The following is a 271708-nucleotide window of genomic DNA, read 5'->3' on the forward strand; positions in this document are numbered from 1 at the left end:
AATAAAACCATTTAGAAATTCGTCTACTGCTCAGCTCCAGGGGGGAAAATAGAAATTCATCTACAAGTATTCATTAGTGTAAGGTGGGGACACACCCCCAAATGTGATATACCCACACCCTACACATGAACACACACCCTCCATGAACAAACACCAAACTCCTACACACGCACACACACACACACACACACTCCATACATGACTCTCATCTCCTCCAGTGGAGGACACTTGCTGTCCAAGACACTGACTGAACAGAGCAAGGATCACAGTGCCTGGCCTTTTCAGCTGCAGCCAGGCAAGCCAGGCTCAGTGGTGGAGAACGTGGACTTTGAGGCCAGCGTCTGGTGACATTTACCTTGGTGGCTTGGCAGGTAGCGTGATAGTCAGCTCACACGTCAGCACAGCCAGACAGTCCCCCATGTGATTCAGCTGAAGGAGGATCTGAGGGTCACTGTCAACGTCTCCTGAGGTGTGAATGACATCATCAGTGAGCATGAGCATCACCGTCCAGGGGGAGGGACCTGACCACAGAGTGACTTTATGAGCAAATCTGAGGTCCTCTCCATAGAAGAGATGGGGGTCAGAGACCCAAGAGAGGCACAGTTTAGGGCCCTGGAATATCGTTCAGGGCAAAAGTCTTGACCTATTTCTCCATGTGTGGGAGCTATGGTGAAAATCCTACTTTGGAGTCCAGGAAGAAGACTTGAGAGCCGCACCTGGCATCTGGGAGAAAGAAACGATAGAAGCTTCACCAACTTCATGTTCACAGGCGAAAGGACCAAGTTCACACAGCCCACTGGGCGGGAGAGAAGACTTAGCTGGTTTTCATGGGGAAACAGGATCACAAGGCCAGACCCGGCTCGCAGGCAGGCACCATGACTTGAGAGTGATCCCCACAGCTCATGTAAATCCCTGGGTACAGAGGCGGGCATCTGTCACCCCAGCTGCCGGATGGGGACAAGCAGAGTCCTGGAGTTCGTTGGCCAGCCAGCCTAGACAAACCATTAAGAGAGGTGACTCAGCAGAAAAAGGCTGTGTGAGCCCAAACCACCTGGCTTCAGTCTCCAGAACCCACAGTGGAAAGAGAACTGAATCCGGAAAGCTGTGCTCTGATCTCCAGACCCATGTAGTGACACGTGTGTCCACACTCACACATACCTATCACACACACACACACACACATACGCCAATAATAAACAACACTTTAAAAAATTTATAAAACTGTTTAGTCTGGGGAAAGAAGGTAAAGAATTTTTAAGAAAAGTACTCAACACTGACCTCTGACCTCCCCATGAACACACATGCACATTATGTGCACACCAGGATATATACATATTCCACATACCACATACACAAAATCTAGAAGGTAAAAAGAGAGCTGGGATGCTGCTCAGCAATACAGCCCCTGTCTAGACTCTCCCAGTGAGGGACTGGAGGTGTGGCTCAATGGCTGAGCACCTGCTGGAACCCTCTGCTGAGGGGCTGAGGTGTGCCTTGATGGAGGAGCATTCAGGTGGCATGCTAGAAGCCCTGGGATTCAATGCCCACTATCTCAACAACAGAAATAAATCGGGATTATTTGAGGACGGACTTCAACAGCCCCACACAACCTAGAACTGTTGGTTATAGGAGAGTGCTGATCGCAAGAATCACAAGCCTTGGTTACCTTTTTAGAGCTTTATTGGGAGGGGAGGGAGAGAGAGACAGAGAGGACAGATGGAAGGAGAGAGAGCCGAAAGAGAAGGGCGACTCAGAGAGGGCCCACCCGCTTTTTGGGCTGGGACGCCGTCGCAGGCTGATGACATTATTAAGGACAGAATCCTTACAAGAACGTCTTGGGCAGAATCTCGGTGAGGGACACTGTGCATTAGGTTGGTCTGTGGGGCACTGTCTTAATCAGTTGCTGTGGGAAGACCCAGCCCACCACGGGCGGCACCATCCTCTGGGCACAGGGTCCTGAACTGCGTGAGCCAAGCTGAGACAAGCGAAGAAGCATGGCTGTACTTACTTCACTCTGCTCTTGGCTGAGTCCCGTGTGTCCAGCGGTCCACGTTCCTGTCTCGGCTTCCCCACAAAGACCACATGGGACCTGGCGTTGTTAGCCGAACAACCTTTCTCTCCTGAGCTACCTTTTGTCAGGGCACCTTAGGACAGCAAGAGAGATGAAACGAGAGTGTTGTTTTAAGATTCTCACAGACATTGTCGTTAATGGTTGCCAAAAAATGGAATACTATGTTAGAAATGACGGTTCACAGTGAAGGGTAAGCTCAGTGGGCAGGCCTCTGTTCAGCAGCTTCGCACGGTGAGAGGTTTCCCAGGATGCTTCAGGGAAGAAGGGCTTGTTTGGGTGAACGGCTCCTCAGTCCACGGCTGCCTCGTACAGTGATGTTTCTGGACCTGGAAGACGCAGAGCCTCCTGGGAGCAGAGAACCTATGTCTTCGTGTGATAGAGGAGGAAAAAAAGGAGGGGAGAACCCGCCCTGCCGGACACTTTCTCTGAGGCCCCTCCTCCTGGCAGCACTTCTGAGACCCACTCGTGGCCGACTACTCCCTTGGATCCAAGCACATCTTTGTAGCACCATTAGCTGAGGACCAAGCCTTCAGCCAGGAGCCTCTGCAGACCATGGCAACGACAGGGCCCCTCCCCCCAGCCACCCACCCCCACCCCCCAGCCACCCACCCCCACCCCCCCACCCCCCCCCCCCCCCCAGCCACCCACCCCCACCCCCCAGCCACCCACCCCCACCCCCCCAGCCACCCACCCCCACCCCCCCAGCCACCCACCCCCGTGAGGAGCTGGGGTGTGGCTTTGATGGAAGAGTGTTCCGGCAATAGCTGAGAGTGATAAACAGCAGAGTGCCTGCATTTCTCTGAGCCTCAGGCCAGTCCAGGTAAACAAGACTATCACACTGTCCTGTGACCTTTGACATCTCTTCCAAGGCAGCCAGGATGCCTACAGGAAGGATCTCTGTGGAAGCAATGGAGGAAGCATTGGCCGACTCTAAGGAAGGCGGACATTGCTGAGTTGGGCTTTGAGGAGCTGAGAGGGGGCCTAGCCTCTGCCGTGGGCAGGTGCTCACCAGTGCATTCAACTGTGACAAACCGTGACCAGGGGGTCCAGTGTAGGGTGCATGCCCGCCATCTCAGTACTAAGGATGGGCTGAGGCAGGAGGACTGTAAATTTGAGGTCAGCCTAGGTTGCACAATGGGTCATTGAAAAATAAATTTTGGCCGGGCAGTGATGGCACATGCCTTTAATCCCAGCACTTGGGAGGCAGAGGCAGGTGAATCTCTGTGAGTTCGAGGCCAGCCTGGACTACAGAGTGAGATCCAGGACAGGCACCAAAAACTGCAGGGAGAAACTGTTAGTTATTTAGCTGCGTTGTGTTCTTACCCTGCAAGGAAATGTCACGAAACACGACAGAATCCGCTTATAGAGTTTATTAGAGATACAGGGACAGAGTGCGCAGGCCTGTGGGAGAGACACGTGCGTGGAGAAGAAGAAGAGGAGAGAAGAGAGAGAGCCGGGAATATGGCGCTCTGCTTTTAAAACCGGCTGGGGGCGTGGCCAGGTCACGTCAGTACTCCACGCGTGTGCGTAGATCACATGGTCACGTTGCGCGCTTACGTGGCCATGTAACGTCACAGATCCTGGTCACGCGAGACGCCTTGGCCCGGAAATGGCTATCTTGACTTGGAATTGGCTAGGCGGAAGTGTCCGCCTGGTATATGCGACCGTGGGGGCGTGTTGTGAACCCTTCATTCCCGACTCTTTCCTTTTTAAAAAAAGAAAAAAATTGTGGTTGACTGGGTATGGGGGCGACATTTCTCTCAAAGACTGCTTCCAGCTGAATAGTGGGCGTTGGTTGGCTCTTGAGGGGGTGAGGGAAATCTTGTGAAGTCCGGGGATGATGGTGGACATCCTGAAATGACGTACTGCCGTCTCCTGGTTCTGCGGCTGTCCATCCATGCTGTGGTTGGGGACCTCCTGTGCTGTGGCTGGGGACCTTCTGTTTAACAAGATACTGTTGACATAGAAAGAGCTTAGAGAGAAAGAATCATTATTATTTTATTTTGGAGTTGGCATTTGTCTGAGGTAGATCTGGCCTGCCCAGATAGAGTCATGTGACATTTACCTGAGGTAGATCTGGTCTTAGTACTCTGCTTAATTTCTATCTGAGACAAGCCTTATTAGAGGTAGTTTATTTAAGGCACCTGTTTCCCTTATTAGGTTGGCACTTAGGAAACACAGGTGATCAGTTGCTGAGTATTGAACAATGATAAATTGTTGTATTATATTATTCCTTACCACCTGGATATTTTTGATGGTCCTTTTTGCCTCCAGCTCTGTGTGGTCCTGGTTGGGAAAGGAAGGGGTGATACCTTATTCCTCTGGAATTGGTGACAAAGCAGTGGATCCTGATGTCCTCTGGAGCTTGAGAGTGAGAGGCCCTGTTTGTTTCACTGTATATGAAGAGAGATTTTTCTGGGATGGAGGTGAGATAAAAGGTTTTAGGTGAGACAGGTGGACCCAGTGAGGAAAGCCCTCGAGTTTAGCAGCTGTGGGGGTTACAAGAATTACTTTGAAGGGTCCCTGCCACTTAGGGGAAAGAGGTAAAGGGCGCTGGCCTGGAGGAAAGAGAAGAACCTGATCCCCAATGTGTATTGGAGATGGGCAAGGATTGTCACACGGCTGAGGCAGTGAACAGTCCGCATAGCTCCATAGAATAGACCTTAGGTGACATAAAAGGGGAGTTAACAGTCTATCTGGAACAGTTGGAGGCTTGGAAAAAAGACCTGGTGTTAGAACTGGTCTGAGGAGATATTTAACTTTTCCTGATGGTGAGCATATGGGTAAAATCTAGCTGTAGCCCTGGGGAGGTGGGAAGCCTCCAGCATGGCCATTATATGGCCTGAGTTAGATACGGATCCCCCTTTTGATGTGAGAAGTCCACGCTCCCTCCAAATAGCAGCGTGGGACAGGAGGATATTTGGAGTCTGTAGAGTTAGTGGCTAGGAGGAGAAGTAGGAGAGCTGCTGACGTGTCTGGGAGAAGGTGAATGTGTGGAGCAAAAGAAATGGACGCTCCTGCCTTAGCTAGGAGATCCCTCCCCATTAAAGGTACAGGGCAGCTTGGCACCACTAAGAATGTGTGTGTGAGAGGGATGCCTCTGAAAATACAATTGAGTGGCGGTGTCTGATGAGGCAGGTAAGGCTGTCCTCTGTACCCGACAATAAAGGAGGTGGCATTCCAAAACACCCAGGACTGAGTCAATGGCTCTGGTGTCCAGAAGGAAAGAAACAGATCGCTTCCCTGCTGCGTTCTGGGTTCCCTGCCATGTCTGTAGCCAAGCCTAGGTCTGCTGGAGGTCTTAGCTTGATGTACCCATGCATCTTGGTGCCTGGGGGCAGTCAGCTGACTCTTTGTCTTTCTAGGCGGCACTTTTAACAAGGCTGTTGATGGCCTGGCAGGGCATTCGCTAGCCCGTGGCCTTTTCCTCATTTAAAACAGGGACCCAACAGCTTTTGGAAGTCAGTGAGTGCCAGCACTTGGCAATTTTGTTTTCGGGCTTTTATCTCTTCCCTGGCACACCTTAAATGCCACAGATGACTCTTTTGCCCGTGGGGTCAGGAGCCTTGCTCTCCAGATGCTTAAGTTTTAGTCAGGTAGGTCTGGGGAACAAGAGACAGATTTTCGTATTTATCCTGAACTATTTACTGGTTTTGGGCAGCCTTATGGAGGCCTGTCAGGAGACAGGTAATAAACCTATCTCTGGCTAGACAGCCACTCTGGGTGTTGTAGTCCCAGTGTGGCTCTCGGTCAGGAACCGCCTCAGCTCCTGGGGGGTGTGAAAGGTTAATTTGATGAATTTCATCTGCATGAGTCCTAGCCTGCTCCCATACACACCTGAGCTCCTCAGGAAGTCATGAAAGGTGAGACTATAAGATTGAGTTATATATTGAAACTGTTTAATAAAGGAAGCAGAATTAGACGTATAAGAACCCAGCTTACTTTCTATCTGAGAGAGTTCTGTTAGAGAGAGAGGATGGAACATGAATTTTAATTATTGGTTCCTTAGCAAGATCTAGAGTCAGAGATTCCAGAGTCAGAGAATTCTTTGGTTTATGTATAGCTAGGAGCATATAAGCAGGAGAGAAGGAAACGAGAAGAGACAGTTTAGCATTGAGAAAGAAGAAAGCAACTCTTTCCATTTGCCTGAACGCCGACAGTGATTAGATAGCTCCCGTAAAATATCGGGATCTAAGGAGCCGCTCGGCGGCCATTTTTTGTTATTTTCTAAAGCATACTTTGGCCATTTTTGAACATAGACGAGTTAGCTTAGAAATCTTTATGTAAGGCATTAAACTGAGAGGTTTTAAAGCTTCAACAAGACAGCCTAATGGAGAGGAAGGACTAACAGGGTTGGAAGCCTTGTTTCCCATGTCTGCAGCGGAGAGGCAGAAACATAATAAAAAAAATAAAAAATAAACATGATCCGGAGCCAAGACCCCAGGCGTCCCCAAGGTCAAGGGCGGATACAGGGCGCAGGCTGCTCCTTGACTCGTCAGCCACAGAAGCAGGGTCCCCCTCCACGGTGAGGAAAGGATTCCCCGGGAATCCAGACAGCATTTGCCCCTTCGTCAAGGAGATGGATGTGCCGGCCTCACGTGGCCCTCAGGACGCACCAACGGCGGTGGCCCTAACGCGAGAAATATCTCAGGCTGCAGACGTGGGAGACGGCTAGAAAAGTTAGGCCTGCGATAGGGGCCGACCATAGCCAATGAATACCGTGGTCGGGGTCCCCCCCCCCCCGGTGTCCCCCCCCCCCCCCCCCCCCCCCCCCCCCCCCCCCCGTCTCAAGAATACGTGTGAGGCGCCGGCGCCGGACGATCAATGGTCGTTCTCACAGATTCAGGAAACCGTTTACGCTGGCTGAAAAATGGGGGAACTCACCAATCGAAGAAAGCGGTGTTGGATGCAATTTGGATGTGGTTCAGGCGAATGGAGAGCGGTCTGTCGCATACGGAGCAGATTCCCCGGTTCGCGGGTTTCTAGGCGCAGGGTGCCCAGAAGCGCCCGTTCGGTTTCGGCACCAAAATGTTAGTTACAGAAACCCTATCTCGAAAAACAAACAAATAATAAATACATTAATTAATTAATAAACAAATAAATAAATAAATTTTGTGGCTGCATACAGGTAGTTCTTAACAATGGCTATGAGGATTCCTCAGATGATTCTTCTTCTTCTTCTTCTTCTTCTTCTTCTTCTTCTTCTTCTTCTTCTTCTTCTTCTTCTTCTTCTTCTTCTTCTTCAGATTTATTTATTATGTATACAGTGTTCTGCCTGCATGTATGACTGCACACCAGAAGAGGGCACCAGATCTCATTACAGATGGTTGTGAGCCACCATGTGGTTGCTGGGAATTGAACTCAGGACCTCTGGAAGAGCAGTCAGTGCTCCTAACCTCTGAGCCATCTTTCCAGCCTCTCCTCAGATTCTTTATGTCATAACAAAATATATGACAAATATGGCCCTGAGCTTCCCCGGGCAATGCCAGCAGGTGAGGAATTCGTGTTCCGACTCTGGGCTCTGATGTCCAAGTGTCCACTGTAGTCCATGCAGCTCTTTGGACTCAGGAAGAGAGCCTTAGCTGTGGTGCACACGGGTACGTCCCCAACCGCACTGCATGTGCTTATCACATGGGTGGGAGGTATGTGGACAGGCTGTGTGTGTCAGGATGCTTGTGTGCTTGCCCCTAATTGGACCCGATGAGAAATATGGTGGCTTTATGGGGTTGTCTTTTTCTGTTTTTGGTTTTTTGAGACAGGGTTTCTCTGTGTGACCCTGGCCGTCCTGGAAATCACTCTGTAGACCAGGCTGGCCTTGAACTCAGAAATCCACTTGTCTCTGCTTCCTGAATGCTGGGATTAAAGGCGTGCACCACCACTGCCAGGATAACAAAATAAAATTTAAAGAAGGAGCTACAAATCACCGTGGTGTTACCCACAAACGGATGCATCTCAGGTTTGCTTTTCAGTGGCTGACATCTGACCTCTGACCTCTTTGTCCTCCTTTAATGAGTGAAAGAAGCTGGCGAGACAGCTGAGCGGCTAAGAGCACATGCTGCATTTATAGAGGGCCTGAGGTCAGTTCTCAGCACCCACATCAGGCAGTTCCACATTAGCACCCTGGTCTTGGTGGCTCCTGTACTCATGTGCAAATTCCCCCACCCCACCCCAGCACACACCTATTGAAAAACAAAAATTTTTAAAGATTTATTTATTTTATGTATGTTGGTGTTTTGCCTGCATGTACGTCCGTGTGAGTGTGCCAGAGCCCCTGGAACTGGAGTTACAGACAGTTGTGAGCTGCTATATGGGTGCTGGGAATCGAACCCAGGTCCTCTAGAAGAGCAGCCAGTGTTCTTAACCACTGAGACATCTGTGCAGCTTCCCCCCCAGCCAAAAAAAAAATTGTTTTAAATTGTGTGAAAGAAACACAGACTCCTCCATGCTCCAAAGATTTCTTCCACTTTCCTTGTCAGGACTCCAGTTGACATCAAGGCAGTGTCTCTGCTACTGCACATAGCCAGGACTGGCGGCAGCGGCCGTCAGTCCAGCTGCGGTGGAGACACCACACCAGGGTCCAAAGTCTGGGAAGTGTTCAGAATGTTTTACCCCTACGAAAAGCCCTCAAGAACGTGTCTTACAATTGGTGACCCTGTGAGCTTCGAGAAGCCAACTGCACAAGGCCTGTGGTATCTTTCGAGAACCTTCTCTGCCTAGCTGGTACTCTACTAAAGGCAGTGTTTTGGGTCTGGAAATGTGGCTCGGTTTATACAGTGCTTGTCTAGCATGTATGGAGTCCTGGGTTCCATCTCCAGCACCACTAAAATTTGATGTGATAGAATATGCCTGTAATCCCAGCAATGGGGTGTGGGGCAAAGGTTAAATGTTCAAGGTCATTCTCGGCTCTATGGTGAGCACCAGGCCAGGCTGTGTATTAGTTATTTTTTCTGTTGCTGTGATAAAAAGCAACTGGAAAAATTGATTTCCATTCAGATTTCAAGGGTACCACCGCAGAGAGGTCACGGAAGCAGCCGGTCACATCACATCCGCAGTCAGAGGCGAAGAGCAGTGAACGATCGTCCTCAGCTAGCTTTCTCCTTTTTACCTGGGTCGGGGGGGGGGGGGCAGGGAATGGTGTGCTCACTTTCGGTGTGAGTCTCCCCACTTCAGCTCACCTAATCAACATATGACCCTCATAGGCAGATGCTAAAGAATCATCACAAGTGTGCAGCAATGTCCTCTGAGTTAAAACACCTGCCTGGTCTACAACTCTAGTTCCAGGACAGCCAAGGCTACACAGAGAAACCCTGTCTCAAAGAGAGAGAGAGAGAGAGAAGAAAAACAAAACAAAAATTCCATCTTGAAAGGAAAAACAATAAGACTCAGGAACTTCAATGGGAGGCTTCTCGAGATTCAGAAAGAAAACAACTCAAAAGCCTCAGGAAGTACTTGAAGCTGACCAGATTCACTACCTATTCTCCAGACTTGCATAAGCAGTAATGATTGCTTCCCCTAGCCCCTCCCACTGGAGGATGCTGAGCTGGAGTGCCCCCCCCAGGGAGCCACACCCCCAGGCCCTTGTATTGTGGATGGAGCAGGTTTTCTTCTGGGCCACCAATCAGCTCCCAAAACATTACACAGAGACTTACTATTTTTATTTATGAATGCTTGCCCTTATCTTATGCTTGTCCCATTAGTTCTTATAACTTAATTTAACCAATTTCTCTTCATCTACGTTTTGCCTTGAGACTTTTAACCTTTCATCAGTATGTTCTACTTTCCTGCTTCCTCCATGTGTCTCTGGCTGGTGGCTGCCTCTCTTCCTTCTCTCTTCTCTTCCAAGCCTAGATCCCTCCTTCTATTTAGGCTCTCTGCCCACTGGCCCTGCCTACCCTTCTCCTGCCTAGCTACTGGCTGTTTAGCTTTTTATTAGACCAAGCAGGTGCCTTAGGTAGGCAAAGCAGCACATCTTTACATTCTTAAACAAATGAAGCATAATCAAATGTAACACATCTTTACATCCTTAAAGTAACATTCTGCAACATAAACAAATGTAACACAGCTTTACATCGTTAAAGTAGTAGTCCACAACAGTAGACATTTGGATATATGTATGCATGTATGGTATATATCTGTTACTGCCCTAGACACTGGTCTCTTTACAATGTACTCATAAACTTTCCTTTGATTTCTAAAACAAGTTGGAATCCAATTGTATGTGCACTCAGCATATAGACTGTTTCCCTAAACAAGAGTTCAGGAACTATTTGCACAGCATGCACGTTGTAGGAGATGCCACCAGCCCTCCAGAGTGGAATAAAAGTGGATGTAAGGGCTGGGCATGAGTCTCAGCTCAAAGAGGGAGAGGCAGTGGATCTCTGTGAATTCCAGGCTATCTGGTCTGCATAGTAAATTCCAGACTACCAAGTGCTACAAAGTGAGACTCTGTCTCAAAAAACAAAAACAAAAAAGGGTATGAATGCATGTGTGCACCCGGGCAGGAATGCGGAGGTCAGAGGCATCTGTGTGGTGTCAGCTCCCGTCGTCCCCCTGAGTTTCATGTTGGTAGATTCCACAAGTGCTTCTACTCACCACCACTTCACTGGTTCTTTGCATTTTGAGACATAGTCTTGCTAGGAACCCCATGCTGGATTCAAATTAGCTGTCCTCCTGTCTCAGTAGTCTGATTGCTAGGATTAAAAATATTATATACCACTATGCCCAGTTCCTTTTTATTTTTAGTGTGTGTGTATGTGTGGTAAGCACACACGTGAGTGTAATGTCTATAGAAGCCAGAAGACGGTGTTAGATGGTCTGTAGATGGAATTCTTAAATATTGAGCAATCTCTCTAGCTTTTTTTTTTTTAAGATTTATTTATTTATTATGTATACATATGCCAGAAGAGGGCACCAGATATCATTACAGATGGTTGTCAACCACCATGTGGTTGCTGGGAATTGAACTCAGGACCTCTGGAAGAGCAGCCTTCTTAACCTCTTAACCTCTGAGCCATCTCTCCAGTCCCTCTAGCTTTGTTGTTGTGTGTGTGTGTGTTGTGTGTGTGTGTGTGTGTGTTGGCCATGGGAAGCCACAGCACACAGCACACATATGGAAGTCAGAGAACAACCTACAGCAGTTAGTTCTTTTCTTTTTCTTTTTTCTTTTCTTTTTTTTTTGGGAGGGGGGGTTTCCAGACAGGGTTTCTCTGTGTGGCTTTGGAGCCTGTCCTGGAACTCACTCTGTAACCCAGGCTGGCCTCGAACTCACAGAGATCAGCCTGCCTCTGCCTCTCTGAGTGCTGGGATTAAAGGCGTGCGCCACCACCGCCCGGCTAGTTCTTTTCTTTCACTATGTGGTTCCCAGGAATCAGACTATGAGACATTTGAAGAAACTTTTTTTGTTTTGTTTTTGGCTTTTCCAGACAGGGTTTCTTCATGTAGTTTTGGTGCCTGTCCTGGAACTCACTCTGTAGACCAGGCTGGCCTGGAACTCACAGAGATCCGCCTGGCTCTCCTCCCGAGTGCTGGGATTAAAGGCCTGTGCCACCGCGGCCCGACTTAAAGCGAACATCTTTACATTGCTGAGCCATCTCGCTACCCCACCCCCACTAGTTTCATAGTTTTGAAAACATTAAAGCATTTCATTAGCACTATCTACTGGCCTGTTTTGTATATAAAACCTGAGGCCAGACATAGCTGGACTCGCCCGGGCTACATAATGAAGTCATGACAAAAGCGGACAAATCTGTCCTTCTGTGGTACCCATTGTCTTTCCTCTCTGGACTTGACCCACGGAGGTCAAAGGCCTGTTACTGTCCCCCAGGGATGTGTGATCTTGATGTTCCCTCATAACCAGATCCTTTGGCAGCAGAATCTCCAACATGACTTTCTATTTACCCTGTGACTCAGCAAACTCCTGTCTTCCCTCCCCTGTCAAATCTGATTTTGTCACAAGGTTTGGTGGCAGCTGCCCATGTTTTCTCCTGCCAAGTTACTCTTTTCCCCTCTGTAAATAATAGAACTTTTAGCCAGGCGATGGTGGCACACGCCTTTAATCCCAGTCCTCGGGAGGCAGAGGCAGGAGGATCTCTGTGAGTTCAAGGCCAGCCTGGTTTACAGAGTGAGTTCTAGGACAGCTAGGGATACACAGAGAGATCCTGTCTCAAATTGAGGACCAGATACTGGAACCTGTACATCACAAAGCATGTGAAGCTTGGGGGGTTGGTTTGGGTTTATGTATACTCACCTGTGCCATTCACACCAGAGTGAGGAAGCTCGGAGTGCTGTGTCTGGACATTACACGAACACGTGAAGGCACCAGGGAAGAGAATTTACACGTTGCTGCAGAATATTACTCTAGCTATGTAAAGACGTGCGGCTGTTTCACCTTGCCTGCCTTGTCACCTGATTGGCCTAATAAAAATCTGAAGGGCCAATAGCGAGGCAGAGGAGGGACGGGCAGGGCTGGCAGGCAGAGACACTCAGTAGAAGGAGGAACCTGGGCTTGAGAGAGTGAGGGAGAAAGCCAGGAAGACACCGGGGCCAGGCAGCAGACAGACAGACACAGAGTAGGACATACAGAATGAAAGAAAGGTAAAAAGCCCTAGGAAAAAGGTTAAAATACGTTATAAGAGCTAGCAGGGCAGGCATAAGATAAGGTTGAACATTCGTAACTAATAATAAGTCTCGGTGTCATGATTTGGGAGCTGGTTGGTGGCCCAAAAGAAAGCCTGCTACAACACATGTGTGATATGTTAATATATATGCATACACATCTGTATTAGTTTTCTATTTCTATGATAAAGTACCTTTACCAAAAACACAAAAACCAAAAAAAACCTAAGGAAGAAAGGATTTCTTTCGGCTTACCCTTCCAGAAGGATGGAGTCCATCCTGGCAGGAGCAGGGAGCTGGCTGGTCACATTTCATCCACACACAGGTAGCAGAGAGAGCGAGCAGGAAGCAGGGTGGATGTATAAACCCTCAAAGCTGGCTTGCAGGGACATGCAGAAATGCTCTGCTTCCTACAGGCTCCCAGGGCCTCCCTAAACAGCGCCAGCAGCGTCAGCTGGGGACCAGGTGTTCAAACACGCGTCCTGTGGGCGGCCTTTCTCATTCACACCATTTGTTCTGTTTGGTTTCACCAGGCAATTTCTCTGTGTAGCTCTGGCTGTCCTGGAATTTGCTCTGTAGACCAGGCTGACCTTGAACTCACAGAGTCCTGACTGCCCCTGCCTCCCAAGTGCTGGGATTAAAGGCATGTGCCACCCCTCACCCCAGCCCCACCCGGAGTCTATCACAACAATTATACAGGTTGTTTTTTTGTTTTGTTTTTGTGTTTGCTGGAATTGGAAATCAAGACCTTAAACATTCTAGGCAAACCCCCTATTACTGAGCAATACCCCAGCCCCTCACTTGGGGTGGGTATTCTAGGCAGGGGCTCTACTTCTGTGCCACACCCCCAACCCCAGGTGTCTTATAAATCTGTGAGTAAATATGCTCTCTAATTTATAAATGCATACTAAGACCACGCTTCCCATTAGCTTCTCAGCTAGACAAAGATCCCAGAGTCTGATTACGTGCCTTGTGTGGACATGAGTGCCTGGGTTGTGGAAATGAATGCCTGGGTTGCAGGTAAGAGTCTAAAGCTGACAAGATTTTATAGAGGCCAATTCGACACCATGCTGAAAATTACTTCAGCCTCTGTCCCAGCCATCCCTCGTGGGGGACTTCCCTCGTGGGGACTTATTTCACGGTAATTTTTTTTTTTTTTTTTAAGACATGGTTTCTCTCTGCAGCCCTGGCTGTCCTGGAACTCAGAGATCTGCCTGCTTCCCAAGCGCTGGGATTAAAGGCACATGCCACCATTACCCAGCCGCAGTAAATATTTTCAAGTTTATTCACTGTAGCATTTTGTGGGAGAAGAGATGGAAAGAGACCAGGTAGGAATCAAAAGGAAGCAGATACATCCAAGAACGATTTGTGTAATCAATACCGAGGACAGCTCCAGGACACAGCAGCAGGAGGAAACAAATACCCACAGTGTGTGCCTTGCCCTGGCTGCCTGGTTCCTTCTCCCTTGCTTGCTTGGTCTCAGTGTGCTGGCCGGGCTGGCCTCCAAATCCTGATCTTTGTGCCTCAGGCTCCAGACTCAGACTCTGATATGTTAACGGATCAGCCAAAGGCAATTCCAGTATGAACCAAAACATTGTATTGAAAGGAAGGCTTCTGTGAATAAACTAAGCACATTTGAAAGGCAAATCTGTGTGGACCTCCTAATTGTGTTTTGAGGGCTCAGGAGTGGAAGATGGATGTGCAGCAGATTCCAAGTCTTGAGCGTGGCTTAGCTCACAGCAGCAGGGGTCAAGGGGGCTCCGCACAGTTCCTTTGGCCTGAAGATGTGGCTCGAGCGTCACCTGTCATGCCTAAGGCCCTCAGTCTTTCTGCAGCGCTGTAGAAACCAGGCATGATGCACACCTGTAACTAATCCCAGCATGTGCAAGCTGGGCACAGGGGGTTCTGGAATGTAAGGCCTCTTAGCAAGTTCAAGGCTAACCTGGGCCGCATGAGTCCCGGTCTCAAACAAACAAAAACAAAATGGTGGGGCTAGAGGGCTGGTTTGCAACAGCATGCTTCTCTTGCCAGGGAATGTGGTTTAGTTCTCAGCACGTGTCCAGTGGCTCACAATCACCCGGAACTCCATCTTCAGGGGATCTGATACCCTTTGATACCCTTTTCCAGCCTCAGAGGCACCTGTACAATGTGCACATAACCATAAATAAAAATAAAACAAACCTTTCAAAGAAGTTAAAGGACACACAGGGCAGGCGATAGGGCTCAGTGGGGAGAGGTGCTTGCTGCCAAACCTGACAACCTGAATTTGATCATCAGGACTCATAGTAGAAGGAGAGAACTGACTCTTGTCCTCTGACCCTTAAATACACACGGTGAAATAACATGCCGCTCCCTTCCCCAGGCTGGCCCTGAACTTACTCAGCTGAGTGTGACCTAGAACTCAGGTCCTCTTACCTTGCCTTCACCTACCAAGAATCTCCACCCCCAGTTTAAGTAGTGCTGAGGATACACAGTGCATGTTACATTAGCACTCTAAGGACTGAGCCACATTTCCAGCCCAGAAGTCCCTTGATTATACTTACAATGTTCAAATATTTGAAGAAAATAAAAATTGCGAAATTCTTGGCTTGCTATTTTTAGTTGTGGAAGCTTGGCGGTGGACTGTTGACAAGAAAGTTAATTCTTTAAATGTTAATTGATCATTAACAAAACCCAAACAGGCATGGCTCTTTCTTGTCTACACACAAAACTCTAGACAGACGTGAAAAAGTTTCCCTACAATCTTTCCAACAAACGGTGCTGGGAAACCGGCCCAGAACTTACAGGAAAGGAGTGAGGAGTCAGTACTCCGCAGACGCTGCGAATGCTTGCCTTCAGTGGTAGCACATGTCTGTAATCTTAGCACTCTAAAGTGCTAGGGGCTGGGGCAGGAGGATTGCTGGGAGTTCAAGGCCAGCTTCTGCTATTTGATAAGACTCTGTCTGTAACAACAAAAGCAAAAAAGAAGAAAAGTTCTGAAGATGGAATGTACACCATGAATGGAGGCTCATAACTATAACCTCAGCCCTCAGGAGGCTGAGGTTCCTGGCAGCCTGAACCACACATTGAGAACCTGCCTCAAAAGCCAACAAAGAGTTAAATTAAACAACACTATGAATTTACTCTCTACTTCTAACTACACTTAGGGTTAACTTGGTAAATTTTATGCTCAAGTGTTTGGGTTTTTTTTTGGGGGGGGTGGTTGTTGTTGCTGTTTTGGCTTTTCTGTCTTTCTTTCCTTCCTTCCTTCCTTCCTTCCTTCTTTCTTTCTTTCTTTCTTTCTTTTTTTTTTTTTTGGTTTTTCAAGACAGGGTTTCTCTGGGTAGCTTTGCGCCTTTCCTGGATCTCACTCTGTAGCCCAGGCTGGCCTCCAACTCACAAAGATCCGCCTGGCTCTGCCTCCCAAGTGCTATGATTAAAGGAGTGTGCCACCACTACCTGGCCTTTTTCTCTTTATCTGTCTCTCTCTCTCTTTCTTTCTCTCTCTCTCCTCCCTCTCTCCCTTCCTTTCTGGTTTTTTTTTTTTTTTTTTTTTTTTTTTTTTTTTTAATGCAGATCTCACTATGTAGCCCTGGCTGACCTGGAATTTCACCATGTAGACCAGATTGGTCTCAAACTCACAGAGATACAACTGTCTCCACCTCCTGAGTGCTGGGATTAAATTTGTGCATCACCATGCCCAGGTAGATGACGTGTATTTTGCCAGGATAGAATTTAATAGTTCTATGACATAAAGAACTGGGTAGAGCGAACGAGCGAGGGAGAGGCTGTCTCTTGCTCCTTAGGCCACCAGTCATTATGTGCCTCATGGCTGGATGATCACTACTGTATTTTATGACATTGTTGTATGGGCTTAGTCAATACTGCTATAGAGCTAAGACTGATGGACCAAGTCTGTTCTCTCACTCAAGAGTCTGAGGCAGGAGGTTCACACGCTCAAGGCTAGCATGGGCAACTTAGTGAGATTCCGTCTCAAAATAAAAACTTAAATGGAAAGTCTAGGTGTGACAGAACAGTAGAGCCCCTGCCTAGAACCCCCAGTGAGGGGCTGGGGTGTGGCTCAGTGGTAGAGCCCCTGCCTAGAATCCCCAGTGAGGGGCTGGGGTGTGGCTCAGTGGTAGAGCCCCTGCCTAGAATCCCCAGTGAGGGGCTGGGGTGTGGCTCAGTGGTAGAGCCCCTGCCTAGAATCCCCCAGTGAGGGGCTGGGGTGTGGCTCAGTGGTAGAGCCCCTGCCTAGAATCCCCCAGTGAGGGGCTGGGGTGTGGCTCAGTGGTGGAGCCCCTGTCTAGAGTCCCCCAGTGAGGGGCTGGGGTGTGGCTCAGTGGTGGAGCCCCTGCCTAGAATCCCCCAGTGAGGGGCTGGGGTGTGCTTCTGTAATTGAGTCCTTGCCTAGCAGGAACAAGGCCTGTGATTCCATCTTCAGTACTGGAAACAAAAAATGGATATGATCCTTTTTTTCTTTTCTTTTTTTTTTCCTTTTTTTTTGGTTTTTCGAGACAGAGTTTCTCTGTGTAGCTTTGCGCCTTTCCTGGAGCTCACTTGGTAGCCCAGGCTGGCCTCGAACTCATAGAGATCCTCCTGGCTCTGCCTCTCGAGTGCTGGGATTAAAGGCGTGCACCACCACCGCCCAGCATGATCCTTAAAAAAGATACATTAATTTCCTAACCTCAGCTACTGCAGATGTGACTCTACCTAGAAATAGGAGTAGGGTCTGATTGTGCACATTATTAATTCCAGCACTAGGGAAGCAGAGGCAGGTAGATCAGTGTGATTTTGAAGTCAGTACTGTCTACATTGTGAGTTACAGAGTAGCCAGGGATACTCAGTAAGACCCTGACTCAAAAAAAAAAAAAAAAAAAAAAAAAAAAAAAGCCATCATAGGCCCTAAGCCACTGAGCTGGCTTGGCTGGTAAAGGCACTTGGTGCCAAGCTTGATGCTGAGTGAGAACCACCAGAACCTCCATGGCGGGAGAAGAGAACTGACTCGATTTTGTTTGGGGACAGGGTTTGTCTGTGTAGCCTGGCCTTCCTGGAACTTGATCTGTAGCCCAGGCTGACCTCGAACACAGATCTGCCTGCCTCTGCCTCCCAAGTGCTGGGATTAAAGTGTACCACCGCCGTCGCCGCCGGCAGCTGGTGAGAACTGACTCTTGAAAGTTGTCCTCTGGCCGGCGGTGGTGGCGCAGCCTTTAATCTCAGCACTCGGGAGGCAGAGGCAGGCGAATCTCTGTGAGTTCAAGGCCAGCCTGACCTACCAAGTGAGTTCCAGGAAAGGCGCAAAGCTACACAGAGAAACCCTGTCTCGAAAAACCAAAGAAAACAAAAAGAAAGTTGTCCTCTGACCTATAACACACATGCTGTGGCACATGCCCCCCCCCCCCAACAAATGACAAGAGTGTAAAAACATAGAGTATTATCAAAGTCTACCTCTCTCATGAGACTGTGGGGTGGCAGTGTCCTACAAGACAACACAAACCTCCGCGTCCCCAATCTGAGGTAGTTTTGATGACCAGTTCTGGACTGCTAACACAGGCCATGGTGCCAGGAATGCTTTACCAGAGTGGAAGATGGTGCCCAATGTGGGGTGGTACCTCAAGGGTCTCTCAGTCAAGGAAACTCGTTTTGGTTCTCCTTAAACACACAGTTTTCTTTCAGACTCTTTGTTTATTATCCCAAGTAAGAAAAAATTTAAAATAAATAAATAAGATAAATACCCATAATAAATAAGAAGAAACCCAAAATGATGCATCCCCAGAATCAGGAAGGCTCAGGCGGCAAAGCTGGGACTTCGGCCCTGCAGAGGCCCCACCATGCTCAGGGGATCAGAGGAGCCCACATCGGGGGGCTCTGGCGCCAGGAACCCTGGAAGTTCCTGGGGCTGGTGAAACAGGCCTGGCACGGGCAGGAAGCGCACGGGGCCCCAGGATGCTGGGTCCTGGTTTGAAGAGTCCCTCTGGGGCAGGCGCAGGGGCAGGCCGTGGGCTTCGGACTGGTACACGTTGTATCCATCCTCAAGCAGCAGCTCCCTGAAGCTGCAGGCCTCCGGATCAAAGAGAGGCTGGAGGACAGAGGCAAGAGTCAGTGACCCACAGTACATTTCCGTCTGCCAAGCCCTGACCCAAGCAAGGGTCCCGCCCCAGACTCCTCTCTCAGACCCAGGGTCCAGACCTGGACCAACTCCCCTCCCACCTGGGGTTCCGGCCCCAGCCCTCTCTACCTGCAGACTAGCAGGCTCAGGCCCAGGCTCCTCCCTCAATTTTTCTGTATCTAGGTTGGCAGCCTGCCCACCACCTTCCATCATATCACTTATTGGTCATGGGTACCAGAGAGCCCCACGGTCAGCAGGAGCAGAACCTGTGAGAGATCACGTGGCCGCGTCCAGGGTTACAGTCCTGACACCGGGCCTCTCCGAGGGCCAGTCCGCCCTTCATAGTACCCCAGGACTCGAACCAGGGGTGACCTGCCTGGGCCTAGTTTTCTCCTTTTGCAAACACAGACAACAGGACCATGGCCAAGGGGGAACACAGCTCTGAGAGAGGGCCTCAGAATGGGACTCACCGATCCGTACAGGGTTCCATCGGGCTGTTGGCAAAGAAACCTAGAAGCCTTGATACCCAGGATTTGAATCACCCCTGGCTTCAAGGCTTTGAGTTCCAGGAGACCTGTGGGCAAAACAAAGACATTCAGGGTCTGTCTACACCCGGGAGGACCCAGGACCCCACCCAGTCCTCTCACCAGACTCACTTTCTGGGCTGCGGTGTGTGGCGCCTACCACTGTGCCGTCCTCCCTGATCGCCAGGTGGGCTTCAGTGTCCTGGTCGTCATCTGTGTAGAGGTGCCTCTGCCGGACTTGACCCCCAAACTGGAGGAGGGGGCTGGAGTCAGGGATGGGGTGTGCCTGGCAGACCCCCAGGAGGATGACAGCCAGCAGAGGGACCCGCAGTCCCAGGACCCCAACTCTAGATTTCATCCAGTCCATCAATAATGCACTTCTCTATGAAGAGCCCCTGGCAAGCGAGCGTCTGAGAGCGGTCGTCTGGAACCGGCTTCTGACTTGGATGCCCCAGCAAAGCAGATGCAGGTTCAGACCGGGGCTCAGGCAAAGTGAAAGTCTGCGTCTCCGGTGGAATCCCCAGCTGACAAGATACTAAGGCTGTGTGCTGAACACAGCAGAAGTCCCAGAATTTATACCCAGACAGGCCCGCCCACGTGCCCTCCCCACTCCTGACGCGTGATATTTGACACACTTGGCAGAAACCCGAATTCCACCGTGGCCAGGGCAGCCTGGACGGATGATGCAATGGAGGGGGGGTGGTCTTTCCAACAGGGGTCTGAAGGAAAAGGACTGGGCATGGACCCCTGAGTCTCAAGGAAGAGTGCTAGGGTCTGACTCCTGGGTCTGAGGGAGGAGGCTGGGGTCTGTGTTCCTGAGTCTCAGGGAGGAGGCTGGGGTCTGAGGGAAGAGGCTGGGGTCTGTGTTCCTGAGTCTGAGGGAGGAGGCTGGGGTCTGTGTTCCTGGGTCTGAGGGAGGAGGCTGGGGTCTGTGTTCCTGGGTCTGAGGGAGGAGGCTGGGGTCTGTGTTCCTGGGTCTGAGGGAGGAGGCTGGGGTCTGTGTTCCTGAGTCTGAGGGAAGAGGCTGGGGTCTGTGTTCCTGGGTCTGTGCTCCTGGGTCTCAGGAAGGAGGCTGGGGTCTGTGCTCCTGGGTCTCAGGGAGGAGGCTGGGGTCTGAGGGAGGAGGCTGGGGTCTGTGCTCCTGGGTCTGAGGGAAGAGGCTGGGGTCTGTGTTCCTGGGTCTGGGGGGGGGGGGTTGGTCCTGGTCTGGGGAGGGGGGGGGGGTGGGAGGAGGCTGGGGTCTGTGTTCCTGGGTCTGAGGGAGGAGGCTGGGGTCTGTGTTCCTGGGTCTGAGGGAGGAGGCTGGGGTCTGAGGGAGGAGGCTGGGGTCTGTGTTCCTGAGTCTGAGGGAGGAGGCTGGGGTCTGTGTTCCTGGGTCTGAGGGAGGAGGCTGGGTCTGGTCCTGGGAGGGAAGGAGGCTGGGGTCTGTGTTCCTGAAGTGTCTGAGGGAGGAGGCTGGGTCTGTGTTCCTGAGGTCTGAGGGAGGAGGCTGGGGTCTGTGTTCCTGGGTCTGAGGGAGGAGGCTGGGGTCTGTGTTCCTGGGTCTGAGGGAGGAGGCTGGGGTCTGTGTTCCTAAGTCTGAGGGAGGAGGCTGGGGTCTGAGGGAGGAGGCTGGGGTCTGTGTTTTCCTGGGTCTGAGGAGGAGGCTGGGGTCTGTGTTCCTGGGTCTGAGGGAGGAGGCTGGGGTCTGTGTTCCTGGGTCTGAGGGAGGAGGCTGGGGTCTGTGTTCCTGGGGTGCTGGTCTGTCTGGGAGGAAGGAGGCTGGGGTCTGTGCTCCTGGGTCTCAGGGAGGAGGCTGGGGTCTGAGGGAGGAGGCTGGGGTCTGTGTTCCTGGGTCTGAGGGAGGAGGCTGGGGTCATCTGGCTCCTGGGTACAAAGGAGGAGCCCTGGTCCTCAGACATTCTGTGTAAGCAACTGAATTGTGTAGTCCACCCTATTTGAATTTCAAGGTTCAAGGGGTGTTGGGGGCTCTGAGTCTTTCTTTAGTCCCCGGGAAATCAGCTGTGTGACAGAGGAGTCCGCAGGTGGAAGTGTCCCAGCTGGCCCCAGGCCACTCACCCTCAGCACCCCCTGCTCAGCACTCAGGTGCTGGGCTCAACTGCTGTCTCCCTGATGCAATCCCAAAGCTTCTTTCACCAGAGACGGTCCAGCCCTGGTACTCCCCAGATGCCCTGGGGGATGGGTGGGGTCAGTCTCTTTCCCACCGAGCCAGGATCTGTGAGGGCGAAGAGCTGGATGGTTTCTTGCAGCCAAAGGCATGCTGGGGCAAATCCCTGGGTTTGAAGGAAGAAGCCTGAGCCTGGGCCCTTGGGACTGAGGGAGCGGCTAAGGGAGGCAGGAGGCTGGGCAATGGACCTTCAGGTCTGAGGCCGGCCTGTGCTTCGGTAGCCTGGAGAAATGATCTAATCTTGGACCAGCCAAGTGGAATTCCTGAGTCTTTGTAAGGTGTCAATGCTCAGGTAAGGGCGAGGCTGTAGGGCCGACTCTGCATAATTAAAGGCTCAGGACACCAGGAGAGCTAAGGCCTTCCTCCCCGGCCACACCACCTGCTTGCCCAGAAAGAAAGTTAGACAAGCCATCCCACCTCTTCCTAGTCAGAAAGAGTTACGTGCTCCATTTGCCAGTCTGGAAAGTAACAGCTTGGACTCCAGACTTTAGGATCGCTCCAAAGAGGGGCTTTGGGGCAAAGACTGGGTGGTGTGTACTCGACGCCAGGCGGAGCGGCTGGTGCTGGGGTTGTGGCAACTGGCAAACAGGTTCTCCATCCTCCTGGGAGGGTGCAGCTGGAGTGGTTGGAGGAGGCGGCGGGAGTCCAGACCTTGCTCCCCTGGGGCGTGGCTACTCCCAGAGTACCCAGATAAGGGGAGCAGACGCTAAGTCTCGGCACCAGCACCGGAGAAGGAGAGGCGCGTGGGACCCGAGCTCCCGGGTTCAGCTTTGCAGCCGGGCGCTACTCCCCGGGTCCACGCCGAGGGTGTGGCAACTTCTGGGGACCAATTGGGCTGCCCTTCGTGACGTCAGTGATCCGAGAGGAAGGGAGAAGGGGCGCGGCGCCCATCCACCTGGGCGGAGGACAGGGCGTTGCGCCTCCCGCACCTGAGATCCGGAGAGGCGCAGTAGGACGGCTCCGCCTCCTGCTACCTGCCGGCCCGAAGGGCGGAGGCTGCGCACCTTGGAACCGTGCAGTTCTCTCTCTCCCTTTCTCTGTCTCCCAACGGGTCTCCAAGCCCTCAGCCTTCTCAGTCAGTTGCAGGAAGGAAGCCTAGAGGGGAGGGCTACGGAGCCGGGGCTCCTGGCCTCCAAGCGCGGCCGATGAAGGCTCGATTTTGGGACTGGAAGCTCAGACTAGAAGAATCTGTTTGTACCACCAGCAAGGAGCTCAGGTTAGTCCGCACTGGGCATGCCAGACCCCTGGGGATGAGGAGGGTATCTCGGCCACTCTAACCCTCGCCCAGTCTTCCTCAAAACCTGGATCCCAATCCCTACCTTCCCCTAAGAATCTCTTCCTCCTGCTACAGCAAGGCTCTTGACTCAGGAAACTAAGCCAGCTCATAGTTCCAAGGTTCAAAGGCTCCTACCCGGATGCTTGCAGTGGGCTTTTCAGCTGCCTTGGATTCACCCGAGCTTTTATGTTTACCAAGCCTGACAGACTTGGGTTGAATCGTTTCTCCAGTATGTAACTGGTCCTTATGTGGGATAAATTTATTTATTCCTATCTCACAGGGAAAGTTATACCACACCCAGGGGCTTGCTTGTGCAATTCTAAAATCCTCCTCCTCACCTGGGCTTCCCCTGGCCTGTGGAGGTAGAATGTGCCCCTTCCATATAGGTACACCCGAGAAAGTGTTGAGATGCCACGTTCCCAGCAGGCCTTTGCAGCCAGCCACTCATCCACGTGTCTCCCAACCCCATCCCTAGAGACGTAAAGCTTTACCACCCTGGATTTAGGCTCCCAACTTCTGACCCGGGAGCTGCTCACTTTAGCTCCCAGACTCGGAGGGGTCCCAGACTCTGGGGCTCACACTGTGTGCCTTCTAATCCACCTTTCCTTCTTACAGCCATGTGGACCCCCAGCCGGAGGCAGCTCTGCCTGGCCTTCTTGCTGGTCTGTATGCTCTCCACCGGCTTCTTCTTGTTCCACCTGCATGGAGGAAACTTCTTTCGAAATGAGCTAACTTTCTCTCTCCTGTGTCCAGACTACCACCTGCTGAAGTCCCCAGTGGCCATGGTATGCTTGCCCCACCCATTGCAGACAGTCAATGCCTCCCCTTCCCGTCCCGGACAGTTCTCCTCTCTCTCTGGGACTTGGACCATCTCCCCAGGAGGCAGGTTCGGTAACCAGATGGGGCAGTATGCCACGCTGCTGGCCCTGGCCCAGCTCAATGGCCGCCAAGCTTTCATCCATCCTGAGATGCATGCCACCCTGGCCCCTGTGTTCCGCATCTCCCTGCCCGTGCTGGACCCTGAGGTGGACAGCCTCACGCCGTGGCAGCATTTAGTCTTACATGACTGGATGTCAGAGGAGTACTCCCACCTGGAGGACCCCTTTCTCAAGCTGTCCGGTTTCCCTTGCTCTTGGACCTTTTTCCACCACCTCCGGGAACAGATCCGCAGGGAGTTCACCCTGCATGACCACCTTCGGGAAGGTGCCCAGCACCTGCTGAGTGGCCTCCGTCTAGGCTCCTCGGGCATCCGCCCTCACACCTTTGTGGGTGTCCATGTGCGTCGTGGGGACTATCTGGAAGTGATGCCCAACGTTGGAAAGGTGTGGTGGGTGACCAAGCTTACCTCCAGCAAGCCATGGACTGGTTCCGGGCCCGACACAAAGACCCCATCTTTGTGGTCACCAGCAATGGCATGAAATGGTGTTTGGAGAATATTGACACGTCCCGCGGTGATGTGGTCTTCGCTGGCAATGGACAAGAGAGTACACCGGGAGAGATTTTGCGCTGCTTACACAATGTAACCACACCATCATGACTATTGGTACCTTTGGCTTCTGGGCCGCCTATTTAGCTGGTGGAGACACTGTCTACCTCGCCAACTTCACCCTGCCAGACTCGGAATTTCTGAAGATCTTCAGGCCTAAGGCTGCCTTCCTTCCCGAGTGGGTGGGCATTAACGCAGACCTGTCCCCACTTCAGGCTCAGGTTGACCCTTGGGAGCTAGACAGTCTTTTAAGATTGGTTTGAGCCATCTAGAGTCATCCATTTGTATCTCTAGAGACTTGTGGCTTTTGGAATGTGTCTGTGGTAGTGCAGGAGCTGGTGGGCGCTCATTTCCACACTTTCTGGAAATGCAGGAATGTTCTAGAGATAGTACAACAGAACATCATTGTCTAAAGGCCAGAGAAGTCCAAGTTAGCCCTGTGAGGCACAGTCCTCTCCTCACCCACCCAGCTTACCTTCGTAGAACTTCTGGATTACGGGAGAGAAGAAACTCCTGACTCCATTCTAGGGGACTTGGTGGCTGTTTCTGAGAGTCTGGTCCCGTGCGTGCATGCGTGCATGCGTGCGTGCGCAGCACACTGCAGGGCGCGTCCTGCCAGCACTGTAGAAAGTGGAACGTGTAATGCAGGTGCATGCAAACACTGTATGCACCACTCCCCTGCTGCAAACCTGGCGCGATGTGAAAGACCTTTTAAAGAGCTAGCGTCGGCCAGGCGGTGGTGGCGCACGCCTTTAATCCCAGCCCTTGGGAGGCAGAGGCAGGCGGATCTCTGTGAGTTCGAGGCCAGCCTGGGCTACCAAGTGAGTTCCAGGAAAGGCGCAAAGCTACATAGAGAAACCCTGTCTCGAAAAAACCAAAAAAAAAAAAAAAAAAAAAAAAGAGCTAGCGTCATGTCAGAAAGAAGGGGACTTGAGCAGACCTGAATTCTGCTCAACTCCTCGGCCCCAGAGAAACCTCACAGACTTATTTAGGGTGGGGAGAGTAAATGGGCTAAACTATGGGAGAGAGGAGAGGAAGGGACTGCTGAGGGGCTGTACTTGCCGGAGCAGGGTCTCCTAAAAATCCAGGGACTTCTTTAAAAAGAGCGGAAAACTTAAAGAAATAGATTAGCCCTGAATTTAGGATCAAGGAGATTTCTTCTCTGATGCTACAGGTCCCCTGGGTTCTGTTTTCTGGAAGTCACCAGGCTTATAGAAAACAAGGGTGTCTGATATCCTCCCTATGCTAATTCCCTGCCGGGTTCCACCCTCCTGAATGCTTAAGGGAAGTTCCTTGTCTGTGTATCCTGAATAATGGTCATTAACAGCTTAGATTGTAAAACATCGGTAGTGAACTTCTGCCTTCCGGGTTCTCCCATTGTGCTGTAAGCCTGTATTTAAGACCTCCTCCCTCCTTCAATAAATGGCATTAAATAAATAAATAAATAAATAAATAAATAAATAAATAAATAAATAAAAAGAAGACAAGGGTGTGCCCCTGGGCTCACAAAGCCACTAAATCTGGCTGTGAGAAGGCCCAGGGTGAAGGGTCTGAGGGTGTTCCAGACCCCTGAAGCCAGCTTAAGGCTCAGCAGAGCACTACTCGGAGCAGGAAGGATGGATGTTTGACTGAGCTGTCTGGTACCCTTGATGCTTTTTCAAGAGTGAAGTTTCCTCAGATAGCATTTAATCTAATCTCAGGGAGTTTCTGGGTATCTTTCCCCAACTCGGGCCTGTACAGGCTGGAGAGAGGGCGCTGTGAATTAAAGAGCCACATCAGCAATCCATGTATCTGAAGTTTTTGGTGTACTGCATGTGTGCGTGCGTGTATAACACAATTTGTGAGTGGGAGTGTGTGTGTGTGTGTGTGTGTGCGCGCGCGCGCACGCGCTGGGGGACATTCATGACTCATGGACATTGTACGTACTCAGATCTGGCAACCTTTGCTGCTAAGTTTGTGGTCCATTTTCCCTTAGTACCTTTCTCTGGAAACTTCGGTATTGGCCACCAGACCTGTCTTGTGTGTTTGTCTTGAGACGGTCTCTGTAGCCCAGGCTGGTCTAGAACGCAGTATGTAGAGCAGGCTGGCCGGGAATTCGTGGCAATCTTCCTGCTTCAGCCTCCCAAGTGCTAGGACTACACGTGTGGGTCACCAAGCTTGGATCCAGATCTCCCCTTATCGGGCTTTGAGGTGAGAAGACAAGAGTATGTCTGTTGAACTACGTTTCCCATGCTGTGGGGCTGCTCATAAAGAAAGAAGCTCCAGTGCCTTCTGGGAGTTGTAGTCCCAGTTTAGAAGACTAGCCACTTCCCACATCTTATCTGGATGCCAAGGTTTCTAGCCGGCCAGAGGGCGTCCTGTCGTAAACTTGGGGGCAATGAAGACCAGAAAGGAGGCCAGAACAGGTCAGCGGCTTCCATTCCGTAGGTGCTGGGAAAGTTCTACGGAAGGGCTGCCACCCTGTGACGTCATGGAGGGACGGGCGGGGCCTGCTTTGTTGCAGTCCAATCAAACTTAGAGTTGGACTTCGGGGTGGGGCCAAAGAGAGTCCTAAGAAATATTTCTAAGGGAATTGGGGTCCCCCACGTGGGATGTGGCCCGAGTGTTTTGTGAAGAGGGGGCGACCGGTAACTCTCGGAGTCAGTAGAAAAACCCTAAATTCTTCTCCCCAGTCTTCCAAGGAAAACCTTAATCTTAGTCGTGATAAAGTATCTGGGCGAAGCATTAGCGCTTAGGGCACAAGGTTGAGGAGCTGCTGTTAAAGAGTGTATTAAGGTACTGGGGGCTTGAAAAGAGCGTGTCCTGAAAGTTAGGGGTCTCAGTCTTGAGAGAGAGTCCGCAGGTACCCCAGAAATTGGGCGATGGCTTTGGAGGCATGCTGAAGTTTTTGTAGGACCTTCAGGTTCGAGGATTTAGGATTTTTTTTTTTATTCTGAAGACCTTTTTAGTTTGTTAGTTTCCAGGTTGGTTATTTGCTAGACAAATTATTTACTTACATATTTAATTAATTAATTTGGAGACAATCTCAAGTAGGCCACGATGGTCTTGACTTCCTCCTGCCTCGGCTTCCTAAGTGTCGACCCTGGTTTTTGATGGTTTATCTGGTTTTGACTGCTGAATGTCTAGTCCACGTGTCACGGGGTTTTCAGGGCTTGAGAGTCTGAATGTTGATCCAGTACAGGCTCAGAGTTATATGAGTGTGGGGGAGTTTGGGAGTGAGCCCATGGCTGTGAAGTCTGAATGGGTAAGGTTGGGGATCTGGTTTAATAGTTTGCAGGAATGCAATGAAGACCCTAAGTTGTGAGGTTTCCTGGGCTGGGGGACGGTCTGAGTTCACACTTTGGGTCTCTGATTAAGTCTCCTTTTTACTTGGGAATTTCCCAATGACCCTCGTATCGAGCTTTGGAATCCTCTAAGACTGTTTCTGGCTTCTGTTTAGCGTCCACCCCGCCCTCGTTTTGGGGTGAGAAGATCCTCTAGCGGTGCTGGCGAGCTGGGCGCTCTGGCCTCCATGGGGCCGCGCTTTACACTCTTGCTGGCAGCTCTGGCCGACTGCCTGTGTCCGGCGAGGCCCTGCATCATATGTGACCCGTTTGTAGTGGCTGCGCTAAAGACTTTGGAGCAGAGTTACCTGCCTGGCCACCTGGCACCTGAGCATCATGAAAACGTAATGAAGAGGGTGGAGCAGGCCGTGAAGGACTTCAAGGATCTGCCTTTGAATCAGGATACCTATGTGGGGGCTGTGGGTAAGGAGCGCAGGCCAAGATGCGGACCTCGGGATCCTGGGAGAGGAAGGGCTGGGGCCAGAAGTCCTCACATAGGCTTTCCTGAGCTTAAGAATGGAAAAGTCGCTGGGCGTAGTGGTCCACGTCTTTATCCCAGCACTTGGGAGGCAGAGGCAGGTGGATCTTTGTAAGTTCAAGGCCAGCCTGGTCTATGTAGTGAGTTCCAGGACAGCCAGAGCTACCTAGTGGGACCTTGTCTCAAAAAAGAAGAAAGAAAGAAGACAAAAAAAAGTGGAAAAGTCTTGGGATACAGAATCATGAGTCCCTCCCCATAGTTTACAATATTGGTTCTACCCATGCCCAATGGCCTCATGGGAATTATAGTTTCTATGTAGTGGCAAGCCAATGAGACAGAAAAGCTGGACTCTGGTGTTCTATATCTGCCCTCCACACACAGATGAGGACACACTGGAACAGGCATCCTGGAGTTTTCTGAAGGATCTGAAACGTATCACAGATAGTGATGTAAAAGGTAAATGTACCAAAGGATGAGGCCAGAACCTCTGAGAAATTGAGGTTGATGGTGCTCAAAGCTTCAAGCCTTTGCTTGAGTGCCCTTCTGACTCTGCCACGTCTTAGTCATGTGGCCTTGAACCTGGTGCTGGGCCGCTTCCTCAGCCCTAAATGTGGAAGATTACAATTCTCTCCCTTTCTCAGTAGCTTTGAGGATTAGGATAATTAACAGAGCAGAGCGGGGGTGGCCTTTGATCCCAGCACTGGGGAGTCAGAGCTAGGTGGATCTCTATGAGTACGAGGCCAGCTTGGTCTACAGGCACCAAAACTACAAAGAGAAACCCTGTCTCGAAAAACCAAGAAAAAAAAAAAAAAAGATAATCAGGGGTTGGGGATTTAGCTCAGTTGGTAGAGCACTTGCCTAGCACGCGCAAGGCCCTGGGTTCGGTCCTCAGCTCCAAAAAAAAAAAAAAAAAAAGAGAACAAAGACAATTAACAGGTGTGCATTTCATAACCCAGTGGCCCAGCCCTGTGTTCAGTGCCTGTCCATATAGCTCTTCCCTGGAGGGCTAGAGTGTGGAATGCCAGCGAAGACAGGTGGGGCATCCTTGTACTCAAAGTTACTCAGGGGGCTGAAGCAGGAGGATTGCTTAAGTCCAGGATTCCAGAGCAGCTTGGGCAACATAGTGACATCCTCTCAAGCCAATAAGAAAGAGAGGTGGAGCTGTTGGTGGTGGTGCACGCCTTTAATAATCCCAGCACTGGGGAGGCAGAGGCAGGCGGATCCTTGAGTTTGAGGCCAGCCTGGTCTACACAGCAAGTTCTAGGACAGCCGAGACTACACGATGAGATTCAGAGAGGAGAGATAAATGAGGGGTGGGGTATGCTGGGGCATGCTTGAAGGTGGTGATGGAAAGATCAGGTGTTCAAGGTCACCTTCAGCTGCACAGTGAGTCAGGCCACTTGTAGTACCTGTAGCGTATGGATTACTTTGCTGCACCTCACCTGAGTGGGGGAGCCCCTTCCTGGCTGTGCTTCCTCCTAGGAGAGCTCTTTGTAAAGGAATTATTCTGGATGCTCCGTCTGCAAAAGGACATTTTCGCCACCCTCGCTATGCGTTTCCAAAAAGAAGGTGAGGAAGATGGGAGTCCAGAACCCCAGTCATTGGCTTCCTCAACCCTCTCCCCATCCACGACCTCAAGAACACCTCCCCCAGGCCCTGCCCTTTTGTGCCTAAAAGCTCCTAAACCTCAGACCTCTCTGCTCAGCACCCACTCCCATTAATTTAGAAAGAAATATGATTCTCCGGAGCTTGGTAGCAAAGCCTGTAATCCCAGCGCTTGGGAGGCTGAGGCAGGTGGATTGCCAAATTTGAGGCAACCTTGGGCTACTGGCTGAGATGCTGAAAGAAAAAAAGAGCCTGTGATCATGGGACTTGGTGGGTGGAGGCAAGAGATAAAATGTCCAAGGTCATCCATCCTCGTGGACAGAAAGTTTGCGACCAGCCTGGGCTATACAAGACTCCTTTCTGAAAACAGAAACCAACCTGCTTTTCTTTCTCTTCCCCCACCTTTCCCCCTTCGGAGGCAGTTTATTGTCCCAACCAATGTGGTGAGTCCAGTGTGCATGATCTGTTCCTCTTGCCCATGAGCCTCCCCCATGGGTGATTTTTTACTCCCCTTCATTTGAGCTCCCCCTGCTCTCCAGCCTGGATTTCTTAGGCAGTGGGTGGTGTTCCAGTGACGCTCCTTCCTTAGCTTCGGTGGGGGCGCTAACACTTGATGTGAACGGCTGCCCCAGCCCTTGACCTTGCCAAATTCTCCTTTTAGCCCCACCTCTCAGTGGGAGAATACAACTTTAACCTTCGCCCTTCAGGCACGATGTTGCAGACTCTGATCTGGTGTAACAGGTGCGAGAAGCAGGTCCACTCCTGTCGCAAATCCATGGATTGTGGGGGTGAGCACACGACCCAGCCAAGGCCTAGTGTCAGAGGGGTGGGGGCTAGGAGAGAGGCAGCCGCCGCAGGGCTCCCCCAGAAGTAGCTGCAGCCCCTCCCTTTGCACAGAGCGCCGGATAGAGGTGCCTCGATTGGAAGACATGGTCCTGGACTGCCAGCTCGGTTGGCATCATGCTTCTGAGGGACTTACGGATTACAGTTTTTACAGGGTGGGGACATCCAACTCCTGTGACCCTTGACCCTAAGTCTGTTAGACTTGTGTGAGCCCCCGGGTCCCCTGCCCTCAACCTGACCCTCATGGCCAGTTAGAGTGTCCTCTACTGATCCCCAGAGAGATCCCACGCCCTGACCAGGGACTTTCCCATCCTAGCCACGACACCACAGAAGGTAGGGGAGTCTATGGTGTGTCCTGTCATGATTAGGGAGATCAGTAGTCCTGATTCCTTCCTTCCCTGCACCGAGACCCTGTGACCTTCTCACCCCCCTCTACTCCCCCAGTCCCCAAGTTCCCCAGGCCTCTATGACCCCTTGAGCTTGGGTCTAGGTTTGGGGGAACAGTTCTGAGACCTTGCTGTCCAAGGGGAAAGAACCCTACCTGACCAAGACGATGGTGGGTCCAGAGGATGCCGGCAACTACCGCTGCGAGCTGGGGACCATCAACTCTGGTCCTGCCACCGTTATTCGTTTCCGTGTCGTAGGTCAGTCTGGGGTGTTGAAAAAACGGCATTCGGGATGGGAGAGTCTCTGGAGGTGTGGCCTCGTTGCTTTGGGTGTGTGGCTTTGGCTATACCCAGGGTCTGTGCTAAGGGGTGTGGACTCCCTCTGGAGGTGTGTTTTCTGGCCATGGAGGTGTGGCTTCCTGCCCGAAAGGCTGCCTTAGGTCTCCATTGGATTTCCTGGGGTGCACCCACCCTCTAGAGGGGGCTAGAGTTGTGGGGTAGGCATGCCTTTACCAGCTGCTGCCAGGCCTGCCCTTTGGCTCTCTGTCAGTACTGCCCCAAAGGACAGCGGAAGAAAAACCGGCCCCAAACATCATAACCCAGGAGGAGGAGGGCCCTGTACAGGTGACTCCAGAGACCCTGGAGCCCGTCATTACAATCGCCAATCATCCGAAACCACCGAGAGCTGCCAAACACCACCGCCTCTTAATACTGTTGATCCTTGGCTTCATAATTCTGACGGCCAGCATCATTGTCACGTGAGCTGACCGCTGGGAACTCCGGAGGAAGGGTGGGGCTTAAATGAAGTGGACTCGTATGAAGGGGAGAGGCTTGGACAATAGTCGAGGAAAGGCTGGGACCAGAGATGGGCTTTGGGAGGGGGCATGGCTTGGACAGAGGAGTTGGGGACTGGGTCAGAGTGGGGCTTGAAGGGAGGGGCAGGACTTGAATGGAGATGTGGTCTTGGGTAAGGAGAGGAGATTGAATAGAAGGGTGTGGACAAGGGCTTGGATGGACGGATGGATGGATGGACGGATGGATGGACGAGGCTTCAATGAGAGGATAGGGCCTTATGGAGAAGATTCGGAGGGGGCTGGGCTTGGGTGGAGGGCGAGGCTTCCTACAATCCAGTGCTGGCGGAGGACCGGAAGCTACTGAGCACCTTCCTTTGGGGCTCCTTTAGGAGGATAAGGCTTGTATAAACTGTTAGGTTAGCTTTGTTGGGGTCTAGGAAGGGTGTACTTCACTCAGCCCATGATCTAACGTGGTTCTACGCCCTCCCGGCCTGCCGCAGGGTACTTCACTTTAAGAAAGCTAGAGGTAAATCCAAGACCTCCAGTTTGGACGTGAAATCCTCAGAATTCAAGTCGTCAGATCAGGAAAAGTCCTCTGTCCAGCCGGAGTCATCCCCCCCGGTCGAGTCGAAGCCCTCTCAGGGTGACAGTGTTGCCGAGGAAACAGAGGACAAGGGCGAGGAATCAGAAAGCTAATAAAGATTTGACCTGTTGTCTCAGTTTCTGACTTACTCTTGGGGACTGGTCCTGACTTCTGGCTCCCAGAGAGGAGCAGCTGGAACATGGGACCTCCCTCTGCAGGGGGCCCATGAATGGTGGGCCCAGAATCGAGGCATAGGCCAGGGTCAGCCCTGCCCCATCTCCTCCCCCAGGCCTGGTCTCCTCACAGGACGCCCCCTCCCCGCTCTTCCTGCCGGGCTTCCTCTTGCCTTTTCCTGTCCCCCACCCAGTGCTGGGAGCCCGGGCAGAGGAAAACACTTTTCAGAGGGATTGGGACTTAACGGAGGCCAACGGCACCGGGGCCTCCGGGTGCTACAGGACCCGAAGCAGGGTAAGAGCCACAGCAATGACCTGTCCAGGGACCTAGGAGTTCACTGTTCGGGTCCCCTCTACCTCCCTGGGATCCAGGAGCTAGAATTCATCCTCTCATCCGTCCCCACCCCCCTCCCGGGGCCTTGGGACTTGGGGCCTTACCCTCTTCCCTTAGGGCCATGCTATCTGGTGAACGCAAGGAGGGCGGAAGCCCCCGCTTTGGGAAGCTCCATCTCCCAGTGGGCCTGTGGATCAACTCCCCAGAAAGCAGCTGGCCAAACTGGGGCGGCGCTGGCCCAGCGCTGCCTCTGTCAAGTAAGTGATCAACCTCTGTGGCATGCCTGCCATCTGTCCCTGCTTATCACTGAGTCATGCCAGGGACCCTAAAAGGTGGGCAGTGGTTCCTGTCCTAAACAGACGATTGAGCTGGAGGGGGCTGGGGGTGGGAGTGGAGGACAGTGACATCTAGACGCCGGGAGGGGAGAGCTGGGCCAAGACATGGGGTCAGGCCGGATGGGCACCGGGACGAAACACACTAGGCAGGCCCAGGGACTGGATTCACTTTCCTCCCCTCTCTGTTCACCTTGGGGTTTCCTACCAAAGGTCATATCTTTATTAATCCTATTACGTATCTCTTTTACCTCCATTCTTCCCACCCCACCATCTTGGTTTTCCGCCCCCACCCACTACTCCCGTCTGTGTCCCTCTCTCTCTGGGTCTTTGTCTCTGAGTTTCTGTCCCTCCCTCTCTCTTGGTTCCTCTGTGTCTTCCGCCCCTCTCTCGGGGTCACTTGCTCCGGGTTTGTCCCCGCGCCTGTCTGTCTGTCCGTCCTCTCTCGTTCTTTTGTCTGTGTCCCCTCCGCCCACTTGTGCCCCCTCAGGTCGTCGTCCTCCGACACGGGGAGCCGCAGCAGCGAGCCGCTGCCGCCGCCGCCGCCGCACGTGGAGCTGCGGCGCGTGGGCGCGGTGAAGGCGGCGGGGGGCGCGTCGGGCAGCCGCGCCAAGCGCATCTCGCAGCTGTTTCGGGGCTCGGGGGCCGGCGGTGCCGGGGGCCCTGGCACGCCCGGGGTGCGCAGCGCTGGGCCAGCGAGAAGAAGCTGCCTGAACTGGCGGCGGGGGTAGCCCCGGAGCCCCCGCTGCCCACGCGCGCCGCCGTGCCCCCGGGCGTGCTCAAGATCTTCGCCGCGGGGCTGGCGTCGGGCGCCAACTACAAGAGCGTGCTGGCCACGGAGCGCTCCACCGCGCGCGAGCTGGTGGCCGAGGCGCTGGAGCGCTACGGGCTGGCGGGCGGCCGCGGGGCGGGCGACGGCGGCTGCGTGGACGCCTACGCGCTGTGCGACGCGCTGGGCCGGCCCGCGGCGGGCGTGGGCGGCGGCGAGTGGCGCGCCGAGCACCTGCGCGTGCTGGCCGACGCCGAGCGCCCCTGCTGGTGCAGGACCTGTGGCGCGCGCGGCCGGGCTGGGCGCGGCGCTTCGAGTTGCGCGGCCGCGAGGAGGCACGCCGGCTGGAGCAAGAGGCCTTCGGGGCTGCGGACCCGGACGGTAAGCGGGGGGAGGCACAGAGGTGGGGCGGGGCCTATACGGGAGGAGGCGTGGCCCTGGAGATGTTGGGGCGGGGCAGTCAAGAGGGGCGGGGCACGAGCTAGAGGCGGGGCTAGTAGAAGGACGGGCTTGACCCTGGGCAGGGGCTGCGGGGGCGTGGCTTACAGGGAAAGGAGGCGGGGCCTGTGGGATAAAAGAGTGCTGGGGGGCGCCCGGCTTGAGGCGGGGCCTAAAGAGAGACAAACTCTGGACTAGAAGTGCTGGATGGAATGGGGTGTACAGGGAGGGAGGCAGGGCCCGTTGACAACTCCTGGTGCTACTCTGGGGCGGGACTTAGAGTCAGGGTCTGTAAGGGCAGTAATGTGGTCAAGGGGCGTTCCCTATATAAGATATCTTTTCTCCTTCTCCCTTTGGGAAATACAGAGGTATAGCTTATTTTATTTTAACCAAACTAGGATTCTGCCATGGAGCCAGGATGTCCTTGAACGCTTGCTTCCCCAGCCCCAAGTGCTGTAATTACAGTACACCACCACGCCTAGCCCGGCCATTCTTACAGAGTGAGCCACACATGTTTTTGGTCTCTGGTGTCCAGGGACAAGCAAAGTTTCCAGTTTCTCAGATCTTACAAGCTTAGTGGAAAATGTTTATTCATTCAGCCCCTTCCATGGGAACCTACAGTGTGCTGGGGCCTAAGAACTGTTAGGATGGTGGGTGTTTCCAGCTTCCCGAGGACAGTTCTCATTGTTGATGCCTAGACCGGTCCCCGACACACAGGAGCTGCTCCCTGAATGCTTGTTAAAAGAATGAATTTCTAAGCTGACAACTCCAAGTTGGAGTCAGGCGAAACTGAGTTCCAGAGCCAGGGAATAGCCTCTGTGTTTTTCAATTTCCCATAGGCGCTAACGCCCCATCTTGGCGGACACAGAAGAATCGGTCTCGGGCAGCATCTGGTGGGGCGGCTCTGGCCAGTCCAGGTCCAGCGTCAGGATCGGGGACCCCCACTGGGTCTGGGGGCAAGGAGCGGTCTGAAAATCTGTCCCTGCGTCGCAGTGTGTCTGAGCTGAGTCTGCAGGGGCGGAGGCGTCGTCAGCAGGAACGTAGACAGCAGGCACTTAGCATGGCCCCAGGGGCAGCTGACACCCAGATGGTACCGACAGACCCTGGAGACTTCGATCAGTTGACTCAGTGCCTCATTCAGGCACCCAGCAACCGTCCCTACTTCCTTCTGCTCCAGGGCTACCAGGATGCTCAGGTTAGCACCATCTCCCTGCTCACAGAGCCACACCAGACATAGTGGCCGACAAAACCACACACCAAGAATGCCCTGGGTTGAATCCTCTCCAGAATAATGACAGTTCCCACAAGGTTCCCAAATAGGAAAAACATGGTAGGAGCTGAAGTGTAGGTCAGATACAAAGACCCCATTTGAGAGGTATAGTGAATGTTTCCTTTCATTCAGAGGTGAAAGAAAATACAGTCTTGGTCAGAGGCCAGTCTGCTGTCAGAAAGAAACCTCTCACAAACATCCGTTCCTTGAAGGAAAATCTGTGTCCCAGGTCAGGGACATCTTTGGTATCTAGACCCTTGTTCTGGAAAAGGCAGCTTTCTTAATAGGAGAAATAGACTATACATTTATACATGGGAACCATCTGACCCCTTGTTGATGGAGGCAGGAGGCACTGAAACCTGTTTGCATTTTTATTTTTGCAGTATTGAGGGTTGAAGCCACGCCCTGCACCTGCTAGCAAGGTGCTCTATCCCTGAGCAAGGCCCCCAAGCCTTCCCTGGTGGGTTCCAGGCAGCCGGTGTACTGCTGGACTATTCTTACAGCCTTTTAACTTAAGAGATAGGAGCTCCATCGGTTGCCCAGGCTGGTCTTGAATTTATGATCCTCCTGCTTCAGCCTCCTGAGTAGTTGGCATGACATACTGCGCCATCCAGGCCATGTTTCTATGTATTACATATTTGAGGCCATAGATCATGAGCAGTAGGTTTGTTTTCGGAAGGGGGTCAACTGGTGCATCCAGTTTTAAAGATGGAGGTGAGAGTCCACTTTTAAACCAGGGTCTTATGCAGTTTATCTCTCGGTTCAGTGGATGAAATAGGGCATGCTGTAAGAAGGGGACTCTTTGAAGCATCTATAAGCATTTCTAAAAAGGGCCACTGTCTCTGTGGAGGTCTTTGGAGATGCCTACTTTGGGAGGGGAATATCAAGAGCTTCCATTAACGGACAGGGAGAATCTTTGAACTCCAACCTGAGAAAGGAGTCATGGATGAGTCCATTGTAGACATATGTTTCCTTGGAGGTGAGTCCCATCACTGGATGGAAATAAACGAAAGCCCGTTGTAGAGAGGGGTCTTTTTGAAAGTGTGCCTTCATTGGATGGAGGTAATGGAATCCTCTTTTTTGATTCATGGGATGTTTCTATGAAGACATCCATTGCTTGCCCAGGACGATTTTGATAGAAACTGTTATCAGAAAGGAAAATACACTGAAGAATTGGCAAGTAGGGCTATGGATGGGAGTTGCCAAGTTCCTTGGAAAGGTCTCTCAGGATGGCTATGAAAGCCCTGTCCGTGGGGGCCGTATGGCACGCAGGTACTGTAAGAGTACGGCACAGTTCGTTCAGGAGAGTTGAGAAGACAATTTATTGGAGACCGATCTGTTTGGAAACCTCTTCCAGCCAGTAGAGTTATTGCATTTGGTGTGAGGGTGTCAGATCCCCTGGAACTGGGATTATAGACAGTTGTGAGCTGCCATGTGGGTGCTGGGAGTTGAACCTGGGTCCTCTGGAAGAGCAGTTAGTGCTCTTAATGGCTGAGCCACTTCTTCAGCCCGTGAGGGTCATTTTTAAAGGGTAGAGCCAGAGCTAGAGATAGCTCTTCCGGTAAAAGCACCCACTCCCGTGACCAAAGATCCGAGTTACATCTCCGGAACCACACAGTGAAGGGAGAACACCGATTCTCAAGTTATCTTTGACCGCTACAGGAACACTGTGGCGCTGCCGCCCACCCCAACTTTTTTTTCCCAAAAAAGGATGAAACCACAAAATGTCTTGGAAGAGGTTATTCATGGGCGAGGATGCTCAGAAGAGCCCTTTGAGAACCCAGGAAACCTCCCTTGCGGTTTCATCACTTAGAGGCGGTGTGGTGGAGTGAGTCTAGTGTGGGTAAGGATGCTGTTTGGACATACCCATCGCCTCCTTCTGCTTTCCTCTAGGACTTCGTGGTGTATGTGATGACCCGAGAGCAGCACGTGTTCGGCCGAGGCGGGCCCTCATCGTCCCGCGGCGGGTCCCCAGCCCCATATGTGGACACCTTCCTCAACGCTCCAGACATCCTGCCGCGACACTGCACGGTGCGTGCCGGCCCCGAACCCCCGGCCATGGTGCGCCCATCCCGGGGCGCCCCGGTGACGCACAATGGTTGTCTTCTGCTACGGGAGGCGGAGCTGCACCCCGGAGACCTGCTGGGCCTGGGAGAGCATTTCCTGTTTATGTACAAGGACCCCCGCGCCGGGGGCTCTGGGCTCGCTCGGCCACCTTGGCTGCCCGCGCGCCCCGGGGCCGCGCCACCCGGCCCGGGCTGGGCCTTTTCCTGTCGCCTGTGTGGCCGTGGCCTGCAGGAACGCGGAGAGGCGCTGGCCGCCTACCTGGATGGCCGCGAGCCGGTGCTGCGGTTCAGACCACGGGAGGAAGAGGCGCTGCTGGGCGAGATCGTGCGCTCTGCAGCCTCAGGCGCAGGGGACCTGCCCCCGCTCGGGCCTGCCACGCTGCTGGCGCTGTGTGTGCAGCATTCGGCGAGGGAGCTGGAGCTGGGCCATCTGCCGCGCCTGCTGGGCCGCCTGGCCCGGCTCATTAAAGAGGCCGTTTGGGTGAGCGGCCCCCTGTCCCACAAGTCTTTCCGTTACCCCGACGCTTTCCCATCAACAGCCACCCACCTGCTCCACAGGTCATTTCTGCCATATTCCTGCTTCGCCCCATAAGTTTTTCATACTTCTCTCTCCTACTTCAACCAGCTAGCTCTCCGTTCAAGCCTTGAGCAAGTAAAGCTACTTTTTCCATGATGCTTTGAGATGGGCCGAGCTAAGGGCACTCATAGGGTACTGGATTCATCCACTGTGCTTCAAGAACTACCTACCTTTGGTTTCAGAGTTGTTTAGTAGTACTGGGTTAGATCCCTGATCCTATAGCCTGCCAGGCGGGTGCTGTATGGCTGGGACATCTGCCCAGTCCCTCAGATGGATTCTGGGCAGGTGCTAGTGTTAGCCTCTTCCTCAACCCCTCACTGAGGGATTCTAGACAGGACTGCACTCTGGGCCACACCCCAGCCCTCCTTTTAGTTTTTTTGTTTTGTTTTTTTTGTTTTTGGTTTTTCGAGACAGGGTTTCTCTGTGTAGATTTGCGCCTTTCCTGGAACTCGCTTTGGAGACCAGGCTGGCCTCGAACTCACAGAGATCCACCTGCCTCTGCCTCCCGAGTGCTGGGATCAAAGGCGTGCCCCACCACCACCCGGTCTCCTTTTAGTTTTTATTTTGAGAAAAGGTTTCACTAAGTTGCCCAGGTGACGAACTTAAGATCATTTTGGGTCAGTCTCCCCTTTGGAGCTGTGGAATCATGGAGAAAAGCATTCTGGGATGTGGGGGAGGTGCCATTGGATGAGAAGCATGGGAACTGCATGGGTCAGCCCTTTGGGCCTGGAACTTAGTAACAGCAACAACAAACTAGGAAGATCCATCGGTGGGACCAACACTGTAGAAGTAACAGGAAGGAATAATCCAGAATGAGGGTCTAGAGGGGTCAGAGATTTTCTTGGGGGTAAGAAGAAACTCCACGGGAAGGGAGGGAAATGAGGTAAACAGGTGACTTGTGACCCTAGAGTTAGAATGGGGGAACCATGCCCGGTGACACAGACCTGCCATTCCATCTACAAAAGAGTCTGAGGCAGGAGGATTGCATGTTCAAGGCCTGCCTGAGTTACAGAGAGAGTTTAAGACCAGTGCCTGGGCAACAGTGAGACAGTATCTCGAAATAAAAAGCTAAAAGGCCTGAAGCTGGATGTGGTGGCATACCCTTGTAATTCCAGCGCTTGGGGGAGGCAAAGGCAGGAGGATTGCACTGTTGGGGGTCAGTCAGTGCTACACACAGAGACCCTGTCTTAAAAAAAAAAAAGGTGTGTATGTCTGTGACACTGGGAAGATGGCTCAGTGGATCAAGTGCTTGCCTCCTAAGCCTGAGGTCCAGAGTTCAGATCCCCAGAACCCATGTAAAAGCTGGGCAGACATGGTGGCCACCTGTAATCCCACAACCAGAAGGCAGAGACAGCATTCCCTGGACAAGATGGCTAGCTAGACTAGCTGGAATTAGCAGGTTCCAGATTCAGGGAGAGCCCCTGCCTCAGCGCAGTGGAGAGTGAGAAAGGAAGACGCCCAACATAACCTCAGGCCTCTCCACATACATGTGCACCCACACATATGAAAACACTGAAATAGCTATGGAGCACACAAGGAAGGTGCTTTTAGGCAAACCAAGTTACAGAGTCCTGATCCCCCCAATCCAGCCTCCTTACATTGATTCTTATCTTACTATTCTACAGGAAAAAATTAAAGAAATTGGAGACCGCCAGCCAGAGAAGTAAGAGAAAGCTGGGGCGCCCAGGTCTGGAGGCTCACGGGGTTGGGACTAGGGCTCGGCGCTCCATGGTGCCTTAGTGCAAGTTCTGTGGCATCAGCGAGTGGGGGAACTCAGGCCTTGGAGTTTGGTCTTTATATTAGGAATTGAGCAAAAGTCATAGGGATCCCTCCTCTTTCCTCAGCCACCCAGAGGGAGTGCCTGAGGTGCCTCTGACTCCCGAGGCTGTGTCTGTGGAGCTGCGACCCCTCATACTGTGGATGGCCAACACCACAGAGCTGCTGAGCTTCGTTCAGGAGAAAGTTCTAGAGATGGAGAAAGAGGCTGACCAGGAGGGTGAGCTCAAGCCCAGGACCGCTTTGCCTTCCCGTCAGACCCTGACCCTGGACACCCAGGCTCTAGCAGCCAGCCTCTGTCCCCCTCTCACCCCCAGGCCTGTCCTCAGACGCACAGCTCTGCAATGACTTGGAATTGTGTGATGAGGCCTTGGCCCTCCTGGATGAGGTCATCATGTGTACTTTCCAGCAGTCTGTCTACTACCTCACCAAGGTGGGCCTTGCTCCCGCTTCCCTTTCGAAACACTCTCACTTTCTCTGTAACGGACATTGTGTTGCTCTGATATCACTTCCTTCGGGACCCAAGAGTTCTCTGTCCTTGGAGTCACTTCCCGACTCTCCCTAGTTCTTTGCTCTTGTCACGCTACTTCCTGTGGCTGACGTCACTTCCTTTTTTGGTTCATTTCCTGCCTCTGCTCTCCTCAAGTCTTGTCCAGGTGAGTAGTTCATTTCCTCTATCAGTCACTATTTTTTTCAAGCTTACACTCTTGAAGTTTACTGTTAAGTTGTGTATTTATATGTATTTGCTGATATCCCTTCCTGCATCTCTGGCTTCATTCCCTTTTCTGAGCCTAGGGTTTTGGTTTTGTTTTTTTCACTGAAGGATTATGGTGGGGCTTGATTTCCCCTCTACCACCTTTGACCTTAATATTGCTGATTGGACTAAGCAGGGCTTTCGGCTGTGGTATGCCTGATTCCCTATCTGTAAAATAAGAGGGAATCTCCCAAAATACGCGCTCTGTAGCCTCCTGGAGTGGCCTTGATGGCGAAGCCCTTACCTCGGAGGCTGTACTTCCTGTATATTTTTGGCAAGTACACTCCTATGTCTCCTTTGTCACTGACCTCATTTCCTGTGCTTGGTGTGATCACACTTTCCATTGGCTGGCTGCCACCCAGCTCCTACTTCGGGACTCTCCATTCTCTTAATCTCTTTTGGAAATTCTGGAATTTCTTTGATTAAAGAAGGCACTTTTTTGTCCAGTGTCCTGTCCTGCCTGAACTGTCTTCTCTGTGAGAACTACAAACCCCATAAATGCATGAGAGATGCTCTTAAAATATCTAAGCTACTTCCTGAAAACATTTCTCAGCACAAGTTGTTCCAGGAGACCTTCTACCTGCTAGAAACCCATCTACAAAGTAGGGATTTGATCATGGAGCCCCATGGGAATGGTGAAGGGAGAATGGACTACAACTCCCAGAAGCCCTTTATTGAATTCCCCATTGTCTTCATTGGCTGTCACCCTGAAGTTTTTTGCCTCTGTGTCTCCCCAGACTCTTTATTCAACACTTCCAGCTCTCCTGGACAGTAACCCTTTCACCGCTGGGGCAGAGCTGCCAGGGCCTGGCGCAGAGCTGGAGGCCATGCCGCCTGGACTCAGGCCTACACTGGGTGTGTTCCAGGCAGCTCTAGAACTGACCAGCCAGTGTGAGCTGCACCCCGACCTCGTGTCCCAGACTTTTGGCTACTTGTTCTTCTTCTCCAATGCATCCCTTCTCAACTCACTGATGGAACGAGGTGAGGGTTGGGCTGGGAGCAGCCAGGAACCACCCAGGCCCAATCCAGGCCAACATTGGATAGCTTTGGGTAGCTTCAGCTTTGGGCAGCTTGGTTTCCAGTCGGACTTTGTCTGCGAAGTAGGTCCATTCATTGCTCTCATTCCTTCCTACACAGGTCAAGGCCGACCTTTCTATCAATGGTCTCGAGCTGTCCAGATTAGAACCAACTTGGATCTCGTTTTGGACTGGCTGCAGGGGGCGGGGCTGGGTGACATTGCCACCGAATTCTTCCGGAAACTCTCCATTGCTGTGAACCTGCTGTGTGTGCCCCGCACCTCCCTGCTCAAGGTGACTCCCGATGGCTCTGCCTAACTAACCTTCGATTCTTCCGCCCAGCTCAGTCATCCTCTGTATTCAGCCTCCTGGGACCCCAAGTCATCTCTAACCCTAGATTAGATGTCGTGATGGACCACTGGCAGCTACAGAAGTCAGTATCAGAATGACTGAACAGAAATGTCTGAATGCTGGTGGGACTTGCTAGAAATAGTTCCCCATGTCCTGTCTTAGACATGCTGAGCCAAAATCTGGTTTGAGTCTGAGGAAAGTGATGGTTATGCATTGCATATGAGCTGCATGCTAGGAACTGTGGTTAACAGTGCCAACAGACATCCCATTCAAAGTAAGAATATCGACTGGCAGTCTTTCAGAGAAAACTGAACCAGGTAGATCACACAAGCTTAGGTTTTGTTTTTAAGATCTTATTTTTTTTTCAAAGATTTATTTACTATGTATACAGTGTTCTGCCTGCACACCTGAAAAGGGTGTCTCATTACAGATGGTTGTGAGCCACCATGTGGTTGCTGGGAATTGAACTCAGGACCTTTGGAAGAACAGCCAGTGCTGTTAACCTCTGAGCCATCGCTCCAGCCCCTAAGATCTTATTATGTAGCTCTGGTTGGCCTGGAATTCACTCTGTAGACCAGGTTGGCCTTGAGCTCACAGAGATCCACCTGCCTCTGCCTCTCCAGTGCTGGGATTAAAGGCGTTCATTACAACACTGGACCTTCACTTTTTTTTTTTTTTTAAAGATTTATCTTTATTTGTATGAGTGTTTGCCTACATGGATATATGTGCCCGTGTTCATGAATGCCAGAAGAGGGAGACAGATCCACTGGAACTGGAGTTACAGACCATGTGCGTGCTGGGCACTGAACCTGGGTCCTCTGTGGGAGCAGCAAGTGTTCTTCACTGCGGAGCCTTCATTCCAGCCCCTTAATTTCACTTATTTATGTCTTACTACAGTACTGGGGACTGAACCCAGGGCCTTGCACATGCTGGGCAGATGCTCCACCACTGACCTACGTCTCCAGGCCTCTTTTTACTTTTTAAATTAGAGATAGAGTTTCACTCACTGTGTTGCCCAAACTGGCCTTGGACTTTGAGTCTTCTTGCCTCAGGCTCCTAAGAAGCTGGGATATCGCTGGGCAGTGGTGGCGCACGCCTTTAATCCCAGCACTCAGGATGCAGAGCAGGCGGATCTCTGTGAGTTTGAGGCCAGCCTGGTCTACAGAGCCAGACCCAGGACAGGCTCCAAAGCAACAGAGAAACCGTGTCTCTAAAAACAAAACAAAACAAAAAAAGAAGAAGAAGAAGCTGGGATGTCAGGCCTTCTGTACCGGGCCCAGCTGTGACCATAGACTTCTAACTTGGTCTTCCCCCAGGCTTCATGGAGCAGCCTACGGACTGACTACCCCACCCTGACTCCTGCTCAGCTCCACCACCTCCTCAGCCACTACCAGCTGGGTCCTGGCCGTGGACCACCTCCATCCTGGGACCCACCACCTGCAGAAAGAGATGCTGTGGACACAGGTATGCAAAAATAGGCTAACAAGCACTGAGGTGTCTTCTTTCCATGTCCTCAGCTTCTTTCTTACCAAGGATTCTGGATGAGAATCTGGGACCATTCTTTTCCCAGAACTTAAAACTGCTGGATCCAGATGCAGCAAGACTTAAAGACTACGGGCTGAGATTGTAACACAGTAGTAGGGCTTAACTTACTCTGGAATCCCTTCCCAGTACGCTAAGAAGAGTTCACGTATTCAATTATTTTTTACTTAGACTTAAGCTCCTAGCCTCTTCCCTCCACAGACCTAACCCTAACCCTCCAAGATTTCCCGGCCCATCCTCAAGGTTCCAGGGACCCAACTACATAGCTTTAGTAATGGTCCTTTTTTCCCTAGTCTTAACTACAACTCGCATCATGCTTTGGGACCCAGAGAATCACATTGGATGCTGGGATTTGCAGTTTTTTCTTCCTTCAGGCACTAGGCCACCTCATACCCACGCTGAGTCTCTAATTCGGTCTTCCTCACCCTCACAGGAGATATCTTTGAAAGTTTTTCCTCGCACCCTCCTCTCATCCTGCCCCTGGGCAGCTCGCGCCTGCGCCTCACTGGCCTGGTGACAGATGACGCATTGCACCGAGAACTACGCAGGCTCCGTCGCCTCCTTTGGGATCTTGAGCAGCAGGAGCTGCCAGCCAATCACCGCCACGGACCCCCGGTGGCTGCGACGCCTTGAAAAACCAATGACAAAAGAACGCGCGAAGCTTGAAATTGCATCTGTTCTTATGCGAGCCCGCCCGGGCGCAGAGCATTCTGGGAGTTGTAGTTTTCCCGCGTAGACCGCTGGGAGGTTGAGTTGTCTGGTAGACGATGGGACTGTGGGAAGATGGGCTTGGGGTGTGAATGCCAAGAAGTAATAAAAGTATCTGTGGTGTTGACCTTGCTTGTCAAGACTTGGGAGCCTTCGAGAAGATGGTTTTTAAGGTAGCAGGGCCTATGCTTGAAACATTGGGTGTCTGCCGAGTTTGGGGAGATATTTCTAGCAATGGCCTCAGCTTGCCCTCTAGCACGAAATGTGACCCTGGAGCACTGAACTCTGGCCACACACCTCGGAACACAGCCCAGACCGTGCTCTGCTGAGTATCAGACCCTGTGTACTGCCAGCCAGAACGGGCCAGCTCCCTCCTACCCACAAAATCCAAACCAGCCTTCTCCCCCGGTTCTTTCGCTGCTGTCTACCTACTGTGACACTGCTGAATTCCCACATCCAGCACCTTTTACCCGCAGAGACCCTTGGGTCCTAGTCCTCTTCCATCAGATGCAAGAATGCAGACCTCAGCTCTCCTCCTTGCCCAGCGGCCCAAGCCCCAGCCCTCCTCTCCCAGACCAAGAGTCCCGACTCCTGCCCCTTCCTCTCTTAGAACCAGGGGTCTGGGCCTCCTGTTTGAACTTTCCCCTCCTCGGAATTTGACACCTTCTGCTGCGTCAGGAGAAAAGAACAGGTGGCACCTGCCGGCAGGGTCTGAACACGACCACCTGCCGCTGCTGCTCACCCTGGTCCCAGCCCCTGCACCTGCTCCCGTCTGTCGCCTGTGGCCGCCCCACCCAACCCAACAGCCCGGGACGCCAGGGCGGAGACAGTAGGGGGACCCTCGAAGTGAGCCCGCCCCGGTCCTCCCCGCGTGTGTGCCCCGCCCCTTCTCTGGGTCCCGACAGGGTTGCTGATCCGTGGCCCGCTACCAGGGCTCCCGCTCGTCCCAGAAAGGGGAGTCGAGGGCGGCCCCAGGCTGGTGGGGCGGAGCCTGAGGTCTCCAGCCCGGTCCTCAAGACTCCACCCGCTTCAAGGCACAGCTGAGTAGCTGAGCGGAGCCCACCTGGTGAGAAGCCCCTGGGGTGGAGACAGGGACCCTCCTTATTACCCTTCACTCGCCGTTTTGGGTTCCCTTCCTGGTCCAAATACCTTTCCCACAGAGCCTGGTGCATGACATTCAACCAATTCTGTTTCAGGTGTCTGTTGCAGGAACCCCTGCGTTTCCCAGACACCCGTCAGCCTCCCTGATTCCCTTGCTGACCCAGAATCTTGGATTCTAGTCCCTAAGAGCATGGAGTTCTAGTCCTTAACCTCCTTTTCCTTCAGGATTCAGAGTCCAGACGACCGCTTCCTGCACTTTCAAAGACCCAGAGGCCCAGATTCCAATGCTCTCCTTAGGATGCAGGAGTCCATGACTCAGGTCCTTCCTATACCACCAAGGTCCAGGAGTTGAAACTCCAGCCCCTCTTGCTTCAGACTCAGAACTCCAGGCCCCAACCCTCCTTCAGACCCAGTAGTCCACGAGCAAGAACGACTTTCCTGAAGCCCAGAACTCAAGGCCTCAGCCCTCTACTTCAGTCCTAAGTGTCCAAGCCCTTTCCCTGGTCTCTCGCACTGTGGGTCCTGGTCCCAGCCCTCCTTTCTCAGACCCAGGGGTTTAGGGCCCAGCTGCCCTCCCTTAGACCTGGATATGTAAGACCTCCCAGCCCCCCAGAAGATCTGGCCCAGTACTTCTGTCTCTAATCAGTTACCGTCTCTCCCGAATTTCCCCCAAATGACAACGGCCTGTCATCCACTTTGACCCTGCTCCCCAGCGGCCCTGCCTTCCTCTCTGTCCAGGTCTCCACCCCAGCCTTGGCAATGACCCTGGCAGCCTCCTCTCAGCGCTCCCAAATCATCCGTTCCAAGTTCCGCTCTGGTGAGAGGTTGCTTGTCTAAGAGCATGTGGGGAGGGGTCCTGGATCCAGGGCCCAGGGTCCCAGTGACACTCCTCCTGGGTGGGTGGAGGGACCCCTGAAGCTCACGCACAAGGTCATTCATGCCGTGGAGTAAAGTGGTGGATGAGTGTGCACATGGCTTGCTAAGCTGTAAGTGGGGACACCCAAGACTGCCGATGTTGCAAAGGACTTAAACTGATCTCTAGGCAAAGCAGACGAGCAGAGTGGGACCTGAGTGGCGTGGGTACATGGCTGGGGGACCGAGAGCTATCAAGCCTTGAAAGTGTTATTAGTCGTGGTCTGTTGCCAATTCAAAGAGTTCTGAACACTCAAGAGAGGAGCAGAAATGTGCACTGGAAAATCTTTGCTCCCGAACAGAGGGTCAGGGCTTGAGAATGTGAGTAGCATTCATGTGGATGCATGCCAGGGAAGAGTAAGCCAGGGTGGAAAATCATGTAAAGGCTAGCTCTGGAAGCATGAAAGCGGCTGATGTGCAAACCAGTCCAGAGGGCTTGGAGCCTCAGGGGTAGGTTTGCAGGGTGCTGGCTGCGGGGAACACCAGGGCTAACACAGAGGGGGGTGCAGGGGTAAAAGGAAGCGAGGTGTTGATGGCAAGATGGCGACTGTACCAGGGTGGGCACAGACTCCTGAAGTGGCAGGTGGGGCCAGGAGCATGGCTGCCTCCTGGTTGCAGGCTGGCTGGCTTTCAGCCTCAGGAGTGGCTCTGGCCCAAGATGCTTTGCTGGCAGGAGCAGGCAAGAGGCCCTGGGAAGGGAGCAGGAATAGGCCTCCCGCCCACCCGCCCCGGGTGTGTGAAGGGGCTGGGCACGTGTGTCCCGCCAACAACCTAGCTCCCACCCATCAACCAGGCTTCGGACACTCCCTCCCCCCTTCCTTGTCCCACCTCCCTTTTCCTTCCACACAGTCCTGCAGCTTCGGATCCACAGACGGAATCAAGACTGCAGTAAGTGTGGGCCCCCAAAGGGAAGGGATGGTGGCCTCAGTCCCCAAGGACCACGCCTGCCTCAAAACAGTGAAATCCCAGCTGTCACTTGCAGAGGACTCAGGAGTCAGTTGGGCCACCCCACCCATCGAGGTCTCCCCAGTTTTCTCACCCCAGACACCCCAGTCTTTCCTTGGTGGCGTCAGGTATCACAGCCTCTCCCACACTCAGCTATCCGAATATAGTTTCTTTGGCCCGTCCATTTCCCCTGGGATCAGGGGTACAGGTGTCACCTGGTTCTGTCCCAGGAATACACTAGATAGCTGTGATCCGAAGCAAACAGACCCCTCGCTGACTGAGGACAAAACTCTCTTCCTTTCTCAAAAGTGTGTCCAGGAACCCAGCTGGACAACTTGGGCTATGTTCCTTGCTCCAGGCTGGCCCTCCTTTCCAGTAGTCCCGCTCCATCCTCTCCAGCCTGCTGTCTGCTGGTCTGTTCAGGGTCCTCCACTATCTTTTCAGTTTCAGATCCGTGGATCTCAGCCTCAGGCCCCGCTCTGGCTCCAGCTCTGCCCCCCGTTCCTGCTTCCTTCCTGGTCAGCCCTGGCATCGTGTCCCCTGAGCCAGCCTATTGTCCCTGGAGGTCTCCAAAGAAGGTGAGCTGTGACAGAGGGCAAGTGCCCAGGACAGTCAATCGGTCTAGTCCTGGTTCTCGCCACTGCTGACACTACACCTTTCATAGGCCAGGAAGGTGGGGACCAAGCTGAAGCATCGTCCCTGTTTTTTTTCTCTTTGTTTTTGAGACAAGCTCACTGCATGCCTAGACTGGTCTGGAACTCTCCATCCTGCCCCGGCCTCCCTGGTGCTGGGATGGCAGTTGTGGTGGGCCACCAAACCACCAACCTTGGCCTCACTTGCTCTTTCAGGAATCTTCCAGGAACTCTCAACACTGGAAGGAGCCCAAGGTCAGGGGGAACTTGACATATCACCTGTACATGCCTCCGGAACGGAGCCAAGGGCCTAGGACAGATCTCCAAGAGGAGGGGTCAACCCTGGGTCCCCCGGGGCCACCTCTGTGGGAAGAGAAAAACTCACAGAGGCCACACCCTCGGTAGGACTCTCATTTTTATTCTCCAGGGACCCAGAAACTCAGCCCCCCCCCCCGCCCCCGTCCCAGAGTGCAAGGGAGAGGAGCCTGCCCTGGAACCCCCTCCCCCGAACCCTGGCTGTGCATGCTCCCAGCCCTCGGCCGGAGACACCACGGTTGCACATCTCCCACACCCACAAACCCAGTCCTGTTGGCCCACAGGAGGTCCAGAAGTCCTCATTCTCCCGCATCCTCCGAGGCTCCTGTTTTTAAGGTCCCTAACGGCCTTTCTCCCCGCATCCTACCCTTTCCTCACCCCATCTCGCCGGCTGCTAGGATGAAGCCCTGCTCATCAGGAGACTCCAGTCCCTCACCCCCTTCACACAAGCTGGAACTCCAGACCCTTAAACTGGAAGAGCTGACGGTGAGTTTGGAGTTGCAGTGTCCCAGGGCTGGCCCCAGACCTGCAAACCCACGGCCACTGCTCTGGGGCAGTCGGTCTGGGTTCCGGCTCCTGCCTGCTGGCTCCCTAGTCGTCGCTCCCAAAAGCTGGCCCAGCACCTCCTCCCCCGCCCCCGCCCCTCAGGTCTCCGAGCTCCGGCAGCAGCTGCGCCTGCGGGGACTCCCAGTCTCCGGGACCAAGGCGATGCTCCTGGAGCGCATGCGCGGCGGCGCCCCGCCCAGAGACCGGCAGAAACCCCGGCGTGAGGACAAAGAGGCCGCTGCTCCCTGGCCGCGCCTCAAGCCCAAGACGCTGGGACCAGCCCGGCGGTCGGGCACGGTGAGGGCGGGGCCGTGCACGCACGGACCAATCAAGGGAAGAGAAAGAGGAATAGGGCGAGACCTTGGGAAAGAATAGCCAATGAAATGTTGGCAAGGAGGTGCGACTTGCGGGTCTTAAGGGAGGCCGCTAAAGCCTGGGGGCGTGGCCAACCATTGATAGCCCGCTGGAGTCAGAACCGGTAGGCGTGGTTTAAGGGAGAGAGGCCAAGGAAAGGATAGGAGCGGGGCCTGTAAGCTTATTTAGGGAGAATGAGCGTTGGCTGCCAAGCTTGACTACTTGAGTTCTATCCCTGAGACCCATAAAGTGGGAGCCGTGAACTAACCCTGAAAGTTGTCCTCTGATGTACACATATATGCACACACACACACAAAGTGAAATAAAATGTTAAAAAATAAAAAGCATTGGGGTGAAGCCAAGGAAGGGCTGTGTCAGGGCCAGGGGGCAGAGCCACGCCTGATGTGCCGGGATAATGGAACTCCCATCTTTCCTGGTTCTAGGTAAAGGCAAATGCGGCGACTCGTAGGCTGAGGTTTTCTGGAGCTGCGGATCCCCTGAGAGCAGCTCTGGCTCCAGCTCCCGCTCCGGCTTCCGCTCCAGCTCTAGCTCCGGCTCCAGTTCCAGCTTCAGCTTCAGCTCCAGCTTTAGCTCTCGCTCCAGCTCCGGCTCTGGTTCCCGCTCCCGCTCCGGCTCCAGTTCCAGCTTCAGCTCTCGCTCCAGCTCCAGCTCCAGCTCCGGCTTCTGCTCCAGCTCCAGCTCCAGCTCCTGCTCCAGCTCCGGCTCCAGTTCCAGCTTCAGCTCTACTTCCAGCTCCAACTCCCTTTCCAACATCTTCTCCAGCCAGCCTGACTCTGGAGGAGGAGCTGCAGGAAGCCATCCATAGGGCGCAGGTGGAAGGGGATGCATGGCTGGGGCGTGCCCGGGGACTGGGCTCTGGACCTAAGCCGGACCCGGGGTCACATGTCGCGTGCTCATCCACAGCTGCTTCCGAACCGGGACATCGATGACATCCTTGAAGACCAAGTGGAGCCAGATGGTAGGAGCAGAGCCCATATTTAGGGGAGGAACTGGACTTGGGAACTCCTGGGTCCGAGGGAGGAATGGAATGGGAAGAGCAGTGAGCAGGACCTGCCCCCGCTAAAGCTCACACTCCTCCTGCAGACCTGCTGCCTCCCATCCCCTTGGACTTCCCTGGCTCCTTTGACGTGCTGTCTCCCTCCCCGGACTCGGAAGGCTTCTCTTCCGTCTTCTCTTCTTCACTCCCATCCCCTTCTAGCTCCCTGTCCCCTTCTCCAAGGGCCCTCACAGATTCCTTGGACTGGCTGGAGGCCTTGAGTGGGGGTCCACCGCTGGGCTCTGGGCCTCCAGGCCCCAGCATCTTCTCAGCGGACTTATCTGACTCCAGTGGCACTCGGCTTTGGGAACTGCTGCCAGATCCATGGTGAAGGACCCTGGGGTTTCCGAGGAGCGGTCATCTGCACCCACAAACGCCCTCTAACTACAGAGGGCTCCAGATGCCCTCATCCCCTCCGGACCCACTGCTGCTGACACACAAATGCTGGACCTGCCTACTTGGCCTCTGTGTGACCCCTCCCTCCGTCCGTGTACTTGCGGGTGGGGGTTCATTTGCTACGGGCCAGTGCAAACAAGCTTGCCGCCTCCTTCAGAGACCTGCAGGGTGTGTGTGTACCACTTCCTCCAGACGCTGGATGGCTGCCTGTCATCTGGGAATCGGAAGTTTGTGCTGTTTGGGTTCAGGAAAGGACAGGGAGAGTAGAAGGAAGGTTGACCCCTGCTCTAGTTAGAGGTGAGGGGGATCAGTGAGTCACCACCACCTAGTGGGTGGTGGCCCTAAACTCCCTATCACTTTGAACCTATGAGTGTTGTGATTATACCTAGCTTTCTTGCTTTTTTTGTTTGTTTGTTTGTTTTTCGAGACAGGGTTTCTCTGTGTAGTTTTGGTGCCTGTCCTGGATCTCACTCTGTAGCCCAGGCGGCTTCGAACTCACAGAGATCCGCCTGCTCTGCCTCCCGAGTGCTGGGATTAAAGGCGCCATCACCGCTTGGCTGCTTTCTTGTTTTGTTTTGAGAGCAAGTCTTGGTATGTAGCCGAGGCTGGCCTCTAACTTGTGACAATCCTCCTGCTTCAGCCTTCTGAGTGCTGAGCTTAGAGATGTGAGTCGCCATACCCAGCTCTCATGGTTTGTTGAAGGGCTTCCAGGAGCTAGGTGGGCAGATGGATGGAGCTAGAATGTGACCTCAGGTGAGCCTCCACCCCATGCTGTGAGGATGGCTGCCTGGTGAATTCAACTGTGGGTGTCCTGTACTTACGGCTCATGAGACTGGGCCTTTGCATCTGTGTTTGGGCTTATTAACAGACCCACAGAACAGAATTGCATTAGATACTTTGGCATAGCCGTAACCAACATACTCAGGGGAATAAGCTAAGGGAGGAGGAACTTAATTTGCCCAGGGTCTCAGAAGGCTCAGTTGTGGTCGCTCAGCCCACAACTGATGGGGAGAAGGCTGAACCCAGCTGGGTCATTGGATGTCTGGACCCTTGTTCTCCAAGAAGCCTCAGCTCTCTTCTCCTCATGTTCTCTCTACTAGACCCCTGGACTTTTTATGTGGTAGCCCAGGGCTTCCAAGAATGAATGTTCAGCTTGGAGTGGTAGCACATGTCTTTAATCCTAGCACTCAGGGCAATAGACGTGAAGAGCTGAGGCAGGAGGATCAGAAGTCCAAGATCAACTTCAACTATAGAGAGTTCAAGACCAGCCTGAGCTACATGTGTCGCAGAGAGAGAGAGAGAGAGAGAGAGAGAGAGAGAGAGAGAGAGAGAAGGAGCTGAACACTTGAGACCACCAGACACTAGACATGGATGATTGCCAATGTCTTTGGGCTTGGCAGTAAATTTTGTCTCCTTTTGATCAGAAGGTTATCGGGAAAGATGGAACCAGTGTTAAAGGGACTGGGGGGTAGGATGTCAATCAGATGTATCAGAGTTGAGAAAACCAAGAGCCCAAGTTTTTACTTCAGTAAAGCGCAGTAATTACACTCCCAGTGCAGACTGACATTTCCGTGGCTGTGGTATGTGGGATCATGGAGTTATAACTGATCAAGGACAGAAACCCTGGCGAGTGGAACAGGGGTCAGAAAAATAGCTGAGCTTCCAAGGGTTAGGGGTCACTGGTAGAGAACTTCCGGGAAGATGGCGTCCTGGAAGAGGGATGTGAAGAAGACATCAAGGTGTGGAGGAAGCTGGCTCCTGGGAAAGCTGGTAAGGTTGAGTGCTCTGAGTAAGACAGCAGAAAGTCTGTGGCCAGCCCAGGCTGGCGACAGACCGAGCCGGTCCTGAAGGGCCCGTGATGAGCTGACAGAGGAGTTCCCAGCCCTGGAGGGTCAAGAGGAGGTGTGGGCTTCTTCTTCAGGCTCCAGACACTTCCCTTCTTGTTTCTTGTATTTTTACATTTTTATTTGTGTGTGTATACGCACACCACCCACATGCTCAGGTCCTCGGAAGCCTGAGGAACCCGTCCCTCCCCTGAAGCTGGAGTGGAGAGCTGCCTGACATGGGTGCCAGGAACTGTAACAGCACCTGCAAGAGCAGCGAGCCGTCTCTCCGGAGCCCTAGGGCTCGATTTTGGAGACAGCATCTGATTGTCCTCATTCCCACGCCCTTCTCTCCCTGAGGCTACTCAGGTCCTTTCCTGGCCCATGTCCTCTGCCTCCATGTAGTCTCCTTGCCAGCTCTGGTTCACCCTCTGGTGAAGGAAACATCCTTCTCCCCATCCTTGCCCAGTCACAGCTGCCATCCCTCATCCCTGGAGCCTTGAGCTCATGGACACCAGTTTCCAACCGAGGCTCCCTCCCACCTCCTGCCCACTGTTACCGTCTCCCCTCAGCCAGTCAGCCTTGGGTGGAGAGCACTGCGGAGCCCTTCACAGTCCCCGGAGAGGTAGGGGTTGGGGTGGCCATGGAATTCTCGAGAAGGTGGAGATTTGGAAGGCTAGGGCAGTTTGGTGTGGTTGCTGGCTTGAGCACAGAGCAGGCAAAGCTGAGATCAGCACTCCTCACCACTGTTACCCTAACTTCACCAACTTCAGCCCCTCCCCTGGCCTCAGTGTCCCTGGGAGCCCCAAACCTGTTCTTTCACCCACCTGCCACCCTGGTCTTCAGAGAGGGGAGGGCATCTGGTTTCCTTCCATTTCCTTCTTCCTCCTTCTCTCCCTCACCTTCCTTCCGCAAGACAAGATCTCCCTATGTAGCCCAGGCTGTGCTCAAACTGGACATCATCAGGCTTCAGCTTCTAGAGTGCTCAAATTAGGTGGACTACACATAACCCTTTATCTTAAGTGTGATTCTGGTTGTACAGCTGTATGACTGTTGAAAATCAGTGGACACAGAGCTGGTCTGTCTTGACGGCATTTGGAGATAGAATTCACATTCCAAATGACCCACCCATTGATAGGTAAAGTTTATTGCTTTCCCTATACTCAGTTCATCTCCCACTATGATCAGTTTTCATTCATTCTCTGTCCTATTGTTTTGTTTTGTCTTTTGATTTTGAGGCGGGGTCTCTACATAGCCTGGCTGGCCTGGTCTCACAGAGATCCACATGCCTGCTTCTCTGCCTCCTGAGTGCTGTAATTAAAGGTGTGCACCACCCTCGTCCCCCCTCTCCAGATGGAGAAATGGCTCAAACCCATTTTATCACTTTCAAGAATGTGAAATTGGGCTGAGAACGCCTTTGATCCTATCACTCTGGAGGCAGAGGCAGGCAGATCTCAAGGCTAGCCTGATCCACATTATGAGTTCCAGGACAGCCAGGGCTATGTAGAGACCCTGTCTCAAAAGACCAAAAGAACAAAACAAAACAAAACAAAAAACCCACAACAACAAAAACCATGTGATTGTGGAGAGGCATACTTTCGTTTCTTTTAGATTTACAATTTTTTTTTCTTTTTTGTTTTTTTGAGACAGGGTTTCTCTATGTAGCCCACTCTGGCCTCAAACTAAGAGATCCACCTGCCTCTGCCTGCTGAGTTTTGGGATTAAAAGTATGTGCCACCCGAGCCCAGCCTGGATTTTGTGATTTTCTTTGTCTCTGAGACTGGCCTGGACTCCCTGTTAGCTCATGACGTGAACTCCTGCTCTTCCTCCCCTCACTCCCTTAATGCTGGGGCCACAGGTGTCCACCGCCACACCCAGTTTGAAGATTTTCTTTTTTTGAGATTGGGTCTCAGAATGTAGCACAGGCTGGCCTCCAAATGCCAGATCCTCCTGCTTTAGGCTTCCCAGTGCTAGGATGAAGGGGAGGTGCCACTGCCGCCCACTCCAGGTCACCCATGCACTATGCCGCACCAACAATGTAGCAGGGGGTCTAGAGAGACACTTTAGGGTTCATGCTGTCCCAGAACTTCAAGAGTTCTTCCCCCTACATCACCCTGGCTGTTATCATAATGGCGACTATATAGGTTGCATTCCTCAATTGTGAGAGGGATATCATGGTATGTGCTCACACCTGAAGTGTAACAAGATGGTATTGCACACTGAAATATCTGGAGGATTCCCCTAGGCCTAGGGATGCCACACTGGTCTCCGGGAAGCCAGGGCTGCAGAGGTGGCCGTATGACTGATGCATCTGCACTGAGTTCCACTCACAGAGTTCTCAGATGGACTGAGTAAGACAAAGAGAAAGCCCTTGGTGGGTGGAGTCCCGAGAACAAGCAATGTGGTGGGAGCATTGTGGGCTCCCGATAGCCTTCACCTTCTTTATGACCAGCGGACTTTGTGCAGCGAACCTGCTGCTTCGGATCTCAGGCTAAACCAATCCCACATTCTCTTTCTCCTTGACTCATAATGAGCCACGTGGGCATGTAGTGACACCGTTCTTGTCAAGGGGACCAGCAGTTAGCTGCTGGGGTGCTTACAGAGGTGTGGTTTTCATTGGACTTGACTATGGTCCTCGTGGTGATGGCCAGACCTTTGAGAGGCGGAGCCAAGGGGACTGGAGAGAGGTTCAAAGAGCAATTGCCAGCATCTGCATCCAGCTGCCTATAACTTCAGCTCCAGGGGATCTGACACCCAGTTCTGGCCTCTGAAAATACCACTGCATTCACGTGCACACACCCACACGTATACCCGTAATTAAGATAAAAATAAAATTTTAACAGACCTCAACAAGTTCTTAGGACATTGAAGGCACCACCTTCAAAGGGGTGAACAGTCTCAGTAGCTTCTAGTCAGTTCTTGAAAGGTGGTTGCAATAAAGTCCAGTCCCTCTCCTTGCTCACGCTTCCCATACACTGTTGACTGGCCCATCCCGGGAATGCCATCCCCATGAGGTACTCACTGCACCTTTATAATGAGCCAGCTGCAGGCATTTCAGTATAGTGACAAAAAGTGGACAGACGAGTGTTTGTCTCACCCTGCAAAGGACCCAAGTGAGGCAGTGAACCTTCTCTTGCTGCTTCCGGAAGTGGCTGTCTTCAGGTGGCAGCCTTTCTGGCACGATGAGAAAGCTGTGCTAAAACATGGTGATGGCACTGTGGTGGTTAGCGGGCACTGGGCACCGAGGATGTGTCTGAGCTAGTCAGTTAATGAATACTGGTGATGTCTAACCTGTAAACGTGTTTGCTGAACACATCAGTTGTTCTCATGTTTGCAGCCCTGGGCACACTTCTTGGCTCTTCCCGTGAGTCTAACACACAGCTCCTCCTGCCTAGAGATGGAAGGGGGACCAAGGACTGGCTGTGTTAGTGCTTAAGGAGTGGGGACAGGTCTGCGGGGATGCCCACCCACTCGGGTAGGAAGGCTGCCTCTGGCTTAAAGATTTTGAGGAAGGGAGAATCTGGAAGGGTGTAGTTGGCTAGGTAGATGGTGTCCCCACCTGCCAGGTAGGCAGCCCAAATCCCGAAGGTTCCAATAGTCATGATGGTGTGGTTGCACTGGGTGAGGAGTGCGAAGTCCTTGGCTGGCGAACCCTCGATACCATTGCCAGCGAACACCACATCCCCTCGGGAGGCATCGATGTTCTCCTTGCACCATGCCATACCATTGCTTGTGACCACGAAGACTGGAGATGGATAACGGGCCCGGAACCTGTCCAGGGCCTGCTCCAAGTAACCCCGGTCAGCCACCACGCCCTTCCATACATTGGGCATGACATGCACATAGTCCCCCCGGCGCACATGGACACCCACAAACGTACTCGGCTGGCTCCCATTCACCCGCAGGCCACGCAGGAAAGCCTGGGCCTCCTCGCGCACATGGTCATGCAGGGTGAACTCCTGCAGGATCTCGGGGCGCAGGTGGTGGTAGAAGGTCCAGGAGCACGGGTAGCCAGTGAGGCGCACATAGCGTCCTGGGATGTGGCGGTACCGCTCCTCCATCCAGTCGTTGAGGTGGTAGTTCTGCCACGGGATCCTCCGGTCCGTGTCGCCGTGCAGCACCGGGAGGCTGATCCTGAAGATGGGCGCCAGGGCGCTGTGCATGGACGCGGGGATGAATGCGGGCCTTCCGTTCATCCTGGCCAGGGCGAACAGCGTGGCGTACTCGCCCATCTGGTTCCCCAGGCGGCCAATGGAATTGATGGTGAACATGCCCTGCAGCTGGCTCCTCCCTGGCATCTCGCCACTCCCTGGCATCTCTGTGACTGCTGCGTCTCCTGTGGACATCTCTGACAGAGGTGGAATCTTCACTATTCTCTGCTGGAGGTGGATGATGGTGGAAGTCACGAAGACGAAGATGAGGAAGTGGGCCAGAGGAAAGGAGAAGGGAACCTGAGCGCTGGCCATGGCTGCCAGGAGAGAAAGCAGGCAGTTAGCTGGGGAGCGGCTCGAGGTTCGCCTGCAGGCATGTGTGCATAAATACTTGGCATCCTTTAGGCTAACCACCTGGATTGTGCCTCAGCATGTGTTTTTTGTTTTCTTTTTGGTTTGAGACACAATTTCACTCTATAGCTCAGGCTAGCCAAGAACTGGGAGCCCAATCTTCTGCTTCAGTGTTGGGATTACAGAGTGAGCCAATATGCCCCATTTGATGTCCTCTTTGGAAGGAAAGTGTGCTTCAAATGTTCAAATGAGGCATGTGAAAAAAACAACAAAACCAGTGACATGATGGGGACATGGGAAGGGGACTCTGTGGTTGGAGGAAGGAACGGAATACAAACAGTTCTCTGACCTCCACAGACCCACACCTCCCTCACAATCACAAATAAAGAAATGTAATAAAAAAAATTAAATCAACAGAAAGCCAGGTGTGGTGGCGCACACCTTTCATCCCAGGCTGGAGAGGAGGCCAGCCTCGTCCACAGAGCGAGTTCCCAGACAACCAGGCGACACAGAGAAACTCTGTCTTGAACAAACAAACAAAAAACCAAAACCAGAACAAAAGAAACAGAGGGGATGGGGAGATGGCTCCGTGCTTAAAAGGTCTTGCTGCACTTGCAGAGGACCGGAGTTCAGTCTCCAGCATCCGTGTTAGGGAGCTCACAGCAGAGGACCGGAGTTCAGTCTCCAGCACCCGTGTTAGGGAGCTCACAGCAGAGGACCGGAGTTCAGTCTCCAGCACCCGTGTTAGGGAGCTCACAGCACTCTGTAACTTCACCTCGAGGATGTCAGAAGTTCTCTGCAAGCACTGCACAAACATGGTGCACACACACACACACACACACACACACACACACACACACACACACAAATCTTTAAAACAGCAAGCTGTAGCCAGGTGGTGGTGGTGCACGCCTTTAATCCCAGCACTCGGGAGGCAGAGGCAGACAGATCTCTGTGAGTTCGAGGCCGGCCTGGGCTACAGAGTGAGATCCAGGACAGGCACCAAAACTACACAGAGAAACCCTTTCTGGGGGGACGACGACGACGACGACAACAACAACAACAACAACAACAACAAAAAAAAAAAACAAAACAAAACAAAACCCAGCAAGCCACACCTTCAGTCTCAGCATTCCAGAGGCAGGCAACCATATAATACAGCTCTTCATGTTGTGGTGAGCCCCAAACATAAAATTATTTTTGTTGCTACTTTGTAACTAATTTTGCTACTGTTATGTATCCTAAATGTGTAAATCTCTGTGGTTTTTTTTTTTTTTTTTTTTTTTTTTTTTTTTTTTTTTTTTTTGAGACAGGGTTTCTCTGTGTAGCTTTGCGCCTTTCCTGGAACTCACTTGGTAGCCCAGGCTGGCCTCGGATTTACAGAGATCCACCTGGCTCTGCCTCCCGAGTACTGGGATTAAAGGCGTGCACCATCACCGCCCGGCCTAATCTCTGTGTTTTTGATGGTCTTAGGTCATTTGACTCCCAAAGCGGTGCCACCTACAGGTTGAGAACTGCTGGTGTAGAGGATGGTGAACTTTGCCATCTGCAGCCAGGGTGTGACCAACATTTACGCTAATGTCAGTCAGACTAAGTCCAAGTGACCAGTCACTGAAAAAGACCCAGACCTGCATGACAAGGCTCCCCAAATTCGTCAGGAGTCTTACCACCTCATTTCAGAGGAAACGTGGTCTGGAACACAGAGCAAGCTCTGCTATCAGCCTCCAAAGGAGGCTTTGTGCAACTCCAAGTAAGAGACAAAGGTTTCTGGCTGTCTTGGCCCACGGCCTGCAATCCTGATCATAGGCTTAGGTCCAGTGACTGAGTCAAGAGGATATTGGCATTATATCAAGCAGCTTGTAAGCCGATCAAAGCCTAGAGGCTGCATTCTGCACAGGTGTGCAGTTACAAAGTCAACCCAGACCTGCCGGCGTAGGACTGCAGGCTGAAATACACTTCTGATTTGTAATTCACCAGAAGAAACTGAGGCAAGGTGTGATGGCGCTTGTCTGTCATCTCAGTATTCAGGAGGCAGGGGCAGCAGAATCGCTGTGAGTTCAAAGCCAGCCCAAGCTGTGCGAAATTCTTCAAATAAACCATTTGGGACTGGGGCGAAGACTCGGTGGGTGAAGTACCCCCTGAGCCAGCATGAACACCGAATTTGAGTCCCCGGCACCTACATACAGCTTGGTGGTACACGTCTCTGTACCCCAACAGCTGGTGCAGAGACAGGAAAATATTAGGGGACTGCTGGCCAGCCTAGGCTGACCACTGAACCTACACAGTGAGAGACCCTGTCTCAAAAACAAGGTGGAGGGCCTGGAGAGCTGGCCCAGGGGTTAAGAGCTCTGGCCTCGCTTGCAGAGGACCCAGAACCCACATCAGGCAGCTCACAAACACCTAACTCCAGTTTCGGGGAATCTGAAACCCTCCGCCCTCCCTGGGCACCTGCACAGGCACATGTACATAAGTAAAAATAAAAATTGAATAAGGTGATCTGAGCGAGTGGCCTGGTGGGTACAGTCCCTCCTCAGCACCGTGGAGAGGGCTGGCGGCCTGACTCTGTAATCCTAACATCGCGGTCTGGGTCAAAATGAGCTCACCAGCCAGCAGTGTGACCGAATTCTCGAGTTCTAGATTCAGTGAAACACTGTCTCAAAACTATGGTGGGGCCGGGCGGTGGTGGCGCCTGCCTGTAATCCCAGCACTCAGGAGGCAGAGGCAGGAGGATCTCTGTGAGTTCCAGGCCAGCCTGGTCTACAGAGCCAGTCCAGGACAGGCTCCAAAGCTACAGAGAGAAACCCTGTCTCAAAAAACCAACCAAACAAACAGACAGACAGACAGACAGACAGACAGACACTATGGTGGAAAAGTAGTAGAGAAAGACGCCTGACATCGAAGACAGTAATGCTGACCTCTGACCTCCACAGGCACAGGTGCACATGTACAGGCATGTATGCATGCATGAACACATACACCACAAACAAATTCATGCCTGTAGACTCAATGCCTGGGTGTGAACTGAACAAATCCAGAGTGTGGGTTCATTGGGAGGAGCCTCTCTGGTCCCCTGTGACTTTACTGAAAGGACGTGCTGGGCTGTGCCAACTTCCCAGCTGAGCTACACTCAGGAGACTTTATTTATTTCCTCATATTTGCTTTTATGAGACTGAGTCTCACTCTGTAACCCAGACTGGCCTTTAACTCACTATGTTGCCAAGACTGGCCTTAAACTTGTAACAATCCCCCTGTTTCAGCCTCCCAAGTGCTAGGATTACAAGTGTGAGCCACAGGAAACAAAGGATACCACCCCAACCTCAGGAGGTGTGCACACTGAAAATGCTAATAGCTACAGAGGCTGAAAGAAAGCAGCCTGGAGCAACGGTGGCAGTTCTGAAGCTGAGGCAGGAGGATCATCCAACTGCACACAAGCCAGGGCCACAGTGTGAGACTTTGTCTCAGTAAAACACACACAGGAAGCCAGGCTTGGTGGCACACACCTTTAACCCCAGCACTCGGGAGACAGAGGCAGGTGATCTCTGTTTGAGTTTGAGGCTAACCTGGTCTACAGAGTGAATTCCAGGACAGCCAGAGCTGTTACACAGAGAAACCCTATCTCAACCCCCCTCCCCAAAACACACACACACACACACACACACAACACACACACACTCACGAAAAAGACTACCAGAGACAGGTCACACCAGAGAGGACAGAGCAGGGGCAGAGGGACAGGTAGAGATGACTTCATCCTATCCACTCTCTCCTTGCCGGTTTGCTCTTTTTCCTTTTTCCTTCTCTGGTACTGGAGTTGGAACTCAGGATGGCCAGCATGCCCAGCAGTCCCTTTCCTACTGAGCCACGCCCCCAGCGCCTCCCTGGGGGACTCTAGGCAGGGACTCTACCCCTGAGTTACATCCCAGCCTTGTTTTGCTGTTGTTTTAACTTGCAGACGGTATTCACTAAGTTGTCCAGGCTGGCCCTGAATTTATTCTATGGCCCTGACTAATTAACCCCTGACCGCTGCGGTTAGAGGTCGTGGACACAGCAGCAGATGGAACCAATATTTCTAGTCCTTTTCCTTTTTGCCAGACCCAGAGGAAACTCCACTCTCCCAAATTCCCTTTCCCCTCTGCCAAAGGAGCCATTCCCCATCACCGTCAGGAGGGACAAGTAGCTATCTGTGGTGTCTTTTAGCATACCCAAGCGCATGCTGGTTCTAGGCTCACTCAGTACCTGGGGCTCTTCTCAGCTCTTCTCAGCCGGCCTCCCACCCTAAACTTCTCCAGCTCATGAGTTCCCCTTCTCCCAGCTCCTCATTCCCATATAACTCTACCATTTCGTCCATAGCTTTCTTGGTCCTTGAGAACAAGAAGGTAGGTAGGTACCCAAAGTAGGTATAACAAACATTATACTTTTTTTTTTTTTTTGAGACAGGGTTTCTCTGTGTAGCTTTGCGCCTTTCCTGGGACTCACTTGGTAGTCCAGGCTGGCCTCGAACTCACAGAGATCCGCCTGGCTCTGCCTCCCGAGTGCTGGGATTAAAGGCGTGCGCCACCACCGCCCGGCCAAACATTATACTTTATTATGCAGAGGTTCATCACACAAATTCACACTCTCAGTCCCTAACTACAGTCCTAAGCCTATGTCTCCAAGGCTGCTCACCTGTGTGACGTGTTCTAGCCAAAAGTTTGGGTCCAGCCTCTCACGGTTCTAGGGTCAGCCACAGGGGAGATCAAGATGGTGTCGCCAGGCCTCTAGCAGTCCTGAAGATGTGAAAAGCAACGTACTCTTGGTTCTCTCCTTACATGCTGTCCAGTGGGCATCATGGGTTGTGTGTCTGGTTATCTGGAGTAAGTGGTGTCGCTGGTGGTAGGTCTGAAACCTGGGACAAATGGCTGACGGAGGCGCCTATTTAACATAGCAAAGCAGATGCTGGCCAGCAGGCTCTCAGCATTGCAAGCAACACCTCTTACAAAGTTCTCCAGCCAGCCGGCCAAGCCCGCCCCCTCCCCTCGACGGCTCCAGCCCCTGCCTGAGCTTCCTTCTCTCCTGAAGCTTCTCTGATGCCTGTCTAACCAGCCATTTGGGCTGTGAGCTCTCTTGGCTCCTCTCCTGGACCTCTCCTCATCCGTTTGCCCTCTCTCCTCTCTCCCCCCAGTCTAGTCTGCTAGCCTGGCTCAGTCAGAACACTTCCAGGTGCCTCTGACTGTTCTCTCTCTCATGCGTACAATAAAAACCTTCCCCTCAACCATACCTTGGAGCAGTCATGTCCTCAATTTATACTCTTAAGACAGAGTCTCTCTAAGCTGCCCAGGATGAATTTATGCTGTTACCTAGCCTGGCCTTGAACTTCTGCCTCTGTAGCATCTGGGATGTCAGGCCTCCCCCACTAAACTCATCTTGGCACCAATTGTACGGGAGAAAAATAATGGGAAAACACACTTCCAAATCAAGCCATTACCTCCAGCTTTTGAGCCGAGGGCTCTGTTTCTCCTGCCGCAAACAGGAACAGAAGAAGTCTTGTCTGACTTGTGAGAGGAAGGAACGTAGGATGATTTGGAATAATGCGTTTTCGGGCTGCATCTGTGCTGGTTCCCATTCCCCAGGAAGGGAAGTGACGGGTGGAGGCTGCAGGGGGACCGAAGGCCCAGAGCCTGCTGTGAAACCTCACATCTAGCTTTGGGGAAGAGAGGTGGGTTGTGGCCAGAGCTGTGTGGCCCTTGACTACCGCTTCAGACAGGAGTTTGTGGACTGGGGAAGTACTGACTGGTAACCCCCCAGAGCTGCTCAGGTGTTACCAACTCATGTTATCACAGGTGACTTCATGCCCATCTATAGCAAAGGGAGCCGAGAGGCGCCAGGAACCATTAAGATCGATAAGAGAGAGAACAAGGTGATTAGTGCACACAGACAGGACAGACCACCCAGGTGCGCGCCCCTCTGGAACTGTCCCTGACCATGGCCGAGGACGCAGTGGAGCCGGTGGTGGAGATGCCGAGCTGGAAGGCTCTGGAGGACACAGACCCCCAGCCTGGAAGCTATGAGATCTGACACTACGGACCAGCCGAGTGGGTGAGCACTTGTGTGGAGTCTATGGACTGGGATTCAGCCATCCGGACTGGCTTCACAAAACTGAATGGCTACATTCAAGGCAAAATGAGAAAGGTCTTTTGACGGATTCTGCGGTGGCCAAAGGAATCAAGAACAACTTTTAACATTAGCAAACATTTTGAGGGAAGAAGGAAAAGTTTTCAGCGAAAGGGTCTTTTATGCTGTCAGCTACAGTAGTCCTTTCCAATTACTTGATAGAAATAACGAAGTGTGGCTGATTCAGACAAATGAGCCCTCCAAAGAAAATGAAGCTCACTGCCAGGGGCAGAACTCCTGTTGAATGCAGACATCAACAGCACCATAAGTGAAGTATCTAGTGTCTTCATAATGCAAATTCCTGATATGCAGGATATCTGATATGGGACCCCCCAAAGGAGCCACAACCCACAAGTTGAGAACTGCTGTTTCAGGGTGTCTTACCCTAGATACCATCCCGAATCATGCTTATTTCTAGTGTGCCTTTTTGAGACGCTTTATTTAGGTCCAGGTACCAAGATAAATCTATATAAATGGGTCCTAAGTGAAATAGCCTCTATTTCTGTGAGGATCCAGGCAATGCCATGCCATTTCCCTCTTATCCTGGCTATCACCCTCAAGTTGCCTTCTTCTGCTTGGACTTAGACATTTGAATGCTCTACCTTCCATATAATAGCAATAAAAATGTTCAAGATTTGTCCTGTATAGAAGTAAATATACACACACACACACACAGCACACACACACACACACACACACACATATATACATACATATATATATATAATATATATATATATATATATAACAATACACATACATATATATATAAAAGAGAGGAGCTTGGGTGAGTGGGAGAAGCCCGAGGGCCATGGAGGGAAGGGGGAGCGTGTTTGTTGAGGCCACAGGAGACCGAAGAGCGCAGTTTGGCTCCAGCCAGAGGCGGCTGCTGGCAGTGGGCAAAGCCTAGGTTTCCCCTTTGTTCTCTGTGGTCAGGAAGTTCACTTGCCCAGCCTCAGTTTCTACAGCTGCTTCAATACCTCTAGGGGTCACAGGGTTTAAAGAAAAGAATTGAGTCCAGGTTTGCCCCTTCCTCCATCTGGGTCTCTAGGAACTTCCGTTGGAGGGGTGCAGTGTGCTTTCAGAAAGAGGTCCCCGCTAGGAAGGAGGGACCCTGCTCCCACTTCCCTAGAAACCTTCCTTCTCTCTCTCCCTCACTCCCTTCCTTGTCAGGGATTTTTGATGTAGTCCAGGCTGACACCTAACTCACAGCAATCCCCCTGACTCAGCTTCTTGAGTACTAGTATGACAAGCACGAGCCGTCTGACCTTTCTCTCAGCCTTTGGCTCAGCCTCCTCTGTTTGCCTTTTCCAACAAGACAGTGCCCTGCCCCCAACCCCCTTCCATATCAACCAACCCACAGGCAGGACCCAGCCCCACGCCTGGCCCCACCCCACCAGTGCCATTCCTGTGACTGGCACTGCCCTCGCCTGTTCCGTCCCTGTGCCGAGGAACGCTGGCATTATGAATCTCAGGGCAGCTTATGAGAGAGCTGTCACTGAAATCTCACACAGAGGGACAGAGAGTGTTGTGATGGACTGAGCCGGGATCTACTCTCCCCCCATGGCAGGGGCAACTGCAGGTTTCTGAGGGCCCCTGGACTGATGCAGAAGCCATAGATATGGGAACAGGAAAATCCGGTTGCATTCAGCCCGGCTCTGCCCTCCATCTACATTTGTTCCTGGAGTCAGCAGGGAGGGACCTGAGGGGACAAAGGAAACGGGGGCTGGGGAACCAACCGGCAGAGAGGGATGGCGGATGGAAGTGCAGGAAGTCAGGCTATGGGGTGCTACAGGAGCTGGGGGACCAGGGGCTGGGGGACCAGGGGCTGGGAGACCAGGAGCTGGAGGACCAGGGGCTGGGGCATTAGGGGCTGGGGGACAGGGGCTGGGGACCAGGGGCTGGGGGACCAGGGCTGGAGGACCAGGGGCTGGGGCATTAGGGGCTGGGGGACAGGGGCTGGGGGACAGGGGCTGGGGGACCAGGGGCTGGAGGACCAGGGGCTGGGGAATTAGGGGCTGGGGGGCCAGGGGCTGGGGGACCAGGGGCTGGGGACAGGGGCTGGGGGACAGGGGCTGGGGGACAGGGGCTGGAGGACCAGGGGCTGGAGGACCAGGGCTGGGGACAGGGCTGGGGGACAGGGGCTGGGGACAGGGGCTGGAGACCAGGGGCTGGGGGACAGGGGCTGGGGGACCAGGGGCTGGGGCATTAGGGGCTGGGGACCAGGGGCTGGGGAATTAGGGGCTGGGGGACAGGGGCTGGGGGACAGGGGCTGGGGGACCAGGGGCTGGGGCATTAGGGGCTGGGGACCTAGGGATCAGAAAAACCAAGGTCTGGGAACTCAGGATCTGGAAGGCTCAGGGACTGAAGGAACGAGCTGAGGACTTGAGGCTGAGGACTCAGGCTGGGAACCCAGAGTCTGGGGGAACCAGGTTCTGGATCCTGTTTGCCAGCAATGGCATCTCCTCTCAGAGCCCTGGGGTGGATCAGAGACCAACCGGTCCACTTTCTGGATCCCTAGGGTTCGTTGAGGGAACAGGGGAGCTGTTCCCAACCCCCTGGCCCGTGCTCACCTCCTCTGGCTGCGGTAACAGAAAAGACCTCCGAATGGGTGACAGGTGGCCGGCCCTGCAGCAGGCAGCTCAGTGTTCCTTCCAGCCCAGCCCCTCATTCAGGACCAAAGGAGGTTCCTGAGCCTTCCTCCAGGCCTGGGTAGAAACCCCGCCCAGGGTGGACCTGCTGACATCCTAGAACCAGTGTGGCTAGGCTTTAGAGGGAGGCAGGTCAAAGGTAGGGCTTCCTCTCAGGTGCCTGCCAGGATGCCAGCAGGAGGGGTGAGCTGAAGGAAGGAGTTGGGAGAGCCCAGCCACGCCTGCCTTCTCTGCAAAGCTGCAGGCTCCCAAGACTGTTTATTTGGGCTGTACTAGACCCTCGGCTGCCAACCTCATTCAACAGTAGACAACTTTTGGTTTTTTTTTTTTTTTGTGTGTGTGTGTGTGTGTGCATGGGAACGCGCGCGTTTATGTGTGCATGTGAGTGTGGAGAAGGCTGTCCACCCTGTTAAGAGGATTTTGAACTTACTTGGCCAGGGTCTTCTGTTTCTGCCATGCTGTGTGTTCCAAGTGAGGCACGTGAGAACTTTCCATGCTTCTCCTCTCTCCGCCTTGCTCTCACTGCGGGAGAGCTGGTATTGCAGATTCGTACCACACATCGGGCTTTTCACGTGAGTTTTGGGGATCAAAGCTCTAAGTGCTTTTACCTGCCGCCGCCTTCCTCCGTTTCTATGCGTATGCTAAGGGTTGAGCTCAGGCCCTCACCTTTCCTCACAGGAACCATTCTCCCACCCCTACGCCTGGCGTTCACGTGGGTCTGGGATCAGCCTCTGGTCCTCAGGCTTGCCCAGGAAGCACTTATCAAATGAACTTTCTTGAGAGCCAACCGTATACAAGGGTTTGGGGTTCCCCCCCTTTTGGTGTGTGGGGGATTGAACCAGGGCCTCACACACCACACTTTTAGCCCCCATGGCTGACACTTTTTGGTTTTGAGACAGCGTCTCAACTATGTAGCCCTGGTTTGCCTGGAACTTGTTATGTAGCCCTGGCTGACCTCAGAAATCTACCTGTTTCTACCTGCACCACCAACCTTGGCCCTAATAGTAGGCACTCTTGGCTTTTGGAGACAGGGTTTCTCTATGTAGTTTTGGAGCCTGTCCTGGAACTCACTTTGGAGCCCAGGCTGGCCTCAAACTCAGAGATCTGCCTGCCTCTGCCTCCCGAGTGCTGGGATTAAAGGTGCGCAGCCCCACCGGCCAGCTCACAGGCACTCTTTCCACCGCACCCCACCCCCTGTGGGCACTCTTAATAGCTCTGTGTGCCAAGGAGAAGCCAAAGTACAGAGGAGGAAGGTAACTTCCCCAGAGTCGCACAGCCACTTGAAGCCAGGCAGGCTGGGGCTTGGAAAATGCTACACAAAATGCAACTCTTCTCGGTTCTACTTTGCTTCTGTTATTATTATAACTGGGTTATACCATCCAAGACCAACCGGCAAGAAGTGCCACCCCCCCCCAGGGGGCTGGGCCATTGTATTAGTCCAGGGTCTCTTAGAGTCACAGAACTCATGAAATCTCTCTCTCTCTCTCTCTCTCTCTCTCTCTCTCTCTCTCTGTGTGTGTGTGTGTGTGTGTGTGTGTACACATATTAATTGGGATGACTTACAGGCTGCAGTCCAACAGTGGCTAGCTTCGAATGCAAAGTCTAAGAATCTAGTGGCTGCTCGGTCCCAGGAGACTGGGCGTCTCAGCTGGAATGGATGTGCTGACAAGCTGAGGGTACCCAGGGGAAGAAGGAACCCCTCCTTCTCCCACTGTCTCTATATAGGCTCCCAGCAGGAGGGGCAGCCCCGATTAAATGTGTGCCTTCCAAGCCTCAAGGTCTGCATTGAAGGCATGTGTCATCTTGCCTCAAGATCCAGATCACAAGTGTGCCCTCCATTTCTGGAATATAGTTCATTCCAGATACAGCTGACAAGCAAGAAGAGCCGTCACAGCCGCCCCACACCAATCTCTAATTAAGAAAATGCACCCCAGGCTTGACCACAGGCTCATCTGGTGCGACATTTTCTCAACCCGAGTTCCCTCTTCCCAAACGACTCTGAATTTACGCCAGGTTGACAAAAACACTAACCTGCACAGATAGCCATAAAGAGGACACTAAGTATCAGCCTCTGGCCTCCATACATGCCTGTGCACACACACACACAGAAACATGTACACACACTAGAGAATAAACACATATACAAGAAGAAGAAGTAAAAGCAAGGACAGCAGGCAAGGCTCCTGTGGCAGAACACCTGCCAAGGAGCTGCCAGTAAGGAGCCTGGGGCAGGGGTCAGTGCCAAAGTGCCTGCCTGGCATGCCAGATTGGGTTCAAGCCACCATATCGAAAACAAACAAATAAAACTCAAGCATAAAAAGTCCCCATCAGCCAGGCAGTGGTGGCGCACGCCTTTAATCCCAGCACTCGGGAGGCAGAGGCAGGTGGATCTCTGTGAGTTCGAGGCCAGCCTGGGCTACAGAGTGAGTTCCAGGAAAGGTGCCAAAGCTACACAAAGAAACCCTGTAGCATGAATCTTAAAAGGTCTTATTAATAAAAACAAACCTGAGCCAGGTATTGGAGTGAACACTGAAAGATCAGAGAAACAGAACAAGCCACAGCTAACCTCACCTCGCCAATTCCTCCACTGATCTTGTTTCCTCAAACTGGAAGCCCCTGAGTCCTCCCTCATCCGGAATGAATCTGAGCTGAACTGCTGCTCAAAAGCCTAAAAGCTTAACCAGGCTCTAGTTCCTGGTTCTCACGCCTTAAATACCTTTCTGCTTCCTGCCATTACTTCCTGAGATTTAAGGCGTGTGTCACCATGCCTGGCTGTTTCTAGTGTGGCTTTGAACTCACAGAGATCCAAATGGATCTCTGCCTCTGGAATGCTAGGATTAAAGGCGTGTGTGCCACCATTTTCTGGCCTCTATATCTAGTGGCTGTTCTGTTCTCTGACCCCAGTAAGTTTATTAGGGTGCACAATTATTGGGGAACACAATATCACCACAAAACCCTGTCTCAAAAAACAAAACAACAACAACAAAAAATACCCATCAAAGGTACCTTTCTTCTCTGACTCCTCCGTTTGGGACAACAGAAGGATGGAGTTGCTGTGAGTGGACATCATGACATCTGCCAAGTCTAGAATGTGGGGCAGTTGAAATACAAAAGGCCATTTTTCCTAATCCATTTGTACCATGGAGAAAAAACAAAAACCAAACCAGGTGCTTAGCAAGTGTGCACAGCTGATTCTGGGCTCAGAGATCGGCAGGGTTCTCTGTATTTCCCTGACACCCACTGTTTGAAAGCCACAGGGAAAGCCAGGTATGGTAGCTTAAGTCTGCAACCCCAGCTAGGAGACTGAGGCAGGATTGCTGTGAGTTTGAGACCTGCCTGGGCTACGGAGGCAGACCCTAACTCAAAGAAAAAAAAGAACAAATAAAACACCCAACTGCAAGTCCCTAGGGGTTTAGAACACTTCTTCACTGTGGGGTATGGACATTGCACTTCCATCTCCCAGAATGCTTTGTTAGTGTTAAGAAACAAAAACGACCCATTGTCCCTCACGGAATAACACGCCTTCCTGACTTAGAGTTGTTGTCCCAACCCCTTAGTTCTGTTTTCAAACCAGGGCTGTGCTGGTAAACACCAGCACCAGCTCTTTATAGACAGAACCTGCCAGCAGCTTTGGATCTTAGGAGCATACTCTCCCTGCGTGGTTCACCTGAAACTACCAACATGGGATTTGGGGATGTGAGAAACGAGCTGCACAGAATATTATCTAAAGAGTCTGAGGACATGCTGGCGTTGATGGCGCACAACCTTAATCCCAGCACTCTGGAGGCAGAGATAGGCAGAGCTGTGAATTCCAGGACAGCCAGGGCTACACAGAGAAACCCTCTCTCAAACAATAACAACAACAACAAAATGAGGCTAAGGACAGGGCAACCAACAGTCTGGAGTTGCCTCGGTGTATGAGAGACAAGAACTAGGGTTCAGAATACTAATCAGGCATGGGAACCACCCAAATGTCCTTGGTTTGAGATATGATGATGTATTCATCTGTAAACAAGCTTTTAGGGAGTCCTCCTGCCTCAGTATCCCAAGGCTGGGACCACAGATTGGACTATATAGCATTTCATTTAGATCTTGCCTGTGCTTGGCCGTTATAATACTGATGCCACGTGCCCCACTGAGCTCTGTGCTCAGGCCCCAGATACAGGCTCGAGTGATGCCGAGGAGTGGGGAACTGCTCTGCCACTCTCCCTGCCCACAGTTCCCACAGTCCCCAGACTTCCTGAGCGGCTTCTCTTCACTAAGCATTCAGTTCACTCAACAGCACTTACTACGTGCTGGGTACCAGGGCAGCAGGGCAGGAGATCTCTGACTTAGGAAACATGAGCAGCTGGCGGCTGGTGGGTGGTGCACGACTTTAATCCCAACACTCAGGAGGCAGAGGCAGGCGGATCTCTGTGAGTTCAAGGCCAGCCTGGGCTACAGAGTGAGTTCCAGGACAGGCACCAAAGCTACACAGAGACACAGAGAAATCCTGACTCGAAAAACAAAAGAAAGAAAGAAAGAAAGAAAGAAAGAAAGAAAGAAAGAAAGAAAGAAAGAAAGAAAGAAAGAAAGAAAGAAAGAAAGAAACATGAGCAGTGTCCAGCCTGTGTACTTCTCCTGCTGCCTGTGTTGAAGAACAGGGGAAGGCAGGAGACAAGGAGTGGCCTTGGCAGTTCTGCTTTACAGGTATAACATCATAGCAACTCCATCAGTGCGTATTCAATTACAAGTGTGTGTAGTACTGTGACTTTGCGCATGACCATCTGATATTCTGTAATACAAAGGCATGGAGCACTGACTTGTACTAGTGTGTGATGAACCTTTTAAACAGGTGTGACAAATGCCGATCTGGTGGTCTCACGAGGAAGGGGGGCACGTGTCTCTCGGAGCTAGCCGCCCCCGCCCCCGCGGTCCCCTGTGAGCAATGGTTCCTGGATACATTGTTCCCTAAAGACCAGCCTTCCGTGGATGGTTGGCAGGACTCCTGCTTCTTTCTTCTTTCCTGACAATAACAACCTCCCTGTGCCTGGACTCCCGCGACGTCCCTGATAACTCCTCAACTGTTACACCGGCACCACCCCCAGTGATTCAAGCCCTTGGGCAGATAGCACAAAAAACCCCTACTTCAGTGGGGGCACTCATGGATGGACTAGAACAGAAAGAGCTAATGATTCAGGTTCCCACAGATTCTAAGGTAGAAAATGTAAAAGTAAAAAGATGGTTAGGTAACCCTCACTCAGCTCGTGCAAACTCACGAGAAAGCCAGATCAAGCTGAGCTGAAAAAGTATAGCAACAGGTTTATTTGAGCAACGCCCCGGGAGAAGCCACGCCCACAAACGAAAGCAGGGGCTTTTATAGGTTGTGGGTGAGGGGCAGTGATGGACCCCTCCAGCTCGCTCCTGCAGCTCCTGCACAGTCTGGGAAGCCCCATTCTTATCTCTCCCAAACCCCACTCTCTCAGAGAACCTCCAACAAAGAAAAGGCACCCAAAAGCCCAGTTCTGCATTCTTGACGGCTAGGGCGCTCCTCCCCTGAAGGTGCCAGCCACCCGAGTCCCCGCCTAACGCGCTCAGCTTTTGACCACACTTGGCACCAGACTGAACGCAGCCTAGCCAGGCCAAGCTCACAGAACATCCGAGTGAAGGGACCAGCACTCTCAGAGATGCCTGTCTGGGTGCGCCACCGAGGAACGCGCTCACTTTGGACCCTTGACAACCAGCTCTTGAACATCAGCCTCTCGCCTACTGGTCTATAAGCTCAGTTAGTTCGGAATGCGGCCCTGTACCTACCATCTCTGAGACTGAAGAACCCGCTTGGGAGTTGCTTTGCTCAAATAGACCTGTTGTTCTACTTTTTCAGTTCAGCTTGACCTGGCTTACGGCGCTAAGGGAGAAAGCTGTTATGAGGGACAAGCTGGGTTTGTGCCCCAAGAATGGCCGAAAGCTGAGTGCCTTAGGGGGGTGGGTGGGTTGGTGGCGGGGAAGACACACTTGGACAGCTGGCAGCGTCGCGAGGGCGGAAGGGAGAGCGAGGAGATGGAAGCTGCAGTAGCCATGAGCAGGGTCGTAGCAACTCGCTGGCTTTGGGGCAGCTTTTCTTGGTTCGCAGACTCTCTGAGCAGGCAGGGTTTGGAGAGAGAGACAGGAATGGGGCTTCCCAGTTCATGCAGGGTCGAGCTGGAGGTTCCAACGGGACAGATGCTGCTGGCCAGTTCTGCTGAAACAGAAGGCCAAGCCAGGCCAAGCCACAGAAACATGCCGAGGAGGAAGAGCACCAGGGAGGGATGACCAGTCGGCACCGGGCTTTCTTTGGGGAGTGTGAAAGGGAAAAGTTCTAGAATCTAAAAATGATGGTTGCCTGACATGAATGTACTAAAATGGTTGCACTTAGCATTTTGGTTTTTTTGTTTTTTGTTTTTTGTTTTTTGTTTGTTTTGTTTTGTTTTTTGAGACAGGGTTTTTGTGTGCTTTGCGCTTTCTGAACTCTTTGGAGACCAGGCTGCACTTAGCATTTTATATCATGAATTTTTGCTCATCGTTGGGCCGGTCAGTGGTGGTGCACACCTTTAATTCCAGTACTCGGAAGGTAGAGGCAGGAGGATCCCTGTGAGTTCGAGGCCAGCCTGGTCTACAAAGGGAGTTCCAGGACAGCCAGGGCTACACAGAGAGACCTGTCTTTAATCTTGAGTGCTGGAGTTAAAGGTGTGCACCACTACCTACTGGCAGTAATTATTTTTATGATATACTATCTCGCCGGGCGGTGGTGGCACACACCTTTAATCCCAGCACTTGGGAGGCAGAGGCAGGCGGATCTCTGTGAGTTTGAGGCCAGCCTGGTCTACAGAATGAGATCCAGGACATGCACCAAAACTACAGAGAAACCCTGTCTCAAAAAAAAAAAAAAAAAAAAAAAAAAAAAAAAAAAATTATCTCAAGGAAAAATGGCAAGATAAAGGTATGACTTGTAGATTTTAATTATGTATGTATGTGTGGCTGTGTGCACATGTATGTGAAGATGTCTGCAGAGGCCAGAAGAGGATGTTGGAGCTCCTGGAGCTGCAGTTATAGATGGTTCTAAGCCACCCTGAGTGATTGCTGCAAACCAAACTGGAGTCTTCAGGAAGAACCGCAAGCACTCTTGAGCACCGAGCCGTTCTCTCTGGCTCCAACAGTGTTATCTTTTATCACTTGACCTGTCCCAGTTCCCATCCACTGCTCCCAGCCTCATCTCCCGCTGGGACCCGACTCCCTCTCTGTCTTCTCCCCATCATGCATCTCCATGGCTCCGGTGGCCCCCAGGAGTCTTCCCTGGGCTCCCAAACCTCAGAACCTACCTAGCTTTGAGTCCATGAGGCTGACCCAGAGCATCTTCCTGCTGAAAACTCTGCTCCCAATCTGTCTCCTCCCTTCCACACTCTGGTTCCTGGAAACTTGTCGAGTGCCCAGCAGCAGCTTAGAAGCACCCAACAGGGCACAGACCAGAAGCCTTGGCTTAATTTCCTTTTGAAAATGTGTGCCCCCCTCCTTCACCCTAGACCCCAGTGATGTGAGCTACACACCGCCTCTGCCCTCCCTAGGCATCAAGGCAGGAAAGACCAATCTGAAGCTGGTAATGCAGAGGCAGGTAAAACCCAACTTGCTCACTCTAGACACAAGTTCACCTGCTTGTGGTCCCTCTGGAGACTTCCGAGACACCAAGGTCCTGAAATTCTCTCCCTGGTCTGTCCCCAGAACTGTTTCATACCTACGCTGTACCATGAAGAATAAAACAACATGAAAAAAATTCATAGTTGCCCGAGACCTGCTTCAGCAGGGGCTCAGGTCCCAAAGAGGATGTGTGGAGCTTGGTGGTGTGTGTGTGGGGGGAGGGATGGACATGATTTGAGGGTGACATAAGTAAGAATGGCTGCCTGTAGCAGGCTTTTTCTTTTGGGCCACCAACCAGCTCCCAGATCATGACAAGGAGACTTATTATCAGTTACGAATACTCGACCCACTAGTTCTTATAACTTATTTTAACCTGTTTCTCTTCATCTACGTTTTGCCCGGGACTTTTTACCTTCCTTTCTTTCTGCATGTCTTACTTTCCTGCCCTCTCCATGGCTGGCTGGTGGCTGCCTGGCTTCTGGCCTGGGCACGTCCCTTCTTTCTCCCTCATTCTCTCCTCTCTCGTTCTTCCTATTTTCCCAGATTCCTCCTTATTCCTACTTATTCTCTCTGCCCACCAGCCCTGCCTGTCCCTCTTCTGCCTATCTATTGCTGTTCAGCTTTTTATTAGACCAACCAGGTGCTTAGGCAGAGAAGGTGAAACAAATGCAGCACATCTTTACACGTTAAACAAAGGCAGCAGAAACAAATGTCACACACCTTTACACACTTAAAGGGAGATTCCTTAACATAAACAAATGTAACCCACCTTTACACAGTTAAAGGGAGATTCCGCAGCATAAATGATTGTAAGACATCTCTACATAGTTAAAATAATATTCCACAACAGCTTCCAGCACGTTTATTGAAAAAAGAATACACCTTTTAAACTCTACAGTTGCACACAGGATTAGATGGGAGAAAGGGGCCAGGTGAGCTGGGCTGTGGCTTCAGACCGGGGCTGTGGAAGCCAGCAGTGACCTTGACAGTAGGCACCAGTCATAGGTTAATGGAAGGGCCACAAGTTCCTCCAACCGGGGATTGAAATGTCTCCCTTTCTAGCAAGCAGAAACTTTCTTCAAGTGCCTGAGGGAATGGGGACTTTTGTCTAAATGCCCGACCTTGGGCAAAGGACTTTCTTGGGGGATCAGACATTTCATTATAGAATATTGCAGTTTTTAAAAAAAATATGGCCTAGTTTATCCAAATAGCTAAAGCTTAAGTGAGCAAAGACAAGGTTAGACAGATATTACTGTGAACCTGAGTAGACCTTAGGAACTTATAAATCTTGATACCTTATTTATTGAGCATACTTGTCTAAATGTTCTAGCATCGTGGTGTTGACTTGTGTGGGAACAGGCAGAGTTATCACTGCACTATATGGTCCCATAGTGGCAGAGATTTTTTTTTTTCCAAAGAATTATTTTGTTTAAAGAGGCTGCCATTTTATACAATTTCATCCTTCAAAGCCTGAACAAAATTTCCCAAAGGGAAGGTCCTAATAGTGAGAGTCATTAAAAATAGAAGTAAAAGGGCTGGAGGATTATGATCTGCAAAGTAGAAATGCAGGAACTTTGTCAAGCAGGCATGGCAGCCATGTGGTCCACGCCAAATAGTGACCAGAGGGCAGCATCAACCACCACAGCCCACTTAACTCACCCCAAATGCCATTGCTGGCACCATCCTGAGTAGACAGAGAAGGAAACTGAGGCTCAGAGAAAGGCAGCATGTGCCTAAAGTCAGCAAGCAGCAGACATAGGATTCAGATTCCGAATCCCATCTGAACTTTCTGACCGTTGCGAATCTTAGCCACCTCGTCTTTCCCTGCAGCAGTCTCCTTTCCTTCTGTGTGTGTTTGCATGTGTGTTGGGGAAGCGCGTGCGTCATGGGGGTGTGCGTGGAGGTCAGAGGGCAGCCTGCAGGGCTGGCTCAGTCCTCTCCTGCTGTCATATGGGAACCAAGCTCAGGTTGGGAAACACTTTTCCCACCGAGTCGCCTCCCCGGCCGGAATCCTCCTGCTTCTGTGTGGGGGCCGATTGCTGAGATGCAGCCATGTTCCAGCAGGTCTGGTTTTCTGGGCCATTTTTTAAGTGTGCAGTTCACCAGGAGTGGTGTTGGCACTGTGGTCCAAGCAGCCCTCTTTAACTGCCTTGTCTTATAAACCTGCGCATGTCTGTGAAACAACTCCTGCCCATCTATCCTCAGCCCCTGGCACCCAGGACCTTTCTATCTCTCTGAGTCTCTCCTGGACATGCCGTTTACTCCCGTGTCTCTTTCCTGCGTCATTTTCATCTGAAAGGCGCAGTTATTTCTCTACAAGCACAAAGCTAATAAGGGTGCAGCCGGGCACAACAGCTGGTCTGCAGAGCCTGGGCACTGTGCAGTGTAGCTCAGGAACATGTGGCTCACAGGGCAGACCCCACCACCTCTCTGCTCTTCCGGCCAGATGAAGGGGCTGGAGAGGGCTGTTCGCCCATGAGCCTGCTCCTGCTCAGCTCCACACTTGGAATGAGCCAGCGGCTGGGGCCCCACCTGGAGGAGCCGCAGTTCAGATGCAGTGACAGGTAGGTGGTGATTTCTTTTTCCCTTTTTTTAGTTTTTCTACACAGGTTTCTCTGTGTAGCCCTGGCTGTCCTGGAACTCTCTCTGTAGCCCAGGCTGGCCTTGAACTCACAGAGATCCACCTGCCTCTGCCTCCCAAATACTGGGATTAAAGGCATGTGCTACCACTGCCCGGCAATAATTTCTTTCAGAAAGTTCACATCCTGACCTCCATGGACATAAAAGTTGAGGTCACTTACACATAAGCACAAGTTCTTAGGTCCTTCTTGGTAGAACCTGCCAAGCTCTGACAGCTTCCTGGCATTTCTAGGATCACACCCTGCCTGACTCACCCCAATATTACCTTCATATCATTTGATTCCATGTACTAACTGGAAGACAGGCCTCAGCCAAGGTCAACAGGAAATTAACTTTTGGGTGTGTGTGTGTGTGTGTGTGTGTGTGTGTGTGGCCGAGGATGGAAGCCAAGGTCTCTGAGAACTAAGCACATGGCAGACACTCGATGCAGCCTGCCAGCCAGGGCACAAGAGGCTCTTGCGGTGTGCGTATCATTCATTTGGTGCGTACTCAACCATGTTTTTCTTTAGGACCCGTGTGATGGGATGGCGTATGGTGAACTGGGCACTCAGGGCAGCAGAATACTGTTTACTTAGAAGTTGGTCTCTACTCTGCCGTTATGTAGCTTTTACTCTCTCTGTCTCTGTAGTCAGCAGTTCTGACGGGTCAAGGATTACCTCATCTTAACCCTGTTTTCAGTAAGGATACCATCACAGGAGTCTGAGGAGTGGGCTGGGCCATCTTTGGCCTAAGCAGTGTCTGCTCCCTTGGTTTCCTTCTTCTCCTCTGCTGAAGGCTCAGGGTGTCTTCAACCCACTTAGGAGCTGGGTAAATATTTGCTGAATGAATGTGGCATTTATTGTCATTGGCAGGTTCCCAGCCCCAGCTTGGGCTTTTGTAAAATGAAAACTGTTTGTATCTTTGTTCAAGCAAGGCCAAGCAAACACGGAGCTGGGCAGGGCGGGCGCCTTTCATCACATGGCTCCCATTGCCGACAACTTGCTTCCTCAAGAGCCGCCACATCTGTGCCCCATCGTGATGTGAAAGCCCAGAGCAGGGAACTGTGACCAGGTCCCCAGCCGGGGCTGTGGTGGCTCAGAGACTTTATTCTCCAGGCAAGTGTGCTGAGGACGTCCTGTGTCCACACCCTCTGTACTTACTGGCAAGGAAGTCAATGTCAGCCGGGGATTTAATGATGGTTATGATAAACGGCACTGGTGGCATCGATGGTTACTGGCAGAAAAGTCACGGCCACAGCCACGATTACCAATGTTACAGAGAGCTTTCTTAGAAAGAAGGAGAGGATAGGAGGGAGGAGACCAGGCCTGGAGAGAAAGGGAGGTGGCGGGAGCAGAGAGAGAACACAGAGAGACAGGGTGGGGGGCCGCGTCTGGCTTTTTTAAGGTGCAGATTGCGTGACCATGTAGTAGCCAGCAAGACACAAGACCCCGAGCTGCGCATGTACAGGATCCTAACGTTTAACTGATCCGTTTCCTACCCTTCTGTTCCCTCTCTTCTCCCCTCCCTCTCTGGCCCTTCATTTCTTTTTCTTTCTTTCTTTCTTTTCTTTTCTTTTTTGAGAGAGTCTCATGAGGAACATGAGGTGATTTTTCCCAGGACAGCTAGCTCATGGGAAAACTAGCATGGCTGTAGCTAAGAACAGTCGCTGTCCCTGGCAAGACACATGCTACAAGTTCCCTGTTTTGAGCTCTGAACTGGACCCAACAGGACGCCACAGGCTGTGGATACAGAGAAAACGAGGGAGGAGGTTTGAGGGTGAAGAGCTTAGGCATGGGGAATCACAGGCCAGCAGGAGACACGGCTGTGCTTCTCCAAGGCTCCCCTGCAGCCTGCTAGGCGCTCTCACAGAAGTCCTGGGAACAAGGAGTTGGAAGGGCAGTTCTGAGAACAGGAGGTGGAACAGCCTGATTAGGGGAAGGCTGGCGACAAGGCCCCGAGGAGCCAGCCTTGTACCCTGATTGTGATCTCCACAAAAGTTCCCACGGAGATAAAATGTGTAGATGCAATTGAAAGTGAGGGGTGTGTGTGTCGGGGTGTGGTATGTCCTTCTGACCCAGCATGACTGGAAACCTGGTGTGTTGGCTTTTCACTGCAATCTTGGCACTCAGAAGGCTGAGGCAGGAGGATTACCTTGAATTCAAGACCAGCCTGTGCCACAGAGTAAGACTCTTACTGCTCAAGCTGAGCAGTGGTGGCGCACGCCTTTAATCCCAGTGCTTGTGAGGCAGAGGCAGGCGGATCTCTGTGAGTTCTAGGCCAGCCTGGGCTACAGAGAGAGAGCCAGGACTGCCTGGGCTACACAGAGAAATCCTGTCTTGAAATGTACTCCTCCCTCCAAAAAAAGAGGAAGGAATCTGGGCAGACAGGTGAAGATGGCCACATATACCGAGACACAGGCCCTCTGTCACCACCCCAGGAAGCAGCCTGGCCTCACCTTCACCTTCCTCCAGGATTGTGAGACCAGTGCATTCTGGTGGGGTCAGGTGTGCTACTGCCACACTGTGAGGCCCCGGGTCCGAGGCTTTCTGACTTCCAGGCTGCCTGCCTGTGGTGGTTCTGATGCACTGTGTGCCACCAGCTCATCCACAAGCCTTCCTTCCATCAGAAGGCTCTGAAGGACAGGATGCGGCTGGAGAACAAGTGTAGAGGCCAGGTGGTCTCTCGGGGACCAAGCATTTCCCCCAGTGGTGGCCATCAGCCTTAGCATTGGCAACAGTGTGAGAACCCTGGAGCAATCCTTGCATGCCGAGCACCCACTCCCTGCCAGGGGAGCCCTCCATGCCCACAGCTGGGTGGCACATGGGTAGGGATGGCACATCTGGTTTCTCCCTGGTACATAGCGGACTGTGATGGGCCGATGGCTGCCCCTTTAAGGTGGCTGCTGTCCGCTGCCTGTGGACAGCCCCCCCCCAAGCCCCATCCTGCATCCCTACAACCACATCCCTGTGACGGGGGAGCCAGGGATTTGGGACTCAAGCGGGTAAGGGCCTTCAGGGTGGCATCAATGTGTTCTATCCAACACACAAAGGCTGAGGTGGGATGGGCAAGTTCAGGGTCAGCCAGGGCTTCAGTGGTGGACAGACCTGTCTCACAAAGATACAGTGTGTACTGAGTAGGCTGAGAGAGGGACGCCTCAGAAGTTATGAGCACTGACTGCTCTTGAGAGGACCTGGGTTTAATTCCAAGCATCTGCATGGCAGCTCACAGTCATCTATCCTTCAGTTCCAAGGGCTTTGATGCCCTCTTCTGGCCTCCATGGGCACCAGGCATGCACAAGATGCACAGACATACATGCAGGTAGGACACTTACACATACAAAATAAGTTACAAAAATGTGAAATAAAGCTTGGTGGTGGTAACACCCGCCTTTAATTCCAGTACTTAGGAGGCAGAGGCAGGTGCATCTTTGTGAGTTTGAGGCCAGCCTGGTCTACAGAGTGAGTTCCAGGACTGCCAAGGCTACAGAGAGAAACCCTGTCTCAAAAAAACAGTGTGTGTGTGTGTGTGTGTGTGTGTGTGTGTGTGTGTGTGTGTGTGTGTGTGTATCAACAAAGGAGAATCACACAGATAAAATTTCTGGTACCTCCATGTTTTCAAGCGTGCTGATCCCAGAAACATCAATGCCAAGCTCATTGGATCCAGCTGTGTCCATGCTATGGCTTGACTGTCCTGAGGAAAGAGGCTGGATGTTCCCTGTAAATAAGTTATGGGTTTGGGCTGAGAGGACATAATTCATTGGGGGGAGGGGCTTTCACCCGAGCCTGGGGCCATGATTCTGTTCTGCCGGATACCTGGTGTCCCAGCCCGAGGCAGGGACTGGTGCCACATTTGGAGACCTGTGACAGCAATAGAGAGCACACTGTAACCAGGCAGCCCCACAGGGCTTCACTGAGCAGCCGCAGCCCCAGGCTCTGGAAGGACATGGTAGACACTGCCACAGGCTGTGTGGCTGGCCAGGATCAGGATTCCCCGAGGACTGTGCTCTGGAGTGTTTACTGGCTGCCTCCGACCAGGCCCTGCTGATCAGGGTGTACCTTCAGGACTGCCTCCCCACCACTATGGGGGGTGTCTGGTGCTTTTCTTGTCGGTTTAGTGGCTGCACATGAATCGACTGATATTTCAATTATTGTCTGTGATCCCAAAACCCTGCAGTCAGTGCGCTGCAGGCCACTCAGATCTTAGCCTGGAGGGATATACAGGTTTAAACTAAGTCTCTAACGTACCAACAAAGACTCAGAAGTCACATGTGGGGGTGAAACCTGCTAGATCAGAGAAGCCGAGAAGCAACCAGTGACCTTCCTTTTTGGACAGAGACACAGCAGGAGACGAATCTCTCCACCTGTCCCAAACCAAAACACAAGCATCAAACTCTAGTCCGGCCCTTCTCCTTCTGGTGTGTCTCTGGATTCTCTACGGCTAATTCCGGTCCACTAGTTGCTGACTCTGCCCCTGAACCAAGGTTGATTTTATTTAATTAACGCAAATGCAAACATAAACTTGGGGTTCACAGTGTGATGGAATACCCCGCCACAGCTGTCCACCACCCTGGCACTTTCATCAGACCTGCCCCCCAACTTCCCTTCCCTTCTCTGAAAAGGCCACTACCCCAAAGGCCAAGTTCCCAGCTGCTAGAAATGTCATGTCCCCGTAACACCAGGGCAGGAGCCACAATCACCAAACCCCCCCAGGACCCTGCAGTGGGTGATCCAGGAAGGGAAGCACAAAGTTGGCTCTGCTGGCTAGTTTCACGTCAATTTGACAAAAGCTGAGTCTTTCTGGAAGACCGACTATCAGCTGAGAAAATGTCCTCACCAGACTGGCCTGTGCATTTTCTCAACTGATGGATGTAGGCAGGCCCAGCTCACCCTGGGCGGTGCCTGAGCACCTGGGTCATATAAGGTGCCACCCTGAGTCCTGGGTCATACAAGGCAGCAGGCTCAGCAAGCCACGAGGAGCAAGCTGGTAAGTGGCATGCCTCCGTGGTCTCTGCATCAGCTCCTGCCTCCAGGGCCTGCCCTTTGCGTTCCTGTTCTGACTCCCTCGGTGATGGCCTGTGATGTGCAACTGTAAGCTGAAATGAGCACTTTCCTCTCCAGGCTGTTTACTGTCAGAGTGTTTTATCACAGCCACAGAAACCCTAGCTAAGCCGCTGCCCTCCTCGGGAAAGCATTCCTGACGCACACATTGGGCCTGTGGTGGCCAGCTCTCTCTGGCTATAGAGGAACTCAAGTCACCTGTGCATGGTGCTGCTGAGGTAAGCAGAGGCCGTGCTCACATTTTCAGGGTGCACAGGAAGACGGTGAGGTCATACCACTGACCCAAGATCACTCAGCTGTGAAAAATGTGAGACTGGATTGGAACTGGATCCCATGTATGTATGCAGCAGCAAGGCTCCAATGCCTCTTGGGGGCCCCAGGTTGAGGTGTGGCTAGAGGTTACTCCGTTGGGCTTGTCCCAAGTCAGCAGCGATGCCTACCCAATTGGGCAGGTAGGCTGCTTGTGGCTTGAAAACCCTGTGGAAAGGGGAGTTGGGCTGGGTAAAGTTAGCCAGGTAAACAGTGTCCCCACCTGTGAGGTAGGCAGCCCAGACCCCAAAGGTACCCACTGTGATGATGGTGTGGTTGCACTGGGTGAGCAGTGCGAGGTCCCTGGCAGGCGATCCTCGAAGGCCATTGCCAGCGAACGCCACATCCCCTCGAGAGATACTGATGCTCTTCCGGCACCAGGCCATGTCATCACTGGTGACCACGAAGACTGGAGATGGATAACGGGCCCGGAACCTGTCCAGGGCCTGCTCCAAGTAACCCCGGTCAGCCACCACGCCCTTCCACACATTGGGCATGACATACACATAGTCCCCCCGGCGCACATGGACACCCACGAACGTACTCGGCTGGCTCCCATTCACCCGCAGGCCACGCAGGAAAGCCTGGGCCTCCTCTCGCACATGGTCATGCAGGGTGAACTCCTGCAGGATCTCGGGGCGCAGGTGGTGGTAGAAGGTCCAGGAGCATGGGTAGCCAGTGAGGCGCACATAGCGTCCTGGGATGTGGCGGTACCGCTCCTCCATCCAGTCGTTGAGGTGGTAGTTCTGCCACGGGATCCTCCGGTCCGTGTCGCCGTGCAGCACCGGGAGGCTGATCCTGAAGATGGGTGCCAGGGCGCTGTGCATGGCCGCAGGGATGAATGCGGGCCTTCCGTTCATCCTGGCCAGGGCGAACAGCGTGGCGTACTCGCCCATCTGATTCCCCAGGCGGCCTTTGACATTGATGGTGAACATGCCCTCCTGGGGCAGGTTTCTTGGGGCTAAGACCACAAGGGCTGAAGAGGCCCAGGGGGCAGGCACCAGAGACAGGCGCCGGAGGCTGTGGAAGACGGTGGATAACACAAAAATCACGAAGAGGAAGTAGAAGGTGGAGAGGGCTGGACCAGTGGTCTGGAGTCCTTGGAGAGCTGTAAGAGAAGACAGGGGTCAGGAGGGATGGTCAGGGGCCAGTCTGAGCACCGCCATTCAGGGAGTGTTTCTGTGTGGCTCTGGGGCCAGCCCCACCCTTTATTAGCAGTGTGATGGGCTCACGGTACCTCTCTGAATCTTTCCCTCACCTGACTTGGTGTGACCACTGAAAACAGCTGGTTAACCACATCTTACTGATTCCAGCCATTTCTATGCTCCTAACCTCAGGGGCTGCATGAAAATTAAATGTGAGTACAGTAGCTTTTCCTGATTCATAGTTTGACCTTCTAGAGTTCCAATTACTTAACAGGGTCAAGTGTGGTTTGGAAGTATTAAATGGAACATTCCAGGAACAAATAATCTATACATTTTAAGTTTTAAGCTGATGATGAGATCTTTTAACACCCCACCCTAGCCCGCCCCACCTCTGGTGAGTCATCCTTGGTCCTGTGTATCAAGCTGTAGGTTTTGCACGCTCTGGTCACTTAGCTGTTATCTGGTCCATCGTCAGAACTACAGTGCTCAGGCCAGCGAGATGACTCAGCTGGTAGATCCTTCCAGGCAGGCCTCCCGAGTTCAATGCTTAGATGCCCTTGAGTGGCATCTCCTTAAAGTTTTCCTCTGAAGAGAACTGGAGTGCGACGTTCAAGTTATCCTTACCCCACGACATGATGGCCCCAAAGGGCAGGGACAGTGACCATGGAGATACGATGTGCCAGAGAGGCACTACAAGAGGCTCCTTTAAGTAGGAAAACTAAAGGTACCACAGGGTCTGCTGAGCTCCGGGAGATCACATCCACCATGCAGCTTTTATCCCAGCACCGTCACGGTTACTTTGCTGAGCTGCTTCTTACTGAGCCTGATTTATAAGCTCCACGGGAATTTACGGAAACAGAAGTGGGGCTGTGCATTGTCTGTGTGCATATGTCCATTCAGATGGCCATTGGGGTCCTGGACTATAACCACACCACTGCAGCTGTATTTCTAATGTCCTCCCATCGTGCCTAGCCCACAAGGAGTGAGTGCGTCTCACGTGCCAGCAACTAGTGGGTTAGGAGAGCATGGAGAAGGAAAGAGAACTCTGCAGAGTGTGGTAGAGAGACCAGGCACAGGGCTGTGGGTGGCTAGGTCAATAGGTCACGTTTGCTGTATGTGGCTTGGCTTCCTGTGGTTCAGTTTAACCTCTTCTGCAAGAAGTGACTGGCCACAGGACCCACGTTTCTCACTGTCTCGCAGATTCAAGCTGCCTAGCGTTTCTGCCTCCATGAACCCACGTGGCTCTGCACCTGCCAGAACCAGTCAAATGTGACAAATGAAGCAAACCTCTGCTTCTGGACCAGGGCTCGGGATGGGCAGTGCCCACTGCCTGCTTCTGAGACACTCTACTAGTTAGGCTGCATCATTGTGGCCTTTACAGGTAGGTCTGTGATGAGCCTATCTCTAGTAACCATTTCACTGAAAAACAATTTGCATACCTCAGAATCCACCTGCGTCAGTGTTCAATGTGGCTCTTAGTGTGCTGAGAGCTGGCTAAACACCTGCTTCCCTCAAAACAGACCAGGAGGCCTTCCACCAGCTCACCTAGCGCTCCCTTCGCTGGCCCCCAGTCTGTGGGACACTCACAGTCTGGACACACTCAGCGCTGGGCCCCGTGGTCAGTCTGTGGACACACTCAGCGCTGGGCCTGCCACTCCCACCATGCCGCAGCTGAGTCTGCTCCCTGCTGTGGGAAGGCCACGTCAGCCTGCCGCCACACTAGCAGGCGTGGGCCGTTTCCTGCTTGTCATGGACAATGCTGGCATGACTCGCAAGTGTCCACACAGATACGTTTTTGCTCCCCTGGGCACCTGTGTGGGGCAGCACTGCTGGGTCAGATGGGGCCCTGTGGTCCCTGATTTCAGGAACCAGCAGCGATGGTTAAGGGTCCCATTTCCCTGTTGTTCTTTGCTGTTGACTGACTGTGGTGCGGGGCAGTGCAGTGGGCCTCTCCAAGGAGACCGTGTGCTTTAACCTGCGGGTTCTGCCTTGGCACCACCGGGCTCGTCTGGACTCGTCTCTGCTGGGTTTTGTTGGTGGTGGTGTTTGTTAGCTGGACAAGTAGAGTTATCTGGGACACCTCCTGGATTGAGAAAACGCTTCCATGGGAAGGTCTGTAGGCAGTTTATGGGGCATTTTATTGATTGATGATTATGGGAGGCCCCTAGCCCACTGTGGGTGGGGCCACCCCCCAGCTGGTGGTCCTGGCTTGTAGAATAAAGCAGGCAGGACAAACTACAGAGAGCAAGCCAGCTCTCCTCCATGGTCTGCTTCAGTTACTGCCTCCAAGTTCCTGTTCGGACTCCCATTCAGGATGGACTATACACTTCAAGCTGAAATAATCCCTCTCCTCCCCAAGTTTGGTCATGGTGTCTATCACAGCAGCAGAAAACAAACTAAGACACCACCCTAAGGACAGACAGACCACCTCTTCCTTTCTCAGGCTCCAGCTTTCGCAGGGCCCCTGAAAGTCTTTAGATGTCCCCTCCAGCACACAGTGACCTGCTTTCTCCTGTGTGTTCTGTGTACAAGCCTCAGGCTGGGCGGCTGCCTCCGCTCCTTTACTCCTGTATCCCAGGGCCTCTTGCCTTGTTATCAACCTGACCATTTCTGGAAGTCTGACCATTCTTGAGTTTAACTTGGGTCCCTGGCAAGGTCAGCCAGCTGGACCACAGACACCACACACCGTAAGCACAGGTGTGCCAGACACACTCCTCTCTGCTTTACTTCACAAAGCGAATTCGCTCCACTTGAGGCCCCTCACACACACACATTTTTAGAATCCCAGTCATTTTCTCTCCTGTCTCCTGGCTGTCTGCCCAACTCAAAGCGGAGCTCCCCGGCCAGCCAGAGCCCCAGGGCAGGGCAGGCCCAGAGGACCTGGGCCAGGGAGAAGGGAAAGGGCTCCAGGAAGGGCGAGGCCCTGGGAGCACTTCCGGGTAAGTGTGGGCTGCTTTGGGAAGTGCTCTGCTGCTGCCACCTTGAGGGGAGGCCTGGCCTTCACCCTGCTATCTCAAGAGTGCCCTCTTGAGGCTGTTCCGCCTCCAGACCTAGAAACCCCACAGAGCAGGATGGAGGCTGTGCACCCCGGCTTCTTTCCTAAGGCTGGGGACAGAGACCCTCCACCAGAGTCACTGTGGTGGGCAAGAAGGCCTGAGCTCTCCTGCAGCCAGGCTCTGGGAGGGTTAAGGTCCCCATACTTGGGGAGCCCCTGGATCACCTCTGGACCCCTGGGTGGGCGGGGCACCTCCTCTTGTGCTTTTAACTGCTGCTTGCCTCACTCATCCCACAGTGGACATCATCTGGATGACAACCACCTAGCAGCCCAGGCTACCCAGAACAAAGCGAGGAAGAAAGGTTCCTCTGGGGACAACTTAAGGACTCACCATGCTAGTGAGGGAGGACCCTACAGCACACCCAAACTTCCCTCCAGTGTCCTGACAGGCAGGGCAAGGCTCTCTTCTCCTGGCCATCCCTCTGAAGCCACAGCTCCTGTCCCTGCTCAGCAAAGCATACCCAACTGTCTACAGGGCAGAGCAGCTTCCCGTCTCTCTGTCTCGACGGTGGCCTGACAGGGCCAAGGCTGGGGCAGACCTGGGGGGACGTGGTGGATCCACCAGTGCCACGTGTCACCCCGCGGCTCCCATAGTTCTTGCTGGGAACGTGGTTCTCTGATACGGGGTCTGCTGGCCCAGCCTTCTCTTAGAGCTCACACCTCCAGCTTTCTGGGACTTGTAGGTAGCTCTCATCTGTCCCTGTCCTTGCTCCTCCAAGACCCCAGCCTCAAGGGTCACCTGGAACCAGAATAGGGGCATCTCTCCCTCCCAGGGCAACAGGTCCCCGAGTCTTGTCCTGGGCCAGTTCTACACAATGGCAAAATTGTAGCTGCGAATGGGATGGGTGCTCTAGGACAAACTACACAGTGTGCCTTGCTCAGAGGGAAGCCCCAGCACTCAGACAAACGCGGCGGCTGTGTGAGCGTGTCAGGCTGGAAGCCCTGGGTCTCACACACCACGTGCTGGACGGCCTTCCCCCTTTGCTGTCCTCTTTTCCTCCCCAAGTTCAACCCAGCTGGATACATTTTCACTGCCTCCTTGCAGACAGCACTGGCCTCGGGCTCCCCTGCAGCGGTCTAACCTTAACCCCGAGTTAACCCACTGTGGGAGGAGGCTGCAGGGCTGGGACTGGCTGGGGTCAGCCAGAAGCAGGGGCTGGCAAGCTAAACTCCCGAGGTAAGCGGGGCTAGCGCAAGGGGCAACAGGTCAGGACCCCAACCTCTGGACCCCCCCCCTCCCCGGCATCTGCACTCTTACCTGCCCGGATCCCTCTAAGCCAGCTTGTGCGGGGCCACCAGGCTGCAAGCCTGCGGGGGGCGACAATGCTCCTGTCCCACGCAGTCTCGGGTGGCGTGGCTGGCAGAGGTCCCTGTGGGGAAAGCGTGGCTGCTGTTGGCCAGGGTTTGGGGCGGGCAGTGGTGTTGGATTCTGTGGGCTTTGCTTTGAGCTCCCGCCCAGAACCCCCACTAGCCCGGCCTGACAACAGCCACTCTCAGATTCCTCCTGAGAGCCCACCACGGCGCGGCTCCCACAGAAGAGTGTGGCCGACTCACTACACGACGCTCTTCTCTTCTCCAGGCAGGTTTGACCAATGGCTGGGTCCTAACAGACGGGCAGGAGATGCATGCCACAGTGGGGAAGGCAGGCGGGGTCTCTTACGGATCCCATCGGCCCAGCAAGGCTGACTTGTGGCCCACGAAGTCCGGCTGGGCCTGCCGCTGAGAGGTAGGAAGGCTGTAGGCCTGGAAGGGCTGGGGCTAGATTTTGCCTCCCCCCCAACCCCCAAGAACATAAGAGAACTCATAGCCTGTACTTCATGATGGTGTTGGGAACCAGAGGTGGGACCCTGAAATTATCCAGCAAGAAACGTGCCTACACGAGGGGATGGGACTTAGGGAAGCTGGCCAATGCAGCGTTACGGGCACATAATGGCTCCAGATTCCTGGGGGCAGGGAGCAGGCCTATGGTCTGGGCAGGGGAGGCAGCCAGCATGGGAACTGGCAGTGGAGCACAGGGATGCGTAGCTCTCAGCCTAGGTGCAGATTCAGAGGTAACGGTTCATGCAGGGGGCTCAGGAAAGCCCCAAGGTGCCAGCCCTAAGTGGGGGAAGTTGGGGGCCTTGGTCATCTGGCTTCTAACATTCTCTGGACTCTGGATTTCCGGTTTCTAAGTACCCTGGCATCTGGCACACACCCTATGCCACCTCCCGCTTTTTGTCTTTCCTCCCATATTTAAACCCAAACATCAGCTCCCCCATCTGCTTCCAGGGCCTGAGCACTGTGGGGAATGCGGGGATTTGGGTCCATGTCTGAGATTTGGGGTAGCAGGTGGGGCCCCTGCCCAGAACGTCCCAGAAATGGAACTGCAGGGTCCTAACACCTTGAGTCCTACAGGAAGGCCAGGCTTCTGCCTCTCCAGTGCCGCAGGGGTTCTGCACTCCAACTCTAAGGTGGTGTTGGTTTCCAGCCCCATTCCCCATCCTTCCCTCCGCTCTGTTCTCTGGCTGTACACCTGGAGGGGAAAGGGTTAAGGGTGGGGGGCTGGGGTAGGTAGCCGAGAGGCCAGGGCTGTTTGGCAATAATCCTGTCTCTGTCTCCGTGCTGTGTGCGCTGGGTGTGGAGAACACAGTTAGAACCCCGTGTGGGAAAGGCTTCCGCTCTGGTCTAGGTGGGCTTCTGACTTCCTACTGGGCACTGCGGCCGGCTCTCCCTTCTCTTAGGCTCCTGACTGTCTTCACTTCCCAAGTGTCTCTGCGCCCCTGCTCTTCCCTCCCAGCACCACGCCATCCAACCATCCCTTCCGGCTCCCATCCTCTGCTGTCTGTCCCTCTGGCTCCCCAAGGTCTGCACCCCCCACCTGTGTCTTTCTTCTCTGGCCATGCCCCCATCTCTTCCCTGACCCATCTTCTAGGTGTTCACATCTGTTGGCTCTGCTTGTTCCTCATCTACCCCTCACCCTCTCCCCAGGGCCTCTACCCCCTCGACACTGATGGATAACTTTGGGGTGTTAAGCTCTGGATTAGTTCAGGCAAAATTCTCGATTTTGCTTGCGTTCTTTTCCCCCTGGGTTACGTAAACAGTAATTCTCCCCAGATGGAACTATTTTCCTCACTTCAAGGCAGCTGGGGAGGGGGCTCAGGCAGGGCTGGGAGGAATGCAGGGTCCCCAGGGATCCTCAGCAGGGTGGAGGCTGACTGAGGCCCCATCTGCCACCTCTGTCTATAGGTGCCAGCTCTCCTGTGGCCATGCCCACTGCCTTCGTCCTCTTGCTTCTTCTTGGCCAGGCCACCTCGGATCCATGCTATGATCCAGAAGGGCGCCCTCGCTTCTGCCTCCCGCCAGTGACCCAGCTGGTCGGCAGGGCAGCGGCCCCCTGCCGTCCCACTTGTGCTCTTCCTGCAGCCAGCCCTGGCCCTTCCTGCAATGGAAGTCTGACACTGGACCTGGACGGTCCCTTCCTCTTGACGTCTGTCACTCTGCGGTTCTGCACCCCAGGGCCTCCAGCCCTGGTTCTTTCTGCTGCCTGGGCCGTTGGAGGTCCCTGGAGGCCACTATGGCGTAGGCCTGCCTGGCCTGGAGCTCTGGGGGGGCCTGAGAAGGTAACCTTTCGCTCTCCTCCAGGCCCCAAGGCCAGGATGGTGGCTAGCCACCTCCGTGTGGAGTTTGGGGGCCAGGCAGGGCTGGTGAGCACTGGGGTAAGGGGACGCTGCCAGTGCCACGGCCACGCGGCCCGCTGTGCTGCCCAGGCCCGGCCCCCACGCTGCCGCTGCCGCCACCACACTACTGGCCCAGGCTGTGAGAGCTGCCGCCCATCCCATCGAGACTGGCCCTGGCGGCCTGCCACACCCCAGCACCCTCACGAGTGCTTGCGTAAGTCATGGGTATTGTCCCCAACCCTTGCCACTACTTGGCCCACAGAACAACATGCAATTCGTCCCTTGTCCCAAAACATGCAGAGTGTTCTCTTCCCCTCAGAACTGCTTTCCTTTGCTTGTCCTCACACTGTGCTATGGCCTGGTTCCCTTTCCTTATTTGCCAAGTATCATGTCAGACAGACAGACAGACAGACAGACACATAGACAGACAGACGCACACACAGAACCCTCTGTCAGGGACTCCACTCACTAGATGTAGCCATATGACACCAGGGCAGTCCTGAGCAGAACATATCCCAGGGCAGGGTGTGGCATGGGGTTTGGGCAAGGGTACAAGCAGCACATTTCCTGACTCCTGGAGACATGGCACAGGGATATATAATCATAAAACATTCTGATGGACAACCAGCTGCCAGCCCATTGTCTGGATGGAGAAACTGTGGCCACAGTTCCCTTACACAAAGTCACACAGGTACAGGGTATGACTATGGGTCCCAGAGTGCTGCCATACTAGGTGCCCCGACACAGCCAGGAGCAGCTTCAGCAGATGGCTTTGCCCGATTTCAGCTCCTCTGCCCACAGCTGTGTGACCTCAGGCAAGAGATTTAACCTCTCTGTGCCTGTTTTCTTCTCCCATCAAGTGGGGACAGTGACAGCACTGTCCCTAAGGCTGCAGAGAAGCCAGTGAGCCTGAGTGCACAAAGCCCTGACCTCACTTGTGAGCACCTGCTATGACGCCTATGACATCACTCCCAGGCAGAAAGGAGACCTGGCAGGAACAGAGCTCAGGTGACGTAAGGGAGCTGTGGTCCCAGATGCTGTCATCTCTAGACTCCCCTGACATCCCCTCCTGCAGCCACACTGCCAGCTGTCTCCACTTCCGCTGTGACCGACCTTCAACCTAGGGTAATTAACGCACCGACAGACAGACACAGACAGACAGACGCACGCACGCACGCACGCACGCACGCACGCACACACTCACACATTCCTCAGCCTTTCAGGGAGGCCAGCTCCCAGCCTTCTGCCCTCTACCACCCCAGGGACCAGCAGGGGAGACTCACATGTCCTGAGGCTGGGGCAGGCTCCATCTTGGGCTTGGACAGGGCCTGGGTACTAGGGAGGCTGTATCCCCGAGTATGATCACAGCTATCCAAATTAAGAGAAGTGCAGCCCTGGGGACCTGGATGACAGGAGGTGACACATCTCTGTGGCTTTACAGATAAGGTAGCTTGACTGTGCCCTACCTGTCAGGTTGTTTCAGAAGGGGAAGTGCGGCAACGCCATCACTCTGGGTCAGACAGGAGCTGAAGCCTGCCTCTGAACGAGGTGCTGGAGCAGCACTGTCCCGTAGAGCCTCCTAGAGGCTTGGGGGACGGCAGAGAGCCTCACTGGACAGGCAGCAACCGAGGCTCAGGAAAAGAGTGCCGTTTTCCCAAGAATACACAGCTGCCTCCACCTGCCCACACCACTGCTGCTCTGCCCCGGGGAGCTGCCAGCCCAGGTTCTCAGCCTCTGAGTCCAGGTCTTATTTCATAGTCACCAGGCACTCTGATTTCACATCTCTCTGGAATTGCTGCCACACATACAGAGCCCTGGGCCTGGTGATGCTGAACTAGCCTTTGGTTTAGGTGGATGGGTTTTTGTTGTTTGCTTTAGTTTTTCTAAGACTTGTTTATTATGTATACAGTGTTGTCTGCATGTATGCCTGCAGGCCAAAAGAGGGCACCAGATCCCTTAACCCTAGCACTCCGGAGGCAGAGACAGGAAGATTTCTGTGAGTTTGAGGCCAGCCTGGTCTACAGACTGAGTTCCAGCACATCCAGGGCTACCCAGAGAAACCCTGTCTGGAAAAACTAAAAAGAATGAGTCAGGCACGGTGGGATTCTAGGATATATCCATGCTCAGGAGACGGAAGCATTAAGATCATAAGTTCTGGGCCAGCCTGAGCTTCATGGGGCCCTGTTTCTTCTGCAACCAACCAAAGAAATATATGAAAAGTTTCCTAGTGTGTCTGATCAGCAGTGGGGTATGGAAGGCATGGAGGTCCTTGTACTCACAGATTAACACCAGGGGAACCAGGCTGTTAAACACACTGCTGTCCCTTCAAAGGGAGGGATGTAGAACTTGTTTTCCACCCAGAAGGCTGGGAGCAGTCTGGTTAATATCCTGGTGACCTCGGCACTATCTGTGTAGCTGAGACTACACCAGATCCTCCCCCGCCCCCACACACACACTTATCTTGTTTTTCTTCATCTATAGAACAGCTTGTTAATCTATAGAACATCTTTATGGAAGATGTCACTTGTACTTCACAACGAGTTTCAATGCAGCCATGTCTTAAGCTTTGTTGTGCACACAGGATGGAGTTAATTATCATCAGGAAACTTCACCAAATTGTGCTGTGCTTAAATATGCCTAAAATAAACTACTTAGGGTCAGACTCTCAAAGTTTGAGCCCACACCAGCTACTGAGTCATGTTGAACTGAACTACCTTCTTGCCTCCTATGGGTCCTTACTCTGCTGGCTGTGGTGGTCGTAGAGACCCGTTTGACAGTTACTGCCTTCAAGAATCTGAAAAGTGCTCCCAGGAAAGCACACACATTCACCACATCTGTGGGCTCTGTGGAAACCTGAGAGTACACACTCAGATTCTGCCTCTGGCTCCTTCCTGGCCGCACTGCCTCGGGCAGGTGACGTCACCTGTGTCTCATTTCCCAACCTATAAAAACGGGATGGTGCTGTCCTGGATGACCCACACTCAGCGCATACTCTGTGCTGGGTTCTGAGTTAAACATGCTCGTCTCAATCACCTTGGATGTAAACACAGCCAGTGGGATGGAGCTACAGGATAGAGCAGCTTCAGGCAGGGGCAGGGGTCCCCCAGCCCAGCCCGTTACTTCAGCAATGTGACCTCTCGGGAGGGTCACAGCTCAGCCTGAGAATTAAGGTATCCTGGGACTGAGCCAAAGGCAGTCTCTAAAACCGCAGACCTACGTTCTTTCCTCAGGAAGGATGGTAGGGAAAAGGTTGGGGATGGGAGACAGACCTGGCCCTAATGTGTCTGTGTGACGGTTCTGACATCATCTTGTCCCTAGCCTGCTCCTGCAACCAGCATGCCCGACGCTGCCGATTCAACTCCGAGCTATTCAGGTTGTCAGGTGGCCGTAGTGGGGGTGTGTGTGAGCGGTGCCGCCACCACACAGCAGGGCGGCACTGTCACTACTGCCAGCCAGGGTTCTGGAGGGACCCAAGCCAGCCCATCACTAGTCACAAGGCATGCAGGGGTGAGTGTGGCCTGAAGCCAGGCCAAAGGGGAAGGACACAGAGCCAGGGTTCTCTATTGGCAGGTACAGAGGTGGGTTTGAGGGAGGAGGCCAGGGTCTAGACTTGCAGGCTTGGGGAGGGTTCACAGGTTTTGCTGGGAGCCTCTCGGTCCCAAACATCTCATTCCTTTCGTCATGAAGCCTGCCGCTGCCATCCAATTGGAGCAACAGGAGGGATGTGCAACCAGACCAGTGGCCAGTGCTCTTGCAAGTTAGGGGTCACAGGCCTGACATGCAATCACTGTGGCCCTGGATACCAGCAGAGCCGCTCACCCAGGATGCCCTGCCAACGTAAGTCCCACGGCACGTGATGCCGTAAATCCTGGACCCGGATGGAAGATAACGGTCCAGGTTTGAGTGGGAAACGGTAGTGTAGCTTTGGCTTTTGGGTGGTAGTGGATGAACTCTGATTCTCCAGAGAATTTGGGTCTGAAACTACACCACAGACTCTTCAATCTTAGGAAGAAGATGGCTAAGGTTTTAGACTGTTCTTGAAGAAGGGACGGGTCTTGGGGAGGGTAAAGGATGGCTGTACCCTTGGGAGTTGGCATACCTGGATTCCTCGTGGTGATTCCTAGAGTTTAAATTGAACTTCTCTGGTCTGACAGGAATTCCAGAGGCAACAACTGCCCTTGCTACTACCCCGATTGCGTCCCGATCTGGTAAGAGGCTGGCACAGACACTCCAGGCAGCAAGGGGAATCTGGGACGGGCTGACTGGGTCCAGAAGGCACCCAGCCCTCCTTTTTAGTTATTGTTTATTTGTTTGTTTTGTTTTAGTTTTGCTTTGTTTTTTTGAGCTAGGGTTCATCTGAGTAGCCCTGGTAGAACAGGGTCTGTAGACCAGGTTAATCTCGAACTCATAGATTGGCCTGCCTTTGCCTCTTGAGTGCTGAGATTAAAGGCGTGTACCACCATGCCTGGCTTCCAGCTCTTCTTGAGAGGCAGGGGCAGACAGTTCAGCTGTCTGTGGACATGGGGTGGGGAGATGGGCTGTGATCCAGGCTGTGGAACCCACTGCAGAGAGCCTGACCTCTCCAGACCCACAGTGTCAGAACTATTGCAGTGTCTGGGACACCAGCGTGCACATGAACCTTCAGAGGTACTGCCAGCAGGACTACGGTGAGTGACGGAGACAAGAGGGTCTGCCTTCTTCCTGCCATTCCGTTTCCTTATTTTAAATGGGAAAGGATATTGACCCTAAAGGACTCTTCCCTGCCAGGATGTGTGAGAACAGGAGACCATGGTGGGGGACGGTGGGAGGAACCCCTACCTTCTTGTGTCTCCTTGTCCCCCACAGTCTTCACTTGCAGTTTCATCCTGTCCTTCAGCCTGACATCTCGGAGTGCTGGAAGGAGAAGAGGGATCTAGAGGAACAGAAGGGCCCTGCTTCTATCCTGTCTTTCTTCCAGTCTCCCTCCCCATCAGTACACGCCAGTCCGCAATCCGAGGCCCACGAGCTCAGCTCTCAGACGTTCGGGAGTCAGGCCTAGCTAAGAGATACAACCCAATCCCAGCTACTTCCTTCCATACAGGACCATGGGCTCCTTTGCCCTCAAGATCATCAAATGACTTCAGGGTCACAAGTCTTTGAAGTGCAGCTTCCTCCACCCTCTTCTCAGGGATACTGACCACACAGATCTGGCCTGTTAGCCGGAGTCCAGCCCCCAGGCTGGCCTGACCCTTCCTTACCACAGCACTGACTCATGCTAGCATTGACCTTAACCAACTCTCAGGCCTTAGCGCTCAATCCATCCTTTGGACCCCCGATTTACCCCAGAGCCTTTCCGACAAGACCCATCTCTCCTGAGGCCTCCAATCCTGGGGACCTTCTCATTGTTACACCAATACTCTGACTTAGCTAGGCATGGTGGTCCAGGCTCAAAACCTCCAGTTCCCAGGAGGCTGAGGCAGAAAGATTGCATGAGTTCTGGATTAGTTTACGTTGCAGAATAAGTCCTAGGCCAGCCTCAACATCTTAGTGAGACCTTGTTTCCAGAACAGTAGCCACCCTGGAATCCCGAGGCTACTGTTAATAGTAACAGGATCCCAAAAGTTCTAGCCAGTTTTATTGGAAGCCCTCCGGGGAGCAGGTGAGCATCATCCTGAACCTCCACCTCCCTCACCTTTCTCAACCACAACCTGAAACTCTACTTCACACGCTCCTCCTAATTACAATTTAGGGCACCCCTGCCACTCACGTGGCCCTTACAACCATGATCCTGGAGATCCCCTCCTCCATGTCACATACCATTGCAGGCCACCATCCTAGACCATCTCATACGCCCTCCCCAACTTTGATCCAGGCCTCTAATTCATATATTCAGACCAGTGGTTCTCAACCTTCCTAATGCAGCGACCCTTAAACACAGATCCCCATGTTGTGGTGACCCCCAGCCATACAATTATTTTCGTTGCTACTTCCTAAATATAACTTTGCTACTGTTATGAATCATAATATAAAGATCTGTGCTTTCTGACGGTCTTAGGCGACCCCTGTGAAAGGGACGTGCGACCCCAAGACAGGGGTCGAGACTCCACAGTTTGAGAACGGCTAACCTAGACCCTGCCTGCCCCTTTCCACTGCCGAAGTGTAGGGTCTTCTCCATCAGGCCTGTCCTGGCTCCTCAGGGACATCTCCTACTTGTCTGACTTGGTGTCTTCCCGCAGTTCTGCACGCACAGGTTAAGGATTCCGAACAGCTTGCAGCGTCGTCGTCGCCGTCGTCGTCATCGGAGGCGGTGGCTCCTGAGTGGCGGCGGCTGCCCGTGCACGTGCTGGCCGTGTACAAGCAGCGCCCGTGGCCCGTGCGCCGCGGCGGCCAGGAGGCCTGGGTGCCCGGCGCCGACCTGGCCTGCGGCTGCCTGCGCCTGCGCCCCGGTGCCGACTACCTCCTGCTGGGCAGTGCCGCGGCCCACACCCAGCCCGCCCGAGGCCTCGTCCTGGACCGCCGCGGCCTCGCGCTGCCCTGGAGGCCGCACTGGGCCCTGCCGCTGCGGCGGCTACAGCGGAAGGAGCGTGGCGGCGCCTGCCGCGGCCTGCTGCCTCCCACCCAGCCCGGGCCCAGCGGCTGAACTGAGCCTGGCCGCCTTGGGCAAGGTGTGAGGCCGCGCAGAGCCTTTGACCTCGACGTGCATGCATGGGTGCGTGCGTGCGTGCGTGCGTGCGTGGTCGCTGCGGAGCCAATCGGAAGCTGCAGCACACCTGACGCCATTCCGCACGCACGTGCTTCTGCCATGCAGGCATGAGCGACTTTTAGCAAAAGGCAGGAAGCCGCGAGCAGGCCTCTGGGAGGTTACCCCTTCGGCCTGTGAGCCTAAAGGTTGTTTGTCCCAATAAAGCCTCGTGTCCCGTGGAGTTGTGTCTACAGCCCCCTGATCCATGTTGGGAGAGTCTTCAGGGGGCGAATGAAGAAGGCCTGAGTACATTTGCCAAGCTGAAGTTCTAAGGGAGGTTTCTGAGCCAAAGTGTGCAATGCTCTTAGAGGGAAGGACGCGAGTGGAGTCACTGGGTGCCAGTTGCATGTGTCGCTTGATTAACCAGAAGACAATAGGCTAGGTATGGCTGGGAAAGGCAAGAAATTTGACAAAGGCGCCAGGGGTCTCACATATCCAGAAACTTTGACATTTAGATAGTCTTTAGTATTCTTATGGGCCTGAAGATAGTCTCCACGGGGGGGGGGGGAACTTTGAATATCACATGGTCTTGAAATGTGGTGTGGAGCCATGGTGGTACATGTCTCAGCACTTAGGAGGTGGAGGATCAGGAGCGCAAGCATTATCTAACAAATGCTGTTTGAAGATAAAACCGATTTATCCCCATTAAAGGTTTGGCACAGGCCTGGCCCACAGCAAGCACCGTATGAGTTAACTGTCACTGAATACCCAGAGGCCTCACTAGCCTCTGGGTACTCTGACGGGGAGGACCTTGCTGGGATCCCAAGGTAACGGGCGTTGAGGGCAGGGGAGCGAGCTGAGGGAGTTCACAGGGGTGTGGGAACCTTTGGAGCTGCTGGAGCTCTGGCGGTGCCCACCTCCCACCCAAGAGCCTGGGTGTAGGAGATGAAAGCAGGGAGCAGAGCGAGCCTTCTGTGTTCCTTGTGACGCAAACTTTGTTTCTAGCAGCCGAAGCGAATTGGTGTGAAATCCACATCTGTGCCACTTGCCGACCAGGCCCTTCCCATCCCTCCCTCCAGGCGCCAGCCCTGCCTGTCTGTGCACAGTAATGGAGGTGGCCCAGGTGGCCACCAGACCTCAGAGGAGGCCCCGCCACCTCACAGCATACCAGCTGACTTCATTGTGGTGGTGGTGGTGGTGGTGGTGGGTCTCCTGAAGTCTGTATTTGTTCTAATATGAATTTGCCTAGAATAAAGGGGAGAAAGGGAGCTCCAGATGAAGGGAAACGCTTTTGGAGGATCCAGAAACTGGAACTCAGGCTGTAGCTCAACTCGAGTGCTTACTTAACCTGCATGAGACCCTGGGTTTGGTTCCCCTCACCCCACTGTAAACCAGGCGTGGTGGTAAATGCCTACCATCCCAGAATTGGAGAGTTACAAAGTAGGAAGATGAGAAATTCATTCTCAGCCACATAATGAGACCCTGCCTCAAAACAGCAGCAAAATTCCAAAGGTTAAAGGAGATGCTGAGCCAGGTCTGGTGTATCCCTGTAATCTCAGCACTTGGGAGACTGGGGCAGGATGAGCCGGAGTTGGAATTTGAGGCCAGCCTGGCCTATACAGTGAGACTTTGTCCAAAAAACTATTTTTCACTATAAACTATATGGCTTAAGAAAACAGGCATGGGGGGGTGGGCTGGGGGAAGGTGGAGGTGGGTGGTGGGTGTGGGTGGGAGGGGGAGAACAAGGGAATCCATGGCTGATATGTAAAATTAAATTTAATAAATAAATTTAAAAATGAAAAAAAAAAAAAAAGAAAGAAAACAGGCATTAAGCCAGGTGGTGGTGGCACACGCCTTTAACCCCAGCACTTGGGAGGCAGAGGCAGGTGGATCTCTGTGAGTTTAAGGCCATCCTGGTCTACAGAGTGAGATCCAGGACAGGCTCCAAAACTACACAGAGAAACCCTGTCTCAAAAAAAAAAAAAAAAAAAAAAAAAAAAAAAAAAAAAGAAGGAAAGAAAAGAAAACAGGCATTAAGCCAGGCAGTGGTAGCACATGCCTTTAACCCCAGCACTCGGGAGGCAGAGGCAGGTGGATTCCTGTGAGTTTGAGGCCAGCCTGGTCTACAGAGCAAGTTCTAGGACAACTGAGGATGTTACACAGTGAAACCTTATATTGAAAAACAAAACAAAACAAAAACAAACAAACAAACAAAAACCAAGCATTTGTTGTCCCACATTCTAGAGTAATTTTTTATTTTGTTGTTTTTTGTTTTTTTGAGGCAAGGTTTCTCTGTGTAACCCTGACTGTCCTGGAACTCACTCTGTAGACCAGGCTGGCCTCCAACTCAGAGATCCTCCTGCCTCTGCCTTCCTAGTGCAGGGATTAAAGGTGTGCGCCACACTGCCATATTATAGAGTTTAAAATTGAAAGTCAGGGTGTTGGTAGGGCCACACTAAGAAGGTGTTAGAGAGGGCCATCCCTGCCTCTTCCAGACTCTGGGGCTACCTGTGACCCTTGGCTTGTGGCCGTGTAATTCTCATCTCTGTCTCTGTCTTCAGAGGCTGCTGTCTCTACTCTTCCTCCCTTGGCTGATGAGGATACTTGTTCTTTGATGGGGGTCCATAATAATAATGAAGGGTGATATCTCAAATACTTCTCAAGTGGTGTAGGATTATCATCCCAGCCACATGGAACACTGAGGCAAGAGGATGGAAAGTTCAAGGCCTGTCTGAGCTACATAGTGAGAAACTGTCTCAAAAGAAAAGGTTACAAGGGCTGGAGATGTTCCTCATCTGTAGAATGCTTGCCTAGAATCCCCCAGTGAGGAACTTGGGGTGTGGTTCAATGGTAGAGCCCCTGCCTAGAATCCCCCAGTGAGGGCTGGGGTGTGACTCAGTGGTAGAGCCCCTGCCTAGAATCCCCCAGTGAGGGCTGGGGTGTGGCTCAGTGGTGAGCCCTGCTAGAATCCCCCAGTGAGGGCTGGGGTGTGACTCAGTGGTGGAGCCCCTGCCTAGAATCCCCCAGTGAGGGGCTGGGGTGTGAGCTCAGTGGTAGAGCCCCTGCCTAGAATCCCCCAGTGAGGGGCTGGAGTGTGGACTCTAGTGGTGAGAGCCCCTGCCTAGAATCCCCCAGTGAGGGCTGGGGTGTGGCTCAGTGGTAGAGCCCCTGCCTAGAATCCCCCAGTGAGGGGCTGGGGTGTGGCTCAGTGGTGGAGCTCCTGCCTGGAATCCCCCAGTGAGAGGCTGGGGTGTGGCTCAGTGGTGGAGCCCCTGCCTAGAATCCCCCAGTGAGGGTCTGGGGGGTGTGGCTCAGTGGTGGAGCCCCTGCCTAGAATCCCCCAGTGAGGGTCTGGGGTGTGGCTCAGTGGTGGAGCTCCTGCCTAGAATCCCCCAGTGAGGGTCTGGGGGTGTAGCTCAGCTGTAGAGTGCTTGCCTGGCACACATAAAGCCTCGGCTTCAATCCTCAACACGGGGAAAACAAACAAACAAACAAACACCTTAATCACACAAGCTAAGACCCCTTTGTCAAATAAGGCCCACTCCTGGGTGCCAGGGCGTGTCTCAGCAGCAGAGTGAACACTAGTCTCCACTGCAGTGGGTGTCACCCCTTCCTGGCTCCTCACTCCACCTGTGGAATAGGGCTAGTGCTGACCCCACATCATGGGCAGCTTCAGGGCTGAGAGAAGCCTACACAGGTGGGTCTTCCTGCCGGGGTCCCCACTCTAGTATGTTCTCTCTGCTTGCTCCCCGTGCCCTGTTCTACTTTTTTCTTTTGTTTTTTGAGACACGTCCCGGGTGGTGTCCAACATGAACTTTTTTTTTTCTTTCCTTTCCTTTTTTTTTTTTTAAAGATTTATTTCTTTATTATGTATACAGTGTTCTGTCTGCATATATGCCTGCTTACCAGAAGAGGGCACCAGATCTCATTATAGATGGTTGTGAGCCACCATGTGGGTGCTGGGAATTAAACTCAGGACCTCTGGAAGAGCAGCCAGGGCTCTTAACCTCCAAGCCATCTCTCCAGCCCCAACATGAGCTTTTTCTTTCTTTCTTTCTTTCTTTCTTTTTTCTTTTTCTTTTTTTTTTTTTGGTTTTTCGAGACAGGGTTTCTCTGTGCAGTTTTGTGCCGTTCCTGGAACTCGCTTTGGAGACCAGGCCTCCCGAGTGCTGGGACTAAAGGCGTGTGCCACCACCGCCCGGCATGAACTTTTTCAACTGCCTGCCTCCCTCTGTCCTGGAGGATCTCTTCAAGTCATTTGGTCCTTGACTGGGCCCTCTCCTCTGAGTACCTGTCCTGTGGTTTTGCTCTCTGTAGGAGTGAGTCTATGTAGGGTCCCTGTGTGTGCTCCAGGTCTGTGTCTGTTTCTCTGTCCTTGCATGCTTGGTGTCTCTATGAGTTTGGATCTCTACCCTCCATTCCTGCCTGAATGGTCCTTCTATTCTGCCCCTTAGTGTCTGCCTCTGCCTCGCTGTATGTCTCTGTATCTCTTTCTCTGCATCCATGTGACTCTGTCCTTCTTGCCTGTCCAATGTCTCCTTTAATCCCATGGCTGGGTGTCCCCGCTTCTATCTTTAATGTATTTCTTTCTGTTTTGTTTTTGTTTTTCAAGACAGGGTTTCTCTGTGTAGCACTGGCTGTCCTGGGACTCGCTCTGTAGATCAAGCTGGCCTCGAACTCAGAGATCCCCCTGCTTCTGCCTCCTGAGTGTTGGGATTAAAGGCATGTGCCACTCCTGTGCCCCCCACCCCCAGCCTCTATTGTTATTTCTTAGTGCCTGCCTCCTTCCACCTCTCTGTCCTGTGGCTCCGTCATTCTTGTTCTCTGTGGGCTGTTAGTTGTTTTGTTTAGACAAGGTCTTACTGTGTAGCCTAGGATGGCTTCAAATCCTCAGCCTCCTGAATGCTGGGATCACACGTGGGGACCACCATGCTTGCTCTATGTGTTTGTGTGTCTCTGTCTCCTTTCCTGTGGCCTGGCATCATGCTTTTCAGTGCCTGAGCCCCCTCCCCTTCTGCATGGCATCTTTATTTTCTCTAAGCAGGTCTCTTTCTGTGTCTGTGATTCTAATGTGTCTCCATACTTCCTGCCTGCCTGGTTCTGACCATCAAGTCTCTCTGTGTGTCTCTATTTCTCTTCTCTCTCCCTCCTACCTGACATCTTGCTCCCCCTTCCCCCCCATTCTGAGCACCGGGTCCCTCCTTCCCAGCCTAAGCTGCCTCCAGCCTTCTGCTCATCCTCGAGTCCCCCACCCACCCCACCCCCGGCCTCTGCCTCCCCCTCCCGGCCAGTGGCCTTTCTGCACTCCAGGTCCCCAGTGCCCAGTCCGTTCTGGCCTTGGCACCTGGAGCAGGGCCCTCTCAGCGGCACTGTACCTCCCTTCCCAGGGCTGGTCCCGGGGTGCGGCCCTTTCCACTGCGGAGGCCCCCAGCCAAACATCAAACCAGTGGGAGCATGCGGGTGGGGAAGAGGGAATCAGAACTCGAGGTGATGGGGGTGGGGGTAGGGAGGGAGGGAGGGAGGAGATGGAAAGAGGAAGAGGTAGCACAGGGCGAGGGAGGAGGTGAGAGAGAAGAAGGGAAGGCAGAGTCGAACAGGGAGGAGGAGGACGGAGGAAAGAAGAGAAGGCAGGGTGAGGGAGGAGGCGGAGGGAGGAGAGTGCACGCGGCGAGTGCGCGGCTAGGTTCGCTGGATGAGAGCGAAGAGGGGGTGTGCATCGGCACCGAGAGGGACCTGGTGCCGGCGAGGCCGATCGCAGCTCTGGGAGATAGAGCGAGAGCAGGGCGCGGGCCCAGGCGGGCGGAGGAGTGCACTTCAAACAGGCACTGGGGTGCGCGGTCCCAGACCCTGCATCTCGGGAGCGAGGGCTCCCGTGCTGGGCACAGCCAGGCTGGAAGTCCCAGGAGGAGGGGAGGGAAGAGCTAGGGGGCCGGGCGCTGGGAAAGGGTCGCTCCGAGGCCTCTTGGATGGGGGGTGCGGCTCGCCTGAGCGCCCCTCAAGCGCTGGTGCTCTGGGCCGCACTGGGAGCGGCAGGTAAGACCTGGGGGTCCAGGTAGCAGCCCCTGAGGGAGGAGCGGGGTGGGGTGCCTAGGAGAGGGATGCAGGATGCTCTCTTCCCAGCTCACATCGGACCTGCACCTGATCCCGAGGACTGGTGGAGCTACAAGGAGAATCTCCAGGGAAACTTCGTGCCAGGTGCAAACAGGGTGGAGACCCAGAGCCCGACCCCATATTCCTAGGTGCCGTTTTCCCCAGACTCCCGACTCTGGGTCCTCGATCCTCTCATCTTCCACGAGACCAGTGCTCCCAGCCCCTGCTTTCTCCCCCCAGGAGTGGGACCCAGCCTCTGAACCTCAGCGGCTCACCATGGGACATTATACATGCGCATTTCAAGTAGTGAGTGGGAGTGAGTGCAGGGAAAGAAAAGTGTGGGGGTGGAGAGATATGTATGTGTTTGCAGCCATAGACAGGTCCAATTCCGGCTGAAAGGCACAGGCTCAGTAGCTCAAGTCCCCGCCCCGCCCCCTCACCCGGGCCTTCTAGCCCTCTTCGGCAACTCCTCTCCCCTAATACTCTAATCCAGCTGTGGGACCTGGGAGACTAAAGAACTACAACTCCCATGGGGCTATAGGAAAGACAGGAGATGGATTAGTTGGTTTCACCTCTGAGGCCTATTGGGAGTTGTAGTTTTGTTTTTACATAGATTTAATTTAACATGGGAAAAATACAGGGAAGGCTTGGAGGTGTTAGGAGCTTCTAGGAAAGGATTCCAAAATTCTTCTAGGAATTAGGATTCTGGCTCTTATGCGGCTCCTTCTTAGCTTCAGATGGGTTATCCCTGCCCCCCAGTCCAACACAGCAGGTCCTGCCTGAGATCCAGCCTGTTTCTGTCCCCACAGGGCCTCCCTTCTGGGGCCTGGTGAATGCTGCCTGGACCCTGTGCGCTGTGGGGAAGCGGCAGAGCCCCGTGGATGTGGAGCTGAAGCGGGTTCTTTACGACCCTTTTCTGCCTCCGCTCCGGCTCAGCACCGGGGGAGAAAAGGTAAGGAGCCTTGCAATGGGTGAGTATGAGCAGAGGGGACCCGTGCAGAGGTGGGTGGGGAACTGTGGGGAACCAAAGGCACCAGCTGGGTGGAGAGAAGGCTCTTCACTCTCTGAAGTTCACCAGTTCTTCCCTTCCCACTGGTTTCATCAACTTCCCATGTTTGCCCAATTAGTGAAGACGGAAGGCAGCCCATGCCAAGCAATTGAAAAGGCTTAACAAACCCACTAATTTTCACAATAACCTACAAAATAGGTGCTATTTTTATCATCCTTATTTTATATTATCCTCATTTTATGGATAGAAAGTTACTAAGGACACTCACTAAGGTACCATTTCTTTTTCTTTTTTCTTTTTTTTTGTTTTTCGAGACAGGGTTTCTCTGTGTAGCTTTGGAGCCTGTCCTGGAACTCACTCTGTAGCCCAGGCTGCCCTCGAACTCACAGAGATCTGCCTGCCTCTGCCTCCCGAGTGCTGGGATTAAAGGCCTGCGCCACCACCGCCCGGCGAGGTACCATTTCTTTAGAAGAGCTGGCACCGTGAGCTAAAAGCCTCGGTCCCTCAGATCTGCTTCCCTGCTCTGCTCACGGAGAATATCCTTCCTGTCTTTTTCTCTTCCTGTCCCTCCACTGTCCATCCTTATCCAGTCTTATTTGGACCACATTGTCATCCCAGCTACACAGGAGGCAGAGGCAGGTGGATCTCTGTGAGTTTGAGGCCAGCCTGGTCCACAAAGCGTGTTCCAGGATAGCCAGAGGTGTTATATAGAAAAACCCTGTCTTGGAAAACAAAACAAACCAGACAAACAAACAAACAAAAAAAAAAAAAAAAAAAAAAAGAAGAAGAAAGACTCATTCGATAGCTGAGTCTGGACTTGAACTCATGGCATTCCTGCCTCAGTTTTCTCAGGGCTGGGATTACAAGCCTGAAACAGTACTCCTGGCCCAGTACTTGTTAACCAAATTAATTTATCAGTGTTGAATATCTGCAGAAGACATGGTCTGAGCCTGGGGGGTGGCTTATGCCTAATCTATATTAAATAATTGTTGGCCTGGGGAATGGATGAGTGGAGGATGGGTGGGAGCCATCTCTGTGTCTGCAATAGCTTCTACCTCTCCTACAGCTCCGGGGAACCTTGTACAACACTGGCCGCCATGTCTCCTTCCTGCCTGCACCCCGCCCTGTGGTCAACGTGTCTGGGGGTCCTCTTCTTTACAGCCACCGACTTAGTGAACTTCGGCTGCTGTTTGGAGCTCGAGATGGGGCTGGCTCTGAACACCAGATCAACCACCAGGGCTTCTCTGCTGAGGTGGTGACCTCTAACCTATGACCCTCACACTAGGTCACCCTGTTTTTTGTTTTGTTTTTTCTAGCTTAATGCTTCACCCCATCCTTCTACCCAGGGCTACCTGTCCCCACCCTAAGTACTAATCCCTAATGCAATTCTGGACACAAAGGCCTGAGAGCTGAAACCATGCTCTCTTCCCCTCAGCTCAGGACCTCTTCTCTGGCTCCCTGCTCCCCTAGGTGCAGCTGATTCACTTCAACCAAGAGCTCTACGGAAATCTCAGTGCTGCCTCAAGGGGCCCCAATGGCCTGGCCATTCTCAGCCTCTTTGTCAATGTGAGGGAGGCAAGATGGGCACCTGGCTTCCAGGGTGTGAGGGACAAGGGAGGCTGGGAGGCTAGGATCCTTACGATGGGGGTGGTGGGCCTCTGGGGACCCCTGGGCTGCTGTCTCCTCGCCTCATGCCCCCTGCATAGGTGGCTGGCAGCTCCAACCCATTCCTCAGTCGCCTCCTCAACCGGGACACCATCACCCGAATCTCCTACAAGAGTAAGTCCCCGAGCTTGGGGTGGAATCCCGGCTACTAGAGAGGAAAGAAGGGTGACAAACAAGGTCAGTGTCTGGGCTACTTAGTGAGATCCAGTCCCCAGACAGAAAGTGAAAGAGAGGCTGGAGGTGTCGCTTGCTGAGAGAACTCCTGATTTGAATCCCCCAGTGAGGGGCTGGGGGCCTGACTCAGTGGTACCCGCCTAGCATGCCTTAGGTTCAATCTCCAATCTGTAACAAAAATAACGAAGTCCCCATGGATTGGTTGCACACGCGTGGGTTCCCAGGGGACACCCTTTCACACTGGATTGATATCCCCACAGATGACGCCTACTTTCTTCAAGACCTGAGCCTGGAGCTCCTGTTCCCAGAATCCTTTGGCTTCATCACCTATCAGGGCTCCCTCAGCACTCCTCCGTGCTCCGAGACTGTCACCTGGATCCTCATCGACAGGGCTCTCAATATCACCTCCCTCCAGGTGACCTCATGTGTGCATGCTGCCCCTATCCCGAGTACTGCCTTCCCTGGGCATTCCCTTTCCATTCACCCATGTTCTCCCGTGCTTCTCTTGAGGCAGATGCACTCCCTGAGACTCCTGAGCCAGAATCCCCCCTCCCAGATCTTCCAGAGCCTCAGCGGTAATGGCCGGCCCCTGCAGCCCTTGGCCCACAGAGCCTTGAGGGGCAACCGGGACCCCCGGCACCCCGAGAGGCGATGCCGAGGCCCCAACTACCGCCTGCACGGTACGCTTATGTGTGCTCTTCTCCTCCACACCTTGACACAGTCTGCACTTATTCGCAGCGGTCTCTCTGTGTGACACATCCCTCAGTCCTTTCTCCCTCTCCCCATGGAACAGCGTGGGTAGCCCACCCCTCTTTACAGCTTAGTCTAAGACCCGACACCCTCTGCTTTCCTTGCGGTGCATTTACATACTGCTTCTTGCCCTCTGCCTATTGTCACTTTCCAAGATGGTACGGTCCAACTCACCTGTTTACAAATGGTATGACCCACTTATGGCTACCCCCTTTCTCACAATCCATGTGGTACAATCCCCCTGTCTTCCTAACTGCCACTGTGTTCTTCCCCCGGAAATCTTCTCGACCGGGTGCCTGGTACAGTTCAGATTTCCAGTTCCCCTTCACGTACTAGCACCTTGATGCCGAGCAGCCTAATCTGCACGTCCCATCCGACCTCCTTCCCTCTCTCTATGGTCCGGTCCAGGCGCTGACTCTTCCCCCAACTTGGTATATTCCAGCCCCCTTTAGCAGCCAGACTGTGGTAGAGCCTTAGGATGCGCTCAGACTCGCCACAAGCCGGCACCTTCTTTTGCAGTGGACGGTGGTCCTCATGGTCGCTGAGACCCTCCGACACGAGCATTACTCCCGCCTGTCCTGAGCTTCCTCACGAGGGAAGGGGAGCCACCCTAAAACAAAGCTATTAAAGGGACCGGATGTTTCCAGCTTCTGGGCGGTGGGATTCTCAGTCGCGATTGAGAAATATCTGGGTATTAAAAAGTAATTTTTCCTGAAGCCCACTTCTTTCTGCTTTAACCTCTTCTGATCGGTGTGCTGCGTTTTTCCTCAAGTAAGGAGCCCGTGGACAGACGGCTCCTTTAAGAGACACCCCTCCTGCCCCACACCCGAGTCGGGCAGCACGCGCTGGGCCATGTGCTTCCCCCTTCTTCCTGCCTCATTGGCTTGAAGTGGGTCACGGTCCCGCCCCCAGTGCCGCCTCTCATTGGCCAAATGTAGGTCAGTGTCCCGCCTTCTTCCAGAAGGAGAGGCAACTTCACACGCTCAGCCCCTCACGCGCCTCCAGGGTCTTGGCAGATCCCGTCACCTCATTGGCCGAGCGTCTCAAGGGCTCGGGATGTGATTGGCCCTTGCTTGAAGCCGGAGGGAGGCACGCGGCTGGGGTGCATGGCCCGAGAGGAGGGAGGGGGCCCGGAGGAGGGGCACGCGCTCTGGCGTCGGGTGTTTTGGTTTGGATTTTTTTTTTTTTCCGCGAAAGAAGTTTGCTTTGGCCACGCCCCAAGGCTGCCGCCTCCTCCTGCCCCCTCCTCCTCCGCCCCTGGGCGCACACCTCTGGGTGCAGATTGCAAAGCTCCTTTCCTTGCGAGAAGTGCAAAATTGTCAAGAGCTAGAGGCTCGCCCACCTGGTGCGGAAGGAGCGCGCGCCTGTGCCCCTTGGGGACCCTCAGTTGCAAGGAGACAGCTGCTTGGTCACCCACTCGCCCCGACTCTAGGATCCTCCCGGGACACTCTGGAGTTGCACCTTTCTGCAGAGGACTGGCTGACCCCCGCAGAGCTCTTAGGATTTGCTACGCTCTGATACTGGAGGCTCGCAGCCGCGCTCTCCCGACCCCGGGACACACTCGGCCGAACCACAGCAGTGTGCAGGTGACTGGTCCATCATCTCGTCGACTCTCCATGAGCTCATGAACCTGGGAGCAGGTGTCCGGCGATGGCGCGGCCTCTGAGCGACAGGACCCCGGGCCCCCTGCTGTTGGGAGGCCCGGCAGGGGCCCCCCCTGGCGGGGGAGCGTTGCTTGGGCTGCGGAGCCTTCTGCAGGGGACCAGCAAGCCCAAAGAGCCGGCCAGCTGTGAGTTCTAGTCCCACTGTCTTAAGGACTGAAATGTTGGGGTGGTGGTCCTGTGTGCTAGGTGTCCCATCTTCCCTAGTTGTCATTCGGTTACTCAGGTGTTGGGCCATCTCAGTCTCTCAGCGTCCGTGGCTAAATCTGACCCCTGGAAGGCCCAAGGGTCAAGTCCCGAGAGGCTTCCTCCATTAGGACGGAGTCTAGGTGCCAGCCCCCCTTCCTTCCCTTCGGCCCGGGAGTCTGGACCCCTGGAATCCTGGGGAGGGAGGGGGTGTGTCGGATGCTCACACGGTGCTGACACGGGCTTGGGCGGGGCCTCGCAGGATCACATGGAAACTGGAAATGAGGAATGTGCCCGAGCTGTGGGTCGCTTCCTGCCCCGAACAGAGTGTGGGGGAGGGGGACGACGGTGCCAGGGGTGGGGGACTTACCGAGCTGTCACTTTTTCTCTCTCACCTGCCCAACCTTTCACCCACCCTGTCTCTAAATCCCTCTTTCTAAACTTCCATCGTTTTTCTCTGGGTTGTTTTCTGTGTCTCCATCCCTGTCTCTCCGTATACTTTCTCTTTCTCTCTCTTGGGGTCCCTGTCGTCCTGTCCACACTCTTTCTGGGCCTCCCCAACCCCCGTGTTTATGCCTCTCTCCTTTCTGGGTTCCTGTCTCCCTAACCTGCCCGCACTTCTCGGGGTCTTTGCCGTACGGCTCCCGTCTCATCGCTTCTTTGCATCTCGGCCATGCGTGTCTCTATACTTCATCTCTGACTTGGGGGCCCCCTCCCGTGTGTCTCCTCCCCATCCCGTCTCCCCCTGACCCACAGGTCTCCTGAAGGAAAAGGAGCGGAAGGCGACTCTGCCCCCAGCTCCCGTCCCGGGACCGGGCCTGGAAACGGCTGGCCCAGCCGATGCCCCGACAGGGGCAGTCGGTGGCGGTGGGTCCCCGCGGGGACGCTCGGGGCCGGGGGCTGGCCCGAGTCTTTTTGCGCCGCTGCTGTGGGAACGCACTTTGCCTTTCGGCGACGTGGAATACGTGGACCTGGACGCCTTCCTGCTGGAGCACGGGCTCCCGCCCAGCCCGCCGCCCCCCGGGGGCCTGTCGCCCGCACCCTCTCCAGCGCGCACGCCCGCGCCCTCCCCGGGGCCCGGCTCTTGCGGCTCCTCTTCCCCCCGCTCGTCGCCGGGGCACGCCCCCGCGCGGGCTACCCTGGGCGCCGCCGGCGGCCACCGCGCAGGTGCGGTGAAGGGGCGGGGCTGGCGGGCAGGGGGTGGGCCTCGCGGCGCTTTTGGAACTCGGCCCGATGAGATGCGGCGATCCTTTAGGGAACCTGGGCCCCTAAATGTCAGAGGATTGATTATCCTGGGAGAGGCTGTATTTTTCTCTAGGATAAAGTTTCCTCATGCTCCTGGAGCCAAGACTAGAAACTCAGAACACCTTAGGTAACTGGGGAGCGGACTGACTCCATGTCTCTGTCCAGAATTTTGGGACTGGACTTCAAGGACATCTAAAATTGGAGCAGGCCAGAGCTGGCCACTAGGTTCCCGGATCCCCACTCCCCCTTCCAGTGGAGGGTGTTGCATCCTGGCTCCCAGAGTCTTGTAGCAGGAAATGCCGGGGTCCCGATTCTGTATTGTCCAGAGGGAGCTCCCCATATTCCTGCGACGGGGACCTAGGATCTCAGAAGTGTGGGCGTCTCCATGGCAAAGGGCTTGTCAGGCCGGTTCTCCCACGATCCCCATAAGCGCGGGGTGGGTGGGTAGGATCCTTGGAGATGTTGGAGCTGAGACCAAAAGGAACAAGAGGGGAGGCGACCCCTATCAAGACAAAGAGTCTCGTTGTGGGACACCTGGGTACACCTGTCCCTGATCCGACCTCCAGGCCAAACAGTGCTGCACATTCCCGCGCCACGTGAGTCCGCCCTCCCTGCTGCGCGCACGCGCTCTCACGCGCGAGGAGGCGGGGCCCGGGAACGTGAGGGTGCGTGGTGAGGGGGGGGAGAGGGGGAGGGAAGCTGTCAGCTACACGTGATTCGGCCGTGAACCCGTGTCCTCAGCTGGCCCCGGCTTGTCTGTTCTTAAAGACACAGGCATCATCCTTTTTTAGCCAAGCTTCTGGAACCTCGGAGCAGCTTCTGCTTTTCCATCACTCTTAGGAGTGAGTCTAGCAGGTTTAAACTCTGAGCATACAGAGAATTCAGTAAGTAGGACTCAGACGAGAGAGTGGCAACAACAACAAAAAAGGTTTTAGAAGCTCTTAGCAGACTCGCGGGGTATTTAAGTCCAGTCATTTGTGCCTTTACTCATAAAGGTAGAACTGCTTTCGTGGTGGCTAAGGGTCTTTGTCACAGGGTTGAGGCTTGGCAGGCAGGCTTTGTGTTAGACTGCAGGAAAGACTACCCTGTGGTGGATAAGGTGGAGGGGACCCCTGAGAAAGCAGTCCCCAAACGAAATACTCAGGCATTCAAGTGGTGTGTATTTCTCCAGGCTTGACCTCTAGGGACACACCCAGTCCCGTGGACCCAGACACCGTGGAGGTGCTAATGACCTTTGAACCTGATCCAGCTGATCTTGCCCTGTCAAGCATTCCAGGCCATGAGACTTTTGACCCTCGGAGACACCGCTTCTCAGAGGAGGAACTGAAGCCTCAGCCAATCATGAAGAAGGCAAGGAAAGTCCAGGTGCCCGAGGAACAGAAGGTGAGCGTGACCAGGTGCGGGGTGTGACTGGTCAGGAACTGCCTTTGATCCTAGCTGAGGGAAACTTCTCTTTGGGATGAGGTCTCGGAGTCTTGTGGCCTACAGACATACCCTGGTTCGTGAGGTTCCCGGGGACAGGCTGTCCTGAGAATCACAAAGATGGTGTCACTGTGGTCCAGTCACGTGGCCCTCGAACCCCCGTGGAGCAGGGCTCAAGTTCCCAGGGGCTGTTGCTAATTACAGCTTTTTTAGTGCCCCATCAGCCTGCTGCTGAGCTGCTGGCCTGGCTGGAGCTGGTCTTTGGCTTTTAACCTGAAACATCCATAGGACTGCCCCTGCCTGGGGTCACCCTTTACCGGCCATGTTCTAATTTGGGGGAGTTAGAGCAGCACATGCATCCTTCTACCATTCTGGTTTTGCTGTTATTGGGGTCTCTGCCAGCAAAGAGAGGTACTTGGACTTCTCTCACGTTTTTGCCATGGCCTTGTATCATAGCCATTTCAGCATCTAGTTCCATCTAAGAAACCCAGTCTATACCAATGGCTTTTCCTGCTACAGAGCTCATCTGTTGCTAGGGAATGAGTGTGTCCTGGCAAGCTGGAACCTTTAAGAGAAAACTAAGGGAAGTATTTTTCCCAGCTGGGTAGGGGACCCATTGTGTAATTCTCAAGGGAAGCCTCAGCTTCCACCTCTTCCTTCAGTTAGGTACTGGAGGGAGGAAGGGGAGCAGACAGTCCCCTTACATCAGTTCAAGGACAGAAGAGACTGGGTGGGATCATTGGGTCTACTTACAGCTTAAGTTTACTTGCTGAGATGAGGTTACCTTGACAACCAGGACACCAAACCCATCACTGGGTTGCTATCCACGCTTTCCTTAGCAACCAGGATCTGGAAAGGTGAATTCTAAGGCAGGGTGCTCTTCAATGGGATAAGCCTTTAGACCCTGAAGGCCTCGTTGCTAGGTAACAAGCATCCATCGCAACCAGGTTTCCGTAGGTCCTTGTCAAGTGGGGAGGCTTGCTCTGCACGGTGGAGACTTTGAAGACCAGCTTTTCTCCTATGTGTACCTGGAGTCTGTCTTGTGATTTAGCTTTCTGCTAGGGCCCTGTTCTTAGCAGCTAGGGCAGTAGACAGCATCACTCCGGGTGCCTATCCCAGCAAAGGCTGGTAGCCCTTAGTTCTCACTGCTGTGCAGAAGCAGGCCCGTGCATGGGGATGCTTGTGGGAGTGTTTCCAAACCTGCCACTTGTCCCTCTGTTGGATCTCAGTGCCTTTCCACCCTCCACCCCAGGATGAGAAGTACTGGAGCCGGAGGTACAAGAATAACGAGGCAGCCAAGAGGTCTCGGGACGCACGAAGACTCAAGGAGAATCAGATATCTGTGCGGGCAGCCTTCCTGGAGAAGGAGAACGCCCTCTTGCGGCAGGAGGTGGTGGCTGTGCGGCAGGAGCTGTCCCACTACCGCGCTGTGCTCTCACGCTATCAGGCCCAGCACGGGACACTGTGAGGCCACGGCCACCCTGCCCGGGCCGAGCTCTCTTCCTTGCTCAGACTTGCACCTGTCACTCTTCCTCCCTCCTGTCCCATGGCTGATGGATGGCCTGGCCAGCTAGGTGCCCCAGGGACGTGATGATACAGACAAATACATTTATATTTTTAAGAAAAAGCTAGCCACCTCCCACCTCCCTCGTGGGGGTGGGGAGGGTCCTGTGTGTGCTCTTAGCACTTCGGGGAACCTATCCACCCAACCGCCTCCGTCAACACAATCCTGAATAAATCTTGAGAACCCAGGAGCCAGCTGTCATGGGGGACAGAGCAGCTACTGGCGCTGAGTCAAAGCCAGCAGCAGCCCGAGTTGGGTGCATCTACTGTGATCCTTACAGGGCAGTGTTAACTGAAAGGGCATCAGGTGGAAGGGGCGAAGAAGAAAGCGACGCCTTTATTGCATAGACCTTTTCCGTTGCTTTTTAGACCAGGGACACACAAGACAGAACATGAGAAGTGAATTTACCCACCCCTCACCGGCAAGGGGCGGGCCTGTAGTGCAAATCCTGGGGACCGCCTGGGGGAACCTGCCCCTCAAGGGCTGATTGGCCAGTCAAGTGGAGGCACCGGAGTAAGCACGAAGAAACCCTGGCTGGCCAATGAGCTGAGGCCTTGCTAGCTCGTACATTCCAGGCCCCGTCATTGGACAGCGAGGAAGGCAAGGCCCCACCCTCCGCTCGGTCAGACCCAATCGCCACTCTCGCTATTCTGAATCCCTCTACCTATAAAGCCAGGCCAGAGCCTATGGCGCTCTAGTCCCGCCACGGCGTGTTTCAGGCTCCTTGAGGTTACGGCTTTTGGCCCGCAGGCCCAGTGAGCAGAGTGGCGAGACTGGGATGCACCTGCGCCTGCAAGGGCCCGTACTCCACTAACTCCCCGTCCACAGTGAGCACGCCCCGAGGCGTGAGCGGCTCGAGGCGGAAGGCATGAGCTGCAGCGTAGCCCAGGTACGGGCAGCCCAAGCTGAAGTGGTTCCCGTGCTCCATGGCCAGCAGAATGCGGAGCAGCGCGGCCCGGGAGATGCCGCTGCGCACCCAGCACAGGTGCACCACGCCGTCGTCAAGTCGGGCGTGTGGGGCGGCCACCAGGTCTGCACTGAGGTGGCTGGGCAAGATGGCCAACATGAGCACAAACTCCCCCTCTATCGTCACCCAGTTTGGGGGCAGTGGAGAGCCGAGGGGGGGAAGAAGGTGGTCTGTTGGGCCCCAGGCAGAGACTTTTGGAGCACTGGAGGTGGGAGGTGGGAACCCCGAGGATGCTGGCATTTCCGGGGGCCCTTCGGTGATGGGTGAAAGCTGAGCTGTTTTGGGAGAGTTGGGGGGCGAGGGCAGCAGTGGGTCTGGGGACAGAGGTGCATCCCCAGCTCCCCCCCAGTCCCCAGTCAGCTCTGGGCCACTCCCATTGAGGGAAAGGCCAGGTAGGGGTTCAGGGGAGCCAGGGGAGGCCAAGGCAGGCTGGGGCAGAGGCAGGGGCAGGTCAGACACTGAACGGTGTAGGGGAGAGTGGGTGACGGCCGGGGCCGGGGCTGGGGCCAAGGCTAGTTCCGACTTGGCTCGAGGCAGGCTGTGGCCTGGGATGGGCACGGCTGGCTCTGTGGTGGCGGGGAGGTAGGAGAGGCGTCCGCGATAGGTATGCAGGGTGGCCAGGCCGAGCACCGCCCCCAGGGTGAATCGAGCGCTACCCAGGGCCCTGAAACGCTCGCTGTGGATGTCCACATCCGACAAGAATCCCCAGGCCACTGACAGGAAGGAAAAACAGCGGGATCCCGAGGCCAGCGTGACGGAGAGCAGGTCCAGAGGATGGCTGCCACCGCGGCAGAGAAGCAGGGAGCAGTTGAGCAGCAGGTCAACACCGACAGCCGGCTCAAACCTGCGCAGGGAGATGGGCGTCACGGGGGAGAGACGTCACAGGGGAGCGCCGCCACCAGGGACACACCCCCAGTCCTCCAAGCACTCCTCGAGGCCTTCTGTGGGCCAAGTGCAGATCTAGCCCTGGGTCAGGGGAAGGGGGTGGGAGGCTTCACCGTGACAAGACCACGTGGTCCCAGAGGCTCGCCCCTCGCCCAGCAGGCATCCCTCAGCAGAAGCAGTCAACGTACCCGCCACGGTGGTTAACCGCCCCAGCCAGTGCATTGCCGGAACCGCAGGGGAGGACCCCAATGGGCATCCGCACGGCATCTTTCCAGTCTGGGCGATCAAGGAGCCCGTTCAGCACCTGCAGTTGGGATAGGGCTGCCTGGGTCCTCACTACCCTCTCCAGTTCCCCCCAGGGCAGGGTCAGGTTGTCTGTGGCTCTACCTCATAAAGCAGCCCGTCTCCGGAGACAGTGACAATGCCTTCCCACTCACTCAGGCTCAACCCCTGCACCAGCTCACGGGCATGGTTCTGTCGTTCTAAGTGGACAAATAATAAAGGTTAGCCAAGAAGCCTCCTCATCCTGCCACACCCCTCCAGAAGATGCAGGAGTATCCCCCTCCACCGTACCTGTCTGTATGAGGTTAAAGGACAGCCCAGCTTCGGAGATCATGGGCACCACGTGGTCCATACAGCGCTGCCAGGCCAGGCCCCGCCCCCCAAAGGGATTAACCAATATGAGCAGCCTGGGCCTCCGGGGCAGTAGCTCAGGGGTGATTTCTGGAGAGATGGAGGGAGGAGGAGAGAAAGAAAGGACTGAATCTGCCAGAGACCAGGCCTCCTCCTCTTGGTAAAGGGGCCCCAAAGAGACTTGATAACTAAAGGGCAGGTACCCAGGGCCTGCTGGGAGTTTCCCTTCCAGAAGTGTCCCTTCCGCCACCTGGTCAGTGCGGGTGGCCCAGTGTGGGCGGCCCGGTTCTTTCACACAGGTGCTGAGAAAAGGTTGTGAAAGCAGATATGTGCCCTTTGCACCTGTGTGTGTGGCAGGTGGAGAAAGGAGCCTGGATCCCCGAACACCTGTTAACCAGCATCAGTTTCCTGCACTGTCACTGGCCGGGAGCAGCTCCGAGGCCTGCGGGGCTCCTACAGGAAGTGGGGGCCCTGGGTGAGTGAGGCCCTGCTGGAAAGCCTCCTCCCTGTGTGGAGCGGAGCATCAGGCCACCTCTGGCTGCCTGAGAACCCTGGAGACCTGTGGTGCCTCACCATGCTCAGCCAGTCTTCCGGCACACCCCTGGGGGCCTGGGCACACCCCTGGGGGCCTGGTACTCCACTCTTGTCCGGGGAGGGACAGACAATCTAGCCGAGAGCAGAGGCGCTCACTCTTCTGAGACAGACCCAGAAGGACACGAGGTACAAGCAGAAAGACACAAACACCTATGTGGCTCTGGCCCGCCATCTCACCCTGGTCCCCGGACAGAGGCACTCCTCGGAGGAGACACATGAGGGCCGTTGCCCAGCGCTGAGCCTCTGCACGGTTCTCCTCATAGGTGGCGGCCCCGTCGGCCCGGAAGGTCCGAGTAGCTCTGTGCCGACCCCCGCGCCGGCCCCGAGGGTAGGTGTAGACACACAGGTAGGCTGCCCTGTCTGCGGGGCTGCGGCTCTGCAGAGTGCCACAGCCTGAGACCTCTGCCAGAGGGACCAGGCCATCTCGGGGCCGGGCTTCTGGCTTTGGGCGCAGGCGCTGTATGTGCAGGGCTTGCGGGGTGAGGGTGAGGGCAAAGCGCGGGCCATGGGCCGGGTAGGAACCGAACTCGCCGTGCAGGATTGGAGTGCTGGAAGCCGATGGCAGTAGTGGCGGTGGGGCCATGATGGCCTTAGCCCTGTCCGAGCACTTCTAGACCCCTGGCTTGTGGTCAGCTCCTGCTCCAGCCTCTGTGGAGGGAGGAAGACAATGGTCAGAATCCTGGATCCTCATGACAGGTGGGCAGGAGGGGCCTGTGAGAAGGAGACAGTGAGAGTGTGGGAAGGGACACCATAGACCAGAAAAGCGTGGAGAGACCCCATGATGCAGGGCAGGAAAGCCAAACCAGGCATGAAAACGTTTTAACTTTCAGATAATTACTCAGGACTCTCTGCGCAACAACTGGTTAAAACTCAAGACAGCCAGGCACAGCGGTGCCTACAAGCAGCACTCGGGAGTCCAGCCCCAAGGTGAAGGCCAGCCAGGGAAACTTTGTTTCAAAAACAACCCCACCCTCAAAGAAACAACAAAACCCACGTCAACCCCAAGACAGGAAAGAAAGCCGGGCGGTGGTGGCCCACGCCTTTAATCCCAGCCCTCAGGAGGCAGAGGCAGGTGAACCTCTGAATTGGAGGCCAGCCTGGTCTACACAGCAAGTTCCAGGACAGCCAAAGCTACAGAGAAACCCTGTCTTAAAACTAGCCCCCCGCAAAAAAAAGGTGGCCAAAGGGTAAGATGCATGGTATACTGGGTGATGCTGGGCTTGAGGGGAAGGGAACTGGATGACAGAGACAGGAAGAAAATAGGCTGAGACAGAAAGACCGTCCCTTCCCACACACTGAGTCACTGCTAGGTAGAGGGAAGAACCGTGTCGACGCGTAGACAGAGAAGAAAGGGGCAGCTCTGAAAAGCAGACAAACAGGAGACAACAGCTTTTGAGGCATGGGCCAGTAAGATAGTTAAGTTTCTCACCCCAATGAGAAAGCAACCGTCGGGAGAGAGCGCACACGACACAGAGCAGTCAGAGAGGAGCCACACGGGAGTGCCCACCAGCCGGTTTGTCTGGGCCCACTAACCTGACTGGCTGGCCGCCTTCTCTCCGAGAAGAGGGTGAGAGCCAGGGTGGGTCCCTTCTGCTCTGCAGAAGGTCCAACCTCTTCTTAACTGCTCACCTTTGGGCAGACTTATCCAGTCGCCCAACTGACCTCGGGCTCACAGCAGCCGGGACACGCCCCCATGGAGACTCTCCCTCGGGATCCACCTCTGCCCGCTGCCCCGGGCCGCTTCCTCAATGCCCAGCCATCTCCCCCACCTCCAGACCTCCCTCAGATCAGACACCAGCACAGGGCCCTTATACATGCTCCATTCTGGGTTGGGTCTCGGTCTCCCGGGACTCCAGATCTGGGCCTCCATCCACGGGTTCCCGGCCGTCCTTTCAGTCTGTCCCTGGTGTGTACCCCTACTCCAGGGCCACAACGCAGCCCCGAGTCTGGGTCTCCATCCCAGGCATGGACTGGTTTCCCGTTTCCAGATCCCACCAAGTGTTCCGCACCGGACCTGAGTTCCCGCCCCTCTAGGGTCACCCCGAACCCCACAACCTGTGCGCATGCCGCGTCCTCCCGGCCGCCCCTCCAGAGCCTGCTCTACCGCCCTCATCAGCTAAAGGGTGGGGGGAGGGTGTGCGTCGGCCCAGCCAATGTCTGCGCAGCCAGGCGGGGCCGCACCAATGAGAGGCCAGGGCCATCCCCCTCCGGAACTACGCGACGGGACCTGACCGGCCGAGTGAGAAAACCGGGAGGGGCTTTGGCCGAGCAAGGAGGCCCCATCACAAGTGAGGGCATACACGCAGCAGAGGTAGGGACGCGGACCTGGGCAAAGCCTAACTGGCCATCTTTGTTGAGGTCAAAACGGCCTGTCCCAATAGAGTTTAAAAAAAAAGAAAAAGGGGCGTGGGTGAGTTCTCCCACTGCGGAGAGCAACTCTCCCTAACGTAGGTAACAGAGTCTGATACGACATGCAAAGGGAGTTAGAGACGCAAAGCAGAGATAGAAACGAAGAAATGAGAACACTGAGATTGACGTGTGTGGTCGTACCCTGTAATTCTAGCACTGGGGAGGGGGAGGCAGAAGCATCGGTAAGGGAGGGTCTGCCTTTGCCGCATGTATGTGACAGTTATGGGACATCTTGTGTCACACAACATAACAGACCCCAGAAAATCACCAACATGGGTGGAGGCATTCTGGAATGAGAACCAGGGTGGGGAAGCTCATTAATTACCAACTGTTTACCTTGGACTCCAGCATGGAGTGAGATTACCATCTGCCCAGGAAACCATCACATGACAAGACAGCCCAGAGGCGTAGGGAGAGAAGAGGCTTTGGAAGCCCCACATTCAGAGTCTGAGACAAACTAAGGCCAGGAGAAAAGACGTTGACAAGAACAGGTAAGACAGGGTGGAATGAAACCAGGAGCAAAGCACGTGGGCAGACAGCGTGTGTGTGTGTGTGTGTGTGTGTGTGTGTGTGTTGTCCACATGCACCTGGGCCACAGCACTCCCACACTGAGCTACAGTCTCACAAGGCAGGACAAAGTTTCATAGAAAGGAGGTAAGCAGAGAAGGCAGTCGCCAGCCAGCTGTCCGTTGCATCCAATCCACAGCAGCAACAGCCCCAGAGAACATGCCAAGGGAGGAGAACCTCCGCAGAATGGAGGTTCTGGGCAAACAACCACTGAGCTCTGAGAAAAATTAAGGCAGAAATCAGGAGCAGAGGGACTGAGACCTGGCAGAGAAAGGGAACAGGGAAGGGGAAGTGCTAGTCACGGAAGTCCTGTGGCCTCACCCTGAATAGGCTCAGCTGCTGTGAGGTAGAAAAGGACCACTTGCCTGCCTGTAGGGGACGGCTGAGGCCAATGGCAGAAGGGCCTTGCCAGATGTTCTCAGCCATGGAAAGACAACCGGAGACTCTAGGCCAGTGGTTCTCAACTTCCTAATGCTGTGTTCCCTTCAGCAGCTCCTCATGCTGTGCTGACCCCCAACCAGAAAACTATTTTTGTTGCTGCTTCATAACTCACTTTGCTACAGTTAGGAACTGCAATATAAACATCTGGTATACAGCCCTGTGAAAGGGTTGCATGACCCCCCAGGAGTCTCGAGCCACATGTTGAGAACCATGGCTCTAGACAGAGCCTTACCTGGTTCCACTGTCCCTTGGATTCAGGATGTCTGGTGGACAGCCAGACCCCTGCTCTGTCACAGCAGTGCCCAAACCCAGCACGAGAGGGGGGGGATGGGGGGGTGTCCTGGGTAAAAGCTCTGCTTACTGGGCAGTCCCAGATTGGGGGTCTGAAGACAAGTGGCACATGGCAGGCTCAGGGTCCCAGAGCCAACATCTCCCGTCCAGCTAGCCCGTCTTGTCCTACCCAAGTTCAGGTAGCAGATTCTACCTAGCGTTACGTACGAAGTGTTGACTGAACATGTTTACAGACCTATACAGGCAGGGAAGATACCCTGTTAGGATTGTTATCACTCTTTTTCCAAACAAGGGGGGAAAAAATCAAAAAACAGAAAGTGACTTACCTAAGGTCACAATTTTAAAATAGCAGAACGTTGAAAGACTGTAATCCCAGCTACTTGGGAGGCTGAGGCAGAGAGGCTGAATCCAGGCTGGGCAACTTTGTGAAACCCTGACTTAAAAAAGAAAAAAAAAAAAAAAGTGGCAGACCTGGCACACGGGATAGCCTACACATTCTGGCTAGGTGCCAAAGTTCCTCTGTCTCTCCTTCTGCCGGGGGTTCTCTCGGTTCTCCCCTTCTCACCCTCAGGCCTCCACCCCCACCCCGCCCCCGCCATGGACTCTGTCTCACTCTCTCCGAGGCTGTCCACACCTCAGGAGCTTGTTATCCATCCCCTTTCCACCCAGATCCGAGCCAGGATCCGCGTGCCTTCTCTGCACATCAATACTTTGTACATCAAAAATGTTGGGTCAGTTAAAACTATCTGGTTGGGGTGGGGTGGGGGGAAAGCCGTTCTCTGAGGAAGGAGACTAAGGAGAGATCGGGAAGAGGCCATCTAGGGGCAGGGGAAAACTGAACCCCAAATGCTGGGGGGCGGGCAGGTACTATAGGAATGAGTTGCCGTAGGAAAGTCTCGGGTTAGAGATCCGTAGGGCTTCCTGAACTTCAGTTGCGCCTAATAAACTGAACATCAGGAAAAGGAAGCCGCGAACTTAAGGAAATGCCGGAAATGTGAAATTAGCTCTTTCTTCAGGCCGGGACAAGCCTCACCTCCAAAACACAGCCCACCGGGTCCTCCGGGAGCCACCGAGAAGCGGTCGGCGTGCGGCCAGAGAGTCCCCGCGAGATTCCTCCTGCTAACTCCAAGCATATCTCTCGCTCTCGGGTCTCTTTAGCCCTGAAGAAGATAGAGAACAGGGCCTGGGAAAGGCTAGAGAGGCTCTCTGCGCGCCGGCCCTTTTCTCCGGTGCCGCATCGGTTTCTCTGTGGTTGCTCTGAGGGCCCCTGTAGCCGGTCCTCCAATATACCATGGAGAAACCCAGGTTGTGGTAGAGCGGCCGCGTCGCACCCATGTGGCGTCACCAATACACCACCGAGAGACACGACTCAGGGTAGAGCGTCCGCGAAGCGTCACGGGCGCGCCTCGCAGAGCGCCCTTTCCCCGCCCACGCCGGCGCAGTTCTGTCTTTCTGGACCTGGCCGGGCAGGAGACGCCATCATGGTGAGCGCCCCTGGGCCCCGGCTGCCCCATCCGCCGCCATCCTCAGCGGGGCCGGCTCGTAGCGTGTCAGCGGGGTGCGGGCGGCCGCGGCGGGTGTCGGGGGAGACTGTGGGGGCCGGCGGGGCCTGCGGCCGGCGGGCGGCCCTGGGCGCCCCCGGAGCCGCCTTCCCTTACCAAGTTTCACCCTGTAACCCAGGCTGATTGCGACTCACCGCGGGTCCAGTGTGGCCCCGAACTCGCGGCAGCACCGTTGCCTCAGCCTTTCGCGTGCTCGGATTGCTGCTGGAAGTACCTCTTGGCCCTGCTTCCTTAGCTTTAGTGTGGGAAGCGGAGCCTGCGGAGAGCGCAGTTCTACAAGATTCCCGGGATTGGGTCTCGCTGGGGTGGGCGCCAATGTGTGGGGATAATAACTGAACATCCGGCCTTCCTAGGACTGTTCTGAAGCAGTTAGTGAGCGTCTCATTTGTCATCCGTAGAGATGTTTCCATGTCTAGAATCTGCTATTGGCCTTTTTGGGGCTGTTTTCCAGATTGGGGGCAGTTTTGAGAAGTAAGCGTTCTTGCCAGGTTCGAACCCCCACCCGTACTGGACATAGAACCCAGGGTCTCTGCACGATAAGCAGCTGCTCTGAGGTAGACTGAGCTGGCTGGGTGACTTGTGCATCGTAGTTTTTATTCTGAGCCAGGGTTTCCCTTAGTTTCAGGAGTGTGGGAGGGATGGTAACGGGCCTTGTCATTTATCGTGGTGGGAAATGTCAGGTAGGTGGAGCACACACCCACCCCTCAGGTTTTAGTCTTCCTGGGGTCCTTTTGGGATTTTTGGTTTGTCTGGAACTTGCAGTAGTCATACCATGCCTGTTACTGCCTGTCACTGATCAGGACCACTAACAAGACAAGAGTTGAAATTTTAACTGATGAGTGTTTGAAGCTGCTGAGAGAGAGGCTTGGTGGTGGGCCTGGGGTTTGAGTTGTCGAATGAGTAGCCTGAAGGATAAGTAACAATTGTGTATGTCACCAAAGATAACAGGGCAGACAGGCGGTGGTGGCACACGCCTTTAATCCCAGCACTCGGGAGGCAGAGGCAGGCGGATCTCTGGGAGGACTACAAAGAGAAATACTGTCTTGGGAAAAAAAAAAAAACAAAGCAAAAAGAGGGGGCTATTGTCCAGGTTAGGAATTGGTTCTGTAGCAGTTCCTTCACCTCCCACAGGGTGTTGACATTCGCCACAACAAGGACCGAAAGGTTCGGCGCAAGGAGCCCAAGAGCCAGGACATCTACCTGCGGCTGCTGGTCAAGGTAAGCCTCTGGCCACTGCATCGGCCAGGAGAGGGGGGACCAGACGGTGGTGGGGTGAGAGAGCACTATGAATACTTCCTGTGTTTGGGGGGGAGGGACAGTCACGTGACCACTCTTGCTGTTCCCCTCCAGCTGTACAGGTTTCTGGCCAGACGAACCAACTCGACCTTCAATCAGGTTGTGCTGAAAAGGTTGTTTATGAGTCGCACTAACCGGCCACCTCTGTCCCTGTCTCGGATGGTTAGTACCTGGGCGGGAGAACTAGATCTGGAGTGGGTGCTGGGCACTAGACACCAAAGGACTGGCGTTCTCCGGGTTGTTGAGGCCAGCAGGCGGTGCAGAGCTCTGTGCTGTGCTCTCCACCTGGGCACGTCTGTGGCTTGGTTGACTGCTGAGGTTGGAGGAGGAGTCCCGCCTGTGTGCCCGTGCACATAAAGACAGCAAATGACAGGCATCTGGCAGAGCCTTCAGAGACTTGCCATTGTTGGGGGGACTGGGCCATTGGCAGTCTTGGTCTTCTAGGTGACAGGCAGAGCCTTCAGAGACTTGCCATTGTTGGGGGGACTGGGCCATTGGCAGTCTTGGTCTTCTAGGTGACAGGCAGAGCCTTCAGAGACTTGCCATTGTTGGGGGGACTGGGCCATTGGCGGTCTTGGTCTTCTAGGTGACAGGCAGAGCCTTCAGAGACTTGCCATTGTTGGGGGGACTGGGCATTGGTGGTCTTGGTCTTGTAGATGACAGGCGTGCATGCAGAGTGACTTAACCTGTTTGCTCCTCAGATCCGGAAGATGAAGCTTCCTGGCCGAGAGAACAAGACAGCCGTGGTTGTGGGGACAGTCACAGATGACGTGCGGATTCTCGAAGTGCCTAAACTGAAGGTAAGTGACCAGCGTGGGCCTAGGGAACCTCTGTGGGTGAACTCCAGCTGTGCCGTGTAGCGACGGCACCCTGGCTTGCTGCCGTTTGTGCATCGTGCGCACTGCTGACAGCTTGGCTCCTGGGCTGCACCGTCTGCTTTTCCTCCATTTCTTTGCCGTAACAAAGGACAGGGACTCCGCTTGGGCCTGAAGCTTCGGGGGTGTTTGCCATCCACTGGAGAGGTTCTGGTGGAGTTGGTTGTCCTCAGAGTGCGCTGTGAGGATGTGTGACAGTCCCCACAGCTCCCGGTGTCTGCCCCTCAGGTGTGTGCACTGCGGGTGAGCAGCCGCGCCCGAAGTCGTATCCTCAAGGCTGGGGGTAAGATCCTCACCTTCGACCAGCTGGCCCTGGAGTCTCCCAAGGGCCGTGGCACTGTGCTCCTGTCTGGTGAGTGAGGGCTGCATTGAGGGAGGGCCTAGGTTTGGGGAGCCTTCTCTGGGGTCAAAGTTCCTGGTCTCTACTTAAACTCTCCTTCCCTGGCCAGGTCCTCGGAAGGGCCGAGAGGTATACCGGCATTTTGGCAAGGCCCCAGGAACCCCACACAGCCATACCAAGTGAGTATCAGGCAAAGAGCTCAGGCTTTGTCCCACGGTAGCTGTTAGCCACGGTGGCTGGTGGGGGGTGGTCAAAACTGTGGGCTACCCAGAACCTGTACCAATCTCTGGTGGTCCCCGTGAAGGCTCTCGTTCCCTAGCCCAGAAGAAGTTCCCCAGGCCCCAGTGGCCACTGTGAGCTGGGCTTCTCTCACCCCCATTTTCCCCCACAGACCCTATGTCCGCTCCAAGGGCCGGAAGTTCGAACGTGCCAGAGGCAGAAGGGCTAGCCGCGGCTACAAAAACTAACCTTGGATCTTACTGTTATTAAAGAGTTTTGAATGTTGATGGTCCTGTGTGTTCATGAAGTTGGGATGGGGCAGGATGGGTGACCCACCCATGGTGGGCACAGCATTGGTGCCTGCAGAGCTATCCTGGGGAGGGGCGGTGTGCCTCCTGCTCCCGTGCAGCGCTCTGCCTCGGATTAGAGTCCCACCCATGCTGGGTGTCGGGTGTCTGCTTCCTCCTAGGATTAATCTTGGTGCTGGGGTGTGGGGAAGGCGTGGGAACAGGTGAGCACTGCCCTGGAAGCTAGGACGACAATGGCCAGTCCCTGAGCGAGCTGCCCAGGAGGCCCTCCCCCTGCATTTGCACAAGGGGCTGTGTCCCTGGCTCCAACGCCCAGTTGGGTGCAGAGTCCCGGAAGAGCTGCGAAGGGAAAGGCAGCGTCTAAGCCGGTCCTCGGCCTGACCCAGTGGGGCTCGGGGGTCCACAGAAGGGACCCCTGGCCATACTCCAGTGTTTCCTCTGGCTCTGTGGTGCCAGTTGCCTGGGACCAGCTCCAGACTTGAGAGGTACATGGGGTAGGAGAGGGTGGTTCCTGTCCAGGAAGTAGGTGCAGCCAGGAGACCTTGAAACTGGTAGATACCCAGGCTAGGCTCTGGATTAGTGGGTGGAAGGCGGCACTCATGGCTGCCTAGGGCTCAGACTGGTCTTAGGGTCCCAGCAGAGGCCACCTTCCTACCCTGAAGTTGGGAAGGTCCTCACAGAAGGTCTGGCAAGTACCTGCAGGGAAGACCATGGTCTCCATGGCAGGCCTAACTGGGAGGTGTCTCAGCCGGTGGGAGCTGGTGGGCAGGAAGGTTTACTGAGACTCAGAAACTGATTCTCCTGTCTATCAGGTGCTAAAATGATCCGTTGCAGCCCTTAGAGCCATTGATTATAGTCAGGACGACCAGGGATATGCAAACAGCCATTTACCTGGAAGTGGTTGGCCGGTAGCCAGGCTTATCAGGGCAGGCAGGTAATCATTCTGACAGGCCTGAAGCTGCTAAGGGTCCTCCAAGACCACTGACTCCAAGTGGCAGAGGCATCCCTTCAATGTACCACAGTGGGAGAGATGGCTGACAGGTGGCCATTAGGCACATGGTGATCAGATAGATGGTCAGATAATCAGCCTGGACAGTCTGTAGAGATTGTGAGTCAGGGACAGCTTCAGGAAACTCGGGATGTTCTCAGGGCTACCTTGGGTGGCCACATAGTTATCACAAGACCCCAGATGGTCAGACCCCAAAAGCCATCCAGACCTTCCAGGAACTGGCCTCTTGAGGCCCTGTGTGACTCCAATGGCGGCCTCCCAGCTGGCTGCCTTGGAAGGAGAGGGGCCGGAGGCTGGTGAGCCAGCCCTGACAAAGGCCAGCCCTGGCTTCTTGTACTCTGAGGGCCAGCGGCTAGCTCTGGAAGCACTGCTGAGCGGTGGGGAAGAGGCCTTCCGGGCCTGCGTGCAGCAGGAGAGGTTGCCCCCGTTCCTGAGTGCAGATGAGGCTCAGGCCCTGGCTGCAGCTGCTGAAGACTGGACAGTACCAAGCCAGGAGCCATGTGGAGCAGGCCCAGCGACCGCTATCCCTGATGGGAATATTGGCAGCCTGACCTACTGGCCTGGGCAGTCTGAGGAGCCGGCACCCGTGTTGCGGCTGGGCTGGCCGGACGACACTGCCTGGAAGGGTATCACCCGAGCTCAGCTCTACACTCAGCCACCAGGCGAGGGCCAACCACCCATTAAAGAGTTGGTGCGCCAGGAGATCCAGGCTGCTCGAAAGGTGGGTGTCACCCTCCCCCCAAACACCAGTGCCTAGGCTTTCCCCCATACCCTCCTGGAATTTGCGAGGTTATACCCATGCTCCCCTGGCCCTGGCCCTGGCTTTATCCCTCTCCCCCCAGACCTGGAGGCCTCTTACTGAGACCTGCTGTCCCTGCTTCTGGAGCCAAGTTGTGACCACTGTGTCAGCCCCCTTTTATACCAAACCAGAGACTTCTGGCTTCCTCCAGGAAAGCCTTGGGTGTGGTTCCCCACTCTGTGGCCCCCTGACACCCCATTCCTTAGGTAGCAGTCTTAGGTTTCCCTGGGTCCAGTGCCCAGTGGTCTACGTGGGTTAGTATGTACAGCCTTCCAGGAGTAGAGGGCATAGGAAACAGGCACGGTTTGATTTCAGCTCGTTGTACTGTGTGACCTGGCTAATGAGTCAGATGCCACCATAACCTTGTCTGCCTGCAAGACTAAGTAAGCTCTCAGCACACCTTAGTGGACTAGCCTGCCTGCCTGCCAGCACCCAGCGCTGACATGGAGCTATGGACCTTTGGCATTGTAAGGGACAGTCTGTAGTCAACCAGGGATTGAAGAGTTTTCAGTTGGAAACCAGAATCTCCTAAAGGGCAGCCTGGCTCGCCGTCCATGCAGGACAGATTTGGGATAGGTGTCTCCCTGCGGCCCCCGATCATCCCATGGAAGCCAGGCCTTGAAGCATATGTCCCCAGAGCACTCTGCCTGCGGTGCCACAGTTCGCCATCCCGTGTCTCTCCCTTTCTCACCCTAGCTGGTGGCCGTAGTCATGGATGTCTTCACTGACCCTGACCTGCTCACAGACATGGTGGATGCTGCCACACGCCGCTGGGTACCTGTCTATTTGCTGCTTGACCGAGAGCATCTGCCCGCCTTCTTAGCACTAGCTCAGCAGCTAGGGCTGAACCCCTGGACCACTGAGGTAGGGACCAGGCCAGAGACATTTAAATGTCCCTTTTCCTCACAGGGGGACTTTTGCATGGGTTCCTAGGTCACTGGGGTTCCCTAAGATCTGAAACCCATGTCATTGGGGGAGGGGGTGGCTGTCCTAAAAGGATCCTTGAGGCAGAGCTAGGTATCCCCAAATCTAAGATTTAGTATCAGTGGCCCTGTGGATGCTGGGACAGTACCCGTGGGGTCATAGAGTATGCCCTTTCCAGAACCTGGACGTCCGGACTGTGCAAGGCCACACCTTCCAGAGCCGCAGGCGACGGCAGGTGAGCGGCCATGTGCGGGAGAAGTTTCTGCTGCTGGACGGTGACAGGGTCATCTCGGGATCCTACAGGTGTGTCCCCTCATGACACCCTGTGCCCAGTCCTCCCTCAACTGCTCAGATGGTGAGGGAGGGGTCGCCAGAGGAACACCCTTTCTGGGGCTCTGTGCTCACCTTTAAAATGCATCCATCTCCCTTCCTGGAGAGGTGTTCTGCGCCAGAACACTCAGGGCTGTCTCTGCTCTTGGCCAGGGGAGTGGCCTGAAGTGCCTCTCTCTCGCCTTGTGAATCCCAACTTGGGAAATTGAGGCATGGACTCTGGGTGCCAGATGGCCTGGATTCAGATCCTAACCCTGCTAGCTACTAGCTGTATGACTTCAGGCAACTTACTCCCTTCCTGTGCCTCAGTACCCTCCCTTCAGGATGAAATGATAGGGGTCAGACTATTGTGGGCCCCCTTCCATGTGCATACTGAGCCTCATCCCAGCTTCCACCTAGCAGATGTCAGTGGTGCCCCTTACCCATTCTCAACATGACAATCACAGAATCCTCCAGACGTGGCCAGGTGCCCAGGATATGAGGTGCATCCAGGAACCACCATTCTAGAAGGGTAAGGAAGGCCTTACCCAGCAGGCTTGCTGAAACACAGCTGTCTACGTTCACCTGGCCACTGGTGGGGACGTGCACTTCTACAAGTCCCCACTTGGTGCTGGCACTGCTGGTCCTGCTCACCTTCTGAGACCCTCCAGCCCTGAGACCACGATGCTTCAGAGTGTCACTATCCTCTTGACTTTGCCAGAGGACAGAGCAGTGCCTGACACGCGGCGTGAGTGCTTCAGAGCTGGACGTGGTGGCATCCAGCAGAAAGGAGATCACACAGGTCAAGGCCATCCTCAGCTAGGACACCCTGCCTCAAAAAGCATCCCTGCCCCACAAAAAAAGTGCTCTGAAACCCCATCTGGTAGTATTGTCTTTTACCGTATTTCACGAACTCTAAGGTGACGCGGACACAAAGAGGCACCTGGGCAAAGTGAAAAGGTGTGCGTCTTAGGACCAGTGGGGCACAGCACAGCAGTGAGAGTCACAGGCCGCACCCCTCACGATGGCATGTCAGGGGCCTTGCCAGCCCGGAGGAAGCCAGGGCCACAGGAGGCAGACTGCACCCTCTGGCCATTTAATGGGGGGAAGGGGTGGAGGCGGGGGGCACAGGGCACAGCCCCAGGCCCTGCAGTTCCTGTAGGTCACAGACAGTATTGAAGGAGCAGCGACAGGCCCAGGAGCAGCTGCAGACTCAGGGCCAGGCTGGGGGTCCCTGTGTCAGAACCAGCACCCCCGTTGCAGAGTTGGCCAGAGCAGCAGGTGGTGGTGAGGCTGTAGGTGAGGCCCATGTAGCTGACAGGCTCCTCACGGCCACAGCTGGTGGAGTGCACGCAGCCTTTGTTGATGATGGGCCCCACACCCTGGGCTACTCCGTGACCTATGAAGCAATCCTCGTCGTCCCCACAGCGCATGTGTGTGCCTGGGCACTGAGTGGAGTCAGTCAGCTCACAGAAGACGCAGTCCTTGATGCCTGTCGCACCCGGGCACAGGACCAACACCAGAACCAGTGGCCAGCCAAGGACCATGGTGGCCTGGCGGCGTGGATAGCACCCAAGCCAGGCCGGGGGCTCCCGTGACCTCCTGGATGGCACCTCCTGCCCCTCGTCCTGGCTCAGGGGTCAGCACTTGGAGTGTTCCTGGTTCCCAATACAACGTGTCCCTCTCAGGAGCTCTTGAGTCCTTGGGTTGGAGATGGGCCAGCACCCTTGCCCTCGAGCCTTTGGGCCATGGAACTTGGTGACCTCACAGACCCTCAGGTTCCCTGACTGCTGTGGGTGGGGGAGGGGTCATAGCCTGTCCCACCACAGGCTGAAGGGACCAGAACTGTCCTGCCAAGGTAAGGACACTCGAAGGACCCTCACATAATGCTAACTCGCTCGTGCTGATATGAGCTCTGCCTGCACGTGGAGATCTTGCTTTAACGCTGGTCCACTGAGGCCATAGTGGGGTATTTGACACATGCAGGGCCCCTGAACCGAGTAAGAGGAATCCCTACTGTGTCATGTGTTCACATTTGCCCTGAGATGTTAGCGCCTCAGCCATGTGAAGGACGAGGACAGTGCAGGTACCACCCCATGCAACCCATGCAGGGCACTTGCTCTGTGTGGCAGATGTATTGCTTGGATCCTGGTGTACAGTGCACATGCTTAGGAAATGCAGCATTTCTGGGGAGCCTGTGGAAGTTAAAATGGTCCTGTTGTGGGTGTTAGAAGACCAACCCCATTTCACAATAAAGAAACTGAGGCAATTAGATATCCCTCAGTGGGGGACAGAGCAGAGCCGTGTTGAAGCTCATCTGACTTCAGGTGATCGGTATACAACTTTCCTGGGTTTGTTTGTTTGTTTAGTCTCACGTAGCCCAGGCTTTTCTGGAACTGTGTAATTCTTCCTGCCTCAGCCCCCTGAGTGCTGGGATTACAGCCGCTATTACGAGGCCCAGCTTGATGATATAAGTATCTTATCTCATGTTGTCCCCAGGTTGGTTATGACAAGCAGCAGGGTAGATACTTCTTGTCCTACTCACCAGAGGAGCTGAGGCCTGTGAGATCATGACTTTGGATCATAGGGGCTGGGGACTGGGGTGGGTGCCACCCTGCACAGATCCTGACGACCGCTCTACATCCCTAGCTTCACGTGGAGTGATTCCCGCCTGCACCGAGGCCTGGTGACCTTGCTCACAGGAGAAATCGCGGATGCCTTCAGCCAGGAGTTCCGTGTCCTGTATGCAGCCTCCAGGCCTCTCCCACCAGCACCAGCTCGAAGCCCGGTGTCCAGCCCTTCTGAGGGCTCACAGCTGCCCCGAAGCCCTCACCACGTGGCCCTACGCTGTCCTGTGGTCCCACTGCTGTCCGACAGGCCTCTGGCTCACCGTCTGGCTGCCTGCCACATCCTCGAGGGGGACAGACGGGAGACCCCCACCACCACAGGGCCAGCTCTCAGTGACATTTTGAGGAGTGTACAGCGTACCAGGACAGCCAGTGGTCCCCCAACCAGGCCCAGCCGCTCTCTGTGGGACCTCAGCCGCCTGTCCCAGCTCTCTGGCTCCAGTGATGGTGACAATGAGGTGAGACTCCCAGATAAGGACTGTGGCAGAGAAGCAGAGAGACAGGGAGGCCTTGCTTGAACACTGAACCCCAAAGCAAGTTCTTTTTTTGAAAGCGAGTCTTATAGCCCAGGCTGGCCTTGAACTGATTCTCTTGCCTCCACTTCCCATCTAAGGGGATAACAGGTGTGCACCACCATGCCTGGCTAAGTGGCTAAACGTAACCTACCTATTTCACAGATGGGGAGACTGAGGCACCTGAGACGGGCGGGAACTCAGCTCTCTCTGCCAGTAGGACATGTTGACTTCCTAGATCTGAGTGTCCATGGGGGTGCTGGGGAAAAGGAGGGGGTTGAGAATCCCCTTGCAACTGTCTGGGGAATGCTTGGATAGTCCTGGGAATGGTTTTGCCTCTGAGCCTCGTTTCTCTCACTGTGAGATGGGTTGCTGTATGAGAAGAAGCAGAGCCATATGGGAAGACAAGTAACCTCACCCAGGATGCAGGCAGGTGGGGTTATGTCCCTCAGTGAGCTAACCCCTGCTGGCCTCAGTTTCCCTATCTGACCCCTGGTAACTGGAGTGGAATCACTCCTGTCAGTGAAGCTAGAGGAAAAGGGTGTGGGGCAGGTCAAGGTCCTTGCCTCGCCTCCACTGAGGTTCCCCTCCCTCGACAAATATTTGTTCCCCTAGATGGCTTCAGCTGCTTCCTGTCCTTCCCCAGATACACAGCAAGAGGAGAGACATCCCCTGTGGGTCTGGGGTCCCAGGTCTCCACTTGCCTCCCTGTGGGCCCCAAGATCTTCACTCGTCTCCCTCCTCCTCTTGTGTGTGTGTGTGTGTGTGTGTGTGTGTGTGTGTGTGTGTGTGTGTGTGTGTGTGTGTGTGATGTGTGTGTGGTGTGTATGTGTGTGGTGTGTGTGTGATGTGTGTGTGACGTGTGTGTGGTGTGTGTGTGTGTGGTGTGTGTGTGCCTGTGTGTGTGTGGTGTGTATGTGTGTGTGTGATGTGTGTGTGTGTGTGTGGTGTGTGTGTGTGTGTGTGTGGTGTGTGTGATGTGTGTGTGACGTGTGTGTGTGTGTGGTGTGTGTGTGTGTGTGTGGTGTGTGTGTGAGTGTGTGGTGTGGTGTGTGTGTGGTGTGTGTGTGCCTGTGTGTATGTGTGTGTATGTGTGTGTGGTGTGTATGTGTGTGTGTGATGTGTGTGGTGTGTGTGTGTGTGTGTGTGATGTGTGGTGTGTGTGTGTGTGTGATGTGTGGTGTGTGTGTGTGTGTGTGTGTGTGATGTGTGTGTGTGTGTGTGTGTGTGTGATGTGTGTGTGTGTGTGTGTGTGTGTGTGTGTGTGTGTGTGTGTGTGTGTGTGTGTGTGTGTGTGCGTGCAGGCGTGCCCCTGTGTGTGCCTGTTGAGCCAGATGTCCATGCTGGCGGTCCTCGTCTGCACTCTCCCTTTAGTGTTAGGACAGTGTCTCACTGCACAGATGGACTGCCCGGCCAGGGAGCCTTGGGGTCACTGGTCTCTGCCTTCCAGCGCTTATCTGGCATCCCAGCTCTTAGACGAGTGCGAGGGACCCAAACCCGGGCCTCGCGGCTCCACGGCGAGCATTTTCCCTGCCCCGCCATCTCTCAGCCCCTTGGCTCCTCGTTTTAACAGGGTTTCAGCAGGCTGCTCTTGAGCTTCTGATCCTCCTGCCTCCACCTCCTGAGCGCTGAAATTATAGGTGTGTCTGTCATGCCTGGTTTATATGATGCTGAGGCCCAAACCCAGGCCTTGTGCGTGCCAGGCTGGCACACCACCAACTGAGCCCCAGCAACTGCTCACCTCGTTTTTTCTTTCCCCCTTCACAGATCAAGAAGTCCTGGGTCTCCAAGGACACTCCAGCCAGGGCCCTGATGAGGCAGCGGGGCACTGGAGGGGGGCCCAGGGGTGAGATGGATTCCCACCCGCTAGCCCGGTCACAGCCCTGGGGTGGCCCCCTCCCCATGATTCCAGCCCGCCGCCTGCATTACCCATCTCCAGCCCAAAGGAGGTTGGGAGACAATGCCACATCAGACTGGACCTCTGGCTCAGGCCCTGGCAGGCGACGCTGATGGGAGCCCTGGCCAGATATGGCTGGCCAGCCACGGTCAGCTCAGAGCCCCTACCAGACACTGGCTGAGTCTGAGGCCTCTGGCCTGGGATCCGGGCAGTGGAAGGAATTGGTCTTAATTGCTCTAGAATTGGGTGAGCTCAGCAGAGCTCAGGGCTCAGCGTCATCATCTGGAAATGGGCAGAATGTTCCAGAGCAGCAGACAGGACTGCTTCAGAGACAGGCCTAGCTGCCCCACCAAGTATTGTGGGGCGACCCTAGAGGAAAAGCACCCATACCCATGTATGGGGCAGTGGGTAACGCGAGTCCTGGAAAGGGGTGTTAACAGTGATGGGGTTTAAAGGGGAGGGGCAAGGCTGAAAGACAAGGGCCTGGGAAGTGCTGGGGACACTGAGACACTGGGATATGTCTGGAACTTTTTGTGGGGACTAAAGGAGAGCACCAGAGTGCTCCCCTCTATTTCTGCTCAGATTAAACTCTGACAACACAGACCTGTATCTCCGTGGCTTTCCCAAACCCAACCGTCCCCTCCCTCAGCCTCCCAGTTCCAGAGTCCTCCTTCAGACCCAGGGTTTCCCCCCAGCTCCCCTCCCTCAGGTCCAGGGGTCAGGCCCCGCCCCTTTACGCTGCTTTGATGTTGTCACCGAGTAACCCAGGCTGGGTGTGAATCTGCAGCCTTCCTGCCTCCCCCTCCTAAGCACTGGACAGAAGTGAGTCACACCTGAGTCACACCGGCCCCCTGCAGCACCTCTGCACTCTCTCTGTGGTGCGTGACTGGGTGCCAGGCCTACCTGCACCCCCCACTTGCCCCTGAAAGCCCAGCGTGGAGGAAGGGGTAACTGGAGTGACAAGTTTATTGTGAGGATGCTGGGTTGGGGTCATCAGAGGATCCTGATTTGGGGCCAGGGCTGGGGCTGGGCTCAGGGTCAGGTTCGCCATCCGGGCTGGTGTCCTCTGGGGTCATGTCCCAGGGGAAGCTCGGCTGTCCCCTCATCTGCTCGCGGTAGACACGGTCAAAGGCCTCGCTCTGTGCCACGGTGAAGTGGTTCTTCCAGTCGCCGCTGATGCCTGGAGGGGACAGAGGAAGGGGCACTGAGGAGCTGCTGGGGTGTCTGGAGGGGACAGAGGAAGGGGCACTGAGGAGCTGCTGGGTGTCTGGAGGGGACAGAGGAAGGGGCACTGAGGAGCTGCTGGGTGTCTGGAGGGGACAGAGGAAGGGGCACAGAGGAGCTGCTGGGGCGTCTGAAGGGGGACAGGAAGGGGCACTGAGGAGCTGCTGGGGTGTCCCCTCTGCCTTCTGCACCATGGCCAACGACATCATCGGTGTCACCTGGCCAGATCCCCCATGCTTACTGCCTCTTTCCTTACACCTAGGTGACTCTTGTCTGCCCTGTCCTTTGACCTCTGACCTCCTAGATCTCTTCCTGGAGATCACTTCCCTCTAAGCACCCCAACACCTGCTTTACAACCTGGGTCACCTCCGCTGGGAGCTGACTTTGCCAGCACTGGGCTCTCTCACTCTGGAACCCCTCAGATTCCCAACACGGCCTCCAGCACTCTTGCTGTGACTTGATGGCCGGAGCACCCCAGTCCGGCTCCCTGGAGGTTGCACATGAATGGACTGTCTTGAGGTTCCCCACAGCCAGCGAGCTGTCTCGGCAAGGTACCCCCAACAGGAATGCAATCCTGAGTGCTGGTCCCTCCTATCACAGTGACCACCGGGGTCCGCCTCTTGTCCGTGTGGAAAGAGCCTGTTGAATTTTAGTTACATGTCGCGTCACCTCTGGTGACATCAGGAGGCTCCCCGAAGGAGGCTCATATACCTTAGATATCCTCATTGCCAAGTCTTGGAATTTAGAGCATGAAATCACATCTGGAGGATCTGGAGATGAGGGGCTGACCTAGACCACCTGGGACTCCTGTGTTGTCCCAGTGTCCTGCTTTGTTTGGAGACAGAGTCTAAAGTAGCCCAGGCTGGCCTCAACTCTGTGTGGCTGGTTTGACAGGCAAGCCCCACCACACCCGACTGAACGTGGGATTATTCTGCACTAATACAAAGGTTCCTGAGGCCTTTGGCTGCAGGATGCGGTTGGAGCCTTGCTTTGGATGCACTCAAAATGCTGTTTCAGGCGGATGCCCGGATGGAGGCAGGTCAGCAGGCAGGCTGTAATGCCAGACCCCCTGCTGAGAGTGGAGACCAGTCTGGGGCCGTACACCCCATGTGGCGTCCCGAAGGTGTGAACCGCGCAGAAGCACACAGTGGTACCTTTGCGCAGGAACGCCCCCTGGCGGTGGTCCAGCAGGCTGGCCGGCAGCAGTGTGTAGTTGGACATGGTATTGGCCTTCATGGCACCGAACGCCGAGTGGGCCACCACAGAGCTCAGGGCCTCTTCACCTAGTGGCCGGCCCAGGAACTCACAGAGGCGTTGCACGGAGCCTCGCAGGTCCTGGAGTGGGAAGAGGAAGAGTCAGTGGAGTGGGGACCACTTTGGGTGGCCTGGAGGGGTTGGTTCCTGGCTCTTTGCCTCGGTTTCCCCTCCAAGCCACAATGTTGGGCCTCCCGGTCCTCCAGGATTCTAGAGGGTTGGTTCTACAGGAGGTGGGGAAGTGTAGGTTTGCAAAAGTCAGCCCAGCAGTTTACAAGAACCCTGCTTGCTGGGTGGCGGTGGTGGCGCTCGGGAGGCAGAGGCAGGTGGATCTCTGTGAGTTCAAGGTCAGCCTGGTCTACAGAGCGAGATCCAGGACATCTAGGGCTGTTGCATAGAGAAACCCTGTCTCAAAAAACAAAAAAAAACAAAAAAAACAAAAAACAAAAAAAAAGAACCCTGCTGTACGGCAGAAGCAGACAGCTGGGGGCGGGGCTGCTCTGCCCCGCCCCGCCCTCCCCGCCCCCAGCACTGGTCTCCAGGGCCTACCCTTCCCTGTCTGCCTTCTTTTGCCATGTCTTTGTGACCCCAGCGTCCCCATCCTGGCCCACACCCATCCTCTCCCTGGCAAGCGCTCTCCTCTGCAGCCCCTTTCCCAGCCTGCCTGGCGCCCTTGATGCCGTGGCTCCCCAGTACACGGGACAGAGTCCCCCCAGGCCTGTTTTTCAAGGACAGAGTGGTTTGCTGTGAACGCCTCCTTCCCACACTGTACTTTCCTCCCTCCCCAGCTTAGCACACGAGTTCTCGATCTGCTCTCTGCCACTGATACACTCAATTGCTGTCTTCCTCATGACACTTGGCTCAAGTCCCCGGAGTACCAAACTGTGACCCAAGTCGTCCTTCACATTTGTGCTGATCCTGCCATCAGTTTGCAAGAAAGGCCACACCCTAGCTGGCAAACAGAGGTCCAGAGATAAGACACTTGTCCAAAGTCACACAGTCCTGAAGCTGAGACTCAGGCCCCCAAGCCGCTCGGTCCCCCCAAGCCCCACGGTCCCCCCAAGCCGCTCGGTCCCCTCCAGCTCCCAGCCATCTGTGGCGTGGAGCGCTCTGTGTAGCTGGTCAGTGCACCGTCTGCTTTTCCAGGTCATTCCTGTTTCATAACCCTTTATTCTCTGAGCCACAGGCCTGTCCCAGAAACACACATGTGGGCGGTGCCATGCACTCCAGGAGTGGCCCAGAACTTGTGCTTGGCTCCGTGGCCCAGTTTTTGGTTTGGAGAATAAAACCTGATTGGAGGGAGGGAGGGAGACATGGTGCTGAAATGTCTTCGAGAACTTTCCATCAGAAGTTATCAGAATGGAAAAAATATGGGGGCCACAGGGAATTAACTGTGTGTCTTTGGCAAACACCTGACTGTCTCCAGAGCGCTAAGCTTGCTTCCTCTGAACAGCAGTGGGGACTTACCAGGGCAGACCTACAAAATTACAATTTTCACAGCTCAAAATGGGTGGACTATTGCTATCTTAAGTGAATATATACTTAATTTTTTTTTTATTACATTTGTGTGTGTGTGTGTGTTTATGTGCACACGTGGAAATCAGAGGAGAAATGTCAGGAGTCAGTTCTCTCCTCCCACATCTGGGGATTGAACTCAGGTTGTCAGGCCTGGCAGCAAGTGACTTCACTCTTTGAGTCCACTTACCAACTCTTTGTTGTTGTTTGGTTTTTGTTTGTTTTTCAAGACAGGGTTTATCTGCACAGCCCTGGCTGTCCTGGAACTAGCTTTGTAGACCAGGCTGGCCTCGAACTCACAGAGATCCATCTGCTTCTGCCTCCTGAGTGCTAGGATTAAAGGCATGTGCCACCACTGCCTGGCTCAACTCTACTTTTTAAAAAAAATTATCATTTCATGTGTCTGAGTGTTTTACCTGCAGGTATATGTACTTCTGGCCCCCACAGAGGCCAGAAGAGGACATCAAATCCCCTGGAACTGGGAGTTACAGCCAACTGTGAGCCACCATGTGGGTGCTGGGAACCAAATCCAGTCCTCTGCAACAACAGCCGGTGTTCTTAACTACTGAGCCACCTCGCTCGCCTTCTTATTTATTTTACCGTTTGCTTTGTTTTTGAGGAGGGTTTCACCACGGACCTCTGGCTGCCCTGGGTCTCTGCAGACCAGGCTGGCTGTGAACTCGCAGAGATCTGCTGCCTCTGCCTCCCGAGTGTGGGATGGCGGGCTCCTGTGGATGAATCTCTCCTGGGCCTCCGGCCCGTCCTCTGGGAGCAGCTGCATGCAGGCTCACTGGTGCTTAGCAGCAGGCGGCCGGCATTGGCTCTCCCTGTGACTTGCACCCTTACTCAGACCCTAGCTAGCCATTCCCACTCTACACTGAGACAGGGCTGAGGCGGGCTTGGACCCAGCACACCAGGGCCAGGCACGCTCCTCACAGTGGCGCTCGGAGCTGCCCTCTCCGCTGCTTCTGAGGAGATGCCCTGTGCGCTGAGAATTTACAAAAAGTGTCTCCAGAAGCCAGATCTGGTGACACAGGCCTGTTATCTCAGTCACTCTGGAGACTGAGGAGGGTTGAAAGTTCAAGGCCAGCCTGGGAAACTTAGTGAGACTCTAACTTGAAATGAAAAACAAAGCAAAGGCTAAGGATGTAGACTTCCTGCCTAGAATCTCCCAGTGAGGACCTGGAGTTATGGCTCATTTGCAGAGCACTTGCCGAATGTACACAAGGCCCTGGGTTCAATCCCCGAAACTGAAAAAGTTGACGGCCACAGAGTATGCCTGCAATACCAGCACCTGGGGAAGGCTGAGTCAGGAAGATCTTGAGAAGGAGGCCAGCCTGGTCTACAGGTTCCAGGACATCCAGGGCTACACAGAGAAACCCGAAAATAAATAGATCATAGATAGATAGATAAATAAATAAATAAATAAATAAATAAATAAATAAATAAATAAATAAGAGAGCACTTCTTTAGCGTGCAGGAAGTGCTGGGTTTGTCCCCGGCACATGCAGGGACCCCTGTAATCTCAGGAGTTGGAAACAGGAGAATCAGAAGTTCAGGGTCATCCTCAAATACTTGGGCTACATGAGAAAGAGTAACAGAGGAGAGAGTTGGGGGTCCCTGGGCCTTGGTACTGCTGCACTGGCTGCAGACTCTCCTAAGTGTGCACCCCACCTGATGGTGAGTTGGTTTGCCCTATCTGCCTACAGTCACCCCCTTCCCATGCCCGGGACAAGGACTGGTAGGAGGTTGGCAGGCCTCCAGGAGCACGTGGGGAGGGAGGGGGGCCACTGGCATGCGCCGGACGGACGAACCTGCTGCAGCTCCTCGTAGGTGATAAACAGGAAGTTCTCTTGACTCTGCATCCGGATCCAGCCCTTGATGTGGTCAAACCAGGAGCCAAACTGCACTGCAGGCAGGGGAGGGTGTGAGGGCCACCCGTCTCTCGGGACCAGCCGCACAGGCCACCCTGCCTGCTGCCTGCTGCCTCTCAGCCAGCAGAGACCCTCCCGGCCCCAGCCAGCTCCTGTGCGCGCCACCCTCAGGCCACCGTCCGTACCTCTGACAAGCAGAGAAGGGACCATATCTCTGCTCTCCTGCCTCTTTGTCTGTCTGTCTGTCTGTCTACCTGGTCTCTATCTATCTCTGCTAGCCTCGATCTCTCCCCATCTCTGTCCCCCTCGCTTCTGTCTCTCCCATCTCTGTCTCCCCCATCTCTGTTTCTCCCCATCTCTGTCTCTCCCATCTCTGTCTCCCCCATCTCTGTCTCCCCATCTCTGTCTCTCCCATCTCTGTCTCCCCCATCTCTGTCTCTCCCATCTCTGTCTCTCCCATCTCTGTCTCTCCCCATCTCTGTCTCTCCCATCTCTGTCTGTCTCTCCCCATCTCTGTCTCTCCCCATCTCTGTCTCCCCACCTGTCTCTCCATCTCTGTCCCCCACTCTGTCCTCCCATCTCTGTCTCTCCCATCTCTGTCTCCCCCATCTCTGTCTCCCCATCTCTGTCTCTCCCATCTCTGTCTCTCCCCATCTCTGTCTCTCCCATCTCTGTCTCTCCCCATCTCTGTCTCTCCCATCTCTGTCTCTCCCATCTCTGTCTCTCCCCATCTCTGTCTCTCCCATCTCTGTCTCTCCCATCTGTCTCTCCCCATCTCTGTCTCCCCATCTCTGTCTCTCCCCATCTCTGTCTCTCCCCATCTCTGTCTCTCCCACCTCTGTCTCCCCACCTGTCCTCCCATCTCTGTCTCCCACCTTCCCCACCTGTCTCTCCCATCTCTGTCTCCCCACCTGTCTCTCCCCATCTCTGTCTCTCCCATCTCTGTCTCTCCCATCTCTGTCTCTCCCATCTCTGTCTCTCCCATCCTGTCTCCCCTCTCCTCCCCATCTCTGTCTCTCTCCCCCATCTCTGTCCCCCTGTCCTCCCACCTCTGTCTCTCCCATCTCTGTCTCTCCCCTCTCCCCCATCTCTGTCTCTCCCATCTCTGTCTCTCCCCATCTCTGTCTCTCCCCTCTCTCTCCCCTCTGTCTCCCCACCTGTCTCTCCCATCTCTGTCTCTCCCATCTCTGTCTCTCCTCATCTCTGTCTCTCCCCATCTCTGTCTCTCCCCATCTCTGTCTCTCCATCTCTGTCTCTCCCATCTCTGTCTCTCCCCACCTCTGTCTCTCCCATCTCTGTCTCTCCCATCTGTCTCTCCCATCTCTGTCTCTCCCATCTCTGTCTCTCCCATCTGTCTCCCCACCTGTCTCTCCCCGTCTCTCTCCTGCCTGTCTCTCCCCCGCTTCTCACCTTCCCCTTTGAGGAAATCCTGAAGGAACTGGTCAGGTGTGCCAGGGTCCTTCAGTTGCCCAGCAATCTTAGAGTAATAATAGAGCGAGACCACGACGTCCCGGGGGTTCCGGCCCAGGTAAATCACCTGTGTGGACAACAGCGGGGAGGGAGGAGGTGTCAGGTACAGCAGGGCCCGCCCCCAGGTCCGCCTTGTTCTGACCCTGCAAGCAGGACACTCTCGAGGTGGCGGAGCAGGCTCAGCTCAGCCCATCCTGAGGGACAGAGCCTCCTTCAGCCACATGAGAAGGAAGGAGGGGCTGTTTCTGAGAGTCAGGATGAGGGAGATCGTGTGACATGCTGACTGGGAAGCAGAGGCAGGAGGATCTTTGTGAGTTCAAGGCCAGCCTGGGCTACACAGTGAGGCCTGCTCTTAAAAAGAGGAAAATAAACAAAAAAACGAGACAAAAGTCAATGCAGGCCCAGCTCCATCCTCCCCGGGCCTGTGCCTGGTCCAGTCACAACCTCTTCCCTGTGCCTGGGCAGTAGCATCTCTGTCTTTCCGGTTCCTGCCAGGGAATCCCTGTGGGGCAGCCAAAGGACTGTGCCCATGCCTGGGCCAGCACTGGCCCCGTCCGTGGCCCCAGCTCTGCCACTGGGAGGCCACACAGCTCTATACTTGTTACCATCTCCGACCTTGGCCAACCCCTCTTCCCCTGGCTCACAGGGCTTCAGCCACAAGGACCTCCTTTGTGCCACAGACAAATCACCTCACTCACCCGAGGACATTATGTCTCTCTCCCCTCTACCCAGTCCCTGTAGCTCCTCCCTCTGGACCACCTTGCTTGTTTGTTTGGTTTTGTTGTTGCTACTGTTTTTTAAACTTTCCTATATATCCCAGGCTGACCTTGAACTCGATACTTAGCCAAGGATGATCTTCCGTGCTTCCCCTCCTGAGTACTCAGAATACAAGTGTGCATTAGCCAGGCCCTGGTGCATTTGCCTTTAATCTCAGCACTCAGGAGGCAGAGGCAGGCAGATCTCCAAGTTCGAGGCCAGCCTGGTCTACAGAGCGAGTTCCAGAACAGCCTGGGCTACACAGAGAAACCCTGTCTTGGAAAAAACAACAGCAACAAAAAAACCAAGTGAGCATCAGCATGCCTACTTTGTTGGATCCTGGGGATGCAGCCCAGGGCTCTGCGTCAGCTGCGGCTCTGCTGACTTCGCTGCCTGCTCCTCTAGCTCCTCCATCCGTTTCATGCTTTTGCTCTGTGTGTTTGTTTGGTTTTTCAAGACAGGGCTTCTCCGTGTAGCCCTGGCTTTCCTGGAACTCGCTCTGTAGACAGGCTGACCTCGAACTCAGTGCTGGGATTAAGGCATGTGCCACCAATGCCAGGCTTTTTGTTTGGGACAGGGTAGCATTCTGTAGCCCCGATGACCTGGAAATCATGACCACTCTTCTGCTTCAGCACCCCAAGTGCTGGGACCACAGGTACACATGACCACGTCTAGCCGAGAGTCTGCTCCCCTTTAAAAGGTGGACTCCCAAGGGCCCTGTGTTCAGGCTTGTTTTCACCGTACAGCTACTCAGCTGATCAGTCTCACACCCTCACCCAGAGCCCACCCACCTCACCTTGGCCTTGGAGCTGAAGGCGGCCTTGGTGAACAGTTGAATGGGGAGGTGGGAGCTCATGAGGCGGGGGCTGGGCCGGTCTGGGAGGCTGAAGGCACTTATGACGGTCTCGCACCAGGGTGCACGTTGCCAAATGGGCTCAGAACGGATCCATGAGGGGTCCCCATCTTTCAGGATTAAGCAGAGGATCTCAATCATCCAGTTGGTACCTACCAGGAGAACAGAAAGTTAGCTGGGAGCAGAAGGCAAGGGGTGGGAACAGAACCATATCCCAGTGGTAGCAGTGTGTTTGAAGCCGGCTGGGAAAGCAGAAGGCAAGGCAGCGGACAGCCTAGCCAGGTGTGGACACTGGTCATTCCGGCACTCTGGAGGCTAAGGCTGGACTACAGAGTGAAACCCCGTCTCAGAAAAGAACCAGGGGCGTCGTGGTTGATTAAGAATGGCTTCTGAGCTGGCGGTGGTGGCGCACACCTTTAATCCCAGCACTCGGGAGGCAGCCGGATCTCTGTGAGTTCAAGGCCAACCTGGTCTACAAAGCGAGTTCCAAGAAAGGCACAAAGTTACACAGAGAAACCCTGTCTCAAAAAAACAAACAAACAAAAAAAAAACAAAAACAAAAAAAGAATTGCTTCTGGAGGGGGCTCAGAGGTTAAGAGCACTAACTGCTCTTGCAGAGGTCCTGAGTTCAATTCCCAGCACCCACAGGGCAGCTCACAACCACCTGTAACTCCAGTTCCAGAGGATCTGACTCCCTCTTCTGGCCTCTGTGGGCACTGCACACACATGGTGCACACACCCATCTGCATAAAATAAAAGTAACTTTTTTAAATGAAAGAAAAGGCTTCAGTCATCAAGAAGACACAGAGGATAAAGATACCTCCTGCCAAGCCTGATGATCTGGGTTTGATCCCTAGGATTTACGTGGTGGGAGCAGAGAACCGACTCCCACAAGTTGTCCTCTGACCTCCACTCACTCTGTGGTACACACACACACACACACACACATACACACACACACACACACCAATAGGGGGTTATGTTCTGGCCCTTTTCTGGCCTCTGTGGGCAATGTGCACACATGGTGTACATACATGTGAGTAAAATGCCCATATGCATAAAATAAAAATAAACAGCCCTGTAACTCCAGTTCTGCGCTGGCTGCTCGTGGAGACCCTGGGCATCTTGAGTGGACACTGCTGTGTCAGCATGCATTTCCCTACCTCTGCTTCTCTGCGTGACAGACTGCAGCCCACCGAGCAGGTAGGAACCGCATGTCAACGCTGACCGCTTTCCTGTGTGTGTGTGTGTGTGTGTGTGTGTGTGGTGCCTGCATGCTCTGGGAAGACCTGCCCGCTTCTGAACGTGTGGAGCTCAGAGGGAAACATTGTATCTTCTTCTATAACTCTCCACTTCATTGTTTAAGAAAGGGTCCCCTACTGAACATGACCCTTACCATCTCCCCTAAACTGGCTGGCCATGAAGCCCCAGAATCTGTTTGTCTCTACCCTCAGCACTGACGTTAGAGGTGCCAGCTACCTACTGTGCTTGGCTTTTCTGTGGCTTCTGGGACTCACATTCGGGTTGTCACTGGTGACAAGTGCATTTGCCTGGTAGCCATTTCGCCACCCTTCTTTATTGATTTTTGTTATAGTTGTTTTTCAAGACAAGATCTCACTGTGTGGCTCTGGCTGTCCTGGAACTCACTATGCAAACCAGGCTGGCCTCAAATTCATAGAGCTCTTCCTGCCTCTGCCTTCTGGGTACTGGGATTAAAGCCACTACACCTGGCCAATTATTTTTGAGGGATTTTTTTTTCTTTTGTTTGTAGGGATTGAGTCGGGAGTTTCAGAAATGCTGAGCAAGTCTGGACCACTGGGCCACACCCCCGCCCCTCACTGGGGAATTACAGGCTCTACTGCTGAGCCACGTCTTCATTTCTTTTTACTTTTTGTCACGAGACACATTAAGATCCCATTAAAGTGGTGGCCCACAGCTTTAATCCCAGCACTCAGGAGGCAGAGGCAGGCAGATCTTTGAGTTTGAGACCAGCCTGGTCTACAGAGTGAGTTTCAGGAAGGCGAGGCTACACAGAGAAACCCTGTCTCGAAAAACAAAACCATAAAACAACAACAACAAATCACATTAAACTGTCCAGGCCAGCCTTGGGGGTCCCCCCTCCTCGGACCCTGGCCTAGCAAAGACAGCAGGCCTATGCCACCATGCCCGCCCAGCTTATCTCTTGGTATCTGAATGCCATGTTTCAGCAAGGAGCCCTGTCCCTGCGCAAGAGCCCAAGGCTCAGTATTCCCTTCCATGATCAGCCTTGGGCCCGGGGCTCGGGGCAGAAGGCTCTCCCTAGCTAGCGGTCTCAGCTCCCAACTACCAGCAGAGGGCGCCAGAGGAACACGAATTCCGACCCTGTTCTCTGGCGGCTCTCCTTGGCGAGTCCTCTCTAGCGCAGGGTCTAGAATGACGAGAATCCTCCACCAGGACATCTCAGCACCTCTCCAGTGAGGCTGAACCCGGCGACAAGAGCAGGGAAGCCCCGCTCCCCGATCACTGCTGCCTGGGGTTCCTTTTCCCTGCAGAGGGTGGGGCTACTCCTGCGCCTGCGGCCTCTCTATGCTCTGCGGGAGCAGTTCACAGTCGAAGTCCTTTGCTGGCGAGTTTCCTTCCCTTTGTGTTAGAAAACACACGACGCAGCCCTCATCATCCTCACCATTTCCGTTAGGCGACACACATACAACCACGCAGTTCTGCAGCAGTTATTCCCACTGGCCCCCAAGGCTTGTCCTCTCTCCAAACAGAAACTGTAATCATTAGGTCAATGCTCTCCTTTCTTCTCTCATGCAGCCCCGCTTCCTGGTTTCTGCCTCACAGTTTCCCCCTCCAAGCATGGCTACTTTAAGGGCCTCATGTAATTCCTTTGTGTCCAGTTTATTTCTCTTAACATGGTGTCTGTAAGGCTCACTCTTGCAGTGGTATGATTTTTTTTTTTTTAAAGACAGGGTTTTATCGCCCCAGGCTGGCTTCAAATCCAATCTGTACCTGAGGATGAGCTTTATCTCCTGATCCCTTCCTCCAACATGCTGGGATTACAGATGTGCACTGCTGTATCGAGTTCTCCTAGTTAGCTGTCAACACTGTCCAGGGTTACCCGAGAGTCTCAGCTGGGGTACTGCCTCTCTCCTCTCCCTCTCCTTTCCCCTCCTCTCCCCTCCTCTCCCCTCTCCTCCCCTTCCTCCCTGGTTTTTTGAGACAGGGTTTCTCTGTGTAGCTTTGGACCCTGTCCTGGAACTCACTTTGTAGACCAGGCTGGCCTCCAACTCAGAAAGATCTGCCTGCCTCTGCCTCCCAAGTGCTGGGATTAAAGGCATGCGCCACCACCGCCTGCACTGTCGGGTGTTTTTTTATCACAAAAAGAAAACCAGAACACTGGCTTTCCTTGTCTGTGAAGATGGAGTAGTATTCTGTACGTGAGTTCAGAATGAAGTGGAGAGGAAGACGTCCTCCACAAACATGTTAGGCAGCAGGCCTGGTTCTGGGCTCAGAGAGCAGACAAAGCTCTCAGGGGAACTCAGATAGCCTTCCGGTGAGAAGGCAGAGATTCCATCAGCAAGGCTGTGCCTGGGTGGCACACACCTGCCCTCCCAGGACCGGAGACACTGAGGCAGGAGGGCCAGGAGTTCAAGGCTAACCTGGCCTGCATGAAAACCTGTCTCAACAAAAACAAAGTACCCACCAGACCACACAGTGGCCAAGGGGACAGGGAGAGCCGAGGGGACAGGGGAGGTCTGGGGACACTCAGTGCTGTGAGGACCGAGGGGACAGGGGAGGTCTGAGGGGAGTGTGGGGAGGGGAGAGGGGTTGGCCAGGCCTTCAGAAGTGACCTGGAGCAGGGAGTTAGTGGGCAGAGCCCAGGGAGGTGCCTCCAGCTGAGGACACATTCCCAGGTTCCCTTCCCTCTCCACTTCCTCCCTGAGTGCAAGCTGGCGCGTATGTACCTGATTTGGGGTAGGTGACAATGAAGATGTCCTCGTCCCGCACGTTGTTAGTGTTCTCTGCCAGGCTGAGGCTCTCGGGCGAGTACATGCCAACCGGGAAGGGAATTCCTTTGTACCGGAAATATTCACCCTGCAGCTTCTGGCTGGAAGAGAGGAATGGCGCACATAAGGAAAAACAAGGAGGCGGCCGCAAGTTGCAGGGCCCCTCCACGCGCACCCTGGCGAGGAGCGTCCACCCGAAGAGTGGATCTGCCTCAGCCTCATCACGGCCGTGCCGTGATGCCATTTGCTAGCCTCATATTATGGGTGCAGAAAGCTGGGCACAGAGGGTGGGAGGGAGTCGCCCAGAGCCGAGCAGCTGGCAGGAGGCAGAGTACTTCATGTCTGTGACGTGGAGCTAAGTGTTCTCCTTATGTTATTCCACATCCCAACCCTGGAAGGCGACACCAAGTCACCAGGCCATTTTACGAATGCGGAACCCAAGCCAAAGGTGGCAGGTGCCCTGCCCACGCTGCACGCGGCAGAGCCCATGTGAAAACCCACAATGACTCACTGGGAAGCTAAAATGATCTAGCTGCTTTTTCTAAAGCCATGACGCATTTACGAAGCCACAAAACTGAGTTTCCAAAGAGAGGATTGAACCCAGGGCTTCCGGAATGGAACAGGAACTGTGCTACCACGAAGCCGTGCCCCCAGCCCCTCACTGGGGGATTCTAGGCAGGGGCTCCACCACTGAGTCACACCCCAGCCCCTCACTGGGGATTCTAGGCAGGGGCTCTACCACTGAGCCACACCCCAGCCCCTCACTGGGGGGTTCTAGGCAGGGGCTCCACCACTGAGCCACGCCCTCAACCCTCTATTAATTTATTGGAGACAGGGTCTCACTATGTTGTCCTGGATAGTCTTGAACTTTTGATTCTTGTGTCTCAGCCTCCTAAGTGACTAGGATGGCAGATCTGGGCCACCAGGCTCATCTAGGACGTATATTTTGTCTCAGGAAGTATTAGCGATGGAGCTTGAGCCTTGGTGCCAGCACATTAACCCGTTGCCCTGGCACTGAGCTACAACCCTTGGATTCATATTCTAGGGGGGAGGGAACCCAGAGCATATTGCTTTGTTTTGAAGAAGAATGCCCACTAAAGGTTGAGAAGAACAGCTTTTGGCTACATCTGCTTCAGATTCTTGACTGGGGGGACTGAGCATCCTCAGATGTGGATTACTTCTGTCCTTGGCTTCATGTCGCTCTATCTTGGGGACATGTGTGGTAACTGAATGCCATCAGTGCCCCACTAAAGTCCTCTGCATGTGACTTTTGCAGGTCCCTTGTCTTTGTCTCTCTCAGTACGTAAGGGACAGGAGACCCGGGGAGGTTCGGACTGTCAGAACTGTGGATGTCACCAACTGCTCTTAAAAAACCTCGCTTTGAGTGAGGCCAGTCATTCCCAAGACAAAGCAGGCTGAGGCAGGGGGACAGAAAGCTAAAGGCCAACTCCAAAACCAGGGAGTTCCAGGCTCAAACGTAAGAAGCTGCCTGGCGTTAGTGGCGCACGCCTTCAATCCCAGCACTCAGGAGGCAGAGGCAGGTGGATCTGTGAGTTCAAGGCCAGCCTGGTCTACAGAGGGAGTTCCAGGGCAGCCAGGACTACACAGAGAAACCCTGTCTCAAATCCCCCTGCTCCCCAAAAAAGAGGGCTGGAGAGTTTTTGGCTCAGTGGTTAGAAGTACTTACAGCTATTTCAGAGAACCCAAGTTCCGGTTCCAGAACCTGTATAAGGCAACACACAAATAACTACTACCATCTGATACCCTCTTCTAGCCTTCATGAGTACCCAGACAGACAGACAGACAGACAGACACACACACACACATACACACACACACACACACACACACACAAACACAATGAAATATATCTTAAAATAAAGAAAAAGTTTGGAATGTAAAATCCCTCAGTGAGGGGCTGGGGTTATGGCTCTGTGGTAGAGCCCCGGCCTAAAATCCCCCAGCGAGGCATGGGCATGGCTGTGTGGTGGGCATGGCATGGCTGTGTGGTGGGCATGGCATGGCTGTGTGGTATGTCATGAGGCCCTGGGTTCCATTCATAGAAGAGTGACAACAATAATGATGGTGTTGTTGATGATGAGAGGTTGGTTCTGAACACACAGGTGAAACTCAGAAATGTGGAGGGTCACACATTCAGGAGTCCACACTGTAGGAAGTTCTCTGTGTCTTGGGTATATATGTATATATATATAAAATCACTGCCACCTTGTAGCATTTTGTAAAGCACTCAAGCCTCTGTCTAACATGGAGAAAGTGTTGCATTAAAGCCGGTTAAGTTTTCACCGAGGAGGACTGCAGGAGGCTGTAAGCAGGCAGTGTGCAGTCTAGTGGCCTGGTTTGAAGCTCACATCCCATAAACCTGAGCTAAAATAACCATTTTACACAACTGTAGGTCAGGAGCATCGTGGCCCTGCTCAGGCTAGCCTGCAATGTGCCTTCGCTAAGTGGCGCATTCTTTAGGTACTTCATTTGTTCAGTGATGTTGTCACTTGGCCATAGGCTGAGCCTGAGGATAGAATGTGTGATGTCACCAGTTACCAGGTAGATTTGGCTCAACAGGTGGGAGCAGTGAGGTCAACAGTTACCAGGCCACTTAGCTGCCTGCCCGTGGCCATCCCTAACCTGCCTTCCCTCCTGAGCCTCAGTTTCCTCCTCTGTTACAAACGGAGAGCAGTAATCACTGCTTCAAGCTGCCAATCCTACCGAGGACGAGAAGGGCTTGTATATCTTAAGTACCGGGTTCTTGAGAGACGCAGTAGCCCCAGGTAGGACTTAATCTTTGATCTTAGCAGCTCTTGACAGAGAGATTTATCTCCCATTACAGGAGAGGGAAACTGAGTCACCTTTCAGGGAAGGATCTCGTGGCCTTAGGCACCCCGGAATGATACCTGGATGAGTAAGTAAATTAATGTGGACACCTGGCCCACTGCTCCATCGATTAAAACAAAACAAAACAAAAACCTCTTGAGTGCAGCTCTCATCCCGAGAGGCCAAGCAGCAGAGGCTCAGGGATGCTGGTACTCATGTCACGTGTGAGAGAATGAATGAATGAGTGAGAGAAATGGGTGATTAATGAGCGGGGCAGGGAATGGCGGAATATATGAATGAGTGGATGAAAACAAGCGGGAGAAGGATGGAGTGAGGAAATGAATCAATGCCCAGATAAAATTGAGAAGGGCTAGGAGAATGAATGAATGACTAAATGAACAGGGTGAAGGGACGTCCCAGAGCACTTGCGGCCCCTCCCTTGCCTGTGCCTTCAGCCCTGGCTACTGTCAGGACTTCACCATCCAGGACACGGAACTCTGAGATGCCCAGAGCCCCTTGACGGTCCTGCAGGCTCCCCCACAGCCTCCCCCTCCCCCACCTTCATGCCAGCTCTGGCCTCCACCTGGCCTCTCCTCTGCACGTCCATCCCTCTGCCACCCGCGCTCCCAGCACCCCGCAGCCTCTTTGGGTTTTCCGTCTTGTGATTTCCTCACTCCCTCTGCCAGTACCCACAAGCAGCTCTCCGCATTAGCCCTGAAAGTGATGGGCTCATCCTCTGAAGGCGGCCAGCTCAGCCCCGTGGTGGAGAAGGGCTGAGCTAGCGCAGGCTTCCATGTCAAGAGATGGGTGGAAGGAAGGGAAGCCATCACCTATGGCCTCGCCTGCTGCCGTCATTACATTTTTATAATTCGGTCTGCACACAGCAGGAGAAGACCCACCTAGGACCAGGTGTTCTGCCCTCCCCATGCTCAGACCCGCAGCAGCCGTCTTACTGGAAGTGGTATCCAGCCGTGACAAGGACCCGCAAGGCACCCCACCTGCCCTGTCCCTCTGTGCCGTCATCTCTGGTGGCCCGGCCTGCTGGCCTTGTCCTCCTCCCACATTCTGAGTCAGCCCTGCTGTCCACGCTTTACACAGGCTGTCCCCTTGCCTTCCATTTGTCTACAGACTCTTGCCCTCCCCATGTGAAATATGCCATGCTGTCACTGAACCCCATCATCGAGGACACCCTGTGGACAATGGGCCGGACACACATCCTCCAGCCAGCTACACACCCCCCAAAAAACCCCCGCACATACGTGCCCCTTCTGAGTTGCTTCAGTTTACACAGCTCAGGTTGAATATTACCTCATCTCACCCTAAACACAGGGCTCAAGGGAGACTCACGTGGAGACTTTCCTGTTTTGGAATAGCTGCATGCACACATCGAGATGCCCTGGGAAAGCGACCCGAGTCTAAACTCCAGTTCACCACGGACGTCGTACCTCCCATAGCCCAAAGACATTTCATCCAATAGTTCTGGGTCCCCATGTCTCGGCTCTGACTGGTTCCATGAGGAGGCATGCAGGCTTCTAAAAAGGTTTGGATTCTGGGGTTCTTGGAGCTTCGGATTTGCCAAGTGGTGGTAATTAAGCCATATTTTCTGTCTACCTTCTTTGTCCAGGGGCTTTCCACAGTGAACACATTTTCTTTAGATGAATCTGTGTTAAATGTATGGATGTCTTGCCCTCATGTGTATCTGTGCACCACATGCAGTGCCTGCAGAGGCCATAAGAGGGCGTCAGATCCCCCAGAACTGAAGTTACAGACAGTTGTGAGTGGCCAAGTGTGTGCTGAGAATTGAACCCAGGTCCTCTGCAAGAGCAGCCAGTGCTCTTAACCGCTGAGCCATCTCTCCAGTCTCAACAATTGCTCATTTTTGGTCTGTCTGTCTGCGGTGGGGAGAGAGCTTCTGCACATTTGCGTCCACTGAAGGAAGGGAATTTGTGTCACAGTCTTCCCTGACCTTGTGCAGTCTCTCAGCAACACCATGAGGCTTCTGATGATCCCTGGCTTACCGAGGAGACAACAGACGGTCAGAGAGATGGAGCCACCTGGCTAACGTCACACAGCCATGGAGGGCAGAGCAAGTTTGAACCCAACATGTTAGGGAGACACAAAATTGACCCAAGCTGTTCAGAGATGCCCTGGTCATGACTGCCCCAGCCCCACCGGGTCAGTCCGAGAGCTGATTGATATATCTCACAGCTAACGCACCTGGATGAAGGATCATAACATAGTCAAAGGTGGTACGGCCCTACTGCTTCCCCTTGGGTGTCTACCCGAGAGAAACAAACATTTGGTAAGTTGCTTGCCACAGAAGCCTGTGGACTTAGGCTTGCTCCTGTACTGACACAGATACACAGCCCGGCTGAGAAGGCGGTTGCATGCGCCTGTGATCCAGCACTAGGTCCGCAGTGGACTCCTGAGCTCTCGAACCAACCAACCCACGCTAAACAGCAATCTTTAGGCTCAAAAGATGGTAGATGCATCTGGCAAGATGGCTCAGCAGGCAAAGCCACTTCCGGCCAGGCCTAATAACCTGAGTTCTGAGCACACGCCACTGTACACATAAACACACACACAACACGTAAATGATGGGTGATGCCTCTGACGGCCAAGGTTAACCTCTGGCTTTCACATTCACCCACACATCTGTGCACGTGTGTGCATGCACATGTGCACAACCACACACACTCACACATACACACACACACACACTCCCAAAGAAGCAACAGAGGGCAGCAGGAAATGAGCAGGTCCCTCTGTGATGCTGAGGATTTGCGGGGAGTCAACCACGAGCCTGGAACAGCAACTCTGGAAGCCATGGAGTGGGAGATTCTGCACACACCTGGCTCTCCACTTCTTCTGTTTGGTTTGGTTTTTCGAGACAGGGTTTCCCTGTGTAGCTTTGTGCCCTTCCTGGAACTCACTTTGTAGACCAGGTTGGCCTTGAACTCACAGTGATCCTCCTGCCTCTGCTGGGATTAAAGGCATGTGCTACCACAGCCTGACTGTGATTCTATTTTTTTTTTAAGATCTATTTATTTACTATGTATACATTATTCTGTCTGCACATATCCCTGCAGGACAGAAGAGGGCACCAGATCTCATTACAGATGATTGTGAGCCACCATGTGGTTGCTGGGAATTGAACTTAGGACCTTTGGAAGAGCAAGCAGTGCTCTTAACCTCTAAACCACCTCTCTAGCCTGTGATTCTATTTTTCAAGAGTCTCATTCAGATAAACACAACATCCATTATTACAGTGATGGCCAGTGACTCTCTTGTCTACCCAGGATATCTGAGAAGACACCTCACCCATGCCACTGCCCCACTGATGGGGGACACGTGAGCAATGCCCCTTCACTGGAGGGTGGCCGGTGTGTCATCTTCCCACTGACATTCATGAGCCCTGGTCAAGGGCCAGGGCCTCAGAGAGTACTAGGATCCCAAGGACAGCTTCTGTTCTTGGGCTGGATCCAGTCAACTCCAGATGATGTCATTATAAACATCAGAAAGTGCTAGTATGTGGAGCTGAGGCAGGAGGATTGCAAGTTTGAGACCAGCCTGAGCTGCATATCCAGACCATGTCTCATAATAAAGTGAGAGAAAAAGGGAGAAGATGAGAAAGCGGGGGGGGGGGGGGGGGGGGGGGGGGGGGGGGGGGGGGGGGGGGGGGGGGGAGGAGGGAGAAGAGGCAGAAGGGGAGGAGAGGGGAGAGGAGGAGGGGGGGGGGGGGGGGGGGGGGGGGGGGGGGGGAGGGGAGGAAGAAGAGGGAGAGGAGGAGGAGGGGAGGGGGGGGGGGGGGGGGGGGGGGGGGGGGGGGGGGGGGGGGGGGGGGGGGGGGGGGGGGGGGGGGGAGGAGGAGGAGGGAGAGGAGGAGGAGGGAGAGGAGGAGGGTTTGATCTCAGACAGGGAGCTCTGGAACAGGACATTTCCAGTTTGGTCACAGGAGGTCAGGGGCACTCTCTGAGGAGTTGATGTGTGGAAAACCCCTAAGGGCGCGAGGATGCTCTGTGGGGTCTCAGCACGTATGAACTCTGGGGTCTGGGCAGGCTGTAGCCCTGCTCAGGCAGCCCCCACTGTCACCAGTGCCAGGCTGTCCTGCTGACTCACGTTGGGGTCAGCTCACCAGAGTCCCCCGGCCTGAGCCAGCTTCAGACGCAGCATGCCATTGTTTATAGCAGTCCAGCCGCCCGACTTTGCCTGCGCGGATGCCCTTCCTCACATCGCGCTCACCTCCACGCTGGCCTCTGCATGGAGTGCATCAGTGCCAGCGTCCCCAGCTCCCCTCGGCAGGATGACTCACACTTTAGCCAGGGCCAGGGAAGCTTCATTCCCAGCAGCACGGTGATGCGTGACTGGCCCCAGCCCAGGCGCCTCGCAGTCCTCCACCTCGTGTACTCTTCTGACCATCACTTAATATGTAGTGACTGTTTCTTTGTGTATTTCCTTGTTCCAGTGTCTCCCCCACTGGTGAGGAAACCGGGTGTTCCACCTTCAAGAACCAGGGGTGGTAGGGCGAGGGACAGTACTCATTGTATCTGAACAAACAGCCGTGTCCCCCACCCCTGAAATGTACCGGATACACAGACGACCTTGACGAAGAACCAGTGAAGGACACAAGAGGTTGACGCAGCCCTGAAGGACCAGAAGCCAAGAGAAAGATGAGCGCTCAGCAAACGCTTGCGCCAGCTCCTCACTGAGACCTGCGTCCACCCCTCCCCACCACAGGGTTTCTCTGTGTAGCCCTGGCTGTCCTGGAACTCGCTCTGTAGACCAGGCTGGCCTTGAACTCAGGGATCCCGCCGCCTCTACCTCCTAAGTGCTGGGATTAAAGGTGTGCGCCACCACGCCTGGCATGTTTCCATCTCGACAGCACCCTCGGCTGACATCCTTTACATTTCTGAAACTTACCTACACACAGACATTTGCTTTAAAGAAGCCGGGAAACAAACTGAACTCTAGCAATCCGCAGCCCGGAGCGAGCGTATGGGGGTCAAAGGTCCTGGCACCTACGCCTCAGGTTAAAATGCATCTGAGAAGCTGATCTGTCACCCCAGCACCTGGGAGGCTGAGGCAGGAAGAGCTTGATTAAAAGGCCAGCCTGTGAAATTTAGCAAGGCCCTGTCTCAAAACAAAAACAAAACAAAAAAAAAGGAGGATTCTGGTGGTGGTGGTGGCGGGGGTGGCGGCGGCGGGCGGCGGCGGCGCTCGCCTTTAATCCCAGCACTTGGCAGGGAGAGGCAGGCGGATCTCTGTGAGTCCTAGGCCAGCCTGGTCTACAGAGTGAGACCCTACCTCAAAAACACAAAACAAAAAGTAAAAGGAGGGGTGGGCATGGCTCGATGGTAGAGCACTGGCCTGGCATGCAAAGGGTCCTGGGTTCAATCCCCAGGGCTACCCAAAACAAAGGTTGTAAAATATTTCTAAATATTTCTAGCTAGCTAATATATATCTGTATCTATACCTACACACACACACACACACACACACACACACACACACACACACACACACACACACACACCTGTAACCATTTATTCATGAGTGAGCGGCTGCCATGTGAGCCTCAGGGGGCAGGACTTGGCAGCTGCCTGGAGCTTCCCGGTCAGCCCCACACCCACACCCACTGCCCCTCTGATAGCCTCCCCCCCAGACTGAATGAGACTGGCCCTGGACTTGTAGAATGTCGTCCTAGGAGCTATTCCCTGGATCTGGTTGGTTTTTGCAAAGGTGGTTGATGCTTACAAAGGTCTGTAAAAGAAGTCACCCCCGCATAGATGGGATCTGTACAGATTCCAGAATGTGAGGGTGGAATGGCCATGGGCCTGGTCACACAGGCCTGCAAACTTAGTACTCAGGAGACTGAGGCAGGAGGATTACTTTGAATTCAAGGACAGCCTGGCCTATAGACTCTGTCTCAAAACAAAAAAAAAAAATATTTTTATTTTGTTTTATTTACTTATTTTGGTTTTTCAAGACAGGGTTTCTCTGTGTAACAGCTCCAGCTGTCCTAGAACTCACTCTGTAGACCAGGCTGGCCTTAAACTCAGAGATCTGCCTCCCTCTGCCTCCTGAGTGCTAGGACTAAAGGCGTGCGCACCACCATGCCTGGCCCAAAACAAAAATATTTAAATGATGTTTTTATCTCCAGCAGTTGACTGACCACACAATACCTAATTTAGATTTTGAGGTACAACCTCCATCTTGTTGGCCCATTTGAGAGATGAGGACAGAGGCTGGAAGATGTGGAGTGTCAGCTGACGGAGACATACCTTGTCAAGTCTTTTCAGGCCTTCAGTCTCCCTGAATGGCCTGAGAGGCCTCCTCCCCACCTGCGCTGACAGGCTCAGTCTGTTCCCTAAATGTTCCACGCTCCACCACACCAGGTCTCCTCGTGGCCTCTTGCCTGAGGCTCTTCCCACTTCTCTCTGGTATGCATCCCCATTTATTAGACCCCTACTGTGTGCCTTTATTGCACCAAACCTCACACAGACCCAGCACACTGTCTAATGCCACAGCCACCAGCCACATGTGCTACGAGCATTTGAAACGTGGCCTCAGGGACAGGGGATCGAGGCTCTGATTCTTCCCCTTCTGTTCCTGACTTAATGTCAGTTCCGACGGTGGGAAGTGCTGTTAGCTGCTGAGAACAGCCAGGGCCTGCTAGTGGACTTGTCAGCCATGACCACGATGAGATCAAACGCAAATGGAATCTCTCCCCAGGCAGAGAGCAGCTGCCTGAGTGGTCACCAGAGAAAACCCACACCACAGATCTCAGGCTTAGTGTGGGAAAGAAGCAGCTCTGCTTAATTCGTAAAAGTGTTTTTGTTTTTGGAAGATAGGGTCTCACTCTGTAGCCCAGGCTAGCCTCAGGCTTGCAGCAATCCTTCTTCCTCTGCTTCCTACGTACTGAGGTGTCAGGTGTGAGTCTTGTCTTCCACTCATTTGTAGCATCCAGGAGACATTTACCTGGGGGCTCACGTTGTGTCTAAATAAGTGAGGTGTTAGAAGGCGAAGGTGTGGGTCAGTGGTAGAGCCCCTGCTTGGAATCCCCCCCCGGGGGGGGGGGGGTCAGTGGTAGAACCCCTGCTTGGAATCCCCCCCCAGGGGGGGTGGGGGGTCAGTGGTAGAGCCCTGCTTGGAATCCCCCCAGGGGGTGGGGGTCAGTGGTAGAGCCTGCTGAATCCCCCAGGGGGGGGGGGGTCAGTGGTAGAGCCCCTGCTTGGAATCCTCCCCCGGGGGGGGGTCAGTGGTAGTAATGTACACACAGGCCTGGGTTCCATCCCGCCTAACACAGCCGAAAGAAGGAGGAGCATTGGAGCTGGGAGACGGCCTGGTAGCTAAACTGCTTCCTGTGTGAGCATGAGCACCCAAGTCTGGATCCTTAGCACGCTCTGAAGTTGGGCACCGTGTGTGTGTGTGTGTGTGTGTGTGTGTGTGTGTGTGTGTGTGATCTCAGTGCAGTGGTGGGTGTCTGTATCTCTGTGCTATGGTGTGAGTCTGTCTGTCTGTCTGTCTGTGTGTATCTCAGTGCTGTGGTGTGAGTCTGTCTGTCTGTGTGTATCTCAGTGCTGTGGTGTGAGTCTGTCTGTCTGTGTGTATCTCAGTGCTGTGGTGTGAGTCTGTCTGTCTGTATTTCAGTGCTGTGGTGTGAGTCTGTCTGTCTGTGTGTATCTCAGTGCTGTGGTGTGAGTCTGTCTGTCTGTCTGTGTGTATCTCAGTGCTGTGGTGTGAGTCTGTCTGTCTGTCTGTGTGTATCTCAGTGCTGTGGTGTGAGTCTGTCTGTCTGTGTGTATCTCAGTGCTGTGATGTGAGTTTGTCTGTCTGTGTGTATCTCAGTGCTGTGGTGTGAGTCTGTCTGTCTGTGTGTATCTCAGTGCTGTGGTGTGAGTCTGTCTGTCTGTCTGTGTGTATCTCAGTGCTGTGGTGTGAGTCTGTCTGTCTGTGTGTATCTCAGTGCTGTGGTGTGAGTCTGTCTGTCTGTGTGTATTTCAGTGCTGTGGTGTGAGTCTGTCTGTCTGTCTGTCTGTATTTCAGTGCTGTGGTGTGAGTCTGTCTGTCTGTATTTTAGTGCTGCGGTAGGGCAGACAAAAGTAGATCCATGAGACTCTGACCAACAGATCTAGACAAAATGGAGAGCTCCAGTGTGTGTGAGAGAGACCCAGCCTCAAAAAATAAGGGAGCTAGAGACGCAGCAGTAAAAGGCACTTGGTGCTCTTGCAAGGGACACAGTTTGGATCCCAGAACTCAGGTCAGTCGGATGGCAACCGCCTATAACTCCACTCCAAGGAATCTGGTGCCCTCTTCTGGTATCCTATGGCGCCTGCACAAACATGGTACACACATGCACACACTCACACACACACACACACACACACACAAATAAAAAATGTGGAAAGTAGTAGAGGAAGACACCAATCTACATGCACAAGTGAGTAGACCAGCACACACGTGTGCACACAATACCTACAACATATCAGAAACACATACACGCAGAAAGGAAGGAAGGAAGGAAGGAAGGAAGGAAGGAAGGAAGAAAGAAAGAAAGAAAGAAAGAAAGAAAGAAAGAAAGAAAGAAAGAAGGAAGAAAGGAAGAAGGAAAAGGTTAGCCAGGCATGGTGGCGCACACCTTTAATCCCAGCACTCAGGAGGCAGAGGCAGGCAGATCTCTGAGTTCTAGGCCAGCCTGGTCTACAGAGCCAGTTCCAGGACAGCCAGGGCTGCACAGAGAAACACAGAGAAACCTTATTCAAGCAAGCAAACACAAAAAAGCAAGAAGAGAAGAAGAAGGAAGGCAGAGGAGAAGGAAGGCAGTGCTGCAAAGGAGGGAGCCTGTGAGCGGGCCCTGGGCCCAGGCTGCCTGGGGTGTTCTCAGGCAGTTTCTCTTTCCCCACCTGCCCCCCATCTCCTGGCTCAAGAGGACTCACTGGCAGTTGGAAAGGAAGTAGAAAAATGAAATCTCCAAAGCAGCCAAGACTGACGACTCACTGCTGCCACTTCCCAGCAGCACTCGAGTCTGAGGCAGGAGGACTACCATGAGTTCAAGGCTAGCCTGGGCTACACAAGGAGACCCTGTCTGGAGAGGCGGCTCGGTGGTTAAAAATGCATGCCGCTCCAGTCCCCATCCAGCTGATTGGGGTTTAGCTTTCAGCACCCACACTGGGCAGCTCACAACTGCCTATAGCTACAGACTGGGGGGGGGCGCTGACTCTCCTGGCCTCTGTGGGCACCCACACTCTTGGGCGCACACACAAGACACACATATACAGAAATACACAAAATAAAATAAATTAATTAATCTTCGAAAAAAATCAGCAAGTGGCCTTTGCCCTCCTACAACCCTCCACAGAACAGACAGCTCCTTTCCATATGAGGTGCCAGCCTCGTCCCCCAGCTGCCCCTAATGTATAGACACTGCTGCTTCTCTGGGTCTTGTTGAGTAAGTGGCCTTCGAGCTCGGGTTGCCTGGTCCCCACTTTCCTGGCCCTGGTCCCCTTTTGAGGCTTCTGGCTCAGATCTCCCCGATGCTGATTGGATGCCCTTGTTGCCTCAGCATTTGGTGCCACTAATGTCTTTGGCTCCTACATGTCCTCCTAGAGTGACCCCACACACTGGGAGTTTCCACTCCCGAGCCCCTGTCTTGTGAGGACCACAAGGCCTTACAGGACCATAAGGCATGGCGGAGGGGACTGCCTTGGGTCTTTGTGGGCTACAAACATCTCCTGCTTTTTTTTTTTTTTTTTTTGTTCTGAGACACGATTACTCTGTGTAGCCCTGGCTGTCCTGGAACTCACTCTGTAGACCAGGCTGGCCTTGAACTCAGAGATCTGCCTGCCTCTGCCTCCTGAGTGCTGGGATCTAAGATGTAAGCGCCTGGCCATCTCTTGCTTCTTACCTCTTCTCTGCCCACCTGAGCTCCAGGTAGGCACCACTGTCCTGTTTATTGCTTAAAACCTATCTATTATTGCTTAACAGATCCTCCAGCGCAGAACCCAGCTCCTTGTTAAAAGTCTGTGAAATCTCCCCCAGTGTCGAGCTGTAAAACCAGAGATAGAAACTGCTGGGGAGGTTGGACATTCCAACTGTTCAGGAGGTAGGGGCAAGAGGACCCTACGTTCAAGGCCAGCGTGGACAACTTAGCAAGATTATGTCCCTAAATAAAAAGTAAAAAGACCGGGGGAGTGGGTCCGTGGATAAAGGCATTTGCTGCCAAGTCTGAGGACCTGAGTTCCATGCTGGGACCGGCATGGTGGAGGGAAGGGGGGAACTGACTCCATGGCGTTGTCTTCTGACCTCCATACATGTGTCGTGACAGTCACAGGCCCATGCGTGTGTACAGAGAAAGAAACAGACCTCATAAAATGTTTGTAGAGAGAATGCTGGCGGTGTGGCTCAGTGGTAGGCACTTGTGTAGCATCTGTGAGGCTCAGTGTTCAGTACCCAGCACCAGAAAAACACAGCACCCAAAGACATGACTGGGTGGGAAGAGTTCTCTACACCCAGGCACACAAGCCGGTGGCTTCTCTGGCTGTCTGCTCTAAGCTCCCTGAAGCTGGGACGACCCCCCCCCCCACTGGAGTGCTCATTAAGACTCCCAGCTACAGAGGGCTGCGTTCCTTCTATGTTCTGCCCCTTCCCACCTTCCTCATACCCAAATTTAGGGAAGGTGAGATTCCCCTTTCTGTGGTCAAGATCTTGGCTTCACACTAATTACATCTGGGTGATCTTAGGCAACCCTCTTAATTTCTCAGGGTCTCAGTTTCTTCAATGGGATGCTGATATTTGGTCATTCATCTGTGTTCTTCTCACTGGTCAGGCCACAAGGAGGATTAACTCAAACAATACTTGGCAGATAGGCTGCTAGCATGGATGAAAAACTTGGGCTCCTTATCACAATGGTTCTGCTGCCTGTCCTTGCCTTGCCCACCTCCTGAATCTCTCTCCTCTTATCTCCTCCTCCTCCTTTCTTAAAAGACAAGGTCCTCATGTAGCCTCGTTTGGCTTTGAACTCGCTCTGTAGCCAAGGATGACCTTGATCTCTTCATCCTCTGCTCCAGAGTGCTGGGATACCTGGCTGTTGTGGCTTCATGCATGCCAGGGAAGCTCTCAACACTGAGCCATGCCCCAGGTTTATTCTGTCCTTTACAGTCCTCCAGATCCACGTGAGGCTGTGAGGCTTCATTCATATAAAGCACGCTGCATTGCTAACCCCATTATCTAGAACATTCCAAGAGCTGCATCTTGCTGAGTCTCCTTTAGCCCAAATTAAATCCTGGATAGTTTGCATCACATAATCTAGAACAGATCATGGCTCACCTGTTCTTATTTAAGAGGCTTAAAAATGGAATCGTTGGTTGCCTCTGGGGTGTGGTAGGATGAGGTGCTGCCCTTCGCCCTATGGGATTCTGCTGATGCCCTCTGTCCACCACGCCTGGCCCCTCCTGTAGTCCTGACTCACCCCAAGATCAAAGGTTTCCTAATCTCATCCTTCAGTTTAATCTTTCATTCCTGGCCATTGCTCTTGAGTTTCCTACACCTGTCCATGACAGTCTGTCATGGTGCCCAGGACAGGAAAGATCTGAAGATGGACCATGGCAATCTGGGTTTCGTGGGCTACTCCCTTTCCCCTCCAGGAACCCTAAACAGCTGAGGTTTGAAATTCAAAATTACATCTTGAACCCTGAGAAGCCATTTGGCCAATAAAAGAGAGAGTGGAGATTGCCAGGGAAGAGGAAAGGAAGCGCACAGGCCCAGAGATGGGGTGTGGGCATGGGGGGAGCCCCACTGTGGGAGAGGAGAGCTGGGATGTGGGGAGCAGGTTAGGGGGCCCATACCTGATTCCTCCTCAAACCAGATCTATCCTGTTCTGATTCCTGTTACATATTTAGGCTCAGGAAATTCCATCTGAACAAAACAATTCAAAACCTTAAAACAGCTTCGGAGGCCATAGCCCTGGGTGCTGGGGAACCATAGAAGACATAAAGCAGGGGCAGGGGTGGACTTGGGGTTTAGAAATGAAGCTTTCTGGAAGTTTCCACAGAGAAAAAAAATCCCTAAACAGGATGTGCAAAGGCACCGGGGCAGTGAGGTTGGGGTGTGACTAGGGAACCCAAAGTCGTGGGGTGAATGGAATGCAGGAGCGAGGAGGACAGTGATGGGTGGGGGTGGGGCCCAGAGGGGCCTGGATGCTAGGGAGTCACATCATGGGATGGGTGAGGCAGCTCTGGGGCCGCTGGGGTCGGGAGGCTGGGGAGAGGGGCCAGATGGGACAGGGAGGTGTGGGGTGGGGACTGACAGGCCATGGAGACACCAGGAAAAGTGGAAAGCGGGGCTGTGGAGGGAGGCCACACGAGGAGGAACTGAAGCCCATCCATATCCAGAGGGACAAGGCTGAGGTGCAGAGAGAGCCAATGACGGACGGACACTCACTTGCAGAAAACAGGCATTCCAGGAACTTGGCCCGAGTGGGCAGAAGAACAGAGGAAGGTGCCAGGTCAGATAAGGGCTGAAGAGAGGTACAGAGAAGAGAATGTTCAACCAAAGCCCAGGGGTCCAGAGATGCCAGGAAGCTTGCCTAGGTCACACAGCAATCTGAATTCAACTACCTGGTCCCTGGAGTTCCTCAGTGCCTCTCCACACCCTGGCTCTTGGCTGAGGCCGGGGAAGGGAGGACTTGGAACAATACCATATTGGAGTGAAGTAACCAGGGTGAGGACAGGGCTTAGCTGTCGCCCTCCTGCAAGTGAGCGTGTGCACACACACACACCTGCCTACCCACACACAGCTCAGGGTACCAGAGGGTCCTGGGAGGGCACAAGAGTCCTGCCTTGTAAGAGTGTAAAGAGTTGATGAGGAGGTCGGCAGCTCACTGTGTGATCTGAGGGGAGCCACAAACGCTTTCTGGGCTTCTGCCAAGGGAGAAGAGAAGCCAAGGGAGGGGTGTGGAGAGGTTTCAAAGACACCAGGAGAGGGGGCTCGTGATCAGATCACTTCCTGCCCATCCTCAGTTTCTCCATCTGGTAAGTGGGTACTCTCCAGGAACAGAGGAACTATAACACACTCCCTACATGAGGAGAGTGTGCCCAAGACCCGTTTTCCCCTCCGTGAGCATCCCATGCTCCCTGATGTCTCCTAGCTGGAGTAGGAACACATGAGAAGTGAGCTTTATTGGGGGTCCCCAGCTGATCTAGGATTCAGCCACCTCGGTCTTTCGCAGGTTCTAGGCATAAGGCTCCCAGTTCCCCTTACCCAATTTAGGTTAGCAAAGGCCCTGCCCCCCTCCCCACAACAGAACAACCGGAGCAAGACAGAGAGGCATCCCATGCCTGAATGAATCCAGTGGGGGTCCCTCCCTGGCCAGGGCCTGACCCCACCCTCCCCAGGCCCTGGCAAGCACGCCGGCCGCCTCACCTAATTTCGGAGACACTGTCCTCGAACGCGTCCCACAGGGCCGGCGGCTGTGGCCCGTCCATGGCGGGCAGGGCAGGAGCTAGCCGGGCGGGCGGGCGGCGGGGCCAGGTGCGCAGCGTCTGCCGCGCCCGCCAGTGCCAGGTGCCTACCAGGCCGGCCCAGGGGAGGGGCACAGCCGGTTCTCCCAGCTGCTGCCCACGCCTCCTGCCGGCGGCAGGGAGGGAGAGGCTGGTTCCCTCCCAGGGCGAGGGTGGAGGCTCCACGCGACCAGAGTCCAGGGCCAGCTGGGGACTTCCGGCTGTCCCCCGGTGGCTGCGGCCGCCCAGCCTAGCTGCTGCCTCCGGCCAGCCGCCCTCTTGGTTTCGAAAGTTTTGCCGCGCACCTCCTGCGGTGCTGAGCACTGGGCATGCTGGGGAAGAGCGGTGTCCACCTTGCGGGCTGAGTTTCTACGACGACGGAGAGACAAGAGACAGAGGTTGCAGCCAGGGCAGGACAAAAGGAATACGGTCAGAGATAAGGACAGAGACAGAGAGCATCTCAGAGGCGGAAAGAGGGACAGAGACAGCGAGAGACAGAGACAGAGAGCATCAGAGGCAGAAAGAGGGACAGAGACAGCGAGAGACACAGAACTCACAGAGATAGTCAAAGACAGAGAGAGGCAGAAACAGTGAGAAAGATACGCACAGATGGTCAGAAACAGAGACAGAGAAGCACACAGAGACAGTGAGAGACACAGACAGACAGAGACGCTCTTCCTAAATGCTTTGTTTATCACCTGTCTCACAAGGACAGGACTGCCCCGTGTGTATCAGCTACAGCTTCCCAAGAAAGAGCCTGGGGTGTTGGAGACCTGCGGGTGGACTGAGCCGCTGCCCAGAGAGAGGAGGAGCGACAGGGGGCGGATGCCAGGGTCAGTTGAGTCTCTGAGCACATGGAAGGCGGTGAGCAGATTCAGAACTTACAAGAGGCTTCAGAACTGAGGGGCACAGAGGAACATCTCAGGCAATGATGGTGGGAGGACGTTGATGGAGGCCGCCATGCCCCATACCTAGGGGCCGTGGGCACCTGGGCTCAGGGAAGAGATTTGAGGGTGGAGACCGCAGCAGAGGAAGGGGCCTCACAGCACCTGGAGTGGCTGGAGGAGCAGAGCCTGAGTGAGCATTCCCCCCCCCCCCCCAGCCACCTGCTTTGGTGTGAATACGATTTCCTCTCTGGAAGAGCTCAAGCCCCAAAGCCTTTGTTGCTGGTATTATGAGGGTGGAAACTTAATCCAACCATGATGTGTAGAGGCCAGGCATTTGGGAAGTGATTAGGCAAGATTAGGTCACCAAGGTGGAGCCCCCTCCCCCCAACATCCAGGTGGCTTTAGGAGAGGTTTAGACCTGCTCCTTCCAGGTCTGGGAGCCAAAACCAACCTTTTTCCTTATAAAACAGCCTGACTCCAGTATTTTCCTATATTAACGAAAAGCTGACTAATATACATCCGTCTAATCATTCATTCCTCCATTCACAAATCTACCCATTCACACATCGACCCACCCATTCACCGGCTCATTTACTCCACCCACTCATGAATCCATCCTCCTGTACATTCATACATTCACCTATCTACACTCCAATATACCCAGTCATCTGTTCATTTATCTGTTCACATATCTGCCCACTCACCCACCCATCTACACACTACCCCTACCCATCTGTCCATCCATCAATGTATACACATTACATCCATGCAAGCACCCACTTACCCATTCATTCATTCATTCATTCACCAATCCATCCATGCACCTATCTGTCTACATATTGATACACACATTCATATATCTACTAACTTATCTGTTCATTCATCCACGCATCCACTCATCTTCCTTCTATCTATCTATTCACCCAGCTCATCTAATCTTGAATCTATCAACACTTCAATCCATTTACCCATCCATCCATCCACTAATCTACCCATCCACCCATTACTCACTCACCCATCTGCAGATCCACCTACTCATCTACCATTCACTTATACATTCACTGATACACCCATCTACTCATCTACCCACTTATCAGTCCATCCATGAGTCTATCATTGAACTCAATCCATCCACCTACTCACTTATCCACCATTGATCCTCCTACCCATCTATACACTCACCATCTATCTATCCATTGTTGCTCCTATATATCCACCTACCCACCTATTCATCATCCATCTACCCTTAATGCATCCATCCACTCACTGATACATATCTGCAGCCACCCACCAATGCAACCATTTAACCACCCATCCATCTGTCTACTCTTGATGCATTCCTCTACTCATGTGCCCATTCATCTAACTATCCACCCATATACCTACCAAACCCTTTAATCATTTATCCGTTCACTCGCTCAACCACCTATCAGTAAATCCATCCTTATACTCACTGACTTATCCATCCATCTATCCTCCCATTCACTCATCTGTACATCCAATCATTTATTCCTCAATGAACATACCCATCCATCCAACCATCCATTCATCAAACCATTCATCTGATAACCATACACTCTCATCATCCATCTACCCATTTATACATCTACCCGTCCATACATCTGTCCACCAACCAATCTGTCCACCCATCTACTCACATTTCTACCCACCCACCCATTCATCTACTCATCCACGTACATACCCACTACTTCATTCTCCCATCCATACACAAGTCTTCCATCTACCATCCACTCATACACACATCCTCCCTCCATCCTTCCACCCATCCACACATTCATCCACATACCCACATCCATCCAACCACCTGTCCATCTTTGTGTTCATCCATCCAGTCACAGATCCAACCAGACCCAATCATTGATCTACCACCATTCATTCAGCTTTCAATATTTTTTTTAAATTTTATTTTATTGCGTGGGTGTTTTGTCTGCATTTATATCTGTGCATCACATTTATGCCTGATGCCCAAGAAAGCCAGAAGAAGGCATCAGATCCCCTGGGACTTGAGTTACAGATGCTTGTTAGCCACTGTGTGGGTGCTGGGAACTGAACCTGGGTCCTCTGGAAGAGTAACAAGTGCTCTTTACTGGTGAGCCATCCATCTAGCTCTAGATATCAGTCTTTCAATTTATCAGTCCAGCCACCCACACATTCAGCTATCCATCCATCTATCTATCAACTTGTCCCACCCACCTCTCTATCCAAATCGGTCCATCCTTTATTCATCCATCCACCTGCCTTCCCTTCAGCTGTGGGAGGCCCACAGTGAGTCAGGTAAGTAGACATAGCTCTGAGCTAATCTGACTCTTGGATGTGAATTGAGGTACATGTGGTTAAGAAAGTACAAACTTCCAATTATATTCCTTTCAATTAATTTAAATAGCAGCATGCTTTGGTGAGATTACACGCCAATTAAACCATTGAAAACTGGGCACTAGAATTGAAAATACAAGACCTGTAGAATATCTCAATAAATTTGATATGACTTGTATGTTGAAATAATCTTTGATTAAATAAGTTACATTTCCAAGATTAATTTCACACATCTTTTTTCAACTTTCAAAAATAATTTTTGAAGATTTTACTTTATTTTTTAAGTTATATATGTATGTCTGTGTTTGGGAATGTCCACATGAGTACCAGGGTGCTCAAGGAGGCTAGAAGAGGGCATTGGATCCCCTAGAACTGGAGTCACAGATAGTTGGGAGCTCCGTTCCTCTGTGAGGGAAGTGTGTGCCCTTAACTCTCCGACCTGTCTTCACTTTGAAAAAAATATGCTGTGGTGATGCTGCAGAAACGGCTCACTGGTTGAGAGCACACAGAGCCAGCTGTGGTGGTACATGCCTTCAACCCAGCACTGAGAAGGCGATGTAGTGGACCACTGAGAATGGTTGAGAGCACACAGAGCCAGCTGTGGTGGTACATGCCTTCAACCCAGCACTGAGAAGGCGATGTGGTGGACCACTGAGAATGGTTGAGAGCACACAGAGCCAGGCGTGGTGGTACATGCCTTCAACCCAGCACTGAGAAGGCGATGCAGGTGGACCTCTGAGAATTCGGGAGCAGATTATGTACTGTCTGCATAGCCAGTTCCAGGACTAACACAGAAACCCCGAACCAAAAAAAAAAAAAAAAAAAAAAAAAGTAAAGAAAAACGAAAAGGAAAGGAAGAAAGAAGGAAGGAATGAGAAAGAGAGACACAGAGACAGAGAGAGACAGACAGACAGACAGGCTCCAGGGCCTCCGACACTGTCTTCTGGTCTCCAAAGGCATGCGCTCACGTGCACAAACCCACACAGATAACTAACTAAACGTAAAGATAATTTTTTGTTTGTTTGTTTTTTTGAGACAGGGTTTCTCTGTGTAGCCCTGGCTGTCCTGGAAATTACTCTGTAGACCAGGCTGGCCTCAAATTCAGAGATCTGCCTGCCTCTACCTCTCAAGTGCTAGGATTAAAAGTGTGCATCGCCATGTCCAGTAATAAAATATTTTTGAAAGGCCTGAAAAACACGGTGTGGTGATGCACACGTTTGTGACTTCACACTCCAGAGGCTGGGGCGGGAGTCTTGATTTTGAAGTCAGACTTTGCTATATAGGATGAGGCCCTGTCTCAAAAGTGATCACGAAGTGTTGAGAGTTCTGTGATGGGGGCTGGAGAAAACAGTTCAGCAGTTACAAACACTGGCTGCTCTTGCAGAGGACCCGGGTTCAGTTCCCAGCACTGACATGGCCACTCACAACCACCTTCAACTCTAGTTCCAGGAGATCTGATGCCTTCTTCTGACCTCTGAGGACACCAGGCACACACATAGTACATAGACATACATGCAGGCAAAACACTCATACTCATGCATAAAATAAAATAAAATAAATTTAAAAGGAAAAGCTATGTGATGGATTAGCTAGGAAATAGCTCAGTTTGTAAAGTACTTTTGCTGGGCAAACATGAAGACCTGAATTTGGACTCTCACAACCCAGGTAAAAAGCTAGGTCTGAGCCGGGCGGTGGTGGCCCACACCTTTAATCCCAGCACTCGGGAGGCAGAGCCAGGCGGATCTCTGTGAGTTCGAGGCCAGCCTGGGCTACCAAGTGAGCTCCAGGAAAGGCGCAAAGCTACACAGAGAAACCCTGTCTCTAAAAACCAAAAAAAAAAAAAAAAGCTAGGTCTGACCGTGAGTGCCTGTGGTCTCCAGCACCGAGGTAAGAGGCTGGGGCCTGCTGATCAGCCTGTCTATTCTTACCAGGGAGCCCCAGGTCACAGGGACAGAGACCCTGTCTCCATACAAAGGTGGATGGCTCCATACAAACACAGCTGGAGTTGAATCCTGGCCTGTACACACACACACACACACACACACACACACACACACACACACACACACACACACACGAATACATTGTTGCAGATAGGTAGGTGAACGGTTGGAGGGATGCCTGGATAGGTGGGCACGATGTCCGTGTGTCTGCCGACTGTGGTATGTATCATCAGGATGTGGACAGACAGCTTGTGTAGGGAAAACTGTGGACAGATGGTACAGCAGGGCGAGATCTGAGTGGACAGGCCTGGTGGGACAAAGGCTGGAGAGATGCTACGGTGGCGGCGGGGGGGGGGGGGTGTCCCTCCAGCCACAGAGGGGAGCCTTGTTGTTCTGGCCATGGATGGTGACATCTGGAGACATATCCATCCCTGGGGACAGTGGGGATGGGCATCCCTGGCCCAGAGCTCAGTGCCATTTCTTCACTTCCTCTGGCTGGGTGTTAGGCCCTTCCCCCCGCACTGCAGTGTGCCGGTTTGCTGATGGAGTTCACGTGTGGGAGAGGGAGGTCACTGGGTCATGAGGCCATGTATCCAAAGAATCAGGCCATTATCACCTTCAGAGCCCAGCCTTTCCATTAAAATCCAGTAATTGCCAAAAATACCAGGAGCGCTCAGTCTGGGAGAGGCGGGGCTCCCCAGAGGGCGAGGCTGGGGCTTCAATCCTGAGTCAGGGAGGAGGAACCTGAACGGGGTGGGGATGGGACAGGGCAGGGAGGAGTCTGGGTTCCCAGAGCTCCGGGACCCAGACACATGAACACCAACATCTAACACCCCGTCCTGGAAACGGATGGGAAAGGGCAAATTAGGGGAGGGGAGGCCCCGCTGTCCCCAGGCTACGGGAGGGTCCCTCTGGGGGAGGAAATGAAGACCTCACACAGGGTGGGGTGAGAGGTGGACGGCTGACACCCCAACTTGGCTCTGCTCGCCTTCTGTCCCCCCTCTAATCAGCCAGTCCATCTTGAGGTGGGTGGTGTGGCAGGAACCCCACCTTCTCTCCACCCTGATTGCTCCATGCAGAGGAGCTGCCGCCCTGGGCATCCCCACCCAGCCCTGCTTCACCACTGCACGGGGTTCAAGGCCACGCAGAAGCCACACACCTGTCACCCCTCAGGAGGGATGGCCTGGCCCAGGGCTGGTGGACGCCGAGAGGGATGCGCAGAACAAGAAAACGTGGGTCCTGATAGGCCGCCTGGCCACAGAGGAGATGGGTGGAGGCAGACAGGAGTGCAGAGAACAGAAAAGGTAAGATTGCCCAGGATTCACTGCGGGGAGGGTGTGAGCCAGAGCGTGGGGCCTGGGTCTAGTCAGAGGGAGGAGGTCTGGACCCTGCATCTGACCAAGAAAGAAAGGCTGGGTCTAGCCCCACAGGTCCGCGGGAGAGGAATTTCACATGTGCCAGGGACGAGACAGGCACAGCCTGTTTTAAACATGGGTGTGGCGTGGGGGTGGGGGTGTCGGGTTTGCGGGAGGGACACGGATCAAGGCGCTACCTCTCCCCCCACAGGACCTAAGATTGTCTTAGCACCGCTCTCCGCTCCCTGGTGCAGTCCATGCCAAACGCAGGGACCAGCCAGACCCGCTGTACCAGTTGGGCACCCCACGCCCCCCTCCCCATCCTCTCCTTCCCCTGCAGTGTCTCCCGCAAGGCCCAGCCCAGGGAAGGGTGCGTAGGCAGACTCAAGTGGGAGAACAGGACGCCCCAATTCCTGCCTCAGCCTTCCACCTCCTGCCTCCTGGCGGCCGAACCCTGCCCCACACCCCTGCCTTCAGGGGCCTGGGCTTCCTCCTTGTCCCTTGGTTCCCCAAAACCTGTTGCTCCCAAGTTCCACCTCCCTCTTTCTTCCTGTTCGCTCTGCACTCAGTTACTCACTAGCTGCTCTGCAGAGCAGCTGTATGTGCCTGGCCCTGTTCACGGCTCTTGGACAGACTGGGGGAAGAAATGATAATGGCCCAGAGAGGCTGAGGCAGAAGGAACCTGCAAGGTCCAGGCCATCTGGGCTACTGAGTAAATTCCAAACCACGCAGAGCTCTGGAGTAGGACTTGGTCCCAAAAAATTTAAAACCTGCCAGGCGGTGGTGGCACACGCCTTTAATCCCAGCACTCGGGAGGCAGAGGCAGGTGAATCTCTGTGAGTTCGAGGCCAGCCTGGTCTACAGAGCGAGATCCAGGAAAGGTGCAAAGCTACACAGAGAAACCCTGTCTTGAAAAACAAAACAAAACAAAAAAATTTAAAACTTCCGGGCTGGAGAGATGGCTCAGAGGTTAAGAGCATCAATTGCTCTTCCAGAGGTCCTGAGTTCAATTTCCAGCAACCACATGGTGGCTCATAACCATCTGTAATGAGATCTCCTCTGTATACATAATAAATAAATAAATCTTTAAAAAAAAAAAAAAAAAAAAAAAAAAAAAAAGAAAGCCGAATTCCTACTTTCTCTTAAAAAAAAAAAAAATTTAAAACTTCCAACCAGGAAGTGGAGACAGAAGGATAGGACATTCAAGGTCTGCTACATGGTGAGTTCTAGGCCAGCCTGAGCTACATGAGACCCTACTTAAAAACAAACAAACAACAACAAACTCCCACCAGGGGACCTGGAGAGATGGTTCCACAGTTGAGAGCATGTATTGCTCTGGCAGAGGACCCAAGTTCAGTTCCCAGCGTTCATGTGAGTGAGGTGCCTCTTTCTTTCTTCCTTCCTTCCTTCCTTCCTTCCTTCCTTCCTTCCTTCCTTCCTTCCTTTTCTTTTTCTTTTTTTCTTTTTTCTTTTCCAGACAGGGTTTTTCTGTGTAGTTTTGGAGCCTGTCCTGGATCTCGCTCTGTAGACCAGGCTGACCTCGAACTCACAGAGATCTGCCTGGCTCTGCCTCCTGAGTGTTGGGATTAAAGGTGTGCGCCCCACCGCCACCGCCGCCGCCGCCGCCGCCGCCGCCACCACCACCACCCAGCCATGAGGTGTCTCTTAACCACCTGCAACCCTAGCCCCAAGAATCTGATGCCCACTTCTGCCCGCCTTGAGCACCTGAACTCATGTGCACATACCCAACACAGACACACAGCATACACATAAATAAAAATAAACCTCACTAAATTTAAATTTGTTCTGTTACAGCAGCTACACACTGTTGATGCAATGTTGAAAAGGAGAGACAACACCAGACAGTCACACAAATTGACATGAGGGGACAAGTAATGGAAGAAGATTCAGGGCAGCCGAGGGGGGCCTGGACTGTGCACCTGGGCAGTTTAGCTCGGCCTGGGGGGCATCTGGGCAAAGGTGACCTTGCAGTCACGATACCGACCGTAGCTGACTGGAGACATGTTACAGGCATGGGGAATGGGGGTTGGTGTGGCTGCGGCTGAGGACAAATGGAGAGCTGAGACTCCAGACAGAGCTGTGTGTCAATTATAAGTGACATCCCTTTCTCAAATGAAAAAAAAATAAAGTTTTTATTTTTGCTGGGTGCCACATGCTTGTAATGCAGAGGCAGGAGGATCTCTGAAAGTTCGAGGCCAGCCAGGGCTACATAGTGAGAGCCTTCAAAAAAAAAAAAAAAAGACTTATTTTTATTTTCTAAATTATGCATATGTGTGCGCATGCGCATGTGAGTGCAGCTGCCTTCGGAGGCCAGAGAGAGTTGTTGGGTCCCCTGGAGCTGGAGTTATAGGTGAGTGTGAGATGCGCAACATGGATGCTGAGAACCAAACTTGGATCTTTTTTTTTGTTTTGTTTTGTTTTTGTTTTTTTTGACACAGGGTTTCTCTGTGTAGTTTTGGTGCCTGTCCTGGATCTCACTCTGTAGACCAGGCTGGCCTGGAACTCACAGAGATTCGCCTGGCTCTGCCTCCCGACCACTGGATTAAAGGCGTGCGCCACTGCCGCCCGGTCAGTACATGCACTTAACTACTGAGCCATTTCTTGAGCTTCTCAAATTAATTTAAAAATATTAGCATATCAGTGATGCTTGATGATACTTGTCTATAATCTCAGCACCCAGGAGGCTGAGTCCAGGAGATCTTGAAATCAAGGGCCGCCTGGCTATGCAACAGGATGGAGATTCAACACAGAAAAGGCAGTCTGTGTGTGGTTCTGCAATCTTGTGACTGGAAATACAGCACCAGGCAGAAAAATAAGACAGGCGGGAGACAGGGAGGCTTCAGGGGTAGGGGACCAGCTACACTGAATTTCTATTAGCTGAGTGCAGGGGCTGCAGAAATGGCCGTCCTTTCAGAGGACTGGAGTTTGGGTCCAAGCATCCACATCCGGTCGCTCACATCCACCTGTAACTCCAGCTCCAGGGGATCTGACACTTTCTTCTGGCCTCTCACGGACACTTACACGCATGCGTATGCCTCCGTGCAGCCGTACACATAAACAAACGATACAGTAATATCTCTGTGTGTGCGCGGACATCTGAACAACTTCCCTGTAGACGAAGGAAACGGGCAGGATGGGGTGGCTTAAGAGGCAGACTGGGATTGTAAGGCGGCGCCTCCCAGTGGGCAGAACGGAGCCAGAAGGTCCAGGCCCCTTTCCCCCAGTCTGTAGTGCGGACTTCCTCCCAACGGAGGGAAACTGGGCAGCCTTGCCAACAACACTCAGGCTGGTTCCAGCACAAGGACAAATACCCAGGGGCACAGCCCCCTGCCACAAGATGGTCGGTTTCATTGGTCAAACACATTGGACGTCCTCAGTGTTCACTGATGAACAAAGCTACCTAGTAACTGCCCGGGAGCCCTCGTGAGGCCACCCCTGTCCACAGAGGCAGACCTGACACAAGGGTGCCACATATCCAGCTGGTGTCAAGCTGTTTTAGGCCCCAGTGAGAGCAACGAATTGGGCATAAGGCAAAAATGTTGTGATTCCTTCCAGGCTCACAAGAAGCACTTCATGAACTACGCTTCTGGGACCCTAATCTTTACCCAGTGCAATGGGTAAAGATTATTTCTTTCCGCAATGCTGGGATCAAACCCAAGGTGTTACATGGGTAGGCAAGCGCTCTGCCCCGAACCACACCCCAATCCACTCTTCCTCTCTCTCTCTCTGGCTTACAGTGCCGCACCTGTAATTCTTCATTTTGAGACAGAGAGTCTCGCTAAGTTACCTGGCCTACCCTTGAACTCCCATTTTCCCGCTTCTGCATCCCAATTGCTGAGGATTTGGGCCACATTACCGCTAGGGGAATTAATTGTAAACAGGAGCTACAAGGACAGAATCTCAGGTCTGGTTTGGGACACTCCTGCTGACCAGTAAGGTGTGCTCTGGGGCCGTGGTTTAAAATAATAATAATAAGTGGCTAGCATGCAGTCCCCGTCTGCAATCCCAGCACGCAGGAGGTGGAAGCAGGGAGATCAGATCAAGGCCATCCTTATACGTGCATAGCGAGCATGAGGCCAGCCTGGATTACATGAGACCTTGTCTCACAAAACCCCAAACCAACCAAAACGAAACAATCCGTATCAGCAGCCTTCATTCCTGGCTCTCCTGCCTCAGGCTGAAGGTGCCTGGGTTCGAGGTCCAGGTACTCTCTGTGCTGCAAGCAGGATTCCTGGGACCCACAAACTTGGATAATAAACAATTGCCTGCTTTTCTCCCTGGCCTGCAGGTGAGGTTGCCCCTCATTGCCCCTTGCCTGAAAAGCCTTTCTGTTCCTAAGGCAGGCTGTACAGTAGCGCAGCCCCTTCCTCATGCCCTTTAGACCCGGCCCTTCCTATTGGGAGGTGAAGTTTACATCTTTGGCACTTTGAACCCAGGGCTCCTGTGATTATTAGGATTCAGCGGAAGTAATAAAAAGTCCTGGTTGGGCTGGGTGTGGTGGCACATGCTTGTAATCTCAGCTCTCTGAAGATGGAGCTGGGAGGGTCATCCTCTACTACGCAGTGAGTTTGAGGTCACTGTGGCTGACATGAGGCCAAGTCATGCTTTGTTCTTTAGGGACCAGTCTTACTACTCAGTCTTCGTGCTGTGAGGAAACCCAGGAATCCCCGAAAGAGGAAGCTTCCATGGAGAGGAGTGAGGCCCCGCCCGAGCCTGGAGCTGTGAGCCAACACTGAGTGAATCCCCAGCTTCCAGGGGAGAGCTGTACCCACTGAGCTCCGCCCAGACTGCAGATGCCACAGCAGAATGAGTGAGTAGGTTGCAGTCAGGGTCACAGGTCCAGGAGGTACATAGTACCCAGCACTTGGTAATCCGCGTGGAAAGCACAGTCACAATGCAGGCCAAAGGCCACAGCCCCAGTTACGTGACTAACACCAGTGACTTTATTCTGGATTTTCTTACTGTAATCACTCAAACCTCTGATATTTCCAGTCCTGTACTGGCTGCTGCAGATATCTGAAGTCCAGCTTAGCTTCCTCCTCATTTCAAAATAGTAGTTTACAGAAGAGCACGTCCACGTTTAGAAGTCAGGGCACAGAAGTTCAAACACTGGGGAAACGCATCCTGTGTTCCTTTTGATAGTTGTGTTTCCTGAGGCTACCTTTGCAGCTCGACAGCTATTTATATTTATTAAATTTCGCAGTGTTAGGTGTGGAACCCAAGGTTTCAGGCAAGTTCTCCACTGCTGAGCCACATGCCCACCAGCTCTCCGCTGTCAGGGCAGCTCCGAGAAGGATTTAAAAATGGTGAGTATGGCGCCAGGAATAGTGGCGCACACCTTTAATCCCTGCACTCAGGAGGAAGAGGCAGGCAGATCTCTGAGTTCCAGGCCAGCCTGGTCTACAGAGCGAGTTCCAGGAAAGCCAGGGCTGCACAGAGAAACCCTGTCTCGGAAGAAAAAGAAAAGAAAAGAAAAAGGAAGGAAGGAAGGAAAGGTGGAAGGAAGGAAGGAAGAAAGGAAGGAAGGAAAGACGGAAGGAAGGAAGGAAGGAAAGATGGAAGGAAGGAAGGAAAGATGGAAGGAAGGAAGGAAAGATGGAAGGAAGGAAGGAAGGAAAAGATGGAAGGAAGGAAGGAAAGATGGAAGGAAGGAAGGAAGGAAAGATGGAAGGAAGGGGGGCCTCACTTTGTGGCCCAGACTGGCTCCTAGCCTGTGGGAATCTTCCCGTCCCAGCTTTCTAAGTTTTGGGTTTCCAGGTGTGTGCCACTGTCCTGGGTGCATTCTCTACATCTTCATGCAGTACTGCACCTGCAGCAGGAACAGTGGCCGCCGTTCCTGAACATCTGCTCGGAGATGGCTGCAAGCTGCTTCACTCCAGAGACCTCTGGGACTGCCTGGCAGCTGTCCCTTTCCTTTCACAGACGATATAAAATGGAGTGATGGGGGGGTAGGGAAAAATCAAACAAACGAGCAAAACCCTGAGTGTCAGAGAGGCTAATAGAGTTACTCAAAGTCACACAGCTTTGGTGGCACAGCTGTGACTCAATGTAGACCGCCCCAACTTTACCCAGAATGCTCTGGTCCTCTCTCCTTCTCTTTCCTGTCCAAACTGGACAGGTTGGCCTCAAACTTGCTGTGTAGCTGAGAATACCCTTCCATTCCTGATCCTCCTGTTTCCATGTCCCAAGCGCTGGGATCTCATCTAGTTTATGTAATGCTGAGGATGGAAGTCGGCCTGGTGCATGCTCTCCCACAGTGTCTCTACCCAGCTATCTTCTTGAACAATTTTCTTCCCTGATAATAAAGTTTTGAGGGTTCTTATTGAGATATAGCATACATACATGAGAACATATTCCACATTTACTTTATTTTTAAATTGTGCTTTTTTTTTTGAGACTGGGTTTCTATGTATAGTCCTGGCTGCCTGGAACTCCCTCTGTAGACCAGGCTGGCCTGGAACTCAGAAATCTGCCTGCCTCTGCCTTTCGAGTGCTGGGATTAATAGTACTGTTGGACCCCAAAATTTGGGGTCTCAAGTGGGCGCCCCAAGAACCCAGACTCCAGTCCAGTTGATGCAACAGCATGAGGATTTTATTATTAAAGCTTCTATATAGAAGGGAAAACTCTGTTCCTAAGAGCAAGAGCCGTATCTCACTGCAGCCCCATAAGGGCTTATAAAGGAAAAACCCACAAAACCCACAAGATTACAATTCCCATACAATTTCGTTTCACAAGATCATGGTCTGGTTACAGAGTGATCACAGAGGGGGTACAGTTATGTCAACAGGTACATTCTTCCTGAAACCTCAAGGGGGTGGTATCAGGGCGGGAGTGGAGTTTACACACAGGTCACAGTGGTACTTTCTGGAACACCTGCAACTATCCCAGTCACAGTTGAGCACATCTCTTAACAGAAATCTTTTTACATTGTTATATGGTTGCAGGGGAGATTGAACAATGGCTAAGTCAGGTTGCCCTTGGAACTAGATTTTTAGTTTCTCATTTCCTGGTGCTTGAAGTTTCTCTTTTCCTGAGGCTTAGGGGTGTAAACCTGAAGGGCTAGGGTCTTTCAGTACACACTAACATGCCTGGCTTTCAAATTCCATTTTACATGAGTGTGCACACTCAATCATGGCACAAAGGTGGAGGTCAGAGTTCAGCTTGCAGGAGTTAGCTTTCTCTTTCCATCATGTTGATTCTAGAGATTGGTGACAGTCGGAGCCATCTTACCAAGCTCGAGAAGATATTTCAGAAATTTACAGCTTTATCAACCAATTTCTTATATTTTTGCTTAAATTAAAAAATACTTTTGAGTTTTCCTTAAATGTGTGTGTGTGTGTGTGTGTGTGTGTGTGTGTGTGTGTGTGTACAGGTGCCTTGGAAGCATCAATCCCCTAGAGATGGAGTTACAGGCAGTTATGAGCTGCTTAATATATTGGGAGCTGAACCCAGCCAGGTCCTCTACAAGAGTAAACAGCATACAAGAGTAAACCGCACCCGCCCCAGACAGGGTTTCTCTGTGTAGTTTTGGAGCCTTTCCTGGATCTCACTCTGTAGACCAGGCTGGCCTCGAACTCACAGAGATCTGCCTGCCTCTGCCTCCCGAGTGCTGGGATTAAAGGCGTGCCCCACCACCGCCCAGCTACAGTAGACAGCGTTCTTAACTGTTGAGTTATCCCTCCAGGCCAATGTTTTAAATATCTGAGACAAGGTCTTGCTATGTAGTTCAGCCATACCTTGAGTTCAAGGCCAGCCAGGGCTACAGAGGGAGTTCCAGGGCAGCCAGGGCTACATGGAGAAACTCTGTCTTGAAAAACAAACAAACAAAAACCATTTTTGCATGATGTCTGAACTTCTTTATTAATATTAAACATGTATCAGAGGGTTTCACCCCAACAACTGCTGTTTCAAAATGGAGGTGATGCTAAAGAAGACCCCCAGTAACTGATTACAGAACAAACCATCACTACTATTGGTCATGTGAACCTAGCCTGTAGCCTCTGGCCTGCCTTTGTGACTATGGGCTCCCCATTGAGTACCAAGCACTGAGTACCAAGTACTGTCCACCACACTGGTCCTGACAGCAGCTATTCATTCTGCCCTCGGACCTGCAGTTTGATCAGTGGATACAGCTAGTCTCTGTCACCTCTGGGTCCCCTGGGAGATGGGGATCCCACTGGGCTCAAAACTCTGGAAGAATCTTAAGTGGCTGGGCATGACCTTGAACTCCTTATCCTCCTGCTCTGCCTCCTGAATGCTGGGATTACAGGTGTGCACTGTCACTATGGCTACTTTTCATCTTTTAAACCACAACTCCAGCGCACATCTCATTGGCCAAAAGATATGTCCTAAGTGAGTGTCAAGATTGGCTCCCAGCAACTCATGTTCACATTTGCTTACCACTGTGGTATTACTGCTCAAATCCCACCAACTTGGAGACAGAGGCACGAGGATCGAGGATCGGGGTTTAAGGGCAGCCTGGGCAACCTGGTGAGACGATTTCTCAAAATAAACACTTAAAGGTGGTCTGGAAGCATGGCTCGGCATTAGAGACCTTGTCTATAACCCACCAGTACAGGCAAGGTCCTAAGCTGCAGCCCCACTGCTGAAAAAACAAAGATAATAATTGACAGAGGGTACCTGGGTAGGTGGTGCAGGTCTGGCCCTCAGACCTGATGGCAGTTCTAAACAGACACCCTCTTTTCAGCTAGATGAAGCCAGGTGAACAGACCTCAGCTCCTGAGTACAGGGCCATAGGCTGGGAGGAGCGTCTACCACCCTGCTCACTGCAGCTCAGGTCTCAAGAAGTGTCCAGGGTTGCCCGGCGGTGGTGGTGCACGCCTTTAATCCCAGCACTCAGGAGGCAGAGCCAGGAGGATCTTTTTGAGTTCGAGGACAGCCTGGTCTACAGAGCAAGATCCAGGAAAGGGCAAAGTTACACAGAAAAACCCTGTCTCAAAAAACAAACAAACAAACAAACAAACAAAAAAAAGAGGTGTCCAGGGTCCACATGAAGGCCTGAGCATCCAGCGGGTGAAACTGTAAAGGACATGCACAATATAGCACTCTTCAGCCCTGAAACAAACAGGAAATGCTGTCATCTGCAGCATGGTAGCACAGCCCAGAGGCCATTGAGTGTGGAGTGGGACGAGCCAGGTACAGAGACAAGCATGACCTCACAGGTGCACCGTGAAAAGAGGGTGGATGGTGGCCACGGAGGCTGGGAATGGATGTTGAGCAACCAATGGGAGTCAGCAGGAGGAGCAGGTTTGGGTACACTGTGTAGGATGGGGTGACCACAGTCAGAATCATGCACAATATCTTTCAAAGCAATGGGAAAGAGTGCTCTCACCACAAACAAGGGTTGAGTGTCTGAGGTGAGGGATATGCTGACTCCCCTAATTTAATCGTTTCAGGGCTTACACATACTCAAAACCTGATGTCATCATGAATAAGTACATGATGAATGGATGAATGAATGAATGAATGAATGAATGAGTTAATGATGGTCCGAGACACATTCTGTGGTCACCTCTTCTGTCCTTGCACTCAGTGTTTCTCAGACTTCGTAAGGGGACTGTGCAGGCCAAAAGCGACTGAACCGTTCTGGAGACCCAGAAACTGCACACAATAGAGATAATGCACTCTCCAGAGCTCCACCTGAAGAGAGGGGCCACCGTCTCAGATGCCAGCAGAGGCTGTGGTAGTGCCACCAGGAACTGACTGAAATGGCCATCAGCCACGGAGGACCATGGAGAGTTCAAATTTCCTGGGGCATTCGAAAACAGGGCTGGATTGGGAGGTGGCGGGGGTAGAGGAGACCAGATGTGGGTCAGGAAATGGGAAGAGATTTAGTGCTCTGTGGATGGACGGAGGACCGCGGGGCTTTTGTGAGATGAGAGCCGTGGGTGGATTGGGAGCTGGGAGGAACTAACTGACTTACAGATTCACAGACAGATCCACAGACACCTGCTGTTGCAATGGGGTTGGGGACACACATGAGCTGGGTGAAGAGGCTACCGCAACAGCCCAAGCTAACAAAGAAGATGAGGACAGAGGTGATGAAAGACTTAGACTGTGGGAATATTTGAAAGCACAGCCAGCTGTGGGATTAGATGTGGGAGTGTGGGTAAGACTGTTGTAACAGGGTCCCAGACCTTAGCACAACAGACTCCATGATGGAAATAACATTCAGGCTGTAAAACTCAGCATGTAGACAGCACCACCTGTCAAAATTAAAACAAAGACCTAATCCACCGAAGTCCATAGTTGTGGGAAAGGCTCTAAATGGACTAACCTTGCCTTTTAGCTTCTGCAGTTCTCAGAGTAGTCACTGGTCAGTTAATACAGACTTTCTTTGGCTTAAACCCATGTCTGGCAGTCTTCTCTAGTGAATGCCCCACAACACTGTGAGGTTTAGGGGCAGTGGGTATTTCCTATATGTCCCTAGCTGTTTCTCACTTCCTGGAGTTATGAGTTGGACCATCCTTCTTACCTTGCCCCAGCCTCACCCTGCTCCTGGATACAGCAGCCCCAACGTCACCCTCATCCTCCCTAAAAAACCCTCTGCAAAGGACCCTGGTCCAGTGCAACCCACGCCTCGTGTCCCCAGATCCTCTGTCCTTCCTCTTCCTTGGAATGGACAATCAGAGATACCACCCACCACTGAGCCACAGGAAGGTTGTGGCCTTGGTTAGGCAATAAACTGGCCCACAGCAAATGATGAGAAGTTCTTCCCTCTAGCAGACATGTGTCGAGCACTGTGCGCTACGCTCTTAGATACTAGGATCAGAATGGGAAACTAGAGATGGGTACACATGCCAAAACCAAGATGGCGGACCGAGGGATTTAGTGTATCAGGTGGCGACGGAGGAGAAGGCAGGGTTCCGTGTGGGCTGTGCTGAGCATCTTGGCTCACTCAAGGCCTACTCATACGCAAAGAGGTACCAGTGAGCCCCTCTTTTTCATGGAGTAAGGTTCACTGTGTGACTAGGCCACATCTGGTCTGTCATTTATCTGCCGAAAGGCCCTGAGGTTGATCCATTTTTTTTTGGGGGGGGGGGAGTGCTGCTGGGGACATTCTAGTACAAGGTTTGGGGTTTGATTTTAGTTTTTTGTTTGTTTGTTTGTTTTGTTTTGTTTTCAAAACAAAAGGTCTTGTGTGGTGCACAGCTTTAATCCCAGGCTCAGGAGGCAGAGGCAGGCAGATCTCTGAATCTGAGGCCAGCCAGGGCCGCATAGTGAGACTTGTCTCAAAAAATAAACTAAACAAGAAGGGAAACGAAAGGAAACCCAAGCCCCAGGAGCACAGGCTGACTTTGAACTCGGGCTCCTCCTACTTTACCTCCTGCGCTAGGAATCCTGTGCTAGGATTCCAAGTGTGTGCTTCGAAGGTCCCAGCCTCCGATGTGGGGAATACAGCGCTGTGCCTCAGCAGCAGTTATCACTTACCTTCAAGCTCATCTGCCCTGCCCGCCACAGCCAGCTGACCCATGGCTCCCTTCCTGTACTCCAACTCTCTACAGCCATTTGGTACTCCCCAGGCTGAGGGCGCACCAGAACCAGTTTCCGGCCCCCCAACCCCCAGCTCAGTGTTTTTCAATAGCTCCTAGGAGGCTGAGAAACAACCCAAACAAATAAATGCCTTGCACGCACTGCACCCTGTGACATCACCCACTTCCTACTCCCCTGCAGTTCGGAGGTGGCCACACAGCCTCCCACTGACCTCAGGACACGCTGGCTCTGCCCCCAGGGTTGTGCCCTCTGACAGCGTACTTTGTCCTGGTTTTTTTTTTTTTTTGTTTGTTTGTTTGTTTTTTCTCACCTCTGTCCTCCCATTTCCTATCTGTGCCTTACCATCACTTCCCAAAGACACTTGCTCTGATTCCTTCCCAGACTAATCTTCCTTCTTCTCTCGTTTGGCTTTGTTTGAAGTGTCCTTTCTACTTGTGTGACAGTTGACCAGAGGATTATCACTCAGGTCTTGTGAAGGTGTGTGGATGTTGGTGCCTGGCCATTACTTTAAAAACTGGGTGTAAGCTGGGTGGCAAAAGGCGGCACACTTCTTTAATCACAGCACTCAGGAGACAGAGGCAGGCGGATCTCTGTGAGTTTGAGGCCAGCCTGGTCTACAGAGTGAGTTCCAGGACAGCCAGAGCTGTTACACAGAAAAACCCTGTCTCGAAAACAAACACACAAACAAACAAACAAAAAAGAAACTGGGTATAATGGCTAAAACTTGCAGTCCTGGGACTTGGGAGCAGAGGCGAAAAAGATTGTTGAGAGTGTGAAGTCAGCCTGAAAAGTGAAACCCCCACTTTTGAAGGTGGGGCTGGAGAGATGACTCAGGGGTTAAGAGCACTGGCTGCTCTTGCAAAGGACCTGAATTGCTGAGTGTGTTGTGCCTTTAATCCCAGCATTCAGGATCCAGAGGCAGGTAGATTACTCTGAGTTTGAGGCCAGCCTGGTCTACATAGCAAGTTCTAGGGCTATATGGTGAGGTCCTGTCTCAACCTACCCTCGGACAAAACAAAAATCCAAACAAACCAACCACACACACACACACACACACACACACACAAGTAAGTAGTTACAGCTTGTTTTGTTTTGTGGTTCTGGGGATAGAACTCAGGTCCTTGACACTCCTGAGCACACACTACCACTGAGCCACACTCTCCATGTGGCAGGCTGTCCATGTACTTCTTAGACTGGCCTTAGACCCATGGTCCTTTTACCTCAGCCTCCAGATAAACAAGGCAACAGGATGACAGGTCTGGCTGGGTCTGAGATCTCATATCAATACAGCTGCAATAAGAAAGAAAGAAAGAAAGAAAGAAAGAAAGAAAGAAAGAAAGAAAGAAAGAAAGAAAGAGAAAGAAAGAAAGAAAGAAAGAAAGAAAGAGAGAAAGAAAGTTAGTTTCGGGCCTGGGGAAGTACCTCAGTGAGTCAAGTGTTGCCTGCGTGAGTATTAGGACCCACATTCAGACCTCAGCACCCACAGAAAAGCTGGGCACTGAGAGCACACTTGTAACTCAGCGCAGAGCGCAGAGGCAAGCAAAGCCTGGGGGCTTGCTTATCAGTCCATCTGAAACAATGAATTCTGGTTTCAAAAAAGAAGGTGAGGAGTGAGGGAGGAGGAAACCTGAGGTCAGTCTCTGGGCTCCACACTTGCCTGCACAGGGAAGCCACAAAAACGTACACACACTGACCACATCCCTCTAACGAAGTTTTATCATAAAGGTAGGAACAAAATATGTCCTAAACACACAGTTGAACGGCGCACAGGTGTGGCCTCAACATATGCAAACGCTTTCAAGTCAGGGCACTGTTTCAACAGTTTTGACGCTCATGGCAGGGACAGGCAGCATTGAGACAGAAAGCTTCCCGGCCCTAGGGTTTGGATACCAAACCCATCCTCAAGAATACCCTTGGCATGTTCTCTGAAGTAAGTGCACTCTTCTGGCTCTACCTTACTTCATTCCGGTGATAATAAATTGTTATATTAATAGCATATTATTAAATAATAATTTTTACAAAAAAATGTTGCTTGGACCACACCTGTAATCCCAGCGCTCAGGAGACTGAGGCCCGAGGACTGTTGCAAGCTCATGGCCGTCCTGAGTTACAGAGTGAGTTCCAGGAGAGCTTGGGTACACAGTGAGACCCTGTCTCAAAAAAGCAAATCCACACCAAGCCTGGGTGGATTGAAGAGCTCGGCGGCCCAGCCGGCCCTTCCCGCAGTCCTGACTTCTGGCTCACAGCTGAACTAATCACACTGACAGTGCTGTAATAAACTCAGTTCTTAGTGACCTTAAGAACAAACAGCAAGCTCCCCGACCTCATCACTGGTGGCAGATGCCCCCCGCCTGCCACCCTCATGCTCATCCCCGCAGGCGGCGCAACCTGGGTCTCCCAGCTGGACTGCATTTCCCAGAAGACTCTGCGCAGCCCCACAACTCCCCATAAGCCTCTCTTCCTTCAGGTCCTGGCTCTCCAGCCAGGGGGCAGCTTTGCGCGCTCACTCCTCGTTCACCCCAACCCCATTCCCCGTACTTTGCTGCTCCTCCATCCACAACGATCCTGCCTCAGTTTCTCCAGTGAGCCCCTGTGAGGCCTCCCCTCCTCCCAGTGCCCCCGGGGAGCAGTGCTGCGCGCGCAGCTCCCGTCCAGCCTCACTGAGGGGACGAGTCGCAGGTATTCCTGGACCATGGAGACATCCTCGCCGAGGGCGGCAGTCTGCGCTTCTGGGTGTGTCTGCAGCTCTGTGTGCCGCCGGGTGGGGTGGGACCCCGAGACTGCAGCCTGGCACGTGATGTGTGTGTGTGTGTGTGTGTGTGTGTGTGTGTCTTGTCTGATGTGTCGGTGTCCCTGGTTCCCATCCTTAGCTCTGTCAATGCCCTGTTGTGTACATGGGGCAGGTGACTGGCCCTCTCTGTGCCTCGGTTTCCTTACCTGTACATTGGGCATGAAAAAGCACCTGTCTTGGTGGCTGTTGTGAGGATCGAAAGGTAATACTCCAAACCTCGGAAACGTCTGGCGCAGAATAAATCCTGCTAATAATAAATACATGAAATAAACTACGCTTATGCATCTTTTGTGCCCATGTGTGTTGGTGTATGTGACGTGAGGCTACAGTGGGGTAACAAGTCTAAAGAGTGTGTCCACTCGCGCTGTCTGTTTAGGTAGGTGGTGTGCCTTTGTGTGCAATACTCGTGACTGTACTTTTTGCACAGGGCATGTTTGTGCCCTGTCCTGTGTTTGTGTTTTTTGCATAAACTGTGTGACTTTGCATTATGAACTGTATGTTCTCATGTGTGTATGTGTATGTGATGTGCGTTTGTCCCGGGGGTGAGCAATGTGCATACCCAGTGCTGCATACATGCATGTGTTGTTTCTGTATGTTCACGTATGTGACTGACCAGCCTGTGTCTGTGCGTGCATGCAAGGGTCTTTGGATGTATGAGCTAATCATGTCTATGTGCTCTTTGTTGTCTATGCAGAATGTCAGTTTATGACAGCATGCCTCCTCATGTCCCAAAGGGTCTGTGTGGATCTTTGTGATACCTCCCGTGTTTGGAGCTCTGTGGTGTGTGTGTGTGTGTGTGTGTGTGTGTGTGTGTGTGTGTGTGGTGCTGGGACATTCCTGTGTGGCTGGGTGAATCTGTACCAACCAGAGGCTGGACTGCCTATGCATCCTCAGTGTAGTCTGTCCCCATGTCTTTGTGTGTGACGTGTCCGTGTCTCCGTCTGCTGATGGCTGTCCACCTTTGTATGTGATGCGCTTGTGAAGGTTCCTGTGACATGTGTCAGCTGTGTGTGGGCTGCGTGGGTTTGATATCTGCATCTTAGCATGTAGCACACGTGTAGACACCAGTAGTGTGTCACAGTGGTGTCAGGGCCACGCACTGTGGACTCTGCGCCCCCCCCCCGCCCCCCGCCAAGGGTCTGTTGGTCTCCGTCTCGTCCCTCCTCCCCCTTCCTATTCTCCCCTCCCGCCTGGCAGCCAATGCAACCGGGAACCAGTTGCCATGACAACGCTCCCTCCTCCCTCCTCCCACCCTTCCTCTGACAGGCTCTCTGCTCCCCCAATCCCGATTGTCCTCGGGGGCGGGGCCCTCGCTCTCCCCCCCATCTTCCCCTCCCCCCTACCCCAGCAACCCCGGCTCCCTAGCTCCTCTCCTCCGTCCGCCTCTCCATCCCTTCATCCTTCTGTCCTTTCGAGGAGGGGGAGGGGGGTACCTGAGCCAGTAAGCAGCCCCTCCCTCCTCCTGTCCTGCGTTTCCCGCCCCTCTCCTGGGCTGGGGGAGGCCAGGGTTGAGCGGGTCCCCATGGCTGGGGGCTGAGGGCCCGCCCCCCCTCCTCCCCAGCCGCCGATACCTCCACCTCCCTTCCATCCTGGACAAGATGCCTGCGCCCGGCGCACTCATCCTCCTGGCGGCCGTCTCCGCCTCCGGCTGCCTGGCGTCCCCAGCGCACCCGGGTGAGTATGTCCAGCCGTCCGCGGCCCGCGCCCAACCCCCACCGGGCCAGCCTGGCACCTGTGCGCAGTCCCTGGGGACGAGCGGGTCTGCAGGGTCAGGGAGACGTGCCAAGGCGGGTGGGGAGTGGGCTGCGGACCGAGTGCGTGCATGTGAGCGTGCATGTGAGCTCATGTGCACGCGAGTGCACACGGTGCGCGGGGAGATGGAAGGCCGCAGCCTTTGGGGGAGAGAGACCCTATTTCTAAGGGGGACACAGCTCTGGCTTTGCAGAGTCCCCTCCCTCAGGACTAAGGCTGTGGCTAGAGAATGGGCCTGTGTTCCCAGTGTCTTTAAAAGAAACAGTTCTCAGTCACCTTTCAGACGTGGAGTGGGCAGGGGGTTCAGCTCCGGGTAAAAATCTTGGAGCAACCCGCAATTGGGAGGGGGTCATGAAGCTATGCGCGGCAGCATATTACAAATTCTCAGAGCTTCAGGCCTCACTATTGCTCGTCACTGGAATGTATTCAAATACGGGTTAGGGGATGCATTTGGGGCGAGAGGTGGGGGGGTGGGTCCCAGCTTGGGACGAAAAGAGGGACCCCACCCCCAACCACCTGGGAAAGCCTTAAACTACAACTCCCACAATACATTAGGCCACCCGGCCTCTCTGCCAAGGGGCTCCTGGGTGCGGGGCATCATGGGAGTTGTAGTCCAAGACTAGCCCAGGATGGGAGGGGCACGGAGTCAGGTAGCCGGTGTCTTAAAGCCCAGACCCCAGCCCAGCCTTATGCCCACAGATGGATTTGCTCTGAGCCGAGCCCCTTTGGCTCCGCCCTACGCTGTGGTCCTCATTTCCTGCTCCGGTCTGCTGGCCTTCATCTTCCTCCTTCTTACCTGTCTGTGTTGCAAACGGGGTGATGTTCGTTTCAAGGTGAGGTGCCCTGGGACTAACCTGGGGAGAAAGACCCCAGCCAGCGAAGGGGCTGGAAGTCCCAGAGCACTCCCAAACCTGGGAACCTGGGATCCTCACACCAGCGGAAATGGGGTTGGGATCTGAGGGACAGGTCTGTGAACTGTGGGGAGGCAATTAGGGCAGGACGCTGGCGTCTCAGCACCCCCCTCCCGGTGCTCCCATTCTTGCCTCTCGCACCCCAGGAGTTTGAGAACCCAGAAGGGGAGGACTGCTCTGGGGAGTACACCCCCCCTGCGGAGGAGACCTCCTCCTCACAGTCGCTGCCTGATGTCTATATTCTGCCGCTGGCAGAGGTCTCCCTGCCAATGCCTGCCCCGCAGCCTGCACACTCAGGTACTGCCCCCTCCACCCCAGGATGCTGTGGTCCCAACACCGAGGGCTTCCTTTCGTGGCTCAGGGAGGGCAGAGGACAGAACCCTAGATTCATGGAAGTAACTTATAGGGAGGCCACACGCACCATCTTGCAGAAAACCACAGATCTGGAGAGTCCTGCAGGATGGCCCCAGGGCCATCAGCCTAGATCTCAACCCGGGAAGCCAGCCTATAAACTGACTAACCAGTCTTGGAGCTAGGGTTGCCAAAGGGAAGGGCTGATTGGACCCTGGATCTCATGGGCAGCCAATGAGGAGGCTGGACCCTGCCATGGAATGTTGGAGACAGCCAATAAAAGGAGACTGCTGTCTACTCTGCTCTCAGACCCCACCCACTGTGGTGGTGTGGGGTATCCTGGAAAGGAGAGGAGCTCAGGGCCTCCCCTCCTGCCCCTCCTCAGACATCAGCACCCCCCTGGGCCTGAGCCGCCAGCACCTCAGCTACCTACAGGAGATTGGCAGCGGCTGGTTTGGGAAGGTGAGGGGCCTGGGCGGGAGGCAGAGGGGCATCCATACATCTCTGGCCTGTGCTCCTGTTCTATGTCTACCCGCATTGCCATCTGCTCTCGGCCTCCCCAGCCCCCACGCCCCTCAGCCTGCCCCCCTCCCTCCACCTCTCACCCACTCCCACCCACCTACCCCCACATCTGTCGGTCAGCGCCTCCCTCCTCACTCCATTGACCACTCCGCCTCGCCACCCGGCTCTCCACGCGTCCGTCAGTCTGTCCATCCTTCCATCCGTCCCCGCGTGCATCGGACTCTGGGCCTGTGAGTCTCTCACTCCGTGTCTGGTGGGGGACCAGGGAGGTGGGACATGAAGGGAAGGCCTGGAAGGTGGTTGGGAGTTTGGTGTGTTTGGAGCTAGCCTGGGGATGGGCTGGACACAGGTCAGCACTGACCGAAGCCCTCCTTGACCAGGTGATCCTGGGGGAGGTTTTCTCAGACTACACGCCTGCTCAGGTGGTGGTGAAGGAGCTGCGGGCCAGCGCAGGGCCCATGGAGCAGCGCAAGTTCATCTCAGAGGCTCAGCCCTATAGGTAAGTCCGCGGACAGGGCTTCGAGAAACGAAGCATCAGGTGGAGGAGGTGATGCTTGGAAGTGGATGGAACCCAGTGTGGTGCCAGGCCTGGCTTCCAGTCTCAGGTTTCTTCCTGACTGTATGGCTTTGGTGCCAGGATTTCCCTCCTGGAATCTTGGGTCTTCCTAGAGTGAGCTAAAGACAGCCTGGGGAAGGGGGTTCCCAGGCTGCACCTCAGGATCTTCATCCCAGTCACAGTTAAGACCATACCCGAGCTATCACTGAAGAGCCGGCCCCACCTCCTTTCTCCACTGTGAGAAAGATCTGTGACCATCCTGCTTAGGCTTCACGCCATTCTTTACACATAATTGTGCTTGGAGGTAGGAAGGTGTGTGTGGGCTCATTAGAGTCTGGTCCATCCTTGCTCCAAGTCCTCCCATGGCTCCTCCTTAGTGCTCCCAGGACATGGCCACAGCTCCCTCTAGCCCACAGGCCCTGCATAGTCGTTCCTCTAATCTGGCCTCTGGCCTCAACTCCCCCCCACACACACATACACACTGCAGCTGCTCATCTGCCCAAGGCCTTTGTTATTGCTCTTCCCTCCGGAGAATACCACTTCTTACCTGCTCATCTCTAATGCTGAACTGGGCCTTCATGTTCCTTTTTTAGTCTCAGCCCCAGGCCCCAGGGAAGAAGGGCCCTGCACAGGCATGGTGAGCTTTACCTACAATTGTACTCAGAATGCTGAGGCAGGAGGATTTTACGTAAGCTTGAGGCTAGCCTGAGCTACAGAAGGAGACCTTGTCTCAAAAACTGTGTGTTGTTGTTTTGCCTTGGTACTTGTATATTGTCTGTCTTTCTCTAGATTGAGGCTCTTTAAATTTAAGCTAAATAAAATGAAATGAGTTCAAAACTCATTCAGCCGGATATGGTTCACCCCTGCGATCAGAACACTTAGGACACTGAGGCAGGAGGATCTTTAGGAATTTGAGGCCAGCCTGGGCTACAAATAAGTGAATTTAAATACTCACTTCCTGAGTGACACTTGCCACATTTCGGGTGCACCACAGCTGACCCATGTCAGAGGTATCTGTGGGATACAGGGTCCTCTCTGTCTCTGAGCACAAGTGTGAGTTCTATAAGCCCCAGCAGATGTTTGCTGATCCAGACATAGAGCTGAACAGTATGGCCCTACCTTTATGAGCAAATCCAAGCGGTACGACCCTAGGCACGTTCCTTCACCTCTTGAGCCTCTGTTCCCTTCTGGATCACCCTGGTCTTTACTCTGCCCCACAGAGGTGTGGTGAAGTCCTGGCTTTCTCTCTCTCCATCGTCCTTGGTCCTTACCTCCTGCCATTTCTCAGGTTCCGGCACATGGTGGTCACTTTCCACATGCCTTCCACCAAGTGGGATGTTAGCAGTCTCCTAGGAGGGGAGGGGTTGAGGAGCCAGCCAAGCTGTGGTTGTAACACAGATACTAGCCCGGCCCCCAGCACCCAAGTAGCCCTTGGCATCTGCCTGGCCTCGTCAGAGAAGGAACTCACCTGCACGGGCCTCACTTGGGGTACCAGGCTTTGCAACAATGGCTGGGCTGCTTTCAAAGCCTGGGGAGGCCTGGTTCTGTAGAGCCAGCCGCCTTGCCGAACACTCTGGGAAGCTGGCTAAGGCAAGAGAGGAGGCAGAGTGCTGGGGCTGGGCCGCAGCCAGCAGCCTTGCAGCCGCAGCCGGGATGGAGGCCGCGAATCAAGTCAAGCATATGTCTACGGGTGGGAATAAAAGCAGCAGTAACGGTGGGCCTGGTGGTGTACACCTACCACATATCCCAGCACTCTGAGGGCTGAGGCAGGAGGATTGTGCACTCCCAGGCAGCTTGGGCTGCAGAGTGAAACCCTGTCTCAGATCACAGACTGGCAGGACCCGCCCCTCCCCGCGGCCAGCTGTCCACGTGACTTTCTTGGGAGTCAGAGGAAGTAATCAGAGAGGCAGAGGGACTTCCCTGGGAGACTTGAGAGGGATTCAGACCCAGTGCAAGGTGAATGAAGAGGCAGTGAAGCCGCTTGGGAGACGGTTGAAGCTGGGGCCTAACAGGGGGCAGAGACAAGAATGGGCTGCCGAGACGCTTGGTGCTTAGGAATGTGCTGCTCTCTCAGCACCCAAGTCTAATGGCTCGTGAGTGCCCGTAACTCCAGTCCCAGAGGTCTGATGCCCTCTCCTGGCCTTCGTGGGCACCTGCACTCACATGCCCATACCCACACATAAACACACATATACACATAATTCTAAAAAATTAAAAATACGGAGGCCTGGTGGCTCACGCGTTTAGTCCCAGCACTTAAGAGACAGAGACAGATGAATCTCTGTGAGTTTGGGGCCAGCCTGGTCTACATAGTAAGTTTCAGGACAGCCAGGGCTATATAGGGAGACCCAGAGTAAAAAAGAAAGAAATCCTGAGGAGAGAGTGTCCCCCATAGAGGTGGGCTGTGAGTGCAAAGGCCTTGAGCTGGTGGTGAGGTGTGTCTGGCCAGGGAGTAGCTGGAACACCAGAGTTTGGGTCTCATGGCATGGCTGGGGGGCCATGGAGAGTTCAACGAGCCAACCTGCAGGGGACATGAGGTTACGTCTACAGGCCTGGGACAGGGCTTGGCGAGGCTCAGCTCGGCGGGCTGGACACAGGCTGCTCTTTCTCTGCCCCCAAAGGAGCCTGCAGCACCCCAACGTCCTCCAGTGCCTGGGCGTCTGTGTGGAGACCCTGCCTTTCCTGTTGATTATGGAGTTCTGCCAGCTGGTGAGGGGCTGGGGAAAGGGAGGGCCTGCTGGAGCTGGAAGCCAGCTTCGCTCTCAGGACTCGGGGGTCTGCACTAGCCAGGGACTGAATCCAAGGTATCCTGCATGTGTGGCAAGCATCTGACCAACTAAGCTGAAGCGGCAGGGGAAGCCGGCTTGGAGGGGCTGCCCGACGTGGGTCGGAGGCTACTTCGTGCTCTCTTCAAATTGTGCTAAACTGCTCTTGTTTCCCCCCGCAGGGGGACCTGAAGCGATACCTCCGTGCCCAGCGGCCCCCGGAGGGCATGTCCCCTGAACTGCCCCCTCGTGACCTTCGGACACTGCAGAGGATGGGCCTGGAGATCGCCCGGGGACTGGCGCATCTGCATTCCCACAACTACGTGCACAGGTGAGCGAGGCGGATCCAACAGCAGGGGACCCAGGGGAGAACTGAGGGAGAGGACTCAGTGCCCGGGCGCTGAAGTTCTGAAGAAGGTGGAGGGAAGAAAAGGGGAGGAGTCAGAAGGGGGAGGAGCGGCCAAGGAGAGGGAGATTTAGCGAGCCAGCTGGGTGGGGTGGCCTGTGATCCCAGCACTCCGAAGGCTGAGCTAGGAGGATCCCAGCAGGAGTGGGGCCAGCCTTGTCTACATAGCAAGTCCCAGGACAGCCAAGGCGGAAAAGAAAAAAGAGAGAGAGGAGAGGAGAGGGAGGAGTCAGGAGGGAAGGGGAGGAAGGAGAGGAGGAGGCGAGAGGAAGAGGAGGAGAGAGTCAGGGGAGGAAGGAGACAGAGGAAGAGGGAAGAAAGACTGAGGTGTCAATAAAGGAGGTAGAGAGTGAGGAGGAGTTAGGGAGGAAAGCAGGAATTCGGGGGAGGAGGAGCCAGGACAGGAGCGGGAAGAGCCACCCGAGGAAGATGAGGTGTCAAGAGAGAGGAAAGACCCAGAGGAGGAGGAGGAGGACCAGGGCAGGTGGTGTGGTGGTGGTGGAGGAGGAGGAAGGAGTCGGGAGAGGAGGAGCCTGCGCCAGAGGAGCAGGGTGAGGAGAGGAGAGGCACACACAGCACTGGGGGCCGCCGGGCTTCCTCATGCCGCCTCCCCCACCCCTACCCCGCAGCGATCTGGCCCTGCGCAACTGCCTGCTAACTTCAGACCTCACGGTCCGCATCGGAGACTACGGCCTGGCGCACAGCAACTACAAGGTGGGCAGTGCGTGTGCGTGCGTGTGTCTGTGCGCGTGGCCCGGTCTGTGTCACCCACTGACCTGCGGACCCCGCCCGCCCCCAGGAAGACTACTACCTGACGCCCGAGCGCCTGTGGGTCCCGCTGCGCTGGGCAGCACCCGAGCTGCTGGGCGAACTGCACGGCAGCTTCGTGCTGGTGGATCAGAGCCGGGAGAGCAACGTCTGGTGAGGCCACGGGTCGCCGGCGCCTGGGGGATGGGGCTCCGCGGCTCCCTGACCTCTGACCTCTGGCCTCTGACCCAGGTCACTGGGGGTGACGCTTTGGGAGCTATTCGAGTTCGGGGCGCAGCCCTACCGTCACCTATCTGACGAGGAGGTCCTGGCCTTCGTCGTCCGCCAGCAGCACGTCAAGCTGGCCCGGCCCAGGCTCAAACTGCCCTACGCTGACTATTGGTAAGGCGCCCGATTCCGGGGTCAAGCTCAGGCCCAGACTTCCTAGCCCAGCCACCTGTGACCCCCATCTCCATCACCTGATGCCTAAAGTGGAGAAACTGACGCAGGGGAGTGGCACGTGGGAACTCTGCCCTGCCCTACCAGTCCTTACCTCTGCTCCCCCGGCCCCCCCCCCCCCCCGCCCCTGCCTCCCTCTGCTTCAGGGCCCCGGACTTTGTCTCTCTCTCTCTCTCTCTCTGTTGGCCTCTGTTCCTCTCCCGCTCTCTCGGGAGTTCTGCCCCCCTCACGGTCCCCTCCCTTGTCTCCCAGGTATGACATTCTGCAGTCTTGCTGGCGGCCGCCAGCCCAGCGCCCCTCGGCCTCCGACCTCCAGCTGCAGCTCACTTACCTGCTGTCCGAACGGCCCCCCAGACCCCCTCCGCCGCCGCCCCCTCCCCGAGATGGGCCCTTCCCCTGGCCCTGGCCCCCCTCGCATAGTGCGCCGCGCCCGGGGACCCTGTCCTCTCAGTTCCCCCTTCTGGATGGCTTCCCCGGGGCTGACCCAGATGATGTTCTCACGGTCACGGAGAGCAGCCGCGGCCTCAACCTTGAGTGCCTGTGGGAGAAGGCCCGGCGTGGGGCAGGCCGGGGTGGGGGTGCACCTCCCTGGCAGCCCGCCTCTGCGCCTCCTGCGCCCCACACCAACCCATCCAACCCCTTCTACGAGGCGCTGTCCACGCCCAGCGTGCTGCCGGTCATCAGCGCACGCAGCCCCTCGGTGAGCAGCGAGTACTACATCCGCCTGGAGGAGCATGGTTCTCCGCCAGAGCCCCTCTTCCCCAACGACTGGGACCCGCTGGACCCAGGCGTGCCCGGTCCCCAGGCCCCTCAGGCTCCCTCCGAGGTCCCCCAGCTGGTGTCCGAGACCTGGGCCTCCCCCCTCTTCCCTGCGCCCCGACCCTTTCAGGCCCAGTCCTCCGGATCAGGTGGCTTCCTGCTGAGTGGCTGGGACCCCGAGGGCCGGGGCGCTGGAGAGACCTTGGCAGGAGATCCTGCCGAGGTGCTTGGGGAACAGGGTACCGCACCCTGGACGGAGGAGGAGGAAGAAGAGAGCTCCCCAGGCGAGGACAGCAGCAGCCTTGGTGGGGGACCCAGCCGCCGGGGACCTCTCCCTTGCCCCTTGTGCAGTCGCGAGGGTCCCTGCTCCTGCCTGCCATTGGAGCGGGGGGACGCCGTGGCCGGCTGGGGGGGGCACCCTGCCCTTGGCTGTCCCCAACCCCCAGAGGACGACTCTTCGCTGCGTGCAGAGCGGGGCTCCCTGGCCGACCTGCCCCTGGTCCCCCCCACCTCAGCCCCTTCCGAGTTTTTGGACCCCCTTATGGGGGCCGCAGCGCCCCAGTACCCCGGGCGGGGGCCGCCTCCCGCTCCCCCCCCTCCGCCGCCACCTCCCCGGGCCCCCGCGGAACCGGCCGCGTCCCCCGACCCCCCGTCGGCCCTGGCCAGTCCAGGCTCCGGCCTGTCGTCTCCGGGCCCCAAGCCGGGGGACAGCGGCTACGAGACCGAGACCCCTTTTTCCCCCGAGGGAGCCTTCCCAGGTGGGGGGGCGGCCGAGGAGGAAGGGGTCCCTCGGCCGCGGGCTCCCCCCGAGCCACCCGACCCAGGAGCGCCCCGGCCACCCCCAGACCCGGGTCCCCTCCCACTCCCAGAGTCCCAGGAGAAGCCAACCTTTGTAGTTCAAGTGAGCACCGAGCAGCTGCTGATGTCCTTGCGGGAGGATGTGACAAAGAACCTCCTAGGGGACAAGGGGTCGACACCCGGGGAGACAGGACCCAGGAAGGCGGGGAGAAGCCCCGCGAACAGAGAGAAGGGCCTGGACCCGAACAGGGACCTGACATCCCTGGGCAGCAGGAAGAAAGTCCCCAGCTGGAGCCTCCCAGTGAACGGGGTGACAGTCTTAGAGACCGGCAAGCCGGGAGCCCTGGACGTGAAGGAGAAGGTGGCGGAGAATGGCCTGGAATCTCCCGAGAGAGGAGAGAGAGCCCTGGTGAATGGGGAGCCGATGTCCCCAGAGGCCGAGGAGAAGGTGCTGGCGAATGGGGTTCTGATGTCCCCAAAGAGCGAGGAGAAAGTGGCAGAGAATGGGGTCCTGAGGCTGCCCAGGAACATGGAGAGGCCGCCAGAGACTGGACCTCGGAGAGCCCCAGGGCCCTGGGAGAAGATGCCCGAGACTGGGGGTCTAGCTCCCGAGACCCTGCTGGATCAAGCCCCTGCGCCTTGCGAGGCAGTCTTGCCCCAGAACGGCTTGGAGACGGCCCCTGGCCAGCTTGGCCCAGTCCCCAAGAACGGGAACCCGGAACCCGGGACCGAGTGGAGAGTCCACGAGACTGGGGGGGCACCGAGAGTCCCCGGGGCTGGGAAGCTGGACCTCGGGAGTGGGGGCCGAGCCCAGGGGGGCGTGGGGATGGCCCCCGCCGGCGGCCCCGCAAGCGGCGTGGACGCAAAGGCCGGATGGGTAGACAGCTCGAGACCACTGCCGCCTCCGCCACCGCCACTGGGGGTCCAGCAGAGGAGGCCGGAGCCAGCGCCCCCGAAAGCCAGGCCGGAGGTGGCCCCCGAGGAAGAGCCAGGGGTCCCAGACAGCAGGCTCGGAGGAGACACGGCCCCCAGCGTCGACGAGGACCCCCCCAAGCCGGAGAGGAAGGGCCCCGAGATGCCGCGCTTGTTCTTGGACTTGGGACCCCCTCAGGGGAACAGCGAGCAGATCAAAGGTGAGGAGGTGGCCAGGTCCTGGGGTAGAGGAGGCGGGGTGGGAAAACTGACTAGGTCCCGGCACTACGACCGCCAACCACCCAGCAGTCACTGTATCTTGGGCCTACCTTGGCTGCGTCCCCGTTTATATTCCTAAGAAGAGGTCTTCATGCCAAGAATGGATGATAGAAAGGCCCTATGAAGGGGCTGTCAGGGTCGCTGTGAGGGGCAGGCCTTAGCTATGGACAAATTCTCAGCACTGAGCTCTCGGATATAGTGGAGACCTGTCTTTGTTATTTAAGCTTGTGTCGATGGGGTCTCCAAGTCTGGAACCAGAAGATAGCCAGAAACAAGCCAGGGCTGGGAACAGGTGGGGAAGTGCCATGTCTAGGGATAGCCACTCCCAAGAGGGCCACAGGTGATGCCGAATTTGCCACTTTTTCTTGTTAGATCAGTGTTCTGGATGTTCCAACAGTTGTAGGCAGCTCAGAGAGAATCTGGTGCAGCAAGTCAGGGCCATGTGAGGGCTCCGATAAGCTGGGAGTAACCAAGAGTGATGCCACATGTGTGTAATACCAGCGCTTGGGAGAGGGAAGCTAAAAGGTAGCTGTGAATTGAGGCCAGCCTGAGCTACATAGTGAGTTCCAGGCCAGCTAGAGATACATGGTGAGATCCTGTCTCAGACAAAGCAGAGGGTTGGGGTACGGCTCAGTTGATGAAATATTTGCCTTGCAAATGTGAGGAACAGATCCTCAAGAGCCACACAAACCAGGTGTGGTGGTGTGCTTGTAAACATATATATATGTTTAAGTAAAAAAAAGTTCTGGGGAAGTGGAGACAGGAGGATTGCTAGAGCTCACTGCTCAGACACTCTGGCTTAATTGGTGAGCTCAAGGCCAGTGAGTGACTCTTTCTCAAAGGATGTGGATGTACTGAGGAGAATGCCTGAGGTTGTCCTGTCCTCCACGCATGCGCAAACGCAAACACACACACACACACACACACACACACACACACACACATTATTTAAAAAAAAAAAAAAAGGCAGGCTGGCAGAAAGGGCACTTGCCACCTAACCTGAGGCCTGGAGTTTGATCCGTAGGACTGTGGTTGAAGGACAGAACTGAGTCCCATAAGTTGTTCCCTGACCACCACACACATGCCGATGTACTTGTGTGTCTGCACACATACATAAATACACACACACACAGACATACACAAGATTTAAAAATTTTAATGTAAAAATTTAAAGGAAGCAATAATCTAAGGGGTCTCTCTAATATGTCAGGCCATGGGTTGCCCGTGGCTGGGCCCACCCTGGTGGGCGAGTGTTCCGGAGCCACTGAGAGTCTAGAGCAGAAAGATGAGGCACACAGTGGCACCTCAAGAGAGATGGTACCCACCCAAGTTCCTGAAACAATATGGAGTCTACTGCCCTATTCCGGCTCTGCACTGGCACCCCACCCATGGGTCTAGAAAGCCATCAGGGTCACGTGACACTATTGGGGTAACTAAAATGTCTCAGAGAGTCTGGGTTGGCTTAGAGCTGCTGAGTGAAAAGAGGCTAGGAATGGCTTACTGTTTTCCACCCAGGGAACTCCTATTCATCCTTTAAAATCCCACACACACTTCCCCTTCCCTGGGAAGCCTTTGTGACTGCCAAAGGCTATCACTCCAACCTTATGTTCATACCCACCACCCCTGACAGTACTGTGGCTGTAACACAATGCTCATCCCGCTATCCTGAGAGGGTGCCTTCTGAGCAAAAGGGAAGGAGGGGGGCTAGGAACTGAGTGGATGGCAGGGAAGGGTGGGCACCTGCTTGGCACAGGTCAGTGAAACGTGAATGTGGGAGGCAGCCTCACCTACACTATCCTTAGTGCCTACACCCTCCATAGTGCCTACAGATGCTTTTCTTTTGCACTGATGGAGGAACAGTGGCCCAGAGAGGTGGATGTGCTTGTCAAGGGACACAATGAAAGAGTGAGATGGGACTGGGTGGAAAGTGGCCTTGGGGACCTTTGTGGCAGAGAAAGTGCTGGGAGGTGGCAACCAAGCCAGGCAGGGAAGAACTTCCCTTCTGCAGGGAACATTGGTTCATTAACCCCAGGGACTGTGAGCATTTCTCTGTGCACAGACCAAAAGTCGAGTGAGCTGTTCCGAGGCCAGGTACACTAAGCAAGGTTGAACTGCTGCGCTAGGCAGGAGGGTGTGGCCAGAGCATGTGTGCCTGGCTCCTAGAGGTGGCTCAGGTCTGGGGGCCCCCAGAGCTGAGGAACGGGCAGGACTCAGTCCCAGGCAGTGATAATGTCATATACAAATGATGAGAGGGGGCAAGAATAGGGAGTCCTGACTGAGGTGGGGACAGACTGCAGAGAACCACGGGGCCCAGGTGCTGTGGGAGAAACCTTTTGCTCTGGGTGCTGAGATCATGCACTGCGTGTGTGGGGGTCTCACTCTGCACACAGAGAGGCCCTCCAAACCCCCCTCCTCCCAGCACACAGCTCACCTGTCTCTCCCCTTGCAGCCAAACTCTCCCGGCTCTCGCTGGCGCTCCCTCCGCTCACGCTCACGCCGTTCCCGGGCCCGGGCCCGCGGCGGCCACCTTGGGAGGGCGCGGACGCAGGGGCGGCTGGCGGGGAGGCCGGCGGGGCGGGGGCGCCGGGGCCAGCGGAGGAGGACGGGGAGGACGAGGACGAGGAGGACGAGGACGAGGAGGCAGCGGGCTCTCGGGGCCCCGGGAGGACGCGGGAAGCCCCAGTGCCCGTCGTGGTGAGCTACGCCGACGCGGACACGGCCCGCCCGCTGCGGGGGCTGCTCAAGTCTCCACGCGCGGCCGACGAACCCGAGGACAGCGAGCTGGAGAGGAAGCGCAAGATGGTCTCCTTCCACGGGGACGTGACCGTCTACCTCTTCGACCAGGTGAGCGGAGCCTCAGGGCAGACCGCAGCAGGACGGGAGCGAGGTGGACCCCCTGGTGGTCCTGGTGGATGGGCCGGGGCCAGGGGGAGACGCACCTTTCCCTTTTGAGTGCCCAGGGATGCTCAGTTAGTGGGTGGAGCCCGGAGGGAGGTGGAAGCAAGTGGGCGGGGCCTGGGGGCCTGGGCCGAGCTTAGCAGGGGTAGGACCAGGAATGGGGTAGGGGTTTGTGATCTAGGAGTGACCTGAAGAGTGTTGGTGGGTCTAGAAGGCTGTCAGGAAGCAGCCTAGAGAGGCTGGGGAAACAAATAGAGATTATTAAAGACTGAAGAGAATGGGGGCGGGGCCCGGTTCACTGAGGGCGGAGCCTAGTGCTTTGAGCCCTGGTTTGTGCATAACACTTGAATGTCTATGGAGTGGACTCTAATTTAATTTTTAATAGTGTATGTCTGTGTATATTCATGAGTGCAGGTGCCTCAAAAGGTTATAAGCTTAGAATGTCCTGGGAGGCCCAGTCAGTGGGTGGAGCCCGGAGGCAGGTGTCCGATGTGGGTACTGGGTAATAAACCCTGGTCATTTAGAAAAGCATCATCAGCCCCTTGAGATTGGGCTTTAAATGGGGCAGATCTTATCACGTGGAAGATGGAGCGGGCTTGGTTTGGCCACCCAGGTTTGTAACCCCTGCTTTCAGAAGGCAGAGGCAAGACAATCTCTAGGATTTTTGTTTGTTTTTGAGAAAGGATTGTGTGTTTTGGCAGGGGGGGGGCGCTGTCTGTCTTGGAACTAGCTCTGTAAACCAGGCTGGCCTCGAACTCACAGAGATCTTCCTGCTTCTGCCTCCTGAATGCATGCGCCATCCCCCCCTCCACGCCCCTCCCCCTCCATCTCTAGTTAAAGGCCAGCCTGATCTGCATAGAGAGTTGCAGCCAGGGCTACATATCAAAACTCTTTCTCAAACAAACAAATGAACAAACATACTAAAAAACAAAGTAACCAGGACCTGAAATCTTCATACTCTTGAAAACAGGAGGTCTTATAGACTGAGACTGTCGGAGGCCAGTTTGTGAGGCAGTTGAGAACAGAGCAGGGACCTGGGATGCCAAAGTGAAACTTTAATTTAATTTTATTTTTGAGGCAGGGTTTCTCTGTGAAGCCTTGGGTGTTGAGAACTCACTGGGTAGACCAGGCTGGCCTAGAACTCAGGGATCCACCTGCTTCCGTCTCCCGAATGCTGGGACTAAAGGCAAACACCACCCTGCCTGGCTCGAAGTGGGACTTGGAGAGCTTGAGTGGGGCTGGGGTCATTGTCTCTTGGTCCTCAGTTGGGGTTAGGGAGCGAGAGGGTCACAGGGGCAGGTTGTTAGTTCTGAGACACAGGTTTGGATCTCTGCAGCCCAGATCTTGGAGTTGGCGGCATGGGGTTTAGATCAGCGTCTTGGGTTAAGGACTGAGTGCAGCAGGCTGAATTTAGAAGCAGGAGGGAATTCCTGAGCAGGGTGGGGCTTCACAGTCAGGTAAGAACGTAGACCAGGGTGAGAGTAAGGCCGGTCAGAAGCTTCGAAGGCAGATGAAGGTTACATCCACTTCGCCACACAATGCGGTGTCAGTAATTACAGGCTGGGGTGCCAAAAGCCCCAGCAATGTCTGGATTTTATTGCTCCTTGGAGATGCGGTGGTTGGGATGTGACCATTCGTTCCCTATCCTTTCCTTCCCTTGCTTTCACAGGAGACTCCAACCAACGAGTTGAGCGTCCAGGGCACCCCCGAGGGGGACACGGACCCATCAACGCCCCCAGCGCCCCCGACGCCTCCCCACCCCACCACCCCAGGAGATGGGTTTCCCAACAACGACAGCGGCTTTGGTGAGGGGCGGAGCCCACGGCTCGGCCGCGGAGGGGCGGGGCTTGGGCAGGGAGGGCGGGGCTAGGAAGGGACCTGGAAAAAAAGGATAGAGCCGGGAGTCTGTCCAGCCTGCATGGCCGGAGAGGGAGGGTCCTGGGAGGAGCTCAGGAAGGCAGGCCTTGGTAGAGGTGGGCAGGAGGGGGAGGGGAGGCATCTGAAGCGGGAGGGGCTGGGCCTTGCTGGAGGGTGGGGCTAAAGTCAGCCTTGTGCTGGTCTTTGAGACTGGTGTGTCTCTAAGGCTGGTCCACTCTCTCCTTAGGCGGCAGTTTCGAGTGGGCGGAGGATTTCCCCCTCCTCCCCCCGCCCGGGCCCCCCCTGTGCTTCTCCCGCTTCTCCGTCTCACCTGCGCTGGAGACCCCGGGGCCTCCCGCCCGGGCTCCCGACGCCCGGCCCGCAGGTACGGTGCTTCCAGCTGGACCCTGCTCCACCCTCCCCTCCCTTACCTTGCCTATCTCATTAATTTTCCTGCCTCTCTTTTCCGTCCCTCCACCCAGTCACTCTGACACCTCTCATCTCAGACCAGTTGGTTCCCATTCACAGCCTTGGACAGTTACATCAGTCTCTTAGCTTCAGTTTCTTCTTACTCAAGGATCCCCACGTGCGCACTCTCCTGCTTACCCATCTTTTCCATTTCTGGGTTCAGACACCCTGCTGGATCTCCATCTCCTCTCCAAGGGCACTTCAAGCCCGCAGAGGATATGGCAGACCCCAGAGACAGGAGTCACTGTAACAGCAGAGAGCTCACAGCGACCTGTCACATTGCAACCCGCTCAATCCCCACTGCGATCCTTAGAGTGGATTCTAGTCCCATCATTTTACAGAAAGGAGAACTGAGGCACTTAGAAAAGAGCGTAAGAGGCGGAATTTCTCTCCAGGCTGGCCCTGAGTGCTGCCCTCTCGTGGTTCGCATCTGCTGCATCCTTGTACTCTTGGAGCCACTCACTCCGTTCTCCCCCTTCTGGCCATCATGTTGGACGCCCAGGATGGGCCAGTCAGTGTCCTTTCTGCCCACATAGAGTGGGCACGATAGTGGATCATGCTCCTGAGTATTATGAGGGTATAAATGGCTTAATCTCCCTGATGGGCGTCTAGAGTGGAGATTGTGTGATGGATGGTGTTACTGACCCAGAGTTGTGAAGAACTTAGCTAGTTCAAGGAACAGAAGACAGGCCAGGGTGCCTGGGGCTCCCGAGGGTGCAGAGTCAGAGTGAGGTGAAGGGATGAGACAGAATTTTTTTTAATGACTTATTTATTTTTATATGCATTGGTGTTTTGCTTACATGTATGTCTGTATTGGTATAGGGCACTACTCCAGAACTGAAATTACAGACAGCTGTGAGCTGCCATGTGGGTGCTGGGAATTGAACCCGGGTATTCTGGAAGAGCAGCCAGTGCTCTTTTTTTTTTTTTTTAAGCTTTTTTTTTCTTTGAAGTTTCATCTTTTTTTTTTAAAAGATTCATTCATTTATTTATTTATTACGTACACAGTGTTCTGTTTGCATATGTCCCTGCACACCAGAAGAGGGAGCCAGATCTCATTACAGATGGTTATGAGCCACCATGTGGGTGCTGGGAATTGAACTCAGGACCTCTGGAAGAACAGCCAGAATCTCTAGCCAGTGCTCTTAACCACTGAGCCATCTCACCAGTCTTGGGATGGGACAGATTATAAGTGACTTGGGGGGCCCGGTGTGGTGCACCCCTTTAATCCCAGCCCTTGGGAGGCAGAGGCAGATGGATCTCTGAGTTCAAGGCCATCCTGGTCTACAGGGCAAGTTCCAGGACAGTCAGGGCTACAGAGAAACCCTGTCTCCAAAAACCAAAATATATAACAATAATAGTAATAATAAATAAATAAATAAATAAATAAATAAATAAATAAAGGGCTTGGAGGAACTTTGCCCAGAGGATGCTAGCGAACCACGAGGCAGGGGAGGGGCTGTGGTGAGAGACTGGAAGAAGACAGGCTGGGTGACTGGGGAGAGGATGGGGAGAGTCAGGGAGGAGAGGCTAGTGAGCACACTAGGCACAGGGAGAGAGGAGGGGCAGGGCAGGGTCAAGGGAAAGACAGGATTGGGGCTGCATCCCCCCAAGTCACCCAAATATCACTTCCTGACACCTCCATCTCAGGACCCCCAGGAACACAGGGCAGGGTGGGGTCCAGGGTGTGGGGACACTAGTCAGTGAGTCAGGGCCCAGGCTGGCAGGATGACCTCACTCTTAGTCACCACGAGTGGGGATGGAGGACCCAGTGGTATGAAGGCCCAAATCCTTGCCTGCTGTCACAGACACTCCCGCCAGGCATGGGTGGGGAAGCTGCTAAGCATGTCTGTCTCCCCGGACCACTGCAGGTGCCCCTGGGCACTCCTGTGCACGCCATCTTTACACCAGGTCCTGGGTGAGGAACGCATCCCAAGTACTTTGAAAAGGAGCGAGGACCATGCTTTCCACTCAAGGAGGAAGTGGGCTCTGGTGCCTCCCCTTGGCCAGGACCCCAGGTGTCAGCACGAAGTGTGGAGGGGCTCACCTCTTGCCGCACTGGCCCTCGTTAGTGTTCTAGGTCCCGAGAATGAGTCAGGCTGTCATGTTGGGGAGGCTGGAGGATGGCTGGTGAAGGTACTGTGGACAGACTGGTCCCATACTCCCATGCAGTGAAGGTACAGGCAGACACGAGGTTCTTCCACAGTAACTGGGATGAGATACATTAATACTCAATAGTGGAATACCTGAGGACAAATCGAGGAAGCAAATGATAGCCCAGGATGTCCAGGGGTGATAAGATGATTCAGAATGGTTGTGAAAGGCCTCGAAAGTGGGGGGCCTAAACTACCTGGGAAGAGCATTTAGACCCTGGGGTAGAATGGTACCTGGAACATTTGAGGCCAGTGTGACTGGCGCAGAGGAACGGATGAGGTCAGAGGATGGGCATGGTGCCGCTCCTGGGCCTTCCTTCACCTTAAATGAGTTGGAAGCCAGAAGCCTGTCTCCCCTGATTCCATCTCTCCTGATTCCCATCCTCTCTCTACTCTCTTTATCCCAGGCCCCGTGGAGAACTGACTCCCCAAAGACCCAGCCCCTTTGCACCCCAAGAAGAGGGTTTGCGAGCAGAATCTTGTGTGGACGATGGAGCCATTGCCCCCGACACGTGACGCAGCCTCTGGGGAGGCGCCTGAGGCTGCGCCCTCCCCCTCCTCCACCATGTGCCAAACAGGAGGCCCAGGCCCTCCACCCAGCCCCCCAGATGGATCCCCTGACCCCCCCGACCCCCTCGGAGCCACATGAGGCAGGAGCCTCATCGCTGGATAGCCACACTTCTTGGAACTGAACTGAACTCTTCTGGGCCCAGAGCCCCTGGCACAGCGGAGGTCCCTCCTGACCCACTCTTGGCCTCATGAAGGCCACTGGCTTCAGGAACCTGGGCCCCCATCTTGCGTCTCCCCTCACCCCCAGCCTGGCCCCTGGAGGGGCCTCTGATTCAAACCTTCGCGTGACATTTTCACATTATTTAAAAAAGACAAAAAACAACTTTTTGGAGGAAAATGGGGCCTGTGTGTGTTTGGGGAGGTGGGAGGGAGATGCCAGTAGACACGGCCTGGTTCTGTTCCTTAGAGCCTCTGACGTTGGTGGCAGCCTCAACTTACCCTTCCATGTTCCACAAGGAGTCAGTGATGGCGTGGGACCAAACAATTGTGGTGGTAACCATGTTCCTGCAGGGTCTAGAAGCTGTCACAGGGCCAGGCCAGGTACTGGTGGTAGGAAGGCGCTCAGAACTGACCTGCTAGCCACTGCCTGCCTGCCTGCCCACATTGGCCTGTCTCCCTCCCTTCCTCCTGTGGACACCTGTTCCTTAGCCTCTGGACTAGGGTCCCTTGTCCCCCAAACTTGGGACCATGTTTATTGGTACATGAAGGAGTGAATTTGCATGGTGGAAGGAAGCAGAGCAAGGGTGGGTTGAGTAGGATGGTGTACTCTGCTTTGTAAATTAAGGTGACGGGACACAGGCCAAGGAAAACCCTACAGCAGGCAGGGTTCACCGTCCTCACCACTGACGTGATCTAGAGGCATGCCAACCCAGGTTGGGGTGAGTCATGGTAGTATGGTGGGCCAGGCCCATGAGGTCCTAGTTGGAAGAATGAGGGTTATAGGCCTGATGCCAAGTCTGAGAAAGGGCAAGGGCAGGTTTACAAGGGCCAGGTTTATTTATTTTGGGGTGTGTGTGTGTAGAGAGAAGTGACAGGGAGAGACTGACTGTGGCCCTGGCTGTCCTAGAACTCACTCTGTAGACCAGGCTGGCCTCCAACTTAGGGGCTTAGCTGCTTCTGCTGAGATTAAAGGCACAAGCCAAGGAGTTTCAGGCCTGAGGGGAAAGGGCTATGTCCTGAACTGGTGTGTGTGGTCGGGGAGCATGGCCAGGACCTTCACATCTCAGTGTAAATGAAGAGGACCAGAACTGGTGTTGAAAAGCAGGGTGACCCAAGGTCTGCGAGGCTGATGTCCTACCAGTTCCAGGGAGCAGGGCTCGAGTCCTAATTCTCTAGTCTGAGGGAGGAGGGCATCTGAGGGCCTGACCCTGTCTGAGGGAGGAACCAGGATCCCTGGTCTGAAGGAGGGGTATACTTTCTCTGGCGCTCTCCACAAACTCATATTCAGTATCTTCAACCACAGAACCTTACTGCTTCACAGTTTTGGAGGCTAGAAGACCAAGACCAAGGCCATCAGTATTTTGGAAACTCTTCCGTGGTTTTGCCAGCCTGGCCTCAGGTAACCATTGGCACTCATTTGTGCTTTATTTACGCTGTTCTCTGCATTCATCTCCACATGGCACCCTCTGTGGCTTGTGTCTAAACACCCACTTTGGGGGGACTTTTGTGTGTGTGTGCGTGGGTATGTTGGTGGGTACTGGGGGAGGCGTGGTCTCGTACAACTCAGCCTGGCTTTGAACACTTCCTCTTGCCTCAGCCTGCCTCTGCCGACACCTGAGCTCCCCATGCTCGGCGGCCTGCAGGACAGTTAAAGCATTTTGCTGTCTGACTTGAATGCTCCAGACACTTGCAGCTTAGTTTGGCCAACGTTCCCTCTAGCTCCTCAGTCAGGCACTGCCCATCGCCCCGGCCCTGGGCCCACCGTGGTGGCTCCTCCATACCCTCTCCTGCTCCAGTCACTGGGTCACAGGGACTGGACATCTTTCCGCTCTCCCCTCGACTCACTCTCAGATCGCCCTGACCACCTCAAACACACTCGACTCCTGCCTCATGACTTAGCTTCCCACAGCCAGGCCTGCATAACCCGTTCTTAGCCCACAGAGTCACACCGGTCCCACACAGGTCCCACACCAGTCCCACACCAGTCCATGGAACCTATGGTGAGGAGGGCCCTACTGCTAGTGGTTTCCTATGCCTCCATGTCCTCGTCACTTTAATGTGTGAGAGTACACCATCCAGCTCAAAGCCACCCCTTTCCCACCAATCCAAACTCTACCCATCTATGTCAAGCAAATCTGGTCCCAAGATGAGAGAGACAAGGGACCTAAGTTCAGAGCCACTCACAGGTGGGAACTGGGACCCATACCCCACATGGTGCCTCTCTGCTGCCCAGTCACCATTCTCTTATGGCAAGTCCTGAGTTCAACCCATGGAGGCAGACACCGTGGGTCAGAGGGTGGTTAAGAACCTTTGAAACAAGACTCACTGCCCAGTGTTTTCCTGGTTCTTTGGGTGATGCTGGAAATTCCGTTTTATTTGGGACTCTCCATTTCACAACTGCCCCTGGGGAGGAAGTAGTTCATGCCTCTTTTCCAACTTCAAGGTAAACTCCAGAAAAACCTTAATAGCTAGGAGCCAAGACCGCCTTGGTCTACTGACATGCAGCCTGAGCCACAGAGCCCACCCAGAAGATAATCTGGATACTTGTACCTTCCCTAGATCAGTGCTGTTGGGCGGACACCCACAGGTGCCTGTAGCCAAGGGAAGGCAAGACACAAACCCCCAATAGCGGTTTGCAGATCCAATACACACCTCCTGGAACCTCAGTTCCCAGAAGGCCACAGGGTAGCATCCTTCCTTCCCAGTCAGGCCTGCATGCTAAAGCTTGCTGGGAGTGTCAATTCCTCTAGAAATACTACTTCAAGTCTGGGAAGATAGCTAGCAGTCTATAATGCCAGAATTGAGAGGATGAGGCAGGATTCACAGTTTAAGCTCACCATGGGCCAGGAAAACAAAAATGCAAACTTCTTGACTCCAAAGGTGGGCAGTAGGCACTGGGCCTTTGTTCTCTGGAGTCACTATTCCAGCAGAAGCACAAGAGGACAGGACCAGTCAGGGACTTAGCATTACCACCTTCACCAAGATTGCCTCCTGTCAGGACACACATGCCCGGACCTTCTGACAAAAACCCACCTCCAAGGCCATCCATGCACCCCATGGTACCACTGTGCCCTCTCCAGCCCACACTGGAGCTCTCAAAGGACAGCACAGCCAGTTCCTTTTGTCCCACACGGTCTTCTCTGGACTTCTTCCCTCTGAGCCCCCTAATGATCACAGGCCCCACAAGATCATGGTGGCCTGGCCCACAAGGGCAGAGCACGTCTTGAGAGTATGTTGTACCTGAATACCATTCCTGACACGAAATTCTCCTTACTGGCACCCACAGGGTTTGTGTGACTTGTCTGGGAATCACCTGCCTTCCGCCCTGTATGCCACCCAGGGTCCTGACTAATGTCAAGAGGATGGGTTCTCGGCTCTCCCAAACCCAAGAAATGAGGGCATCTGCAGGCGCGAGGGGTTAAATAATTAATAAGATTACCAACATGTTAATTACAAATAAGGAGACAGGAGCGAGAGGTGGTGATTTTCCAAATGGGGGAACCAGGATCCACAGCCCCAGGGCCCAGGGGTCCTGCCACCCAGGCGGGGCACCTCCAAAATAAATAATGGAGTTGGGGACAGGGGTCAGGGCTGTTCCTGCTTCTTTTTCACAGAAATCCGCTTCTTTCTTGCTGCTAGCATCTCATAGAAGGGGTCCACGCTTACAGCAGCCCTGCAAAAAGGGGTCTGATGAGGACCGAGGGCCCCAGGCCCAGCCCCCCCCCCCTCAGATTCCAGCCCCGTGAAGCTCACTGGATGGACTTGATCCACTCGTCTTTCTCCTCCTGTGTGGGTGCTGAGATTCGGTACACCATGTGGTTCCCCTCTACGACCCGGCCATCAGCCTCGGTTTTGCAGGCTTTGATGAGCTGTCCCTTATTGTTGGGAATGTACAGCTCAAAGCAGTTCTAGGATAGAGGGGACAGGTCAGAGCAGCCCTGGGCCACGACAGGGAGGCACACGGTTAAGGGCACCCCATGAATCTTACCGGCTTCCGAGGATCATCCACCTCACGGATGCTGAGGTTCTCTAGGGGGATGATCCCTCGGGGCTCCTTGTCCTAGATGGCAGAGTCAGAGTTCAGGTTCCATGGGTTCCCCAGTGCCTCCCTAAGAGTGAGGGCTGGGTGCCCTGCCCCCCAGATCTTGGCCTATGTCTGCAAGCTCCACCCTCACCGTAGTGTACTCAAAGTAGTAGAGGCAGTTGTCTGTAAGGATGAACCAGCGACGCTTCCAAGTCTTCACCCGGCCCCCTGCAAGGGAAGGGGTGGGAGGGGCCGGGCTCAGCGGGGAACCGCTGGGGAGGGGAGCAGAGTGGGGAAAGGTAGGGCTCTTAGGTCTAGGACAGAGGCAGTGAGGGAAAAGACAGGCAGGCAAGGACAGGCTGCTGGGGCCCCAGGAGTGGCACCCCTGCTTGGGCCACAGGTTCTGGCTATTCTATTGGCACAGGCCCAAGCCCCTCCCCCTGGGCCAAGGCCAGGGCAGCCCCTCCCTATCTTATTGGGTTCGGGCAAGGACACAGGTACCTACCTCCTGGGGCAGACAGCGAGAAAGCAGGCAGGACCAGGTGTGGAGGGGAAGGCGGAGGGATGGGGTGCCCCCAAGAATCGCAGCGACAGAAATAGGGGGTCAGGGAAGGGATGCACAGGGGCCAGAGCCACAGCAAGAGAACAGGCAGAGGGGAGGGGGAGAGAGGAAGAAAACCAGTTACATCCACATGGGGAGGAGCCAAGGCCTCCCCTGCCCACCATGCTCCTGGCCTCCTGGCTTCCACCTTGCCCAGTGGGTGCTCAGCCTACCAGATGGCCCTGGAAAACAAATGTTCCCTGAGACCCTCTACTCTGACCTAAGGGGTAGGGCTAGTCTTAGCTGTGTGATCTCAGGAAATCCCTGGCCCTCTCTGATTCCAGCCTGGAGACCCACACACACACATCTTGTCTGCAACAAGACGGCCTACTGTAGCCTCTGGATGAACAGTCGGTTCATCTGGACGAGTAGAGAGGGTTCCATTAGTCATGATGGTCAATATTAAGCCATGACAAGACTCCAGCCCCTGCATCTCAGAGCCCCATCTTGGGGGAAGCTGCCTTCTTGCTCCTCCCCTCTAATGCTCAGGGAGACCACTGTGTGCTGGGGAACCTGATCTGTGATCCTACTGACCTCCCTGCACCTACAAAGGGGCCAGGGTCGGTGCTGCCAGGCTAGGGCCTTGTGCAGCTCCCAGGAGAGAACAGTGGCTGGGAAGATGCAATGCCTTGCTTCACGTGCACAGTTCAACGCAGAACCTGAGACCTGGAGGGATGCCAACGCCACTGCTTACAGAACCCAAGGAAAGTGAGGCCTGCTTCTTGGGAGTGTCTAACTGTCCCACTATGGCCCTCGCTCGCACTTGGTCTCTGAGCAGTGACCACGCAGCCTTCCCACTGTGCCCCTGCTCAGCCCAGAGACACCTAGCTGTACTCTTAAGTATCTGGGGAGCTGTAATGGTAACTAATGACTTGCCTGGACCCAGATCCTGTCTACATGAGCCTAGGGTCCTCAGGGGTCACACAGAACCCACTGAGTGCTGAGAACAACTCTCCTGGTCACAGCAGGCCCCTCTTTGGCCTTGGATGGCTGAGCAGTGGTTTAATACATGGTGCCATATCACACATTTCAACAAGGACTGCCTGCAGCCACCCTTCCCAAACGGGAACTCAAGAGCCATCTAAACGCTATTACTGCTGCACTGTTCCCTCCCCAGCCAGGCTTGGAGCCCCAAGTTATCCCTGCCTGTGTTGCCTCTCCTGGGGCCGACTGATTTTTCAAACAATCTGCTGCACATTTAATCCTGCCCTGGGCCCCGGGGTGTTTTACTGAGGGAGCTAACAGCCTGGTTCATATGAGCAGGTGGGGGCTAGGAGCACTTTAACAGGCCCAGCAAATAGACAACGTCTGCTTTTGTTTTTAGCCCTGTTTTTCAGGTCTGAAGTTCTCAGAGGTGCAAAAACTGAGGCCGTTCAGTCCTGACCCAGGCTACTAGTGTTCCCTGCAGGGTTGCCATCAGGCTCAAGAAGGGACGTACCCAGCTTCAGGAGCCAGCCCTCACGGTCTGGGTTGAAGAAGGTGTGGGTGAGATCATTCCCATCATCCTCAGGGATCTTGAAGGGTTCATTCCGGATGCTGTCATAGAGGTTCTGAGGGGCAAGAGACAGGTTAGAAATTCTAGGAAAGTCATGGGAAAAAAGGGTCAAACTGGGAGGAAAGGGAAACAGAAAACAGTAGAGATGGGAAGAGTGAAGAAAAAAAGAGATGAAGGGATAATGGCGGGAAAGCCTGCTAAGTTCTCAGAGATGACGGGAGATCAAGACCCAGAAGAGCCTGAGAAGAGACACAGGAAAGAACCAAGGGCCGAGCAGGCCGGAAAGCACTGGCAGACCCGGAAGATTAGGGGTGCTGAGGCTGGGAACAGTACTGACCCTGAGCAGGTCCTCAGGCAGGTCTCCGCCCTCATTGATGCCCCGGTTCATGGCCACAAAGCGCTCCAGGCCCGGCTTGTCCCTGACATTGGGATTGTGAAGGCTGGTGTTCAGCATGATCACAGCGAAGGACAGCACGTAGCAGGTGTCTACACCAGAGAAAATAAGGCGGCTGGTGATGCCCCGGGACCCTCCCAAGCCCTCTGTCCTGTCCCCATAGTCTGGGAAGCCAGATCCCAGCCTCTTCCCTCAACCCCAGTCTAGTCTCCAGCACTCCTTCCCCAGACTACAGGCCCATGTCCCGCCCTCTGGTCTACCTGTAGACTGGAAGACCCCAGGGTTACACAGGCAGTATCGCTGGGCAAAGGCCTCCATCATCCGGTCGATTTTCTGAGCCTCTCCAGGGAGGCGAAAGCTCCACAGGAATTGCCTGGTTAGGGGAGGAGCGGGGTAGGTTTCAGGGCTGGAAACACTCTGCTTCTTAGTCTCTGTTAGAAGCGGGCAAATCATTATCCAAACCTTGCCCAGTCTGGTGATGCACACCTTTAATCCCAGCATCCAGGAGGGAAAGGCAGGTGGATCTCTCTGAGCTCAGGGCCAGCCCGGTCTACACAGAGTTCCAGGCCAATCATGGCTACAGAGTAAAATGGTGTCTCAACCCCAACCCCCAAAACCATGAGTCAGAATTCAAATCTCTCACCCCTGGGGCTGTTTCAATTGCAGGATCAGACCAGTAGGTTCCGGCCATGGGTTCTGGTGGGTCTACAGAGAAGAGCCTTTTCCCACTCCCTCCCACCCCCCAGGGGCTGTGCTGTCATGTAGGAGGATCCACTGAGCACCCCGAGAGGAAGCCTGCAGGAGGCCCCCCGCCCACCTGACTGTCTTCTTAGAGACGTCATTTCCCGAGTGCTGTTTGTCCCTGTCGGAGCGCTTTGCCCCTCTCAACTAAGAAAGCCCTGGCACATGCACTTCTGCCCCGTCCTCACCGCAGGGCCTGTACCAGATTGAGATCGGTGAACTCATGCAAATCCACAAAAGCATGGAGCACGGACAGGTTTAGCTCTTCCCTGAAGGGAGAGAGAGAGTCCCATTAGGAGCAGTGGCAGGAGAGACAGCAGCATCATATCTCATTTACTGGGCCGCCCTCACAGCAGCTGAACCTTCCACCTGCTCCATCCATGGGCTGGGTCCCGGAGTAGGTAGGACACCTTGCCTGTCAGACCACCTGGTGTCATCAGACCACCTGCTGTCATCTCTCAGGTGTTCTCATGCTCCCCAGACACCTTTATCTCAAGACCTGACCTTTACCTAAGAATCTACAGGCAGTTCCCAGTTCCCATGCATTCACATGTCCACAGAAGGTCTCCATATACTTGTAGCTCTGACCCACGATCAAAACTTCCAGACGACACTTTTCAGATGCTACTAGCTTGTGTGTACATGGTTAAGCCACTGACACTCAGATTCAATACTGAATGACTACAGGTACCACTTCCCTATACGTTCAAGCTCCCCAGAGCCAGCCAGTCCATTAGATCATGATCCAGGTGGAGGCCACACACCTGTTCTACCCACGAGCTGCTATTGAGGCTGGGAGTACTGCGCAGGCCGGGCAGCTCACCTTTCCCCTAGGTAGTCCCCAATGGCTGTCTTGTTCAGCCCCTCACCCTTGTACAGGAAGCGAGCGATTTCCTCAGGTGTGTTCTGCAGAAGTTCGTGTTCCACCAAGAACTGGATCCCCTGGAGGGAGAGGGCCAGATGTGTGGCGAGGCAGAGGCTGCTCCCCAAGAACCTCAACATCCAAGCCTCTCCACCCTAACAGAGCTCCCCAAGTATCATCTCTAGCCCATCCCCTCAGCCTCTGCCTGACAACTGTGTCTGGCAAGGAGCAGGTTTGAAGAACAATTGAACACACTACACGACACAATAAAAAGGAAGCAGATACCTGTCCATCAAGCTGTAAACATGGAACCCCTCCCTTACTGCCATATCTTACCCTGAACTATAGCACTTACATCAAGGGGGATCCCTGAGAGTGAGGCAGGGTCTTAGGATTGCCCAGCATAGGGCCAGCTCCCAGAGGCCTCAGTACATGGACCCTCATCGAACAGATCAGGAGTCTATTGCCTAGAGGAAACCTATTATCTTCTAGAACCTAGGATATCAAAACCATGCCTGAATATCTGCTCAGCTAACTAACCTTCTTGGGGTCCATGTTGAACTTCTTCCTGCCCATTGCCATCTTCCGGTTCCGTTGCAAGGTCTTACTGCAAAGGCAGGGTAGACAGCAGCCAAGGGTCAATGCCTGAGCATCCCCGGCCAAGCCCCGAGTCCCATGAGCTCCCCCAGTCCTCACCTGCCCTCATTGGCCTCCAGACCCTCCACCTCACTCATAGCTTCGCTCAGCTCCTCTCGCAGGCGCTGGATCTCCACCAGCAGCTCCTGCTTGCGCCGCCGGATGTTCTCTAGCTCCATGCGCTCCTCTGGAGTCAAGTCTGGGGGCTCTAGGAAGCAGGGTCAGAAGTGAGTTCTGGGCCAGGACTGCTGCATCCTGAGAAAGGATTAAGGCTGGGGGCCTGAATTCCTGTCCAGAAGAGGAATGGGCTACTAGAAATCTTAGAGGAGAGGAAGTAAGACCCTGAACCCTTAGTCAGGGGCAGAAGGCCTGGGAATCTCATCTCTTAATAGGTCTGGGGATGAACTTCTGGGCCCATTACTAGGAAGGATGGAGCCCCAGCTTCATCACGGAAGTGGGGACCTACATCTTGGGTATTTTACTTAAAAAGGAACCGGTCTCTGGACCCATCACCACACTTGGGAACTCGTGGTTCTGAATTGTGGATACTTTACTTGGAGGCCCTGGCCCCTTGGTTCCATTACAAGTAGAATGGGAGGCTTGAATATTGAAAACATTACTTGAAAGGACACAGGCCCCTGGGCTCATGGCTCCATCATCACAGGGAATCTGAGGCCCTGGATCAGGGGTGTATTTCTCGGAAGGGAACAGGTCCCCCCCATCATGGCTGAGGTCCTGGGATCCTGGACCCTGGGTGCATTTCTTGGAAAGGCACCAAGACTCTGGTTCCTGGCTCCACCGTAGTGGGAACCCTGGTGTGGACTTGGGTACATTTCTTGTAAGGAGGCCGGACCCCTGGCTCCATCATGGTGGGAGAGTTGGGGTCCTGGATCCTGGGTGCCTTTCTTGGAACCAAGAAACTAAGGCTCTGGCTCCTGGCTCCGTGGTCTGAATCTTGGGTGCACAGTGAAGCCCAGCTAAGGCATCCGGACCCTGGATCAGGGTCGGTAGGGAGGTCATAAAGCCAAGGTTTGCAGCCAGAAAGCCAGGCCGTGGCTAGCGCGGGTGTACGCCCCGCCCCGCTCTCGCTGCCCGGCCCCGCCCGCCGCCGCCGCCGCCGCCGCCGCCGGAAGAGGGCTCGGCCCAAACAATGGCCCGGGACCCCCGGCTCTGGGCCGTGCCGGAAGCCCGTTCCGCGCGCAGAGAGGCGCCTCGCTACCGCTCGGCTGTCCTTGGCTGGGCTTGGGAGCCACTCCGCCCGCCTGTCCGCCTCGCCCGGCCTACCGTAGACACCGTCCTCCATGGCGGCTAGGAATGCCCGCGGGGAGTCCGGGGCGGTTCCGCCGGCTGGGCCTGCGTCCGCGTCGGCCCGCGGGCTCGAGTGAGCCCGCTCAAACGCCCCAGGAGCCACCGCCGCCTCCTCAGCGCCCGTCCTCAGCGCCGAAAAGACTCTCCCTTCACGGCCCAACCGCCCGGCCGGTGGGGCCCGCCCCTCGCCTTGACACCACCCAATCCGTTGCGGATCTCCCCGACTGCTCCGCCCCCGACGCCGCAGGATCATCTCCAGGACCAATAGGCACACGAGAAGCCGTTGCTGGCACGTACAGCTGGCGATAGACTGCTAGAGTGACCAATCGGAGTGCGGGCAGGATGCTTGATCCCGCCTCCGAAACAAAAGAAAATCCTTGGCAGCTTTATCCTCCAATAAGAAAACTCAAAAAGGAGTGACAAGGAGGTGGGGCTTCGTGGAGCAGGGAGGAATGCGCCTGCGCAGGGGCCAGACTAGGGCTGCCTAACCTCTTTCAGAAATTCGTTGCTAGGGGGCGGTATTTGATTAGTCTTGTTGTCAAGGGCGGGGTCTCAACCTGGAGTTGTTTCCCGGAGCCACACCTCCTGGCCCTGCAAGCTAGCTTTTGACTGCGGCGGTTGCCAAGCAACTGGGAGCCGCACAGGCCTGTCTTTTGCCTCCTTTCTCAGGCAATTCTCTTCAGGCGGTTGCTCTCCCTTTCTGTGCCACCTCATGTGATTTTCCTACACAACTCAATCTCCTCAGAGTCAAAGGATGGGAAGTAAAGGCATTATCTCTTCCAAATGTACCGGGTATCATGGATACACTGGCTCTACCTTCCCAGCACTTTTTTTTTCCAGGCTCTTCCTCTCTCCCAAACTCTCCCTCTTAGCTTAGCTTCCTCCTCCTAAGATCCTGCCTTCCCCAGGCATTCTCCCAAGACACCCCTAAGACACCCCTTCTCCCGCAGAATCCTCTGCCTGCACTGGCTCTGTTGGCAGCTCTCCAGGCCCCTGTACTTAAGGTCCTCACACTGCTGTCCTCCATAACTCCTCCCTCCTCTCAGAGTCCGGTTTGCTTGGCAGGGAAACCAGTGAGGGGTACTCTGACACACTTGTAAACCATAGGCCCTGGACGGGGCTGAAGTGACCCATTCCAGGTCTCGTCCTCATTTGTGTCCCTGGGCTGCCCAGGTGGGGTCGGATTCAGGGCCCGGACTTGGTTAATCCTTTGGATTAGTCATGGAGCCTCCTAATCCCCCCTCTGACCTTTATGAGTGGCCTGACCCGTGCCCTCCCCTGGAGACCTGGCTGCCCCAGTCCCCTCCCCACCTTCTCCCTCCCAGTAGAACCTCATGCCCCTGCCTCTTCACCCTCAGCTTCTTCTCCACCATGGTCTCCATCATCCCTAGTCCCTGCCCCAGACCTGGAGGTGGGAGAGCTTCCTGCTAATTAATCCTGTCCGGTTATTACCTGGGGATTCTGAAGGATAAAGCAAGATGAGAGCCAGAAGAGGGCATGGGTGGATTCAGCACTCAGGCAAGCCAGCGCCGGGGTTGGCTCTCAGTCGGGAACATGGGTGAGGACACCTCCTCCTCCTGGCAGCTCCCCTGAGGCTGGCCACCAGCCTGCTGGGCACTTAGGTGGCTGTGCTATGGGTGAAGGCCAAGAACAAGGACCAGCATTCCGGAAACACAGGCACCCTGCCGGAGCTTCTGGGCCTTTAATACAGTCACAGGTTCCCCTAAGAACTGCACTTTTCTCACAGGGAACATAACCCTGGAGATAACGGCTGCCTCTTCCATCCCCAGCCCCACACTGGCCCTTGGGGGCTTCCTCTTGCTGGTCCTGTAATCTACATTCAATATGGGAGCAGCCATCAAGTCAGTGTCCCCTCCCAACTGCCCCCGGAAGGCTGTGCGTTTCTGCACGAGGGTGGGGACAGGAATGTTAGGACCTGTACTGTATCCTAGCCTCCAGAAGGTGAAGGAGCATCCTGCTTGGGAGCACCCCTGGAGAACTTCAAGCTCCAGTGGCCATTGTTCCAGGAAAAACCGAAGCAACACAAGGAAAGGTTTGCCCAAAGTCCCGGAGGTACTTAAAGTAAGTCTTCCCAGATCTCTGCAAAGGGCCCCAGTTGACTGTTCATATCTTACTACAGGAACAAACAGAAAAGATAGAGATCTGTATTTATATCATACATAATACACACATATATAGTATCTTTGAGAAGTAGACATACATCACTAGGTGTAGTATTCCAGAGTATTTTAGGCTCACCAGCCTCAGCCTCTCCCTTCCCTTGTCCCCTAGTTAGCCCTGTGATCCTCTAGGCTCTTGCTTACAAGCTCCGCCCAGAAGAGTGTCTGCCTCCTGTAACTACCAGGCTGTCCACCTGAAGGTGACGAGGACATCTAGGCTTTGGGAGAGGACAGCTCTAGGTCTGTGGAGCTTTGATTCCTTTTGGCATTACAGAACCACAGGAAGTCACCCAAGGTCATGGAGATCCACACCCCTGCTGAGCGAAGCGGAGTCAGCAAATCATAGAATAGACATCTGGACTCCTACCTGGACTCTGATCAACCTTGAACCACAGAATCCTGATTCCTTTGGATGGTCTAAGAATGGCACTTCAAACAAACACAAAATTACCCTGTGGATCACGGAGAAGCCACTCACCCCCTTAGCTGGGCCCTAAACAGCCAGTACTCCAGAGTTCTCCAGCATCAGGAAGCTCATGTCAGCTTAGTCCTTCCAAACTCACACCTCCCAGTGTTGTGTGTTTTCTAGAAACACAGCTTTATAGTTTCTGGAGCAGTTCCACTCTCTAGCCAACCTGTTCTAGAATCCCCAATGTCAACCTAGACTCAGAGAATCTCAACTCATGGCCTTTCTGGAACCACCAGGTCCTTTCTCCATCTACAGTCCAGTCACCATTCTGTCTTTGGTCAATCATGATGCTCCTTGGAGTTCTCTACCCCCTTCCTCCTGAGGGTAGCAAAGCCATCTCACTTGAATCTTTGTTTCTTAATCTGTGTACATGGACATCTTCTCCCCTGAAGCTGCATATCTAACCAGAATCCAGGCTTCATGCCTTGCCTCTTGGATGACCCAGAAACCTGGCTCCCTCAGCTCTGGTAAGACTCAGGAATCCAGCTCATAAAGGGGTCTTGAGAGGGAGAATGGAGCAGAGAAATGAAGGTCTGGTGTTATCTGTGGTAGACAACCTCATGGTTAATGGTTGTTCCAGCAGGCCACTGGTCCTTGGAAACCCCTGCTCCGCTCCCAACAGAGGCTGGAAGCTCTCCATCCCTGTCATTTTTGGGAAGGGGAGTCACATGGGGAAGTGGACCTCAGCTGTCATGGAGGCAGGGTCAGTGCCAGGGTTGGTGTAAGAGCTTGGGGGCTGGCAGCCCTATCTGGGGTCTCTGCTGAAGTCCCCTCTTTAGCGTCCTCATCTTCCTCTTCTTCCTGGCAGCAGCTCAGAGCAAGTTCATTCTCGTAACAAAACGCAGTGAGGGAGCCGGGAAAACTTGACTTAGGGCTGTGGGAAGCCTGCTCTGCCCGTTCATCCAGCTCCTTGGCACTGCAGACTGGTGTCCCTGGGACCTCGTATGTTCGGTGGAAGTGGCGATAGTCAACCTCATACTGGGAGCCGCGCTGGAAGAGAACTGGCTCAAAGCGGTGGCCCCAGAGCAGCTCACCTGGGAGGTAAGATGAGCGGCACTGTGTTGTCATGGCGGTGGCCTCAACCATACCTTCAAGAATGACCACCAGCTCAAAGTCAGCCCGGCCAGCTCTGCCCGCCCCAGCTCATACAGTGGACTGGCCGAGTCAATCTCGTGCACAATGGTAATGGGAGATACGAGGAAGATGCGGTCGGTGCCTCCGTCAAAGCCAACGTCCACATCCTGGTGGTCCAGTGGAATGTACTCACCCTCTGGGGTCACACGAGGCTGTGCAGAAAGAAGCAAGAGGACAGAGCCGGAGAGGTGAACCAAGATTTCAGCAAGAGAGGAATAAAGATCCAAAGAAAGACCCAAGAGCAGCAAGGGGATCCTGGAGAACATGGACCCAGAGAAAGGGACCCCAAGAGGAAGGGACACGACTCAGAGATAAGGGGACAGACAGACCTAGGGGAGGGGACAGAGGCCCGCTCCCAGGGGGGACCAGAAACCCAGGAGCAAGGGGAAGACAGTGAGTTGGAGATCTGGGGAGAGAGGGACATGGGAGAGCGCACTGGCTCCAACAGGAACTGTTCCACACTGCCAGGTTGCTGTGCCTCTCTCCATCCCATTGAGTATGGGTTTGAGCCCATGGAGAAGTGCGCGTTATACTAGACCCTGGCAGTTTTGTCTCCCACTTACTGCTCTATGACTGGCTTCCAGAATGTGTCACTACCCCACAGACCTCTGGAAGAAGCGTCCCCCTGAGTCATCTTGGTGTTTCAAAGGGCTGGGAGGAGCTCAGATATGGAGGTCTGTTCTCTGTGCCCCAGAGGCTTCTGGGAGCTGTACTTCCCACAGTCAGCTGGCCCCTCTTCTGGCCTCAAGTGCAGCCTCCACTTGGCCAGTGCCGACTGCAGCCCAACGCTTTCTTGGGAAGCCAGATGCTTGAACAATGTGGCGGCCAAGTCTAGGAGCATCGAGGTCCTACAGCAGGGCTTGGAGGAGGCCGCTAGCCCCGTGGTGCTCTATTCACTGGCTACGAGGCTGATAGGAGAGCTGCTCTGAGCTGTCCTGGGCTGCTGCTCTGTTCTCCTTTCTCCTGGTGATTGTGCCCTAGATAGTGGCAAGGCCTCAGAGTCCCCGGCACCCACTAAACACATCACATCTTTCTGGCTGCTGGGAGCTACCAGAAGGAGCATGTGAGGGCGGGTGTGGTTGCCCAGGTCTAGAGCACCCAGTAAACTCCTACCTAACTCTCCAGGCCAAGAGGCTCTCAGGGGTTCTAGTCTCTCAAGCCCGGGTTTCCAGGAATTTGCGTCCTGGTCTACCTCTCCAGGAGGCCCACATTCTGCTATTCAAGGTGCTGAAGAAGGCACACCTCCCTTCTCCCCGCACCCTGCAACTGGTCCTCCCCTAGACACACGCGCGTGCACACACACACACACACACACACACACGCACACGCACACGCACACGCACGCACGCGCGCACCCCACCTCTGCAGCAGCCAGGTCCGCACCTGCGCCTCTCACCCCGGTTCCCAGGACCCCCTCACCTGCAGCAGCTGGGCCCGCACGTGAGCCTCCACCAGGTGGCTGCGGCGCAGGTTGCCCACCCGCCACATGAGGCAGAGCCGGCGGTCTCGCAGAGCCACCACTGCGTTTTCGCTGAAGACCAGGGTCTCGTTGCGTTTCTTGGGCTTGGCCATCTTGGCCATGACCGCCCCCACGACGAAGGCGTCGAGCACACAGCCTGCGATGCACTGCAGCACCACGGCGGCCACAGCGGCCGGACACTCCTCGGTGACGCTGCGGACCCCGTAGCCTATGGACGTCTGCGTCTCCAGCGCGAAGAGGAAGGCAGCCAGGAAGCTGGCCACCTGTGAGAAACAGGGCGCCGGGGGCGGCGGCGCGGCCAGGTCGCCGTGCAGTGAAGCGATGAGCCAGAAGGTGAGGCCGAAGAGCAGCCAGGAGGCGAGGAAGGAACAGGAGAAGAGCAGGCACATCCAGCGCCAGCGCACGTCCACGCACGTGGTGAACAGGTCACTCAGGTAGCGGGCGCCCTGGCCGCCCAGGTTCACGAAGCGCACATTGCAGTGCCCGTCTTTCTTGACGAAGCGCCCGCGGCGCCGGCTCCCAGCCACCGGCCCGGGCGCCCACCCATTGCGGCACAGCCCGGCCCCTGCCTCCTCCTCATCGCCAGCCCGACCGTTGCCTGACTCCAGCGCGCCGCTCAGGCGGCGCAGGGCCCTGGCCAGGCCCATTGGGCGGGGAGACCCCCCTCTACTTGGCCTAGCGGGGGGCGGGCGCCCCAAACCTGTAGGAACAAAAGATGGGCAGGAACGTCAGAGGTACCGGGAACTAGAGGACCCATCAGCCATGACACCAGCTCCATCTACTGCGTGGGCCAGTACTTAGGTACTTAGTACTTAGGTAGTGGTGCACGCCTTTAATTCCAGCACTCGGGAGGCAGAGCCAGGCGGATCACTGTGAGTTAGAAGCCGCCTGGTCTACAGAGTGAGTTCCAGGAAAGGCTCCAAAACTACGTAGAGAAACCGTCTCGAAAAACAAAACAAAACAAAACAAAAAAGACTATCCTGCCATATGAAACTTAGGGATAGCTGCAATTGTAGCACAGGGTTTCCAGTCCGTGTAATGCTGTTATGAAGAACGCCAGATTGGTGGCTTAGACCACCATTGGTAAGCATTGTACATGAACTTACACGTTTGTGGTTTTTGTTTTTCAGATGGTACTGGTGAGGAACTCCTGAATACCAGTCAGTGCTCCAGCCCTGAGCCGTGTCTTCCCTAGCCCCAGGAACAGAATTCTGAGATAAACCAAGTCATTTTACAGATAGAGCCTCCTGCCTCAGACCACGGCTGCTCAAGCTTGAATACCAGCACTTTGGCACCGAGCCCTTGGTGATCACCAAGACCACACGTCGTCGGGAGAAAAAGAAGCCCCAGATGTGGTGTGCGATGTACATACTGCAATTCCAGCACTCAGGAGGCTGGTGTAGAACCATGGAGAATTTGAGGCCAGCTTGAGCTATGGAAGGCCCTGACTCAGACAAGTAACAAGGATTCTGCCTGGCAGAAAAAAGGAATGAGGGACCAACATCAACCATATGAGTCATTTCTTTGTTGAGGCTACCTTATGAGCTCAAGAGAGCTCTGCATCTCAGTCCCTAGAGCAGGTGGGAACACAGGCCACGCCAAGCACGGATGTACCTCAAAAACGTTTTAAGTGTGAGCCGCCCATTCAGTCATCCCCCAGTTCCCTGTCTCTACATCATCTGTACCCACTGAACCCAGCCAAACGCGGACCTTTTCACACATCAGAACTCCCTGAACAATACTGTAAAGCTACATAGCATTGCATTGCTCTGTATTACAATCTGGAGATGTTTGTTTTTGAGACAGAGTTTTCATGGCCCAGACTGGTCTAGAACCAATACTCCTGCCTCCACCTCCTGAGTGCAAGGATCACAGGCCTAAAGCACTACTCAGGTATGGAGGTGACTCTAAGCACATGGGATGGTATGTGGGCGTTACCTCCATCTGAGAAAGGGTAGGCTGGGAAAGGATGCAGGGTTTCTTTCTAGAGTTATACAAAACTTCCTAGCGCTGCCAGAACGATAGCCGCTTAACTCTGACACACTAACAACCACTGGCTGGGTAAGGTTGGGGCTCAGCTGCAGAACACATCTGTTCCATGCCTCGGGCCCCGGGTGTTCAGGCCACAGCACTCCTTTAAGGAAGTACCCAGGGTCATAAAGACCCAGGGCCTGTTGGTCATCGTAGAGGAAGGTGGATCTCTGTGAGCTCCAGGCCAGCCTACATAGCAAGACCTTGTCAAAAAAAACAAAGACAGACTGAAGGCCTGATCTGGTTTAGACTGTAGTCTAGGGTTCCTTTTCAAGAGTTTTGATCTGCTCATTTGAGGGATGGATGGAGATCAATACCCCTTATCCTGAAAGGTAGAGCATCTGGAAGTCTGTGGGCAGCTCTAGGCTGAATTCTGACCTGGACAGATCAGCTCTGACAGTGGGTATAGTGGGTGTTCATGGACCTTCCCGAGCCCCAGAGGACTGGAGGTCTGGGCCTTCGGCCTCACCTCCAGCTACTACAGGGCTGATCTGGTCCAAGTGTTACCAGTTCAGTCTATGGCTTTCTACCCCTATACGCACACTAGACTATGGAACCTCACGGGCTTTGGTGGAAGGACCTGAATGTTCTAAGAAAGAAGGCTGTGTGAAGTGTGGCACTTATGGCCCAAGAGTACCATGCACCTCTTTCTTGGTCTCCATGGCATCCAGAAAGTCCGGCAGGGATCACTAGGCCAACCCGATGGGTGCAAACCTGAGGCTCAGGGCTGAGTGGATGGAGCTGGACTGAGTCAGCACAGCAGCCCTGAACGTTGAAGGTCATTCTCGGGACTGGAAGCAGGCTAGTCTCTCTAGAGCAGCTTACAGTTGGAATGTGGAAAGTAACGAGCATCATGAGCAGCCTCTGTGGCAGGATTCCTACTTTGCAATAATTTCCAAGAGCTAACCAGGGAGAGAGGGAGGTGGAATCAGCCAACTTCAAGTGCCTCAGCTGGAGAGAGAGGTGGCAAGCTCAGACACCAATGAGGCCTTGGTTGCTGAGCCCGTGAGACCGCAGCTGCTTGAGTGCTGGTGTGGACAGGCCAACGTGTATATGGAGGACCCGAAGCTGCCGTGGTACCTACTCCCTCCAGGGTTGTTCACCTTTGATTTTCAGGGTAGCAGGGGCCAAGAACTTCACCTCATCTCAATCTGGGGCTCCTATGCTAGGGTGGGAAGCTGGCTTGGGTCCCAAACCTCTGACCCCGACTCTGCCACTGCCCTGAGGTAGACATGTATCCACCCTATATTGGGTGGGACTTTTCCCTTCAGGGAGCCATCCGCATCCCACAGCCCAGCACTAGGCTGCTCCCCAGAAGATGGGGGAAGGATACTGACCCACACCCTCCCCCCGCCCCCACCTTCCACCTGACCCACAAGAGCAGCTTAATGTTTCCATATAAAGGAGCCACAGGGCTTAAGGTACTTCAACTTCACGTCAAAGTCACTATATAATCTGAAGCCAAAAACCCCGCCCCTCCCATTCACACAAGGTGGCACCCCTACCCCTGCCCCCACCAAGTAATGGGGACAGAGGGTGCTGAGAGGGCCCCAACAGAGGCCACTGACCAAGCAGAACAGGAACTTCTGTCCTTTCCTAGTCTCCAAGGTAGCCAGACAACCCAGCCATACTGGGGTCACTAGGCCCAAAGAAGATGCAAAGTCACAGTGGCGTGAGCTGGGGGACAGAGACTGACTCAGAGAGACAGAGACACAGAGAGAGGGACAGAGACCCAGAGAAACAGGAGGTCACAGTGGCGTGAGCTGGGGGACAGAGACCGACTCAGAGAGACAGAGACACAGAGAGGGAGAGACCCAGAGAAACAGGAGGTCACAGTGGTGTGAGCTGGGGGACAGAGACCCAGAGAAACAGGAGAGATCCAGAGAAACAGGAGGTCACAGTGGCGTGAGCTGGGGGACAGAGACAGAGACCCAGAGAGAGGGACAGAGACCCAGAGAGAGAGAGAGAGAGAGAGACAGCCAGCCAGCCAGACACAGAAAGAGAGAGGGACAAGAGACTGACTTAGAGAAAGAGACCCAGAGAAACAGGTACAGTGGCGTGAGCTGGGGGGACAGAGACCCAAAGGGGCTGGGGGCAGAGATGGACTCAGAAAAACAAAGACATGGAGAGAGGGACAGAGACCTGGAGAGAGAGAGAGAGAGAGAGAGAGAGAGAGAGAGAGAGAGAGAGAGAGAGAGAGAGAGAAAGAATCTGGGGTGGGGGCAGGCGACAGGACTCAGAGAGGTCAGTAGACAAGACGGCTGAGGAAGAATTAGAAGAGGAATGAAGTTAATGTCCTAGGAAATGGAGACAGATAGGGAGAGTGAGGGGATGCCTCTTAAAGGGATAATGGGACAGTGAGAAACTCATTGTCAGTAGCGACCAGAGCTGGAAGCCAGGAACTGGGGGTGCTAGCGGGGGGTAACTGCCGGCTGGAACACCAGGGAAGGTGTTGGGAGCAGAGGGAGGATGGGGTAGGTTGGCTCATATCTGCACTTACCTGGGGGGGCCGCCCACCCCCATGCCCTGCACTGGGGGTTGCTCTGCCCAGGCTGGAGAGGGCCTCTGTGGCTGCTAATGTGTTCAGGTCTGTCCTCGGCCCCTGGGGCCTGAGCTGGGGCACTCAACCTCTGAGCTACAGCGGATCAGGGCCTGGACAGAGGGGGGTGGGGGTGGAGCCGGCTCAGCACTGCAGAGGGGGAGCCAGGGAGGCTGGCCAGGCAGGGCACTGGGCTGCGGCCCAGGCAGACTGGAGAGGACAGTGCAGATGATGGGTGGGAGGCAGGGAGGGACAGTGGGGATCAGGAACACGGAACACAGTCATAGGAAGGGCACTGACAGCCTAGCGAACTGAGAAGGAAATACCGAGGTAATAATAAAGGGGAGAAAATGGGGGTTCACATTTCCCCCAGGATGATGCCTTAATAAACTGGTGGTCCGGAAAGAGACACCGTTTACTGACTCAGAGCCAGTTCCAAATGGAGTAAGGTTTAGAAAAGGCTGAGCCAGACAGAAAGGACGAGCCGGCACAGGGTGACCGAGTCCAGCGCAGGGGGAACTCCACACCAAATCCCCTTACATAGGACAGCTCAAAGGACCGGGGTCTCACGTGTCGGGGGGGGCATGATTGTGGTCCTTTACTGCAGCAGAAGCCCAGACCCCCACAGTACAACAGTGGTCGGCACAGGGAGGGCACCCAACACAGTCCCAGTCTTGGATCTCAGGTGGGCCTAGCTGGCCAGAAGGCAAGGAGAGAACTAAGTTCCACTGGAGCGACCCAGACCCAGACTCGGCCCAGCATGGCAAAATCCTTCAAGTTCCTGGAGTCGATCACCAACCAGAACTGGGTACTGGGTCAGAGGTCTAAGGGTCAAGCCAGGAGTCAACACCGACAGAAATCCCACACTGAGACCACATCCGGGACAGGCAAGGGTCGGTCCACAGGCAGACACCAGGTCAGCAGAATCCATTACTTCTGTTCCACACGGGCCAGTTGAGCTCGTCCTTCTTTCTGGGGTGCAGTCTACAGACCTGACGGTCCAGTTCCCGTGAAGAGCAGAGGCCCGAGGCCACGTGCCGGCCACCTTAGACGCTGATGGTGCGGAAGACCGTGAAGCCCGAGAGTGCGGTGCTGATCAGGACCCCAGGGCACTGAGGATGCCAGTGAAGCTCCTTCAGATCAGTCTCCCCCTGGTGCACGAACAGCAGCTGCTGCGGGAGGGCTGCCAGCCCGGGGTCTGCTTCCGCCTCACCTGCCTCTGGGTCCCGCTCCACTGCCAGGTTCCACTGTGTGATCTGGTTGTCAGCGCCCGCGGCTGCAAAGACCCCACCTGTCCTGAGGGTGCCACTCGACAGAGGTCACAGGAGCCATGTGCTGCTTGAAGGTGGCCACAGGGGAGCCAGACTACGAGAGAGTGGAGGAGTCAGACCCCAGAGAGTACTTGGCACTCAGCCAGAGTTCAACCAGCCCCTCCCCCACTTAAACTCATACAAAGCCAGAGTCCAGCAACGAACACAGGGGAAGGACAACAGGTGAGAAGACGTATGTATGGTCCATGGGAGGCTGGGAGCTTTTTCCTGCAAATAAGCCTCCTAACAAGGTGACAGGAGCCTGCATGTCCCTGAACATGCCTCAGTATCCCTTTCCTATAAAAAGAGCAGAGGGGTGGCTGTTCTTTAAGGCTGAGGCCTTCACAGGACAGAAACAGCTCCCTTAAGGTCCCTGATGCTACGCAAAGAGAGCATTTTTGTTAGAATAAGTGGTACCAGGAGCAGAAGTCCCTGGGCCATTTGGCATGGAGGGCTGCAGCTCCCTCTGGAAGCTTCCCCAAGGATGATTCCATAGACTGATTAAGCTGGGCAAAGAGGCTGACGGCATGATGATGCAGGGAAGGCCTGAAGCCAGGAGAGGTCTTGGTTTCCTCTAGAGACCGGGAGCGCCTCTTCCGCCTGCCTAGAACACCGCTCAGAACTACAGACAACTCCTAGCTCAGCTGTGATGTCACCTCTGCTCCTGTTCTGTGCCTCAGTTTCCTTTCTACAAGAAACAAATGGGGCTCAAATTCCCAGCTGATGCTGTATAGTCCACTAAAACAGACAATTCCCAGCATCCCAAGGCCACGGGCTATATAGCCAGCTGTGTCTCTGCCACACGGGCAAGAGTTACAGTCTCTGTGCTGCCCAGCTGGTGTGGGAGCAAAAGACTGGGCACTACTCCTCACAGACAGTGAGAACAGAGACTGGGCACTACCTCCTCACAGACAGTGAGAACAGAGACTGGGCACTACCTCCTCACAGACAGTGAGAACAGAGACTGGGCACCACCTCCTCACAGACAGTGAGAACAGAGACTGGGCACTACCTCCTCACAGACAGTGAGAACAGAGACTGGGCACTACCTCCTCACAGACAGTGAGAACAGAGACTGGGCACTACCTCCTCACACAGTGAGAACAGAGACTGGGCACTACCTCCTCACAGACAGTGAGAACAGAGACTGGGCACTACCTCCTCACACAGTGAGAACAGAGACTGGGCACCTCCTCACAGACAGTGAGAACAGAGACTGGGCACTACCTCCTCACACAGTGAGAACAGAGACTGGGCACTACCTCCTCACAGACAGTGAGAACAGAGACTGGACTACCTCCTCAAAGAAAAAAAAAAACAGTGAGAACAGAGACTGGGCACTACCTCCTCACAGACAGTGAGAACAGAGACTGGCCACCTCCTCACACAGTGAGAACAGAGACTGGGCACCACCTCCTCACAGACAGTGAGAACAGAGACTGGGCACTACCTCCTCACAGACAGTGAGAACAGAGACTGGGCACCACCTCCTCACACAGTGAGAACAGAGACTGGGCACCACCTCCTCAGACAGTGAGAACAGAGACTGGGCACTACCTCCTCACAGACAGTGAGAACAGAGACTGGGCACACCTCCTCAGACAGTGAGAACAGAGACTGGGCACTACCTCCTCACAGACAGTGAGAACAGAGACTGGGTACCACCTCCTCACAGACAGTGAGAACAGAGACTGGGCACTACCTCCTCACAGACAGTGAGAACAGAGACTGGGCACTACCTCCTCACAGACAGTGAGAACAGAGACTGGGCACTACCTCCTCACAGACAGTGAGAACAGAGACTGGGACACCTCCTCACAACAGAGAAAGAACTCACACCTCCTCACAGACAGTGAGAACAGAGACTGGGCACACCTCCTCACAGACAGTGAGAACAGAGACTGGGCACTACCTCCACACAGTGAGAACAGAGACTCACCTCCTCACAGACAGTGAGAACAGAGAGACTGGGCACTACCTCCTCACAGACAGTGAGAACAGAGACTGGGTACCACCTCCTCAACAGTGAGAACAGAGACTGGCACACCTCCTCACAGACAGTGAGAACAGAGACTGGGCACTACCTCCTCACAGACAGTGAGAACAGAGACTGGGCACTACCTCCTCACAGACAGTGAGAACAGAGATGGGACCACCTCCTCACAAAGAACAAGATGACATAAACAGGAGAACAGAGACTACCTCCTCAGACAGTGAGAACAGAGACTGGGTACTACCTCCTCAAGACAGTGAGAACAGAGACTGGGCACTACCTCCTCACAGACAGTGAGAACAGAGACTGGACTACCCTCACACATGAGAACAGAACTGGCACTACCTCTCACAACAGTGAGAACAGAACTGGGACCACCTCCCACACATGAGAACAGAGACTGGGCACTACCTCCTCACAGACAGTGAGAACAGAGACTGGGTACCTCCTCAGACAGTGAGAACAGAGACTGGGCACTACCTCCTCACAGACAGTGAGAACAGAGACTGGGCACCACCTCCTCACAGACAGTGAGAACAGAGACTGGGCACCACCTCCTCACACAGTGAGAAATCAGGCAGGACCAAAGGTGAAGGGGAGACAGGTGGACGGGGTGCCTCAAGAGTCGCAGTAAGAGAGAGAGGGAAGCAGGGAGGGATGTGCAGGGCTGAATGAGTGATCCCTCTGCTCATAACCACATCCTGCTGTTCCTGCCTCCTCACCAGGATTTAATTCCCAGTAGCTTCCCCAGCCCTTAGGAGCCCAGCTGGGAAGATACCTTGAACTGTCGTAGGTCCCAGACTTTGAGGGCTCCATCATCCCCACCGCTGAGCAAGAAGGGCTCCCTGTGGCTCCAGTTGATGACATTGACATCCCCATCATGGGCAGTGGCTGTGGTGAGCATGCAGGCCTTGCCTGGGGCTGCTCGGATGTCCCAGATGCGAATGGAGGCATCAGCTGAGCAGGAGGCGAACACCTGAGTAGGGTGGAACAAGTCTGAGTGGGAAGATGTGCCCCAAACAACCCAAAGACCATGGCACGCTATCATCTGTTGTCCATGTCTGAGTCAGGCCCCAACGTGGGCCCCTCCTCTGCCAAGCCAAGGGTTCAGGTTCCTGGCCTGTCCCCATCAGACCCCCATGTCCAGGCCTCCAGTCTCTCCTCACCGTGTCCTCAGTTGGTGACCACTGCAGATCCTCCACTGAGCGTGTGTGGCCCACAAATGGCCGCTGGTCCACATGCCAGGAGCCACCGTCCGTGGGCGTCCAGAGGTGGATGTTCTTCTGACAGTCACCAGTCACCAAACGGCCTGAGTAAGGGTTAGGAAACCACCTTACCCACCTGGCCACCTTCCTGCCGTTCCAGGAGTCCTACTGCCCACCCTCCCTGAAGCACAAGACAATCCAAACTCACCAGGTACTCGAGGGGACCAGTCAAGAGCAAAGCCCTCACCCATGTGGCCAGCAAAGGAGAAGATGGGCTTCACGCGGGCCTGCTCATCCCGGAGGAAAATGGCCAGGGCCTGGGGGTCATCGACCACCTGTAGGAGCCGCCTCAGTGCAAACACCTCCACCTGGCCCTTCTCTGACCACACTCCAGCCACAGGTTCCTCCCCCAGCCAGGATACCTGCCAGGGGGTGCACAAAACAAAGAGAGAAGCCTAAAGTTGGCCAGCAGACCCCCAGAACCATAACCTCTGCATGTCTACAGACAAACTGGAGGCCCACACAGCTTTGTGGAAAGAAACTGCAACCTCCAAGACCAGATGGTGATGGGTCACCTCCTGGTGCTGGGAGGACCAGTGAGGAGTGAGGGTGAAGCCCCACACCCCCACTGGTTCTAGAGTATGCTCTCTGTAACACTCCGTGTGCTAAAGGGCTCCAGGGCCTGGGCCTCAGGACCGCCCACCTCTATACTCACTACCAGCTCCTCAGCCTGCCCTATTAGCACAGGCAGCGCGTTCCTCAGTCATCTCCACTGTGCTGGCTTAGGTCAGCTCGGCATAAACTAGAGCAATCTGAGAGAAGGGAGTTTCACTGAGAAAACGCCTCTATAAGATGGGGCTGCAGGCAGGAGGGCATTTACTTAATGAGTGACTGATGGGGGAGGGCCCAGCCCACTGTGGGTGGGGCCATCCCTGTGCAGGTGGGCCTGGGTTCTGTAAGAAAGCAGGCTGGCCAGGCGGTGGTGGCACACATCTTTAATCTGGCACTTGGGAGGCAGTCACAAGCAGATCTCTGAGTTCAAGGTCAACCTGGTCTACAGAGTGAGTACCAGGACAGCCAAAACTATGCATAGAAACCCCGTCTCAAACAAAACAAAACAAAAAAAAAAAAAAAAAAAAAAAAAAAAAAAAAGAAAAAAAAAAAGAAAGAAAGGAAGGAAGGAAGAAGGAAAGGAAGCAGGCTGAGCAAGCCATGATGAGCAGCCAGTAAGCAGCACCCCTGCATAGCTTCTGCGTCAGCTCCTGCCTCTAGGTTTCTGATTTGTTTGAGTTCCTGTCCTGACTTCCTTCAGTGATGAAGAGTGATGTGGAAGTGTAAGTCAAATAAACTCTTTCCTGTCCAAGTTGCCTTTGGATGTGGTGTTTCCTTATAGCAATAGTACCCTAACATTCACCTTGGGCCCAAACATTGAGACCCATGTTTGACTGTGTGTCTTCCTCACACCCAACACCTGTACTGAAGCACCCTTCCAAATCCTTCTAATCATCTGTACTGTGGTCACACAAGTCTCTACTGACGCCATCCTTCCCAAGAGTTGCCCCTTTCAGAATCAAACATGTTTGGCTCCCTGCAGCCATGTCTCTGCACTGAAGCCAGAGGGATTCTCTTCAAACAAGTCCCAGATGGCTCTTCCGTCCTCCACTTGTTCTTAACTTCTCCTGAGGGAGAAGCCCAAGTCCTCACACAAGGCCAGAACAACGGGTCTTCTGGGTGCTCCCTCCATATCTTGTCACCGCCTCTGTCCACCCTGTTCCACACACACTGCTCTCTCCACTTCACCAAACTTCAGAACTTGCTGGGTCTCTATCCCAAGAGCACCTGCGGACCAAATCCTCCTCAAGCGGCACCATTACAAAAGCCACTCCAGCCTAGGAACACTTACCCTACTTTCAGTTTTTCTCCACCACACTCAGCACCTGTAACAAACTACATATTGACGAGTTTCTTCTTGTTCTGTCCCTCACTAGTATGTTAGTAGAGTCAGAGCTTTCTGGCTACAGGCTCAGTATCCTGAGATTAGGACAGTACCTGAGGCATAGAAATAATTTAACAGAAACAACAGGCCCAGCTGTGGGTCAAGTTTTGGGTCTCAGTGCTCATTGTACATCATCTCCTTTTATTTGCTCATCTACCTGATCAGAAGAAGATGCTTTATTCATTGAACCTAGGCCCTTACACACTCGAGGTGAGCACTCTACCACTGAGTTACCTTTGAACTCATTCTGTAGCTTAGGCTTGCTTTTGATCCTTCTGCCTCAGTTCCTAAACAATAGCTAAGTAAAATCCTTACATTTCACACTATAACCAGGTGCTGTTTCAGCTCTTACACACTGTTTAGTTCCTCACCAGTCCTACCTGGTAAACGTCATAATTCTTAGCATTTTGCCTAAGGGGAAACTGAGCGGCGATGATGATGATGATGATGATGATGATGATGATGATAGCAACAAGCAAAAAACCACTACAGTCTAAAACATTACCTCGTATATAACAACCATTATCCTCCCAAAGATAAGGAACAGAAAACCACTATGCACCAAACAAATCTGTGAAAGCTGAAGGGAACTGTTGGCTGTGGTGGCTCACGCCTGTTCTCTCAATCACTAGAAGCTGAGGCAGGGAAACCATCCTGAGTTTGAAGTCATCCTGGGCTACACAGTGAGAATATGTCTGAAGAACAAAAAAGAAAAAACTGAGGGGCAGGAGGAGGTACTGAGGGACATTTGAATGTTGGGGAAGGGGTATGCTGCACAAGCCCCTGGGAAGGCAAGTACCCGAACTCGGTTGATGCCACCATAATGGGGAACCATGGCCAGATCCAGTTGAGGTTTCCGCTCCTCTTCATCCTCTTCATCCTCCTCCTCTTCATCATCACTGCCCTCTGAGGGTGGTGGCCTCGTCCCATGGAGATTGTGCATTCGAAGCATCATCAGTCTGGGGAAGCAAAGGATGAATTAGGAACTGAATGCCAGGATGTTTAGGGCGGAAGGAGGCTGAGGACCCAGACTTTTAGGTCTGGCAGACGAGGATAATCCTAACTCTTGGGTCCTTGAGGATGTCTTGAAAAAGTATGAATCTCAAGCCAAGCAGTGGTGGCACACGCCTTTAATCCCAGCACTCGGGAGGCAGAGCCAGGATCTCTGCGAGTTCAAGGCCAGCCTGGTCTCCAGAGCGAGATCCAGGACAGGCACCAAAACTACAGAGAAACCTTGTCTCGAAAAACAAAAAACAAAAACAAAAAAGTATGAATCTCACCTATTGCTCTGGGCGCTCTCAGCCTGGGTTCCCGCACACAGGAAAAGAGTGAGAGGGAGCTCTGTTCGGTTGTCGCCCAGGTGATCTCGGACTATGTCAAAGCTGAGACAAGGGGCGCCTAGGGAGGGGGGGGAAGGAGGTACAGTCGCAGTGAGGATGAGACATTGGGAACTCCGCTTCCACCTCCAACAACGGCCAGCAGTCCGCAAGGGGGTGTCGAAACCCTCAGACTCCAGACCCCTCGTCCCCCAGGCTCCAAGTCAGGAACTTCATTTCCCTGGACCCAAGAATCAGGCCCTCAGCCTACCAGTTTGCGCACGATGGTACAGCACGTAGGCCTCCTCATCCATTACCAGCTCCTCCCCTTCTCCCAGTGGCGGCCCCTTGCCAGGCAGGTAGACCTGCGGTGGGCTTTCGGACCCTGGGTCGCAGGATTCAGCCTCCATGGGTTCCCCAGTTTCACATGTGCGCTTCCGACCCTTGCGCGCCGCCATCTTCGAAGCTTCTTGTCCCGGACGCGAAGTAAGAGCGTCACTTCCGGTTTTCGCTTCCCACAGTCTAAGACCCACTGCACTGTTACCTGGCAAACCTGAGGGCTAGAAATAAGTAGTGGTGCGCTGAGAGATGGCTGCCCCAACTAACGGTGTCTGGCTCAGTGACAAAAGATAAATTAACAGCGATCGTGTCTTTCGTGCGACCTTGGAGAGTTCTTCCGCGCAGCAGAGGCAAGGCCTTCTGGGAGTTGTAGTTCTACAGGAGTCCTTGACTTCCGAGCCCCTGGTCATCTTCCACCTTTCATTCCTGGGGCTGTCTTTCCACTTAGTTAATTATTCATGTATGCAAACAAGCACTTACTGGCAAAGAGACTGGGCTTCTGTTCCCCGAGGACCTATAAGGCCGGTTTCTTCTCCTCTCCTTGTTATGATGGCTTTAAATTGTTTCAAAATGCTTTCGAGTAGACAGGCTGGACATTATGTATAAGTTAGTGGATTGAATCTGTCCTCTAGGGGCAGTCCATTTCCCAGCCAGGCATTCCCATGGCAGCTCTGGTCAGCAGGCACTTAATCAGAAAGTCTCTCTTGAGGCCGCTGCTACAACTGTGTCAGCTCTCTTTATCCACCCATGTGCACCCGAGTTTTGGTTAATTGGAATAATGAAATGTTGGAAATAGGTTCTCACTGGGGAGATTAAGGGTATTCAAGACGTGGGTTGGCCGCTTTCTTCATCTACATAAGATAACCAATCAAACCATTCTTGCCAGGAGCCTTAGGAACAGGACTCTAGATTTGGCCCTGTTTGCATCTCATATTTTTACCACTACTCTTAGGGTGTCTCTCTTCCCTGCCCCCTCCACCCCTCTTTCCTCGGTCTCTTGCCACTCCCTGGGTTTTTATGGTGCCTTCCCCCATCTCCTGTTTTCTAGGACTTGGGGCGGCACTCAGGGTGCTATGAATGCTAGAAGAACACTCTGCCACCGTTACACCAGCAGCCCGTTTCTGTTGTCTGTTTTCCCCACGGACTTTTCTCAGATTCCATTTTCTCCCGAGAAGTTGAAGGGGCCTAAGAGACAGACATAGAGCTCAGGCTTGGACCGAGGAGGCGTAAAAACATGGTTTTATTCCAAACACTGCAGTGTAGTAGTGGGAGTGGGGAGGAAGGGTCAAGTGTGGGCTCCCAGACCCACCTCTCAATCCAGCCTCAGACCCTGCTGAGATCTGGGAAAGGAGGCCCGGGGGTGGAGTGTCTGCTGGATCATCACTGAAGGGTCATAAATAAGGGCTGGACTTGAAGATGTGGTCGGTGGCATCTGGGTTGGTAGTGGGGGAGGCAGGTGAAGGTAGGGCTTTCGTGGAGTATAGGTCATAGGTCAGAGACAACAAGGATCTAAAAGGAGGGGTCATCGAAGTCTGACGTAAGGGTCACAGTCTGGTCGGGGCACAGTCTGGGGTCAGATGATCATTTTAGGTGTTGGAAGTCACAGTCTGGGGTCAGGGGTTTCTGTGTGGCGGGGCCAAGGTCTGGAGTCACAGTTTGGCGTACTCGTCTCACAGTTTTGAGTCCTGATGAATGAAAGGTTAAAAACAGGCTCCCCGGGAGGTGTGGCTGGGGCCAGGGAGCTGCACAGTGATGTGAGGGCCATGGCCCCGAGAGTGGGCGCGGGGCGCGACGCGACCCCTCCCCATCTCCCGCCAAATCAGGTGACGTTAAAAAGCCCTTTTCGGGTTTAAAAAAAAGAGTCGGTGGGCTCCAAGAACCCCGCCCCCTTGCTCTCAGGATGGGTGAGATTTGGGCGACCAAGTCCCCTCTGGCTCATGGTTCCCCCAACGCGAGGGGGCGCAGAACGCTGCTCCAGGCGGGGTCCGGCCAGGTCCGTTTCCGTCCTTCCCAACCCCTGTGGGTCCTGTCCACTATAGAGCGCCCCCTCGGGCCGTGGCCTGCGCTGACCGAGAGGGCGGCGGGGGCCCCCCGGAGCCGCGTCATACCTCGGACTCCAGGCTGGAGAAGTGCGCCGAGCCCCTGCGCGTGCCCAGGTCCCGGCCCCGGTGTCTCCGGTGCGGTGCAGTGGGCAGCTGCGGCCCCCAGTGCGCAGCGTGCGGGCAGCGGCGCGCGTGGCGCGAGGGCCCGGTGAGCCTGCGTGCGGGGGCCGCCCGTGGGCAGGAGCTCAGGTCCTCGAGCGATCGCGAGGTGGGCGCGGGCGGCGGGATGTCCCAGCCGCCGGCCGCACGCCGGTGTCGGTGGTGGTGCGGCGCGGCGGCGGGCGCACGGTGCGAGGCCCGCGGACGGTGAGGGTGCGGGCGCGGGCACCCACAGCGGGCCCGGCGCCTGGGCGGTGGCCCCGCGGCCCAGGGTGGCGGCGGCGGCGCCCACCAGCCGCCGTCTAGGCCGTCGTGCGAGCAGCTGAGGTGGCGCGGCGGCGGGAGCAGCTCCAGGCTGGCGCAGTGGCGGCAGTGCCACGCGGGGCCGCCGCGCGGGGGCAAGTAGTCCCAGCTGCCGGCGCGCCAGCCCCCGAGCTTGTCGACCGACCAATAGCGGCCGGGCGGTGGCCCGAGGCGCTCGGCGTACGGGTAGGGGAAGTCGGCGAACCACCAGGGCTCCAGGCCGCCGAGCGACGCTCCGCCCAGGCTCTCCGAGTCCTCGGAGTCCGAAGGCGACGGCTCGAGGTCCATGTAGGCGCACGGTGGTGGCGGCGCGCGGCGCGGCGGCGGTGCGCTCGGGGCCCCCGCGCTCGGGCCGCCCGCGCCCCCACCCAGCAGCGGCTGGCTCTCGGGGTCGGAACGCGGCCAGCGCGCGGGCGCCGGAGGGCTCTCGTCCTCGTAAGCCAGGCGGCACAGTGGCGGCCCGACGGCGGCAGCTGCGGCGGCGGGCGGCGCGGGCGGGGATGGGAAGCCGGGGAAGGCTCCGGCGGGGGGCTCGGCGGCTCCTGGTCGCGCACGATGGCGAAGTAGGAGGGTGGGGCTTCTGCGGGGGCTGTGTGGTGGATGGGGACAGCGGGCGTCCGGCCGCGCCTCTGGGTGCCGCGCGCGCCTCGCCGAGGCCCAGCCCCTGCGGCTCGATGGGACCATAATATCGGTGATAGCCGTCGGCCAGCGCCGCGCCCCCCGGAGGCCCGGGGCCCTTGGCCCGGCGCCAGCGGTCGGCGGCTGCACGCTCTCGGGGCACGAAAGGCGCAGGGCCAGGGGGCGGACGCGCGGTGGGGTATGCGGGGCTGGGCAGCGGCTGCGGCGGGGGCGGAGGCTTGGCAGGCGGTGGAGCAGCCTCGGCGCTGCAGCAGCTGTACATGCCCTGTGAGGGGGTGGGGACGGGTCAGCCAGGTGCCCGCACCCAACGACCTCTTCCTCCACACTGGACCTGACCCACACCTTCCACTTCTTTGCCCCCTCGCCCCCCGCTGGTGCTTCCCCTGCTTCCACGCTCCCTTTCCTACCCTGGAGAAGGCCAGCAGGAAATCCATGCGGTGGGTGGGGCCCAGGCAATGCCGCAGGCGCCAGTACACCAGATGTTCCCAAGCGAAGACCAGCAAGGAGAGGCCCATGGCCACGAGGAGCATGTAGAAGACACCTGCCATGTTGTCGATATCCAGCTTGCTGCTCATCACCTCGATTTTGTCATTGTGGCAGATCCCGGAAAGCCACAGCCGCTCCAGCATTTCAATCTCATCTGGGGATGGGGTCAGAGTCACTTACTGTGAACACACTCTGCTCGGACAGAGCCCCGGCCCCAGCCCACGTTCCCCAGGACAGACGGCCAGCCCTCCCCTCTTCAGGGTAGGACTTCCCGCCCAGCGAAGCCGCACCGTCCCCCAGGAACTGCAGCAGCGCCAGGTCGATGGGCCGCTTCCAGCGGGAGCCCTTGTGCAGGGCGATGCCATAACCGGTGGTGGCGAAGACCTTGCCGGAGCCGATGGTGACCAGCTTGCAGCCCTCATCCTTGCGGGCCATGTAGTTGAGCACTGCTGCGTCGTAGATGAAGGCGTCCAGTTTCCTGAGGACAGGGACGTGAAAGACAGGGTCAGTGTCACTTAGATGACCTCATGGCACTCCAGGAACCCCTTTCACCTCTAACCTGCAACTGCTCAGGAGCTCCTGAGCAGGTACCTCCTGGTGCCTCTTTTCAAAACGGGCAAAACGGGCATAATTCTAACACTACCGCGCCCAAGCTTTTGCAGAGGCGATAGTGCCTGGCAAAGCGGTGCTGGAGAAATGACAGCCATTGTAACTGTCAAGGGAACAGTCTCTTAATCCTCTTCCTATCTTTCCAGAGACGATACTGTTTTTGTGGTTTTGTTTTTAATGAGAAAAAAAGGCTGAGCAGTCAGTGGTGGCGCACGCCTTTAATCCCAGCACCGGAGTGAGTTTGAGGCCAGCCTGGTCTACAGAGCGGGTTCGGGGACAGCCAGGGCTGCACAGAGAAACAAACAAACAAAAAAGGTCCCAGGGGTTGGAGCTCAGAGGCTGATGGCAGCATGAGAGTTCACAGCCACTTACAACCCCCCTCCAGGAGCTCTGATGTGGCCACCTCCTGGCCTCTGCAGGTACCTGTGCCTAGGTGACATACACTCACATAGACACGTAAGTTAAAAAATATAAATATTTTTAAAAGGGCTTTCATTTCATTAGTTGTGACACTGGTGGTGGAACCTGGGGCCCTATACGCGCTAGGCCATCATGTTATCATCACTCATGGCCAAGCCATGCCCCCAGACCCTCACTGGAGGGCACTAGGCAGGTAGGAACCACCTAATAACCACAGCCCAAGATCTTGCAGTATAAAGAGGCCTGAGACTTAGCAGGGGGGATGGCAGTTACACCAGGGAGCACTTACATTTGAGCTGTGTTCTACCTATTACTGTCCTGTCAGACCCAGTGAGTCATTTGATACCCACAAAATAGATGTACGACTAAAGCCTTTGTGTCTGTTCTTTCCAGAAGGGGGGCCAGCCTCATCTGGGCCCTAAACTGCTAAGCCTTGGTGGGGAGAGAGGTCGGGAAGTAGAGTTACTCCATGGATGGGGATCACTGCTGTCCTTTACTTCTGATCCCAGGGAGCTGGCACATCGTTTGTTCATTCTTAGCCCAGGCATAATTCTGGCACATACAACGAACTTTTTACAGAATGAATTGTGGAATATTTGTTTAACCAGGCAAAGATGTGGTACTTTTTTTTTTTTTTTTTTTTTTTTTTTCGAGACAGGGTTTCTTTGTGTAGCTTTGCGCCTTTCCTGGAACTCACTTGGTAGCCAGGCTGGCTCGAACTCACAGAGATCACCTGCTCTGCTCCCAAGTGCTGGGATTAAAGGCGTGCGCCACCACCGCCCGGCATAGATGTGGTACTTTTGTTCATGCTGCATTTGATAATGATGTAAAGATGTGCTGCATTTGTTTCACCTTGCCTGCCTAAAGCACCTGATTGGTCAAATGGCCAATAGGCAGAGAAAGGATAGGCGGGGCTACCAGGCAGCGAGGAATAGGAGGAAGAATCAAGGTTCCAGAGGAGAAGAAGAAGGAGAGGAGGAGGAGAAAGAAGGACATGCCCAGGGCAAGAAGCCAGGCAGACATCACCCAGCCAGCCATAGGGAAGCAGTGAGAGAGACAAGAAAGGTAACAAACCCTGAGGCAAAGGAGACAAAGAGAAACAGGTTCATTTAAGTCAAAAGAGCTAGCCAGAAACATGCCTAAGCTAGACCCAGCATTCAAAACTAATAAGTCTCCGTGTCATGATTTAGGAGCTGGTCGGTGGCCCAAAAGAAAAAGCCTGGTACCATGAATTGTGTGACTAAACAGTCCACATCAGTTACAGGTTGGGAACCACTGCCCTACAGGACCATCTCTTGAGCCCTTACAGTTTTTTTTTTTTTGTTTTTTTTTTTTTTTTACATTTATTTGTTTATGGTGTGTGGGGGCACATGCGTGCCATGGTACACTTGTGGTCCGTTCTTTCCTTCCACTCTGTGGACTCTGGAGGTTGACCTCAGGCCAGCAGGCTTGGGAGCAAGTGCCTTTATCTGGTGAGCGATCTCACCAAGCCTTGCCTTTTGAATGCATCATTTTTCACATTTATTTATGTGTGTGGGAGGGCATGGCATGCACACAAAGGGTGGAGAACAACTTGCCGGAGTTGGTTCTTCCTTTTTACCACATGGGACTGAGGTCAGGTCTGCGGCCTTGGCCCTCTGTCACTTTTGTGTTTGAATGCACGTGAGCATGTTCAGTTGTTTGTAGGTGCATACACGCATGTGTGTGGAGGCTGAGGGACGACCTTGGGTGTCTCCCTCAGGACCACAGTAGCCTTCTTGGAGACATGGCATCTTTTTTGTTTGTTGTTTTTTGAGACAAGGTCTTAACTGTGCAGCCCTAGCTGGTCTGGAACTTGCTTTGTGGACCAGGCTGGCCTGAAACTCAGAGATGCTCCTGCCTCTGCCTCCTGAGTGCTGGGATTAAAGGCGTGTGCCTCCATGCCGAGCGAGACATACATTTGACCTAGACATACAATGGCCTAGAGCTCACCAAATAGACTAGAAAGCCTCTGGGACGGGCCTGTCCTGGATTCCACAATTCGGCGCGGTTTTACCTGGCTCTGAGGATGGTTGACTGGGCTGTCACCTCGGCCCAGTATGACTTCCTTTGGAGACTGGCCTTAAACTTTACATCCTCCTGCCTCAAGCCACTTGAGTATTTGAGAAGACTGGTCAACACCATTAGGCCTGCCCTCTGTGTTTATTCTTTAAATGGTGTAGATACTGGAGTGAACTTTTGGTCACACTTCTTACAGACTCCACACAACTTCTAAGAGGGAGGTCCCTCACCTTGTCTAGCATTATCTAAAAACATTCTGCCATGACAGGATGGACCCTGTGCATGGCCATGGTAGCCACTGTCCACACACAGCTCTTGAGTACTTGAAATGTGGCTAGTGTGAGGAGATGGAATTTTAAATATTATTTCCTTGATTTTTTTAAACTAAAATACTACTGGGTGGAACAGATATGTGAGAAGGCAATGACTAGAGGCTGGTCCCAGAGACAGGAAGAATCCTCCAGGAAGGAATACTTAACCCCTACTTAACCTGGACTTTCTTTCTTTTCTTTTTTTCTTTTTTTTTTTTTTTTCCCATTTTTCAACACAAGGTTTCTCAGCGTAGTTTTGGTGCCTGTCCTGGACCTTGCTCTGTAGACCAGACTGGCCTCGAACTCACAGAGATCTGCCTGGCTCTGCCTCCCGAGTGCTGGGATTAAAGGCGTGTGCCACCGCTGCCCGGCTTAACTTTTTTATGTGGTGTGTGTGTGTGTGTGTGTGTGTGTAAATAAAGGACAGAGCAGAACCTGTCCGTGCATTCACTTCTACCAGGGAGACTGACCAAGCAGACTCCTAGAATTGAGGTGATACAGCCAAAGCAAAGAAGAACTTGGGGTGAGGCAGAGGCTAGGGACCCCAAGAATTACCTTTCATCTTGGGGGGGTCATTGAGGGTGCCTTTCTGGGAGGGGTCTTAGTTTTCTCTCAGTCCTTAACTGGAAGCGGGAGCTCAGCTGACATCCAGGAGCGTGTGTACGTAGGCAAGCCTGCGGGCACTTCTGCTGGTGGGCAGACTCTAATTTCTCTCTAGGTTTCTCTTTGTTTAGGAAAATGCCCATGAGGGCAGAAAGCGAATTGCTCTCCACATTTAAGTGGAGATAATTTGGTGTTTCCGGACTTGGGCTGAGATGAGAGATGGAAGGGCTGGGAATAGCATCAGATGGAGAGAGTCGTCTTGGAGGAAATGAGTGGGATGAACTTGAGCATTTCAGAGAAATGCTACAAGACAAAGCTTCCGAGATGGAAACAGTGGAGGAGTTTCAGAAGGTGGAATCAAACAGCATTTACTTTTTAGTTTTTTGGTCCTAATGGAACCAAGAGCCCCGAGCCAAACAAGAACTCCACCACTGAACTGCATGTCTAGTCTAGCACTCACTTTTATTTTTTTAAGATGTATTTTTTTTTATTATTGCATATGTATGAGTGTTTTGCCTGCGGATTTGTGTAGCACATGCATGCAGTGCCTGTGGAGGCCGGAGGAGGACAATGGATGCCTTAGAACTGGAGTTACAGATGGTTGTGAGCCACCACACAGGTGCTGGGAGTAGAACCCAGACCCTCTGCGAAAGCAGTGATGCTCTCGCCTCTCAGCTGATGAGCCCTCTCCAGCCCCCTGCTGAGCCCTCTCCAGCCCCCTGCTGAGCCCTCTCCAGCCCCGGCACTCCCTTTGGCTATTTACTCAGCTGTTCTGTGACAGCAGTGTCTGCTTTCCCTCTTTCCTGAATCCCTATTTAAATTCAACCTTGGGCTGGAGCTCAGTATGTAGACAGCCTGCCTAGAATTCCCCTGTGAGGGGCTGGGGGCATGACTCAGTGTCATGTCAGTGGTGCTTTGAGTCAAAGCCAGGCAGCCCCCCCCACCTGCTGCCTGTGGATGAGGATGTAAACCCTCAGATTCCATGCCTCTGCTTCCCATCGTGATGATGATGATCTTGGACTAACCTTCTAAACTGTAAGCAAGCCCCCAATTAAAAGCTTTCTTTTAATTATAAGAGTTGCCTTGGCAAAAAACACGGTCAATAAGACAAAAAGACAGCCTACAGAATGGGAAAAGATCTTCACCAACCCCACATCTGACAGAGGATCGATCTCCAAAGTATATAAAGAGCTCAAAAAACTAGACATCAAAATACTGAACAATGTGTCGCAAGTTTAATAAATCGGGCAAAGAGCTAAACAGAGAATTCACAAAACAAAAGTCACAAAATGTCTCGAAAAAAAAAAAAAAAAAAAAAAAAAAAAATAGACATCAATTAAAAATGGCTAAAGCTAAACAGAGAATTCACAAACAGAACAAATGCGAAAGACATTTAAAGAAATGTACTTTCTGAGATGCATCTAGCACCTTACACCTGTCAGAATGGCTACGATAAAAACACTGATGACAGTCAATGTTGGAGAGGATGTGGAGCAAAGGGAACACTCCTCCACTGTTGGTGGGAATGTAAACTTGTACAAACACTTGGAAATCAGTATGGCAGTTTCTCAGAAAACTGGGAATCGAGCGACCTCAAGACCCAGCCATACCACTCTTGGGCATATACCCAAGGAATGCTGATTCATACCACAAAGATACATGCTCAACTATGTTCATAGCAGCACTATTTGTAATAGCCAGAACCTGGAAACAACCTAGATGCCTGTCAACTGAAAAATGGATTAAGAAAATGTAGCCGGGCGGTGGTGGCGCACACCTTTAATCCCAGCACTCGGGAGGCAGAGCAGGCAGACCTCTGTGAGTTCGAGGCCAGCCTGGTCTACAAAGTGAGTTCCAGCAAAGGCGCAAAACTACACAGAGAAACCCTGTCTCGAAAAGCCAAAAAAAAAAAAAAAAAAAAAAAAAAAAAAAAAAAAAAAGAAAAAAGAAAAGAAAAAGAAAAAATGTGGTACATATACACATATACACAATGGAGTACTATTCAGCAGAGAAAACCAATGACAGCATGAAATTTGCAGGCAAATGGATGGAACTAGAAATATCATCCTGAGTGAGGTAACCCAAACCCAGAAGGAGAAACATGGTATGTACTCACTCATAAAGTGGATTCTAGATATAAAGCAAAGAACAATCAGATTGCAACCCACAGAACCAGGGAGGCTATATAGCAGGGGGGACCCTAGGATGACTGTGGGTTATAATAAGTTTTGGTTTTACTCAATTACTGAGCAAGCCTCAATGAAACATTTCACTATTAAGATAAGAATTTATACTGTATCAAACTGATAATAGAAAAATAAATAAATAAATTTTAAAAAATAAAAATAAAATACATAAAAAAAGAGTTGCCTTGGTCATGTGGTGTCTCTTCACAGCAATAGAACAGTAACTAAGATGCCTAGCAATGTACAAAGCCAATCCACAGCATTGCAAAAATAAATTCACATGTTAACCAGGTGCCTCACTTTTGTTATCACTTGAAAAGGCAAGGCAGGAGGATTGCTGTGAGTTTGAGGCTATCCTAAGCTATATAAGTTTACATATAAGCTATATATGAGTTTGAGGCTATCCTAAGCTATATGAGGATACCTTTGTGTAATAGTTTTCTCTTGAGATTCAAACATTCCATTCTGCAGGAAAGCTCCTTCAGCAGAAGGCAAACAACGCAAGGTAGCTTCAGGAAGTCCCTGAAACTGACCAGATTTACTAGGCCCTCCCTGCCAGAGTAATCAATCAAAGCTGAGAGTCCCTCTCAGAAAAGCCAAGCTGCAAACAGACTCTCAGACAAACCAAACTGCAAAGAACACTTGGACCAGACCAACTGCCTGGAAGAAGCAGAAACCACCCAGCTGCCCAGAAGAGGTGTAGGCCAACTGAGGCACCTGGAGAGGACTGTCTCCAAGCTGTTGCTCGCCTGCAGGCTGTGCTGTGGGCTCCAGGTTCCAGCTGTGTGAGCTGTCACCGTGCTGGGGTGGGCCTTGGTGATGCAGCTGTCTGTGAGTCATTTCTGCTCTTGTAAGTGACCCCCAACAAAACTCACTGAGTCCCAAAGCTTGGTTTTGGTGGGATCCGTGCTTTGGTTTGTCGCAGGCTCCCTGTCTGGAGTGAGTAGATGTCTGTTGTGTCTCCACAGGAAAAGTTTTGTCTCACAACACAACTGGTGGCCAAACAAGAGCACAGCAGAACCAAAGATGAACTTGGGAGGAGTGGGGACCTGACTATGGTCCTGACCATGGCTAGCCAGGCGTGCCGCTGAGGCTGAGCTGCCTGAGGGGGAAGCATCTGCAGAGGACTGTGCCTTTGTGCTGCGACAGTGGTCGCCTGGTTCTTTCGGGGTGGTGGACATGCCACCGAGGCTGAGCCATCAGGACTAGGAGTGTCTGTGGGAGGAACCCCAGGATGGAATCCTCACCTATGTGGTATGGGTGGCATGCCTGCTTGATGAGTGGGGTCCGCATGTGAACAGGGAGATGCCCTGAAAACAGGTAAGGGTTAGAGGAACCTTGGCTGTCTTTGAGATTGGCACACAAGAGTCAAGACTGTTGGCAGCAGCTGCGGAGCCTGCCTGGCCACTGCTGGTCGTTAGCAAGGCACCTGAGGCCTAGAAGGTGCCAAGCAGGAACTTGTTTGTGTAACGGAGCAATTTTGACGAGAGAGGGAGAGGCAGCGGCATCCTCCGTGTTAGCCTCTGACCTGGCAAGAAAATTAGATAAGCGAGAGGGTGAGGTGTAGGTGCTGGCTTGCCGCTTCGGGGGGCCTGGGGGCCAGAAGGAAAAGAGAGGACAAGTTAGAGCTGTGTCAGAAGCCCTTTCTGGAACCCAAGAACTTGGAACCCATGGGAAGATTCAGAGAGCGAGGAAGAGGAGAACATGGTGGACGCAGTAGAAGATACCCCGAGGGACCGACCCTTAATAGGAAAAGGAAAGTCTGTCCAACACAAAGATGGGGGCCTAAACAGTAGTCCAGTACAAGAAACTAGGGTGAACAGGGCATGCTCACAACTTGAACTTGTGGAATTGGGAGAGAAGTTTGTTTGTTTGTTTTGGTTTTTGGAGACAGGGTTTCTCTGTGTAACAGCCCTGGCTGTCCTGAAACTCACTCTGTAGACCAGGCTGGCCTCAAACTCACAGAGATCTGCCTGCCTCTGCCTCCCAAGTGCTAGGATTAAAAGCTCCCTGGCTAGGGAGACTTTTAAAGCAATGAAAGAGCCTGTAAGCGGATGGGATCCATCTGGCTGCTGTGGAGGCAGAAACCTGAGCAGTGGGACTACCATCCCATCCTTAAAACAAAGGCTGCATAACCTGAGCAGGTATGAGGGAAATCGGTCCCCGACAGACTGGCGTATCAGAGCCATTAGGAACAGTTGGTTAGCATGGTCTCAAGTCCCCATAAATGTCAGGACTGGAGGACCACAGTGGAGGACCAGGAGTAAGGAAAGCTGAGCTGGGACCCCAGTTCACTGTGTTCACAGGGAGTTACTAAAGGCTCACCCAGCAGGGACCTCGAGCCCGGCATGGAGCTTCAGTGGCTTTGCCGAGCTCTTTGGTGGGCAAGATCTTTATAAAGTAAGAGGCTTTGGCAGATCTCAGTGACTTAGAGCAGCATATGAAGAGTGTCCACAAAGCGAGAGCCGCCTAGAGGAGATGGGAGAAAGGTAAAGCGGAGGGAGAGGTGTCTGGGTTACTTGAAGACGAATATGGGAAGGTCTAGCTGGAGTTTCTAAGGGAAACAACTGACGGAAAGCCAGACTGTGTGCTAATGGACTTCTGGGTGGCTTCAAAGCCTGAGGAGCAGTTCACAGAAGGCATCCATGATAGAACAACGGAGGTGAAGATGGTCAAGTCCGTCCTCCAAGACGAAGGAGGGTTCCCTCCAGCAAAGGATCACACTAGAGGTGGAGATGGTTTTCCCTCCAGGGCCTCCCCCAACAGCCAGACACATTGAATGGAGTCAACACTACAGCCACTGGTACAGTGCCGACCCAGGGAGCCAGCAGGTGCAGCAGGGGAGAGCAAGACCACGTTCACCTCTGACCCCATGTAGAGCTGAGCAGATTAAGCCAGGTCCACCAAGTCTATCAGGTGAAGAGAATGTAGGGAGGCTCCATGGACAGTTCCAGGATCCAGAAATGTAATGGGTCAAAGAGTGACTGAGGATTACAGGGAACTAATCAAGTTAGCACCTCCTGTCTGTGCTTTGTGCTCAGCCCTGACCACTGGAGGAAGCAATCGATAACAAGGGATGGAACCGTGCCATGCTGTGTTAGACCTTGCCTGTGTCTGCCTTCAGTACCTTCCTGGTGTGAACCTCTGGGATCACCTGCCACTTCTGGGAAGAGATGACAATGGACTTCCAGAGTGATACACCAAGGTCATCTCTGTACCCTCACTATTGTTATGGGTTGGTGGCTCAGGACATTCCTTGTCCTGCTCCGCCTCTGGGAAAAATCTTACTATAGAGACATGGGGCTAACCTCTGAGTGGCTTGCAGATTTGGAAGGCCATTGGAGAGACAACCTGGTATAATGGTGTTCCCACCTACCTACAGCCCTACTAAGGCTAGGCTAAATAAAAGGGAAAAACGTTAAGACAATAGCTAAAGAGTTTGAATCCCAAAGGTAACCCACATGGGTGGAAAAGGGGACTCCCAGAGGCCATCAGGTTATTGAATGAAAACCCTAGTGCCAGAGGTGGGCTTAACTTCCCGGTGAATTGTTGGCCAGGAAAGCCCCGCGGGCCATATGGGCTGTTGCTACTGGGGTTGGTCATATGCCACACCTAGATGGTAAGACCCTATTGCTGAAGGCACTGCATGTGCAAGCTGTGACTCGGAACCTGGAGAAATAAAGCTGGGATCGAACAGGAAATGCACACCCTGCTGGCCGGCTTCCACATGGCCAGAGGTGACCGTGTAGGTCACTGGTGGAGAACTGCCACCAACATTCCTGTTTGGCTATGGCCCCTTGGTGCTGGAATACCGGCATGCTAGGCAGGATGTGCCTGCTTGTGCAATAATGGCTTAGCTATCTTGGGTAAGACCAACAGCCTTCCAATTGGATTTAAGGCCTGCTCTCTAAGAGGGAGTGCACGTCTGGTACTAAGTGAGGAGGTCTTGGTCCCAACAGGGAAACAACTTCTGTCATTTTACTAAATGGATGTGATGTGATGTGTCTGTCAAACTTTCTTTCTTTTCTTTTCTTTTTTTCTTTCTTTCTTTTTTCTTTCTTCTCCCAGAGACAGGGTTTCTCTGTGTAGTTTTAGTGCCTGTCTGGATCTCGCTCTGTAGACCAGTCTACCCTCGAACTCACAGAGATCTGCCTGCCTCTGCCTCCCCAGTGCTGGGATTAAAGGTGTGCAACACCGCCACCTGGCTGTCAAACTGCTTTCTGAACATGTGTGCTTACACCCATAGATCACTGTTGTCAGCCGAAACTCATAACCATCAGTGACTATGGTACAGTGGCCCAATTCTTAGCCACAGGTAGACATCTATAGTTATCTCCCTCTAAGGCTCAGGAATCATTGAAGAGGGCCAGAGAAACTATAAGAGCCAGGGGAAAGGAGAAAAACAAATTTCTCCAAGATGGAAACATTCCATCCTGCAGGGAAACTCCTTAAGCAGGAAAGTAAACAACTCAAAATAGCTTCAGGAAGTCCCTGAAACTAAGCAGCTTCATTAAGCCCCTCCCTGCCAGAGTTAACAATAAAAGCTTCTCAGTTGGAAGCTGAGCTGCAAAGAAGACTCAGGAGAAAAGCTGCAAAGAGGACTGTGAGGCCAGAGTTACTGCCTGGAAGAAGCAGAGACCATCCGCCAGGGATACAGGGTGAGGCCCTGTCTCAACAAACAAACCATAGCGTCTTCCCTTGGTCATCGTGGTGACTAACAGCCATGCATGGCTATTTATTCTTACATCTTGAAAATTAAAAATCTGCCCCTTAAGTTAGAGCAAGCACATTTCAAGGGATCTGTCTTGCTGAACTACAGGAGTCTGCTTCTTTCCTTCTACTGCCCGAGAGTGCTCCTCTACTACATAGACTGTCTGCCCGAGAGTGCTCCTCTACTACATAGAGCTGTGTGCTCCAGAGTGCTCCTCTACTACATAGAGCTGTCTGCTCCAGAGTGCTCCTCTACTACATAGAGCTGTCTGCTCCAGAGTGCTCCTCTACTACATAGAGCTGTGTGCTCCAGAGTGCTCCTCTACTACATAGAGCTGTGTGCTCCAGAGTGCTCCTCTACTACATAGAGCTGTGTGCTCCAGAGTGCTCCTCTACTACATAGAGGTGTCTGCTCCAGAGTGCTCCTCTACTACATAGAGCTGTCTGCCCGAGAGTGCTCCTCTACTACATAGAGCTGTGTGCTCCAGAGTGCTCCTCTACTACATAGAGCTGTGTGCTCCAGAGTGTTCCTCTACTACATAGAGCTGTGTGCTCCAGAGTGCTCCTCTACTACATAGAGCTGTCTGCTCCAGAGTGCTCCTTTACTACATAGAGCTAGCTGTCTGCCCCAGAGTGCTCTTCTGCCACCCTTAGTAGACTTATATGCTCACTATTGAGGCAGGGCTCAGCCACTGCCTAGTGCAAAAAGACCTGAACAAATACTTGATGGAGGTGAGAGGGAGGGACAGAGAGAAGGACTATATTATAATGCCTTTCCCCTTTCATATCAGTGGGGTCATCACGCCTATACCAGCCCTGCTCAATTACTTCCTCCTTTGTTCCTTTCTATATTAAATAAGTGTGTGTGTGTGTCTTACACCAAGAAAAGAGGTCCCAGCACACTGGCACTGGGAATTCCCTGACAAAGAAGGTCCGAATCAGCCCAGGCTGGATCTCCTGGTCAGCAGCCCTGCTCATGCACTCATAGGCTGGCCACTCTGCAGGGTCAGATCTCCATTCCCAAATGTGAGCAATGCTGATATCAATAAAAACAATGGAACAGATGGGGAGAAGGAAGCGAACTGGTGAAATGTTACTAATGTCAGAGGAAGAAGAGGAGACACTGAGACCTTAAACATGAGCAGGATTCTATAGAAGACCGCACTGTAGAATTTATAAAATACTACAAATTCCAAGACTCAAAGTGCCAGATGTGGTAGAACACATCTACAGTCCTAGCATTGGGAAGGCTTAGGCAAAAAGATCACTGAAAGTTCCAGGCCAGCCTGGTTTACATAGAAAGTTCCAGACCAGCCTGGTCTACAGCAGGGAGACCCCCATGTCAAAAAACAAACAAAAACCACTACCAACAAAACCAATTCTGAAACAAAAGAAATAAGTTCTTGGAAAATAAAAATACACTTGGCCGGGCTGGAGAGATGGCTCAGAGGTTAAGAGCACTGACTGCTCTTCCAAAGGTCCTGAGTTCAATTCCCAGCAACCACATGGTGGCTCACAACCATCTGTAATGAGATCTGGTGCCCTCTTCTGGCCTGCAGTCATACATGCTGTATACATAATAAATAAATAAATCTTTAAAAAAAAATACACTTGGCCAGGAGGGTTTGATAAAGCTCTCCTAACATGCATGAGAACCCCGCGTCCATACCCCAACACCTCAGATACATTAGTCAGCAGAGTACAGTAACAGAAATAAGTTTAATATGGAGCAGAAGGAGCAGGAAACAGAAAAACGGGAGCAAGCACTTGCCTAGGGCCCACCCTGGCGTGGGGCAAGGGAGAGAAGAGCGGGGCATGGGGAGAAATGGACAGGAAATTTATGTCAAGTTCATCTAAATTCCAGAAGGAGGGATCACGAGATGGCTCTGTGGTTGAAACCTTGCCTGACAACCTGAGTTCCATCCCTGGAACCCATGTAAAGATGGGAGAGACCTCCACATGTGTACACCTCTCCCGTCACATGCTGTAGTTAAAAAACAAAACAAAACAAAACAAAAAAACCAGAATCTATCTAGAGGTGGAGACGCCCTTCTGATCACACAAGAGCTAATTCAGGCCAGGCGATGGTGGTAGGCCTGGTCTACAGAGTGAGATCAGGACAGCCAGGGCTACACAGAGAAACCCTGTCTTGAAAAAAAAAACAAAAAACCAAAAACCAAACTAACCCCTCCCCCAACAAAACAAGAAACCCAACAGCAAAAAAAGAGTTAATTCAACTGAGCAGGTCAAGGACCAAAGGGACCACCATAGAAAGGTAGATTCACCTCAAGATAGTACTGTTCCTTTCCAGAATTCTCTGCTAGTGCAGTCCCTATGAATCGCCCATCAGGATGAGCTGCGTCTGCCCCCTTTTCTGACTGAGATGGACATAACTATTCCTTTTTCATCTCTTCATTTTTTTTTCTTTCAGTTGCCAGCCAGAGCCCAAGCATGCTTTCCCTAGTACTTTGGACTTCATTCCTTTCTCTTTTTCTCGCCCCCCACCCATGCCCACTCCTTTTCCTTTCTTTCTGTTCTTCCTTTTGTTTTTTCTAGTCAGGGTTTCACTGTGTAGCCCTGACTGTCCTGGAACTCACTGTGTAGACCTGGCTAGCCTCGAACTCAGGGATCCTCCTGCCTCTGCCTCCCAAGTGCTGGGATTAAGGGTGTGTATTGCTACCCTGGCTTTCTTGCCCCCTTTTGCTAAAGCGCTGGTTCTGCCTGCCATGTGACTGACCTCCAAGCACCTAATTTCAAACTGTGGCTTTCTTTCTCCTCCACTCCCAACTCTATTCTCCCCCTGCTCTGGGGCAGTTTTGAGATTTGCAACTTGCCTGTGCTGGGGTTTTTCTTTTAATCTCCGTTACATTGCCCCTGGGCTTCTGTTTGAGTCTGTTCTTAGTCATTTTGTTAACGAGGGGACCCCAGTTTAGCTGGTATCACATGCTGGCTCCTCAGAGATTCTCCGTGATTTCTACTGACACTTCTTTCCTGCCTTTTAATTCTTTAATTGACAGAAGAAACACCTATTCCTGAACCTCTAGATAGTCTCTCTCTCAAATAATAAAAAAATTTTAAAAATAAATTTCAGAAGACAAATATAGGGATGAAGGAGGGAAAGAATTTAGGAAAATTTAAGAAGTTTCTGGAAACAAATAGTATAAAGACACAAGTGAATGACTGAGTGATGAAAATAGTTCCAGACAGGTTGCTACTAAATGTCAGAGCGCTGAGGACGGGGAAAAGGAGCACAGACAAAGGCTTAGGAATCTGCACGATCGTGGATTCTTCTCAGTGACACAAATAATAAAGATGGTGAGAAAAAAGAACACAATGGAGAGTTACCTCCAAAATCTGAAAGGAAACGACTATTCAGAATTCTATACCCAGCCAGACTGTCCATCAAGTGTGAAGACAGACTTTCGGATTCACATTGTTACCAAAAACATACCTCTTCATGCCCTTTCTCTGAAAGCTTAGAAAGAACAAGGAACCAAACCCCGAAAATCAAGAATTTGTGAAATAACAATCCAACTAGATAGAGTGATCCCAGCAAGGTAGCTGTGTTCCAGACAAGAGCAGGCCAGGGGCCAAGACAAACTTCTGCACGATGAAATCAGTTGGTTGTTGGCTCTAAGAAAACATTCAGATTGGTAACAAGGAACTGAAGTTTGAATTGGTTAAACACAGAGAATGCTCAGCCATTAAATAACTGGAAAAAAAAAAGACAATTAGTAACTCCAGGGAAAACAAAGAGCCACGGGGAGGAAGCCATCCTGCTTTACCATCTGCAGCAGCTGTGAGGGCATTTCCATAGAACTAACAGAAACAAGAATTCAGTCAGAATCACAGTGTGAGAGGCTGCGTTGATTTAAATATGAGAATGAATATTCCATTGTGAGAAGTGGATGTAAAATGGGGAAATTAAAAATCAAGAGTTAGCTTTACAAACATGGTATTTGGAGATGAAGGAGATAAATAGTAAAATGATACAGCCAAAGAGATGAACGTAGCTTTTTTTTTTTCAGGTGGGAGACATGGAGGGTAGGCAGATGTTTTTCATTAGGAAATAAAAGTCTTGGGTTGGGCCTAGTGACGCAGGCCTGTAATCCCAGCACTATGGAGGAGAAACCAGGAGAGTTACAAGGCCAACCAGTTAAGTCGGGGAACAACCCGGGCTACCTGAGACCCTATCTAAAAATGAAAAAAAAAAAAAAAAATTCCTGTATTTCACCCTCCAAACTCTGGATAGATAGCTTTAATAAAAGTAGAACTGAAATTTTTAAAAATGCAAAAACCGATGCCTGGGACGAAACATTTTAGCACAGGCAGGAGATAACAGTAAGAAATACAGAGCTGTCCTTTGTGAGGCCATGGCACTTGCAGGGTGAGGACGGTGATGAAGGTGATTCTGAGAAGCAGTACAGTGGGGGGGGGGGGCCTGGGTCCAGTCAGACCTCGGGGCGCAGGCCCGCCCTGGCAGCACTGGGAATCTCATTGTGCTTCCCAGTCCAATCAAGACACCTGACATGGTTATGGGATGTCATGAGCTAAAGTGAGTCTCCTCCCAAAATTCATATTTCAGAGTCTGAGCCTCTAGGGCCCAAGGATGTGACTATCTGTAGACAGGGCCTCATGGAGGTGATGAAGGTCACCAGGTGGGGCCACAGGGTAGGCAAGTCCAACATGGCTGGCATGCTTACAACACCGGGAAGTTTACAATTCAGAGGCACATGCCAGGGGAAGAGGGAGGTGCTCAGAGGCTTGGCCTTCCAGCCTCCAGAGGAACACAGACCCTTGCAGCCCTGCGCACTCTCTACAATGAAAGCAGAGGACGCAGCGGTGTGGCACACCTGCCCTCCTGGCACACCTGCCCTCGTGGCACACCTGCCCTCGTGACACACCTGCCCTCGTGGCCCACCTGCCCTCGTGACACACCTGCCCTCGTGGCACACCTGCCGTCATGGCACACCTGCCCTCGTGGCACACCTGCCCTCGTGACACACCTGCCCTCGTGGCCCACCTGCCCTCGTGACACACCTGCCCTCGTGGCACACCTGCCGTCATGGCCCACCTGCCCTCGTGGCACACCTGCCCTCGTGACACACCTGCCCTCGTGGCACACCTGCCCTCGTGGCACACCTGCCGTCGTGGCACACCTGCCGTCGTGGCACACCTGCCCTCGTGGCACACCTGCCCTCGTGGCCCACCTGCCCTCGTGGCACACCTGCCGTCCACCCACAGGGAGGGTCAGTTGAAGGCCAGCCTCAGCGTGGAGCAAGCACAAAGCCAGCATGGCCTACCTGAGCCTTTGTCTGGAAACAACAGAGCCCGATGCATAACAAACACTCTAACTTGGGGAGAGGCCACACTGCGGAAGGAGGGAAGGGGGGGAGTGGAGGTGGGGAGGGGGGAGGGAACACGACTGCCCTGCCCTGATGGGAATGTCCATTAGCATGACTGTACTGTGCGCTTCTCCTTTTGATCTGAGACTACACACACACACACACACACACACACACACACACACACACACACACGCGATGGCAAGCTGGAAAGGGCCAAATGTCACCAACCCTGGCACTGTGGTATGGCCCTGTGACACTGGCTGGGGCATATCCAGCAAGTAGCCAATGAACTGCCACCAGTGTCTACTGCTTCCCTGTGATGTTCCATGGTGACCAAAAGGGCAGGAGAAGATTCCTGGGGATCCCAAGGTCCTCCATATCACAATCTGAGTGTACACCCTCACTAGATGTACACTTCAGTGCTATTTTATTTATTATCATTTTGTTTTTTGAGACAGGGTTTCACTGTGCCGTCCAGGTTGCTGTAATCTTTCTGCCTCAGCTTCCTGAATTCAGTGATTACAGGTGTATGCCACAGCACCCAGCATAGAACTCAACTCCTATTTATTTAAGATTTATTTATTATGTATACAGTGTTCTGCCTGCATGTATGCCTGCACACCAGAAGAGGGCACCAGATCTCATTACAGATGGTTGTGAGCCACCATGTGGTTACTGGGACTTGAACTCAGGACCTCTGGAGGAGCAGCCAGTGCTCTTAACCTCTGAGCCATCTCTCCAGCCCTATTTATTTATTGATTGATTGATTGATTGATTGATTGAGACAGGGTCTTACTATGCAGCTCTAGCTGTCCTGGAACTTGTAGACCAGGCTAGCCTGGAACTCAGAGAGATCCACCTGTCTCTGCCTCCCGGGTGCTGGAATTCAAGGTGTGTACCACCATGCCCAGCCATAACTCAGCTTTAAAAAAAAAAATCTATAAAGACACGGGATAAGGGTGTGTATGGCTGTACTCCCGCTGGACAGCCCTGATGGAGTCCGGGCCTCCAGCACCTACACTCTGGATACTTCCGTGGGTTCCTAGGCTTCTGAGCTGAGAGACACATTCCAGCTGATGAGATGGTTCAGACAGTGAATTAAATCAACAAAGCTCCCCAGGGTAGGCAGAGGAGCGTGGGTTCTGACGGGGTTCTGAGGAAGCGGATCAGAGCCATGACTGCAGTGGGGCCGTGTGTCAGGAACCAGGGCAGGAAAGGAGGGAATGATGGAGGGGAAGACAGGAGAGTGGGGAGGAGGAGGAGGAAGAGGGGGGATGGAGGAAGGGGGAGAAGAAGGGGGAAGGGGAAGGGGGAGGAATGGGATGAGGAGGAGGAGGGAGAGATGAAGAGGGAGAGACAAGACAAAATGAGGGGAGGTTTCTTTTCCTCCTTTCTTCTTTTTATTTTTTATTTTTATTTTTGAACAGGTCTTCTCTGTGTAGCCCTGACTGTCGTGAAACCCACTCTGTAGCCCAGGCTGGCTATGAACTCAGAGATCCACCTGCCTCTGCCTCCTGAGTGCTGGGATTGAAGGTGTGCGCCACCCCCCCACCCCCCGGGTTTTTTGTTTGTTTGTTTTGAAGCCTGTGTGGCTTATTTATTTATATTTATTATATGGTGCTGGAGTTGAACTCAGAGCCTCGCACAGGCAGGACAAGCGCTCTGCCGCAGGGCCCTGCCCCCAGCCCCAAGGAGAGGCTTCACTGGAGTTAAAAAGGAAAATTCTGCAAAATAAAAATGTTGGGGGCTGGAGAGATGGCTCAGAGGTTAAGAACACTGGCTGCTCTTCCAGAGGTCCTGAGTTCAATTCCCAGCACCCATATGGTGGTTCACAACCATCTGTAATGAGATCTGGTGCCCTCTTCCGGTGTGCAGGGATACATGCAGATGGAACATTGTATTCGTAATAAATAAATTTAAATAAATAAATAAAATAAAAATGTTAATTATGGTAAAAAAGAAAAAGAAAGAAAAGAAACGAGGAGGAGAGTGGCAGAATGGATGGAGTTGAATGTGACGTCCACTAGCCGCGGGGGGTGGGGGGGGGCTGTTAAACACTGGATAGCTGTCAAGTCCAGCACCCATGGTGGTGCACTCAAGAGGCAGACGGTAGGGTCTCCGCGTTCCAGACCAGCCAGGGCTGCACAGTGAGACCCCGTGTCCAAAAGCCACAGGAATAATCAAAAGGAAGAAAGAAAAGGAAAGGAAGAGTTGGCAAGTCCACGCCGAAGTGCGATGGGAACATAAACCATGCCTGGGACCTCCCCAAAGGTAGGGTATGGGGTCAGTGTTTGTATTAATTAGTTACTCGTTAGAGAGAGGACATTTTTGAGTTGGAGTAACAAACATGAGAGTGAGCTCACCTCTCTTTTCCTGTGGCTCCCAGAACACCCCGACTTACACACTTAGTTCCCAGCTCTGCTGCAGAAGAAAGGATGGAGGGATAGCGCAAACCCTGACCTGAGGAGGAGGAGGAGGAGAGGAGGAGGAGGAGGAGGAGGGCTGCTCTTCAGCTCCAGCTATGAGTGCTGAGCACAGACCACTTCAAGGCAGAGGAAAGAGCTGTTGAGAAAGGACACAATGGAGGCTGGGGTCGCTGAGAACAAAGGGGGCGGTGGGGCAGGGCTGGGGCCGCCCACTTCAAGGTGGGGCAGGGCTGGGGCCGCCCACTCCAAGGAGGAAAGGAACAGAAGGCAGTGGAAGAAGAGTTCTGAGACGGAACCCGTTTCCCCAGCCACTTGCCCAGCTCCGGGGATTGCTGACCTCGAGTTAAGGCGGCGAAAGCAAAAGCATACTAGCTCAACTAAGGTGCGTCGGGTCCACGGCTGCACTCAAACCCAGGTCACCTGGTGTGGAACCTACTGCTGCTGGAGTCCTGAAAACTAGCAATGCCAGGCCCGCCCGGGGGCCAGAACCACAGGGTCTCAGCACAGGCAAATGGTAAGTTCAAAAGACCAGGCACCTCTGGCCAGACTCCAGGAGGAAATGACTTCAAAGGACCAACCTCTGTCCCCCACCCCTTCTCCCCCGCCCCCCCCCCCCCCGTGTGTGTGTGTGTGTGTGTGTGTGTGTGTGTGTGTGTGTGTGTGTGATGTACATGTTTATACGGATGTGTGTGCACATATGTGTAGAAGCCAGAGGTCAATACTGGATGTCCTCAGTCACTGTCCACCCTTCATGTGTGTGTTGGTGTGTATGATGTTTGTGCCTGTGCAAGTGCACAGGGCCAGGGGACGACACTGAGTGTGCTCTGCTCTAGCACTGTCCACCTTGTTCCCTTGAGACCGGGTCTCTCACTGACTGGGAGCCCCAGCCGTCCTCCTGTCTCTGTGTCCCGCAGTGCTGGGTTCCAGGGTGCGCACAGGCACACCAAGCTTTCTCTGCAGATGCTGGTGATCACAGGTCCTCACTGGCCCTGGAGCTCTCCCATCGGATAGTGTGGCTAGTGAGACCCGAGAGCCTGGCTTTGGCCGTGCCGGGTTACGGCCACATGCTGCCACTCCCAGCTCTCATTTGAGTCGTGAGGATTTGAACTCAAGTCCCCAGGCCTGCACAGCAAGCATTCAGTGACCCATCTCCAGCCCTGCGCCACTCCGCAAAGGACATCCTTCACAACCGTCCGCCGCTCCTGCCTCCCCTTCTCCAGTGGGACCTGGGCATCTGGCAGAGGAACGACTAACACATTAGAGGAACTCAGTGAACATTTGCCACAAAAACCGCTGCGTGGCCCGGACTCCCGCCTCCCGTCTCAGCACTCCAGAGGCTGAGGCAGCAGAGCTCTGTGAGGCTGAGGACAGCCTGGTCTACATAGTGAGTTCCAGGACAGTTCCGAGACCAGTCTCAAAAAACAAAACAAAACAAAAAGACCCAACCAAACAAGGAACTGAAGAGTGCGTGCTGGGTCCAGTCCTTGGGGAAAGGGCGTCTTTTTCTGTGTCCCCACAGAGCCCAGAGTCCCTAGGGCTGAGAGTTATACCCACCAGAATACTCCCTTTTAGGTTCTGCTCTGGGAATCCATGTAACTTGGAAAACCTCTACACTCACTCTAGTCCTTGTTAACATGGAGAGGCCTGAGCAACTGGGAGCCATGAGCCAAGGAAGGTGGGCATCCTCGAAGAAAGGCAAGGCAAGGATTTGGCTTTAGGGAAAGGCAGGCCAGTCAGTCCTTGTGGCCCCGGGAGATGGAAGGAGCCATCCAGTCACATTCCTAACTTGAATTTTCTTTTTGCCTTTGGGTTATTTAGAGCGATCTGTCAAGGCAGGATGGCCACCATGCTGGCTTCCTAGCTTAAAGTATGCAGTTTTCCTTGGCATAGAGTCCTGGGAAGTTTTCAGGGTGCCTGCCTGGAGCCTCAGCAACACCTGCCATATGAATGGATAGTGGGTGTAGGGAGAGGGTGGAGAAGGAGGAACCCCACCAAGGGTTGACAGCCAGAGCACGCACTGCAGGAGACAAAGCCGGGCTGGCTGGAGAAGGAGTGCAAAGCCCAGGCCCAAGGGAGGCTCAGGCTCGTGGAGAGTTCGGACACAGAGTCCTTGTGATCGGAAAGAGAGGATCGGGAGGCAGGAGGGAGAGCTACAGGAGAGAACTTCGATGGCTAGGCACAAACAGACAGACAGACAGACGGACATCAAAACCCCTAAAACATGGGCAGGACTCTGGCAGATGCTGAGACTGTGTCTCAGTTCACAGCCTCATTCTCGGCTCACATACTCGTCTTTCCTGTTTCCCTGATGATAACTTTGTGTGGTTGCTTGATGGGTTCTTAGAAATATGTAGAAGTCCCTGAGAAACCTTTTTCAATAAAAAGGCAAAGGTTTCCAAGAAGACTCTCCACTCTCTGTTTTTTGTTTTTTTGAGACAGGGTTTCTCTGTGTAGCTTTGGCGCCTTTCCTAGATCTCACTCTATAGACCCAGCTGGCCTCGAACTCACAGAGATCCGCCTGGTTCTGCCTCCCGAGTGCTGGGATGAAAGGCGTGTGCCACCACGGCCAGCAACCCTGCCCTCTTAACTTCCTCCTCCATGCTTGGAACTAGGATGTGCTTCACGGAGCAGCAACAGCCTTCCTGTGACCAGGGGGCAACCAAAAGAGCACGAAGGTCTATGCTGCACGTTTGGTAGAAATGTGTAAAGAGTTTGGCTCTTAGTAGTAGCTTTCAACTGTCCTGCTAGCCCAGCACTGTTTGGTTTCTTTTTGGAGACAGGGCCTCGCATATAGTTCAGAACGGCCTTAAACCCTCAGGCCTCCCGCCTCAAGTGCTGGGATGCCAAGCATTGAACCAGCGTGTTAGAACTGGTTTTAGCATCCTTCCAATCCGGGAATCTGCTTTGCTGATGACCATGGCTTCCAAGTACAGGCACCACCCTCCCCCAGGACTGCTCCAGGAGTGCACACGAGTGGACACCGGCTGCAGAGGCTCCGGGTATCCTGGGGCTGAGCCTGTGCTGTGCCTCCCGCAGGCTGCCTGGGCTTCTTTCCTGCAGTCAACCATCCACCCAGACAAAGGGGCGACAGGTCCGGCAGGACGGCTGCTTGAGGGGAGCCAGGGGCGAGTTCCGGATGACAGTGGCTCACACCGCCCTGCTCCCCTATGGCCTCTGCCACTCTCCACTGCAGTGAAGGACACTTGGGGACAAGAACTGAGGCTTCTTTGCTTAGTCTCCTACGAAGGTGTCTCACCACTTAGGCACAAAAGCCAACTCTGATGTTCTCAGGGGTCACCATTAGTCCCACACTCCTCTGCCCCTCACTCTAGGTCCCCGCTCCTCAGCCACTGGTCTTCCAGATGTCCCTCCACACCTCCGCCTCTGCCTGCAAGGCTCTCAGTCTACCCTGAGAGCATACACATGCTCCCTCGTCCTAGAAGGCACTCTACCTGATGACCTGCCGAAAGGCATTGACTCGTGACCTGACCCTGCCGAGAAGGCCACTCTGACGCCTGGTGACCCTGTCAGTTTGTGTCTGATGCTCATTTTTCACTCTAGTCCCTGAGTAACTGAGAACAGAAAATGTCTGTCTAATGTCCAGCACAAAAAGGGGATCAGAGGAGAATCATGCTGAAAGACTAATGAATGAGGAGCAGAGAGCTACTGTACTCAGCGTAGGAAACTGCAATGCTGGGGAACGAAACCCAGGCCTCGGGACACACCAGGCCAGCCCTCTGCTGCTGAGCCACAATCCAGGCCCTGTCTAGGCTTGCCACACCAGGGGGCTGTACTCTGGGGACTGAATTTAGCTTTATCCCTATGATTTAGGGAGCTAACATAAAAAAAAAATACAATCCCTTCCCTATAATCCAAGTATTCATTGCAGAATTCAGAACTGATGATAAGGATACAATAATTACAACAAAGAGCTGTTGTGGAATAATCTTTTGGTACACGTGAAGATGTGTTTTTGCCAAGGTGCCTTCCGATTGGTTTAATAAAGAGCTAAATGGCCAATAGCTAGGCAGGAAGAGGTTAGGCAGGACTTCCAGGAAGAGAGAAAAGAAGAGGAAATGAGTCTAGGCGTGAGAGAGACCCAGAGGAGCAGAGAGGAAACAGGAGATATAAGATGGAAGAGAGGCAAAAAGCCATGAGACAAGAATGTAGATTAATATAAATAGGTTAATTTAAGTTATAAGAGCTAGTGGGACAAGCCTAAGCTATAGGCCAAGCTTTCATAATTAATAATAAGTCTCCATGTCATTTTTTTGTGAGCTGGTGGCCCAAAGAAAACTCCATCTTCAAAGAGCCCCTGTGCTCTGGCCACGTTCTGTGTGGATTAACTATGTGGTTTTGTTTGTTTTGAGACAGGCTTTGTTTGTTTCCTGGCTGGCCTGGAACTCACCAAGACCTGCTCCCACTTCAGTTCCAAATGGTAGAATTAAAGGCACCACCACTCCTGACCAAACTTTGTTCTTATATCAAGGAGATGCCTTTGTGATCATCACTGTACACCCAAGAAATAAATTCAGAGCACGGAATCAAGTGTCTAAAGTTACAAAGCACAGAAGCCCTGACTCTCCCGAGCCCCGTTAGTGAAGTGCCCCGAGCTGACTCAGACACGAGCCCCACCCCTCCCCAAATGCTCTAGGGGCCCCACTGCCCGAGTCTGCGCTGACCCTGCCTTGAGCTGCGTGAGGGCCTCCTCCACTCTCGGCTGGTTGTATCGCACCATGTAGCTGTGCATATCAGGGTAGTTGCTGCGGATATTCTTCTCCGTGGATCCGTTGGGCACTGTCCCAAACTTCAGGGGTGGGTATTGCTCCTGGGGCCGCTGGAACTGGAACAGAAGGGGGGATTGTCAAGGTACCCTCCAGGAAACCCCCAAATCAAATGTCCCATTCTGGAGAGCCAGCCCTTAGTTTGCTGGATTGGGAGTGGGCTAACCAGGCTATTCAGAAATGGCTCTGGGTATCAAGCACAGACGTAGCCACAGGGCTGTGCTGGCTCAGAGTGCTGGCAGAACCACACTCCCGGCACCATAGAAGGTACCACCAACATGGTCTGTTTTTGGGCTGTTCCACCTCCATTCCACTGAAAACCGTGCTTAATGCAACCTATTGCATCGATTCCACAGCCCTCTGACACTGAGACACTGGTCAGCCACTGTAATCTCACAGTGTCCCTCAGCTGGCCCCATGTGCCGGGGATGGGCACCGCAAGGCAAGAGTGCAAACCGGGGGGGTGGGCATTTGGATTGGTTTTATGCATGTTGAATCTAATCGGTAAAAATTTGGAGTTGACTGTATTGCTGTTCTTATTTGAGACAGGGACTCACTATGTAGCCAGCCTATCCCTGAACTCGTGATCCTCCTGCCTCTGCCTCTGGAGGGCTGCAGTTGTAGGCATGTATTATTAGCTTGCGACTGACTCCTGTGTGTCCTGGTGTTAAGTGTTATTCCCACATTCCCAGTCATTCATTGCTGATACATTTCTCTCAAGCATAGTCTCCAAGGGATTAGCTGGGTCACACATTCAGTCTTCATTAGTGTGAGGGAGGCACTTGTCTAGAAAATCCTATTTGGCATTACTGCTCCTGGGATGTTGGGGGACACCCTTTCCCCGGGATGGTGTAAATCGTTCATCTCCTTCCAAAACCATCTCTACTGCTCTAGAATCCCTCTTGGGCAGTCTCTCAGGAACCCCTCTGCTCTGGGTGGGACAGGTGAGCCTGGCCCCTGTACACACCTTTCGGTCACTGAGCCCGGACACGGTGTCCACGTACTCCTCCTGGATCATGAAGGCGGCCAGGTTGGCTGTGTAGCTGGCGAGAAAGATGACGGCAAAGAAGGCCCACACCAGAACCATGATCTTGCTGGTGGTGCCCCGAGGATTCTCCACCGGCACCGAGTTGTTGAACACCAGGGCCCACAGCAGCCAGATGGATTTCCCAATGGTGAAGGTCGAGCCACCAGGGCCTGTGGGGGGCCAGGCCAGGACATGGACCTCACAGGCCTTCCACTCCCCAGGAGAGGAGAAAGGACTGCCGTTCCTAGCTCTATCCCCGGGGGCTCCTGGGAAACAGAGTTCCGGTAGGGTCAGGTAGGAGGGGACTCACGTTTGCCTGTGGCCAGGCTGCGGTTATAGCCCACAGGACTGAGGTACTCAAAGATGAAAACGGTGACGGCAACCACGGTGAGGCACATGACGAACATCATCACCCACACAGCGGGGCTGTAGGGCTCTGGGGACACGGGAGGCGTCAGCCAAGCCAGGGCTTGGGGGACCAGGGGAGCCCAGTTGACCCCATCCTGCTCTCTGCCCTTTTCTGGCCCCCACTTCGGGGACAGCCTATTAGTACCTAGACTCCTTGTGGCAATCTTTCTCAAAGAGAGCTACTGCAACCATTTCTGTGGTTTTCCTCCCCTAATTTAGCTGCCTACTAAATGTTCACGGAGCCCAGGACCTAAGTCTCCGCTTTTCAGCCCTCCCTCAGGGCCATCCATCCCATCCCAGGCTCTGCATCTTGTCATCCATGACAACCCCGCCCAGGCCACACTCCTTGCCCTCCATCTTCCTTGTTCATAGACGACAAACATGGCCCTGCCCCTTGCTCCTGACCCTCAGACTCCTTGGGCCTGTCCTCTCCACCCCTATGGCCAGCAAGGAGCAAGCCTGGTCTAATCTCTGGGACCATCTCCCCAGCCTCTTGGGCCCCAGGGGAAGGGATCCTTCTCCTCCTGTCTCCTCTCTCTCTCTGAGGAGCCTTGCTCAGACTGCCCAGAGGGAAGGGGGGACGGATGTGACCTGCTGGCCTTGTCCTCCTGCCCATTTCTGCTGTCTCCAGCTCAAGAGATCCACCCAGTGTACCACAGTGTGGCTTCCTGGCCACACCCCAATCCACACGCATTGGGCCTTGCTGCCAGGCTTCTGCACACCTCCATCCTTCATGTCACGGGCCACTGCAGCAGCCCCCTTGCCAGCTTCCTGCTTCCCTTCCACAGAGCTATCGGCAACTCCCATCTGAGCACACATTCCTCACTACCTTCTCAAGGCAAGCCCTTGCTACCACAGACAGGGTGAAGGCCACACTCGCCATCAGAGTGTCCACAGTCCAGCGAGCTCTATCACGCCCCTCAGCCTTCCGGCCGCCTTTTTTACCCGTCTCCTCACCAGCCACACGGGCCTGTCGTACATGTCTCAGGCAGTCTTCACACACTCCACGCTGGTTGCCGCCTGCCTCCCATGTTCTTTCCTTCAGATCTTGACAGAGGTGAAATCCTTTCCTCAAAAAGGCCTCTCCTACCCACACCAGCCCTCTCCCTGTGCCTCTCTCTTCACCTCAGCCTAATTTCTCATGGTCTCTATCACCATTGGAAAGGATCTCGTCTGTAACCCCCAAGGAAGCAGATAGCCCCTCGGAGACAAGACTGTCTGGGTCACCACAGTCCTCCAGGTCCCGGATTCAATCTCCGCACTGGAAAAAAACCTAAACAAACAAACAAAATCCCTACACATTTTTTAGCCTGGGTACACCTGACCTTGGTGGGTCCTCTTTAAAAGAAGAATATAAATCCTCAAATTCAGGAGACAGAGAGAGATACGGACATAAAGAGTAGTTGCACGTTCAAGGCAATCTAAGCTACATAGTACATCCATATCTTAAAAAACAAAAATCCGGCGGGAGGTAGTGGTGCACATCTTTAGTCTCGGCACTTAGGAGGCAGAAACGAGTGGATCTCTGTGAGTTCAAAGCCAGCCTGATCTACAGAGTGAATTCTAGGACAGTCAGAGCTACACAGAGAAACCCTGTCTCAGTATATATATACACACACACATATATACATACATATATATGTGTGTGTGTGTATACACACATATATGTATGTATATATACATACATATATTTGTTATTGGGCTGGAGAGATGGCTCATTGGTTAAGAGCACTGGCTGTTTTTCCAGAGGACCGGGGTTCAATTCCCAGCACCCACATGGCCGCTCACAACTGTCTAACTCCAGTTCCAGGGGGAGTTGACACCCTCACACAGACGTACATGCAGGAAAAACACCAATGCACATAAAATAAAAATAAACCTTTAAATAAAACAAAACAAAAAATCTGGTCGGGTGCAGTGCTGCACGCCTTTAATCCCAGTACTCAGGAGGCAGAGGCAGGTGGGTCTCTCTGAGTTCTGAGTTCCACGACAGCCAGAACTACATAGACCCTGTCTGAAAAAACCAAACCAAACCAAACCAAACCAAACCGGAACAACCGTGAGTGCAAACCCAGGATCAGAGCTGTGGAAGGCACTGCAAAGGACGGCTCCTGAGCTCATGCTTACTAAGCTTCCTGTGGAAAGCTCTGCCAGGGAAAGTGTTTCTCCCACCGTACAGATCAGGAACTGAAGCCTGGAAGTGATGTCACTCCAGTACAGGCAACCCTGGGATGGGACCCAGGGCCCACGCTGTTGGAGACAGTGGCCCAGCCTTGGCTAAGTGTGAACCCCTGTCCTGGCTGGCTCACCCAGGAAGGCAGAGGGGGATACAGTGCCATTGCTGCGTGCCACCATGACGCTGATGCCCGTCTCTACAAAGGGGACGGAGAAGTCCACGATCTCGGACCGCTCCTCATTGATGGTAAGAGAGCCGATGGCCATGTCCGCACGCTGATAGAACACCTGGGGTGGATCGAGGAGTTGGCAAGGGAAGCCGCTCAGGGCACAGAGGCCAGCGCTGGGCAAAGCCTGACCCTGGGAGACAGTGATGATGTGGGAGACAGGCTAGGAGGTCTGGTTGATGAGTGAGGAAGGGAACAGAGGGGCGGGGGAAGTAAGGGAGAGAAAGCAGAAGCAGGAGCAGGTCTCCTCTACCCCACCCACTGTCCACTTCACTTGCTTAAGGCCTAGGGATCCAGACTCCCAACCCCGCCCCCGTCTTGGAGTCCCACCCTTCAAAGCCCTCCCCATGAATCCTACCATCCCACGCCCACCTCCCAGGAGTTCCGCTCCTAGCCCCTTCTCCAAGGACCCTTCTGACCACCTTAGAACTTGCAGTTCTCTTGGCCCACTCCTGAAGACGCCCTCCTCAGCCTGGGACCCCGCTTCAGGCAGCGCCCTTACCAAGCCCCGCCGGCTCCTTTGGCCACGCCCCCTGCTCCAGGACGCCCTCCTCTTGGCCCCTGTCCCTAGGATGCTCAGATTCCTCTCCCGCAGGTTCTGTCCCCGCCTCTTACCTCACCAATCATGCCATTCCAGACACCATCGATCTTCTTGCCATGCTTGCCGTTCGTGACCAGGTAGAGGTCATAGCTGAACCCGATGGTGTGCGCCAGCCTCTTCAGAATGTCGATGCAGAAACCCTTGCAACACCGCTTCTCCGGGCGGGGGGCGTCAGGCGGAGGGCTGCGGGGAGCGACCAGGCTTGGAGAGGTTGGGGGCCACTGTTAGGCTCTCCCAGGAGGTGAGGGGCAAGCAGCAGCTTAAACTACGGCTAGTGCTTTCTTGGGAGCTTGAAGCTTAAGAATTCCTTGGCATCCCCTAGGTCACCCAGCTGGAGGGCGGGCGGAGGGGCTGGGGCCTGACCTGCTGTGCTTCTGGGGAGGGGGATTCTGAGTCTGAAACATCTGTTTCGGGGCTGTCACCTGTGGGTACGGTTGAGCTGGCTCCGGCAGGGGACTGAGTCTCTAATGCAAGTGCCGCTGATGGGGTCTGCTGGCTCCACAATGACAAAGGGTCTCTCCTCCAACGTGGCCACAGTGAGGTGCTGTGTGTCATCCACTGGCTGCAGGAAGCGGCCATAGCGGGACCATAGCGGGTACTTGAGGCGGAGGGTCTGCTGTTCCCAGCTGCCCACCTTGGGGGTGAAAAAAAAAAAAAAAAGAAAGACATGTCATGCCTCCCGGGGGCATTCCAGGGTGTCATGGCTTTCTGGGACTGTGGGTCCTAACTTCCTCCAGAATCCAGATTGCTTGCTTCTTCCTCCTTCAGACCAGAACCTGGGCCATCAACTATGACTTTCCATAGGACCTCAGAGTCTAGACCTGTTTCACCTCCCTCAGATCCAGGGTCCAGGTGCTCTCCCACAGATGCCTGGAGTCTGGGCCACTCACCACTTCCCATGTCCTGTCTCTGGTGAGGGAGATGACCACCAGTGAAGGGTTCACCAGAAAGCCATCTTCATTGAAGGAGTAGTCTCGGTTATCCCAGGTGATGTTCATGAAGTACCTGCCCAGGAGAAAGGGAGGGGCCCCATGAGGACCTGAGCTGGGTCCCTTGGTTGCTGAGGGCTGAGTCTCTTCTATTGCCAGCCACAGTCATCTCTGAGTCCGCCCCCCCACACACTTTGTTGCCAGAACCTCCAGGCCCAGGACCCACACTCTCAGCTTGGTGCTGATACCTTAAAGTCCTTGCATGCCATGGTTTCTCCTGTCCCTGAAACTCCCTATCCGGTGCCTTCCCTCCTGAAAACTCTTAGCAGCACTAACTGCAGTGTCTGTCACTTGGAACCTGGGGAGAGTTCACGGCCTCCAGGCCTTTGCAAGGGCTGTGCTGTACCTATAAAACCTCTCTCTCACCTTGACCAGCTCTGATAGGTTGTAAATACTCAGTTCAAATATCCCTTCTCCTGGGATGAAGCTTCCTGGGCATCTCGGGCTCCTAAACACCGTCACTGTGCCGAGTACGGCATGCTCTCACACCTGGGCATCTCCCTCTCCCCGGTCGCTGCTCCACCCTCATCTCTGTCCTACCCGTCACTGTGCCGATGCTCTCACACCTGGGCATCTCTGGTCCTAAACATCGTCACCGTGCCAAGTACAGCATGCTCTCACACCATCTCTCTAGTCGGCTGCTCCTGGTCCCTCCATCCAGGCTACCAAGTCCTGTTCTTCCTTCCCCACCTGTCTTCCACCCCAAGAGTCCTGGTGCCACCCCCGGCCTCCTTCCTGGCCTTCCAGTCCATATCCCACCCCAGAGAAGTCTTTCTATACCTAAAGCTGATTCTAGGCCAGCCTCCTCTCCTCAGGACTTGCCTTCGGCTCCCGGAATCCCAGAATAGAGTCTTAAGCCATACAACTGTGCACACAGGCAAAGCTTTGGTCCCACCCACCTCCCTGACCTCATTACCTGTTATCTGTTCTGTGCTACGAAGGCTCCGTGTTTGCCTGTCCCCCCAAACCCCTTGGGTCTTCCTACGTGATCACACCTGGAATGAATGTCCTCCATATCTGGTGAACGCGCTGAGCACGTTAGATTGAAGCTGACCTGCAGGCTCTGCCTGTGTCTCCTTTGGGTCATCCCATCCCATCCACACAGATGGCTGAAGAATGATGGGCTTCAGGCCTTGCTCTTCCCTCTATTTACTCAGCTCTTCCAGTGCTCAGCTCCATCTACGTACTACAATGATTTAAAGAAATGTATGTGTATGCGTGTGTGCCTGAGTGTATTTATGTGTTCCACATGTGTCCAGGGGCCCAGAAGAGAGTATTGCAGGCCCAGAACTCTCTCTCTCTCTCTCTCTCTCCCTCTCTCTCTCTCTTGCGTGTGTGTGTCGTGTGTGTGTGTGTGTGTGTGTGTGTGTGTGTGTGTGTATGAGCTGCCCATATGGGCACTGGGAACCCAGCCTGGGTCCTCTGCAAGAGCATAAAGTGCTCTCAACGCTAAGCATCTCTCCAGCTCGTCCCCATCCCCATCATCTTAACCTCTAAGTTTTACCTGCCCGATATGCTCTGACCCCTGAGCCTTTTGTCTCACACCCCCATTTTTATTGTCCTCTCAGAGGCTGCCACCTGTGGGCAGGTCTTTCTTTTCTTGCCTATTCACTGCACGCCCCTCTTCCCCACTCTCCCTTATTAGACTGTTAGCTATGTGAGAGCAGGGGACTTTTATGACTTTTTTTTTCAGTGTTTTGAGTCAGGATATCTATCTATCTATCTATCTATCTATCTATCTATCTATCTATCTATCTATCATCTATCTATCTATTTATCATCTATTTATCTATCTATCATCTATCTATCTGCCTCTCATATATGGGTACATATGCTGCTCATACATATATAAGTATGTATGTATATGTATATATCTTTGGCTAGCCTGGAACTCACTATCTAGACCAGACTAGTCTTGAACTCAGAGCTCTGCCTGAGTTCTGAGATTAAAGGAGTATACTACCACACCCAACTTTATTTGATTCTTTTGTGCCAAAGCAGTGTGTGGCACATAGATTCTCAGGAAAAGGTTTTTCAGTGGATGGAAGTTTGGCCAGTAGTTCATCCCTAGGTCTCAGTTTAGGATTCTTTCCTTTGGGAAACCTCCCTGACACTACAGCTTACCCCCCAGTTACGCAGCCTGTATTGGGAGGTTGATTCTCACCAACCAGTTTCCTCTTGGGATGCTGTTTTACAGTGAGACCTGTAGGTTCTAAAATTATGAAGGAGAAATTATGTATTAAGATCTGAACAGAGACTGGGAAAGGTAAGCCTGTGTGTGTGTGTGTGTGTGTGTGTGTGTGCGTGCAGAATCAGAAAGACGAAAACAGAAGATGAAAGAGTAGCTGGCCCAGACTTGGCCTCAATTCCTAAAGTCTGTCTGTTCTGTGCATGTTTATCTTTCCAATGAACTCTCTTTCTCCTGGGGAAATTTAAACGAGACTGCTTTTTGTAACCAAAAATGTCCTGGTTGGGCAGGTTTCCTCCCCCACGTTCCCTAAGGCTGCTGTTATCTCCATTACTGCAAGCCTCACACTGTGTGGCCATTATTCCCATCCCTGTATGTCACCTCTTTAGGCCCTTGCATTCTTTGAAGACGTCTGTGGTCTTATTCATCCCTGTGTTCCCAGGGCCCAGCATGAGCTCTAGTTCCTAGCAGGCGCTCAGTATTTATGAACACAGGATGCTTCTCTCACCCTCTTGTTCTAGGGTCCTGATTCCCAAGTCAGTTGTCCATTCTCCCCGCTTAGGTTCTCCCAGACTCAGCCGGGCTCAGGGTCCATGGCCTTCCTTCTGCTGCTCCATCAGCACATGGACTGTGTTCCCACGCCCAAAGCTCCCCATGGTAGGGATGCTGTCACACCAGTTTTCTTCTAACATCATAGTATGTAAGCTGGACCCCTGGCCGCAACAAGGGCGGACACACCCAGCACTCTGCAGTCCATCCAGGCTACATGCAGGGGCAGTATTAAAATATCTAACCGTCAGCACGGCACAGCCACTAGCCAATCAGAATGGGAGTCTAGCTAATCAGCACAGATGTTTAACTAATCAGAATGGATGTGCCTTGAACAAGCAGTATGTCAGTTCTGGCCATGTGACAATGTTCTCAGTAATAAGATGCGGGACCTGTGCCCTCCACATTACTTGACGTTGCTTTTTCTTTGCTATGCCGTCCCCCCTTCTCTAGACCAGACTTCTCTGCCATGCCACAACCCAGCTTCCACAGTGCCAAGAGTAGAAAAACAGAATTAGCACCTGGAGCCCAGCTCCTGGCAACCAGGACTGTGAGACACTCATCTCTGGGATGTTATATGTTATATGGCCCTCGCATGGGCCACTCCATCATGGCATCCATCTTTTTATCACTGAGACTCATCTCATGGTGGTTTTCTTGTCCAGGGTAAGTTGCTATCAGTTGCACTGCTTTTACTTACAAAACAAACAAGCAAACAGACCCAGAAGCGCTGCCAATTAGAACCTGATAACTGGTTGATCGTAAGACATATCTTGATTTCAAAGACATTAAAATATAAAAAAATGGGTGTTTCTGTTTTAGATATTTTAGCCTTGTTTCCTGCCCCCATCTTCAGAGTGCGGGGATGACAAGTCTATACTGCCACACTGAACTAAAGTTACACATTCCCCCCGACGGGGTTTCCCTCTGTAGTTTTGGTGCCTGTCCTGGAGCTCACTCTGTAGACCAGGCTGGCCCGAACTCACAGGGATCTGCCTGGCTCGGCCTCACATTTCGATTTTGAGACAGGGTCTCACACAGCCCAGGCTGGCCTCCAAGTGGACATGCAGACAAGGATGACCCTGACCTCCTGCCTCCACTCCTGAAGTACCTAAGATTGCAGTCTTCCACCACCGTGCCCAGCCTTAAAGTCGTGGAATAATGGTAATAAAGTCTTTGTACACCAGGTGCCTTCTAAATCACCTGGTTAAATCCCAGAAGGGCCACTCATGTGTGCCCGTTTTACAGAGAAGGAAATGAACCAGGGTGAGCTCCATCCCGGGCCACTCATTACTGAGCACTCCAAGTATTCCCCAATCACCTGTGCAGACTCTCCCCGCGGTGGGTGCGATTCTGGGCGCGGCAGTCATGGCCCAGCTCAGGCAGGAAGCCATAGTCTCGCAGCAGGGCTTGGGCGCCTCTGGCCACCACCGCCACACCAGCAGCCACTCGACGTGCCAAGTCGTCACGCCAGCCAGCAGAGCGCACTGCGAACAGCCCCGCAGGCAGTGGGGCGCCTCCTGGCAGAAGAAGGGGCTCCCCAGGGACCCCGGAGCCCCCGCCTCCAGCCAGCTGGGGTCCCACCATGAACCAGACGTAGCCAGGCCCAGTGAGGCCAGCCTCTTCTGCAGCCCGGAAAACAGGCTCTGCTTCCTCGCGGGCGCAGAAGAGCAGGCGGATCTGCGCGCTGACGCTCCGGAGCTGTGCGCCCAGGACCGCCTCACCAGCCCCGGGGTCCAGGGTCAACGCTCCTCGATGCTCCCAGCCCACCAGGCTGCCATCAGTCAGCACCTCGATGTATGACAAGAAGGCCCGATGGCCGGGGGCACGGGTGGTCACTGCCACAAAGGATGTCCAGTCGTACTCCTCCAGCACCTCAAAAATGACCTGCAGCTGCTGCTCTGTGGAGGAGCCGAGCTGCAGGAAGGTGGAGCCCTTCTCCTGCGGGAACAGGGAGGACCAGTGAGCAGACCACAGCGGCCTGTGCCCGTGGTACCACAGCTTCCACTGCGGCTGCTTACCAGGCCTGGCTGCCCTTCCTTCCGCAGCACTGGCCTCGTCTGGGTTATGTTTAACCACATCACTGAGTTCCTCCAGGCTCACCTAAAAACTCACCCTGAACCTTACTCGCATGTCTGAGGGCAGCTGTAGAGACCCAGAAGGAAGCTCTGAAGGCCTAGGGTCTCCCAGTCACGGGACGGGTGGCCACTGTGCCACTCAGCATATGGAGGAACACCTCCAGTGAGGACGCCCCGTTTGGAGTTTGTATGAATGAGAAACAACTCATTCAGTGGGGGGAGCTGATGAGGGTTGAGGGTTTATCTATGGCACCATGTGATGTCACCACCATGAATTCACCCCACATCTTCCCAGCGTCCACTGAGGCACCCTAGCCCCATTTGCAATGAGCAAGACTGCAAGACAGCATGTAGTGAGGATGCTGAAGGGTACGCTTCCTCCCTTTCATTCCCCTCCTGCCCCCATGTCCCCCATTTCTGTCTCCCTTTGTTGGCCTCTGCTCCTCAGTCAGAACCCTACATCGATGTAAGCAGTCTTTATGGTGTTCTCTTTCCTTTTCTGTCCACACTCCCTAGCAAAGGTCAATTAGCACCATGGGTTTAAATATTGTCTCTAGCACTATCCAGTATGGTGGCCACTAGCGATGTGTATCTATTCAAATTAAAATTAAACTGAAAAAAAAAATGTAGTTCCTCAGCTGCACCATGCAAGTGCTCAGCGGCCACCTGTGGCTTTGCAGCCGCCTGCTGGATAGAGTAGACACAGTCCATCTTCATCGCTGCAGGAAGTTCTGTGCAGTGTGCCCAAGGCTCTTATCTTTGGTTACAACTGTTCCCGTGAGCTCAGACAAAGCCATCCCACTTTCTAGGCACCATCCGCAAACCAGGATTTCCACAACTATCTCAGGAACTTGCATGTCAAAAGCAGATTTCCTGACTCTTCTCAAGCCTCCTCTTCTTTGCACCCCCAAGCCAGAACCCCCCCTCCCCTCCAGGATCTCGTATGTCATCAACTATACAATAGAAGTGACCGGAACTCCTGCTGCTCTGTCCCTCCTGAGTGCGGGTATTACTGAATGCACCACTACATCCGGTTCACATGGTGCTGGGGGTGGAACTCAGGACCTCATTCACGCCAGGCAAGCACCAAAGCAGCTCAACTCCAGCCCCAGCTCCATCCTCTCCTTGTCCCCTCATGCTCCCCTCCAGGCCACTTCCAAGACATCCTGGCTGCACACTCTCACTAAACTTAGCTATCTTCTTTCTGAAGACCCCTGGCCCCATCTCCTCACCATTGCGACTGCACTCGCCTAGACATCTGCAGCTCTCTGGCACACTTCTGCTTCCAATCTCATGCCTTTTGTTTGTTCTCCGAACAGAACCAAAGTGATCGTTTCAGAATATTAATTGGAACACATCTCTTCTCAATTGAAAAGCTTCCAGTGGTTCTACTCTAGGATCAAAGCTAAAGAAAGTCCCCACTGTGGCCCAGGCACAAAGCAACCCCCAATGCCTGTCTGAGCTCATCTTCTGCCTCCCCAGCTCTGCATCGGCTGCAGCTCCTCTACCTTGTTCTTTCTCACACACAGAATGCTTCTTCTTCTAAGCTTTGCCCTTAGCAGTGGTACCTCCTGGGGACACATTCCCCAGATCCTCCATGCCTAGCTACCCCTCATCATCTTTCTGGGCCAGCACAGACACCACCTCCTCAGGAGGCCTCTCTTGATTACCATCCAGTGGAGCCTTAGCCTCAGTTATTACGGGTTTCCCTTAGGGCAGATTTCACTACCTGAGTGCAAGTTCCGTGGGACCCAACCTCCCCCAACTCCGCTTTATAATCCTGAACTTAAACAAGCCCCAGGCCTCACAAGCCTTCCTGCAGCTACATGCCAACAGCCATCAGATTTCTCCTTTGGCATGTGCCAGGGGTTTGATGCTGGGTACAAGACAGCTGTCCTGAGAAGAGGGGGCTTCCCAGCATGCAGTAGAGACTCACAGAGGACCTCATCCACCAGCAGGGTGTGGCTATAAAGGGACTAGGTCCTGGCCCTCATTGTAGCATAGCTGGGGTGGTGAGGGTCACGCCTTCTCTCACCCAAGGACAGTGAGGGAACTACATGTGCCTCTGAAGGTGACAGGCTGCACACAGAGTGGATAAGGGTGTTCAGTGGGTCACACTCAGCAGCAATGGAGCACAAGGGACCATGTGTGTCAGTGTTCCATGGAGGCATCAGCCAGGCCTACAAATCAAGCCAAGAACAAGGATGTTGGACAGAGGGCTTTCTCACAATGTTTTGGACAGACCTGCGAGTCCTAGGATGCAATAGTGATCCGGGTATAATGCCAAAGGTCTTCCTAGCTGGGAACTGACCGGTTTAGGTTCCATCCACCCAGGTGGCTCCATCCTCCAGCCAATCCCACTTCTCTGTTTCACTTGCTCCACCTCCAATACATCCCTTCTTAGGCTTCATCTTTCCAGTCTGCAAACTTCTTTGGCACCAAAAGTCCACTACAACCCACTGTCCCCAGGCCTCTGGAGGCAGGCCTGTCTTCAGGCCAGTACAGGCACTAGTCTCCCAGGGTGGGCTTGTTCCTTCTTGAACCCAGTTCAGGATCCTCATTGCATACTTTCGCAGTTTGACATGCTCCTTCTCCAACCCCACTCCAAGGGCCTACTTCCTCTCTTGGTAAAGTCCTTTCATTACATTGCTTGGACCCAGTCTACCCTCCGCCCTCTACTGGATCCCTCTCCTTCCTTGAACTAGATCTGCTCTTGGGCCTAGTCTGCCATTCATCAGCCCACCTCTCAGAACGGATGGCTCTGCCCTCCTTCCTAGACCTCTAGGCACCATCCTTCAGCTGAGCCGTCCACCATGCCTCTTCTCCCATGGTCCCCTGACCTGCTGTCCTGGACACCACTTCCTCACTAGACTCTATCTCGTCCTGAACCCCATTCCTTTCCAACTGACTCTTTCCCTCATTGGTCCAAGACCCATAACTCTAGTTTCTGACCCTGTCGCCTCTCATTAAAATCTCTCTCTCCTGCCACTGGTTCTTCCTCAGTCCTCACTTGGAACTCACCTCCTCCCTGGTTATCTGACCTTTGTAGCTGATCACCGGAAGGCGCTGTGAACCCTCTAGGGCACACCCCTCCAATTCAGATTCCTCCCTATCTAGACTTGACTCTTGTCACCAACGTGGAAACTGACCGACGGACGGCCCCGCCCCCCGTGACGGCCCCCCAAACCTCGATGAAACCGGCTCCAAAGCTATCATAGGTCTCGCCTCTCAAAGCCTGCCTCTCAGAGTCTTGCCCTTCAGCCTCCTCTAGGCACTGCTACTCGTCGAACGTCCCCGCCCCAAGTCAATCTAGACCATGTCCCATCCCGGCCCCCGAGCAAGGCCCCGCCCCCGAGCCGCAAGGCCCCGCCCGCGGCCGGCCCGCCCCCCCCCCCGCGGTCGCGCGCACCTTGGGCGTGAGCACGAGCGCGGCGCCGCCGTGCACGGCCACGATGGGCAGCGAGGTCTGCGCCGACAGGAAGTCGAGAATGGGCGCGACGGCGGGCGCGCGCGAGTCGTCCTCGAACACCACGCCGTGCACGCGCAGCCCCGACAGCAGGTCGCAGAGCTGCAGCACAAGGCTGCGAGGGTCCGAGCCGTTGAGCACCAGCGCCACTGGCCGCACGTCCAGGCCCGGGCTGCGAACTGCCGCCGCCACGGCCGGGCCCAGGCGCGCCGCCTCGGCCGCGTATGCGGGGCCAGAGAAGACCAGCGCCACGTTGAGCGGCCGCGCCCCGCCCGTGCCCCCGCCGGCCGCGCCCGGCCCCGGCGCCTCCTCCGGGAACGGGCTGGCGCACGCCAGTGCCAGCAGCAGCAACATCTTAGCGGGGCCCCGAGGGCCGTGGGGGCCACCGGCGCCGCGCATCGCCTGCGGGCCCCGCCGGGCGGCCTCTGCGCGGACGGGAGGCGAGGGCAGAGCCCGAGGGGAAGCACAGGAGAGACGGGGCGAGAGGGGAAGGTTGGGTGATGGACAAGAGGGAGGGGGCAGACACGGAGAGAAACAGAGAGAGATGAGGGCCAGAGATAAAGGGAGACGAGACAGAAGAGATCGAGAAACGGAGATGGGGAAGGTGACAGAGGCAGTGGGATCCAGATAGTGAGAGAAGACGCAGAGTCAGGATGAGAGGGGAAAGTTGGGTGAGAGACAGAGAGACAGCAGCATGGAGAGAAACAGATGGAGAGAGAGAGAGACAGACCAGAGACAAGAAGAGACAGCGGGAAAGGCAGTGGAGGGAGTGGAAGGGAAAGATGGAATCCAAATAGAGGGAGGGGTGGGGGGAAGATGGAGGAACGGAATGTGGGAACCAGGAGACACAAAGGCGGGAGGGGGTGAGTAATGGGGTCAGGGAAGATACAGAGGTAAGGGAGGGAAGGAGACAGGGATGGGATGGACAGTGGTCATTCCGATGGGAAGGAGACCCAGAGATGGGACAAAAACGGGAACAGACCAGAGTGAGGCCAGAGGAGGGGGGACCGTCAGAAATGGTCAGGGAAGGAGTAAGGAGAGATGGAAGGGGAGGCTCAGATGGACACAGACCCAAGAGAAGGACCAAGCGAGAGGATGGTGGTGAGGCAAGGAGAGAGGAAGAGATCCATGCAGGGAGGCGGAGAGATGAGAAAGTTGGGGGGCATAGAAGGCAAGCCCAGAATTGGAAGGCAGGGACCCACAGCCACCCAGAGTCAGGCAAACACCAACCTCAGGAGGAAGGAATGGAGATGGAGGAAAGCAGGCAGAGCAAATGAAATACAGAGAAGACAGAAATAGCGAGGCAAGGCAGAGAGAGACCCAGACCCCCACCCGGGAGGTGCCCAGCACAGACATGAAAGCAAGGCAGAGCCAGGTGGCCGAGGGAATGAGAATAGAAGGAAGAAAGTAAGGGGGGAATGAGAGGAAAAGGGGGTCAGGGCGTGGGGAGAGAAAGAGGGGAGAAATTAGTGGGGTATACAAGGAGAGAAAACCCCCACCACCCAGCCAACCTTAGCCCCTCCTCCTGTCCCTGCCCCTCACTTTCATTCTTGATGAAACTGAGTCACAGGCCAGTCTTGGGGTGGGGGCACAGCTGTGGAGCACTGGGGGGGGGGTCCCTGGCTTCCAGCCCAGAGCAATTTAGTAAATTAAAGGAAGTGTTGCCTCCTCCGGTGCCCCCTGTTGAATACTAGTTGCCTGGGGTGGGTGGCCCAAACCCCAGGCTCCTGGGTACTAGGTCTGCGGAGGAGGCCCTGGGGGCCTGGTCTCTGCTCCCAGAAAGCACCAAGGCCTGTACTGGGGGCTTCCTGAATGGGTCAGGGTCCTGATACAGAAGGGTTCTCTCTTGGCTGTCAGTCTCCTGTCTGGTTGCCATGGTAGCACAGGCTTGTCCATTCTAGACAGCAAGGGTTGGGGCAGAGGCCCACACCCCCTACCCTGCCTGGAAACCTCATTCTCCAAACTGCCACCCCACCTTTCTGGAGGTCCTGAGGCTCCGTCTCCCCCGGGAAGGGGGTGTCTCCCCCGGGGAGGGGGTGCCCCCTCCTGCAGGCCATGCCTCCTCCTGTCGCTCCTCTCCATTGCCTTTCCTTCCCTAAGCAGCTGGCTCAATCCGTGCTCAGAATAGCCCCCCCCTCCTCCCCAAAATAACGCACAGCTGTGGCCTGGCCCCTGCGGGGTTAATACTGGCTCTCCTCTCCCTTCCTGGTGGCTGCTCAGCCATCAGCCCCTCCTTCGCTTCTCAGACCCTGGCCTCTGCATTTTTGGGGTCCAAGGTCCTTGTCACTGTGAGGCCTAGGAGGGCAGCCTCGGCCTCACCCCTGCCAGGAGGCAGGGCTTCCC

The 271708-nt window shown here is 53.9% G+C and overlaps 21 protein-coding genes across 31 annotated transcripts; 11 read left to right on the top strand and 10 right to left on the bottom strand.

The window, feature by feature from the left end:
- Positions 1 to 18320: 18320 nt before the first annotated feature.
- Fgf21 (fibroblast growth factor 21) lies at positions 18321 to 24172 on the bottom strand. Its single transcript, XM_028859273.2, has 5 exons — positions 24086 to 24172; positions 21356 to 23438; positions 19430 to 19845; positions 19244 to 19347; positions 18321 to 18743 (listed from the first exon to the last, which is right to left on the bottom strand). The coding sequence occupies exons 3-5, from the start codon at positions 19662 to 19664 to the stop codon at positions 18453 to 18455; spliced, it is 630 nt and encodes a 209-aa protein (XP_028715106.1). The 5' UTR covers positions 19665 to 19845; positions 21356 to 23438; positions 24086 to 24172; the 3' UTR covers positions 18321 to 18452.
- Fut1 (fucosyltransferase 1 (H blood group)) lies at positions 22594 to 24640 on the top strand. Its single transcript, XM_028859234.2, is given in 4 exon segments — positions 22594 to 22680; positions 23356 to 24051; positions 24054 to 24233; positions 24236 to 24640. Coding segments are annotated over 3 exon segments (1128 nt in total). The 5' UTR covers positions 22594 to 22680; positions 23356 to 23357; the 3' UTR covers positions 24490 to 24640.
- Positions 24641 to 26706: 2066 nt separating this feature from the next.
- Izumo1 (izumo sperm-egg fusion 1) lies at positions 26707 to 32374 on the top strand. 2 transcript variants are annotated; one of them, XM_028859236.2, is made up of 10 exons: positions 26707 to 27001; positions 27666 to 27972; positions 28409 to 28483; positions 29510 to 29596; positions 30055 to 30075; positions 30340 to 30420; positions 30530 to 30630; positions 30966 to 31119; positions 31412 to 31619; positions 32156 to 32374. In XM_028859236.2, exons 2-10 carry the CDS (start codon positions 27738 to 27740, stop codon positions 32349 to 32351), a joined length of 1158 nt encoding a protein of 385 aa, XP_028715069.1. In that variant the 5' UTR covers positions 26707 to 27001; positions 27666 to 27737; the 3' UTR covers positions 32352 to 32374. The 2 variants fall into 2 exon arrangements, with proteins under 2 accessions (XP_028715069.1, XP_037055701.1); XM_037199806.1 differs by having other exon boundaries at positions 26718 to 26853.
- A 404-nt stretch (positions 32375 to 32778) lies between these two features.
- On the top strand, positions 32779 to 44471 carry Rasip1 (Ras interacting protein 1). The gene is given in 14 exon segments (XM_028859235.2): positions 32779 to 32942; positions 32945 to 33002; positions 33568 to 33749; positions 33752 to 34108; positions 34111 to 34227; positions 35124 to 35479; positions 37448 to 38101; positions 39823 to 39860; positions 40042 to 40193; positions 40291 to 40406; positions 41465 to 41708; positions 41865 to 42037; positions 43411 to 43558; positions 44070 to 44471. Coding segments are annotated over 14 exon segments (2871 nt in total). The 5' UTR covers positions 32779 to 32866; the 3' UTR covers positions 44270 to 44471.
- A 75-nt stretch (positions 44472 to 44546) lies between these two features.
- On the top strand, positions 44547 to 51003 carry Mamstr (MEF2 activating motif and SAP domain containing transcriptional regulator). 2 transcript variants are annotated; one of them, XM_037199799.1, is made up of 11 exons: positions 44547 to 45410; positions 45671 to 45764; positions 46184 to 46262; positions 47207 to 47245; positions 47747 to 47880; positions 48151 to 48335; positions 48648 to 48735; positions 48898 to 49092; positions 49593 to 49982; positions 50074 to 50128; positions 50254 to 51003. In XM_037199799.1, the coding sequence occupies exons 2-11, from the start codon at positions 45744 to 45746 to the stop codon at positions 50535 to 50537; spliced, it is 1470 nt and encodes a 489-aa protein (XP_037055694.1). In that variant the 5' UTR covers positions 44547 to 45410; positions 45671 to 45743; the 3' UTR covers positions 50538 to 51003. The 2 variants fall into 2 exon arrangements, with proteins under 2 accessions (XP_037055694.1, XP_037055695.1); XM_037199800.1 differs by lacking the exon at positions 45671 to 45764.
- A 4782-nt stretch (positions 51004 to 55785) lies between these two features.
- On the bottom strand, positions 55786 to 65833 carry Fut2 (fucosyltransferase 2). 2 transcript variants are annotated; one of them, XM_037199818.1, is made up of 3 exons: positions 65651 to 65833; positions 61593 to 61693; positions 55786 to 56893 (listed from the first exon to the last, which is right to left on the bottom strand). In XM_037199818.1, exon 3 carries the CDS (start codon positions 56889 to 56891, stop codon positions 55851 to 55853), a length of 1041 nt encoding a protein of 346 aa, XP_037055713.1. In that variant the 5' UTR covers positions 56892 to 56893; positions 61593 to 61693; positions 65651 to 65833; the 3' UTR covers positions 55786 to 55850. The 2 variants fall into 2 exon arrangements, with proteins under 2 accessions (XP_037055713.1, XP_028715080.1); XM_028859247.2 differs by lacking the exon at positions 61593 to 61693.
- A 14432-nt stretch (positions 65834 to 80265) lies between these two features.
- On the bottom strand, positions 80266 to 88451 carry LOC114684672 (galactoside 2-alpha-L-fucosyltransferase 3-like). Its single transcript, XM_037210126.1, has 3 exons — positions 88421 to 88451; positions 86822 to 87040; positions 80266 to 82471 (listed from the first exon to the last, which is right to left on the bottom strand). The coding sequence occupies exons 1-3, from the start codon at positions 88449 to 88451 to the stop codon at positions 81447 to 81449; spliced, it is 1275 nt and encodes a 424-aa protein (XP_037066021.1). The 3' UTR covers positions 80266 to 81446.
- A 341-nt stretch (positions 88452 to 88792) lies between these two features.
- Positions 88793 to 96099, top strand: Ntn5 (netrin 5). The gene is made up of 6 exons (XM_028859203.2): positions 88793 to 89433; positions 92538 to 92726; positions 92907 to 93056; positions 93374 to 93427; positions 93806 to 93886; positions 95435 to 96099. Exons 1-6 carry the CDS (start codon positions 88809 to 88811, stop codon positions 95836 to 95838), a joined length of 1503 nt encoding a protein of 500 aa, XP_028715036.1. The 5' UTR covers positions 88793 to 88808; the 3' UTR covers positions 95839 to 96099.
- A 5363-nt stretch (positions 96100 to 101462) lies between these two features.
- On the top strand, positions 101463 to 106284 carry Ca11 (carbonic anhydrase 11). 2 transcript variants are annotated; one of them, XM_028859212.2, is made up of 9 exons: positions 101463 to 101913; positions 102001 to 102075; positions 102780 to 102922; positions 104046 to 104231; positions 104450 to 104545; positions 104686 to 104758; positions 105079 to 105233; positions 105333 to 105498; positions 106088 to 106284. In XM_028859212.2, exons 1-9 carry the CDS (start codon positions 101847 to 101849, stop codon positions 106111 to 106113), a joined length of 987 nt encoding a protein of 328 aa, XP_028715045.1. In that variant the 5' UTR covers positions 101463 to 101846; the 3' UTR covers positions 106114 to 106284. The 2 variants fall into 2 exon arrangements, with proteins under 2 accessions (XP_028715045.1, XP_028715044.1); XM_028859211.2 differs by lacking the exon at positions 106088 to 106284 and adding an exon at positions 106011 to 106072.
- A 483-nt stretch (positions 106285 to 106767) lies between these two features.
- Positions 106768 to 111834, top strand: LOC114684680 (D-box binding PAR bZIP transcription factor). Its single transcript, XM_028859213.2, has 4 exons — positions 106768 to 107357; positions 108172 to 108582; positions 109832 to 110043; positions 111335 to 111834. Exons 1-4 carry the CDS (start codon positions 107219 to 107221, stop codon positions 111548 to 111550), a joined length of 978 nt encoding a protein of 325 aa, XP_028715046.1. The 5' UTR covers positions 106768 to 107218; the 3' UTR covers positions 111551 to 111834.
- A 129-nt stretch (positions 111835 to 111963) lies between these two features.
- Positions 111964 to 119554, bottom strand: Sphk2 (sphingosine kinase 2). 5 transcript variants are annotated; one of them, XM_028859209.2, is made up of 7 exons: positions 119467 to 119554; positions 118760 to 118866; positions 114903 to 115373; positions 114072 to 114221; positions 113886 to 113980; positions 113687 to 113802; positions 111964 to 113457 (listed from the first exon to the last, which is right to left on the bottom strand). In XM_028859209.2, the coding sequence occupies exons 3-7, from the start codon at positions 115306 to 115308 to the stop codon at positions 112377 to 112379; spliced, it is 1848 nt and encodes a 615-aa protein (XP_028715042.1). In that variant the 5' UTR covers positions 115309 to 115373; positions 118760 to 118866; positions 119467 to 119554; the 3' UTR covers positions 111964 to 112376. The 5 variants fall into 5 exon arrangements, with proteins under 5 accessions (XP_028715042.1, XP_028715041.1, XP_037055734.1 ...); XM_028859208.2 differs by having other exon boundaries at positions 118760 to 118870; XM_037199839.1 differs by lacking the exons at positions 118760 to 118866; positions 119467 to 119554 and adding an exon at positions 116781 to 116833.
- Positions 116397 to 117566, top strand: LOC119086763 (WAS/WASL-interacting protein family member 1-like). Its single transcript, XM_037199852.1, has 2 exons — positions 116397 to 117036; positions 117483 to 117566. Exons 1-2 carry the CDS (start codon positions 116419 to 116421, stop codon positions 117522 to 117524), a joined length of 660 nt encoding a protein of 219 aa, XP_037055747.1. The 5' UTR covers positions 116397 to 116418; the 3' UTR covers positions 117525 to 117566.
- A 257-nt stretch (positions 119555 to 119811) lies between the features above and the next one.
- On the top strand, positions 119812 to 123012 carry Rpl18 (ribosomal protein L18). The gene is made up of 7 exons (XM_028859214.2): positions 119812 to 119917; positions 121127 to 121213; positions 121346 to 121453; positions 121993 to 122091; positions 122395 to 122518; positions 122616 to 122685; positions 122898 to 123012. The coding sequence occupies exons 1-7, from the start codon at positions 119915 to 119917 to the stop codon at positions 122971 to 122973; spliced, it is 567 nt and encodes a 188-aa protein (XP_028715047.1). The 5' UTR covers positions 119812 to 119914; the 3' UTR covers positions 122974 to 123012.
- A 236-nt stretch (positions 123013 to 123248) lies between these two features.
- Positions 123249 to 131711, top strand: Fam83e (family with sequence similarity 83 member E). The gene is made up of 5 exons (XM_028859238.2): positions 123249 to 124763; positions 125538 to 125705; positions 125944 to 126068; positions 128724 to 129159; positions 130981 to 131711. Exons 1-5 carry the CDS (start codon positions 124290 to 124292, stop codon positions 131221 to 131223), a joined length of 1446 nt encoding a protein of 481 aa, XP_028715071.1. The 5' UTR covers positions 123249 to 124289; the 3' UTR covers positions 131224 to 131711.
- Positions 126956 to 128669, bottom strand: Spaca4 (sperm acrosome associated 4). The gene has a single exon (XM_028859237.2). The coding sequence runs from the start codon at positions 127619 to 127621 to the stop codon at positions 127238 to 127240; it is 384 nt and encodes a 127-aa protein (XP_028715070.1). The 5' UTR covers positions 127622 to 128669; the 3' UTR covers positions 126956 to 127237.
- A 347-nt stretch (positions 131712 to 132058) lies between the features above and the next one.
- On the bottom strand, positions 132059 to 160730 carry Sult2b1 (sulfotransferase family 2B member 1). Its single transcript, XM_028859269.2, has 7 exons — positions 160294 to 160730; positions 144004 to 144146; positions 140000 to 140208; positions 138388 to 138514; positions 136918 to 137012; positions 133489 to 133669; positions 132059 to 132290 (listed from the first exon to the last, which is right to left on the bottom strand). Exons 1-7 carry the CDS (start codon positions 160353 to 160355, stop codon positions 132076 to 132078), a joined length of 1032 nt encoding a protein of 343 aa, XP_028715102.1. The 5' UTR covers positions 160356 to 160730; the 3' UTR covers positions 132059 to 132075.
- A 19737-nt stretch (positions 160731 to 180467) lies between these two features.
- On the top strand, positions 180468 to 200702 carry Lmtk3 (lemur tyrosine kinase 3). 2 transcript variants are annotated; one of them, XM_028859259.2, is made up of 16 exons: positions 180468 to 181158; positions 182778 to 182890; positions 183668 to 183801; positions 184026 to 184176; positions 184616 to 184692; positions 185133 to 185251; positions 187930 to 188017; positions 188256 to 188404; positions 189109 to 189193; positions 189279 to 189400; positions 189479 to 189628; positions 189938 to 192375; positions 194883 to 195277; positions 197001 to 197136; positions 197436 to 197573; positions 200217 to 200702. In XM_028859259.2, exons 1-16 carry the CDS (start codon positions 181118 to 181120, stop codon positions 200231 to 200233), a joined length of 4353 nt encoding a protein of 1450 aa, XP_028715092.1. In that variant the 5' UTR covers positions 180468 to 181117; the 3' UTR covers positions 200234 to 200702. The 2 variants fall into 2 exon arrangements, with proteins under 2 accessions (XP_028715092.1, XP_028715095.1); XM_028859262.2 differs by lacking the exon at positions 180468 to 181158 and adding an exon at positions 182551 to 182657.
- Positions 200703 to 203943: 3241 nt separating this feature from the next.
- Positions 203944 to 210799, bottom strand: Cyth2 (cytohesin 2). 2 transcript variants are annotated; one of them, XM_028859264.2, is made up of 12 exons: positions 210576 to 210799; positions 209352 to 209499; positions 209196 to 209262; positions 208617 to 208735; positions 207982 to 208062; positions 207313 to 207425; positions 206996 to 207144; positions 206602 to 206713; positions 204714 to 204790; positions 204527 to 204598; positions 204292 to 204446; positions 203944 to 204211 (listed from the first exon to the last, which is right to left on the bottom strand). In XM_028859264.2, exons 1-12 carry the CDS (start codon positions 210592 to 210594, stop codon positions 204124 to 204126), a joined length of 1200 nt encoding a protein of 399 aa, XP_028715097.1. In that variant the 5' UTR covers positions 210595 to 210799; the 3' UTR covers positions 203944 to 204123. The 2 variants fall into 2 exon arrangements, with proteins under 2 accessions (XP_028715097.1, XP_028715098.1); XM_028859265.2 differs by lacking the exon at positions 210576 to 210799 and having other exon boundaries at positions 204714 to 204792; positions 206601 to 206713; positions 209352 to 210374.
- A 1945-nt stretch (positions 210800 to 212744) lies between these two features.
- Kcnj14 (potassium inwardly rectifying channel subfamily J member 14) lies at positions 212745 to 220729 on the bottom strand. The gene is given in 4 exon segments (XM_028859267.2): positions 212745 to 214372; positions 214375 to 214534; positions 215802 to 216562; positions 220394 to 220729. Coding segments are annotated over 3 exon segments (1302 nt in total). The 5' UTR covers positions 216510 to 216562; positions 220394 to 220729; the 3' UTR covers positions 212745 to 213938.
- A 276-nt stretch (positions 220730 to 221005) lies between these two features.
- Grwd1 (glutamate rich WD repeat containing 1) lies at positions 221006 to 228909 on the bottom strand. The gene is given in 8 exon segments (XM_028859266.2): positions 221006 to 221724; positions 221726 to 221797; positions 224514 to 224711; positions 224902 to 225044; positions 225149 to 225362; positions 227736 to 227895; positions 228217 to 228334; positions 228524 to 228909. Coding segments are annotated over 8 exon segments (1338 nt in total). The 5' UTR covers positions 228711 to 228909; the 3' UTR covers positions 221006 to 221478.
- A 903-nt stretch (positions 228910 to 229812) lies between these two features.
- Positions 229813 to 269873, bottom strand: Grin2d (glutamate ionotropic receptor NMDA type subunit 2D). The gene is made up of 12 exons (XM_028859263.2): positions 269309 to 269873; positions 265143 to 265762; positions 260986 to 261100; positions 260518 to 260729; positions 260110 to 260278; positions 259402 to 259555; positions 256995 to 257120; positions 256625 to 256854; positions 255556 to 255716; positions 232511 to 232698; positions 232142 to 232374; positions 229813 to 231999 (listed from the first exon to the last, which is right to left on the bottom strand). The coding sequence occupies exons 1-12, from the start codon at positions 269762 to 269764 to the stop codon at positions 230527 to 230529; spliced, it is 4137 nt and encodes a 1378-aa protein (XP_028715096.2). The 5' UTR covers positions 269765 to 269873; the 3' UTR covers positions 229813 to 230526.
- Between the last annotated feature and the right edge of the window lie 1835 nt (positions 269874 to 271708).

The sequence above is a fragment of the Peromyscus leucopus genome, chromosome 1 (genome assembly GCF_004664715.2).
Source record: "Peromyscus leucopus breed LL Stock chromosome 1, UCI_PerLeu_2.1, whole genome shotgun sequence".
NCBI classification, from domain to species: Eukaryota; Metazoa; Chordata; class Mammalia; order Rodentia; family Cricetidae; genus Peromyscus; species Peromyscus leucopus.

Excerpts from the sequence above, each read along its gene's own strand:
- Ntn5 (XM_028859203.2), top strand. The coding sequence starts at position 88,809 with ATGCCCACTGCCTTCGTCCTCTTGCTTCTTCTTGGCCAGGCCACCTCG. Across the intron at positions 93,057-93,373 it reads ACCCAGGATGCCCTGCCAAC|GAATTCCAGAGGCAACAACT; the intron begins GTAAGTCCCACG and ends CTGGTCTGACAG. Across the intron at positions 93,428-93,805 it reads CCCGATTGCGTCCCGATCTG|ACCCACAGTGTCAGAACTAT; the intron begins GTAAGAGGCTGG and ends TGACCTCTCCAG.
- Ca11 (XM_028859211.2), top strand. The coding sequence starts at position 101,847 with ATGGGGGGTGCGGCTCGCCTGAGCGCCCCTCAAGCGCTGGTGCTCTGG. Across the intron at positions 104,546-104,685 it reads TTCTCAGCCTCTTTGTCAAT|GTGGCTGGCAGCTCCAACCC; the intron begins GTGAGGGAGGCA and ends CCCCCTGCATAG. Across the intron at positions 105,499-106,010 it reads CCCCAACTACCGCCTGCACG|CCCCCTTTAGCAGCCAGACT; the intron begins GTACGCTTATGT and ends GGTATATTCCAG.
- Lmtk3 (XM_028859259.2), top strand. The coding sequence starts at position 181,118 with ATGGAGACATCCTCGCCGAGGGCGGCAGTCTGCGCTTCTGG. Across the intron at positions 183,802-184,025 it reads GGGGTGATGTTCGTTTCAAG|GAGTTTGAGAACCCAGAAGG; the intron begins GTGAGGTGCCCT and ends CTCGCACCCCAG. Across the intron at positions 188,018-188,255 it reads TTATGGAGTTCTGCCAGCTG|GGGGACCTGAAGCGATACCT; the intron begins GTGAGGGGCTGG and ends TTCCCCCCGCAG.
- Rpl18 (XM_028859214.2), top strand. Across the intron at positions 121,214-121,345 it reads ACCTGCGGCTGCTGGTCAAG|CTGTACAGGTTTCTGGCCAG; the intron begins GTAAGCCTCTGG and ends GTTCCCCTCCAG. Across the intron at positions 122,519-122,615 it reads TGGCACTGTGCTCCTGTCTG|GTCCTCGGAAGGGCCGAGAG; the intron begins GTGAGTGAGGGC and ends TTCCCTGGCCAG.
- Spaca4 (XM_028859237.2), bottom strand. The coding sequence starts at position 127,621 with ATGGTCCTTGGCTGGCCACTGGTTCTGGTGTTGGTCCTGTGCCCGGGT.
- Fam83e (XM_028859238.2), top strand. The coding sequence starts at position 124,290 with ATGGCGGCCTCCCAGCTGGCTGCCTTGGAAGGAGAGGGGCCGGAGGCT. Across the intron at positions 126,069-128,723 it reads GTCATCTCGGGATCCTACAG|CTTCACGTGGAGTGATTCCC; the intron begins GTGTGTCCCCTC and ends CTACATCCCTAG. Across the intron at positions 129,160-130,980 it reads CCAGTGATGGTGACAATGAG|ATCAAGAAGTCCTGGGTCTC; the intron begins GTGAGACTCCCA and ends CCCCCTTCACAG.
- LOC114684672 (XM_037210126.1), bottom strand. The coding sequence starts at position 88,451 with ATGGGGGCATGGCCAGAGAAGAAAGACACAG. Across the intron at positions 87,041-88,420 it reads GCCAGAGAAGAAAGACACAG|GCCGGGCTAGTGGGGGTTCT; the intron begins GTGGGGGGTGCA and ends GGCTGTTGTCAG. Across the intron at positions 82,472-86,821 it reads GCTTAGAGGGATCCGGGCAG|CTCTCCAAGGACTCCAGACC; the intron begins GTAAGAGTGCAG and ends CTTCTCTTACAG.
- Fut2 (XM_028859247.2), bottom strand. The coding sequence starts at position 56,891 with ATGGCCAGCGCTCAGGTTCCCTTCTCCTTTCCTCTGGCCCACTTCCTC.
- Sult2b1 (XM_028859269.2), bottom strand. The coding sequence starts at position 160,355 with ATGGACGGGCCACAGCCGCCGGCCCTGTGGGACGCGTTCGAGGACAGT. Across the intron at positions 133,670-136,917 it reads CCTACGAGGAGCTGCAGCAG|GACCTGCGAGGCTCCGTGCA; the intron begins GTTCGTCCGTCC and ends TTCCCACTCCAG. Across the intron at positions 132,291-133,488 it reads GGGGGCGTTCCTGCGCAAAG|GCATCAGCGGCGACTGGAAG; the intron begins GTACCACTGTGT and ends TGTCCCCTCCAG.
- Izumo1 (XM_037199806.1), top strand. The coding sequence starts at position 26,818 with ATGTGGCCCGAGTGTTTTGTGAAGAGGGGGCGACCG. Across the intron at positions 30,076-30,339 it reads TTATTGTCCCAACCAATGTG|GCACGATGTTGCAGACTCTG; the intron begins GTGAGTCCAGTG and ends TTCGCCCTTCAG. Across the intron at positions 31,620-32,155 it reads ACGGCCAGCATCATTGTCAC|GGTACTTCACTTTAAGAAAG; the intron begins GTGAGCTGACCG and ends GGCCTGCCGCAG.
- LOC119086763 (XM_037199852.1), top strand. The coding sequence starts at position 116,419 with ATGGAGACTCTCCCTCGGGATCCACCTCTGCCCGCTGCCCCGGGCCGC. Across the intron at positions 117,037-117,482 it reads AGGGCATACACGCAGCAGAG|CATGGAGTGAGATTACCATC; the intron begins GTAGGGACGCGG and ends CTTGGACTCCAG.
- Mamstr (XM_037199799.1), top strand. The coding sequence starts at position 45,744 with ATGCAGGAGTCCATGACTCAG. Across the intron at positions 45,765-46,183 it reads TGCAGGAGTCCATGACTCAG|GTCTCCACCCCAGCCTTGGC; the intron begins GTCCTTCCTATA and ends CTCTCTGTCCAG. Across the intron at positions 46,263-47,206 it reads CCGTTCCAAGTTCCGCTCTG|TCCTGCAGCTTCGGATCCAC; the intron begins GTGAGAGGTTGC and ends CCTTCCACACAG.
- Grin2d (XM_028859263.2), bottom strand. The coding sequence starts at position 269,764 with ATGCGCGGCGCCGGTGGCCCCCACGGCCCTCGGGGCCCCGCTAAGATG. Across the intron at positions 260,730-260,985 it reads GAGACAGGACATGGGAAGTG|GTGGGCAGCTGGGAACAGCA; the intron begins GTGAGTGGCCCA and ends TTCACCCCCAAG. Across the intron at positions 256,855-256,994 it reads CAGCCTGGCCACAGGCAAAC|GCCCTGGTGGCTCGACCTTC; the intron begins GTGAGTCCCCTC and ends GGCCCCCCACAG.
- Fgf21 (XM_028859273.2), bottom strand. The coding sequence starts at position 19,664 with ATGGACTGGATGAAATCTAGAGTTGGGGTCCTGGGACTGCGGGTCCCT. Across the intron at positions 19,348-19,429 it reads CACACACCGCAGCCCAGAAA|GTCTCCTGGAACTCAAAGCC; the intron begins GTGAGTCTGGTG and ends TTTTGCCCACAG. Across the intron at positions 18,744-19,243 it reads ATGGAACCCTGTACGGATCG|CCTCTCTTTGATCCGGAGGC; the intron begins GTGAGTCCCATT and ends TCTGTCCTCCAG.
- Cyth2 (XM_028859264.2), bottom strand. Across the intron at positions 208,063-208,616 it reads GGGGACTACCTAGGGGAAAG|GGAAGAGCTAAACCTGTCCG; the intron begins GTGAGCTGCCCG and ends CTCTCCCTTCAG. Across the intron at positions 204,212-204,291 it reads GAGTGGATCAAGTCCATCCA|GGCTGCTGTAAGCGTGGACC; the intron begins GTGAGCTTCACG and ends CCCTTTTTGCAG.
- Sphk2 (XM_028859209.2), bottom strand. The coding sequence starts at position 115,308 with ATGGCCCCACCGCCACTACTGCCATCGGCTTCCAGCACTCCAATCCTG. Across the intron at positions 113,981-114,071 it reads CTTTAACCTCATACAGACAG|AACGACAGAACCATGCCCGT; the intron begins GTACGGTGGAGG and ends TTGTCCACTTAG. Across the intron at positions 113,458-113,686 it reads GCGGTTAACCACCGTGGCGG|GTTTGAGCCGGCTGTCGGTG; the intron begins GTACGTTGACTG and ends CTCCCTGCGCAG.
- LOC114684680 (XM_028859213.2), top strand. The coding sequence starts at position 107,219 with ATGGCGCGGCCTCTGAGCGACAGGACCCCGGGCCCCCTGCTGTTGGGA. Across the intron at positions 107,358-108,171 it reads GCCCAAAGAGCCGGCCAGCT|GTCTCCTGAAGGAAAAGGAG; the intron begins GTGAGTTCTAGT and ends CCTGACCCACAG. Across the intron at positions 110,044-111,334 it reads AGGTGCCCGAGGAACAGAAG|GATGAGAAGTACTGGAGCCG; the intron begins GTGAGCGTGACC and ends CCTCCACCCCAG.